Source organism: Macrosteles quadrilineatus, unplaced genomic scaffold, assembly GCF_028750875.1.
Source record: "Macrosteles quadrilineatus isolate MER2022 unplaced genomic scaffold, UCM_ALF_1.0 Scaffold_3__2_contigs__length_128488019, whole genome shotgun sequence".
Lineage (NCBI taxonomy): Eukaryota > Metazoa > Arthropoda > Insecta > Hemiptera > Cicadellidae > Macrosteles > Macrosteles quadrilineatus.
The window spans coordinates 10,126,649-10,415,006 of record NW_026542596.1 but is presented as its reverse complement, the minus strand read 5'-3'; the positions used below and the strand labels follow the sequence as shown (position 1 = coordinate 10,415,006).

Here is a 288,358-nt window from a genome sequence, read left to right as displayed (position 1 = left end):
GGCTATATACTAACTATAAAGTGTATACACCAAAGGCCTAGCCCGAAGTAATGAGCAAAACAGTTCCAAGCTGGGTTCCTAGGATATGATGGGGCTGTTTTAGTGGGTGCGTGCGATATTTTTTATAAGTTAACAGCTTATTAAAATTGCTCGTTTAGCTCTCATTTACAAGAGGAATATTATATCTTTGCTATCAAACACTTGTGGTTATATTTTTTGTCGACATTGACATTGGCACACTCAAACGTTTCCACATTAAATTTCATAATAGAAGTTTACTTACACTGCTTACAGTAAATAATAAGTTTGCATCTTCACAATAGCCTATTTATATAAAAATCTTCATTTTATAATACCTAGTTATTTAAAACTGCAGATTCATGAAGTTGTTTTAATTCCAAATCACATAAGATAAATATTATTTGTTGGAACCTAATTTAGATTACGGTACATAAATAAAATATGTAAAATACTGTACCTATTTGATCAGTGGTAGTATCCAAATGACGTGTAATACAATGGTAATACTTTCCCTGTAATATTTGATCAATGGTCATCACGAATGTGTGCGTATCCTTTGTACTGTGTTTAGATCGTATATTGGCTTGACTTTAAACATATGCTATGATTCTTCGTTTTGTTTACATTTACGTCGTTGTTTTGTAACCAGCATTGCAACCCATAAGGCCAATGTTAAAAATTGAAAACTTTAAGATACTTTTAAATTTTAAAGGCTATCAAAAAATTGAAATAGTTTCGTCTGAACCTTCCGAACATTTGTCAAAATGACCTTGGTATTTATAATAATTATTGTGTTAGTTTATTTTACGAAAATGTGCTCTTTTCAATATAGAGTTTTTAAGATTTTAACACTCTGTTTCAGAGAGATGTAACTGCCTTTGAGTGGAACTCTATTACTGTACTACAAATTTCAAATAGCATACTGTTTGATAATTCGTACAAATAATGTGGTTAAACTCAATTTCTCACAATACTGGACCATCTATTTAATTGCCTGTGTTGTTTCAACATGTTTAAAATCTCATGTTGATTACGTGATAAAACGTGTAAGTATAGGCATTTTTGTACTACGAACATTGGACACAACAGTTTCGTCAGAAGTTCTTCTTTCTGTTTATTACGGCTTAATATTTCCATATCTAGTTAATGCTCTGCCTGTTTGGGGATATGAAAATAATCATACCCCCTTTCTTTTTAAAATGCAAAAAAAGACTATTCGTGTTATATTTTCTCTTTTCAGAAAACGATATTAAGGAATCATTCAGGTCAGCTGCAATTTTGACTCTTCCCTCACTATACATCCTTGAGACCCTTTCATTTGTAAAAAACATCAGACATTATTTACCACCAACATTAACTCCAGTACACATAACTTACGCACATCATACAACTTAAACATTCCCGTCCATTCAACTTAATTTTTCCAACACCATCTTCTGTACAATGGAATTAAACTGTTTAACCAACTTCCTCAACATCTAAAGCTGGAGACTGATTTGCTCAGGTTTAGGAGAAAACTTAAACAAATTTTGGTTGAAAATTCTTGCTACAGAGTCCGCGATTTTTCCACTGTCATTTAGTCGAGTGTAGGACTTTCGGCCTGGGGTGATTATGAGAAACTTACCCTCCGCAACAAACAATAGGGAACGTGGGTAGCTCTGAGTCTGCTGTCCCCAAAAGATTCCCTATAGGTAAATTGAAAAGATTTTGTGGGTAAGAGGGAAGTAGGGAAGGGGTGATATGGGGTGTTTGACACAGCAAGCTGGCCAAAATCTATGAATAGGATTAGATACGGTACTTCCAAGAAGGACCTGAGCCCCAGAGCAAGAGCAGGTATTAGATGGATTTAAATCTAAGTTTGGGCTAGTTTAGTTACAAACACCGTGCTAAAAGTTGTATATTTAAACAGTTTTTAACCAATTTTAACGACGATTTGACGACATATGTGTCACCTCAGTTCAAGTTACAAAAACAGTGGATATGTATAAATTGACCATCATAATATTAGTTATAGATATTATAGTTTTGTATATACATTATAGCTTTTATAGATAGGCTACTGCAGAAGGTAGGGCCACCATCCGCCTATTGTCACTATAGCTTTCATGAATCACAAACGTTGACGAATTAGTCTCACTTAATATGATTTCAAGGCTTGTTTACATAAGAATCCATCCACTCAATAGTACAAAAATATTATCCATACAACAGTATCTATCTATCTATATATTAATAGGCAAGCATGTTTCTTTAAAACCTTTTTTCTCAGCTCGTGTTCATCGTAGGGAAAATCTACGCATACCGTTAGAAAACTATTTTCCTGTAGGTGTGCAGAATCCCTTTATAAATTTAAATAGGCTCAAAGATAAGCACAAAAAATGAGTTTAAAAATTTGAAAAAATTAACATGGATCTTATGCGTTGCCATGCTGGTGACGAAATAACAACGAAATATAAACATAAAATCAAAACAAATGGAAGAAACTCCAATCACATGTTTTATTTACAGTGTGGGGTGAAAATAGAGAAGTGAGTAAGTTTACATTACATATTTATGGTCGAGTTTCGACCACTGGACGACCTCTCGTATTATATTATTACAGTGATACAATCAAATTTTATGTAAACGGTTAAGGCCATTTACCAAATAAAAATATAGGCATATGGCATATCAAAATGAAGCTTAGAGTGTGTAGATTTTGCCGAAAAGTATTGATATGGACGAACTCCCTAAGGGCTCTGCCCCACAGGCTGATTTTCAAAAGGCTACGCCTTGCATGTTTTGGAAGTTATTATTTGATTAATTTAGTGAACAACAGCTGGCCAATGCAATTGACAATATAGTTTGTTTGTTTACATTTTTGTTTACTTATTTTATTATTTACTTTTACGTTCTTAAAAGAGTCGCGGTGAATGGGCAGTGAAGCTATTTATAGCTGTTTGTTACAAGTGAGTAACTAAAGGTGTTCGAACCATGATGACTATGAGATTAACAAACCATCTATGTTGTTCGTTCCAAGAGGTTGTCACCGATCTTTAATAGATCGCAATTTCATTGAAAAGTATTAAAGATGTCGTGAAAGAGAGCTGCGTGTTCAGGTACAACCTCGGCCAACCTTAGGACGTAAGGTATGAAGGTTCCACTGCCTTTAACATCCTTTCACATGAAAATTTCTCGAACTTGGGCCCTTTAAATGAAATATAAAGTCAAAGTTGATTAAATTAATTCAATGGTGGTTTCTGTTCACCCGTGAATTCACGGGTAGAACCTCTTGTTTCAGTTTAAAGTGTGAATTGTAGTTTAACAGCTGAATGTACATTCGTAGTACATTCATTCAGATAATTTAAACAAGAGACGTAGTATAAAAATAATGATAGGCCTACTTTAATTAAATTACAGTCTGGTGTAAGGTAAACAAAAAACTGCTGTGTTTAAAATAATGTTTACCTAAAAAAACTTCTGGTAGTGTCCTATTTACAAGCAAATACAAAGTGAAAGTAAATAACAATTTGTTATGTAAAAACCAGATAAACACTAAGTATAAAATACGAAATTAAAAACTAAACCAATGTAACAAGAGACAAGTATGTTATAAAAATGCGTTTAAAATATAATCCTATATATTAATTAACAGTCTGGGGCCCATTTCATAATAAACTACAAGTTACAAGTTACAACTTGTAAATTGTAATTTCCATTAGATTTGCATTGGGCGATCAGCTGATTTACTAATAATATTAGTTTGTACTTTATTATGTAATGGGCCCCTGGTGTATTGGTACAACAAAATATTAAAATTAAACTTGTAACTGCAGTGTTTAAATGATCAATTACTACAAAAAGGCTTCTAGTGATGTAGATATTTACAATCAATAAAATAAATTTACAGTTTGTTATATACAAAATCAGAAAATTCAGTTGGATGGAATTAAATGCCCCTATGCATTTCATTCAACAATTAATTAATGTAATTTGCAATTTAATAATTGGAACACACAATTCAACATTGTGCATTTCCAACAAAAATTATGTTGGATGGAATTAAATGTACTGTTGTTATTAGGTGAAATAACACAGAACAAGTAAGTATCAAAATTAAACTTTTACGGCCAAAATTTAGCATACGCAGCCAACGAAATAAAGAATTCAAGTTAAAATTACTACAAGTATTTTGCATTTAAAGGTTTCGTAATACAGTAAAGTTAAATAGACACCTTCTAGTGATGAAATGCACTATTTTGTATTGTTTTACTACCTTACACAAACATCTGTTACTTTTATATTTAGTGTTCGCGGCCAACGAAATAAAGAATTCAAGTTCAAATTACTATAGGTCGGCCGCTTAGAAAACGACCTCCTCCAGCATTGGTTTAGCATTAGCACGCAGGTCGTTTTCTAAGCGTACAAGTATTTTACATATAAATGTTTCGTAATACAGTACTGTTAAATAGGTACCCTCTAGTGATGAAATTCACTATTTTTTATTGTTTAACTACTGTACACTAACATCTGTTACATATTTAGCGTTCGCGGCCTAAGAAATAATTAATGAATTCAAGTTCAAATGACTGCAAGTATTTTACATTTAAATTTGTCATAATACAGTACTAAAAACCACTATCATATACAGTATTAAAAGAAGCATAAAAGATTTATTTTATGTAGTCAGAATTTCCGTATTTTTGAATCTAAAATTTTGAAACAAAAATAGGTTTATTTGGGGCGGATATCCACCACCCGTAGACACCATCACTTCCTGAGTCGTTAATGCCAAAGATCACAGCAGTATTCTAATACAATAGTAATGTATTTCATAGAAGGTTGGCTCCAATGCTATTTGCCCTGTTTCCTGTGTCGACGACCCTGTCCACCACCCCACAGGTATTTCCGGGAGATTCCTGGGATTTAGTGGGTAAAGCGCAAGCTCAGGTCAGGTACCTACTCCCGAGAAACCTACCCTTTACACCACATAATAGGGGCAGCCCAGGCCGAGTCAGGGGCAGCGCAGGCCGAAAGTCCGTTTCCCCATTTAGTCAGTGATTTCTGCCCTGTTAGATTTACTACGTAAAATTGTTTTAGTCAGTAGAATTTTTTATGTTTTATCTTTTATACATTTCATTATAAACTTGACTATTCCAATGCAATGTAATTTTGTAATTCTGGAATAAAGAACTTATGACTTATGTTAAGCAACTGGCCTCTTATACCATAAAGTCAAAGGACGAATATAGTTTTCATTATTGCTATAGTAGTTATGGAAATAATACCCGAGGAGTAATGTTGTAACCGTGCTGTTGTCACATAACATCAACAGAACACTTGAGAATGGGCTTCTTACCCTAAACTCCATCTCCAGTAGAATAGGACCCGCTCGCCGCTTGTTGGACTACCACAATATACCATGACAAAACCAACGGTGTTGCGTCAGATCCATACAAGCCAGTGGACGAGAACAAAGCAGCCCTGCTTCCTGTCAGTAGGGACGATTTCCGGTGTGACCCCAGTAGCAGCCTGCTGGCGCCTCATCCCTCGGGAGCAGCCTCTGTTCCCACGAGCGCCGGTCTTTTGTCCATTAGTAGGTCAATGATAGAGGGTACACCAGGAGTATAGACGCTTAAGTGGTCTATTATTTTGGTCGTCTTTGACTACTTTTTATTTGCGCATCTTTGATATTTGGAGATATATCCCTATCTACACCTTGTGATATGGTTGTGTGGTTGTACTGGTTGGAGTTTTTCACTACTGATGGAAAGACAGCCATTCTTCTTTACCTTTTGAATCTCTTTCTATTCTGTTGTTCTCACAGATCAATCAGAAGCTAATTGATGCTGAAACAAGTTAACAGCTTTTTCAGGTGAGTGCATGAAGTGAATTAATCTATGTATCGTGTATTGCGGAGTCGGAGATTAGTTTTCCGACTTGTGAGTGTGTAAATGCGTGACTGTAGGGTTGCGAAAACTCAAGAACCGTTGCACTTTAGTGTTCAAATGTTGCACAAATATTTATGACACCACTGGGAAGATGCTATTAAAATTTTATACGATTCTGCAACGTAGTTAATAAGAAATAAGTCGATTTTTAAATTTTAAAAACAATCTATATATTATAAAGCAAAGAGGGCATTGAACATTTGAAAAAACAGCCTATCAACCGTGTGTACCTATGTATATGTGTACCTATGTGAAAAAAAACAAACAAAATGGTAGGTATCTGGTTAACGAAGCGATTTTGGAAAACATGTTATTCTTGGTTTTCTCTTTATTTTGACCCATAGAACAATTTCCCTGAGTTTGGCGGTTTACTTTCGGGACACTCTGTATATCATCATGGCCGGATCTTTAAAAAGTCATGATGATATGTTCCATGTTATATCAACTCTAAATATTTAAGCTAAAATCAAAAAAATATGACTAGGCAAAACATTATTGTTTTAGTCATATAGTTTTGTGTACAATATACACCGTATCCCAAAAAAAAACTGAACAATTTTAAATTGTTATATCATACGTCCAGGCATACCTAGTCTACCTTGAAGGTGATCATATGATAACTGAGCTCATGAAGTTTTGTTCAATATCAATTGTAACTATCAGCTGATTCATTGTTGTCGCTTGAAACTTGAAATTTAAAAACATTGCCCTGTCATTAAGCAGGCGCCATGAACGCACGAGAGAAAGCGCAATGCGTTGAGTGGTACATTCAAAGTAAGTCAGATATTGCAGTGCAAAGAATATTTATAAGACGCTATGGTCGACGTCCTCCATCACGGAACAGCATTCGAGCCTGGTATGACAAATTTATGTTAACTGGAAGCTTACAACATTTAAAAGGTAATGGTAGGCCAAAAATCCAAAATGAATTGATTAAAAACGTGCAACAATTATTTCTTCACGGCCCTCGAAAGTCTGTTCGCTGTGCAGCATGTGAGTTAAATTTGTCAAAATTATAAGTTTATAAGACAGAAGTTTTCGATGTCTGAGAATTGAGGCAAAGAATAAATGCAGCCTTTACTAACATTACTGACGAAATGCGCCATAGAGTGTGGGCTGAATTGGACAGCCGTATTGACTATCTTTTTGCCAACAATGGGAACCATGTTGAAAATCATTAACACATATGATATCAAACAAAACTTAGGAATATTTGTGTCAGTTAACATGTAATTAGTTTATCGTGTGGTTGTTAATAAACTTTTTATAAGTAAATAAAATTGTTCAGTTTTTTTTGGGACACGGTGTAGTTTGGGGTAAATCTCTAATCTTCTTCTCAAAGACATTCACTGACGAAGACCTAATTTGAATAAGCACTGACCAGGTAATGTACTTCGTATAATCATTATTACGACTTTGAAAATTATTGTAATAAATAATAAAAATATACAATTAATGTATTTGAATAACCATCCTGATTTTTAAGATTCAACCGCAATTCTGAAACGCACTTCTAATATTGAGAGCTTTGGTTTTTGAGGACGTTCCACCCGGGTGATAAAAATATTCACTGGCCTTGCCGTTGTCGGGGTGGCGGCGGCGGCGGCGGCGACGAGGGCAATGTAACCACAAGGCCGTCTGTGAACTACTCTGTCTCTCCGTCTGTCTATGGGGCGATGAACTCGGTCCAGGACTGGAGTGGAGTGAGAACATCAGAACAATCAAATGTGCAAGTCCTAATACAATATATATCAAATTTTTAATGCACAACTATGAGGTACAGACTACTATTTCAAACAACATCTTTAACATTTTCAACTAAAAAAAATCCGACTAAATCTCCAAAATGTTGCAATTGATGGATTTTAAAGTTATGATTGGTTGGCTATTCACCAAGCCAGAACGCCCTTTTGTATGTATGAGTCGACCCTGACCATATGAAGTAGCTGAATACAGGAGTAATATTGCTCGCATAAGATCAGAAACCTGCCAGTTCATTCCTCAGAGAAGTCAGTACGGTAATTCTAAACTAAATCCAACAGTCGCTTAAGCTATACACCGCACCTCATTCCATTCTATATTTCGCTCAAATTGGGTTAAATTACGCTCAGTTGCGTGTTCACTTTAATTGCTAATAGGATAATTGAAAAAAAAACTTGGTAAAAAATGCGGTGTTTGACTAAGACCAAGACAAATCTCATAGAATTCATGCATTTGGCATAAATTACATACATAGGTAGATTTTTAGGTTATGTTTGGTTGGGTGTCTATACATAAGCCTATATTCTAGGCATAAATATGCTTAGACGTATTAAGACGTCTTGAAAACGTTCGCTGAGAATATCAGCAGCTATTTGGCGATTCAAAACTGGGCCTAGATCACAGCATAGATCTGTCTTTGACCATTCGGACTTTTGAGTGGTCCTAGCATAGGATTACTGAAGATCTAAGTCAGTAATAAATTTACACAGATGATAATATATTCTCATCCCATTCTAGGACAATTATGTGTATGTGCTATTAAAAAGTACATAATAGGTCTGAATCTGAGAAAATTATGGTACTGTAATAGGTGCAATGCTCATATTGACCAAAGCCGTTTTTGTGATTGAATAAGAATTACACACAAAATTCCATCTCTTCACAAAATCCTAAACAAAAATTTCCCGGCAAAACTGTTCTAAGCTCCAGCCTCACTCATGTTCGAGCGGCATCCTGGGTGCAATGGCCTGCTACAGGTAAATGACTCAAGATCATTTCCCGGGCATCAAGTTCAACGTCCCGAGATGATCGCTTTCTGTTTCATTTGTAGGTCAAACACGTCGCCGACGTCGGTCAGCGACCTACACGCGGTTCTTCGCTCCGACACACATTCGCTTTCGATATAGGTTAGCTGGAGAAGGACGTTGATCCCTCCAGGACTCCGGCAGCTGTAGAGGTCGATGACCCGGCTTTGACGATTGGTGGGCTTTGATTTTGGGCGGAACGCTCGCTGGTTTCGGTACTTCTGATACAAATTGGCTTTCGATATAGGTTAGATAAAGGTGGCGGTTGATTCATTGTGAACGTACTTAGGTGGCTCTTGAGGTCGATGGGTGTGATTTACCGGTACTTATGTTTGGTGTGTTTTGGCTTAACGGTGGCCTGAACTTATGTGAAGGCGAGACAAATTTGCTTTCGAAATAAGTAATCTGGAGAGGGACGTTGGTCCCTCCAGGACTTCGCTGGCTTATGAAATCCATGGCCAGTCAGTTTGGTGGCGTTTGAGTTTGATCGGAATTCTCACCAGTTTCCGTAGTTCTGGGACAAAGCTCCTTTCGATACACGTGAAGAAATCCGCTCATCCATTCAAGTGCCGACGATCTATTTAGTTGCCTTTGATGGTTCTTGAGAGGCATTTGTTTTTGGTCTTGTCTTGTGTTAGTTGGCCTTGGTTTTGACTGAAACGCGTGCCGGTACTTCTATAATGGTGTCACAAATTTGATGCCGTAATAGGTTAGCTTTATAAGCCTCAGATCCCTCAAAACATTAATCAGATATTGAGGTTTTGCCAGAGCCATACATTTTGAGAGGCTTTATCGTGATTGGAACGCTGACCGGTTTTGGTAACTATAACCTTTGACTATAAATACAACTAGTCATTCCATCCCCATGTTCAATTTTTAGCCAGATTTTTTATCATAATCGTCGTAGTTGATGTGAGCCACCTACAGATTGCGCTGATCTAAATTCTGTCGAATATACAAACATAGGGAATGACTTATGGTGAGCTATAGGCCTAGCAGTACGTCTTCATATTGATAAATAGGATCTTATTTTAGTTTTGGTTATACAATAGTTGTATTACATTTATGATGGCGTCACGCATTGGGTAGCTTCTGATATAGGATTTTTGGATCATTGGAGAACAATATGCTATCGGAACTGATTGTAAAACTGAAAAATCACAAAGTAAAAGTACCAAAAAGGACATCAGTGGAAGGACGCTTAGCTCTGTTGAAGCGGCTTGGGCAATCTGAGTCTCAGAATTGTGTTACGATTTTTTTAAATGCTAGTGACAACTTTAACATGGGGGATGTAATGTCTAATTGTACTAAAGCTAGTATGTTCAGAAGACAAACTTTTGCTTTTTTCAATAACCCACTTCTATGTTCTGTCAACCTGGTTTTCAATGTGTAGGCCTACTAAAAGCTTGATTTCAGAGTTAACACAACTTTTAGTGAGGTGAGGTACTACCTTTAACCACAGAAAACATACTACTATAACCCAGAATGCCAACCGCATGGTAAAAAGCATTAAGTGTTTTGAGAGAGCTTTGCCTGTCAATCCATAGGCAGCGCCACCAGCGTTGCTATGCTGAGTGCATGCTTTAACTTTTCAAGAAACTTGAAAATCCATAAATAATATTCTTTTTTTCCAAGTGCTTTGAATGTTCTACAGTAGTACATTTACAACTTTGTCCAGAAGACTCTGAAGGGTTGACGAACTCCGGAGATTCACTTTCGACCTCCACCGAGCCTGTCCGTTGCCTCCGGAGTCACTGACCCCTTGGAACACCCTCGCTTTCGTTGGAGGCAACTAGAGCGCTGGAGCTGGAACTGGAGGGCGTTGACCTTCCAGCGAGCTGCATCCCGGAGGTAGATGAACCTTACCACCTTCGTTTTCTTCTTAAGACAAATAGAGAATGCGTTTTTGTACTTCTTTACGTTAGTGAAGTTTGTGGCATTTTGTATAGTTTGTGGTATTTTGTCATTGAGGCCCCAGTTAAATAAAATAAAATAAAAGAATAGAATGAGGATTTTCAAAATAAATATCTTTTCAGAACTTCAAAGCTATATTTTTATCGGGGATGCGGAATACTATCCCCCGGAAAACTACCCCCCCCCCAGATGAAACGGGACGTCACAAAATCTGCTAACTAACCAATATGGAAGCCGTGACCGCGACTGGAATATTATCCCCCCTAGACAAAGCATGCTATGTAATTTAAATTTTAATTCGAGTAATTCCGTTGGATAATAGAAAAGGCATGTGGTGAATATCAAACCGATTTTCGAAATGTTACAGCAAGTTTGGTTGGTTAGGTTAGGTTAGATTAGAACTGTTTGACAACTAAATTTGAGTGTCGGTGACTGGAAAACTGCCCCCCCCCGGTCTCTGACGTCAATATGACGTAGGAAACTGCTTGGGGGGGTAGTTTTCCGGGGGGCAGTCTTCCGGCGACCCTTTTTATCCCTTTAAGCCAGAATAAAAAGTATGATATTCATTGTAGTCACTTAATTGAAACTAAGCCAAATTGACTACTATTTACTCGGTGCTTTTGGTTTACCTAGGAGTCCTACCAAGCTGAAACACACAGATGCATTTTTTTTTTGTAATTGTACAATTTACGATTTCAAAAACTACAATATTTTATGTAGTTTTAAAAATATTAACCTCCGAAAGACAGATAATTGATTTGCCCACCCTTCTGTCAATTCAATTATAGACTACTAAGATAAGATGACGTAAGACCTATTAAAATGTCATTCTTGAACTAATTGTAATTGAACCATTAACTATGTTTTAATGAGCATAACTTGCTTAAAACCAATTTAGAATAATTTGGAATTCACTCCATAATTCTTCATTGAAAACTACTTAAAGATGTAACTTTCCAAAGTTCGTGTGACCTAATTATGAAACCTCAAATAAGATTCAGTTAATTACTCCATCACTGAGCAATTTAAATAATTTTCATTAAGACGAAATATTTCATTTTCTACAAAATAGTAACACATATAAGAGGCATAGGTTAGTTGTCTTTGGTAACCATAGAACTCATGATTAATACTATGTGCTCTTTGGTGGTTTGCCTATTAACAGAATTACTCAGCAAAAGAGCTCTTACATTTTCCCATCAGACCCTCAAACATATTTAACCTAAAAAAGAATACACATTCTGTAGCTGACATTGACTTGTCTCTCTGAAGACCCAATTTCAATAAATTAACATTCAAATTGACCTTGTACCGGCGGGGAACGACCGGATACGGATGCACGGTCGGATACCGGATCCGGACACCAGGGTGGACGTATATTTACACCCATCTCCACGCCACGCGCCACTGAGGTCATTGACACTGGGTAGTCTACAGATGTCTACAGTCTAGAGTAGAGTAGACAGCAGTTATGCTGCACAAGCAATCAAACCATCTTTATCTAAAAGGTACTAGATATTGTCTCATGGCGTTCACATATACAGAAGATTCTCGTTGCATGAAAAAAGACCTAGGTATTCTTTTAATTTGTATATAAAAACAGCTACAGGTTAGGGGTTATTAGGTCTTAATTACTGGTAATGTGTTTTCCGAACAACCGGGTGACTATCTTACATCCCATGGCTACAAACTAATTGGTGATTGGATATATTTGAACCAGGGTCTCTCAGGCTTTTCGTTATTTTGGAGAGAAATATGCTGAGAGTAATATTTCTTTACTGAGATTTGAACTAAGAAAGCCTTCAGATTTTGCGAAAATGATGAGGAAATTTTCGGAAAGCTTCCCAAAAATCAGGCAAAGATAAATAATTTATAATTAACTATTTGGGATACAATATATAGGTTCCATCGCACAGAAGAACCCACTATCCGACGGATGTTTTTTATATGTACAGGGTCGTCTCGTCAACAATCCGGGGGCAGTATTTTATTTTTTGAGCCATTGCATATACTGTACAAGCTAGCCAGTGGTGTCCGCATCAATGATAAGATACTGTACTCCAGGCTAATGTTCTACTGTAGCTATGGCTGGCTTGTCAATTGCATCGATGTATAATACTCTACATAGTTATTATACATCGATGGTCAATTGTAGCCCAAGGCTCGATGTAGTAACACTTCGGCCCAGTAACATTTCGGCCAAACTCAAATTTCTTAGAAAAACAGTATCACTTCGTCCCACTCGCTTTTACAGATGATTAAATAAGCTAATGGAGTAACATTTCGGCCCGACGAAAAATTGACAAGGGTTGAGGAACGCAGTTCAGGTAGTAAGAGGTACATGACCTGTATACTTTGCAACCACCCTCTGGTGGAATGTCGCCCAACCGTCACCCCTTGCATCCTCTGACCTCACATGACAAAGAATCGGTGGAATCTTAACTAACCTAACCTAACCTAACCTAACCTAACCTGTAAAATATTTTGTTGGGACGAAGTGTTAACTAGTGGGCAGGTAGAGAGTTGGACCGTAGGCCACATCTGAGGGTTTCGGGCCGAAATGTTACTGGGCCGAAGTGTTACTTGGGCCGAAGTGTTACTTGGGCCGAAGTGTTACTTGGGCCGAAGTGTTACGACACGCAAGGCTCTACACTGGGCTGCCGTGGTCGGTACTGTACATCACCATCTATTTGAATGGATATCCATCAACTAATCCAGCCAAGGGTCATAAAATGGGCCAGGAAAGCAAGTGGCTTCGCAGAATCTCACGAGTTGCACTGTCAAATTCACCTTGAGATTTTTCAACCACGTTCAATTCAATTCTGATCTGTTTTAAGAGGAGAAAAAATATTAATATTTCGAGTTCTGAATCCTAAAGCTAGGCGCCCACCGGGCAACTCAGCGGGTGACGCGGCGCGGCGCGGCACGGCGCGACGCGGAGAAAAACTTCCGTCCGCTTCTCCAGGGTTCGCGCCCACCAAGCAACTCTAGCGGAAGCGCGGGGCAGCGCTGAGAATTATTCTTTTGGAGGGGATGCACAGTGCACTTCGATTCGGACCCGAACACTCCCGAAGGGCTCACGATACTTTCCGAAAACACCCGAATGAGCGGCAGACGAGGGGCAGACGCCGTTTCCGTGCCTCTACCCCGCGCCCACCAGGCAACTCAACGGAGGCGCCGCAACACGAGAGGAAGAAATTCTCCACCGAATTCTCACTGCCGGATTCGAGAAGAAGTTTTTTTTCCGCGCCGCGTTGCGCCACCCGCTGGGTTGCTAGGTGGGCGTCAGTCCATAAGATAACATGGCACGGATACGTGGCAACTTTTTTCCACGGCGTCGCGCCGCGTCACCCGCTGAGTTGCCCGGTGGGCGCCTAGCTTAAAGCCCGCTTAAAGCTAGGCGCCCACCGGGCAACTCAGCGGGTGACGCGGCGCGGCGCGGCGCGGCGCGACGCCGTGGAAAAAAGTTGCCACGTATCCGTGCCATGTTATCTTATGGACTGACGCCCACCTAGCAACCCAGCGGGTGGCGCAACGCGGCGCGGAAAAAAAACTTCTTCTCGAATCCGGCAGTGAGAATTCGGTGGAGAATTTCTTCCTCTCGTGTTGCGGCGCCTCCGTTGAGTTGCCTGGTGGGCGCGGGGTAGAGGCACGGAAACGGCGTCTGCCCCTCGTCTGCCGCTCATTCGGGTGTTTTCGGAAAGTATCGTGAGCCCTTCGGGAGTGTTCGGGTCCGAATCGAAGTGCACTGTGCATCCCCTCCAAAAGAATAATTCTCAGCGCTGCCCCGCGCTTCCGCTAGAGTTGCTTGGTGGGCGCGAACCCTGGAGAAGCGGACGGAAGTTTTTCTCCGCGTCGCGCCGTGCCGCGCCGCGCCGCGTCACCCGCTGAGTTGCCCGGTGGGCGCCTAGCTTAACTCCTTTGAAATTGTATTGGATCTAAACGTTTACTTTCTCCCCCTATCTATACTTAGTATATGGAAAAAGTATTGGTTTCGTCAAAATTTTCGCGTTTGAGTTTTTCGAGTGGATATATATCCGTTTGGGTCCCCCTGAACCAAAAACGTGGTTTTCTTATTTATGTCTGTGTGCAGAGCTACAGACCACACCTATCCTGTCGTCCGATTTTGATGAAATTTGTTACGTAAGTACTAATCCATTATATCTCCAGGCGTTTTTTAAATTTTTCTCGAAAATGGCCAGGACGATTTTGATTAAAATGTAGTATGTTAGTATGTAGTATGTTACAGTATGTAGTATGCCCTTTTAAGTCGGAACAAAATGGTACAGATTCAATTTCCGTGAAAATTACGATTCCAAAATTATTGTATCTTATGTAATTTCCCCATAAAAATCCCATAAAATACGAAACATTGTACATTAGAAAAGAGAACGGTTTTAATTAAAATTAGTATATTATGGTCCTTAAAATTTTGAACAAAATGGTACAGATCCCATTTCCATTAAAAGTACGGTTCAAGAGTTATTTTAACCAACATAGGTTAAATTTTAACCTATGTTATTTCCCATAAAAACCCCATAAAATAACAAAATATCGGATTTTAGAAAAAAAGTCGGTTTTGATTTAAATTTATGTCTTATGGTCCTTATAATGATAAAAAAAATAGTGCAACCCCCATTGCTGTAACAATTACGGTTCAAAAGTTATTGCAGCTTTTGTGATTTATCCCTATAAATATCATAGTTACTCTCACCACCCATGATAAAGGTTGTTTGCACGCTTTTGGAGAAAGTATGTGTCAGTTTGCTGATACCGTTTATTTTATTTTGTATTGGATCTACACTTATTTGCTTATTCCCAACTTATGAAAAAATTGTATGATTTGTACAACAGTTAACAGGACATTCATTGATCACACATCTTGGGGTAGTTGTTGATGTATATCCTGGCAGGGAATTGTAGGGAATGGAGCTTGGTTCAAGAAAGGGGTTTTCAGCCTTCGAAGTCATTGTCTTGTTCATTGTCACGTGTCTTGGTCCTTGCCCCTTTTGGCGTTGTAAGCCTACGTCGTCTTGCAGTTGACGACACTCAAGCTGATAGGGATAGGTCGCGGAAGCCATTGAGTCATTTTCCTAACACTTCTTGTATGTTTCTTTGTTCAAAAACTCTTTACAGCCTTCAAAGAAAATCAAAATTAATTCTGATTGTACCCTTGCATATCTGTCCATTGCCTTAAAGTTGACAAAATACAAGCCGATAAATTACGTTGAGGAAGTTGCTGAAGATTGTGTTTTCTTGCAGGACACTCCAACAGAGTTCAATGGCCTGGTCACTCTTCATTTTGCAGGACTTGGGGTCAACGTTCTGACTCCTGTCACTTTCGCAGGATAACACAGTCCTGGGTAGGGAGTCCCGCTGTACGCTGTAGCGGTGTTCGCGACCGCTATAGGACTATGAGGTTGCCGAATGCGGGAGCGTGACAGCTTGTCAGAACTGCTGACAACAGAATAACTAGAAGTTGCGTTAGGCACTGGAGAAGGATTTGGCTAAAGAAAAGAAGGAAGAAAGAAGGATATGGTATCTTTCAGAAGTTCTTACTGATTTTACCCCGCAATAACCCAGTAAAAACTAACTAAATAGCTTTTAATATAATTCGTTTGAAAACGAGCTCTTGAAAAGCTGACTTTTATTTTAAATTCATACTTCAACTAGTGTACCTGTTGCTCGAATTCGAGCAATTGCGAAACATTACAGGCGGTTTCAAGATTATGGAAATACTCACGATCTACACAACAGTTAGATATAATAAAAATCGTTTGTAAATATCTTATCTTTTTTCAAAAAGCTCATCATGTTTTTTTAGTTTTTTTAGTGTAAAAAAAAATTATTTCTATTTCTTCTACTTGGTTCAGTTCTATGCCTTTTTCTATGTTTCCATTGTTTGCAAATCGGTATTTCAATGATTGCTCAAGAAATGTAGCACAGTGTTAATTCAGTTTTATTTTTAGCCTATATCAAATTGTCCAGGATTTCTCGCTCTTTTCCATTGTAATAATTACATTAACCCAAGTTTTGTCTACAGATGCAATATGCCAAAGAATATCACCTACGTACAATCTCCAAGAAGTGGTAAAAAAGGCAGAAACCAACCCATACAATAGATATAAGTTAACTCCATAAGAAATAATTTTAAAAGTTACTGTGATATTAGGATTTTCCACTGATTTGGTAATAGAACATTATTGCAAAACATGACACGACGCAGAAGAAAATCTATTTTAAAATCAGAAAAATCCATTGCAAATACTGTACTTCATTTTGACAAATTCAATAAATCACAATTTAAATATTAACAGCTGTTGCATTAAAAAGTAGTGTAGAATTTTGCATATGGTCATAATGTAAACAAATCTGAAGAGGCAACTTTAAACGCTTCTGGGGCAGAGCCCCAAGGGGATTTACCTCTTTCCTCTTTTGATGGCTCATCTACAGACCAAGACCTTTCTTTAGAGACCCCGACCAAGTTTCTACGCCCAGCCGTTCTCTCAAATTAGCTGTGACAAAACCCCCGTTTTCCTCCATAAGAATAACATGGGATGGGAATTTAAAGGCCACGGAGGCAGAGCCCCAAGGGAATTCACCATGTTTCTCTTTTGATGGCTCATCTACAGACCAAGACCTTTCTTTAGACACCTCTACCGAGTTTCTACGCCCAGCCGTTCTCTCAAAATAGCTGTGACAAAGAAAAACAGTTTCAAATTAATATATAGATTGTGTTTCTAAAGTGAATTGGGTAGTAATTTAATTATTTTCCAATCCAGAAGAGAAGTATCATTTTAAGATGAAACCTCTTGTACAAAGAGGTTGCATTCTTACCTTTTGGAATATCATCTGCAATCATTCATATGCTTTTCTCAATAAGTGATTATGACGATTTAACAATTTAAATCCATACTTTTTCTAGCCTCTTAGCTGCGGAAATGATGTAACTAGATTAATTACTCGATATTTCCGTCAACTGACTTTGAGTGGTAGACGGAATAGTTAAGTTTAAGTAGGCGTACGTATACAGGTCATATAAATAGTTATAAGTAGGCATTATCCAAATCAGTTATAAACTATACAAGTCACTTGCAGTTGCAGAACGACTAACAGTAGTGTTTTATATAATCTGATAACTGATCTGGCCCAGTAGACTGGGCAATGTCTTGAGTTGAGATTGAGAGGAACCTTTTTGGATCGGGTTTGCGACTAAACGTCCTTATATGCCTTCATTTAAAATTTGTCTCCGAATCCTTGTAGACCGCCCCAGTATAATGGAAGAATGTAAACATATAATACCCCCGCCGCAGCAAACCTGCCGACTAAGCGAATTTCCATTTGTCTGAATTGATTTTCAGTTAAATATATTTTAATAACATTAGGTTTAACGAGTACCTAGGTTTGCTGCTACAAGGAAACTAATAAAGTGTGTTTTTGAGTAAAATATTGATAGCTTAGTACAAAATAAATAAATTTGCCAAGTTTGATCAAAATATATTAATAAACAAGCAAACTACAACATTTGACAATATTCTCCATAAGAATAACATGGGAATTTTAAATTTACAATTTTTTTAATTTTCTCCGTTATTAATAATCGAACAAAAATACTTTTATATACTAAACTATTTGTTTTTTAAGCTCTTTAAAGAGGTCTAAAGAGAAATTGGGAAATTTTGTGTTTTGAGGGTCAAAAGTGAGAAAAACCAATTTTTACCCCATAAAACCCCCCGTAAAGCCCCGTTCCCATGGTCCGATCGTGCTGGTTCGCGAACTCATTCAAGTTTATCCCGCTTTACACCTTTAAACCAAATTTCATCAAAATCGAACAAAAATTACTCAAGTTATCGCGTTCACGGACGTATATATATATAAGTCTATATATATATATATACATATATAAAAATTTGAACGAATAGTGTTTTTGGCCTCTGGGGACATCAAAATGAAAAAGTAAATCGGTCCCGGGTCTAGGTCTTACCGTGCCACCTACGGTAATAGCTACTTCCCTATAGGGAAATTCGCTAAAAATCAAAGCCACTCACTGATTCATCACTAATTCTCTAACTTCCAGACTAGCTAGATGGTTGAAATTTGTATACTGATTCTTTAGGCATTAAGTAGGAAAACTAAGTACTGTAACTACATAACGGTACCCTGATGATTTTTTTTAAGATTTCCATGGTGATGGAGGTTTTAGGTTTAAAAACATCATAACGCTAGTTATCTAAAACTGCAGAAGACTGGGCCAAGAAAATAATTTTCAGACTGGAAGTTTAGTTAAAATTGTAGCCAGTTACAAGTCGGCTTAACTCTGTACTACCATAGACTACATACACTCACCCTGAATTCATGTCCAGCTTAAAAAAATTTACAATATGTTGTTGCTGTTTAATGAAGGTTTTAAGTATGAGAATGAAAATAACTAAGGCAAATAAAGATAACAACATGAGTGTTGCTTAAAATACCGTTTATTTCCTACATGTCTTTATTAAAAAGCACCTCAAACTCAGCACAGTCTGTGGTTGGCTTATTCAACTATGTTCTTTCTTTGTGTGCAAAACTAGCTACAGCAGTCAGCTGGTCCATACAGATTGGATGCCAGTTTCTGTGTACGAACCAAAGTACGGCAATATATATATATATAATATATAATATATAACAGATAATATATAATATAGCAAGTATAGAATGTATGCAGTAGAGTGAATGTAACGTGCATTACACCCCACCCCCCACAACCCACTATAATGACGTCAGTAGTCTCGTCACCGCACTCTATCCGCTCTTCTCCCATCGTTGGGGGTGGAAAACGATCAGGGGAACCGTGAATTGTGGAAATATGTTGGGATTCACTGAACCCACACGTGCACCAGCGGAGAGTGTGAACGTGGGCGGCTCAACTTACAAGTTCTGAAAACTTTTAGTTCCGTGAATGCAATGTTTGCCAAGGATAAGGCAAACTAAAGCTGTTTAACACTTATAAGGTATTGCATCTAAACATTTGTTTAATATGAATGACCTTCTGAATAATTGGTATTTAAATTTTACCATTGATGATTAAAATAATTGATGACCTTCATAATATCGGAATACTATTAAACTAATTCCGTGGAAAATTACCCTTTACTATGTATTGAAAATGATCTTGAATTGTAAACCATATATGTTGTACCTTACTTGTCTTCGCCGATTAAGAATATATTGCGTCAGTTTACATAGCACAATTGCTTGACAAACGAACTTGTAATTGCAAAGGATAAAATTATCACAAATATATCCTAATTGGTTCACACAGATTCTAAACGTAACAAGCTATAAATGTTCTAACTACCGGTAGTTTCAAATTCATAAACAATTTCTAAATATAATGAACTAAAATCAGTTAAAGTTCAAGTTAAACTATTTTGGATTCATTCAATATGGTTTTGGCTTCGTCGTACGTATTTAAAGAGGTTACCTGTAAAATAAACCATGCATAAGGTGTTCCCCTGACCCCTATATCCATTATAAACTAATATAAAATACAACAATTATATTTGTATATTTACTATATGACATAACTACTAATAAATGCTTAAAACCAATCCACGCACACAACGTATTTTCCTCTTCCCTGGAACGTAAAACAAACAAAATTTTTAAAACATTTAATGTTTTGAGTGATGTTATTAACAATTAGGGTATGTTTACCATGTTTGTTCTGTCAATGATGTTACTATGCGTTCGACGATTACGATAGTAGGCTACATTCAAATTCTATAACTTATCCATTACCAACGATTAATAGGTATTAAAAAATATACATTCAAAATAGCTAGAAAACTCTTTAGTCATGTCCTATACAGTAGTTGTATTCGAGGCCAGTGTATTGAAAACTGTCAGATATTAATTTTGATAGTGTTGAAAACTCAAAGGGATGAATACTAGCATTGACTTTATATCTACACAAGTAGGTATAAAGTCAATGATACTAGTAATAACGAGTCCAAATAGACGTTAAGTTAATTTAGTTACATGCGAACCGTAAGAATATTTTCATCCCACGCTTGTTGTTGTCACCATTCTTTTTATAGTTTTCCTTTACTGGTCTTACTCCCACTTCATTCCTTTTATAGACTTTAAGTAAATGGATTACATCAATTCTCTACGAGGTTCGACAACAAGCTTCAGCGTGGGCGCCTTTTAGGCTGTGGTTTCCTAGACGCGTAATAGATGCGCTGCGTGTGCGCATCTAAGACGCAGCACACTTGTCTTATGGAGTTTCGTGTAAGCGGTTTCCAAGGCTGCGTATCTAAAGCGCGCGCATCTAATACGCGCGCACCAATAGCTGCGTATTTGACCGACTGCTTTCAGAGCAGTCAAATCTGAGTTGCGCTGCGTTTTAGACATTTCTTGTGCAATGGATTTGGAAGTAAATGTTGTCCAGATGGCAAAATTCTCCACCAACAACGCAAAATATATTGAATTTGTCTATTGAAATAACATACTATTGAAGTAGGCCTACGTTGTTCATAAAATTAAAATTTTTATAGTATTACATTCCATATCATTCGTTATGTAGTGTTAATTTTCCCATAATGTGTAATTTTAATATTTAATTCCCTTATTAAATGTTCCCTACAATTAATTTGTCCTCACATATTTCTAATTTGTAAATAAACCTAATGTTGACAAATATTCTTCTCAAGTCAGCACAACACCATCTCCCAAATATAAGAGACCCCATAATTATTTTGAGAACCCCTGAACATCTTAGAATTAAGCCTATATTAATTACTAGCATAGTACCCGTCCTTCTTATGGGGTTGGCGTATAAGTATAAAATGCTTATTGCAGTTATACTCGTAAATAATATACTATTTCGTCAATTCGGTAAATTCCGAATAGGTAGGCCAAAATATAGTAACAGGCAACAGGTAAAGCAAAGTTGGAGAGGTTTAATTAAAATTTATTGTTTACATTTTAAATTGACATTTTTGCTTTAATACTACGGTCAAAACTTCCGCTAGGGCAACGTACAGTTCCTAATCATATACTTTTCACTGCTTACGCTTCTTCGAAACTGTCAATACCAAAGTATACATTTCATTATCTAAATCATCGTATAACATCATAGTAGCCACTAGTAATCTCTCCCGTGAACTTATATTACGCACCAACCGTGTGGATTGTACGCAGTCTAGGAAACCACTCACGGCAGCTGCGTTTTGGGGCCTGGATAAAAGCCGCAGCGCATCTAAACCGCTGCGCATCTATTATGCGTCTAGGAAACCACAGCCTTACCTCTCGCCCTTAACAAGGTATAAATAATGCAGCAAAGACAACTTCCATTATCTCAACTGACAGGTAAAATTAACTTTATCTCGTTCAAGTTTGTTAATTATATATGAGAGTAAAACAATGTTTTAATCATTTATCGTTAAATGCTTGCCGTTTGTTGTCTGTCCTACATTATATACATAATTTGTAGACAATCATTGGTTTTTATGTATGACTAGCTGTGTGCCCGTTCTACGCACGGGGATCTTATAGTAGTCAGTTGAAACCTTCTTATATTAAGATTAAGAACAGCAGTTAGTTATATTTGCAGATATGCTGGCAAAACTATTATATATAAACCTTCGCAAATACAGTATCTGACAGTTCAAGCCAAAATAAATGCTTCGCAATTAAATGTCACCCGGATCGTTATGGTCCATATGTCCAATGATTAAACTAAAAAATGTTTTATAGATCCATGAAGCGTAGCCCTAAAGTAGGCCTATAATTGAAAGTTACTTTCCACATCGGTTAACTTAAACGTATTTAAAGTACTACCTCAACCTCACCATTTAACACTTTATTCCGGTTTGACATTTTCAGTATCAAAGGTGCTCTTGTCCATTCCGTGAAACACTGAGAAATAAGGACATTAATGCGTTACCAACAGACATACACACAACAATCCAAAAAAGGCCACGAACTATTGATACATAAACAATATAAAGGCGTAAACAATTCATGACGGTTTGCCCAACAAATGTTTTACTCAAATAGGTTATCATTTTCTTAGCATACCGGGTAAGCTAAGATTTGGAATCCAGACAGAAAAAGCAAAACTTATACAGAGTTAAGACATCACTTAAATTGAATACGGACGGCTCTAATAAATAAGGTGCAACACCAACGATAACTAATTTGTAAACTACAGTGATGTGTTGGTGATGTGTTGGTAAAAATGATTCCAGCAGCTACCAACGGTTCTAAGGAAAAGAACCAGTACCTACGTAAGAACCTACCTAAGAACTATAGTACATCCGACCAATTAAATACATTAATATCTAGTCGCGAAGTTATTGATCTCTTGCTTTTGGATTTTCTCGTAAAAAGTTATAGCGTAAACTTATCTGTGTCAGTTTGAAAAAAAAAACAACCTTACCCAAACAACTTTTTGTTATTTAATAGGTTACGCATTCTCTAAACAATGATTAGTATATCTATTAAAATTAGAAGGAAATGTGACGAAAATCACACAATGTTGGTGTTTTGGTCATTTGTAATTATATTTCTTAAGTAGGTAGGCCATGTATTCTATGGAAAAGTACCGGTATCAAGGATCGTCGTCAAAAAGGTTGTTATGAATAAATATGTAGGCTTACGTACCCAAGATATGAGCAATGGGCCTATTGGCTGTATGGTCCAGCGATTGCATCACACGGTGAGTAGAAACAGAAAGTGACACATTGGAAAAGCGAGTTTAGCACTTCCTCTGTTAAACCTATGTTACAATCCACTGCAGTTGTGATTTTTTACTTTACACTTTACACAACCGCCATTGAAGCGCCGTCAATGAGTGGAAACCTTTTTTGTAAGCTATTGGCGACTATCATTTCAGTGTCCAGCCCTATACAACACTGATTCAAGGTCTTCTTTCTGGTTGTCAAAACTCAAGAAACATTTTATACTCAAAGAATTTCTGGTTCCGATTTGGACGATGTCTAGTTATTTAATTTCATTTACGGTTACACTATTAGACTATATTATTGCACTTGCGATTAATTAAATCCGTTATGTAAGAAAAACGTTTTTAATCTCACTTGGTTGGGATTTGCTTTCAAAACGTGATTCGAAATATTTGCGGTAGGCTATTTGTAAACAACATTTGTAAACATATCATTGACAGCTAGAAAAAATAATCTTGATCCGAACAGCTGTTCGTTATTTCATAGACGATTATGTGATAAAAATTGAACGAAAATTTGACAAAAATCGCACAAAACTGCATTTTTGAACGTCCGTAATTTTATTTACAAAGTAGTGAGGCTATATTTAAATCACTAAAGACACTCTCGCCAATCCAGTGAATACATTAAAATGACTTGGATCTTGATAGGTACTCTGGTTTTCACGGAGAAGATTGCGTAAAATGCCATCTTGAGTGTTACAGACAAAGGGAAAGACAGACAGACAGACAGACAGACAGACAGAAATAGAGATAAGACTCGTTTCTGCTTCTTTAATGTATAAAACGTAAAAATAACCTAAAAGTATATAATTCTGAGCAAAGTACAGACAAAACTCTAATTTTATTTATATAGATAGATAGAAAACTTATTACGTAGTTTTTTTTTTTTAACTTGATACTGTATTAGCAATCAGGTGTTCATTTTATGTAGGTGAAATGATTAAATCATGAATATTTGTACAAAGTAGGTCCTATGTATAGTCGAATAACATACATACTGTAACGTATATTCGTATCAAGTATGTACATTTATTTGTATTCGTATTTCGTTTCTACTTACGTTCATGTAAAGTATGTAAATTCGTATAAAGAGTGTGTATTCTTGAAATCTATGTAAGTTTGAGTGACATTTATTTATAAGTTGCTAAGTTGCTGTCTGGAACTTATTCTACAATATATCAGAGACCAAACACACTGTACCCTTATATCTATGTATATTTATCCATCACAATACTCTATCATACATTCTATCTTTACGATACCGGATCGGTCAATAACCATTAATACATTAATCAATGCACCGGCTGATAATAATTCGTTGTTCTTTGTTTCTCCTCAAGCGTCACTGAAGCGCACGGGCGTGCAGTGCACGCGTGCTACGTGGGTGTGTGTGCGTGTGTGAGAGAGAGATGGCATTGATCCTGGCTACATCCAAGGACGGCCATTCAACCTAAGCTTATTTCTCTTTACGGTGACTTCCAGTGAGCGGCGGGTGGGTTGAGCGGTGGGTGGGTTGAGTGGTGGGTGGGTTGAGCGGCGGGCGGGTTGAGTGGTGGGTGGGTTGAGTGGTGGGTGGGTTGAGCGGCGGGTGGGCTGAGCGGTGGGTGGGTTGAGGGGCGGGTGGGTTGAGCGGCGGGTGGGTTGAGCGGCGGGTGGGTTGAGCGGCGGGTGGGCTGAGCGGTGGGTGGGTTGAGCGGCGGGTGGGTTGAGTGGTGGGTGGGCTGAGCGGTGGGTGGGTTGAGTGGTGGGTGGGTTGAGTGGTGGGTGGGTTGAGTGGTGGGTGAGTTGAGCGGCGGGCGGGTTGAGTGGTGGGTGGGTTGAGCGGTGGGTGGGTTGAGCGGCGGGTGGGTTGAGCGGCGGGTGTGTTGAGCGGCGGGTGGGCTGAGCGGTGAATGGGTTGAGCGGCGGGTGGGTTGAGCGGTGGGTGGGTTGAGCGGTGGGTGGGCTGAGCGGTGGGTGGTTTGAGCGGCTGGTGGGTTGAGCGGTGGGTGGGTTGAGCGGCGGGTGGGTTGAGCGGCGGGTGGGTTGAGTGGCGGGTGGGTTGAGTGGTGGGTGGGCTGAGCGGTGGGTGGTTTGAGCGGCTGGTGGGTTGAGCGGCGGGTGGGTTGAGCGGCGGGTGGGTTGAGTGGCGGGTGGGTTGAGTGGTGGGTGGGTTGAGCGGCGGGTGGGTTGAGTGGCGGGGGGCTGAGCGGCGGGTGGGTTGAGTGGCGGGGGGGCTGAGCGGCGGGTGGGTTGAGCGGCGGGGGGCTAAGCGGTGGGTGGGTTGAGCGGCGGGTGGGTTGAGCGGTGGGTGGGTTGAGCGGCGGGTGGGTTGAGCGGCGGGGGGCTGAGCGGTGGGTGGGTTAAGTGGCGGGTGGGTTGAGTGGCAGGGGGGGGGGCTGAGCGGCGGGGGGGGGGGGGGGGCTGAACGGCGGGTGGGTTGAGCGGCGACTCTCAGATAAACGAGGGTGAAGTGATTAGCCAGGTTTACAACCCTTCCTGTGAGCGGCGGATTCCTTTGTCACCTTACTTTATACTTTTTATTGAAATGGCGACCATACAAAGTAGGTATTTTAAGCCAAGTATGGAATGGAGATGAGTGTAGGATGATCTTGTAGTCTTGTTAGTGACTAAGGCCGACATATTCCTTAGACACAGCTGTGCACACCCTCTTTCTCTACCTTCGTTTGCACACTTTACCACTGGCTTTATTAAATAGATTGTTTGTTTCATCCTATTTTATAAACATCGCACCATATTATGGATTCGGACTCTGTCACGTGACGAACCCAAACCCTTAATGAAATAAGACGAAGAACTAAATAGGTTAGGTTCGTGGATAGGTTAGGTTAGGCACGTATGGCTTTGAGGTTATGAGTAGTAATAGTAATTGTTAGTTTTTTAGTCGGTGGGAATATTTAAGGATTTGTACAGTTTTTGTATATTGTTAAGTTAGCTTAGATAGTGATAGTATGGCGTAATAGAAGGCTCGTAGGAGTGTTGTATATCGTTGGGCTCGTACCTTAATGTTCTACTCGTGTTCGTGTCGCACTATTTACGCGAGTTGCGTACACTACTTTTAGTCCAGGCAACGAAAGGATATAGAGGGAAATGTTTGGAACACAATTTCTGACTTTGTAACTTTGTTTAGTATAGTTAGGAGGTTAACATACCAAAAGTCCCCGCCTCTAGCCCTTGTGCTATGGGGGAGGGGGGGGGGGGGCTTGAAGGTACCATTTTTTGGTTTTTCGCTAATATCTCGGAAACCATGCGTCCAAGTGAAATTATGCTAATATACAAAATGAAAGCCTATTAAATTTCCAGCAAGTTTGTAATTTACTATTTTTCGATATCTTGTATAGTTTTCGTGTTATTTGCTATCAAAAGTTTGTAAATTTGGAAAAATACATTTTTTTCTCATGTTTTTTTTTCTTTTTGACAAGTTGCCTCTCAAACTATGCACCCAAAAAATAAATGCTGGGCATAGGGTTGTAGAAAATTAAATTCTCTTCAATAATATATATGACTTTACTAGTTTACCTCCTTCCGTTCAGATTTAAAAGCAAATTAACCGTCAGTATAAAAAAATTTAAAGTTAATTAAAAATTTTAGAAAATTAAAATCTAGTGTTGAGCAAGGAATTTGAAGTCTTGCAACAGCTGTTGACTACTTAATATTTCAATTTATCACCTTACACAGTCAACTAATTGGTTGGAATATTCACTATCAAGTAGCTAAGGTGAGTGATGGGCGTCTAAAAATAGCACAGATACCCTATAGAAAATATGCACTTGTGGGCTGCCTAACCAGCTTCCTCACACTTGATGATCTAGCTAGACTATTGTAATGGGAAAATATGATGTTATAACCATGTTTATGCATATAAAAGTGTCTATATGACACTGGAAACCAATCACAACAATAAAATTGAAACCAAGACAATTGACATATTTAAGTAGGAGTTAACATAAAACATTACATTAGTGAGTAGCCTTAGCCTACTATTGAATCAATTGATCCTTGCTATCTTAGTTTTTGGAAAGGACTACCATCCTCATAATTGTTTTTATCCTCTTATTCTCTAAGAAAGAAGGTAAGGGACATCTTTTTCTCGCACCATAAACTATCTTAACAAGGATTAGATGATATTTTGAACGCGATTCTACTGGATGTGACAAAAAATCTTTAGCATTTGAGAAAAGCAAGGTTGCTTATGCGAAGTTGTATCTGAATTCCCCAGTGGCCCAAAATGCATCATCGGTCTTTCACGCCCCCTCTCCAACACCACCCAAATACAAAAGGTAGGGAAAATGTACATCTTGATTTGATATGGGCTTCAGCGAGAGAGGTATCGTGCACTTCAACTTCAATCTATACAGGTACAAGTCAATTTTTAAATCGACGGTCTCCATCAAGCCTAATATCTCTTGTCTTCCTCCGACTAATGGTGCTTTCAAACATCGTTTCTTATCATGTACATTCCAAAAGGTTCAGCTGTGGCTGGGAAATAACCTGCCTTCTCTTATGTAAGAGTAGAAAAAAATAATAAAAACTCTGTAGTAGCAGAGCACACCCAGCATGAAACTTCACTGAAGGATATTCTCAAAATTGATTTCTGCCTGTGCACATAAAACTGTACTCGTGCAAAATCAGGGGGCAAAAAAGCAAGCCTAAAATAAGTATGCCAAAAATGTCAAAATGTTGTCGGAAAGATGACTAAGAATATAAAGAAAAACAGTATACCATTTCCAAAATAGGTCCAGTCCGATCAAGAAAAAAGGATAAAAATGATGAGGATGGTAGTCCTTATTAAACTAAGATAACAAGGGATAGAATAGTAGGCTCCGATGTAATGTTTCATATTAATTCATTAAAATATGTAATTAATCTTTGTTTAAATTTAATGGTTGTGATTGGTTTCCAGGGTCATATAGACACTTTTATAATATTTTCCCATTACAATAGTCTAGCTAGATCATCAAGTGTGAGGAAGCTGGTTAGGCAGCCCACAAGTGTATATTTTCTATAGGGTATCTGTGCTATTTTTAGACGCCCATCACTCACCTTAGCTACTTGATAGTGAATATTCCAACCAATTAGTTGACTGTGTAAGGTGATAAATTGAAATATTAAGTAGTCAACAGCTGTTGCAAGACTTCAAATTCCTTGCTCAACACTAGATTTTAATTTTCTAAAATTTTTAATTAACTTTAAATTTTTTTATACTGACGGTTAATTTGCTTTTAAATCTGAACGGAAGGAGGTAAACTAGTAAAGTCATATATATTATTGAAGGGAATTTAATTTTCTACAACCCTATGCCCAGCATTTATTTTTTGGGTGCATAGTTTGAGAGGCAACTTGTCAAAAAGAAAAAAAACATGAGAAAAAAAATGTATTTTTCCAAATTTACAAACTTTTGATAGCAAATAACACGAAAACTATACAAAATATCGAAAAATAGTAAATTACAAACTTGCTGGAAATTTAATAAGCTTTCATTTTGTATATTAGCATAATTTCACTTGGACGCATGGTTTCCGAGATATTAGCGAAAAACCAAAAAATGGTACCTTCAAGCCCCCCCCTCCCCCATAGCACAAGGGCTAGAGGCGGGGACTTTTGGTATGTTAACCTCCTAACTATACTAAACAAAGTTACAAAGTCAGAAATTGTGTTCCAAACATTTCCCTCTATACCCTTTTTTTAGCATTCGTTGCCTGGACTATTTACCTACGACAAAGCTTATGGGAGAAAGTATGTGTCAGAATTTTGATACCGTTTATTTATTGTTATCACGCAAATAATGACATAGCAACCAATAAACCCATAAGGTCCATGTTAAATTTCTAAAAATGTAAATTCACGAAGAGAAAAGCCCTGTAGTCCGATTTGCACCATTTTAGATTTATACCTTCCCATAGTTGGTTGACTGTGCTAAAATTTCATGCAGATTGCTTCAGCCGTTCAGGAGGAGTATTTTGGAAACAAAAGCAGGAGACTAACACGTCATTATGCTAGCATCGAATATAGAATAAACAAACTATTCTATGATACTAGTTAACAATGTCTTTTCAAGCGCCTGGAAAAGGTGTTCTGCAAAACACACTCTTTAATGTATGCACTGCAGCGTCGTTCACGTTTCACCATAGATAAAACATAGTACATATATATTGTAACGAAGTGATCAAGCTACCCATAGAATTGTACCGTTTTCCCCCAGTTTTTTTCCCTCAGCACTTTTCCCTCAGCACTTTTCACTCAGGTAAATTCTCTCAGGACAATGTGCTGGGGAAGGAGCTCAGTACCAGGGCCCGGTACTGAGTACTTTCCCCCACCCTTTCGGGGTAAAATCCGTGTATATCAGGGAGGGAACTTAGGCAGATGTAACCTTAGGGTCCAGGGTTTATAGTCCCTGTTCGCACACACTGTTATCTCTGGTTTCACGTTACAAGTAGTGGACTATAGTAAATTGTATGCCGCATCTTAAAATGCAGTGATTAATTTTGCTTTGCTTTGACAGATATTGTATAAAATTCAAATTGAATTATGATTTTATTGTTTAACAGGTTTTATTTTGTGTATAAAATAGTTCAGAGCTACGCACAATTTAAAAATTTACGTGCGGCAAGCAAACCTTTTTGAAACTGAACCCAGGTTTAAAATGATAATAATTGATGTAGGTAATGCACCTTACTTCTCTGTGGCTACAAAGAATTGTAGGTTTTGATGGGCGAAATAAAAATAATGTAAGAAACAAATCTCAATGTTTATGAAAACCTTCCTATTTTATTAAACTCACCAATGGAAAATAGTGCATGTTTTTTTTAAATTAGATTTTATAAGTACCGGTACTAATAAATTACATTTTCACTACACTACTATGGAATCACCTGTTTTCGTTATATGCTATCACCTGCGAAAATTCATCATTACATTGTTTACTACGCAAAATAATGTTTAGGCCTACTATGCAAAAGTAATGTTTTCTATACTTTTAGATTTTGCCGACATAAACAAACAAACATTTGATGTTCTTCCATCAACTGTTAAAAATTAGCAACAACCTAAACTGTACAATCAATGTAAATTTGAACATCAAATAGTTGTAACCTAAAAAATGTCACCAGTTTTGAAAAGTTCCTAACCTAATGCAATGCTAATTTGTAGTGTAGCGAAAAGTAACGTTCTAAACACGAGTGAAAGTAGGTAATTTCATAGTATCATCGACCATATTTAAAGTGCTCGATAGATCTCACACTTTAAACAAATGGGCTCAGATATGAATAACTTTCTTTTCTACTCTTGTCATGAAATAGAAATACACCGAGTCCCAAAAAAAACTGAACAATTTTATTTACTTATAAAAAGTTTATTAACAATCACACGATAAACTAATTACATTTTAACTGACACAAATATTCCTAGGTTTTGTTTGATATCATATGTGTTAATGATTTTCAACATGGTTGCCATTGTTGGCAAAAAGATAGTTAATACGGCTGTCTAATTCAGCCCACACTCTATGGCGCATTTCGTCAGTAATGTTAGTAAAGGCTGCATTTATTCTTTGCCTCAATTCTCGGACATCGGAAACTTCTGTCTTATAAACTTATAATTTTGACAAATTTAACTCACATGCTGCACAGCGAACAGACTTTCGAGGGTCGTGAAGAAATAATTGTTGCACGTTTTCAATCAATTCATTTCGGATTTTCGGCCTACCTTTGCCTTTTAAATGTTGTAAGCTTCCAGTTAACATAAATTTGTCATACCAGGCTCGAATGCTGTTCCGTGATGGAGGACGTCGACCATAGCGTCTTCTAAATGTTCTTTGCACTGCAATATCTGACTTACTTTGAATGTACCACTCAACGCATTGCGCTTTTCTCTCGTGCGTTCATGGTGCCTGCTTTATGACAGGGCAATGTTTTTTAATTTCAAGTTTCAAGCGACAACAATGAATCAGCTGACAGTTACAATTGATATTGAACAAAACTTCATGAGCTCAGTTATCATATGATCACCTTCAATGTAGACTAGGTATGTCTGGACGTATTATATAACAATCTAAAATTGTTCAGGTCTTTTGGGACAAGGTGTATAATATTGTTACACCCGTATAGAAAATCAGTCCTTTTTGCATATGAAGCCTAAAAAGCGGAAAAAGTAAAGTGGATTCAGACTTAGCTTATTGGGTCTTACCATGCATCATTTATGTATATTATTAATAGCTACTCGACTGGTGAAAAATTCACTAAAGAGGGTACATAAAAATAACTATTAGACACGAATATGCATAGATAACATTGAATGAAAAACCACGAAAATACTTAGTTGAATACATCATAAGAATAATTTTAATACGTATTTTGTTTAGACTTTACTCGTTACCATAATGATAATGTTAGCAACTTACATTAAAACTGCGTAGAAAGTATTTAGAGAAGTAGACTAAGCTTAGAAAAAAACCCACTAGTGACTCAACAATTTACGTAAGAGCCCTTATCTTTGACATCGAAAACATATCTGATGGAAGCTAGGAAGCTACAGTTTAATTTTGACTCTTACAAATGACGTTTGGTTATTAGACAATATTACATTTATGATCTTGCACTATCTTTGTGATTTATAGTGCTGAGTATAGAGGTAGTGACAAAAACGTGAGTAAAATGGGATGAAAAGTGACCAAATATACGTGAGTAGATTGATTTAAAATCGCTCTCAAGAATGGCTTAAAAGTACAATTTTTAATCTGAAAATTGACATTGGCATACATATTGACTGTTATGATTGACCATCATAATCAATGCTATTATTCTATTCAATTAAACCAAACCGTTGAATCTAAATATTATTGAAAAGGGTCATTATGAGAGAACCCATTTTGAAAATTTAAAATTCTCGTAAAAACAGTTTTTTTCGTATTTAAGAAACGCTTTTGGTATCAAAAGAAAGCTTATAATGTCCTCTTCGGAGGCAAAACAAATTTTTGTCTTAACTCACGGTAGTTTTCTTTTACATAATTGTTTTATTGAAGCATGTCGTAGAAATCGCATTTCAGAAAAGGGACCTCTTGTCAACCCTATGTTATTTCTCCAAGAGATAAAAAAGGTACCTCTTGTCGGGACCACAAAATTGTTTAATTTTTTTTTTCTGCGTACGCTGAACTTTGTTGTAGGTCTCTAATTTTCCTCTAAAATGCAGGAAAATTAATTTTTTGGACCAAAGTCTGTTTTGTAGAGTGAATATTACTAGGAGTACAATGCAGTTGTCTGCTTGCAATATTGAGCGGAGCAAGCACATTAATCAATAATTTTGAAAAATGTAACGACTAATTTATTGTTTACGTCATAATTAGTTTTAATTTAATATATTAAGTTTTTATGATTTTTAGTTACTAAACAATTGACTAAACAGTACAAAAAAGCATTTATTTACATAATACAAGTTAAGAAAACATTCACACAGTTAAAAATACATGAACTCAAATCAAATCAAATCAATTTATAGGAATTTTGCAGAGTAATAAGTAATAATGAAATAATAAGAATAATAATAGTGTTCATTGCTGTATAAGTGAACGCAGACGTGCCAGTTCTCTACGTTTAGTTTCCCAACCCGCATTATTGTTGATACACTTGAGAAGGCGGTCTTGAGAAAAGCCTGGTTCAATTATAAGTCCTTCTATGGACCGAACCCGTGACATTGCAACATACGTAAGACCCAGGGCAAACTCTGTGGTACCAATGTCAACTACTGCTTTGTCAACTGTCATTCCCTGAGCCTTATGGACAGTAATACCATAGGCAACTTGCAAGGGAAACTGTCTTCTTGTACAGGACACGTTGTTTTTTCGGTATCCAACAGTGAGTGGTAATATCGGAAGAGAGCCATTAAAAGTTGGACCTTCGTATCCATCAAAATGGACCAAAATACAAATTGGAAAGTCGTCCATCGATCTATTCGGTCCATAGACAATATCAACAACATTCCCCAGACTGCCGTTGCACAAGCCTTGGGAGGTCCAGATGTTTTGGCGTAGTATTACGCGACAACCTTGAGATAGCTGCAGAGTTGCTTGTAGTCCTTGGGCTTCATCCTCTGATGCACCACATGCTGTTAAGTTGTTATGTTTTGCTTTTATTAAAGCAACAGGCTTGTTTGAAGACCGTAACATGAGTTGATTGTATTGATGTACGGCGTCGTTCCTTGCTTTTATTCGAATTGCGCTTGTGAAACTTTTTACTGTAGCAACGTTGTTTGATGAAAATCGTGTTTTAAGCAATTCATAGTCAGATAGAGTTAATTGGCCTAGAGCCATACGCTTTAAAGTTTCTCTGAAACAGTTCTGATCATCTCCAATTTGACGCATCACCTGCTTCAACTCAAATACTGTTTTGAACTGCTCAAAAAGAAATCTTCCTTCAATTGAAGAAACTTTTCTTGGGTCTGCTGGAGCTAGTAATGTGCGATCCAGAACTGGTGGCAACTGGTTGAAATCACCAAAAAAGTAGACAATACAACCACCAAAAGGTAATTCTTGACGATTAGTGAATGCTTGACGCAGACGTTTGTCTATCATGGAGAGCATTCGAGTGCCAACCATTGACATCTCATCGCAAATAATTACTTTGACAGTACGGAAATCTTCCTGTAATTGGCGCTCCGCCTTACCTGTAAGATCGGAAACAGTACCACCTCGTGTTTGGACTATATGTAGTGCGTTGTGTATTGTTTGTCCGTTTATATTATTGGCAGCCACACCTGTTGGCGCCATCAAAATAACACTTGAGCTACCATACAGGGATTCAATCATATGTACCATTTTATTTATAATAAATGACTTTCCGGTTCCAGCCCCCCCTTGCACGAGTGTAAGCTTTTCACTTGATTCATTCGCTAGTTGCTGTGCTAGGTGGTCCAGTATTTTCTGTTGACCCTCATTAGGCGATAACACATTATTAGAATGATCGTTTGTAATATTTACTTGTATTTCTTTCTGTTTCTGTATGAAATCTAAGTTCTCTTCTAGTCCAGGATATTTGTCATAAGTGCCAAACCCATTGTACTCTCGATCCATATCACGGTAACCTAGTATCACATCCTGAGGTGCTTGGTTGGGAAGTGTTCTTGCCAACTCCTGCCAGTCATGGTGGTCTTCTTCTGGTAGTACTACGTGGTCAGTATCGATGTCTTCAATTTCTGGTAGTTCCCACAATGAAAGGTTCCGTGAAGTAAAGGATTCTTTCCATGTTGTGTGTGTCTTTAAAGCTTCGCAGTTTCGCCATGCAATGTGCATCAGTAATTTTTGCTTGTAGTAAATTTCATCATTTTCTTCATTTATTCCAGGTTTTACTACCGGACGAAGCTGAAGGACACGTGATTTTCTGTGGTTGATAAGCCTACCACGAACAATCTTGTGCTTTGTGGCAAACTCGCATAACGTCATTGGCTCAAGTGTTGCTGATCTCATAGCATAGTGATCCATGATAGAAGTTTGTATAAACTCATCTGTATCTGTACTTGTATTTGCCACAGCAACATAGTCATCAGTAGAAATGTATAGCTTTACAAACTGCCTACTGGAATGGTACAGAGGATCGCCCGTGAGGAGATGCATGACTTCGCATGCTGAAATATCTCGTTGACCTATCACTTTAGTTAACATTTTGGTGAATGCCTTTTTTGCGTGATCATTGGGTGTACAGCTAGTCATGATTTCTTTGAAAAGTGTTTGAAAATCTTGTGACTGGGGTTCTCCTTTTGTCGCATATTTCGATATATAGTTTACAATAGCGTGTTCAGATGCTATGATCTTGCAATCAGTGTTTGCTCGCCACAGTTGGGACACAAAGGGGTTGTGGTCATTCAAGAGTTCATCATTACGCTTTGATTTATATTGCCAAACTCCTTGTTCGTCTCTTGACAATGTAGAGTCCAACAATTTTGGTTTTGGAAATTTAAAGCGACATTCTTGTGGATGTGAGGGATCTTTTAGACAGTAAACACTGTGTTGAGTGTGTCGCTGCACTCTGTTCAATAGTTGTGCAAAATGTATTGGATCTCCCAGAACTATATCAGTTGCCCAAACACTTGAAGGATGCTTTTCAGCTCTTGGTGCGTCTATTCCAGGGTTGTAAGCTGACACGATAGTGTCATAATATGCCTTATGAACTGCTAAATCATCAATTGATGCAGTATCGAATGTACGGACATCAGGCGCATTTTCAAGCCAAAGAACAGCATGAACGTGAGGACTACCGCGGTGTTGGTATTCAAAACGCCACCAAAAATCTGTTATCTTTAACTTTTCCTTCAATATGTCCATAAAAATGCAAACACGCTTTGAAAAGTACTCGTCTGCAATAAGTGGGTTTTCACTAAGTTTTTCTTGCATAACTTGGCTTGCTTGCTTCTCGGTAAGTAAATTTAATTCTTCAACAGATATACCAAAATGCCTCGCCAGACAACTCCACCAAAGGTCTGCTGCACTTAACGTAAGAAACAATGTTGGTACGCCCAGCTGATTAACCATTGACTGAAGCTCTAAACGTCGTTGGTACCAAAATGATGAAGTGCCACGGATTTTGGAACCCCATGTCAGCAAACGTTTTATTATTGACGGGTTTCTAGCTACTTCCACTTCTAACTGTGCTATATTACCACAAAAGTCATTTTTTTTTGCGAATATAGCACTCTGTCGACAGGCATCGTGTCTTTGCATCGTATTCAAGCAGAAAAATCGGAATCGAGGATCTTGAGAAAATCGTTTGTCTTCATATCTCATAAGAAACTCACACCACTCTCGAAATGAAACCTTGATGTTCCTAGTTAGGTCAAGGAAATCTGCAGCACCGTTTGGGAACAAATGGGGGAATGCTTGTGGAATATAACCGGAGTGTGTAAATTCATTGATGGGAATAGGTGAAGCTCTTGGCCATTTTATTTGGTTTATTATAGCGGATTCTTGACTTTGTCTCGGAATTAGTGGAACTGCTGTTTCTTCAATATGATCTTTGTCAAATGATTCATTAGATAAACCACCTTCGTCAATATATCTTAATTCATCAGCGACACTGTCATCCAATGGCAAAGACTCAATAACGTCCATATCTATATGAACATCAGCATAATATTGATTATGTGTTTGTAGCCAATGAAGTGCTTGTAGGACCTTTTGCTTCCTCACACGGAAATCGGAATAACCTGTTACTCCTGCGCGGCGTACAATCACAATCCCAAGGCGTGAAGGGGCGATTGGCAGCGATGTAGCGATATCAGTTATATCTTGTTCAACATTTATTACATGTCCTTTGTAATGATATTGACCTAATGATCTGCACGCTTTAAACTGGTATACCCGCATGACAGGGTGGATTCGAGCTATTAACATTTGTTCAATCATTGAAAGATTTTGGAGTTCTGCAGGAACGATTGATGGTTGCATGTTGTTTGTCGAAGAGAATTTTTCGGGATTTTTGATGCATGATGTACAAATGTAGTTATCATTGCTAACTATGTCCAAGCGTTTACAGATTGAGCATGGTTGATACGAAAGTTCATCCAAATTCTGCTTAAACCTCTGAGCATACTCTTCATCAGTTGTAGTCGCCCGCCAAACATGACGGGATGCGTTAACAGTGCGTCGCCCAAGATTGGCCCCACCTCTCCGTAAACGTGGCATTTGCCTGAGAAAACATACACATTTTGATAGTTAACTTGAAAACAACCCTCATAATTAAGCTAAATGAATCAAAATAGTAAATAAAATCAAAATATTAATTTCAAACAGTGTTTAGTAACAGTCAATCAGATATAATAATTGACAATTGGATACAGAAGTAGACATCCTACATTCCACCTATATGGACCAGCTTTTGCAAAAATATATTATTTTTTTTTAACGTAGTCGTGTGAGCCAGTCACAGAATGCGCTAGTATCTAAAATCCTATTTTCTAAATATTTTTTTATGAAATAGTTTATGAGTCATAACAGTTGTTGCTATAGCTCATATTGAGTCAATCCACCAGTTTGACAATCAAACAGGACTAATTTGCCAAAAACATTGTGTATTAGACAGAAATTATGTAGTAATTTAGATCAGCGCATAATTCAAGACAAACTTGATTAAAACAGGCAAAAACTTCTAACATGGCGATGTTTAATGGTCTACTTGTACCAATAGTTAAGGGTATAATAATTATAAGCTGTATAATAAGAATCAACATACAGAATAAAAGAAAAATTTAGCAATCCTTCATTAAAAAGTACACTTGGAGACAATAGCTTGTGTCTTGGCTCGATAAAACCATTTGCATAGACTCGAAGCTGTTTAATAGTAATCAATCGCTCTTTCTTTGATTATGTAAACTGTTAAAGTAATGTATAGCTGGCTTATAAACTTGACAAAATTATATGCTATTCTTGTAACCAAAATGTCGCACAGCTTAGTGGCCAATGTTAATATTACTATTTATTACATTTAAAAGTAAAACTTTCACGATTTCATAGTTAGGAAAAAAATTTAAATTGACTTGAGGATTGGACTTTTGAATGAGAGAAAACAGTAAGATAGGTGACACATTTTAAGTAGCCATAAACATACTTTATTAGTGGTATAAACCAGAATTCAGTTTCAGCAATATACCAATAGGCTTTGCCAAAAATATAGATATTAAGTTAATACCTATATGCTGTTATTTGTATGCTGTATCATTGTACACTAACTTGCATTAAGTTACATATATATATAATTTCTATTAAGTGGTATAAACCAGAATTCAGTTTCAGCAATATACCAATAGGCTTTGCCAAAAATATAGATATTAAGTTAATACCTATGCTGTTATTTATGCTGTATCATTGTACACTAAATTGCATTAAGTTACATATATATATAATTTCTATACTGCAAATGAATCATGGTAGGCCTATGTGAGACCTGTATTATAAAAGGTAATAACGATTATTATTATATTATTATTACCTCTTGTATGTAGAATTTCCTTTCCTCTATTTTTCTTCAATGTCTTCTTGGTATTAAAACAAAATCAAACTCACCAATTCAATTACTGTACCTCAATTTAACTGTTAACATTGTTGTGAGGGGTTGGGGTTAGCCACGGGGATCGTGGAAATAGTTTTAACACATGTTTAAAAGCATTGTTGGTTGCCGCGCCAGTTACTGGGATTGCGGAACAGAAATGTCCTGTCGACACCGTTGATTAAACAGCGTTGGTGGTGTAGTGGTTAAAATACCCGACTGACGATCGTGAGATCCCGGGTTCGAAACTCGTCGGCGGTGATAACTTTTTGCTTCCGATTTTGTTAGAATATAATTTTCCCTTAACTTCACTAATTAGTTTTTTTTTATCTGAACCATTTATAATTTAATTTGGGGATTAGAATGCATTTTTTATAAATACAATAACTTTATGTTTGTAATCATTTCCTAACAGCAAATAATTGATATAGGCTAATCGATTATTTAAATTATCAATTCGTTTAAGTATAGGCCTATAACTTAGGTCTAGTTTTATTTTAGCAGTTAAAAGTAAGAAATATATCGTCGACCACTTTCAAAATTTCCCTTTTGTGCAATAAAATGTAGGCCTATCAATACGACTATGAAGTAGACTAAAAATAATAAGTGAAAACTTTAGGAATTGGTTTACGTTACATTACATTTGTAATAAAACATCAAAATAAGCAGTTTGCTTAACCCTAAACCTTATTTTTCCTAGTATCTGGTACCTATATATTTTTCAACTTAAATTTAGACTACTATATGGCAATGTTTAAAAACTATTTTGTTAATTAGTATCGCAGGGTAAAGCGGAGGTGGTAGAAAATAGGTCTACCGGTTGGCCTATTTTGGTTAAACGACGATGTTAAATATCTTGTCATGAATTTGACAGAGGAGCAAAGTAGGCCTAATTCAATTGGTGATTAATTTTTGTCGAAGTGCACACGGCAATATTAGTTAATCCTTTGGGATTTTATTGTCTAAGTTACACCATTTAGTTTTAAATCTTACCGGTAAACCAAGTGGTTGTGATTTCATTTCGCAAAATGATTTTGTATTTTTAGCTACATTACATTTTTTATAAATTTACTTTCAAATCAAGGGCGGTGTGATATTTGTTATTACATAATTATATGTTGTAGTGTTTTTAATAACCTCGTTTTATATTCTCCTTCTCCACACAACATAGGCTTAGGCCTAATTAGTTGACTATTCATTGTTGTTAAAAAGAACAGAACGATTATAAAATTAAATAAAAACGGCATGAATATAATCACTCAATATAGAACTGATTGTTAATAAATTTCGTATTACATGCAATAGACTAATATGCACTTTAGTATTTATCCGACTTTTTCCTTTGTACTGTATTTACAATGTGTTAGATTTGTTTACTAACATATGTCGAGGCTCTTGTTTACTTTTTAGTGTTGACTCGCAAATAATGTCATGGCAACCAATTAACCCATAAGGCCCATGTTAAATTTCGAAAAGTTTGCATTCATGTAGGGAAAATTCCTATGGTCCGATTTGTACCATTTCAGATTTATACCTTTCCATGGTTGGTTACTATGACTGTGTTAAATTTCGTGAAGATCGCTTCAGCCGTTCAGGAGAAGTATTTGTAATAAAAAAGCAGGAGTGTAGTATAAGAGCTTCGCTCGCTCCGCTCAATAAATATTATTGAAAAGGGTCATTTTGAGAGAACCCATTTTGAAAATTTAAAATTCTCGTAAAAACAGTTTTTTTCGTATTTAAGAAACGCTTTTGGTATCAAAAGAAAGCTTATAATGTCCTCTTCGGAGGCAAAACAAATTTTTGTCTTAACTCACGGTAGTTTTCTTTTACATAATTGTTTTATTGAAGCATGTCGTAGAAATCGCATTTCAGAAAAGGGACCTCTTGTCAACCCTATGTTATTTCTCCAAGAGATAAAAAAGGTACCTCTTGTCGGGACCACAAAATTGTTTAATTTTTTTTTTCTGCGTACACTGAACTTTGTTGTAGGTCTCTAATTTTCCTCTAAAATGCAGGAAAATTAATTTTTTGGACCAAAGTCTGTTTTGTAGAGTGAATATTATAAATGCGACCTCTTGTCGTTATGGCGAAATAACATTGAGCGACAAGAGGTACCTTTTCTCAGAGGCAGAGGCTAACATAATGATTTTTGTATACCTTTTATGTCTTCAATTCGATATTTTAACCGATACGGTCCTGTTCTATGATAAATGAGGTAATCGATAAAAACCCGAATTTCGATATTTTCGACCTTAATTATCGCCGTACTGAAAATTTTGCATCGCCGACAAGAGGTCCCTTTTTGCTTTCCACATCACCTATAGTCTAGTCTGTGGTTGAGTCGAGTCCACGTTGCAACCTGCGTTTCAAAATGTAAAATGTATGGCTGGCCTATTGTTTTTTCTATAATTTCACCATGCATGGTAGGTTATGTTTCTATGTGTTCGTGTATGCTGACGAAGACATTTATCGGATGTTATACACGACTGTCTCCGATTTTATAGGGTTTTTATTCATAATAGGTCTTATGACTCGAAACTAAGTTATCATTTGTTGACTCTTTACCTTTATTTTTAATACCTTTATTTATACCCTGCATCAAATTGCTGACCAGTGATGACTAGATCGATGGATTTCGTCTAAAATTTTAATACTCCAGAGTACATATTAAAATCGGTTATATCATGGCTGTAGTTCATTAGGTCTATTCATCACTTTCATCTGTGAAACATTCTTTGACGGAGTACAGAGGTCATGCTTTCCAATAGTTCCTCAATTTTCTATTTAACATTCTTAGTATAATGCCTCTTGTGCTAGATGTTATGGGCTAGTCATCATAGAAGCCGTTTCAATTAATTAATAAATTACCACGGAACCTACGGTAATAGCATTCCCCATACATGGGAAATTCGCTAAAATGGTGTAAATGGAAAATAATAAACAAATAAACTGCAGACTTCTTCTGTAAGTACAGTACTTACTAAGCGAGGAACGACCACACCTCATAATCAATGACTAATATATATATATATATATAATATATAAATTATAGGCTCAATGTTATAACCCGTCTAACACTAGCATTAGTTTTAGCTTACTTGTGACTTAACTTGGTTATATGGTAATAAACTGTGTTATACAATATATGATTCTAATCTTGTGAAAAACTGGAAATGAGAAGACAGATCGACGGGGGACAGCTCACTTACTCTACAGATCATAGACTATACGAGCTTTTTAAATAATATTGAAGGTTCACTTGCACTACAGGCTCGTATACTATACGAGCCTATCGAAAATGAAAAGTAAATGAAGAGGGTTCACTTACTTTACAAATCATTGTGCCTATGAGCCTCGTGTATTATATTTAAAAATACAGTAGGAAGGTTCGCTTACTCTACAGATCATAGTGACTATGAGCCAAGCTTACGAATTATTTGATAATTCAGGAATCGGCTCGTATAGTATACGAGCCAAAATAATGAATAATATAAATTATAGGAATAGGCTCGTATACTATACGAGCCTGCAGAAAAATATTAGATGGCTCACTTACACTACAGATCATTGACACAATGATCCGTAGAGTAAGTGAACCCTCTTCAAAATATTAGATGGCTCACTTACTCTACGGCTCATTTAGCTACTCGTTGCGCGGTTTGCGTTCGTGAAACTCTAGGCGCTATGCCCGGCTTCGACTGCTGCGACTGCCTACATAAGTGTATTGCATCACCTCAATTATTTATTAAAACGAAATAAATATGTATGCACAAGTAAATTTGTTACATTTTTGGACTGAATACTTTAAAAATGGAGGGAGCATGACTTTTATGTTTAATTAAATTAAAAGTTATAGAATAAAACTTATTTTGACTATGTGATTTGATCAATGATCATGTTATATAATACACACTTGTATGATCCAGATACAGAGCTACAGACAAAACCTGTGGTCCGATTTAGATTAAATTTTGTATCTGGATTCATCCACGAGTCACTAATTTTTTAAGCACGGGTTGAGAAATAATGGCAAAAATTTATAAAAACAGTTCACCAGTTTAGAATATTTCTCAGTTACTGTGAGTTGCAAAAAAAGTGTATACAGAAGCATTTGTGTTCACAGAAAATATAGAGGACTAGATGTATACAGAAGCATTTGTGTACACAGAAAATATAGAGGACTAGATGTATACAGAAGATATATTAAAATACAATACGCACACAACTATCAACGTTTACATATGTAAAATTAATGAATTTGTTGTATTGAGTATTTTTAACATTATGACGAAGCCTTAACAAAACATATTTTTTTTAAGGAGTTCTAGGGTGTTAAACTATATTGTATTTATCTTTTGTGGAAGATTCTGTCCACGATTTATGATTGCTAACAATTTAATACAAAGATTTAAGTCTCTGTACGTGAAGACTAAAAACACGAAACAAACTTTAAAGTGATAGAAAAGATTTAATTGCTCAGGAGCTGGCGTTTGATACCTTTTGGGAATAAATAGCCTCTACTTCAAAGGTAAGGTATACGGTGAGGTAGCCTCTGGATCACTAAATTTAAGCTAAATGGTTTAAGTTACCTGGCTTCGTCAAGTGATCCTTCTTCAGTATTACACTACTATAGTTTCGGACTTGAAAATAAGTCCATCTTCAGGTTAACAAAAACGTCAATAGGTCATCTAACCAATTTGACGTTTTCTGAAGATGGACTGATTTTCAAGTCCGAAACTATAGTAGTGTAGGCCTAATACTGAAGAAGGATCACTTGACTAAGCAAGGTAACTTAAACCATTTAGCTTAAAGGTATACAAGTTGGTTTCACACCAACATTTCATGCACATATAAAATTTATATAATTAATACGCGAACACGAAGTTTGTCGGTTGAATCCTCCACCATTTCTTAACCGATTTTATCCACTGACGTCTCATTGGAAAGGGCGTGTTGCGTAGATTTGCAAACTGGCCTACAATTTTTGAAAAAGTCCCTTGGCCTCTGCCACAGTGGCTTTTTAAGTTCACATGTTATCCTTACGAAGAACATAATATTGTTTACATCAGCTGTTTAATTTAATTGTGTTCTTTGTTTTTCAATTCAACGAAACACATTGGTTACATTAACTGATTTTGTGGAAATTAAATATCTATCTATATATTAATTACGAAAGCCGATTCTTTGCGTCAAAATTGTGGGCGACTGGGTAGTCGTAGAACGACGGGAGAGGGTTCAAATTAAAGGTCTCGATCCCGTGACGGCGGGAAAAATAGTGAAATTTCCCAAATTTTAACACAAAATTAGATATAACCTTTGACTTAGTCAATAATATAATAGTACAGGTAAAATAGGGTTTTATAAACAACAAAATTTGTACATTCATGAAATTTCACCTGTGAGTTACTAATAATATGAGAAATGAAGATCCGATGAGTCCCCAAAATTTTGGGCGTCCTAAGGCCCTTTTTGGGGCCCTTTTTGTTCCGAAGGGCCCTTGTTCCTGAATAATTTTGTTTTTACGTTTAAGGACGAGTGAGGTGTGGTTTTCGATGGTTTTAGTCATTTTAAATCGATTGGGACTAGTTTTAAGTGTATTAAACCACTCCATACAGAGTTTTTTCGAAATATTATTACTTTTTACTATATTTAAACATTTATTCATAAAGTAATCAAATTAGTTACCTCCATGCTCTACATAAAAGAGGATTATTGAAAATAAATGTAATTCTTTACTACGTAAGGGGAAAGGATCACAAGGAGTATGAGAAAATATTAAATAACCCCGTCACAGCAAACCTGCAGACCTAGCAAATTTCCGTTTTACTTACTTGATTTTCAATTAAATCTAAAATAGCATTGCGTTTAACGATTACCTAGGTTTGCTGCTACAAGGAGACTAATAAAGTGTGTTTATAGTAAAATATTAATAGCCTAGTATAAAACAAATAATTTTGACAAGTTTGATCAAAGTATATCTATTACAAACAAACAAAATCAGAAAAATTGGGAGACTTTGTGTTTTGAGGGTAAAGTAAATAAGAAAACCCAATTTTTACTCCATAAACCTCGTTCCCATTGTTCAGGACAAAAATGCTTGTACCGACAATGCTGCTCTAATGTCTTAGTGCTGTCCTGGTCGTCATAACCACGAAAGATAACCGTACTTGTATTGATTGAAAATAAGTTTGAGGAACTTATGATACAAGTTGCAAACGTCAGTATGTATGAAAGGTGTTTTTGCACCAAATTGTTCGTGCTTTAAGCGTTATTGGTGTTGCCTGTTCTGCAATATGCAAGGTTTTAGGTTTGTAAAGGGGAATCCTGCTTGAACACCAACTTGGACAAAATCAGTAAATATGGACAAGTTGCTAAGAATAATAAAATTGTTAATGAGTCGTTTGAGAATAATTATTGAGATGATAAAATTGTAAAGAGAGATACTTCGGAAATTGTAGAAAAATAGGTTTAGTTTAAGTACTTCATTTTAATACAGTATGTAATGTAAGGTTTTATACAAATACAATTGTTTTAATTTTTAATAAATGTAAAAAAATAACTTAAATAGCTACCTAAGAAAAATACATATCAATTTGAAATTGGTCTTAATAGATTTGCATAAAAACACGTTGAAAGATTATTCACACCACCTTAAAAGTTGATTTGTTTGCTTGGTAACCTATGTTATCATGTTATAGTGTGAAACTTCATCCATCCCCTTTTAGCGAACATCCCAAATAGGAGATAAGCTATTACTGATGGTAAAACATAGACCCGAAACCGATTTACGTTTTCATTTCGATGCCCCCAGAAGCCTAACCCCCACCATCCACTCAAAATATTATATATTCACATATATAATATAATGTATCCATGTTATATACGTGTCCGTAAACATGATAACTCGAGTAATTTTGGTTTAATTTTAACGAAACCGGCATAATCGGTCTATGGAACAGGGTTTTATGTGGTAAAAATTTGTAATCGTTGACCCTCAAAAGACAAAGTTTCCCAATTTTTCTCTAGAGCATTTTAAAGAGCTTAAAGAAAACAAATAATTTAGTATATTAACGTGTTTTGTAAGTGTATTAGTTACGAATAAAGTTCAAAAATTGTAAATTTAAAATTCCATGTTATTCTTAAGGAGAATAGTGTAAAATGATTTTGTTTGTTTGTTTATAGATATGTCTTAATAAAACTTGTCAAATTTATTTGTTTTATACTAGGCTGTTAATATTTTACTATACTGTAAACACACTTTATTAGCCTCCTTGTAGCAGCAAACCGAAGTATTCATTAAACTCGATGATATTTTAGATTTAATTGAAAATCGGGCAAATGAAAATTCGCTTAGTCTGTAAGTTTGCTGTGACGGGGGTATTTAATATTTTCTCTTACTCCTTGAGATCCTTCCCTCTTTTATAGTAAAGAATTACAGTTATTTTCAATAATCCCCTTTTATATAGAGCATGGAGGTAACTAATTTTATCACTTTTTGAATAAATGTTTAAATATCGTAAAAAGTAATAATATTTCGAAACACCCTGTATGGAGTGGTTTAACACACTTAAAACTAGTCCCAATCGATTTAAAATAACTAAAACCATCGAAAACCACACCTCACTCGACCTTAAACGTAAAAATAAAATTATTCAGGAACAAGGGCCCTTCGGAACAAAAAGGGCCCCAAAAAGGGCCTTAGGACGCCCAAAATTTTGGGGACTCATCGGATCTTCATTTCTCATATTATTAGTAACTCACAGGTGAAATTTCATGAATGTACCAATTTTGTTGTTTATATGGAGTGTTTTTGTATTATTTTACCTGTACTATAACGTAAAATGTTCTCCCTAAGAATAGCATTAGAAGCCATTTGTCTGTTGATTTTTGTTTACCTCAATACAGCTGATCGTGATTTATCATTAAGCCAGTAAGCAATATTACATTTGGATTTAACTCATTTGCCAGTAAATTCTGCAATGTACAGTACTGTATACTATATAAAACCAGGGATGACGTTTCCTACGATTGAGACTTTTTTCGTTATGTCTTAGAATGTTGAAATTAATTTTACTGTGCAATTTGCAAATTTGTGTATTTGTATGTAAATTAGCCAAGTGCATGAAATTTAGTAGAATCGTGGGAGATGGTTAAAATCAAAGTAGTAAATGGAAGTAGAATGGCTGAAACATTTAAGCTTTGATTTTTTTTAACATATGTTCACGAAGTTTACAAAATTATTTTACTTTGATTACATTTCTTCACATTTGTAGGTTATTGTTGTGCTGAAGGAATGTTTAACATGAAATAGCCCCATTGACTAAATAATCAACGATGCAAGATTAGTTAGAAAACTTCTGTTTTGTTTTTGTTTCAAAACATATGTTGAAAATTTATTCAAAACTTTTGTTTTAAATTTCATAACATTTAATTTGACACGTAATTGTAGTGTTTAATCTATACTTTGTATCGAGTGGAATAACCAGTTACTCTAGAGAATAACCTGGGAATAAAATTTGAAATAGGTTTGTACAGGCAATACATATATTCCTTTCATTAATTACTATAACAAATTCCAATGGTCGGAAAAATAAAATTGTTTGGAGTAGATTTTAACCAGGTATCTACTGTCTGTTGCTCCAAGGAAAAAAGTTTAAAATAATATAGCCCAACATGCATTGTATATATATACAATCTATATAGATAGTAAAGAGAGAATCTATAACAGTAAACCCTAGAGGTAGTTTCAGATTCTTTATGTTTCACTAATCAAAAATATGTACCTATAACAATGCTGATGAATTTGTTTTCTTGATTGGTTTCATTAACATGATAATGGAACCCTAACCAGTGGCAAAAGAGTTAGTAATCAGTCGATGATTAGTTTTTTTAACTGTAGGCTAAATAAATAATATAAACGGTAAAATGTTTCCAAACAAAATTTACATCCATTGAATGAAAAATAATCTACTATTAACATGACTATAGCTGACATGGCTTAGCTGTCGGCTGTCTGTACATTGCGTCATAACAGCAGACAGCGCTATGTTATTAACTTAAAAATTATAACGGATTAGCAAATAAATAATTTACTATGGTCTTAACAAACTATGAACCCACTGAACGTTTAAATTGGCCTATTTTAAAGAGTGTATAAAATCAATCACAGCTTAATGAGGAATACCACCACATAAGCTGACACAGAGAGTGTAGTTTATATTTTATGTTGATCAGAAACGAAACTAGGGCAGCCTTTACACTAATTCAGTTGTGCCTTTACAAAAGGAGTAGAGCTATAATATTAGAAATAATAACTGGGCCAGGGTACTAATATGAGTACATGTAGTATTGTAGCACTGTATCGATTCTGACACATGGATAATTTTATTCTGAGTTTGTTTAAATATTACAATAGTTTGTTTTACATTTGAGCTTTTTAGGGAATTATGTCCCTACAAGCCACTAGTTGATCAATATAAAGCCCAAAGTACACATGAAATTTTGTGAAAACTACAAGTCACACCCCCATAAACCATATACTTAAAATGTTCGTCATGACGAGAAAACTAGCGCAAAACTATCCATTATTTCATAAACTGCCCTTAAAGGTCGTAATTGCTTTCCAAGGAAACATAGGAAAGTCATAGAACGCCACCAAGTAGCAGAAATCGAGATTTTTTAAAAATATTATCGTTATCATCCTATATAAAAGAAGAACACCAACACACTCAATATGAAGATTCCCACAAACAATGAACAAGGATGTTATCGGAAGTGCTACTATTTTGTAGGAAACACGGACTTAACTTTATGATGATTTGCAAAGGAAACCCCTCTAAGGCCGAATTAAACTGGTACGGCAAGGACATTATATATGTTTTCATAAAAGTCAAGTGATTTTAAAATAATATGACTACATCCAAGAAACCTTAATAAAACTTGCATTGAAGGATTCGCATTATTCACATTCAAGGGAAACAAAAACCCATCTGAACAACATTAGGCCTTACAATTCTGCATATTTTCAGGTAAATATAACTTACGTTATAACAGTAACTTGCCAAATTAATGCCAATTGAGGCAAATAAAATTGTGACAGAGAGGTTATGCAGAAAATCAGGCAGTTCTTAAGTACCTATTGTAAACAAAATTGTAGCTCTATAAAAAAATTACTGAAATTTGTAAACGTACTGGTGACAATGGGTAGTACCAAGCTGACTACGTTATCATTGACGAAGATCAACATGGACTACCTAATGTGGCTATAAGTGGGAAATATTTGTAGAATACACTAAAAACCAGATCAGCTTTTGAAAAATGGTAAAATATTTACAAGAAATGTTTAGGCTGTTATATGGAAATGTTAGGTACGTTCCATTTATGAGTTTAGTCTTTTAAAGTCATCGGAAATTATTACTTTTATTCGTTTTTAAATAAGTTAATAATTGTTTTTAAATAACTACTTTACTTCTTTGCAATTGCTCGATTTAGAGCAACATGTACAGTAGTCGTTAATTATACTAGCACATTTTTGACGTGAGATAATAGCACGTTTGAAACACAATGCTAATGACATCAATACACACAGTAGGAATTTATTCGATAAGAAAACTCCTTAAACGATATATTTTTAGCCTTTAAATACTACCCTGTGTACGCCACTATCTGCCCTGTATTTTGCTCATTTTCTTTACGCTGCCTCTACCCTAATCACTAATTCAACTGAACAAAGTAAAAATATGTGTGTTAGTACTCCACAACTCCAAAATGTTAGTAGTTAGGGGCGATACCTTGGGTGTAACATAGGCTCTTATGGAGAGTAGTCAGGGCAGCGATTGGGCCAAAATTTGACCTTGAGATGATCTAGGTGTACTCTCAGCTGATTAGCTGACCACGTGCAGTAGGTGTTTTGTGGATAAAAAGTGTTGGCCTGACCGGGTTTCGAACCCCGGTCTTTTTGTTGGTAGTTGGAGTCGTTACCATATGAGCCACAACAGTAGTTATGGGTATGGTGGTAAATGACACCTTATACCTTTGTACCTATATACAGGGTGTGTATTGGAGATTTGATTTTAACATGGAGGTTCGTTCGAATCTAACCTATGTTAGAGGTTCACGGGTTCGAATCTAACCAACCACTAATGGTAACTGAGGTCTATGGGTTCAATCCTATCCTAGTAGGTCTGGAAAAAAACACTTTATATAATGTATAATGTTTAGACCTTACTGTTGATCATAATGGTAAATGTTGGAGGTTATTTTATATAGTGTATAGTGCTTAAACTTTACCGTTGAGCATGTTATGTTGATTTTATAATTTGTACATGTGTATCTCTGTAACTTACATATACAGGGTGTGTAAATATTGGTTGGAGGTTCACGGGTTCGAATCTAACCAATCACTAATGGTATTATAGTGAGAGGTTCATGGGTTTGAATCTAACCTAATATAAAATATATCATTTCCGGTTATTTAATCATAAACTATCATTTGAAGGTCTATGGGATCAATCCTAACCTATCACTTTTGGTAAGGTTTATGGGTTTAATCCTAACCCTATGCTAGAGGTTCATAGGTTTAATCCTTTGTAAAAAACATTTTATTTTATTTGATATTATATATATATATATATGTTGTAGTGTATAATAAATGTGAAACAAATGATAATTCATGTATCCAGTGTTAAAAATAGCTGAAAGAGGGCTTAAGTGGAACTTTACCATAGAGTATAAAAAATGGCCTTTGTAAAGGCCACCAAATGTTGGATGTAAAATTTATATTTTATAGATGATATGTACTCTTGGGATGATGGGAGGTTTGATTTTTTTCTAATGGTTGGTTGTGTATGAAGCTATGTATGAGTTAGAGGTTCATGGGTTCGATCCTTACCAATCACCAAACTTGCCATTTCCGGTTGGGGTGTTTTTTTGTTGGTATGGTGTTGTATTATAGTTTACAGTTTGTATATGAACTTATGGTCCCACAGGTTCATGGGTTTGATCCTTACTAATCACCAAACTTATCATTTCTGGTTGGGGTGTTTTCTTTTGTTGGTATGGTGTTGTATTATAGTTAACTGCTTATATATGAACCTATCACCCTAGAGGTTCATGGGTTCATTTCTTACCAATCACCAAACGTTTTATTTTTTGTTTGGGTGTTTTTTGTATGGTGTTGTGTTGTAGCGGGAGTAGTGTGAGTTCTTGATTTTAGAGGTTTGCGGGTATAATTCTTACCAATCACTGACTGTTGTGTTAGAGTAATATTTTCAGTTTTAGAATTTTGTTGTTCTGTAGTTAAATGTGTGACTATAAAACCCTGAGGTTATAGGTTTGAATCCCAACAGCTGCTAATGGTTTTATATTTGTAACTCTGAGTTTTTAGTATGTGGGTTTGAATGTGACCCCAGATGTTTGCGGGTTTGAAACCATTGAGCATTAAATTTGCTGGTTGGGGTTAGCACTGTAGGTTTATGGGTTTAATTTTACATGATTGAGCTCAATTCTAACACATTTGAGTTAAATTTTAACCCAATTGAGTTCAATTTTAACACATTTGAGTTTAATTCTAACCCAATTGAGTGTAATTCTAACATGTTTGAGTTTATTTCTTACATGTTTGAGTTCAATTATAACCCATTTCAGTTTAATTCTAACACAATTGAGTTTAATTTTAACATGTTTGAGTTCAATTCTAACACGTTTGAGTTTAATTCTAACATGATTAAGTTTAATTCTAACACATTTGAGTTAAATTCTGTTCAACCCAACTGTTTTATACCCGGTATTTTCTGTGTAGTATGTTCCGCTAAATTGTGATATAACCTTAACTTTGGACCTTAGTTATGTATATAGTCCAAAACAAGTTTTTTGGAGTTAACTTAGTGTTGATGAAGTTTCATTTAGTGCTTATTTTAATTGATGTGTTGAATAACAAGAAATAAATTGGGTAGTTTATCAAGTTTATAGTAATGAATGTAACTGATTTCAATGACTTACCTGTATCTTTGATGCTTGAAACCGGTATAGTATTACACATCTACCGCATTGTATTAAGCTTGTACTATACTGTACCTATTACATATGTACTACACTTGTACTGCACTGTATTACACTTGTACTGTACTGTATTATACTTGTACTGCATTGTATTATACTTGAACTGTTCTAATATGTCAGAACTTTTAGAGTTGTATATTTGACAGCTAATATTGATATGGGTTGACTTTATCACCACCGATTGTGGTTTCCGGTGTGAATTTCTGTTGACAACTACTTTTTATGGACCAACAAACACATCTATACAACACTTCAAGTGTTTATTGTATACCTTGTTGCTATCTACATTAAAACCTGTTCTAACCACTGTGTATTAACAGTTTTTTGTTTAGTTAACCACATTATATCAAGGTTTTGTTAATTGTTTAAATTTACTGTCTATGTCTTTTTGTTGTAACTGTGAACATGCCACTGTAACTACCTGATGACTGTTATCTGTGTATTTCTATTTACTATGTTTCTTCATCTTGTCATATCCTAACAATGGAGAGCTTAGAATGTATGTTGACTTAAGTTTCTGATTCTAATGTACTGATAATAGATCTATGTTTAGATTTTTCAGCATACAACCTCTAATGTATCCTTTTTATACTGATGTGTATTATTTCTGGTTAATAGTGTATACATATAGTCATTTCTGTATGGTGCTAATGATTATTTTCTATGGATACAGTCTACAGTCCTGATTACCTATTGTTAATGTCTATGCTTAATTGTCTAGATGAATGCTATAGTCAAAGGATAGAGTATAGATGAGAATTAGTTAATATGGTTGTTTAAATTTATAGTAAAAAGGTTATATATCTACCAGGGATTATAGAGGAACAATTGAATTGCATTGTTTATTTTAATGAATTTATCTTTTATTGTAATTAGTTTTATAACAATGAAAACTAATAACTTTATTGACAACATTGAACACCTATGATAAGGATAAATAAATATCAGAGGAGAAAATCCAAAACAGTTGTTGCATACTTAATAACTAAACATGTATTTAAATATACTTTACTTGAAGGAGCAGAGGAGAAGGAGGATGAAAAAGAGGAGGAGCAGGAGGAGAAAGAAGACGATGAGAGGAAGAAGGAAGGTGGAGGAGAGAAGGAGGAGGAGTATGCTACCTAAACATATAATCAAACTATAGCTGTAACCTTTTTAATTTAATTTCAACTGTATGTAACTGTCTAAGCATAAAAGAGTTTAGATGACCCAAATTTCCACACCACGGTAAGCTTTTAGGCTTGGCCGTACGGGTTTTGGCGCGTTTTTGATTTAAGTGAGTTTCCCCTGGAGGCCTATTCTCACTATTATGGTAGTAGTTATTCTATAACAGATTTACTACCACCCATATTTTATGTTAACCTGTTTATCTTTAAAATGATATTTATTAGGTGTCCTGTTTTATTTTAGTACATTTCATTCTTATTGTGTTTATTTTAAAATTCATGAAGCTGATTATATGGTGTATTGTTTATTTTAGTTTATGATTTATTAGGAATGAAGGAATATCGTTATCAGATTAAGGTCCTGAAGGAAAGGGGTTAGGGTTGGTTGATATGGAGGGTAACACAGCATGGTTTTATGGTTTTTTAGGCCAACCCCCAGTCTTTGGACCAAAAGCCTGATGGAAAACATACTCATGGAGGGTAACACAACATGGTTTTATGGTTTTTTAGGCCAACCCCCAGCATGTTGAGTACACACACACACATTCACACAAGTACAAGGAGTAGCACAGGTTCTTTCCAATCTGAACGCCTCAATGTACAAACACATTCACACAAGTACAAGGAGTAGCACAGGTTCTTTTCAATCTGAACGCCTCAATGTACACATTCACACACACACACACACACACACACACACACACACACACAAACATACACACACACACACACACACAATCATAGGGGAATGGACTCATAATCTGGTTATGTATTATTATATATTTTTTGTCCTAATTTACTTTACTTTAATATATATTTCAACATTTTAATTGGTAGCTATTGTCTGGAGAAAAAGTTAGAGGAATGTTTTATCTTTATAGATGGATTATACCCATCTTTAGGTTAAACGAATTAGGGTTTTATGTATCAACGATACCTGCTTGGTATGGAAATGGTTGTCACTTCAATTTTTAAAACATCAGTCATTGATTCTATTTTGGCAAATATACTAGCAATGATCTAAATTTGATACACGCCTGAGCTAAAATGTCAACGTCTGACATGCAATATTCTAATAATTCTTTTTTTAAATTAAATTCATACTTTTTAGCAACCTGTTCACTGTACCATTTGTCAAAGTCATTATGGGATTTCTCAAACATAGATTCGGGACAGTAGTACTTTTTATCAGGCATAGGGCCTACGTAATTTTGATTTGCTATTGTATTGAACAAGTGTGGAAAATAACCTTTCTTCTTTTCAGGTGGTAAGTCAAAAGCTTTCGGTAAGGCAGATAAGGACATGGGAAAGTAGCTAAGGGAGTCAATAAATCTAACGTTAGCAACCTCCATTAAAATAATTTTAGTTCCTCTAGGAATGATGTTTGGTGTGAATTTAGTTTCTTCGAGGATATACCTAAGTATAAATTGAAAGTCAAACCCTTGTCCGTTGTGTGCAATTACACAGACATTTTTGAATTGTTTGCGGGTCTCCATTACATAGTTCATGAACTGCTTAACAGGATTGCTATCAAATATTTTATAACGTTCTGAACAAGATTCACACTCACTCCCATTAATGCATTTGAAACAGAACTGTTGGGAAACACATAAATTCACTTTATGTAACTTAGTCTCAGAATCTGAGGGTAGGGACTCATCTTGACGGGTTTCCAGATCAAAGAAAATAAATAGGTAGTTACGATCTTTTGGTTTTTTCTTGTCTATCTGAATGTAACATTTATGATTAGGATCTTTAAATGTACCACAAGGGTGACAATATGCCTCTCCACACACATGAGCTGATTTACGTTTAGTTGGGAATATCATTTTTTCACACCCTCGGCAGAACTTAATTGTTTTACAAATTTGTCTTTGGTGAGCAATAAAACACCGTTCATTTTTGAAAAATCGGTTACAATAGCGGCAAGATATACCACCATTTTCCTCTACCTTGTATTTTTATACAAGGAGGGGAGAATGTGTGACAAGACAAACAGATGTTTGAACATCTGTGGTGACCTTTGTGCTCATAAGGTATGTGACATGCGTCACAAAAGTAACCACAGGCAAAAGCAGCTGTTAAGTTTGTAATGACATTATAGTGGTTATTGTGGTACAATAAGTTGATTTTAAATTTTGCATCACTATTCCCACCAGAGAAATATACATCCCGACCCTTGCTATCATAATTATACACAGTTATTTTATATTTCTTTAAGTGTGCCTGGAACTTTTCAAGTTCAGAGATACCTGCTCCCTCCTCAGGTATTTCAACTCTTGCTTTAGCTATAAGTTTCTTTGCCCTAAGTGTCTGACGCAAGCACTCGTCTTTACGAATTCCAACAATCTGAGGATCCATTTTTGCATAAGCTTTACCTACTACTATTGCTCTAGCTAGACATAAGTTGTCAGTGTTATTTATAACTACTATCCCCTTTCTTGCTTTACATTCTTCATTAAATGAATTGTACATCCCCGAACGCACTCTACCTCTGCCTACAGGAACATTAACTCTAGAAACACTTACTGTAAACGTATCACTACTAGTAATTGACTCTGAGTTACTTTGAATGATACCCCCAAAAATATCCCACAATGAATCAGCTGTAACCTCGGAGGCTAGTTGTGGAACAACATACCCAGGTTCTTTAGATTTCAAATTAATAGAGGTAAGAGTAAACCCTAAATAGTCAGTTGGTGAACAGTCGTGTTTAGATTGTTCTACTAATTGCTTAAGACCCTTGCGTATCCACTCTAATTCAGATACACCTTCCGGAGGTTCAGTAAATTTAAAGGTAGTTTTCCATCCATAAAGCCTAAACTTTGGCACATTTTTTTTACTATTATGATATGTATTTCTTTTTAGCTATCATTAAACTGTTAATGTTGATGTTTTTAACTTAATGGTAAAAAAATAAGGCATTAAATCTATCCCCCATAAGAGCCCTTGTTAGACCCAACGTATCGCCCCTAACTACACCATCATTGTTTGATTTTATTATTTTAGTTTGTTATCAGCTGGTGTTGTCACCATAGTTCCATGTTTTACCACTAGAGTCGCTAGTTTGAGTTGCGTTGTAGTTTGATGTTTTGCCACTGGAGGCAGCACCGTCGCTTACAGTATATATAGCGTGGATAGACCAGCTACTTTAGACTATCACCTGCCTTTGCTGGGGTTAGACGTGTTTTGAGCTCTTAACTTATCCTTAGACATTTATGTTATGGAGTCCTGTGACGGAGTTTGCCAAAAAGGTTCTCATAAATCTACCGGCCCCATTACTTTTATCGATGAAAACAGAACGTTTGTGCCAAAGTTTAGGCTTTATGGATGGAAAACTACCTTTAAATTTACTGAACCTCCGGAAGGTGTATCTGAATTAGAGTGGATACGCAAGGGTCTTAAGCAATTAGTAGAACAATCTAAACACGACTGTTCACCAACTGACTATTTAGGGTTTACTCTTACCTCTATTAATTTGAAATCTAAAGAACCTGGGTATGTTGTTCCACAACTAGCCTCCGAGGTTACAGCTGATTCATTGTGGGATATTTTTGGGGGTATCATTCAAAGTAACTCAGAGTCAATTACTAGTAGTGATACGTTTACAGTAAGTGTTTCTAGAGTTAATGTTCCTGTAGGCAGAGGTAGAGTGCGTTCGGGGATGTACAATTCATTTAATGAAGAATGTAAAGCAAGAAAGGGGATAGTAGTTATAAATAACACTGACAACTTATGTCTAGCTAGAGCAATAGTAGTAGGTAAAGCTTATGCAAAAATGGATCCTCAGATTGTTGGAATTCGTAAAGACGAGTGCTTGCGTCAGACACTTAGGGCAAAGAAACTTATAGCTAAAGCAAGAGTTGAAATACCTGAGGAGGGAGCAGGTATCTCTGAACTTGAAAAGTTCCAGGCACACTTAAAGAAATATAAAATAACTGTGTATAATTATGATAGCAAGGGTCGGGATGTATATTTCTCTGGTGGAAATAGTGATGCAAAATTTAAAATCAACTTATTGTACCACAATAACCACTATAATGTCATTACAAACTTAACAGCTGCTTTTGCCTGTGGTTACTTTTGTGACGCATGTCACATACCTTATGAGCACAAAGGTCACCACAGATGTTCAAACATCTGTTTGTCTTGTCACACATTCTCCCCTCCTTGTATAAAAATACAAGGTAGAGGAAAATGGTGGTATATCTTGCCGCTATTGTAACCGATTTTTCAAAAATGAACGGTGTTTTATTGCTCACCAAAGACAAATTTGTAAAACAATTAAGTTCTGCCGAGGGTGTGAAAAAATGATATTCCCAACTAAACGTAAATCAGCTCATGTGTGTGGAGAGGCATATTGTCACCCTTGTGGTACATTTAAAGATCCTAATCATAAATGTTACATTCAGATAGACAAGAAAAAACCAAAAGATCGTGACTACCTATTTATTTTCTTTGATCTGGAAACCCGTCAAGATGAGTCCCTACCCTCAGATTCTGAGACTAAGTTACATAAAGTGAATTTATGTGTTTCCCAACAGTTCTGTTTCAAATGCATTAATGGGAGTGAGTGTGAATCTTGTTCAGAACGTTATAAAATATTTGATAGCAATCCTGTTAAGCAGTTCATGAACTATGTAATGGAGACCCGCAAACAATTCAAAAATGTCTGTGTAATTGCACACAACGGACAAGGGTTTGACTTTCAATTTATACTTAGGTATATCCTCGAAGAAACTAAATTCACACCAAACATCATTCCTAGAGGAACTAAAATTATTTTAATGGAGGTTGCTAACGTTAGATTTATTGACTCCCTTAGCTACTTTCCCATGTCCTTATCTGCCTTACCGAAAGCTTTTGACTTACCACCTGAAAAGAAGAAAGGTTATTTTCCACACTTGTTCAATACAATAGCAAATCAAAATTACGTAGGCCCTATGCCTGATAAAAAGTACTACTGTCCCGAATCTATGTTTGAGAAATCCCATAATGGCTTTGACAAATGGTACAGTGAACAGGTTGCTAAAAAGTATGAATTTAATTTTAAAAAAGAATTATTAGAATATTGCATGTCAGACGTTGACATTTTAGCTCAGGCGTGTATCAAATTTAGATCATTGCTACTTGAACAATGTAATGTAGATCCATTTCTTGAGTCCGTAACAATTGCTAGCGCCTGCAATCTAGCTTTCCGTCGTAACTTCCTGAAACCAAACACAATTGGACTTATCCCTAAAAATGGTTACCGATCTTCTACCCAGTCAGCAGTTGCTCTACAGTGGCTTACCTGGGAGGAGGAAAGACGTGGGGTGACAATCAATCATGCTGGACGTAGTAAAGAGGTTGTTATAAAAGGAATGAAAGTAGACGGTTTCGATGGTGAAAACATATACGAGTTCCACGGATGTTACTGGCACGGGTGCCCTAAATGCTTCCCTTATAATCGTGATACCCCACTAAAAGAGGATCCCTCTGATAGCCTACATCTTCGCTATGAGCGCACTAAAGCTAAAAATGCAAAGTTTACAGAACACGCACTAGTAGAGATGTGGGAATGCAAATTTCGTAAGGTGAAAAAGGATCAAAAACTCAACCATCTGGACAAATTACCAATTTTAAGTACACTTCCATTAAATCCTAGAGATGCATTCTTTGGAGGTAGAACAGGAAACGCTAAAACCTACTACAAATGTGGTCAAGGAGAAACCATTCAATACATCGATGTATGCTCGCTATATCCTTTTGTAAATAAATACTGTAAATATCCTATAGGTCATCCAACTATATATGTTGGTAATAAGGAATGTAGAAAGAGAGGTATGGATGTAGATGGACTGTTAAAATGCAAGATCTTACCTCCTTTCAACTGGTATCATCCAGTTTTACCAACACGTGTTCATAATAAATTGATGTTTGTTCTGTGCAGAACATGTGGGGAAATGATGTACCAGGGGGATTGTTTTCATGAAAGTGAAGATAGAGCGTTGGTTGGAACGTGGACAATGGATGAAATTAGGAAGGCTGTAGAGAAAGGGTACATTGTATTAGATATGTTTGAGCTGTGGGAGTATGAGGTAGCCACATATGAGAAAGGAGGGCTATTCACTGAGTTTATTAATAAATTTCTAAAACTAAAACAAGAGGCATCTGGATACCCTGGGTGGTGTAAAACAGAGGAGGATAAGAAACAGTATATTGCAAAATTTCTTGAGCGTGAAGGTATAGAAATGACAAAGGAGCATATTGTTAAAAATGGGGGCTTAAGATCAGTAGCAAAATTGATGCTAAACAGTTTTTGGGGTAAATTTGGGCAAAGGGAAAATATGATGAAAACATCAATCATCCGAGATTCTAAAGAGTTCTTTCGACTGTTAACCAATCCTGAGGGTAAGTTAAAATACTTTCAGGCTATTAACCAGGATGTTGTACTAGTAAATTGGCAAAATATTGAAGAGGCTAGCGAGTCTTTAAGAACTGTAAATGTAGTTATGGCAGCCTTCACTACTGCTCACGCTAGACTAAAGTTGTATGAACACCTTGATGCCTTAGGAGATCAAGTACTATATTGGGATACAGATAGTATTATATATTACTACCGCGAAGGGTTGTATAGGGTGCCTACAGGAGATTACCTCGGCGAAATGACCGATGAATTGGTAGAGTATGGACCCGGCTCATACATTACTGAGCTTGTCTCTGGGGGGCCTAAAACATACGCATACCTTGTCTGGTCGACAAATCAACAGAAATTTATCCCGGTTTGTAAAATCAAGGGGCTTACTCTCAATATTAAAACATCAAAAATTTTGAATTTCAAGAAACTAAAAGAAATGGTTTTAGGTGAAGCTTCTAAAATCATTGAAATTGATGAGCACAGAATTAGACGAACAAAATATAGAGATATTGTAACAACAGAGGAGGTTAAACAGTTTAAAGTAACTGGTCCAAAGAGAAAGTACGAAGGAGATCATGACACTCTACCCTATGGATACAAAAGACAGAAGCATTAACCCTTATATAGGTGGATGTCATGGTATGTTTTTAATCACTTTACCGTTAACAGTCAACGAGAACAGACATATCGCTGGTGCTCTCCTCACTTGCAATGGCTGTATTTCTCAGATTTCTGTCTAAAAAAGATATAATTGAAAACAAGAGGTTTGGTATTAAAACTTCAGAGTTTCAGTTTTTTCTTACTGATTCAATAGATGTGCTGGACTGGCCTACAGCTTTTTCAGAGTACATTATAGAAACAATTACAGAAGACATACTTCCCTCATGTTCTTCTATTGGGTTGTTATTAACATATAAAGACACATCTGGTAATATACCATTTATTCCTATCACAACACTTACACCTACATCATTCTCTAATTACTTTGACAGTATATTTGCCAAAATAGAATCAATGACTGATGTTTTAAAAATTGAAGTGACAACCATTTCCATACCAAGCAGGTATCGTTGATACATAAAACCCTAATTCGTTTAACCTAAAGATGGGTATAATCCATCTATAAAGATAAAACATTCCTCTAACTTTTTCTCCAGACAATAGCTACCAATTAAAATGTTGAAATATATATTAAAGTAAAGTAAATTAGGACAAAAAATATATAATAATACATAACCAGATTATGAGTCCATTCCCCTATGTTTGTGTGTGTGTGTGTGTGTGTGTGTGTGTGTGTGTGTGTGTGTGTGTGTGTGTGTGAATGTGTACATTGAGGCGTTCAGATTGAAAAGAACCTGTGCTACTCCTTGTACTTGTGTGAATGTGTTTGTACATTGAGGCGTTCAGATTGGAAAGAACCTGTGCTACTCCTTGTACTTGTGTGAATGTGTGTGTGTGTACTCAACATGCTGGGGGTTGGCCTAAAAAACCATAAAACCATGTTGTGTTACCCTCCATGAGTATGTTTGCCATCAGGCTTTTGGTCCAAAGACTGGGGGTTGGCCTAAAAAACCATAAAACCATGCTGTGTTACCCTCCATATCAACCAACCCTAACCCCTTTCCTTCAGGACCTTAATCTGATAACGATATTCCTTCATTCCTAATAAATCATAAACTAAAATAAACAATACACCATATAATCAGCTTCATGAATTTTAAAATAAACACAATAAGAATGAAATGTACTAAAATAAAACAGGACACCTAATAAATATCATTTTAAAGATAAACAGGTTAACATAAAATATGGGTGGTAGTAAATCTGTTATAGAATAACTACTACCATAATAGTGAGAATAGGCCTCCAGGGGAAACTCACTTAAATCAAAAACGCGCCAAAACCCGTACGGCCAAGCCTAAAAGCTTACCGTGGTGTGGAAATTTGGGTCATCTAAACTCTTTTATGCTTAGACAGTTACATACAGTTGAAATTAAATTAAAAAGGTTACAGCTATAGTTTGATTATATGTTTAGGTAGCATACTCCTCCTCCTTCTCTCCTCCACCTTCCTTCTTCCTCTCATCGTCTTCTTTCTCCTCCTGCTCCTCCTCTTTTTCATCCTCCTTCTCCTCTGCTCCTTCAAGTAAAGTATATTTAAATACATGTTTAGTTATTAAGTATGCAACAACTGTTTTGGATTTTCTCCTCTGATATTTATTTATCCTTATCATAGGTGTTCAATGTTGTCAATAAAGTTATTAGTTTTCATTGTTATAAAACTAATTACAATAAAAGATAAATTCATTAAAATAAACAATGCAATTCAATTGTTCCTCTATAATCCCTGGTAGATATATAACCTTTTTACTATAAATTTAAACAACCATATTAACTAATTCTCATCTATACTCTATCCTTTGACTATAGCATTCATCTAGACAATTAAGCATAGACATTAACAATAGGTAATCAGGACTGTAGACTGTATCCATAGAAAATAATCATTAGCACCATACAGAAATGACTATATGTATACACTATTAACCAGAAATAATACACATCAGTATAAAAAGGATACATTAGAGGTTGTATGCTGAAAAATCTAAACATAGATCTATTATCAGTACATTAGAATCAGAAACTTAAGTCAACATACATTCTAAGCTCTCCATTGTTAGGATATGACAAGATGAAGAAACATAGTAAATAGAAATACACAGATAACAGTCATCAGGTAGTTACAGTGGCATGTTCACAGTTACAACAAAAAGACATAGACAGTAAATTTAAACAATTAACAAAACCTTGATATAATGTGGTTAACTAAACAAAAAACTGTTAATACACAGTGGTTAGAACAGGTTTTAATGTAGATAGCAACAAGGTATACAATAAACACTTGAAGTGTTGTATAGATGTGTTTGTTGGTCCATAAAAAGTAGTTGTCAACAGAAATTCACACCGGAAACCACAATCGGTGGTGATAAAGTCAACCCATATCAATATTAGCTGTCAAATATACAACTCTAAAAGTTCTGACATATTAGAACAGTTCAAGTATAATACAATGCAGTACAAGTATAATACAGTACAGTACAAGTGTAATACAGTGCAGTACAAGTGTAGTACATATGTAATAGGTACAGTATAGTACAAGCTTAATACAATGCGGTAGATGTGTAATACTATACCGGTTTCAAGCATCAAAGATACAGGTAAGTCATTGAAATCAGTTACATTCATTACTATAAACTTGATAAACTACCCAATTTATTTCTTGTTATTCAACACATCAATTAAAATAAGCACTAAATGAAACTTCATCAACACTAAGTTAACTCCAAAAAACTTGTTTTGGACTATATACATAACTAAGGTCCAAAGTTAAGGTTATATCACAATTTAGCGGAACATACTACACAGAAAATACCGGGTATAAAACAGTTGGGTTGAACAGAATTTAACTCAAATGTGTTAGAATTAAACTTAATCATGTTAGAATTAAACTCAAACGTGTTAGAATTGAACTCAAACATGTTAAAATTAAACTCAATTGTGTTAGAATTAAACTGAAATGGGTTATAATTGAACTCAAACATGTAAGAAATAAACTCAAACATGTTAGAATTACACTCAATTGGGTTAGAATTAAACTCAAATGTGTTAAAATTGAACTCAATTGGGTTAAAATTTAACTCAAATGTGTTAGAATTGAGCTCAATCATGTAAAATTAAACCCATAAACCTACAGTGCTAACCCCAACCAGCAAATTTAATGCTCAATGGTTTCAAACCCGCAAACATCTGGGGTCACATTCAAACCCACATACTAAAAACTCAGAGTTACAAATATAAAACCATTAGCAGCTGTTGGGATTCAAACCTATAACCTCAGGGTTTTATAGTCACACATTTAACTACAGAACAACAAAATTCTAAAACTGAAAATATTACTCTAACACAACAGTCAGTGATTGGTAAGAATTATACCCGCAAACCTCTAAAATCAAGAACTCACACTACTCCCGCTACAACACAACACCATACAAAAAACACCCAAACAAAAAATAAAACGTTTGGTGATTGGTAAGAAATGAACCCATGAACCTCTAGGGTGATAGGTTCATATATAAGCAGTTAACTATAATACAACACCATACCAACAAAAGAAAACACCCCAACCAGAAATGATAAGTTTGGTGATTAGTAAGGATCAAACCCATGAACCTGTGGGACCATAAGTTCATATACAAACTGTAAACTATAATACAACACCATACCAACAAAAAAACACCCCAACCGGAAATGGCAAGTTTGGTGATTGGTAAGGATCGAACCCATGAACCTCTAACTCATACATAGCTTCATACACAACCAACCATTAGAAAAAAATCAAACCTCCCATCATCCCAAGAGTACATATCATCTATAAAATATAAATTTTACATCCAACATTTGGTGGCCTTTACAAAGGCCATTTTTTATACTCTATGGTAAAGTTCCACTTAAGCCCTCTTTCAGCTATTTTTAACACTGGATACATGAATTATCATTTGTTTCACATTTATTATACACTACAACATATATATATATATAATATCAAATAAAATAAAATGTTTTTTACAAAGGATTGAACCTATGAACCTCTAGCATAGGGTTAGGATTAAACCCATAAACCTTACCAAAAGTGATAGGTTAGGATTGATCCCATAGACCTTCAAATGATAGTTTATGATTAAATAACCGGAAATGATATATTTTATATTAGGTTAGATTCAAACCCATGAACCTCTCACTATAATACCATTAGTGATTGGTTAGATTCGAACCCGTGAACCTCCAACCAATATTTACACACCCTGTATATGTAAGTTACAGAGATACACATGTACAAATTATAAAATCAACATAACATGCTCAACGGTAAAGTTTAAGCACTATACACTATATAAAATAACCTCCAACATTTACCATTATGATCAACAGTAAGGTCTAAACATTATACATTATATAAAGTGTTTTTTTCCAGACCTACTAGGATAGGATTGAACCCATAGACCTCAGTTACCATTAGTGGTTGGTTAGATTCGAACCCGTGAACCTCTAACATAGGTTAGATTCGAACGAACCTCCATGTTAAAATCAAATCTCCAATACACACCCTGTATATAGGTACAAAGGTATAAGGTGTCATTTACCACCATACCCATAACTACTGTTGTGGCTCATATGGTAACGACTCCAACTACCAACAAAAAGACCGGGGTTCGAAACCCGGTCAGGCCAACACTTTTTATCCACAAAACACCTACTGCACGTGGTCAGCTAATCAGCTGAGAGTACACCTAGATCATCTCAAGGTCAAATTTTGGCCCAATCGCTGCCCTGACTACTCTCCATAAGAGCCTATGTTACACCCAAGGTATCGCCCCTAACTACTTCTATGGTATTGCGTTTTAAACCATAATAAAAGCTAAAATACAATTTAAGAGTGTTACTGAGAGAAAGTCACGCGACCCTGTAAGTTTTCTACCTTTTTTCTATCCCACCAACACATCTTGTTCTAGCACACATCGCTAGTTCTAGCCCGTAACAGTTGAACACAATATTTCAGGCATCGTACTAAGAAATAATGTACAGACAAAACTCTAATTTTATTCATATAGAAGATGTCTCGTGTTCACATAATCTCTCAGTGAACTGATAATTTGTCACTTAGTAATGCTATCATACTTCATTTAAATATTGATATCAGTAAACCAAACTGTGAACATCGGTTTTTATATGTAATTGTTTTGGCAGAGCTTTGCTACTGCTAAAAAAAGAAGTTTCCCTACCGGTACTTCTATTTATTTCAAACTAATTAGTAAAACAAATAATAAATAAACATGCCTTTATTTATCAAGCCGTTCTCTCAAATTAGTTGAGACAAAGTTTGACATTAAACATTTCGAATCCTCCATGTTAAACTTGGTGTGTAATAATATCAAATGTTAATAAAAATATCTTATGGTACTCCTTATATAATACGTGAAGGTGATTTCTACGAAACACTACTCCTCCGTTAATAATGGATGGATTTTTAAAAACGATGTGTCAAAATGAATCGACATCATTCAGTTAGTCTATATAACTAGGTGAAACCCGTCGAAATCGACGGTTACTTTCAAGGGTTACGTTAATTCATATAACTGCGATAAATTGGGTAAAATATACATATTTTGAGCATTTAGCATTGTTTAAAGAGTAATAAGTATAAAAACAATAACAATATTAATTGCGTTAGTCGCCAAATCTGGTTGATTATTCAATGAATAAAATGTTCCACATACCGTACGTCATCGGAGTTATTATTAGTATGTTATCTGGTATCTCTTCCTTTGGAAGAACCTTTAAATAGTATTAAAATCGTATTGGTAGATGTTTTGTAGTTAAACACTTCCGTGATTTCATCAGTGTAATATGATTTTATTTGAAAAGAAAATATTTTTTTGAAGACATATTCTAATTTCAAAGGGAGGTATATCCGTTACAGTGCAAGTTTGATTTTTCCTTCGTCACGTCGCGTCAGTTCATATCGTACTTCTGTGCCAATGAATGAACCCTCTAGCATAGTTTTGAGAAATTGACTGTGGGGTTACTGTTAAACTGGAATTCCTTGACATGGGGGATGTCAGTTAGTTGTCTCAGCCTTATCAATAACGTAAGTTGTCAATATAATCTCTCTACGGAATGTTAGGTGTAGTGAAATACTTGAAGTGAAGTTGGATTTTATTCTTGAACTGTTAGTGGCCTCCTAGTTCATACGGCCTTGCGGCTTCCATTGGTAACAAATAATGCAAATGACATAGCAAAGGGACATTTCCAAAAAGCAAAAATACTGTAAATTGGCTGTTATGTATATATTGACGTTTACATATTGTTAATCAACGTATCTTCTATAAACGATTAGGTGATCTAGTTTAAAAGGAATATGACCATTCTGTCATGACAGTAGCTGCTTAAATAGTATTTTCTCTTTGTACCATATTTTACAGCCAAAATGTCGTGTTATTTTCAATAATGTTACCAACCCAGTGCGCCAAAGTCCGTAATATAGGCAGGTGCAAATAATTTGTCAAGATGGGTACCATTTTAGGCAAGGTTTCAATGTTTGGATTTTATTAGACACGATAAGAGCAGATATTTCTACATAAACATTTGATATGTGTAGAATAATATGATAAAATGTAGGCAAAAGTGGTGAATAAGAAAGACACCAATCCGTACAATAGATATAAGATAGTTCAATAAGAAATAATTTAAGAATTGCTGTGATAAAAGGATTTTCCACTGATTTCGTAATGGAACGTTATATTGCAAAACATGACATGATAAACACGAAAATCAATTTTAAAATCAGAAAATAACATTGCAAATACTTATTTGGTAGAATTCAGTACTGTAGCTCCCAATAAATTTGTGTTGTTTGAAATACAATTTAAAAATGAACAGCTGTTTTATTAAAAAGTATTATTCACATGGCCAAAATGTAAACAACTCTGTGGATGGATCTTTAAAGGCTTCTGGGGCAGAGTCCTAAGGGATTTTGCATAGTTTTTCTTTTGATAACTCATCTACAGACCAAGACCTTTCTTTGGACACCACTACCAAGTTTCTACGCCCAGCCGTTCTCTCAAATTAGTGGGTTCAAAGTTTCCAATTAAATATTTAGATTCCCCCATGTTAATCTTATGGGAGAAACTCCAACTTTGATGGCCTGTGGGGCAAAGCCCGAGGGTTTTTATTAAAGGAATTGGTGAAAGGGGGCGTCTACACAAAAAATACTTTATTTTGACACGTCGTTTGTAAAAATCCGTCCATTATTAACGGAGGAGTAGTGTTTTGTAGAAATCGCCCTCACGTATTATATACAGGGGGTTCATTTGAAAACTTTCCATATCTGTTGTGTGCAAAGGTAAGGCTTTTAACACTTGTTTGTTCTCATTTCCCCCTAATTTGGACATGCCAAATCCAATAAAATTATTTTCAATTTCGAAAATTGCCCCAAAAGGGCCCAATTCGGGGGGTAGGGGTGCTTTTTGAGAAATTTTCAAATGTAAACATGGGTTGTGTGATACATCAATTTAAAGGTCTAATCACCCCGACTATTTTGGTGCAATAAAAATGTAATTATCTTTAACCGTATTTACAGGGTGGGTCAAAACGTTTTTAAAAAGGACTTTGAAGTTAAGTGCCGTATTACCCAAACTACTGAACGGAACAGCGCCAAATTTCTTTCCAAGCTTATTCTTGATCTACTCTTTAAGATAACTTGTAATAAGGGCATTTTCCATGTTATCTTCTAATTTTTAAAAAATCTCAAATTTTAAGAATAAAAGAAAGGTGAAAACTCAAAATTCTTAAATAGTCCTTGTTAATAGTCCTTTTTAAAAACGTTTTGACCCACCCTGTAAATACGGTTAAAGATAATTACATTTTTATTGCACCAAAATAGTCGGGGTGATTAGACCTTTAAATTGATGTATCACACAACCCATGTTTACATTTGAAAATTTCTCAAAAAGCACCCCTACCCCCCGAATTGGGCCCTTTTGGGGCAATTTTCGAAATTGAAAATAATTTTATTGGATTTGGCATGTCCAAATTAGGGGGAAATGAGAACAAACAAGTGTTAAAAGCCTTACCTTTGCACACAACAGATATGGAAAGTTTTCAAATGAACACCCTGTATAAGGATTTTAAGTACTCGGACTCCTTTTACCATCGGCACAGAAAACATACTACTATCTGATTGGACCGTTAATACCCTCTAACATTGAACCAAAGTATGCCCAACTTTATGTATACGACGTAAACACAGCTGTTACTTACAGAATGGGCCACGATCCGTGAAATGCGAACAACTGCAGATGCTTGATCTAAGTGAATCTCTTATATTAATACGTGAGGGCTGTTTTTTTGTGAACAAAACTCCTCCGTTATTTCTGGATCGATTTTAACATTTGAGGGGTCAAATAATTCGTCTCAATTCGTAGTTTTGCATAAAGGTTTTAAAATTTAAAAACTCTTACCCTTAAGGGCACGAGACGCTCTCAAAGGTCGCATTTTCCCCATAAGAATTACATTGAAATGAAATTTCAAAACAAAAACAGCTGTATATAAAAAGAAACTCACCAGCTTTTTGGGAGTAAATATTGATGTTTGTAATATTTAGGAGGTTATAGACAAATCTAAACAGTCAATCAGTTTTTTTGGAAGAACAGACAATTTCTTGAGTTTAAAGGAGAATTATTGAAAACAGGAGGATGAGACAATTAATAGGAAATCTTATACGTATGAGAAGAGTAGAGGAGAGGCCTTGTGGGCCTGGTGTCACAGTAAGGAATCCAGGTACACAATCACTTGGGGAGATGAATCATTTTTGCCAGTTATGCACAGTGGTAAAGTAAACCTACCTAAAGTCAGATCAAATAAATACATGCAAGAAATTTTTACTGGTAATAGTTTTAAGTTGGGAAACATTAATTTGTAGAAAACACTAAAAAATAAGACATGTCCAAAAAATTCTAAAATATTTTTACAAGAAGCGCTTATTATTTCAAAGCGCTATTAAATGGAGTGAGTATTTCAATTAGTTACATAAGTATTTAGTCGGGTCTTTTAAACTCATCAAAAATTATAACCGTTATTACTGTAGTTTTAAAATAACTTCTGTATATTACCGGTACTTGAAAATTGCTCGATTTCGAGCAACAGGTACACTAGTATATATTAATAGGCAAGCAGAAATCTATATATAAAGCCAAAAGTACCCATGAACTTTTGAGAAAACTACAAGTCACACCCCCATCCAGGTGACATTTAATTGCGAAGCATTTGTTTTAGCTTGAAACTGTCATATACTGTACTTGCGAAGGTTTATAGATAATAGTTTTGCCAGCATATCTGAAAATATGCAAACCAACTGTTGTTCTTAATATAAGAAGGTTTCAACTGACTACTATAAGATCCCCGTGCGTAGAACGGGCACACAGCTAGTTTTAATATATTCACTGGATTGGCGAGAGTGTCTTTAGCCATTAAAATATGGCCTCACAACTTAGTAAATAAAATTACGGATGTTCAAAAATGCAGTTTTGTGCGATTTTTGTCCAATTTTTATCACATAATCATCTATGAAATAACGAACAGCTGTTCGGATCAAGATTATTAGCGAATTTCCCATATAGGGAATAAGCTATTACCGTAGTACTCATGGTAAGACCTGGACGCGGGACCGATTTTTTTTTTCGTTTTGAGGTCCCTAGAGGCCAAAAACACCATCGGTTCAAATTCATATATATATATATATTTATATATTTATATATATATATATATATGTGTCCGTCAGCACGATAACTCGAGCAAAAATGATCCGATTTTGATGAAATTTGGTACAAACGTGTAAATGTACGTTTATTCGAACAAGTTCGCGATCCAGCATGATCGGACCATGGGAACGGGGGTTTACGGGGGGTTTTATGGGGTAAAAATAGGTTTTTCCCATTTTTTACCCAAAAAACATAAAATTTAGCAATTTCTTTCCAAACCATTTTGTAGAGCTTAAAAAAACAAATAATTTAGTATGTTGAAGCGTTATTATGCGCCTAATGGTTACGGAGAAAATTCCAAAAAATTGTAAATTTAAAATTCCCATGTTATTCTTATGGAGAATAAGTAAGCTGTTGTAGTTTGCTTGTTTGTGAACATATTTTGATCAAATTTGGAAAATGTTTTTATTTCTTACTAACTATTCACATTTTACAAAAAAAACAGTTTTACCCTCCCTGATGCAGCAAACCTAAGTATTACTTGTTAAACTAATTCTATTTAAATCAAGAATAAATGTTATATTTTTAAGTAGACATTTCAGTGTAAATCCAATCAGTCAAATTGAAATTCGCTTAGTCTGCAGGTTTGCTGCGGCGGGGGTATTTTTTCTAGCTGTCACTGATATGTTTACAAATGTTGTTTACAAATACCGCAACCATTTCCGATCACATTTTGAAGGCTAATCCCAACCAAGTGAGATTAAAAACGTATTTCTTACATAACGGATTTAATTAATCGCAAGTGGAATAATATAGTGTAAACGTAAATGAAATTAAATAACTAGGCATCATCCAGGTCAAGAACCAGAGATTCTTTGTGTATAAAATTGTTCTTGAGTTTTGATAACCAGAAAGAAGACCTTGAATCAGTGTTGTATAGGACTGGGAATTAAATTTATTAATGATCGTCGCCAATAGCTTACAAACATGGTTTCCACTCATTGACGGCGCTTTAATGGCGTTTGTGTAAAGTGTAAAGTAAAAAATCACAACTGCTGTGGGTGATTAAATCATAGGTTTACGGTTTATGGATGATGCTAAACTCGCTTTTCCAATGTGTCACTTTCTGTTCCTACTCACCGTATGATGCAATCACTGGACCATACAGCCAATAGGCCCATAGCCCATCTCTTGGGTACTTACGCCTACCCAATTATTCATAACAACCTTTTCGACGACGATCCTTGATACCGGTACTTTTCCCTAGAATACACTACTAAAGAATACACCCTACTAAAGAAATAAAATTACAAACGTCCAAAAACCCAGCATTGTGTGATTTTTGTCACATTTCCTTCTAATGTTAATAGATATACCAATCATTGTTTAGAGAATACGTAATCTATTAAATAACAAAAAGTAGTTTGTATAAGGTTATTTTTTTTTAACTGACACCAATAAGTTTACATTAAAAGTTGTTTAAGAATAAAGCAATTAATGGGAAATAACTTTGATTGCCGATAACCTTTTACAAGAAAATCCAAAACCAAGAAATCAATAACCTTGGGACTTGATTAACGCATTTAATTGGTCGACTGTACTATAGTTGTTAACTGTAAAAGTTAGTTTTTGGTACTGGTTTTTTTCCTTAGAACCGTTGGTAGCAGCAAGAATCATTTTTACGTACCAACACATCACTGTAATAGTAATGTAATTTACAAATTAGTTATCGTTGGTGTTGCACCTTATTTATACAGTCGTATTCAGTTTATTTGATATCTTAACTGTATAAGTTTTGCTTTTTCTGTCTGGATTCCAAAATGTTAGTTTATGCTAAGGAAATGATAACTCATTTAAGTAAAACATTTGTTCAGCAAACCATCGTGAATTGTTTACGTTTTACGTTGTTTATGTATCAATAGTTTGTGGCCTATTTTGGTAATTTTTATTATAAATTACCAATCTAAATCGTCTATAGTACTTCATTTCATATAGTAAGCCGTCGTTTCGGCAGCGTTTAGGGTCATCTTCGGTCCAAGCAAATATAAATTGTTATGATAAAATTTGATGACATTGACAAAGATTTCAAATATGAATTTTATATGTACTTTGTTATGCTAAAAACGTAACAAATTCCCTAATTAAGTGCTGTATTTTTGTGTGTATGTCTGTTGGTAACGCATTAATGTCCTTATTGCTTAGTGTTACGAAAAGGACAAGAGCACCTTTGATGATGAAAATGTCAACCCGAATAAAGTGTTAAATGGTGAGGTTGAGGTAGTACTTTAAATACTTTTAACCATTGTGGAAAGTAACTTTCAACTGTAGGCCTACCTTAGGGCTATGACTCATAGATCTATGTCTCATAGTAGGCCTATAAAGCTTTTTTAGTTTAATCATTGGATTTAAAATAAGGAATAACACGATCCAGGTGACATTTAATTGCGAAGCATTTGTTTTAGCTTGAAACTGTCAGATACTGTACTTGCGAAGGTTTATAGATAATAGTTTTGCCAGCATATCTGAAAATATGCAAACCAACTGTTGTTCTTAATATAAGAAGGTTTCAACTGACTACTATAAGATCCCCGTGCGTAGAACGGGCACACAGCTAGTTTTAATATATTCACTGGATTGGCGAGAGTGTCTTTAGCCATTAAAATATGGCCTCACAACTTAGTAAATAAAATTACGGATGTTCAAAAATACAGTTTTGTGCGATTTTTGTCCAATTTTTATCACATAATGATCTATGAAATAACGAACAGCTGTTCGGATCAAGATTATTTTTTCTAGCTGTCACTGATATGTTTACAAATGTTGTTTACAAATACCGCAACCATTTCCGATCACGTTTTGTAGGCAAATCCCATCCAAGTGTGATTAAAAACGTTGTCTTACATAACGGATTTAATTAATCGCAAGTGGAATAATATAGTGTAACCGTAAATGAAATTAAATAACTAGGCATCATCCAGGTCAGGAACCAGAGATTCTTTGTGTATAAAATTGTTCTTGAGTTTTGATAACCAGAAAGAAGACCTTGATCGTCGCCAATAGCATACAAACAAGAATTCCACTCATTGACGACACTTCAATGGTGGTTGTGTAAAGTTTGAAGTGTAAAGTAAAAAAAATTCACAACTGCAGTGGGTGATTGTAACAGAGGTTTACGGTTTATGGATGATGCTGAACTCGCTTTTCCAATGTATCACTTTCTGTTCCTACTCACCGTATGATGCAATCACTGGACCATACAGCCAATAGGCCCATAATATATAGCCCATCTCTTGGGTACTTACACCTACCCAATTATTCACAACAACTTATCCGACGACGATCCTTGATACCGGTACTTTTCCCTAGAATACACACGGCCTCCCTGCTTAAGAAATAAAATTACTAACAACCAAAAACCCAGCATCGTGTGATTTTTGTCACATTTCATTCTAATGTTAAAAGATATACCAATCATTGTTTAGAGAATACGTAATCTATTGAATAACAAAAAGTTGTTTATATAAGGTTTTTTTTTTCAAACTGACACCCATAAGTTTACATTAAAAGTTGTTTACGAATAAAGCAATTAATGGGAAATAACTTTGATTGCCGAAAACTTTTTACGAGAAAATCCAAAACCAAGAAATCAATAACCTTTGGGACTTGATTAACGCATTTAACTTGTTGGACGCAATTCTTAACTGTAAACGTTGGTTTTTGGTACTGGTTCTTTTCCTTATAACCGTTGGTAGCTCCAAGAACTATTTTTACGTATCAAACACGTAATTTACAAATTAGTTATCGTTGGAGTTGCTGAGTTGCACCTTATTTATACAGTCGTATTACAGCCGTATTCAATTTAATTGATGTCTTAACTGTATAAGTTTTGCTTTTTCTGTCTGGATTCCAAAATGTTAGTTTATGCTAAGAAAATGATAACTCATTTAATCTAAATTGTCTATAGTACTTCATTTCATATAGTAAGCCGTCATTACGACAGCATTTCGGGTCATCTTCGGTCCAAGCAAATATAAATTGTTATGATAAAATTTGATGACATTGACAAAGATTTCAAATTCTAATTTTATATGTACTTTGTTATGCTTAAAACGTAGCAAATTCCCTAATTAAGTTCTGTATTTTTGTGTATGTCTGTTGGTAACGCATTAATGTCCTTATTTCTCAGTGTCACGAAAAGGACAAGAGCACCTTGAAAATAAAAATGTCAACCCGAATAAAGTGTTAAATGGCGAGGTTGAGGTAGTAATTTAAATACTTTTAACCATTGTGGGAAGTAACTTTCAACTATAGGCCTACCTTAGGGCTATGCCTCATAGATCTAGGCCTATAAAGCTTTTTTTAGTTTAATCATTGGATTTAACATATGGACCAACACAATCCGGGTGACACTTAATTGCGAAGCATTTGTTTTGGCTTGAAACTGTCAGATACTGTATTTGCGAAGGGTTATATATAATAGTTTTGTCAGTATATCTGAAAATATGCAAACCAACTGCTGTTCTTAATATAAGAAGGTTTCAACTGACTACTTTAAGATCCCCGTGCTTAGAACGGGCACACAGCTAGTGTTTCATAAAATCATGGGTTAAAAGAAAGTGTAATGTATTCACTTTTGCAATTTAAAACTTCCATAATTCAACTTTCTCAATTACTGGCATTTTTAAATCTCACCATCTTCAGAACCCTATGTTATTTATCATTGCAAGTTGTTTGTACCAGTTCTACACAAAATACAATAAATAATTAAATAATACAATTACAACTTACATTTATTATAACACTAACATACTGTCACTACAACATTACCAAAAGTAAATGACTCTGAATGTGTCCACATCTTTGTCGAAAGGGCTGAAACTTGTTATAACCTTTGTGAAGGCTCTATTTACATCTATACGCTCAAACAAAAGTACACCAGTTTTAAAAGAGGAGTGTCCATTCAACCTCCAAACTTGGGTTGAAGAATTTTCAAGAAAATGATTTATAACTAGGGTTGAATTTATTTGTACAAGTCCCTTCTGAACAACACTAAAATCATTGACTTCAAAGCCTTTAGTTATCTTATCTTTCAAAATAGCTCTAGATGGACAGAAAACAGAGCACAAAACAGTTTGATCATCTTTTGGCATTTTAAACAAAAAATGTGAATCATTTATGATCTCAATCGTCCCTTTAGAGGGTAAATTATGTAATAAATTTCCAGATCTGTAGTTGTAAACTCTGACACCAGAAAACTCTTTTGGATTATTCACATCACAGTCTGAAAGAGCCAAAAAATTGTCAGTTATTGCACAGAAGTCGAAGGAATCTAGTTCAATTAAAAACGCGGAAATAACTGAAAAAGTTTGCTCGAAGGGTAAGAAACATAGTTGATGTACATTATAAACTCGACATGTCACTGACACTATTCCAGCTTCCTGATCTTCATCAGAAAACGTTGTATTGGGAAGGAGTACTAGGATATCTTCACATTTTGATCCGGGTTTACATCCTACAATACCCAACCCTCCTTCTGGCAAGCTTGTAGAACAACATTCCTTTCTTAGTTCCACTCCATTTTCCAAATCCCATATGTAGAAAGAGTCATTTTCTTTACAAAACCAAAAATTTCCAATACACTTTCCTCCAGGAGTAATTATTAGATCAAATTGGTTCATAGAAATGAAATTATTCAATACTTTTTTATTGCTGGACACAAGTTTAAATGAATAATCAAAGTTTAATTCTACCTGCCATTTATAATTGATAGTGCCTTGGGCTAGATCTACCCTAAAAATTTTAATAAAGTCGTCTCCTTCAGAATGAAAACCCTTTAAAATAATGATTCCATTATTTAAGGCCCTGGATGTATAATAATAACATCTTTCACCTAGCAGTAGTAAATCCTTTCGAGTAGGAAGGTGGGTGTTCAAGTCCAACAGTTCTATTGAGTCTCTATAAAACGCCATTATCAAGTCATTAGTGACAAACAGCTCTTCGGAGGTTTTATTTTTCCCCAGTTTGTGTTCCACAGTTTTACAGTTGCCAGTTCGCCAGTTCTTCCACAGATGTTGTTCCCGCAGGTAAGCTGTTCGCCACTGACTGAGCGGAGCTAAAGAGCAGTGTTGTTCAGGGAGAGAGAACTGCGGCTCTACGACACACGGTGTAGTCCTCAGATGCTCATCTAACTCGGAATCACACAGTCCTTTCCAAACCTACAAATAATTTTAGGTAAATATATGTGTAAACAAGGTATAAGCAATGCTAGTTAGCCCAAGTCAGGAACTTGAACTGGTTTCCAAGGAAAGAAAATGTCATTTGAATCCAGTAAAATTTATAACAATCCAATAGAGGTAACATAGTATAACAGATTTACTCCCTTAGTAGATTTCTCATCCTTATGGAAGCCAATTCTATTGCTAGTTATGTAAGGTGCATTGTAGAGGTAAAGTTTTAATTACAATTTGTTTCTTGTTAATTATTCAGTTATTTAAAACCTCGTTTAACCAAATAATAAGATCCAAGCATTAACAATAACTCGTACACTTGTTACCTATATAACCAAACAGTAAAGCTCAAATCAAGAAATTACCAGTAACTCTAAATTAATAGAAACAAAATGTCGTTGACACTAGCGCCTAGTGTCACCTTATATGAACTAGACACGAAAAACAAGCTTCAAAATTTACAATGGGATGAGAAGTCTACTTGTGTTGGCTAGTCTATGGTTTTACTCTGACATAAAGAATATTTTGGGGTATCATTCCTACAAATCACTGAGAAAAGCCATTCCTCATAATTATGTGGATGCTATCAGTAGTCTTTCGTTATCTAGTGATTTAATTCAGAGAATGAAACCGTTACCGTTCTGCCACTTTATACTAATTTGTAATTATGCTATTTTTTTAGTCAGGTACCCCCTAGAGTTGTTAAATTTTCTGCCTACTTTAGAGAATTTTATTAATAATACAGTACATAGTTTAAATTTTTCTTTGACAACTGACAAGTTGTTTTGCATGCGATCACATTCATTCGTTATTTGCTGACATAGCCTAACAGTTTGATAGCATAATGAAAACAATTTATACAATTTTTTTTTTTTTTTTTGCTCTGTGGATGAATCTCTGATCTTCATGTTCTACATCTGTGCATTTGTTATTTAGTTTTACCTGAGCTTCATTTACGTTATGTGAGTTGAATTTCTTTTGCTTCAATATTAGTCCAGCGTCGTTTTTATAATTATCTATTTGAAAACTTTTGGAAAATATTATTTAATTACTTATTACTTGCTCTACAGACGACCAACTACCTGAAAGGAATGAACTGGCGTCTGTCTTCTGCTTTACGCCCTTTTTCTGCACAATGATCATCATCATTGCTAGTTCAATTTCCATGCCATGCAACCTGTAGCACTACATGTAACTGCATGTAAAGGCTATTAGATTTTTATGCATGCAGCTTTAAAGTGCCATTGTTTTCTAATATGTTATACATGAAACCTCTAGTACATTGTTAATATTGTTTGATTTTCTACCTCTCTCACCAGGGCGAAGGATTTGAATAGTATACTTAAACCTCTTTATAATTTCACACTTTTCAAGTCAAGAATGGATTTCTCAGCGGATCAGTCAACCTGCTCAATTTGCTTCAAGAAAGTATTGGACTCGGAGAAGGGACTCCAATGTGAGCATCTCTGTGAGCGGTGGTTTCACGCTCACTGTGTTGGGGTATCCGGCCCCGAATATCAAAAACTTGCAAAGGATAACAATTGCAAATGGGTCTGTGAAAGGGTTGATTGCGTGACCACCAAACAGAATCCAGGCCAGATCTTAATCTCACAAATGTCTGAGGTTTTGAGTAAGTTGAATGATCTATCCAGGGTTCCTGTCGATATAGGTGATATCAAGGCTGATTTGATTGTCATCAATGAAAAGCTAACGAATCTCGAGCACCGACTATCCGAAGTTGAGAAACGAATAGAAACCCTAGAGAACAACTTTAGTACTCTCTCATCCGCTGATCCTTCTTCTACTTCCATTGAGGCGGTCGTCGAGGAAATCAGTGAAAGAAATGCTCGTGCTGACAATGTAATAATTCGCGGCATTCGTGAATCCTCTAGCAAGAACACGTTAGAGAGGATCAAACATGACAGACAACTTGTCAAAGATATTATCAATGCTCTGGATCTCTCAAAGGATTCTTACTCATTTAAAACGTACCGCATAGGTAAACATGCAAGCGGCAAGTTTCGTCCCCTTAAAATCATATTTAAAATTATCGAAGACGCTCGTGAATTTAGTTCCAGATTTGACAAAAGCAAACTGGACGAGTCTTTCTCCGAACTCGACATTTCCCGAGACAGAACTCCAAAGGAAATAGAACATCTGAAGAACCTCATAAGTGAACTGGAACGTAGGAAGAACGCTGGGGAGTCTGACTTAACTATTAAATATCGCAATGGCGTACCCAAGATTGTTAATAATTCCAAACCAAAAAACTAATCAAGCTACGTAATGGCCTTCATATATACTACCAGAACGCAAATGGATTACGTACAAAAATTCAATCACTCAGAAAGGCCATTGCAGCATGCGTTTATGATGTTATAGTAATTACTGAAACTAACCACACCGTACTTCAAGCCGTTGATCAGCTCCTTCCCTTGGAGGATGCCCATCCTGCAATTTCTATCGATGTTTCGCTCACCTCTGCACCCACGGAAGGATCCCTCACTACAATACCAGACTTTAGCAGATGTAACTTAGACAACCTTTATGAAAATCTTCGCCATACTTTGGATACAGTCTATTTTGATGTGCCTGATGTATACGTTGTTGTTTTTCAATGACATTATTGAAAAAATTCAAGGTGTGGTTCTTACAAACACTCCGATCAAGAAAGTAAAGGCTTCCAAATTTCCCATCTGGTTCTCACCTAGGCTGAAAAGGTTAGTCATCGAGAAAAAGCGGCTCCATAAAGTTTATAAATCAACTTTACTACCGGAGAGCGGAGAGTTATGATGAATTCCGTCGAGCTCGCACCTTGTGCAGTACCACGGCTTCACATTGCTATCAGACATACCTCAACCGTGTGAATGCTACTATACCTAACAACTTGAAATCCTTTTGGAGCTTTGTCAATGAGCGTAAACAAGCCTTGCATACTAACGAAACTTTTCAACTTGGTGACCAGAAGAAATCCCTGCCAGTATAGACGTGTGCAACCTTTTTGCTGACTTCTTTGCCTCGGTTTTTACGGATCAAAGCATCGACTTGGAACAGCTAGTCACCAATAATAGCAATGTAAGTCATGGCATATCAGCCTGTAAGTTGAGGTGTGAAGATGTGGAGCGCAAGATGACCACCTTGGATCCTTATAAGGGAGCAGGACCTGACGGAATCCCTCCAAATGTTCTAAAATATTGTCACTCTATTCTCGCTCCTCAGTTCACGGTTCTCTTTAACAAACTTTTAGAAAAAGGAGTTTTCCCCGATGTTCTTAAGACTAGCTATGTCATACCTGTTTATAAATCTGACAGCAAGTCCAATGTCCAGAACTACAGGCCAATTGTGATTCAACCAACTTTGAGTAAAGTGTTTGAGAGTCTTGTCCTTGATCAGCTCGCATTTCCCTTCAAAAGTGTATTCACAAAGGAACAGCATGGCTTTCTCGCCGGAAGATCCACGGTCACCAATCTTGTGGTATACGAAAACTTTATCATGAAGTTTTTTGCCCAAAAATATCAGGTTGACAGCATTTATATTGACTTCAAAAAAGCCTTCGACAGTGTTAATCACGAGCTCCTATTGCATAAACTCAACAATTGTGGTATACATGGCAATCTTCTCAACTGGTTTAATTCCTACATCTCCGGTCGTACTCTCATTGTGAAATTCAGAGGATCACTCTCTAGACCCTTTTTAGCAAGTTCAGGTGTACCGCAAGGATCCCATCTGGGACCTTTTTTATTCAATATCTTTATCAATGACCTTGTTGAAGTAATAGATGTTGAATGCCTACTATTTGCTGATGACATTAAGGTCTATTCTGTGATACGGTACGAGATGAACACGATTGTGAAAACCTTCAACACAGTTTACAGAATATTGAGATGTGGTGCAAACATAATGCAATGACTATGAATGAAAGAAAATGTGCTACTATTACTTTCTCAAGGGGAATAAAACCAATCCTCTGGAATTACATGCTACACGACACTATACTAGAGAGAAAAGTAACAATAAAGGATCTTGGAGTGATTTTGACATCCAACCTCAGTCCAGATCGGCACATAGACTCAGTTTGCACTAGATCATCAAAGCTTTTGGGTTTCATCATCCGTGCCGTGCGTCCAGAGATGGTATCAACACCGAAGCTCTTTGGATTTTGTACACCTCACTTGTACGACCTGTGTTGGAATAAGCTAGCGTAGCGTGGTCCCCATATCTAACTGGACACAAAGATAGACTCGAAAAAATCCAAAGAAGGTTCATTAGAGTAATTGGTGTTAAATTGGGATTCAACTATTCTACCGTCCCTATCGATGATGTAGCAAACTACCTGAAGCTGACACCTCTGGAAGAAAGAAGAAAGATGATCGATGCCCTCTTCCTCAAAAGACTTCTTACAAATATGATCGACTGTCCTGAGTTACTTGATCTTATCACGTTTCGAATCCCCAAGGCCACTCGGACCCAGGAGTTGTTCCACCGACATCAGTGTTCAACCAGCTACGGATTTCACAGTCCTGTTCCAAGACTTCATCGTCAGGGGAATACTCTAACTCAGCATCACGATTATGACTTCTTTAATGACAGTGATTCTGCACTGAAGAGGATCTTCTCCAATTGAAGATAGCTTCCTTTTCCCCTTGTTGTTTCTGCGCTGTGTTGTGTGTGAGGGGGGTGAAAGCAGAGTATTGGAGTTAGTGTCGTGCCCCTTAACAACTTGTTTTCCTCCATTACCACATGTTCTCCTAGTTTCATTATATAAGCCATAATTTTATTCTAGTCCAATCATTGTCAAACGATCACCTTTTTGCCTTCTTGTTATTGTTAAGTTTTCTTTCATAATTTATATTTGCAATGTTAAATTTTCAACTCATATTTTATCACTTTCATCTCGGTTCATGTTCCTCCCACTTAAGTCACAATCAATCATTGTCACACTCTCATTGTTCATACTTGTTATTGTTAAGTTTGTATATTTTATTGCACTGTCAAATATTCAAAGTTTTTATGTTTTCCTTTTCGATCCTGTATTTAGGGAAGCAGGCTGTTAATGTTAGTTCAATTTCAAGACCATTGCATGTTTTTTTTCTTGTTTGCCGATGTTGTATGTTCATAGTTTATATTTGTTTTTTATTTTTCATTACTCAGTTGCGAATCATTAGTGTTAGCATGTATGCTTAAAGCATGACCAAATAGCAAGATGTAAAACTTACAGCATGTAATAGTATTTATTGATCCACAAATTGTTATGCATGTAATTGATTGTACAAATGGCGATTTTGCCGTAAATAAATAAATAAATAAATAAATACAGGGTGAGTTTTAAATGAGTTCCCCTCCTACTTTTTTCTACATTTCTTAAGAAATCAACTCCGGACCACGTCATTATAGAGTAGTAAGTACTTCATTTTGAATGGGTATAAATTTTTGGCCACCATCTTGGATCCGTCATATTGAATACAAAGATGTAAGTACAAAAGATGTACAAAGATGTTTTCAAACCAGGATTGAACAGTCGGTCGTCAGTTTTCAAGCCGTGCACGCCCTCTAAATGTTTTCGTGTGTCTGTCCTGTGCTTATATGTGTATTATTTATTCAACCCCTGACGCAATGCAAATGAAGACAATTCGTGTTAAATGTGACAAGACTATAGTTTAGTCAGGGGTCAACTTAGTGTACCACTACGCACCAGACGATGGAGTCATCTTCGAAACGGCCGTAGTGGAATATCACGCCTGATTGCGTTGACCGTAAGAACCATAGATATTATTATTATAATTTTTAATTGTTAATGTTATTATTATCATACGCAAAACACAGTTCTGCTGTGATGGTCAGATGCGAGGCAAAACGGTGTGGTTGTCTGAGCGCCGATTGACAAAAACAGGCATTCTCATTGAAGCACATTAATCATGCACTGTAAGCTTAATTACCAAGCAGAAAATATTATGTTGAGATAAAAGATAACTTAAATATGACGTTTTTTGTGTAAAAATAAGGCAAAGTTACTCGGAGAACACTTAATTTTGCCATATTTTTACACAAAAAACGTTATATTTCAGTTATCTTTCGTCTGATCTTTTTGATCTTGGATCTTGGTATGGTTTGATTTGATAGGAAATTAAAAATGCAAAAAAAAAGTATCCTTGACATTTTTTCATAGAATTAGCCGTTTTTGAGTTATTTAAGTTAGAAAAATGCAAACGGCCGCCATTTTGAAATTTACAATCGGAACAACTTCTATTATAGGTATTGTGTATGTTAACATGTTTACCAAATTGCATAATCATCGAATAAAAACTTTACAGATAAAAATATTTTTGTATAAAAAACAAAATGGCGGATATCTGGGTTAATATGCATTTTCGGACATACCTTCCCATAAACTTTTTTCTTCCTTTTAGCGAACACGATAACTCGAGCAAAAATGATCCGATTTTGATGAAATTTGGTATAAACGTGTAAACCTACATTTATTAAAACGAGTTTGCGAACCAGCATGATCGGACTATGGGAACGGGGGTTTATGGGGGCTTTTATGGGGTAAAAATAGGTTTTTCCCATTTTTGACCCTAAAACCACAAAATTTCAGTTTCTTTCCAAACCATTTTGTAGAGCTTAAAAAAACAAAGAATTTAGTATATTGAAACGCTATTGTGCGCCTAATGGTTACGGAGAAAATTCAAAAAAATTGTAAATTTAAAATTCCTATGTTATTCTTATGGAGAATAAACCAACTGTTGTAGTTTGCTTATTAATGAACATATTTTGATAGAATTTGGAAAATACATTAATTTTTTACTAAACTAATAACATTATACAACAAAAAACACTTTTTTATTACTCTCCCTGTTGCAGCAAACCTAAGTACTCTTTAAACTTATTCTATTTAAATAGGAAATAAATGTGATATATTTAAGGAGGCATTTTAGTGTAAATCCAATCAGGCAAATGGAAATTCGCTTAGTCTGCAGGTTTGCTGCGGCGGGGGTATTAATTCATTTCCCAAAGTCCTGAAACGTTTTTTATGGACACCCTGTATATATATATGAATTTGAACGGATGGTGTTTTTGGCCTCTAGGGACCTCAAAATGAAAAATTAAATCGGTCCCGGGTCCAGGTCTTATCATGAGTACTACGGTAATAGCTTATTCTCTATATGGGAAATTCGCTAAAAGTAAATAGCAAATCACATCCGTGGTTTCAGAAGCTTTAAAATGAGAAGTTTTTCAACTTTTTACCTCAATAAACAATGCCGTAATATTCCTCAACCATTAACATTGTCGTTATGGGCAAAAAATCCAAGACAACCGGTGGTCCTGCCGACTTTTTCTAAAATTGTTAACAATTAACTAATTACTTAGTTGAACTAAGCCTCTTCTTAAAGGTCAAGATTAGTGTATTATTGTTTTTCCCCATGCCAATTTAAATTTTAAGTTACTGCATATAGATTTGTTCAACAGAGTACTTAAAGTCAGAGTAGGCTACCTATGTCTCTTCTTGGACATAAACTATGACATTTAAAAATACCAATAACTACCAATTTCTAGAATAATCATGTTAACTTCTTGTTAAATTCTTTTACTAAACTTTTGGTCAGTAAACCATCAGAATAACAGTTATTTATTGGAGTACAATTACCGGTAGTGTTTAACTTGTTTTTGGTTTATACATTTAGCTTAAAACCTCCTAATAAACTGAGGATAATTACCTGATTGGTACCGAATACTTCTCGCCAGTGAAGAGATACTGCACAACAGGAAGATATATCTCGAGGCGTGAGGTACTTGGCTACTTCTATAGCAATTTCTAGCAGAATATTCTCCATCTGTAAACATAGTAAGTAAGTTATTAAGTACCGTATATAACATTAAGTAAAGTATGACTTATAAAACAAGATACAGTAGGCCTAAACCAAAACTATGGGACAGGTAAAAAAATTGTTTTAAGAAGTACCAAACTAACAAGCACGACTTGAAGTTGTTAGTGTGGAAATTTTAGTTCTTGGGTGTATCATATTCTTTTTGGGAAAACAAGAAGCCACCACAATTTTGACGGGTTGACTCCTGCAACCACCCGGATGACACTTTCGGACATTGTTCGATAGGCAGATTGATGCTACCACATGCTGTATACCTCCTTATTGAGATCCTCTGCCTACACCTCCAGGAGTACAGACTGGATCGAAGACATCAACAACCTTCTGCGAGTGGACCTCAGACCCCCGACAACAGGCTAAGAGAAGAACCACTCTAGCGGCCTTGTCTGCCGTATGGAAGATCTGGTCCCGCCAGCTAAACGATTTGGACTTCCGACGTCCCCCATCTTCAATGGAATGGTGTCGATCCGCTTTTTTGGTCAGGCAGTTCCTCATACCAAACTCGTCATCTGGTTGACCAGCACTAAATTTTTCTTGTTTCCATGTGTTATGTGTATCGTTACCTATTTGTTATTAGTTTTTGACAAACTCCACTACAAGAATATCCGATGTAATCTACTGGACATTCTTCTGGCCGGATGATGTTCTCCATTTAAAGCATGAAACAGCGGTTGTCTTAACAAACCACAAAGGATCGTTTTGACAGCAAAAGGGTAATTTACACCACTAGGTATATAGTTAATTCAGGTGATCCAGAGGCCATTCCATCATGAAGTTTGCTCAGGCTTTTCAGACCTCGAAAGGACGTCGTAGGCAACATTCCAGACGTTCGGGCTGAGTATGAAATCTAAAACGGCAAACGGCACCAGAAGTGTCACTCATTGTGGCCTTCTGTGAGTGTCATGGATAAGGATGCGGAACTCGAGGTTTTTATGTGCGCATAAGGCATGCCGGAACATGGAGACAGATGGTCTCCAGAACGTCCAGCATAACACAATACTTTGTGGAGTTAAATGTTCACACATTGAGTGGCAGAAAACCCTTCAGCTTTCATCTCGGCTGGCTTCACCTCCTCAATAGCGTCGACAATTGACTCCTTCCTCTAGCCGTACTGACGAGGGGGCAGCGACCACGGCTGAATTCAGCCGGGAGCGGATCGACTTTTCAAGGACTTTCGCAGCCGTATCTTACATACACTAAGGTCTTTAAGAGAATGGCAGGTCTGGGTCTCCCTTCCGCTTCCCCATGAGCACAGGCCTAGCTGTTTTCCAGCACGAGGGGAACACTCCTCGGCCAGGCTAGCCATTGTACGTACATGCTCAATAAGGTCGAGGGATTAGTATAGGCCTAAAACATATGCATTTTTGACACCTATATAATTATTTGTTATTTATTGTGTTTCACCCACTATTTCAAATGTGCAAAAACAGTCTGGAGGATAAATTAATGAGTCAGTTAATTATAACATAACTTAAACTTTAACTTAGGCTACTTAATCTAACCTAGATCTTAAAAGGACTTACAGTCACAAACACATATGAAGTCCAACCTGTCTTCCTTACATGTCTTTTCTGTCATCTAATAGATTTTGAAAATTAAGAGCTGAGGTTGGGTTAGGGTAGGTTAGGTTAGTTTAAATTGAGTGTGATTATACGCGATCCATCCAGCGCCGCACGGAGTTCACCAGAGATTGTCTCTTCAAGTTCATTAGATTAGTTTAGCTGAGCTTAATCTGTTTGTTTATGTTTAAAGTTCAATCATGCATTACCGTACTGGACGGATTGGGCTGAAATTTGGCATGATAATAGCTCACATTCGCGATTAACCTATAGACATATTCTTATCTCAAAAATCCTTTTCGGCTCCGCCCCAGTGGCTCTGTAGTTCCCCTTGTTAACTTATGAGTAGGCCCTATCTAATCTATGGCCTATAACTTATAGGCCTATAGGCTAACTTATAAGTTATAATTAATTCGCTAGGCCTACTTGAAACTTTGTGAACAATAAGGCTTTTTTGTTTAAAGATTTAACCCAACAATATTATTTACCAAAATGTCAGTCTAGCCAAGGCCCCACTAGAAAAAACAGGCCATGCTGCAGCGCGGATAGCGCAACACTACGTCACAGTGGTGGATAGTTGTACTAAACTCTTACCATTAAAATCTTACAAACAGCCAGCTTGTTTATTTACCTAAAACATATGGGAATGGTGATGGCAATGAATTTATCAATGAAATCTATCCACTAGTGTGACGTCATGGATCCTGCAGCATGGCCTGCTTTTTCTAGTGGGGCCTTGGTCTAGCTAGGTGAGTAGATTTGCAAACTAATATTACACTTTTGAAAAAGTCCCTTGGGCTCTGTTCAGTGGCTTTAAAAGTTACAAGCGTCTAGGCATCCAGTGCAATTCGAGAATCGTGGATCGGAATCCCCTCTCTGACCACCAAACCATGTCATTAAATTTTTAAAATTCTTTTTAAAATTCAATTTTAAAATGTTTTAATAAAGTTAGGCTATCAAATTTATTAAGTTCCGATCAAATTTTGAATACACTATAAATAGTGGTTTTTAACCTAGGTAAGTTATCAAATACTAAGGCTGCACTTTAGTTTACGTCCTACACTCATTCGAATGAATATAGGCTAGGCCTAACTTATCGATCAATATCGATTAGGTAGCCTAATTATGTCAACCTCCAGTCAACGCTCTAACATTTTTTTTTAATCTGTTCGTTTTTTAGTGCTGATTCCAAAAATGATATTCATTTTTTGCGGAAATGTCCCGTTTTCCCAGAAAATGGGAAAAACGGGAAAAATCTTTTTTTGCCCAAAACCCATGTTGTGGGTACTCAAATTGTGCGGAAATTCCTCCTGAATAATAATATGTAAGTTTTATTACGATCGGGCCACTATTAAGTAAAATATCCCCGGAAAAGCGGCCGCTGGCTACTTATGTACTAACGCATGGCTCTTATGGGTGACTCTAAGCCATTGTAGAATGCGGGCTTTATTTTGGGTTAGGATTGGTTAGGTTAGGTTAGGTTAAGTAAGTTTAACTAAGTTTGGTGTTTGGTTAGGATAAGTTTGGTTAGGTTAGGTTAAGTTTGGTTAGGTGAGGTTAGGTTAGATTAGGTTAGTTTATCAATAACATGAGTATTGTAAGTAAACAAACCTTAAATTGTGGAATGCGGGCTTAGATTAGATTAGGTTAGTTTATCAATAACATGAATATTGTAAGTAGGTAAACGAACCTAACCTAACCAAACTCAACCAAAAACCTAACCTTACCAAACCTAACCTTAAATAAAACCCACATTCCACAATTTTAGGTTCATTTACTTACAAAACTCAAGTTTTTGATCAACTAACCTAACCTAACCTAACCAAACTTAACCTAACCTAAACTAACTTAACCTAACCTAACCCAAATTACAGTATTTGTTTTCACTCAACATACTTTATAACTAGATTTAAGAAGGTCTTGTTTGTATTGCACTAATTTGTACGAAATATCAAAATGGAGCTGTCCGTTGGAATGTAAAATAAAAATAAAATAACCAAACTTAACCTTACCTAACCTTACTTAACCTAACCTAACTTAACTAAACTTAACCTAACCTAACCAAACACCAAACTTACTTAAACTAACTTAACCTAACTTAACCTAACCGTAACTAACCTAACCTAACCTGACCTGACCTGACCTGACCTGACCTGACCTAACCTAACCTAACCAATCCCAACCCAAAATAAAGCCCGCATTCTACAATGGCTTAGAGTCACCCGCAATGCTAGCGCCATGCGGCAGTACATGAGTGGCCAGCGGCCGCTTTTCCAGAGATATTTTACTTAATAGTGGTTCGATCGTAATAAAACTTACATATTATATTGTTTAGGAGGAATTTCCGCACAATTTGAGTACCCACAACATGGGTTTTGGGCAAACAAGGATTTTCCCCGTTTTTCCCATTTTCCGGGAAAAATGGACGTTTCCGCAATAAACGAATATCATTTTTGGAATCAGCACTAAAAAAAGAACAGATTAAAAAAAATAATAATTTTTAGAACGTTGACATAATTACCATCAAGTAGGCTATTTTATTTGATTTACCCATGTTTGGTTAGTTAGGTTAAAACCTAACCTAACTAGGCAACCTAACTAGGCCTAACCCAATGAAAAAACTGATAACTTATATCGAATAATCTACATATTCATTCGAATGAGTGTAGGACGTAAACTAAAGTGCAGCCAATACTTTTGTTACTATTGATAGGCTATTGTTACCACTATTGTTATTGTTCACTATTTGTACAACTTTTACTACTTTGTTTCCTGTAATTTCAAGTTGTGAATGTTTTTCATTGTAAAGTGGCTATACCGTTGGGAAATAAAATAAATAAATACTAACTTAATATTATTAGTTTTAGGCCTAGGTAAAAATAAAGTTTCGAGATATTATATTGTGCTTTTAAAATCTTGTCATTGATAATAAAAATTTAAAAAATAAATAAGGATCTATGATAGTTTATAAATGTTTTTGGATGATCTTAAAATACATTGATGTTTTTTACTAATTTTTGCAGTATAATACAATTCAAGTGAATCTTACAAATTAAATCATAGGGCCTATAGTTAAAGTATTTTCGTACGTGCACCGGTGCCTCTTTATATTTCGTACTAGATCACGTAATAGTTTTTAACCATTTACCAGCAACAAAGGAATACAATTTTTACTAAATTAAAGTGTTAAATTATGTTTCTAAAACCAATGTGGACGTCTTATAAATCGTTAGATCACTGATTAATGCTTGATGTTGCTATCTCTTGTATATCTATAATTGTTATAATTTATAATTGTTTAAATTATATCCGTAACCACTAGGCTTACAACACCGCTTAAAATGTACAAAAGTATTTATTTTTTTAGCTAACAAAATAGTTTGGAAGGGAATTGTGAAATTTATGTTTTAGGGTCAAAAATAAGATAGAACTGTTATACCCTATTAAAGCCCCTTAAAACCTTATTAAGGCCTTATTTTCATAGTCTGATCATTCTAATTTGCGAGCCTGTTTGAATTAACGTTGGTTTAAAGATTTGTATCAAATTTCATTAAAATCACATCAATTTTGCTTAAGTTATCGCCCTAATGGGCACATAGACCTATATAAACATAAAATATATACACGGCATATGTATATAGATACATATGTAGGCTACTTATATATATGAATTTGAACGGAGGTCGTTTTTGCCTCTGAGGACCTCAAAACGAAAAATTAAGTCGGCTCCGGGCTTAGGTCCTACCATGCAACCGTTTTATTCTCTATATGGAAAATTCGCTAAAAGGATGAGAAAGAGAAACCATTAAGTTATCATTGTTTATGGATGGCGTTTTTTATATTATACATTTTTTGTAGTATTTTTTTATGTGCATAGCTAATGAAATTGAAGACAACGAACGACATTTGAAAAATACACGAGGTTTTGTTTTCCTGTTATACCAGACGAATTTAATCTCATATGTGCTACAGGACACATGTAAACATGCCGACACTTATTTTTTCGATGAAAATATTTATATTTTAAAAGCATATTTTCCATGCCAGTCCAAAACTAAATAATATAGATATGAAAATCGAGCAGCAAAGGGGGTGTGAGCGAGCGACTTGTCGCCTAGTATGGCCGGTGCCGTAAGGTAACATGGGGAGCGTATTTGTCGCCGCGACCGAAAAACGCTCCCGGTCGCGTTTATTTTTCTGTCGCCGGTGGTCGCTGGTCGCGAGTCGCTTAGTGTGGCCGCCTCCATTTAATTTAACGCTACGCACTTTCATTCATTGACGCCGCGACTTTGTCGCCGCGACAAAGTCGCCAAGTGTGGCCCTAGCCTAAGTTATCATTCTAGCATTTAAGCTGTTCAAGAAGCAATGTTGACATATAAGATTTGAGAGAAAATACATAGTAGGTAAATAATAGATTCTTCTTACCTTGCTTGGCCTAAATTACCAAGTCTCCAGCTCCAGCTCCAAGCCTAGCCTAATCATAACAATACCCTAATCCTAAAACTATATTTCTTGCCCACATCAAGATCACACAAGAAACAGGAGTATTTTTCCTTCCACCATGCAAGATTCTAGTTTTAGACTAGTTCTGTCCTCGTACTAATCTAATCTTACTTATCTCATTCTGTTTTACTAAATGAGAATGAAAGAAATGCAAATATGATTGAAATGAAACCAACCAAACTACCAAACCATAAACGAATAAAAGATTTTTACTTTTACTTCTTATTCCTCCCTCCGGTTCTCCTGTTCGAGTCTTGGAACACTGGAGTCGGGGACAGCTCACTTACTCTACAGATCATAGACTATACGAGCTTTGTAAATAATATTGAAGGTTCAAAATGAAATGAAATGAAATGAAATGAAATGAAATGAAATGAAATGAAATGAAATGAAATGAAATGAAATGAAATACGTTTATTTATCCCAATATATACAGAAAGATACAGATAAATAAAAACAGAGAGCAAGATAACTATAGTAGTGCAACTATAATTGTTAATGAATCTGCCATACTTATGGGATAGGCCTACATGGGCAGGTGCCTGTGCGTAGGCCTGGTTGTCATCAGTCTGCGAAATTTGGAGGGCAAAACTGAATATGAGAGATTTTTTTTCTTAATTATTTAAAATAAAACTGAAATGCGGTTGAGAATGTCGGCGACGACAACCAAAGCCAGTTCAATAAAAAAAATACATTTGGAGGGGGGGGGGGTCAAAGGGTCAAGGGTTTTTAGTCAGAGTCAAGTATGGTTTGGTCTAATCAAAGTCTCGGCCTCTTCTTTGGTAATGGAGTGCAGTAAAACAAGAATATGACTCTTGAATTTCTGTAATGAGGGTAAACTAAAAACGTGTTGAATATCATATTTTTGAATTAAATTTCGACAGAGGATCTGAGAAACATAAAAGCAGTTGGTAGTTAGAACTGATTTATGTAGCTGAGGAACAGATATTCTAACATTGCGGGAGTATCTTGTAAAGTGCTGATGTGTGACTGCTGTAAGAATCGTGTTTGAGTTTTTGAATGTGTGATTGAGAAGGAACTGGATGAAAAGATGTCTGACCGGTAGTATTCCCGTCTCACGGAATAGAGCATCAGTGGAGTACCTTTTATTTTTTCTAAAAGCAGCTTTTAAAATTGATCTTTGAATTACATTCAAGGGTTCCAAGGTGGTGTGATAGCATGCTCCCCAGCAAATAATTCCAAAAGAAATCAAAGATTGCACATAAGCGAAATAAGCTCGCTTTATGTCATCCTCGTCTAAAATTTCACTCAATTGGTTAAAAGCATAGATATATTTACGAATCTTTTTCTTCAAGAAATCTACATGCTCTGTCCATTTCATTCGGTAGTCAAAATAAACACCCAAATATTTATAATAATCTACCCTTTCAATGTGCTCACAATTACAAGATAAGCTGTTATGGTTGCCGCAACAATGAATCTTCAAATTGTCTAGATTATAATCAGTGCTGATACTGAGTGATATTGGAAGGAATTTAGTCTTGGATACATTAAGTGAGAGCACATTTTGATCTAACCATTTCTTTAGAATTGAGATATCACCAAGAGCTTTGGACCTAACATCCTCCCATGAACAACCCTTTATCAAAACTAAAGTGTCGTCAGCAAATAAAAACAGTTCACCATTTAGGTTGAGTTTAGAAATGTTGTTTATATAAATTAGAAAAAGTATAGGCCCCAGAGTACTTCCCTGAATAACCCCATACTCAATTGAATTTGCATCACTATTCACACCACAGATGGAAACCACTTGATGTCTGTCAGATAAATAGTTTTTGAACCATGTGAGAGCAGTGCCTCTGACACCGATCTGTTCCAATTTTGTTAGCAATAAATTTCTGTCAATTGAGTCGAATGCTTTTTTTAGATCTAAAAACATTAACATAGATCGATTGTTATTAATCATTGAATTATTTATAGATTTACAAACTTCAAATAGTGCATCAGAGATGTTTTTATCTTTTCTGAACCCAAATTGTGTAATTGTGAATAAATGTGAAGGTCTAATTCACCTAAATTGTGAATTAGATAGTATATTGTTACTTTGAAGGTACTCCACTAGCTGTTCCTTAACAATACGCTCCAAAACCTTAGAAAATACGCTTAACAATGAGATTGGCCTGAAGTTGTTTTTCTCTTTTGGGTCACCTGATTTGAATAAAGGAATAACTTTTGCTGTCTTAAATTGAGCCGGGAATATACCAGTCAGTAGAGATAAATTGATTATGTGTAGCAGAGGAATGTAAATTAAGAGTGCGTTTTGTTTGAGTAAATCAGCCGAGACCTCGTCCAGACCGGGAGCTGAGCCACCACGCAGCCATCTTGCACTACAGGCTCGTATACTATACGAGCCTATCGAAAATAAAAAATAAATGAAGAGGGTTCACTTACTCTACAAATCATTGTGCCTATGAGCCTCGTGTATTATATTTAAAAATACAGTAGGAAGGTTCGCTTACTCTACAGATCATAGTGACTATGAGCCAAGCGTACGAATTATTTGATAATTCAGGAATCGGCTCGTATAGTATACGAGCCAAAATCATGAATCAATATAAATTATAGGAATGCTCGTATACTATACGAGCCTGCAGAAAAATATTAGATGGCTCACTTACACTACAGATCAATGGCACAATGAGCTGTAGAGTAAGTGAACCCTCTTCAAAATATTAGATGGTTCACTTACTCTACGGCTCATTTAGCTACTCGTTGCGCGGTTTGCGTTCGTGAAACTCTAGGCGCTATGCCCGGCTTTGACTGCTGCTACTGCCTACATAAGTGTATTGCATCACCTCAATTATTTATTAACACGAAATAAATAAGTATGCGCAAGTAAATTTATTACATTTTTGGACTGAATACTTCAAAAATGGAGGGAGCGTGACTTTAATGTTTAATTTAATTAAACGTTATAGAATAAAACATATTTTGAGTAATATCAGGTAATATAATACACACTTGTATGATCCAGATACAGATCTACAGACAAAACCTGTGGTCCGATTTAGATTAAATTTGGTATCTGGCTTTATCCACGAGTCACTAATTTTTCAAACACGGGTTGAGAAATAATGGCAAAAATTTATAAAAACAGTTCACCGGTTTAACATATTTCTCAGTTATTGTGAGTTGCAAAATAAATTGTATACAAAAGCATTTGTGTACACAGAAAATTTAGAGGACTAGATGTATACAGAAGATATATAAAAAATACAATACGTATACAACTATCAACGTTTACTTATGTAAAATTAATGAATTTGTTGTATTGAGTGTTTTTTACATTATGACGAAGCCTTAACTAAAAATATTTTTTTGATGTTACTCTAAGGAGTTCTAGGGTGTTAAACTATATTGTAATTATCTTTTGTGGAAGATTCTGTCCACGATTAATGATTGCTAACAATTTAATACAAATATTTAAGTCTCTGTACGTGAAGACTAAATACCCCCGCCGCAGCAAACCAGCAACTAAGCGAATTTCCATTTGCCTGATTAGATTTACACTAAAATGTCTACTTAAAAATATAACATTTATTTCCTATTTAAATAGAATTAGTTTAACAAGTACTTAGGATTGCTGCATCAGGGAGGGTTAAACATGGTTAAACTGTTTTTTTATGTTAATAGTTGGTAAGAAATGAAAACATATTCCAAATTTTATCAAAATACTAGCTGTTTGCCCGTTCTACGTACGGGAATCTTGTAGTAGGTTGAAACCTTATATTCAGAACAGGAGTTGGTTTGCATATTTAGTGTGCATTTTTCCAGATATGCTGGTTAAACTATTACTGTATAGGAATACATAATAAACCTTCGCAAACACAATATCTGACAGTTTCAAAGCCAAAACGAATGCTTCGCAATTAAGTGTCAACCGATCGTGTTAGTCCATATTTTATATCTAATGATAAAAGGAACTGCTTTATAGATCTATGAGGCATAGCCCTTACGGAGGCCTGTAATTGAAAGTTACTTTTCACACTGGTTAAAAGTAGTAAAAATACTACCTCAACCTCACTACTGCACACTTTATTCGGGTTGAAATTTGCATTAACGAAGGTGCTCTTTTTCACGAAACACTGAGAAATAAGGACATTAGCGTTACCAACAGGCTTACACACACAAATACAGAAATTAATTAGGGGATTTACTACGCTTTAACCAAAGCAAATTAAAATTATTTGAAAGTTTTGATAGTGTCATCAAATTTAATAGTAACCGTTTTTAGGCCTAATCAAACTGTAAAATTGGTGTAAATCCGTTGGCAAATATATAAATAATTAAATAAATACACAGCCCACAAAAAATTTATACGTTAACAACGCCAAGCTTTAAAAATTCATGATGGTTTGCTAAATAAATCGTTCACTAATGTATTATCATTTTCATAGCATAAAGTAACATTTTGGAGTCCAGACAGAAAACGCAATAAAATTATATAGAGTAAGACATCAATTAAATTTAATAAGAAATAAGGTACAGCACTAACGATAACTATAGTTGTAAATAGTGATGTGTTTGTACGTAAATATTATTCTTGCTGCTACCACCAGTTCTAAGGAAAAGTAGCAGTACCAAAAACCAACGTTTACATTTAAGAAAAGAACTATAGTACTTACGATTACGACCAATTCAAACTGTCCTTCTAATCAAACTGTATTAATTCGTGGTAATTCGTTGGAAAATATATAAATAAATAAATACACAGGCCACAAAACATGTAACGTTAACAACGTAAAGCTTTAAAAACTCACTATTATATTATTATATATGGTTTGCTAAAAAAAAACATTCACTTGATGTGGTGCAGTACCGAAGCTATTAATCTACCTTGGTTTTAATTTTTTTAAGTTTTCGAAAATTATAGTTATTTCCCATTTATTTGTAAGCAACTTTTAATGTTAACATATAAATGACAGTTTGAAGAAACCACCTTTTTCCAAACAAAGGCTTATTTTTTAAAAGATTACGTAATCTCTAAACTATAATCGGTACACATATCTAGCAAACATTCGGAGGAAATGTGACAAAAAACGCACAAATCTGGGGTTTTGGACGTTTGTAGTTTTACTTCCTAACTCAGAGTAATAAAACAAAACTGAGTTCCTAAGTAGAAAAAGTACCGATGTCGTTGTCGAAATGTAAGTAAGTAGAAACCGAAAGTGACACATTGGAAAAAGCGAGTTGCGATTTTAGCTACATCTGTAAGTTAAACATATGTTACGATCACAGTGAAATTAGAAAGATCTTCCAAGATCACAGAAACATCCACGATCACCCACTGCAGTTGATTTTTTACTTTGCACTTTACACAACTGTCTTTGTTACGCCGTCATTGAATGGAAACCTTTGTTTAAACTATTGGTGACGATGATTAAAAAAATGTAAGTTTCCCAGCACTGATTCACAACACTGATTCTCAGTATTTTCCCCGGTTATAAAAACTTAAGAACAATCGTTGCACTTGCGATTAATTAAACCGGTTAAGTAAGGCACAACGGTTTTAATCTAACTTGGTTTGGATGTGCTAACAAAACTTTATCGGAAATGGTTGCGGTATTTGTAAACAGTATTTAATGTAAACATATCAGTGACAGCTAGAAATGAGAACTAATCCAAACAGCTGATAGTTATTTCATAAAATGTAATAGTAAACATTGGGGGAAAATTTGACAAAAATCGAACAAAATGGGGTTTTTGATTGTTTGTTATATTTTTTCAAAAGTAGTTAGGCCATATTTTAATAGCCAAAGACACTCTCACCAATCCAGTGAATACAGAAAAATAATTGGAATCTTGATCTGTACTCTAGTTTTCAAGGAGTAGGCCGCGTAAAATGACATTTTGGCGTTACAGACGAAGTCACAGAATGGACAAACAGACAGATAGACATACAGACAGAAATTGAGATAAGACTCGTTTCGGCTTTCTTAGGCTATGAAACGTAAAAATGACCAAAAACTGCATGATTCTAAGCAATGTACAGACAAAACTGTAATTTTATTTATATAGATGTTCATAAACAAGCAAACTACAACAGTTTACTTGTTCTCCATAAGAATAACATGGGAATTTTAAATTTACATTTTTTTCTTTCTCCGTAACCATTAGGCGCTTAATAACGCTTCAATATACTAAATTATTTTTTTTTTAAGCTCTACAAAATGGTTTGAAAAGAAATTGCTTAATTTTATGTTTTTTTGTCAAAAATGGGAAAACCTTATTTTTACCCCATTAAACACCCCGTAAACCCCTGTTCCCATAGTCCGATTATGCGGGTTCGCGAACTCGTTCAAGTGTATCCCGCCTTACACCTTCATACCAAATTTTATCAAAATCTGACAAAAATTACTCAAGTTATCGGATGGACACACACACACACACACATATATATATATATATATATATATATATATATATATATATATATATATATATATGGCCCCAGCCTACGCTAATATTTTCATGGGTCTATTAGAGCAAAATTTTCTTTCAAACAATCCTTTAACTCATCTTCTTTGGTTAAGATATATAGATGATATCTTTATTGTTTGGCAACACGGAATAAATTCACTAAAAGAATTTCTACAAGATTTAAACCAATTTTCTTGCTTGAAATTCACTTGGAATTATTCAGACAAAATTATTTCTTTCTTAGATAATTGACAATCAAAAACCTAAAACAAAAATTCATTTAAAAGAAACTAACAAAATGCAGTACTTACATTATCAAAGTTGTCACTCTATGTATATGAAAAAATCAATTCCAAAAAGCTTATCAATTCGAGCTAAAACACTCTGCTGTGAGAAATCTGATTTTGAAAAATATATCACTAAATTGAATTCTGCTTTCATTGAAAGAGGCTATCCTCAAAAACTAATATCCAATCAGATCAAAAACCCCAAAAAACTCAACCAAGATAATAGTTTTTCAAGTGATCCTAAATTTATAACTCAATACTAACTATCCTGGGCTACAAAAGATAAACAGTGTAATGAAAGTAGCATTCAATATTTTGAAATCTTCTCCCAGTACTCAAAAATTATTTTCCAGACCACCACGTGTTGTTTTTAAAAGGCCATAAAATTTAAAAAATATGTTGGTAAGAGCCAAAATTCAAAATTCTCGGCCTTCAAACAATTTTACAGTTCCGAGGATACATATAGAACTATTCCCGCTTCGATATTGTCCTAGGGCTCTGCCCAGTGGGCTTTCAAAGATTTGATGTGAGAGATTTAAAACAGTTTGTTGTTTGCCTTTGTTTGCTTTGTTGATGCTATTTTTAATAAATAATTTGAATCACTCCATAGGTATAGGGTATCTGCTAAATGTTTTCTGTGGCTAAGGGCAGCAAGCATAATTGTTTTGAATAAATACTGGTTTACTAAAGTAGCTTTGGTCTTGTGGTTAATTGTGGTGAGAAATGGCTTCCCTGATTGGAATTTTGGAAATTTCCTCCGTGAAATGTGAAAATTAAAATAAATGTGTGTTGAGGTAAGCTTAGTTCTTGGTCAAAACCGCTAAATTAGCAAACATGCCTACCCATTTATTATTTCTAAGTTTATGCTTTGTTTATATTTTGTAAAGGTTTGTCAAAATTAGTGTTAAGTATATCATTGACAGAACTTAGCATACCTACCCAAGGAATTGTTTCCAAGCTACTTTTGTAAAAGGTTGAACAAAATTTAGTGTAAAGAAAAGGTATTCCTTATGACCAAACTTAACCAACCCTAGATTTTTCTCTGATCAACATAAAAACTACAATCAATGTTAAGTTTATGTGGTCGTATTCCTCTTAAAGGCGCGATTAACATTACATATTCTATAAAAATAGGCCTAATCATCGGCTGATTCCTAACTTTGCTGACTGAACTGATTAAGGTTCCACTACCCAGTTATCGAAACTAATCACGAAATTTCTTTTCATCAGCATTGACATGCATATTTTTGGTTTGTTTAAGAAACATAAAGAAACGGAAACTACCTCTAGGATTTACTGTTATATACGGATGCTCCATTTACTATTATATACCATACATGCTAGTAACCTATTTTGCTCAAAGCGTAAGACAGCGCCTATTTAAAATCTCTTTCAGGGCCGGATTTAGCATTTCGGCGCCCCTAGGCCCAAATAATTTTCCGCCCCCTAGTCTGGTCAAAGTTATCATGTTCATAGGCCTAAGTGAATTGCTTGAATACCACTCCTTTTCGGAATTTTATCATTGCAAGTTTTTTGAAGAATTTACCCATTTAGCCTTAACAAAATGCCGTGTTAAACACTTTTAGCAATCGTATGCTTTTAGTAAATGCTCATGTTTGTGGGACTGAAACAAAACAACTCAATCCACTGAGCATTCTTGCAAAAAACATGGCCATTGATTCCAATTTCAGGCCCAAAAACATGAACTCCATACAGTACGTGATACCATAGATTAAACATACTCCTTTAGTAGATTCGTCATCATGATGGATTAGCTGAAAACAATTCTTGTTATATAAACTTAGTTTATCCTAAATAAAACGATATAATCATAAACAATAGGTCGTCTCCTGGTTATATTACAAGAAATAAAAACACATCATAGAACTAACCTAAAAATAATAGAAACAAAAGTACCGTACGTCAAAACTAACATCCAGTGTCACCAACGTGAACTACACACGAAAAAGAATTTGAATTAACAAAGTGATAGGAGGTCGACTTGAGTTATATTTAATCTATGGTGGTACTGCATCTAGGTTATAGATTTCCAAAGCAATACAGAGCCAAACCTATTCCGGCCAACCATACAGATCCTTGGGTCTGAGGAGAAAATTACAGCATTAATGGTGCTCTGGGGGGTATTGAATTAGTCGAAAACCTGTTGCAAACTGAAATTAATATTTTTTTCGTTAATTTTAAAGAAAAATTAATATTTTTTTTTTAATATTCAACACGTATTATATATTTTAACTTGATCCTGCAGATTGTTGTAAACTAATCAAAAGATTAGTCAACAACTTTTGTTTTGTGAGTTATTTGTTTTGAGTGTTTGGTGGTAACAGTGTCTAGCACGCATGCGCCCCTAATTACTCCGATCAATCAGTAGCACCGAGCCAACATAGTGGCAATACGATGCGTACAGCACGGCTCGGGCGCTCGTCAACATCCCTACAGCCTCCCGTACTAATGTTGTAATGAAATTGATGCGTAATTCAGAAAAAAGTTTAAATCTTCTAACAATTATTTCTTTTCATCAACTTCAGAATCAGAATGCTTTATTAGCGAGCAGAGTTTTTTTTTTTTTTAATCAACTATGACTATTTATTTTTATTTTTAGATATACAAAAAATTCTCTCGGCCTTGCGCCCTCTGGGAGCTTGCGCCCATAGGCCCGGGCCTACCGGGCCTATTGGGAAATCCGGCCCTGATCTCTTTTAAACAATATTGTTTTCCGCCCATTGGAACATTTCATAGTACTTACTTAATGAACAAATATATTTCCGTACGAATCTATTTAATCTTTATTTCCAGGTTGTTTTGTAAGGCCGGTTTTATGCACCGCGACAGTCGCGTGTCGCGTGTCGCGGCGCGACTCAAGTTCTATTGAGTTAAATGGGAGCATTTATGTACCGCGACAGCGACAAACTGCCGCGGAGCGACTCTAAATACCCGCGACAGGTTTTAGAATCGCAGCTTCAAAAAATGTGTCGCGCGCGGTTCAAGTTCTATTGGATCAAATGGGCACGTTTATGCACCGCGACAGTCGCGGCGCGACAGTAGTATTTTTCATACTCCACGTGGTATATTCTCCATATATTTATATTGATTAATGTTAATAATTAGTATATAAATGAGTTCTTTACTCTTTATTTGTAATATAAATTACATCATTATATTATGTAATGACATTTTTTAGACGCTTGACCCAATTCCAACTGTAAATTGTATGTGTTGTTTAAATAGCTGGGGTTTTGTCATTAACGTGTACAACACTACAGGGTCTATTTAAACAACTTAATAATCACTTCTACATCACAAACACAACACACAACATTGGATTGAAAACAGACTGATTTCTTTAATTCCCCCACCACCGGATGTGAGTTTACGCGACAAAAAAGTGTCGCTGTCGCGTGACATTATTGTCAGCCGCAAAACGTGGCGCGACTCGCGACTCGCGACTGTCGCGGTGCATAAAACCAGCCTAAGATTCGAGGTTATTTAAACAGCTAGTGTAGGTTATTCCACTTCAAAAAAAAACTATTGATTAAACACTACAATAAATCTCAAATTAAAACTGATAGTTAACTTACAAAGAAAGTATGTAGAACTAGCTGTTTGCCCGTTCTACGTACGGGAATTTTGTAGTAAGTTGAAACCAGAACAGGAGTTGGTTTGCATATTTAGTGTGCATTTTCCCAGATATTCTGGCAAAACTATAACTGTATAGGAATACATATAAACCTCCGCAAATAAAATATCTGACAGTTTCAAAGCCAAAACGAATGCTTCGCAATTAAATGTCACCCGATCGTGTTAGTCCATATGAAATGAAATAATATTTTATTTCCCAACTGCATAATACAATTCATGGTATTTACATTAGTTATACAATCCTTAACTTAAAAAAATTACAAAAGTATATTATATATAAATGGCACAATGAGGAAAAAAGAATAACTTATTAAATTATGAAGAAAAGGTCTACATAGCCAGGGGCCTGTGCGTAGACATGTCTAAATGATAAAAGGAATTGCTTTATAGATCTATGAGGCATAGCCCTAAGGTAGGCCTGTAATAGACCTGTAATTGTTTGCGTATTACTAAATGCATAAAGGTTGACGTATAAGGCTGGTTTTATGCACCGCGACAGTCGCGTGTCGCGTGTCGCGGCGCGACTCAAGTTCTATTGAGTTAAATGGGAGCATTTATGCACCGCGACAGCGACAAACTGCCGCGGAGCGACTCTAAATACCCGCGACAGGTTTTAGAATCGCAGCTTCAAAAAATGTGTCGCGCGCGGTTCAAGTTCTATTGGATCCAATGGGCACGTTTATGCACCGCGACAGTCGCGGCGCGACAGTAGCATTTTTTATTCTCCACGTGGTATATTCTCTATATATTTATATTGATTAATGTTAATAATTAATATATAAATGAGTTCTTTACCCTTTATTTGTACTATAAATTACATCATTTTATTATGAAATGACATTTTTAAGAGGGTTGACCCAATTCCAACTGTAAATTGTATGTGTTGTTTAAATAACTGGGGTTTTGTCATTAACGTGTACAACACTACAGGGTCTATATTTAAACAACTTAATAATCACTTCTACATCACAAACACAACACACAACATCGGATTGAAAACAGACTGATTTCTTTAATTCCCCCACCACCGGATGTGAGTTTACGCGACAAAAAAGTGTCGCTGTCGCGTGACATTTTGGTCAGCCACAAGACGTGGCGCGACTTGCGACTCGCGACTGTCGCGGTGCATAAAACCAGCCTAAGAGCTTCGCTCAGTAATATAAATAGTGAGTAGACACAGCAAAAAACCGCCAACCGGGCGCTCGAATGCTTGTACAATAGGAAACAATGCTATTGTTTGCGCTTCCGTTGGTAACGCAAATATTTAGAGCTCCTTATACTAGGAGCAGCACACTACTACTAGGCTAAAATATGCCCACGCTAAACTCCATATGGTTGCCTATCTCATTACATAACTTCATCTATGATTAGATTATACAGTACTATGCGAAACCCGACAAAATCGACTGTTACTTTCAAGGCTCAGGCTGAAGCTAATTCATCTAATTGCGATAAATTGAGTTAAATTAATTATACATATTTTGACCATTTAGCATTGTTTAAAGAGTGTAAAACAATAGTTATATTAATTGCGTTAGTTACCAAATATGGTTGATCATTCAATCAATAAAATATTTCCCGTGCCGTACGTCATCGGAGTTATTAGACTATTAGTTTGTTAACTGGTATCTCTTATTTTGGATGAACCTTTAAAAAGTATTGAAATCGTATTGGTGGAACTATTGTAGTTAAACACTTTACCTGCTCTTGTAAAAAAAAGTTTAAACGAGTTTGATAAAAATTTAGTATGTTATAGCATAGATAAAAGCAGTCTTTTATCTATGGTTATAGTCCTTTAAATTCTGAACAGAATTGTACAAATCGCATTTCCGTATATTTACTCTCAACACTTGCACATGATAGAGGTTGTTGTCAAACTTATGGGAGAACGTATATGTCAGAATGCTGATACCGTTTATTTTAGTAGTGATTTCTATATGTCCGATATTTTACCAATGTAAAGCAGATTAATCTATGATTTTATTTGAGAAAAAATATCTGTTTGAGAAGGCACGTTCTAACTTCAAAGGGATGTATATCCGTTACAGTGTAAGTTTGATTTTTCCTTCGTCTTGTCCCGTCAGTTCATATCGTACTTCTGTGCCAATGAATAACCCTATATCATAGTTTTGAGAAATTGGTTGTGGTGTTACTGTTAAAGCTAAAATTCATCAATAAATTGGTTTACCTTGACATGGGGGATGTAAGTTAGTTGTCTCAGGCTTATACATACATAAAGTTGTCAATTAATCTCTCCACGTAATGTTAGGGGCTTACTCGCGTTCGTTTATATGGTCACTAGCTGTACCCGCGGGCTTCGCCCCGTTTAACTTCATAAGCATTCGTATGGCTCATTCACGTCCTGGTTGAAGTTCGTTCGCTACGCTCACTCACCTTTAGGTTGGAGCTCGTTCGCTGCGCTCACTTGCCTTCAGGTTATTATTAGGCACGATAACTTCTTCACAGATGAATAATCAGTTGGAGAAATATAAGCCGAATTATATATGTCACAATGCCAGTTCGAGCATTTTATGATTTTGAGTATTTTCTTCATTCACAATCTCAGGCAAGGCGAAATTAATAGTTGAAGACGTCAGGGCAGGGTTTAACAGCTTTTCAAAATGTCTTACCCATTCATTTGTCAGTTTATCTCCTATAGTCTGCCTTTTATTACATTTAAATGGATTGATTGCTTTCCACATTGTCTTACTATCTGAGGTTTGTTCTAAGTCGTTTATTATTTTCTGGGAATACAACATTTTTTTCTTACTGCATAGCTTTTTGTAGCTCTTATTCAATTATAGATATCTATTCTTAATTTCCTTGGAACTAGTTGTCCTAAATAAATTTAATACCCTGAATAACCGTTTTCGTGACGTAAGACATTCATAATCAAACCAAGGTTGTTTTATTATTAATTTTGGTGCTACCATCGCTATTTATTATAGCCGGCTTTTGAAGTGGCCAACTTCAATAAATGATAATTAGTGAGGCAATAGAGTATATCAATTGTTACAGAATTTGTTATATAATCATGTAAGCTATCAATAAAAATTTGCAAAGACGAAGCAGGGCTGCGATATATGGCAGTTAAGTTACAATTCACGCCTGCCCACGTAAAAGTCAAGGAAAGACTCGTAGCGACACCGCCAATTAATAGCTGGTTACAGGAAGTTGATCATGAGTAATCTATGTATATTACTATTCCATATTATATACCTAAATTCGCATTAAATAATTTGTGATTCGGATTAACAATTTCTTTACAAATAACAAAGGGAGATTCGTCGTAATCTATGTTCATTATTGGACAGAACTATCGCTCTGCCAGCCAGTGGCGCAGCGTGCCGTCAACGGTATTCGTCAAGTTCAATGGGGAATGTATAGAAAATGATTACGGGATGGAAATGCAATTTGCAAATGATTGCTGTACTGCAGATTAAAAGATATCCGATTTAAATATCAAGGCAATAAGGATTGATAGTATTAATGAAGTAAAAAAAGTTAGTTTACACTAGATTGGTCGAAAACTTAGATATGTGAGACATGTCAAATACCTGAAACTTCAAAGGGAGTTTTCCTTCATCACAACGCGTCAACAAATAACCCTCCAGCATAGTTTTGAAAAATTGGTTGTGGGGTTACTGTTAAAGCTGGAATTGCGTGACATGGGGGATGGCAGTTAGATGTCTCAGCCTTATCATTTTCATAAAGTTGTCAATATAATCTCTCTACGGAATGTTAGGTGTAGTGGAATGTACTTGAAGTGGAGTTGGCTTTTATTCTTGAACTTTTAGGGGCCTCCTTGTTTAAATGGTCGGGCAGCTTCATTGGCAACAAATAATGCAAATAACATTTAACATTTCCAAAAATAAAAATAAGTACTGTAAATTGGCTGTTACGTTAATATCGACGTTTACATGCATTGTTAATCAACGTATCTTATATTAGATGTTGTGATCTAAATTAAAAGGAATATGACCTTTACGTCACGACAGTAGCTGCTTAAATAGTACTTACTCTTTATGCTATTGTTTACAGCCAAAATGTCGTGTTATTTTCAATTTTGTTACCAACCCAGTGGGCCACGGTCCGTAATATAGGCCACTGCAAATAATTCAAGATAGGTATACCATTTTAGGCAAGGTTTCTGTGTTGAATGAATACATCAAAGTAACCTCTCTGAAAAGTCTGCAGTAAATTGAAGTTTTCCAGCTTAATGACTTTCTAAATCATACACATATTTCTACATAAATATTGTAAAATGTTTTATCCAGTTGCTCTAAACTATTATTCATTTAACAAAATATGGACACGGCTCATATGGGCAACGTGTCCTTTTGCACTTGTATTATTGTGTATTGTATTACACAATCGAAGATTTTTCCAACGTTTGAAAACATGTACGACAATAATTTCATGAACCTATGATGATCTGTCTAGAATAATATCATTGATAGTCAAAGATAATATGATAAAATATAGACAAAAGTGGTGAAAAAGGCAGACAGAAACCCGTACAATAGATATAAGATAGTTCAATAAGAAATAATTGAAAGAGTTACTGTGATAAAAGGATTTTTAACTGATTTCGTAATGAAACGTTATATTGAAAAACATGACATGATACAGAAGAAAATTTATTTTACCTAACCCGCCATGTTAAACTTCCCTATCCAAAGCGTGATGTATACAACTTCCTTACTTCTCGAGTGATGTAAAGTATCAAAAACTCACTCAGTGATGTAATGAAACCCATTTAAATAACATTGAGTGATTAACTTAAAAAATATACCTCTATGGAGCCAACGACGTTCAACGCTAGAAATCAGCTGTGCTCTTGAATTTTATTGTTATGTTTTGAAGAATTTTCCTAACCTAGCTTTTGTTTGTAAATGAACGTTACTGATAGAAGATGAGTGAAATGGATAATGATTAATATTGTTCGTAACCTCCTGTATATTGTCGGGTCAGGTAAAATCTTGTACGTTAGCGTGTTTATACATCACTTAGGTAAATTATGCAACTCAATCCGCTCGTTGCACAACCTTCACCTGCGTGATGTAAAAACGCTCTTACTACACTTGTAAAGTAAATAGCTATTACAAACAGAAAATAACATTGCAAATACTTCTTTTGGACAGTTCAGTAACTCCTAATAAATGTGTGTTGTTTAAAATACAGTTTAAAAATTAACAGCTGTTTCATTAAAAAGTATTATCCACATGACCAAAATGTAAACAAATCTGTGGAGGGATCTTTAAAGGCTTCTGGGAGAGAGCCCTAAGGGAATTAACTTAGTTTTTCTTCTGATAACTCATCTACAGACCAAGACCTTTATTTGGACACCTCTACCAAGTTTCTACGCCCAGCCGTTCTCTCGAATTAGTGGACACAAAGTTTCCAATTAAATATTTAGACTAGTAGAACCCCGTCGAAATCGACGGTTAATCTTGAGGTTTTATGCAAATTCAGCTAACTGGGATAGATAGAGTGAGGTCATTAAAATCTTGGTTAAATGAAGGGAGGATAAACATAATAATAAGTATGACGATTGTGTTCCCTAAAAAACGTGATTGATGAATTCGTTTAACACAATATTTCCTACCTTTTTATCGGCTTTAGGTTGCCCAAAAGGTTTTTTAGGAGTCTTATAATTGTTTTTTCATGAGTTTGTTTCGTGTTAAAGCCACTTTCACTATATGGGAGAATGAGTTCTAATAATTAGTCTATCATGTTACGGAAAGAGTCAATATTTATTACTAACAACTAATTCAATCTGCTTTTGGAAAATCATTCAGATTGTATCCGGATTTATAATTAAATCTTCATCTTTGGTCATTAAAATACAGAATTTTATCAGCATATTAAATCAGTTTTTTTGTATTTGATAAAAATATCTGATTCTCTAGAAAGCAGTAAGATTCTTACTTCAATCCAAGCAATTTTAATTCCTTCTCTTGCCACATCGACCCATGTATTTAGTCATCCTGTTCTTACTTGATAATTCATTAACTTATGGGATAGTTTCGCCTTGGCCAGATCGATAACATAAAGCTGTGCATGTATTTCGTGGATAGAATGAACCATAGAAATTTGATCAAACCAAATCCATAACCTAGTCCAGCCTTGGTAACAAATTATGCAAATGCGATTAGATGTGATGACACTGTTGTGTTTCCGAATGCTTTGTATGTAGTGAGGTTTGTTACATGTGTACAGCAAAGTAAAAACCCTGTACACATTTTTTTTAATACCTGAAATGACATTAGTTCACCTACTTCACCAAAACCATAGATGAAACATACTCAGTAGTTAGTCTATTCCAAAACTTGAACACAGCTCTCATCCTCAACGTACTCATCTATGACACAATTTTTAACCCGATTGTCGAAAACTTTTATACTAATAAATGAATTTCTGGTGTTCTTTCTTGAATTCAAAAATAAATGGTAATTGAAAGTAGGCAAAAAAGGCAAGTGCCAACCTTACAATATATATAAGCTAACCCGATAAGGAATAATTATGTTCCTTTAAAATTGATATGTCACACGTATTTCATAATTTAAAATTTTCTAAGAGCAATAAAGCATTATATTTTTTAACACAACATTTAAAACATATCATAAATTCATCCTTTTGTTGAAACTATAAAAAACTTGTCATGCAGTGAAGAATCAATTTAAAATCATAACTAATAATGTAAACATTTAATTTTGACAGTTTCAGTAGACTTTTGAATACAATTTTAATATTAACAGCTGGTTCATTAAAAGTAGTATAAAATTATCCATGTGGTCGTAATGTAAACAAAATTGCTGAGTGAACTTTAAAGGCCTCTGGGGCAGAGTCCCAAGGAAATTTACCTCGTTTCTCTTTTGAGGGCTCACCTACAGACCAATACCTTTCCTTAGACACCCCTACCAAGTTTCTACACCCAGCCTTTCTCTCAAATTAGCTGTGACAAACCCCCCGTTTTCCTCCATAAGAATAACATGGGATGGGACTTTAAAGGCCACTGGGGCAGAGCCCCTAGGGAATTTACCACGTTTCTCTTTTGATGGCTCATCTACAGACCAAGACCTTTCTTTAGACACCCCTACCGAGTTTCTACGCCCAGCCGTTCTCTCAAAATAGCTATGACAAAGAAAAACAGTTTCAAATTAATATATAGATTCCTCCATGTTAATCTTATGTTAAACTTTGATGAATAATCCTGCCCAAACTAATAAAGATTTCAAAAATTTAAAAAAAAAACTTTGCAAAACTACAGATCAGGCCAATTTTTTTACACTTTAATCATTAAAATCGAAATTCAATCTATGCCTGGCTTGTTCTCAGCCAGGTCTTTGCCCATGAGAACGTGACTTGAACTTGAGATCTTGCGATCATCTTTACTTTTCATTCCTATGAGGGGTCAGCGAGCGTTTAGTATTGTTCATGAGTTTGTAAAGAAAATGATTTAATAATTTAAATTTTTAATTTCCATATGTTTATAAGGGCATTTAACAACTGCGCAATTAATAAGTACTGTAAACCATATTACTGTAAAAGGCCGGTCTTTATAAATTATATAGTTCTAAAAGAAATTTCTATTTGACCTCTTTGTCACAAAAACATACTTCTTTGTATAGTGATTGTTATGTAAATGCAGTTGTCATCGTAATCTACAATTATTGATCTGTCTAAGTGTTATTTTTTCAATAAATGTAAATATCTTGTTTGGTAAACAAAGGATGTAATTGAATCTGTAAGTTAAGACAAGTATACGAAAACTACAGTTTTCCATTAGCTCAAGCCTAAATTATATTGTATGTAATGTAGCTTGTTATATTTCTTTATTTTGTCACGTAAAAACATTTAAATTATGTATGATGTATAAATATAAAAAAATTTAACAACAAATCCATTTAAAAGTAAAGTTTAGACATTGTTACGGTCGACATTGGTACATTATCATTGGCGAAAATGCACATGCACATTAACATTAATGCGGCTATGTGTTTAAGTTGAGACACGTTTGTAGAAAACACTAAAAAGGCAATCTTCTAAACAATTTTAAAATATTTACAACTTTAATTATATAGAAATGTTCATAACACAGTAAGTAATTCCATTAGTTGCATAAGCTTTTACGTGAGTCTTTTTAATTAATTGAAAATTAAGTCTGTAATAACTCTTAAAATAGCTCCTGTAATACCGGTACTTGATAATTGCTTGATTTCTAGCAACGAGTACACAAGTTAAAAATTCAACAATGCATTAACATAACAAGCTCTCTTTCACGCTGCAAGACTAGTAAACGGCAAAAGTAAGGCAGAACGGCAGAACTGCGGTATTGGTTTACCATACACGCCTGCAATGATGTGCTGCAAACCGTGCGACGAATAGCTAAATGAACCGTAGAGTAAGTGAGCCTTCTAATATTTGTAGAGGGTTCACTTACTCTACAGATCATTGTGCCAATGAACTGTAGAGTAAGTGAGCCGTCTTCTATTTGTGTAATAGTTATCATGAAATAGGCTCGTATAGTATACGAGCCTACTCCTGTAATTTATTTAAATTCAGTATTTTGGCTCGTATACTATACGAGCTTATTCCTGAATTATTCAAGAATTCATACGCTTGGCTCATAGGCACAATGATCTGTAGAGTAAGTGAACCCTCTTCATTTATTTGATATTTTTGATCGGCTCGTATAGTATACGAGCCTGTAGTGCAAGTGAACCTTCAATATTATTTACGAAGCTCGTATAGACTATGATTTGTAGAGTAAGTGAGCCATGTGTTTTAAGAATTACATATTTGGAGGCTCATTGTGTCAATGATTCGTAGAGTAAGTGAACCCTAACCGATCGACGGATCAAGTGCCTCCAAAACTTTCAGATTAGTAACATTTAGATTTTTTAAAATTATGATAAACCAACTGGTATTACTAACTAAATGCTTACCTAACGTAATATTCATTTTAATGAGGAAAGAATGAAAGAGTGTAATTGCATGTATTTTTATTTTATATAGTACTAATATAAATTATGCTTCTAGACATTTTATATCACTATCACAGAGACAGTTTCTGTCTCCTCCTCTCTCCTCCTCCTGTCGTTTCAAGACACTGAGCTAAAATTATAACTGGAGGTAGCACTGCCATGGCAGAAGTCTGTCAAAAGCGAGTCGCTGATTTTGTTAGGTTGGTATAGCAGTAAGTTTTCTTACCATAGCAATAACATGGCTTCTTATAACTAGGTTGGTATAGCAGTGAGTATTTTTGTCATACTTGAATACTTTTAATACTTTAATAATTTTCTTTGAAATGGCGAACATACAAAGTAGGTATTTTAAGCCAAGTATAATAATAGTTATATCAATAATATGGCTTCTTATGGACACCCACCTCACGCAAACATGGCGGCTGGCGACACGCATCTTTGACATTCAGTGCTACCTCCAGTTAGAATTATAGCTCAGTGTTTCAAGAAGTCTGAACTAAAGTGATTGTGATTGTTGTCGTTGTCAGTAATGTCAGTCCCTAGTGTTTTGTTTGTTGTTACCAGCTGGTGATGATGCTTAATACTCAGCTGAGTTGAGTTTATTATTCCGTTGATCTTGATCGCTCCCTTTTAGCTTTCAGCTCAGCAGTCAGTTTTCGATTTAGCCTAGTTTTCATTGTTTACTAAGTTAGGCCTAGTTGTGTGTTGTGTACTTGTCAGTGTCAGTCAGTCAAAAGTTAAGTTTTTTTCAAGATTGTGCTATGGTTCAGGATTGTGTGATGTGAACTTGCCAACTTGGTTAAGTAATTAGTCGTTGCAGTCTTCTGTTAAAATCTTTTGGTTGTTCTCTGCTCTTTCTCATAAACCAAAAATACCTAGTGAATTAAATGAAATAACTAGTGAACTAACCACAAGGTAAAAATAATTCTCCCATATTGTCTGTGGAAAGCACTCAAGATTGTTCCTAACTTAGATTTGTTAATAATGAAATATGTAAGTAGCCTAAGTTACCAGCACAAGATACAAAACTTAATTAGGCCTAGGATAAGTTAATTTAGCCTATAAGGGAACTTAGTAGTCCTAATTGATGCTAAAAATCTAAGAGGCTAAGCCTAATGAGTTTATATAACGTAAAGGCGTGCTTACACAACCTAAACAACCAAAATAAATTTTTATTTTGTTCCATTTTGCATATGTTTAACTTATAACATTTCTCTTCTTTTATAAAAGTAGCAATAGCCTATGTTACCTACCAATGACTGATCAGAGGAAAAACCACCGAAAAAGAATCCACCGATTCCGTCAAAGCTCTCTCGTATAAATTCAAAATGTCCAACACTAAACTGACATCGGGGTTAAAAGGACCTAGGCCTACCATTAGAGGTTCAGTAAGTTAGTCTACCATAAAAAGGTAGCCTTCATTAGGCTGGTATTTGATTCAAGATTATACTGAACTTAAAAGCCTTTCAGTGGTTTCTATCATCAAATGAAATAAAATCATTTTATTGGGCCAAAGTAAGTTAACAATAATACAATCGGTTTGGTAACATACTTAACAAACTAGCATATATGGTAGTCCTCTTAGACCACAAACATGGACAAGTCCAATCATTACCTTAAGTTGCAATAAAACTATAGGCTAAAAAAATTAGTATCAAAGTGCAACAATAAAAACTTTAAATAGTAAGACCCACGGTAAACATTTACAACCCACACCTACCCAAAATAACTTACACTTCTTAACAGTTTAAAAACATCTTTTAGAACGTTTTAGGTGAATCAGGCATCCAAAAAAATAACCAGCAGGTCTTCTCCAGCATCATGATACAGCCTACCTGAATATCAAACATACCCGCTTGTTAATGTTAGGGGAAGTAACATATTCTTGGAGATAAGCAGGATTTCATTGTTGAAGTTGAATTCAAACTGCCATCTTAGTGCCAGAGCGTTCCTACATCCAGTACATTCCAGCTACATTAAGTTAAAAATGTTAAATTGAGTACCTATGATATTTTTAGTCTGCCTACTTTGTCTGCAATGGAATGTTAAAATGAGTGCTGTCATTACACTGTCCCACCCTTTGTGAGGTGAGCGCTTTGATCAGATTTTTGTATGTACGTACAAAAATATACACACCAACTGAAATTTATTAGCCCATAAAAATGGTTTATTTTACCTAATTGCGTCAAACGATCCGTGTGCAGTTAGTGCAACTACAGCTGTTTCATACCACTAGGGTACATCTTCAGGTTGTTGGTAGAACGTTAAATAAAACAGCATTCATTCATAGATGAACTTGTCGAAATAAATATGTCTATATACACGAGATACACAAAAAACATTTAAATACACAAATTTACGAACTTGGCCAAGTGACGAACACACGAGACAGGCGCCGGTGGATGTTGCGTCATGACTCTGGTGAGTACCCTCCAAATGAGTACCGTACATGAGTACATAATCATGTTTCCTCTGATCATTGTTGGGGACATATTTATTTTGACAAGTTCATCTATGAATGAATGCTGTTTTATCTAACGTTCTACCAACAACCTGAAGATGTACCCTAGTGGTATGAAACAGCTGTAGTTGCACTAACTGCACATGGATCGTTTGACGCAAAAAGGTAAAATAAACCATTTTTATATTGCAATTTTCGATCCAGAGGCTTATCCACCATGAAATTGAAATTTATTTCCAAGTTTGGGATTGTTATGGCAAAGCTAGGTAACGAGTGAAGGCCAAGTGAGCAGTTGTGCATTAACTTTAAAAATGGCTTAAAACTTGGTTTTCACTTTTTGTCATAGTCTTCCAGGAATGTCAGTTCTGCAACAAGTCTTTCTTGTGATCATCTGTTTTAAGATCTTCGAATTAATTTGACACCACCATTTGGAGACAATGTTCCATTGAGCTACATATTGTTAAACAGTAATTTTGGCGGATTTCATAATTTACTTAAATATTTTTACTATGATTAGGCCCTTAAAATTTAGTTACTTTTAAACCTAACAACTTGTAGGATCAAAGAGGTTATCTAGGTTGTTTGTTGGTCTGGTCGGTTCAGAAGTTATCCGTGATTTTAATATAATTACCACTTAAAACTTTTGCTTATTCATAATCTAGTTGTGTTCATGTTGACCTTTGATCGTAATTTTTAATTAAAAAAAATCTTGTCTTAAAATAATGACCTTTTCTAACTGTTTCACATGTTTATTTGATCTTTATCACTTAGAAACTCAATTTCTCTTTAGGCCTAAGCTAGGCCTATAGAACTCAATTTTAACTGTGGTTAAACTACAAAATATGTAGTAGGTTTAAAACTGTTCTAGTCCGTAGCTGCACTTGATCATTGGGCTTGACAAGACGTGGTTTAGGTAAACAGCTGGTCTTAGCCAGTGGCTAAAGCAAACTACCTAGGTCATCTTACTCCATTCTTTACTCATCCTGTGTTATATTTAGCTTTTAAATACGCACTTACCAAGTGTAAGTCCCTGTCTAAAAATAATATTGAATTGTCCGATGATTTATTGGATTTGTTGGCAGTTTCAAAACTTTTTGTCCAACTGTGGGCTATGTGTCACTGTCTATTGTAGGCTATATCTGTCAACTTTGACTATTGATACAACTACACATTCAATCCCCACATTAAAGTTTTTTCCAGGTTTTTTATCAAAATGGTCATAGTTGATGAGAGCCAGCGAAATTATGTAATTTACTGATTTCTGTCAATTAAACAAACTTTTTCTAAATAACTTCTTTACAGCATTGTACGTGTTATTAATTTTACGGAAAGTAAATAAAAGATACTTCTCATAACACTTAAAACATATTATTTACGCTTATACTGTTACTCACAAGACGGTAAATATACAAAAAAGATGGTAAGTTGGTAACCCAATAAGCGAATACCCAATAAATTCGCTTATTGGGTCTGATGATGATTGGAGTGTCCAATCGAAATCGATCACCACTTACCATCTTTTTTGTATATTTACCGTCTTGTGAGTAACAGTAAGCGTAAATATATGTTTGAAGTGTTATAAGACGTATCTTTTATTTACTTTCCGTAAACTTTTTCTCTAAGTCAAACTGATCGAACAACTCATGAGCTATAGCAACTGTTATAACCCATTCTCTATGTCAGCAACAAAAAGGTACCAGCGCTTTCTGTGACACACACACAACTTTGTTCTTTCTTAATAAAAATTGGCGACAGATGGTCCATATACAGTGTGATTGAAAAGTCCTGGAACGGTGTAATAGCCTATATTTTTTACCTTTATATATAATGTTAATGAGATTTGGTATACATCAATAATGACCATAAATGTGTACTCTTTTAAGCTACTATCATTTTTTTATCCCTTAAAGGGGGATGTTGTCCGTTTGACTTGGGGCTGTCTCGGTTGTCCGGTTTGCGGTCATGTGTTTTACCAACTAAGACCTTTAATTTGATGCCAAACTCGACCTATGCTGCTATTTAAGAATTTTGTCTGACTCCTTGTGGGCCACCTCCCTCATGGGATAAAAAAATATATATATAATTAATAGCTTAAAAAAATAGACATTTATAGTTATTATTGATACCAAGTCTCATTACCTACTTTATCTATAACAGTAAAAATATATTACACCATTTCGGTACTTTTTAATCACACTGTAAGTATATCTACATAGTATCCAATAGTAATGTTGTCAATAAAAAACTGTTAATATATTGGCGCTAGATTTTTAGCGTTCATGGTAACTTATGGATGTAAAATAATTACATGAAATCAGAATAATAATTCCTGTGGTTCAAAGGGTCAACTCCCTTTTGTTTTCACAATCAGGCCTTTCAAATCACACTGTTGCTGTATTAAACCTCTCTGCTCTATGTTGTAATATGTTTTATTTGCATTTTAGAGATTTGAGTGATCAAGATTCTTTATGGCTACCCCGGGTGGATCGCCATCCAAATGGGACGATGTGGATCTCAACAACCTCTCTGACGATGGGTGAGTCCACAATTTGTTATACGGTTTAATGTACGGTTATTAGTTCTTAAGTTGTATTTGGGATAAAATATGTCTGTTGCGTCCCCATCTCAATTTATAACATAATGCTTAAAAGCTAATACTGCTCAAAATGGATTTTTCTAAGAATAATTTTTGAAAATTGATTGTTAGATATAATAGCCAATGAGTTGGTTTAGATAATAAAAAAACTAAAATCCACAGAGTATAACTTATGTAGGCTAGGAATCTTAAATCCAATTTAACCATGAGATTACTTTGTCAGTTGTTGATACAAATAAAATATTTTGGTTTTTTCATCACAAGTGCAATGTTTTTTATTTGTATTTTATAGTACCCATTGGTACCATTAATCCTTGAAACTCAGAAGGGGGCCCCGGCCCAGTCAAGTGTAACATTATTCCAAACAACACAAAAACAGTTTACTTTTATTAGGCACGTATTACGTGACGCTTGAAAATAAGTTGGCAGCACTTAAAGATACCACTACTAAGTTACTATCAGCTGATGCATATTTCTCATTTTGTTAAATGCTTGGATTTAACCTAACCTAAAAATGTGTTGTATAGGGTTTGAAAGACTAATTATTTCTATGCTTTATAGTAACTGTAGGAAAAATGTAACGTGTAACACGAGTGCAAATTGCCTTTGCTGAACTCAAGAAACTTCACACACGTTTGTAACAAATTTAATCAAAATCAGATGACTTTTGCTCGAGTTATCGGGCTAATGGACATATAAATAAATAAATAAATAAATTTACATATATCAATATTTATAAAAGAGGAAGTTTGTATATACATATATATATATATATTTTTTTAACTTTATGAGCTCGGACACCGTTGGACCGATTGCCATGAAACTTAGTACTGAGGGTGTAAAATTGTAAAGGTAAAGGTAAATGGAAAAGGTTTGTGTGAAGTTAGGTGCAGATCCGTCAAATGGGCTCCGCCCCAGTGGCTCTGCAGTTTCCCATGTTAACCTTATAAGTACAGTAGAACCCCTCATAACCGGCCACCACGGGACCAAGCCCCTGGCTGGATAACGATTTGGCCGGATAAACCAACCTACAATGAAAATGATAATTCATACCAGTTATAACAATAGGTAATCAATATATGCAGTGAAAAGTATCATTCCAGTCTGTTCTGGGATTATAAAAAAAAAAATAAACATGTTTGTAAAAAGAAAAAAAAATATTTGTAGGTTAAAATCGTTAAGTAATGAAGAACGTACAAATATTATGATTCCAGGCAACAAAAACTATTAATGAAGTTGAAAATGACTATAAATTGGACTTGAAAATCATTAAGAATTAAATAGTACATGCATTTCAACCACAGAATTTGATTTAAACTCAACATTTTTATCCATTTTGTAAAATACAAAAAATAATAATATACTGTACTGTACTAACCCTACTTTGGAAATAATCAACCAACTGATCAAAGGTTAGGCCTACTAGCTCAACTTAGTATAGTGACACAGCAAAAAAATTATAAACAAACAGATAAATAGTGAGAACAATTTATTTGATGACTTGAGCAGTCACAAAGACAAGTGCGTGCATCTAAACGTCTGTAAGCTGTGAGAAAACATTTTGATATTGGCTTCCTGGAAGGGGCCGGATAAACAGAGGACCGGTAAAACCAAGGCCGGATATGAGGGGTTCTACTGTACTCATATTTAAATGGAATAAAAGAATCTTAACAGAGCTGTTTCAACTAAATAATTTGATCCTTTGATGTTCAATAGCATTAAAAGGTTATGAGGTTTAACAACAGGATGCAGCACTATTAAGGGGTGAAGTGGGGTAAGTGTACGCGCAGAGGTGCCCATCCCCCCTAAACCCAGAGGCGCAATCCCCCCCCCCCCCAAGCCAAAGGAGTAGTCCCCCCAATTTATGTTGTCGTCTATTTAAACCTACCCTCCCCCCACCAATTTATCTGACAATTTTCCCTTTACCTCATAAAACGAGTATTTAGTAAACTTGAGGTAGGTACAAAAAACAAACTTGCTGATTGAGAATCAAAATTAAATGTTTAATAGGAAACGTCATTTAACGATACTTATCTAACTAATGGTTGAATTAGAAATTTATCAATTTACAAAATTCCGAATTTGTATTGTCAGCCAACATGTGCTCAGTGGCATTAATGTTTAGAGGGCTTAAGAATTCAAAAAGCTTTAAGTGTATTAATAATACTTTGGCAAAAAGTATCTTAATTGTTTCAAAATTACAGGCAGAGTCACGAAATAAGTCAGACTTGTTGCTCGCCACTTCCAGGCTGCCTTCTACAAAAATCGCCAGGCAAAATACCATGCCACCAGAACAAAAGGTTTTTGTGACGAAGTAATCTTATAATTCATTTTTATAGCCCCAGGATTGCCTTTTATGACTATTAATGGTAGAAACGCATCTTGTCAGACAATCCGTTTTTACACAAAACACGAAACGATAACAGATAGGCCTATCAATTCACACGTGTATATTGCCGCGGGCAGGACTGGAAGTAAACTGAATCAGGTTATGACGGAAAGACGTGGTCTCTGGTTTGTCGTCTGCGTTATCAAAAGCTGATATTGGACTAATTATTGTAGTGACGGAGGAAAGTATGTTGAAAATATAATGGGATTCACAATTGAGTTTTCCATTTAAAACTATTGACAATAATAACCAATTTATATGCTGGATATAAATGATGGTCTCGAAATTCCACAGTACTGCACGAAAGGAAATTTATTAAATACTTTGAGGAGTTTGAAATATATGAATACATAAAATTGAGGACAGCACAAAATTTTATGAGTGAAAACACTCAATTAATTATGAAACCCATTATATTTTCAATACTCTTCTCAGTCACTACAATAGTCCAATATCAGCTGTTGAAAACGCAGACGACAATCCAGAGACCACGTCCGTCCGTCATAACCTGAACCCGATTCAGTTTACTTCGAGTCCTGCCGACGGCAATGTACACGCGTGAATTGATAGGCTTATCTGTATTCTGTAATCGTTTCGTGTTTTGTGTTAAATGTTTGTAACGTATTCTGACGACTCCTCCAGAAGGGGATCTTTTGTAAATCCTGACTATGGTGGAGTTAAAGAACCAACAAAACATATGTAGCATGTAAAGTTCGACACTGGCATGTTAAGGATTGTCTGATAAGGTGCTTTACCATTCTTAGAAGCAATCTTAATTACGAACGGCAAAATGTTGTTGGTGTTGATAGTGAGCTACTTTTAGTGAGAAACACTTTTTCGGACTGCTTGTACAAAATTATACAGCCATTATGACAGCTAGCAAAAAAACTAAATATCCCCCCCAAAATCCCTTAAAAAAGTCCCCCCCCCAAAAAAATTCCTGTTTTGCGCCACAGTACCCCCCCTCTGGGCACCCCTGTGTACGCGCCAAAACGACTAGTTGCACTTTAACTTACAATAACTTCAATTGTATTTCAGATATCTTAATGAAACTTGGTGAGCAGAAAGCTTGGAATGTTTTGTGTATGTGGTATTTTTTTTAAATTGTAAATTATTAAACTTTTTTTTATATAAATTTTTTTATAAACTGATGTCCTGTGCGTACACTTGCCCCTGAAATCGGGGTAAGTGTACGCACCCCCCTTATACTTTTATTAACTCACATTAGGTGGAATCTGGGGCAAGTGGAGCATAGCTTAGAATCTGCTGATTAAAATGGTTTTTTATTTGTTAAATTAGCTCCAACTGTTCAGGAGTTATGAACTTTGTTGTGGAACTCCGCATACAATTTTCGTGAAAGGGCTAATTGGTACATTTACAATTATTATTATTAGTGTGTTAATAAATTATTTTACATGAATTAAATGCTGTAAAAAACTTATTTAATATCTCACAAATAATGGTAGGCTAGTTAGAATCTAAAAACACAATTTTAAATATGCGTATACAATTTTTTCCTGGAGGTGAATTCTGCACTGTAAATGACTTTTTTTAAATTCCGCCAAATAATTCTTAAGCAGTTCATATTAGGCCACATGACTATTTCACTAACACTATATTTAAGGAACTGTTCACTTGCTTCGAAAATACTTATTATTTACATATTTACAGCTAGTTTTTTTTAATTTTTTTTATTGAACGTTGACAGAAAAGAGAGAAGCGTCAAATATTAACTCCCCCCTTCTGCCTGGTATAGGTTCTGGTACCATTTTGAGCACATCCTGTTCAGGAATGACTGAACAGTCTTCTTTTTTAGGCCAGTAAAACATGTTGTCACATTTTTTTCTTATAAACCTAACGACAGGCCCGATGTCATCTAATGCATTTTTTGTCATTGCATTTAGGGCTATGTACACTTACCCCGGGGCTGGAAGTACACTTACCCCAACCACTGTTTAGCCCGGGGAAAGTGTACGCCCCCCCTATTTTTTTTAACAATACATTTTAGAAGCACATAAACCACATTTTTGGATTCCTCTTACAAAACTGTATCAGTGTACCAATTTTCAAATTTCTATTTCTATTTTTTGATTTTATATGATTTTTCAAAATTTGAAGGCGGTACTTTCGTAGTAAGTAGAAATGCAAAGGTGTTTTAAAACTTAATTTTCATGTATAAATAATTATAAATGCTGATTTCTGACTTCAGAATCTGAAAGATCACATTTCAAATCATATAAAAAGATGAATTAAAAATTTTTTTCCCCATTTATGGCCTATTTATAGTCAACGCGTCCACTTGCCCCGTGCATACACTTACCCCACTTCACCCAATATTGTTTAAATTGATGACAACAGATAATTTGAACCAAGCAGCAACAAAAAGCTGTGATACAGAATGGGAATTAGAGTTATGTTTTTAATTTAATAAATAATTTTTGATTGTGGGAATAAGTTGTTTTATTTTTTAAGTGCATACTTCATTAACTTATTTACTTTCTTTTTTCCTATTTGTTAACAAAAATGTTTTGTGTTCGTAAGGTAAAAAAATAATGTTTGGGAAACGGTACAAATAGTATTGCATGGCAACGCTGGTGGCGCTGCCTACGGATTGACAGGCAAAGCTCTCTCAAACCGCTTAATGCTTTTTACCATGCGGTTCTGGGTTATAGTAGTACGTTTTCTGTGATCTACATACAGAAAATCCATGGAACATAATTATTCTCTTTAGCGTTCTTTTCCCGTTACGAAGAACGGGTATGACTGCTAGTATATATATATAGGAATTTCAAGGGATGGTGTTTTTTGGCCTCTGGGAACATCAAAATGAAAAAGTAAATCAGTCCGGGGTCCAGGTCTTACTAAGAGACCTACAGTAATTAATGGCTTATTCCTTTTGAATTTTGGTTGTCTTGTGATACCATTTATTATTTGAAATACTCTTGTTATATAATGACTAAATCACCATTACCGTTTTTCAGTAGGTACGGTAATTTCAAATTATTAATATTTTCCATTCAGTAGAGCAATACTCCGTTACAAAACTCATGTAACGCCAGACACTTTTCAAAGTTGTTTTCATCAACTTTTTTCCAAAATATCGGCAAGTCCTTTTTTACAGTAAAAACCTATGACTGATTTGGTTGTATTCTTTCGATACTTTCTAAAATTTTGCTTTTATTCAACTAAAAACAAATATGAATGGATCAGAATTCTACATTTTCATTCGATGCATTGACATTTGATTTAGATTTGAATAAGCAAAATGAATTTTCAGTAAAAAAACTGTCATTGTTAAAACCACACTCTAAGATAGAAAACTACATAACAGATATGACAGCACTTTATCAAACTTCCTTCCAGCAATATTCCTAGAACCCCATTCTCTAGTCCATGATAATGAGTTACCGATTAGACATTACAGCTTAATAGTGACAGTTAACTTGATAAAAAAGCTTCCATTCAATATTTTTTCAATCCAATTCTCTGGAAAAAATTGATTCTGTTACACTTTGTCATGGAATTTTCACTTAAACTAACGTTTGCTGAAGAACGCCATTAACACAAAACCCATAAATAGACATGAACACAAAATTACTTGAAAACTTCCCTGCCACAGCAAACCTGCAGACTAAGCAAATTTCCATTTCTCTGATTGGATTTTTACTCAAATATTTCCATTAATAAGTCATATTAATATCATCAGCTTGAACAAGTACTTAGGTTTGCTGCTATGAGGAATGGAAAACATGTTTTTTATCAAATGCTAATATTATTGGACGAAATAAAAAAATTGCCAAATTGGTTCAACATGAAGTTGCCTGTATATATTTATAAACAAGCAAACTGCAGCAAACAGTTTACTTTTTCTCCATTCATAACAATAACATGGGAATTGAAATGTACAGTACAGTATTGTGGAATTCTCTCTATAACCTTTAACTGTACAACAATGCTTCAATTTACAAAATTGTTTGTTTTTTTGATCTCTGGACAATGGCTGTAATAAAATTAGGGCATTATTACAACAAAAAATTAAGAGTAACAATTTTTAAGAAACTTCAAAACCCCATACACCCACCCTCTTATTACCTGATCTTGCTGGTTCCCAATCTCATTCAAGTTTATCGAGCCCCGCCCTACAGCTTCATGCCAAATTTTATCAAAATCAAACTAAAATTGCTTGAGTTATCATGTTCAAAGGTACATGTTATAATATCTGATTTGAACTGTGGCAGCAGGGCTACGGTGCGGGGGGGCCTGCGAGTCTTGGATGGGATTTTTCGGGAAATTTTACTGGGACAACGACTAAGGCACACCACGGTGCGATGGGCTCTGCCTATCATAACAAAATATTTATATGAAAATTACCATACGTTTTATGAAAACATTTTTTTTAACCATGTAGAGCTCTCTGACAAGTAGTTTACAACAGCTGAACTGATACTATTTGACCGATCGATAGAAATTCTCTACTAACTTAAGTAAACGAATTCATGAGAAGAAAGAAATGTCAGTCATGTTGCATGAACTGCCCTTGTGGATTGTGTGAAAACGCTATAATAAGGACGTATTTAGAACGGATATAACCCCCGGCGTCCTCTATGCTGATTCAACTAAATGAACTTGACCATTTTTTTACGATCAAACCAGTGAATAAACCTAAGAGGCTAGGACACTAACTAATAAATAGTTCAATTACTTCATTGATACTACTATTAGGAGACTGCACACTGTCGGGAGGAAAATATGTGCACTCAAGTTTGAACTAAAATATATCTCTTAGATGGATGATTCGATTTTGTTGGAACTAAAAGTTAAATATAAGTTAGGTTACATACATTTTACGTGGGGACAATAAAAAACTTCTGTTTACCAGACAAATTTATATAGGCCTAATTGAAAAATCATAAAAAATTCAGGTTTTTAAGAAACTCTTCACGAACACTGAAGTTTAAAATTTAATTATAAACAAACCACTAAACCAATCTTTTTGAAATTCTTATGGCTTATTGGTAGTTTTATTGTTATAATTTTCTAAATTTTATTCATAATAGTTTTTATGCTGCTGTTAATTGTTTAAACATATACGCTAAAATCGTTAATAGGACGTTACAAACATTGTTCAAAATACCACCGTGTTTGTTGTGACACAAAATATAACAGTGATATGTCAGATTTATAATGCGGACAAAGATGTTTTTAAACAGATTGATATTTGTAAACAAAATTTTCTCCCGTGACTGGCAGCGGGCCTCATAAGTACGATATTTCCCAGCCGAGCGGGAGTGCGCGGGACACTACGACGTTGCCAATGTATATCTCTTACCACGTTGACATTTTTCTGTTTAAAAAAAGCAAAAGCTTTTATGTCCACATTGAGTTTATGACCACGCTTATGAGATTATACCCGGTGCCTGCGGGTTCTTTTCGCCGCCACTGGATTTGAATCATAAATATATCAAAATATGAATTTGTGTTTTTTGCCCCTGGTATCATCAAAATGAAAAAGCAAACTGGTCCTGGATCTAGGTACTTCTGTGCCGCCTTCGGTAATAGCTTAATCCCTATAGACAAAATTTGCTAAAATGACAAAAAAAATTTACATAGGTGAAGCGATTGGGTGAAAGTTTGCAGTTTTAGATAAAGAATTGGAGTTAACGTTTTTTGGTAGAGTGTGGAAGTAAATTTTAGGATTTTTTTCCTAAAAAAATAAAAAAATTTTATTAAAAAAAAATTTTTTTTTGTAAGAGGTTGGCGGCCTCTTTTAACTTTGCATTTGCCTGTCCACATAGACTAACTGCCCGTGCGTGGAACGTATCCAGCAAAGCAAGGGATGAGCCGGTACAGTACAAAGGTGAACTGTACTAATAAATTTTATCGGCAGTGACCAGAATCCGAACCCATGACATCGTTGCCTTGGGCCCAAAGACCGTGACGCTACTGACTGAGCCACCGACTCACCCAAATAATAATTAGAATAATTATATAAATAAACTAGCAGAGTACCCGTCCTTCGTACGGGGTTGGCATATAAGTATCAAATGCTTATAGCAGTTATGAGTGAGGACATGGTTTAAGAAATTTCGGTTCTTTTTGAAGTTCGTTCGCTACGCTCACTCACCTTTAGGTTGGAGCTCGTTCGCTGCGCTCACTTTCCTTCAGGTTAGCTCGTTCGCTACGCTCACTTGCCTTCAGGTTAGCTCGTTCGCTACGCTCACTCGCCTCCAGGTTGAAGTTCGTTCGCTACGCTCACTCACCTTTTGCTGTTGTCATAAATGTAAAAGAAATAATAGTGCTAGTGCTGAACCCTGTTGGTAATCCTTGTAACTTTTAATGCTATTGAACATCATAGAACAGAACCAACTTGTTTAATTGAAACAGCTGTTAAGATTCATTAATTCCATTTCTCATAAGGTTAACATGGGAAACTCCAGAGCCACTGGGGCGGAGCCCCGAAGGATTTTTTGGGATAAAAATATGCCTATATGTTAATCGGGAATGTGAGCTATCATCATGCCAAATTTCAGCCCGATCCGACCAGTAGTTTTTGAGATTAGCTCATACAAACACACACACAGACACCACCTCTTCTTTATAATAGTATAGATAGATAGATAGATAGATTAACAATAATAAAGGGCTAAATAACTTATTATTTCCATAATTAATACATTAAAGTACAAATTTAAATAAACGTACAGTATATTGGTGAAGTGTTGTGAAAGTGACTACCTTGTGTTTGTTTACAACAAGAACTCATTTGAATGTAAATTAGCTTCTTGGTGGTCTTATCATTGACTCCAACACAGTGTGAAATGTTGTCGAGTAATTGTTTCTGTTGTTCATTCACAACTAAATTGAAAGTGGATCTTCTCTCAAGATTTTAGATTTATGGAATGACTGGGACGGTGGCGTCGTCATGTAATCTAGCTACTAGGACGTCACGAATTGTGGATATTTATAGGCATGCACTGTGGATGTGATACTCCTTGGTGTGGATTAACATCCGCACTAGTGAGTACTATGACTATCTGTAGTAGACCAATTCGTTAATACCAAGGCAAAAAATGTGGTTCAGATTCCACTATAAACTGTAGGTCCCTTAGTTGCCATTAGCTGTATGGGTTATTAATTAACAGCTGTGTCTAAGGAATATGTCGGCCTTAGTGACGAACAAGACTACAAGATTGTACCACTCATCACATTCATCTCCACTCCATTCATACTTGGCTTAAAATACCTTTTTTGTATGGTCGCCATTTCAATAAAAAGTATTAAAGTAGGCTATTAAAAGTGAAATTACTTGTTACAGTTTTCTATATATTTATAAATTTGTATAAGGGTAAATTGTCGTTATTTATTTCTGTAAAAAGTCGTGTAAAATTTTCTTTCAGTTAAACATATTATATAACATGTTTTAAGCAGTATATGTTTTCATCGGAACATGGTACATTTTGCAGTTATTGTATTGGCAATACAAATTTACAAAATCAAATATTTTTACCACCAATGAACGCAGAGTATTAATATTGTCAAATATTGCTATGAGTGTTGCTGAAAATAAAAAAATAATGTAAAATAAGGACATAATAATTGTGGAGAGAAGAAACTATTGAGATAAGCATGTGGGAAGTTATACAACTGTGTTATCATATCAGTCTGTCCTGTTTGCAATACATGAGCCCTAGACTAAAAACTGTCTACAAACAATGTTGTGTAATAGAGTGAAAAACTTCCACAGATATGTACATATTTATTTTAAAAATTACTTTTATAAACAATTTGTCCAATCCCCTTCTTAAGCTTTGTGTCCAGACTGACCAAAATCTATCACTGACATTGTCGTTAAAATTGTCCGGCAGAGTGGAAACACTTTAAAATGTTCCTAAAAATGTCCATGTCAAAGTTTTTTTGGCAACCAATTCCTGGATGAACTCTGTTGGCAACTCTCGTGTTTCGGACTGAAAACAACAAAATGTCACCAACAGACATAGACATAGACTTAACAGTTCTCCGGGACACTGGTACAAATCCATTCTTTGGAATGACTACGCATCTTCACTTTCATGTATCGCCAAAAACCTCTGTACCTGGGCTGTTTACACTTTTTTACTTTATTAGCCTACTTAAGCTTCCTAGGTTCCTAAATGTTGTTTTGTGAAAACAGCTCAATTAATACAAACTAAGTTGGCCACATTGTGTTGCCTTTTCGAGTGGAATTGACGTGTTTACGGTTTTGCAACTTTGTCAGCGTCAATGTCACCAACTTCAGTAGAGTTGAAACCAAGTCAGCAAACGATACTGCCATCAGCCAAAACATCGTCGGACTAGTACAAGGTCGGCAAGTATTGCTAATGTGCAAGCTATTTAATAAAGAAAGATAAGACTAAATTTTAAAGATAAAAAAATCATTTGTAATACATTAACCTGACTAACAAAAGTGTGCTCTTTTATACAGAGTTTGAAGATGATTGTGTGATGCCCCAGTCATTACATATTTTAGCAATTTTAGGAAAACGTATTGCGAATCCTTATGGGTATTTTAATAATTACGTTAACAATGAACTAACTGACATTATTGCAGGCTTATATTTAAAAACTATTTTATGTTATAGTTTTAATACTACACACATTTACTACCTATGTTATTATGAATGCGTGAAATATTTTTGGAAACAAGGAATTGTAATATGTGATCCACGTTAAAGTGACGCCCAGGTCCAGGAGCCAAGGGTCTCTGTCCGACCGCCTCTTAAGGATACCTTTCATGAATTTGTTATTCATGAATTTACTAAATAAATTCAAATCTTTGATTTAAAAAGTAAACTAAGTTAAACATCTGTTGAACCAAATTCTTTTGATGTTAAAGTTTGTAATACATTTTTACCATAGGAGTTTAAAAAAGGTAAATTTAATGTCAGTAAAAAAAAATCATTTATATTTAGGAAAGTTTCCAAAACCGGAAGTCATTTAGTAACATCAGCTAAATTCTTCTTATCCGGCCACCTTCCAACTGGATATAATTTTAAATGGACGTACCTGTTGTCAAAATAGGAAACAACAGTTACCTTATAAATACCCCCGCCGCAGCAAACCTGCAAACTTAGCGAATTTCCATTCACCTGATTGGATTTACACTAAAATGTCTCCTTAAAAATATAAAATGTATTCCCTATTTAAACAGAATTAGCTTAACCAGTACTTAGGTTTGCTGCAACAGGGAGGGTAAAAAAGTTTTTTTTAATGTAAAATGTTAAAAGGTACTGTAGTTTAGTAAGAAATTAATGTATTTTCCAAATTTGATCAAAATATGTTCATAAACAAGCAAACTACAACAGTTGACTTATTCTCCATAAGAATAACATGGGAATTTTAAAATTAAAATTTTTTTGAATTTTCTCCGTAACAATTAGGCGCACAATAACGCTTCAATATACTAAATTATTTGTTTTTTTAAGCTCTACAAAATGGTTTGGAAAGAAATTGTGATTTTTTTTGTTTTTAGGGTCAAAAATGCGAAAAACCTATTTTTACCCCATAAAACCCCCCATAAAACCCCCCATAAACCCCCGTTCCCATAAATGAGAACGGCAGTTTTTAACTATCGGCATGAACCGATCATGCTGGTTCGCGAACTCATTCAAGTTTATCCCGCCTTACACATTTACACCAAATTTTTTCAAAATCGGACAAAAATTACTCAAGTTATCGTGCGGATGGACACATATATATATATATATATATCTATATATAGATATATATATATACATATATAAAAATTTGAACGAATGGTGTTTTTTGCCTCTGGGGACATCAAAATGAAAAAGTAAATCAGTCCCGGGCCTAGGTCTTACCATGAGACCTACGGTAATAGCTACTTCCCTAAAGGGAAATTCGCTAAAATTCTTCATCACAAACCCAGAACATGTTTGGTTCTAATGTTTAAATTAAGGTGGTACACAAAAGGCTTAAGTGTCAGTGACCCTTGTGGTATCACTTGAATATTGATGATGGCCAAAATGTTTGACATAAGAACAAAACTCTTTATAAAGATCACTTTTATTTTATATAACAGTAATAATTTAATTCTTTTTTTTTAATTAAATTAATTATGGTTTAGTTGTTATCTTGATGACTCTCCTGTTTTTTTTTACTGTACTTAACTTTTTTTATTTATGTTATGAGTAAATAAAAAAATGAATGTATGTGAAGTATAAAGAAACAAAATTAGTAACACAAATTTTACTTCTCACCTTGTCTGCATATTGACATTGAGATAACAGGAATAATTTGTTTGATAAGAGATTAAAATAGTTTGTTGCATAAGAGATTGTTTCTAAACAAATAACCTTTAAACAAATGTTTGTATCAAACCTTGACACCTTTGGCAATTTCAGTTTAGTTACTAAAATAAGTTTATAGGGGTTAAGGGATTGTAATGAAGAATAAGGTAGAACCAATACTGAAAAAAATCAAACGTAACTTATTAAAAATACCCTCGCCACAGTAAACCTGCAGACTAAGCAAATTTCCATTTACCTGTCTGAATTTCTACTAAAATATTCCCTAAAAATTGTCAGATTTATTTCCTATTTAATTAACATTAATTTTAGTGAGTACCTAGGTTTGCTGCTACAGGGAAGATATTGTGTTTTTTATTGCAATGTCGATAGCTTAGTATTAAATAAACAAAATTTCCAAATTTGGTTCAAATATATCTATAAACAAGCAAACTACAACAGTTTATTTATTCGCCATAAGAATAACGTGGGAATTTTTAATTTTACAATTTTTTAATTATTTCCGTAACCGTTGGGCATACAACAACGCTTCAATATACAAAATTATTTATTTTTTTAAGCTCTACAAAATGGTTTTTAGAGAAATTACGAAATTTTGTGTTTAAAGGGTCAAAAATGGGAAAAATCAATTTGTACCCCAATAAACCCCCGTTCCCATAGTCCGATTATGCTGGTTATATATTATATGTATGAATTTGAACAGCTGGTGTTTTTGGCCTCTGGGTACCTCAAAACGAAAAAGTAAATCGGTCCCGGGTCTAGGTCTTACCATGAGACCTGCGGTAATAGCTTATTCTCCCTAAATGGGGAATTTGCTAAAAATGTTTTTTTTGTTAAAATTCACTAATTTTGTAAAGTAAACGATAACATTTTACTATAAGAATAAACTGTGTATGTCAATAGACTGAACTTCAACCAAAAATATCTTTTCGGCTGAATTGCTTACATGAATTTATTATTTGTAATACCAGTATGGATTGAGTTTTTAAATTGAATTATTTGTGATTCAAACGTCTCCGTGATAAGTACAGTATATGTGACATGGGCAAGGTACTGTAGTGACTGCTGTTATAAGACATATCCTACTTGTCTCAAACTAAAAAATTTGCTTTACAATCTGATTCAAATATTGTAATTATTGTTTGATTTACACCATATTAATAGTCTTTCTGAGTGTGCTTTTAAGTTGTAACTTCCCAAGGCCTTGACAAAGTGATGTACACTATAGTTCGGCCGCATAGAAAACGACCTGCGTGCTAATGCTAAACCAATGCTAGAGGAGGTCGCTTTCTAAGCGGCCGAAGTATAGTTGGTGTGATTAGGTTCATGCTCAAACTTAATCCTACACACCATGTTTGAGTTAGAAGTAGCCTAAGTAGGCGGGGTAATTGAGTTGCATTAGAAATTGTTTATTAAAAAAAATTATTATTGTTACACTGTAATTGGTTGAACGCAGCGAAATTGTGAACACAAAACTAAATTGGAAATAAACTAAATTTTTATGGGTCACATGGAAATCGTGAGTATCCCCTAAGGTCGCAGTGAAATCGTGGACATCTTCTGCGATCGTGAATGTCTCTTAAGTACTTGGAAAAATAGTGAACATCTTTCGCGATCACGTAGGCATCCTTTACGTCTTCGCGGTCACAACGAAATCATGAACGTTTTCTACGATCTTCGTCTCCCGCAGTCGTGACTTAATAGTAAATATCTGTCGGGATCGCAGAGACATCATTATCATCTCCTTCGATAACGCGGATGTTAACATCTTTCGCATATGCAGAGTGATCACTTTTGTCTTCCGCAACCGCGGTGAAGTCACAAATGTCTCTTGTGGTCGCGGAGAATATCAATTAAAAACCTGTTGAGAGTTAAAGAAAAAGGACCTGCAAACTTAACTTGTATCCAGATTTATTTTGTTTCGTCGTGACTTTGCTTGAAAAATAACCCTCTACAATCTTGCTTGTTGTTTAAGGTTATGATGGTTGTTTTTCACACTATTCAATTTGTTTGTCTTTTATGAAGTACATGTCGAAATTCTGGTCTTTTGTACTACCTAATTATCAATCTTTTTTTTCATGGCATCAATATTTAATTATTCAAAGACATATTGGTCCGGGACTGGCCCTTCTTGGGATCATACTAGCAATCTTCAGATTTGATGGCGAGCACTACTTAACCATTTGGCTACCTAGATAATCAAGTGTTTTATATGTGTTGAATATTTTCAGGGGAGGAGACAATGAGGGGGAGGGGACATACAGGTACCCAGGAGAGTATCGCAAGACAGCTCCTCAGTATCTACCTGGGCGAGGAGTGGTCCGATACAGCTCAGCGCTCAGACATCTCATACCAGTGAGAGCAAGGAAAAAGTGAGTGATCTAGGAGAGTACCTGCTAAAAATAGTGAACTGTGCAACTAGTGACCAAAGTGTCACTTGGGTCAATTTTATTGAAAAAAGTTCACTTTGATCAGATTGCTCATCATAATTTGTCTTCATTTTTGTTATGTGACAACTACAAATTTATTACCTTAAGTGCTCAACAAAATGTTCCACAACATTAAGGTTATATTTTGTGGCTAAGTTGCAATATTGAGGTGACATAAAAAATGTCATTGACAACTTCAAACTCTGCAAGGAAAAAAGTACTCTTTGTTTGGGCTACATGCTATTAATCATCTTCATAAATTAATAATAACTTCATTTTTCAACTAGGCAGGAATTAATTTAATCTACACACATATTATTTCCTGTGGATTATAATTAAGTTAAAATGAACATAGCTTACGTTTTTTGTTCAGTTGTCTTCCGGGATGAGGAAAATTTGTGAGTATAGTAGTGGGCAAAGTAAAATGTTGAGATATCAGCTGTTTGCAAACTAATTCAAGTAAACAAAATAATCCATAATTATATTAGTTCAAATGTTAAAAACGTCATTACACTCAAGTCAACAAAGAAATTACTGAGTTAAATTCAGTAATGCACATTAAATCAATGCCCCAATCTTTTTAAAGAATGAAGAACTCAAAACTAGAATGATGTGATACTTGTGTCACAACATGATTCAAAGTCCATTATTGCATAGACAGGACAGACTCAATGATCGCAGCATCGACCATCGGGTCACAGAGTGTGTTTTACTATCAAGTGTCGGATTACTGTACATTGTACAATACTGCAACTTACTACAGTAGAGTCCCACAAACTCGGCACTCGATAACCCGGCAGTCTGGATAACTCGGCCATCACCTGGCTCAGAAATTTAGTAATATTTTGAATCCGAGTTAAACATGGACTCAAGCCAGCTCATTCACAACTTGTACCAAGGATATTTTGTTAAGGATATTTTTGTTATCTGATGACTTAATACTGACTTGTAATATAAAAAAAGGAGGTTAAAGAGCTTAAAAAATATATTGTCCTTATTTTTAAGCCTAGTTCCTGATAACCTGGCATTTCACAAACTCAGCATCCTTCCAGTCCACATTACGCCGAGTTTGCGGGATTCTACTGTATTAGGATATTCACAACAAATGATCATACTATGTGATTAGTTACTGAATTTCAAACGTTGAGTACTGTTTTTAGCGCATTTCCTTATCAAGAAGAAGCTACTGTATTACCTTAGATGGCACAGCAACTAGTTATACTGGTTATACCGTTCTGGTCTAGACCTGGAACAGATTAAATACTTTTTCATTTTGATGTCCCAAGAGGTCAAAAACACTATTCGTTAAAATTTTAAATATTTGAATATTTTAAATATTTGATACCAAATTCCACAAAACCGTTAAATTTTACAAAAGAATTGCAAAACATATAAATGTTAGCAAATTTTACCCAGATTTCAATGACATCTTACAACCTTAGTTTGGACAGATAATAACTGAAGAATTAACTTTTTTTCTTGCTATACCAACAGTATTCTCTATTTGAACAATGTTTAAATTGATAAAACAACTTTTTTACATTGTATAAATGGAGAAAACTGCAGGTAGAGCAAGTAAAAATTTGATTTTTCAGTCTTTATTTGTCCAAACTAAGGTTATACAGGTGGCGACAGCTTTCGGCTCGATTGGCTCTTCTATTGTTTTTCTGTGTTCGCTGGGGTGATGGATACACTTTACCTTTAAAACATAAAAACCATGATGTAGTCCTTAAAATCAAAAAGTTATATTGAGGCGTTATTGTAGGATTAAAGATTATAAAGAATTCAAAAAATGTACAAAAATTCCCACATTCTTCTTATGGCAAAAAAATAAACTGTTGTAATTTGCTAGTTTATGGATATGTTTTGATCAAATTTGGTAAATTGATTTACTAGAGTAATCATTTATGATAAATAAATATGCTATTTCTATAATTTCTTCTTTATTTACAATGCATAATTAAAAGAAAAAAACAATGGATAGCATGCACTCTTTGATGTATATTCTTATGTAGGCCTACTATTTATTCCTTATTCTGTTCTTACATGATAAGTTTTTTTGAGAAATGTTTCTAATTTAGGCCAACATCTAACCAAGTCAATAGTCTCTAACCTCTATCTTATCAATGCAGCAATTAGCTTTAGCTGTTGACATCTGACATTTGAAATTGCAGCTTATCTAGGGCAACCTATACATCGTTGCCTATTTCTTTTTTAGATTCTTTCAGTGTTTGTTGGCAAAAACTATTCTTTGACAAATTAGGTTAAACTTCAAAGTGTTATTCGTTTTAGCTTGTACTTAGGCTAGTAATGAAATCTGTAGCCTAGAGGTACCTCTCATTAAAAAAACTCAATCCATTTACAAATTTAATATTCCATTTCATCGGTTTGTATTTTCTGGAGTTTGGATTTATGAGAGACTGACGTTTGCTGGTATAAGATATTTTACTATCCATAATTTTCCGACAGTAGTGCATAAGCCAACTAGATCATTAGATATTAAAGTGTTGTCTTACATTTTCAACTCTCTCCATTTTCAATTGGTTGTTATTAATTACAATTTTTAACAACTTGAAACTTGATTGTCAGAAAACGAGAAACTCTGGGCGTTGATGAAGCAGGACTTTTCTCCTTCATATCCTTCAGTTGGCTGTCCAAGTACATGATGAGTGCCTACAAGAGAGGAATCACAGCAGACGACATTCCTGATGTACCTCCGTCGGACTCATGCGACTACAACGCTCAGAGGTCAGTGTAAACAAATAGATACCTTACCTTACCTTACCTTACGTCCTTGGCCACTCACACCTAATATGATTTTGTCCTTGTCAACAAGTTGTCTCCACTGCTGAGTCCAGGAAGGCACCCATTCACTGTTGATCCCTCTGTACTTGTTCTCTCCATCGCAATCCAACAAATAGATACAAATGTTTTTAATTGTGAACATGGAGTCATGGAAAACGAAAACTAAGAAAATATTTCTCTCTGAGACAGGATATTTTTTTATTCCAAGTAATATGGTAATTTTGATTATCGATCGTGTTGCGCCCATAGGGTCGGGCCTTTCAAGCATATTGGGAAATCCGGCTTTGCACAAAGTAAAGAGAATCAACAATTCCTTGATACTATTGGTATCGAATATTTTGAAGAGTTGAGAATTTAAACTGCCCATCCTTAATTTTTACCATCATAACTAAAATTTGTTGTATTTCATTTTGTAACAAAACTATAGTAGTAATGGTGATGGGCTGGACTTCCCAAACTAGAGTTGCGCCAATTACTATAAATGTTTATTTCCCGCACAGGTTCTGTAACCTCAGGGCTTTATTGTTCGCTAATAATAATTAAGTTAGATTTGTTTTGTGAGTAGTATATGTATCTTTGTTTATATTGGAATAAAATACAATGACTTATGTAATACGGTAATACTTATGTACAACCTTAGTGTAAAAAGATATATTTCATTGTACCTATTGTATTTTTAAAATAACAATAAAGAATTTTTCAATTTATTTAATTCAAAAAAGCATAATGATTCTTGAGCTTAACTCATTTTAAACTTAAACTTAGGAATGATTTTTATAATCCGATTTGAAGTACAAAACTTCCAAGTAATGAAATTCAGATTTGTCAAAATTGGTTTAAAAACTCGTAAAAATAGATGTTGAACCAAAGTTTGTCAACATTGAACCATTTCAACATTTCGCTTTTAGACATTACGTTATGATCTGTTTATCAATACTGAGTGAGTTTAAGTCTAGTTTGTTGGAAGTTTGAGTTTGTTGATCTGAATGCCAGCTTTTTAACATGTGTTGAATAACTGCGGACAATTCCCACAGACACACAACACTTACACTCGTGTGTTGTTTATTGCTTTGGGGTTTTAATACTTTATTTATTATTAATTTGTTCATAACTGCTATAAGAATTAAATGTAATTGATTCAAATTTTTCTGTAAAATATATGTTATGAATACCTATTGCAATGGAAATTTCTTTATTTTTGTGTTAGTATTTTCAAAAGAATAGAAAAAATATCAATAATAAAATGAAATGATGACAACAAATGTTTTGCAGTGTTCAAATCAATTCAAAACTTTGAAATTGCCAACTTTGAACACAACTGACAATTTAAATTCAGCAACACCGCAAAGGGGAGGATGAACAAGTAGGAAACCCATATAGGAAATAGTTTCACAGGCAGTTCCCTTTGCAGACCACACCTCAACTTCCTGTGAATACTCACCTACCATGACGCGATGGTACACTTTCTGTGGCTTACTGGGTCAATATGCTAGACAGTGTAAACATATCACTTCAGAATCTGACTGTTCACCTATAGGTGGCTGTGGTTCACAGGTTCATATCCTGCCAATCACCCATTGCTTTTATACGTGAAAATGTCGTCACCCACTAGTTATGAGCCATTGGTCTACCTATTTAGAAAACAAATGGAGGAATTACTGGAATATACAAGAATTTGGTGAACACCTCTTACTAAAAGCAATGTGATAGGGCATATAACAGTTATTATTACTGCTAAAGGAGTCAGCTGGTCTAGTGATGAAGTGCTGGACTTTGGTCCACAAGATAATGGGTTCAAATCCTACCAATAACCATTGGATTCTTCCTGATGCTGCAACCTCTAGGCTTAGATTGAAGTAATATGAAAAAGACCCCTGGCTATAAAAAAATACTGCTGAATCTTGAGATGGTTTGAGTTGTATAGGAAACTATCAGAGTATTTTTTGTACAAGGGGTTTGAATCATAAACGTTTTCTAAGGGTTTAAACAATTTTCACTGAATGAAATAATGTTTATGTTGTATCTTACATTTGTGTCTGTGCTTGTTGGTATTTAATACTAGCACAATACCCGTCCTTCGTACAGGGTCGGCGTTTAAGTATAAAATGCTTATTGCAGGTATACTCATGCTCTGCGTTTGCAATGGGGGAGGACACGGTTTGAGTCAAGAGTCAAGGGATTTTTTTTGTCTAAGAACACAACTATTACAGTGCATACAACCTCGTCAAGTACAATTATTAAAATAATAAAATTAAATATCACAGATTTTAAAATATGAATTACAATAACACAGCTACCTACAAAAACAATTAACAGTATCACAGATTCAAACAACTTTCATAATACTCCTTAATACAGTTGGAAGGATTGTTGACTAGCAAAAGGTGAATGGCTTTTTCAAAACTAGTAAAAGGCAAACATCTCCCAGAGTTAGAAAACAGTTATATTCTTCATCATTTACACCGATACAGTCACTGTGAAACCATAAACAACATTTAACACCACAAGAGAGTGCTCTACTATTTTTGGTAACATTTTTATTACAAGTACCACATTTAGTCAACTTTGTACTTCCCACCATCTTGATCTTTTTTTTCAGAAAATTTGGTTCTTAAAATTTGCGGTGTGCTTTAGTATAACACATCTACCATAGCCATACCACCACCACCTACCACTGCACCTAAACAATAGAAAAGAAAAAAATATCTTTAATACTTTTCAATTAAATGGCGACCATAAAACATGTGTACATCTCAAATTATTTATCAAATTAAAAACATAAACATAACTGTAAACAATCCTACTTTGACAGTTCTCATTGTGTATCACAGCTTTTTGTTGGTGCTTAGTTTAAATTAGCTGCTGTCATAAATGAAAAAAAAAACTAATAGTGCTGCACCCTGTTGGTAAATCTTGTATCGTTTTAATGCTATAAAGTATCATAGAACCAACTTGTTTAGTTATAACAGCTGGTAAAATGATTTAATTATTTTTATATATGAATACTCATAAGAATAACATGGAAATTTGAATCCCCGTGGGGCATGGCGGCATGGCTCTATAGGGTTTTCACAACTTTAATATGCCTATGTGTTTCTCAAGACTATCAAGTACCTCTCTGCAAGACAGAGTGTAGTGATATAAATTTTTTATACAGATTATTTTATGAAGTTGTAAAAGACTACCCATAAAGTGGTGTTTTGGGTAAATACTATTGTGTTGGTCCGCAGGTTGGCAACAGAAGTATTTGTATTTGTATTTACTGTAGTCTTTATTTATTTAACTTCATCACATTGCACCAATTTTCTTGACAGGTGATTTGTCAAAAAGTCTAATACTACATGATAATTCTAAATAATAAAATATCTTACAAAAGAAATAAAGCAATCAATACAAACTTATGGGAGAAGTAATATTTTCCAATATATACATCTTCCAGATATTCTTCTAGTGAGTAAAATGCCCTCTCCAATAGAAAACCTTTTAAAGATAATTTAAATTTAGAGAATGAGGCAATGTTTTTAATCTGTAGGGTAATTTGTTGTAAATTTGTTTTTGTCTCAGGCTGGAGGTGATGTGGCAGGATGAGATGTCAGTCAAGGGTCCCAAGGCTGCCTCCCTCAAGTGGGTCATCTGGAGGTTTATCCGCACCAGAGTCTTCCTGTCCATGTTCATCATCTCACTCAACATCACCACCAGCTTCATCAGTGTGGTAAATAACTCTTGATTGGTAGATGTAAGATTCCGGTCAGCGAGGTCTCGGGAGTCACAATAGTTACTGAAAAGTAACTGATTTTTCCAGGCAGAAACAAATAAGTTAGGTACTGATTTTGCTAGACAGTAACAGAAGTGACAAAAAGTCACTGATTTTACTAGACGGACACAGAAGTCACTGAAAAACACCAATTTTACCAGGCAGACCCAGAAGTCACTGATTTTGTTAGACAGTAAAGGAAATAATTAAAAATACACTGATTTTTTTTAGACAGATACAGAAGTGCCTTATTTTGCTAGACAGACAGCAAAGTCACTGAAAACTCTCTGATTTTGCTAGTGTAACGGTTAGTTTTTATGTGTTACTTCTTTTAAATGATGTTTATTATTATATAGTATATTGTGGGGGGGTGAGCTCGCTTGGCAATGAGCACAAAGAAAGGTACTCGAGATTCGATTATACAAAATTCTATATTATATTGTCAACACAAGTTTTATTTATAATAACAGAGATAAAGGGAAAAATAGAATATATATATTATATCTATATTCCACAACTGCAGTAATGGAAGTCATTGGTTTTGCTAGACTGTCACAGAATTCACAGAAAACGCACTGTTTCCTAGGGGTTCACATAACTCACAATAATCAAATACATTATAAGACACAGAATTGTATCAAATTTTCAGGGAAAGTTTTTAAGCATTTAATTTTATCATTTAGGCGTCAACAATTGGAAGCACCAAAAAAACTAAGCAATATACGATTAACTCTTGGCATTCCAAAACGTTTTCTAGAGAAATCAGTATTTCGATGACTGTAAGTAAACTTCCCCTTCCCTTAAATAGTACCAAGCACTTCTGATAATAAAATTACTGTTTCCAGGCTTTTGTAATGCGGTGGCTCTTGGAGTTTGCCGAGAACCCTGATGCTCCTATGTTGGAGGGGTTCAAATGGGCTTTCCTCTTAGGAGTTACTGAACTCTTCAGAATAGTGTTCTACGCAGGAGCCTGGGCTGTTTCATCCAGGTAAGTAGATTAGGTAGAGTTTTATGTTATTTGCTTACATAACTAGGTCTGAAAGAGTCAAAGGTTTATATTGGATGTAGTAACCAAAATTTACATGGAATTTATATAAAATCCCACATATAAATAGGTTCATAAATAGGGACTATTGGAACTTTTTACATGACAAACTTGTTTAGTTTAAACGCATACTATTTTAAAATCAAAATAATTTTTTTATAATAAATTTAAAAAAAAATCACTTTTTATCTGCTAGTTTGTGGAAAATCCCAAATATGGTCTATTGTAACAGAAACATCACAATTGTCTCCTGTGGTAGGGACAAAATTCTTAATATTGCCTTGATTTAGTTGTATCTGTCACAGAAAAATTATCATCGTGTTCCAGCACCTCAGCAAACCTCTAAATATCACCCGCGGTCACGGTCATCATTACATCATCTTCCACGATCACGGGAAAATTCTGAACATCTCAATGTCCTCGTGTAGACATCATCATGGTCTCCCCCAACTGCAGCAAATTCATGATGGAAATTTCATTGTCGTTATCAATATCGAGACAAAAACATAAATCTATCGATACAGCAATCTTTGCAGATGAGTCGGGTATCACTATCGGAATTGACTTTTGTTAATGTCCAAGATTTTGTATTGCAAATCGGTATCAAAAATGGGCACATCCCTAGTTTTGTAAAAAAAAAATCATCCAACAGCCAGTAACAGTAGTTTTCCAAGAAGAGTTACACTCATGTTTATCAGTGTGGCCGAGTGATTCTATATTTAAACAAACTGTATGGCTATGAATAGACTTACTTAATCCATACAGTTGTATTTGTAGATGAATCTCTACGAGTATAATAAACAAAAATGGATATAAAATATCATTTGCCTGCTGTATGAGGAGGTCTTGAATTGATCGTGTTGTGTATTACAGAACAGCTATTAGACTGAGGGCGGCCTGTCTAACAATGTTGTACCGGAAAATCATCAGAGTTCACACACTGGGCGACAAGACCATTGGAGAGGTATTATGATGTAACTACTGTATTGAATTTATTTTGCTCAGTTACTTTGGCAAAAAAAGGTGAAAAACAACTAAATGCGATGTAATTAGAACTTGTCAAACCATTTTACATAATGTTCAAATTGTTGGGGATATGTTTTAATCGTTCGATGATGTGTTACAAGGATAGAGTTTATTTTTGTACGAAAATTAACATAAAGTTAACTAACTTTAACAGTTGTTGTTAGTTGTTATAAATGTAATAACATCTTAATCAGTTTGGTATATTTAAAATACTGCAATTTGATCAGTATATGAAAGCTTTAATATTTTCCTGATCAAATTATTGACTGATTAATGATTCTAAAAGGTTTTATAGTGAAACTTGGATAATTCACAGAACCATAAAAATCCAATCATAACAAATTTGAATTAGATAAATTCCGTAATAAAGGCTTTGTAAAATAAAAAAAAAATCATCCCTTCCATTGCACCTTTGTAATCAAAACAAATGTAATCAAATTTAAGGGTTTAATATATAACTACCGCTTTGTCAGCAAGAATCAAAGATGTGTAGGTTAATTAACCTTTGTTAATGACACCTGGTTTCATTTTATAACTGAAAACAATGTATAATCTTCCTACATGAAATATTGTCAGTCTTTTGATGAATTTACCCTGTTAAACTCCAGTTGGCTTTTATAAATGATCAAAAAGTTTTAATAATTCAAACCTAAATTATAATCAATCACCCATATTTCAACACTATGGTATTCTGGTAACCAAAAAATTTCTATCAAAAGTTTGAATTGAGCACCTTTTACTGTATCACAAAAGTAGTTGTATTAGGGAAAATTGTATTGTTTGAATATCTCATACTAGCTGTACCCGCGGGCTTTGCCCCGTTTAACTTCATATGTGAGTTTGTTCGCATGGCTCAATCACGTCCTGGTTGATGTTCGTTTGCTACGCTCACTCACCTTTAGGTTGGAGCACGTTCGGTGCGCTCACACGTCCTGGTTGAAGTTCGTTCGCTACGCTCACTCACATTTAAGTTGGAGCTCGTTCGCTGCGCTCACTTGCCTTCAGGTTAGCTCGTTCGCTACGCTAACTCGCCTCCGGGTTGAAGTTCGTTCGCTTTGCTCACTCACCTTTTGGTTTAAAATTAGCTGTTGTCAAAAATTAAAAAAAAATAATAGTGCTGCACTCTGTTGGTAATCCTTGTAACTTTAATGCTATTGAACATCATAGAACAGAATCAACTTGTTTAGTTGAAACAGCTGTTAAGATTAATTTATTCCATTTAAATATGAGTACTCATTAGGTTAACATGGGAAACTCCAGAGCCACTGGGGCGGAGCCCGAGAGTCCGATCAGAATAAAAACCACGTAGTTTTCCTATTTAATGCCTAAAGAATCGGTGTACCAAATTTCAGCCTCCTAGGTAAGTGGGAAGTGGGAGAATTAGTGATGAGTGAGTGAGTCAGTCAGTCAGTCAGTCAGTGAGGGCTTTGCCTTATATATATATTTATGAATGTAAACTTGGTTGCAGCTGGTGAACATGTTTGCCAGTGACAGCCAGAGGATATACCAGATGGTAATCTTTGGTCCCATGGTGATCAGTGGTCCTGTGTCCATGGGCTTTGGTGTTCTGTACATCCTGTGGCTGCTCAGCCCCTGGGCGCTTGCTGGCATGTTGGTCTTCTTACTCTTCTACCCCATCCAGGTTAGTTGCTGTGTTCACAAGATCATACAGTGCAGTATTCACAGTGTGTGTGTGTAAGGTACTGAGTTCACACCTGATTCACACTACATTTTTGTGCATACAAACCTGAACCTAAGATAGGTTAGTTAATTAATTATTTACGAACCGTGAAAACTTCCCAGCAGGCCGACTTGAGCGATCCGCTGGTGAGAGTTGATGACTTCTTTATCGCTATAACTACAGAATACAGAATAGCGTACATATATTCCTTGTGAGAAAAACGTCAAGTTACAAATGTTACAATATTACCTTGAGTTTGGCTTGATCGAAAATTTCTGGATGGTACATCTTTAATTTATAATGTTTTATGATGATATTTTTTTGTAATATCAATATTTTTACCTTTAATATGATATTTATTAAATGTGTTTGGATGGGTTTGAAACTTAAATTGGCTAGTTACAATTTTTCATTGCTGCATTATTTTTTTCTTTTGGCTACTTGAAAAACCACCCATAACTCCAAAGTTATATACTTCATGGAAGTACATAAAGACAGGGGTTGGTGTAGTAATCTATTCAGAAAATTTTGTAAAATTAAAAAACGGTATCGGTATCGAGGATTAATTTCTCAGTTATCAGTTTGGAGAATCGATAAAATTTTGGCATAAACACAAATTGTATAATAGTATCAGGAAGTATTTCATTATCACAAATTTTGTTCCTTAAACTGAGTAAGCTTTTTTTCAGACAACTAAAATAGCGAACTGTGTTGGCGCGTAAACACTATGAAAAGTACAACCTAAACTACCTGGAATTACTCATGAATTTTTACTGGTTGGCCTGGTGGACACAATGTGGGAACCACTTCCATTCCAAGAAAACCCTTAACTAAATGTACGAGTAATCCCGTCCTGATGATCGGGAATATGTACAGAAGGAAATGTTCAGTCAAAGAGAATGCTGAAGGCACCTACAGGTGCGATAGCGGCAGAAGCCCTTGGGCTGAGTAGGAAGACCCTGCGGAAGGTGGTTGGCTTTATTAGCGGCCATTGGGTATTCCGTGGACATTTACACAGGATGGGAATTCAAGTTGAAAGCCTCTTATGTAGGAAATGTGGAGAGGAGGAGGAGACAGCATTCCACGTGATATTTATGTGCCCAGCCCTACAAGGTCTGCGCATGAGATCCCTTGGCCTATCGACTGGAGATCAAAGGGAAGAACGGGTCACCATAGTCAAAAGGATCTCACGGTTCTCAAAGGACCTGGGATTTGACAAAGAATGAGGACCTGTGAATGAGGGTGCACAAAAAGCTGTTCTAGCTGCGATGCAATCCCATGGTTACTTAAAGCCTGGCCCTCTATTAAAAAAAAAAAAAAAAAAAAAAAATGATCGGGAATAGATGTTTTCTGAAATTTTAGGACGCTCCCATCCTTAGTATTTATCTACACTCGTTTGTTTGGTAGCAATATAATTAATTCATTTTGTATTTTACAAATTATCATGTTAGTAGTAATGTGTTTCAGCATCCATTACTCAGCAACATGATCATTGTTGTGTTTCAGTACGGACTGTCCAGATTAGTCGGCCATTTCCAAGCTAAAGTTGTGGCAATGTCTGACAAGAGGATCGGCCTCACATCTGAGATTCTCTGCTGTATCAAGCTGATCAAAATGTACGCTTGGGAGAAGAGTTTTGCCAAATCACTCTTTGGTTAGTACCAACTACCTATAATCTCTTAAGTGGTTGGTTATCACTGCATGACAGTCAAATTACAAAGGCGTGGAGGTTAAATATTGATTAAACAGGACTCATATTTACCATGTAGGATTTTACGTCTAAATAGAAATATAAAATCCTCTCTCAGCCCCCTGTGTATAGTGTGTTTCCTCACTATAGATGTATGATACCAAAAGTAAAAGTATAATATACTTCTAATCCATCAGATAAAAATATATTGATGTCAGATTGTTAATGAAAAATTTTCCATAACAGATTTCTTACGTAATTAGACTTTCACTTTCAGGCTCAATAACACTTGTAAAATTATTCTTAGACTCTGTTTGCAAACTTTGATAATTGTTTTTATATCCTTTAGGGTCTTCAACATAAATGTTAAGTTCTCTCTTGGTGTAGTTGAGTTAAGTTGTTTAAACAATTATTGCAAGCCATTTCCTTTACTGTAAAGTGTTGAGATCGTGAATCTGACACAGTCTTCATGTAGGAAAGAATCCAAACATACAAGATGTTTTTACAAAGTGAGTAACACTGTAGCTGAAAACAACAAATGCTTAGTAGAATAATCAAAATTTAATTTAAAACAATAAAAAAATATTTGAAAGTATAAATGATCAAATCACTACACAAACAGTGGACTTGAGTTATAACTAATAACAACAAATGGTTGCAATAATTAAAATTTTTTACAATCTAAAACTATTATCTAAATACCAATAATGCATCTTAAGTGAATTTCTAATGTATTTTTTTCCAACAGACCTACGACAGCGAGAGTTGAAGTTCCTTCAATATGCGATGTATTTCCAAAGCTTGACCATCTCGGTGGCCTCCACTGTGCCGATAGTCACTGCCATAGTTATGTTCCTCTCTCACATCGGGATGGGCTACAATATCACCCCTTCACAGGTGGGGATAACATTTAGACTGCTCTTAGTTATCATTCAGTAGAGGCACAGTGTTGACAGTCCAGTTACCACTGGTGGAAAGGTTAACTAATTGCACCAGGCCAGAGGGTTACAAACTATGTCCGATTGTTGCTGACGTAATTATCTTTATGTTAGTTAATTCACAAGTGATAGCAATGTTCGGTAAACCCTGATCCGAACATTTACTCCTGTATATCCTGTCTACTGGAAATCAAATACAGAGAAGTCCTGTATCAGTTATGTGACTTTTGGGTGGAACTCAGACAATGAGTCAACAAGTGAAAGGGTTTTCACACCCTTAATAAGCATTAACTGGTAAGTCGGCACTACATGACCAAGATTAACTGATGATTCCGCGTTAGAGAAATAGATTTTGTTTTGTTACTAACAGTACCAATGTACTATACTCTGTTGTGTGTTAAAGTTTTTATTTCATTTTAATTAATTTTCAATGCCCACTTTGCTACAGTTTTATTTGTATTTGGTTTGTAACTGGCATGATATGCTTAATTTACAGTCTGTTGCGTGAGTAAAAAACTAGCTTGTACATTTTTACAAAAGTGCGTTAATAATCATTTTACTATCAATTTTGAGGAAATTTAATGATAGGATACCCTTCCACTAAAAACCCTCTCAGTATGTCAAAATTGCCAAAAAATACCTGAAAAAAAGAAAAAACTTTTTGTAGAAAGTGTATCAACAACAGGATTTACCCATTGATAAAACATTGATCCAACCAATAACTTTTACATATTTCACAGGCCTTTTCGATGGTCTGTTTCTGCAAACGCCAACTTTCCACGACGATGGTTTTCACATCGGAGAGCTGGAAGCATCTTTTTGCAGGCTCCATAGGAATCAAGAGGTTCCAGGTTGTTGTGTGTTAAGCACTTCCCTTGCTTGCTTTGTCTGTGGGATCGTTGGCTTTCATTGTTCTCGCCCAAACATCCTCTTAAAGCAAACTAATACTTCATATTATCTTTACTCTTACTTCAGGCGTGAAATTCAGAAACGTAACTTAAAAAAATAAGGAAATCATTTTTTGAATGAGTTTTAAGGCTGGAATTTAAATTGACGTTTCACAAAATTACAACTGTTATAAGGTTTAATTAGAAGACTGTTTTTAAAGAACCTCATGTAGTGCTTTTCCTTAGCATTTATTTTTGGATACTGATGCAGTCATCTCATCTATATGAACCAGCTGTTGCCAATTTTAAAAGCAAAATAGACATAGTTGAATTTAGCCGCTGAGAGATTGTGCTGATATAAAGTACAGTACAGTTTTCTGTTGAATAAGTGAACTTTTTAACCAAGTCAAACTGATAGAACAACTTATTGCAAGCTATAGAAACTGTTATAACCCATCAACTATCTCAGCAACAAAAATAAGGTAGAAAATAGAATTTAAGAATCTAGCACATTCTGTGACTGGCTATATATTTTTTAAAAGATAAAATTGGGGACAGCTGGTCCAAATAGATGGGATATGTACTTCAGTATCCAATAGTCAATGATGTTACACAATTAACCCAGGATATCATTCTTTCACAAAAACTCTTGCAATTCCACAATCCAGTTTAGGTGATGTGTTTACTTTCAGTAAAAAACCATAAGAGACAGCCAGTCTACGATCGTCATCATCCTCTACTTGTGTAAATTTAGTGGTTTTCTTTCAGTGTTACGGTTGCAGGCATTTTCAGTAATCAGCATCTGCTTGAAACAACTGCGTAACGTTCTCACCAATACGCGAGAGGGGTGGAAGAAACTCATCGAGGGAGGAATAACCGTGGAGCGTTTCCAGGTTGCGTATAAAGCCCTTGCCTGCGCCTTTGAGTGTTTTGTCTGCTAAGCATTGGGCTATCATTTCCAGGATTGGTTCTGTTCCTTTCATTGTTTGGTATATTTTGCCTTACATCTCCTATTGATATGCTCACAATTTAGATAGTTCTTTGTTAAAGGATCCTCAAAGGATCCATCAAAAGAATCCATCGAAGGTGTTATATGTTCAGCTGACCAAAATCTAGAAAATAGTTCAAACCTGTGAGAGAAAGTTTTAATAGGTAACTTTAGTTAGGGAGTAGAAATTAGGAAACTTTTGTAGAAACATTTTGGATCAATAAACAAATATCAGGTCATGCTTGTTGTAACCGAGGATTGCCGATAAATTTTTATTTTTTTTGGTATGTAGGGAAATGTATAAGCACAAACCGAGATGGGAACAGTGTGTGGCTCATACCAACTAAAACCCTTACGGGTCCCAGGGAACCAGCTCCAACCTTCATCATATGAGTTCATTTCTGGACTAAGTGTCTTATGTTCTAATGTAACACAGAATATTTACCTCCTGCCCATGCATATTTTGAGAAGCTTATAGATAAAAATTGTGGGCTGCATACAAATGGTAAATTGCAACAGCTAATGTATTCCATTGAACCTCAGCAAGGTCACATCAAAACTGTTCTTAGATAATGTTAGTATATTCTACATAATTTAGTTAATATATTTAACTTATTAACAATTTACTGTCTATTCATCTTTTCTGGTTAGTTTGTGGTCCTTCATTAGAAAGTATAATACCTCAAAAGAAAGTACAGTATTCAAAGAAAATAAGACTGTAAGCTGTTAGTAGGTTGTACTTTTTGCTAGAACTTTGTCATCCTCTACTATTCTTGACCTAAAGCATTTTTAACTTTCTTCTTCTTATACACAGTATTTCAATTATTCAATTACATAACATTTTTATAATTTTTAATACTTTGATCCATCAGTAAAAATTGAAAACATTATAAAACTAAGCCCGTAAATATTCTTTTGCATTTGATCTGAAGACAAATCAATGTTATGATTGATTGTATGGTATACTAATGTTTATGCATGAGTTTCTTACTCGAACATTGTCTACAGTACTCAGCTTTAATACATAGTTGATGTTTGTGGCCTTTGTTTGGTTTGCGTTTAGGCCTACTTTTCTAATGTGCCACCTTACCTCACATAGATGCAACAACAAGATAAAATCATTGAGTTCGCACATAACCTCGCACATTAAGCTTTACATTTGTTATGTTATAAGTACTAAACAATAGTATAAAGATGTTGTGGATTTATAAAAATAAATCTATAATTACAGCTAATGATTCAAAGATTAAAAAATAAAAATAAAACTTGAGTTAAATAAAGTTATAGAAATTATAATCATAAAGAACCTTTCAAATCCCTTTAGTGCAGGACCTTTTTATAGTCTGGACAAGAAAAAGGCCAGATAACCAGAGGAGCAAAATTCAAAGCACCCCCAAACTCAGACGGTATTTACTCAGGGGAGGTATAGAAGAGGCTACGATGACACCTGTGGGCTTCTTATTAGCTGAGGGAACACCATTACCGTAACAATGCGGATTGAAATCATCGGCTCCGGTGGTGTAGTGGTTAGCGTGACGGGCAGATATACTGAAAGTCCCGGGTTCGAAACCTGCTGATTTCATTAACTTTTTGTCTAAGATTTTTTCATTATCAACAAGTTTGGTTGGTTTGGTTCGGTTATGACAGTTTAATTTTATTATTAATTCGTTATAAAATTTTAATTGAGCAATTTCTAGTTTTATTTAATGAACAGAATTATTTTTTCTATTAGTAAACTTTTTGATATTATTTCATTATCAGCAAGTTTGGTTAGTTCGGTTAGGTTATGATAGTTTAATTTTATAATAAAAAAATTATAAAATTAAATTTGAGGCATTTACAATTTTATTTTATGAACAGAACTATTTTGCGATTAGTAAACCTTCATTGCCAAAATGCTCTCTACTACAGCGCTGTTCACGGAGGAATTTTGAACTAATGCCTCTATCATACCTCCCCTAAGTCAGACCCTTAGAGCTTAAACAGATAGACTATAAAATCATTTCATGCGTAACATAACAATACTTTCACTCCCAAGTATTTGAGCTCAACTAAAAACGGCTAAACACTGTATGTGTTATGTGTTGTAACCTAAAACTGTTAGGATAGGGCGCTGGGTTTAACAGTATTGCTATTGTGATAGTGTAAAAAAATAGGTCCAAAACGTCAAGGTGTTTCTCGAGTCTGGAGACAGCACCAGTATTTGTAAATTTAAATCCCTTCTCGCCTGGTGTGTTACTCTTGAAGTAGAACTTGTTGGGAGAACACCACTCAAAGTGAGCGGTGGACATCTTGGGTGGGATTAACTTGATGGAATAAGTGAATTCTTTATGAGTTGTATCTCCGATCAGACATTTTATGCCTTGTATTTTATGTTATTTTTAGTGTTAACAATTGTATCAACTATACAACTGATTTTAAACCCTGCTAATACCCAATGGTTATTGGTCGCAAAGTTGTGCCATCATCTGGCAGTTCGGAGACAACATACACTGTTTGACCAATATCTAGAAAACAAGGCAAGGTCTCTAAGGCAAAGTGGGTTGTGTTTGACGGATATTTTTTCTGTCCACAACAAGCTATAATCATTTGTTTATTTACTATAGGACTAAGTCAAGAAGATGCAAGATTAAAAGAAACCGTCAATAGAGAAAATGTTTTAAGCTTGGGCTTCCATGAGCCGGGGCCTCCTAAGGGCCGGGCTTGTTGACCACATTTTTTTCAGATTTTGCAATAAAACTGTAAAAAATTTGGCAAAACAAATTTAGGTATAACTTGTGTTAAATCATTTTGTACCTAAACTATCAAAGTTTTGGGGGAGCCCCCTTTTTACAGGGAGGCAATCCTGTACCACCCAGATCCCCTGGTCCCCTATATGAAAAATTTAGGTGGACGCCCATGGTTAAGATCAATCGTGAAAAAACAAATTTTGTGGTAAATTGAAAATATGTAAATCTCTTAACTGAGACGTTCTCCATCATCGGAGAAACTTATTATGGCGTAAATGATCATACAGTATTGTAGTAGATTTATACTAACTTTCAACATCCACAAAGTGTGCTAATAACTGCTTTACTAATTATAAGAATTACAGTACAAAAGATTCTACTCAACTTTTTTGAAATTTCATGCTTCATATTTACTGTGGTGTCTTGATGGTGATTGGTCACCAAATCATAATTTACTCATTATAAACCTAATTTTTAGTCAAACATATCTTAATACTACCAGATCATTATCTGCTCTTTCTAACCCCAAACTTTTTCACACCTATTCTGATATCACCAAATCAAAACATACTTCTTCCTAAACCAATTTAAAGTTTACATATCCTAATCCTACCAAATTATAAGCTTCCTTTCCTAGCCTGATATCAAGTTAAATACATATGTATCTTATCTATCATAGATTATAATCTACTCCATCCTCAATCTTACAAAGTTAAACCTAGCCTGATCCCACCAAATCATGATCTACCCTTTGCTAACACAATTTGAAGCCAAACCTATCCTAAGCCTACCTCTGTTACTTGATCTTCTCCCGCTAACATATTTAACATGGCTTCTTGTCATGTCTGGACTTGTTTGGTCACGTTGTGTCATGTCTGCAGGCATTCACGTCCCTCGCTATGTTAACCTCTGTGTTAGTCCCGATGTGGCTCTGTTGGTCGGAAGCCTGCCGCAGTTTATACAGAGGAATACCCACCCTTCGACGGATAAAGGTTACATTACATTAACATGGTTCAGGCACTGCTGTACAATGTATACTGGCTATGGTGGTGGCGGTGAAAGTTCCGGAGATGCACAGGATTGGTTTTTAGTGGTTAGGTTGTTTTCCTGGGTATTTGATTGTGGAAATGTGTAATCTTATATATATTTTTTCGGGATTTGCTAACACATTCTGTAGAAACACAATATTCTTCTTTAGTTTGGGTGGGAAAAGCACATAAGTAAAGGAAGAAGGAACAGATACAAGTAAAGTAACCAACCTAAAAAAGAGAATCCTTTTTGCGAAAGAAAATGTAAAGGTTCAATGTGGTATTCAAGTTTTGTGTATTATAAACTGTCTAGAACTCTTTTCATGAGTGAGTTAGTTGTTAGATGTATATATTTTCATTCTTCCTTAGCTTGTATCGTTCTTCAATATCACTGATTGCTTACAAAGATGTGTGGAGTATAGGGAATGGGCCTGGCTGTGTGGTGGCCACCTTGCTGTATGAAACGCGTTGCCATTGGTTTCTTGTATTAAATCTGCAGTTGCTTTTATTTCTTTCTCAACATGAGTCACTTGGGGAGGCCGCTCCCCCTGGGTATTCTATCAGTAATGTGGCCCACATTCTATAGCCTACTCTAAACACCTCGATTGCTTACAAGGTTTGGTATATATTACAACTATCATAATATAAACTTTATCTAAGGTTTTGAAGAGTTTATGTCTTTGAATAAGTAGTCTGGCAGGATAGCATTTCCTTTGATTTTCTTTTGAAGAACACTAATTTAGGCATTAAAGCTATCTATGAACTAGCAAAATAAGACTTTTTGTTTTATATTTTAATTATTTACAAAACCTAACAAATTAGCTATTGTAAAACACAAATGAAAGCACAAGCCTTGCTGTCAAAATAAAAGTGAAAAAAGAAAATGAAATAGTTAATTTCAGTTATTTGTTTTTTTATTAGAGACTAGGTAATATTCATAGGTTTCGAACATCCGTCTCCTCAGAACAATAGTTCAGGAAATGTAATACTACAATAAATACAAAACCTAGTTTTTGTTTTGTGGTTACCAGAATAGTTTTTTTTTGTCCTAGGACGCTAGGCACGAGCCCGGGATCGTCTTTCACATTACTTCAGGGTAGACCTAGGCGTTGCGGCATTATCACTTAAATAAAAGTTACCAGAATAGTAGAATGTAGTAATGTAGTAGAATGTACAAAAACAAGTGACGTTCTCCCTTCTGCAGGTTGAAAAAGGGGAAAAGGGACAAAGATTCTTGGGAAAATATAGTGAGTAGTATGGTCAAACTGGACGGATGGTGCTTCAATGTACCTTAAAATGTAGGTAAGAAGAAGAAACTTAAGAGAAACAAAGTATTTTATTCGCAACGGCTATATAAATCAAACAAAACTAAAACGTAAAATTGATGTTTGTGGGAAATTAAATTTGTTTACAAACCCTTAGTTAAAAATTAAAATCAGTCTTCTAATAGAAAAACCTCAAATTATGCAACATGGAACACTATGCTTAGTGAATAAAAATACATAATACAGAACTGATATAGTTTTTAGGTGAAATTCCATATTTCTTCCTTCACATCATTGTTAACTAATATTTTGCTCATTTCATTATTGTGTTGTCTTAAAGTTTAAAATGGTTTTATTGTTTGATAGTGTGCCGTGTCTTTTATTTGTATGGTTTGAACAACGATAAACAGATCCACTGGGTCATTTATAAAAAAAAAAATTATGTTACTGTAGTAATATTATTTTCAAAGACACATTTTCACTAAAAATATTAGTAGACATTGTAATACCATACTTTTTGAATTTTTCAAATTTATGTCGTGATAAAAGACAAATAAAACCAGTGAATGAAAATAATTATTTACTTGAAGATACTGTTCAATGAATTATAAATACAATATTAATCAAACTACAATAATGATTTATTGAATATTAATTTGAATTAGGATCATTAGGGCCAACATTTTTAGCCTACTGAATGTAAAAAAAATTATAATAATACACTACTTACCATGTAAAAAATATTAAACCAATACTTTTTTCTTATAATCTTAAATACAATGTAATAAATATAGCCTAATATAATTTGAATATATTCTTAAACTTGCTTGCATGAAGTGTGTCTTGGTATCTGGTTCATTGCTTATTTTGCTTTTGTCACTCTACTATACTAACCTTTTTGCATATTTTGTATGTTCTTGGTTTGTATTTAACAATACTTGACCCTCGACAATCCGGACTCCATAAACAAATTTTGCTTAATCCAGTCAGTCATTTTACATCAGTTTATAAATATTCATGCAGCTAAGTTTGGTAATTGTCACTCAAATCTACTGGACAAATTTGTAACATAACCATCAACTAATCAAAACATTTATTCTTTTTTTTTTTTGAAAATGTATAGTTGGTAGGAATGTCAATTAGTTCGGAAATTACATGTCTTTCCTCTCATAAAATGATTTAATTTACTCCGGATTTTCATTAATTCTGGTAACTTAAAACCTCAATTAGTCCTGATTAATGAGGGTCTACTGTATTATAATATTTTTGCCATTACTGTAATTTAATAAATTTAGTAGTGTTTGTATAAATCAGTTGCTCAGTTGTATATGACAGTTTTGGCTTCTTTTACATTAATTTTACAAACTTATCTTGCATGTGTTAAATTGAAGTTGTTACTTGTGTGTGTGAAAATAATTAGACTATTGAGTGTGGACATTTAAATTAAATTAATTTAAGTGTAATGTTTTAGGGGTAAGAAAAAAAATAGTTTTAATTGTGAGGATTTTTGCATACTTATCGTACTTTAACTCTGAGATTTAAAACGAACCATCAATGGTAAACTGTTGCTCCTATGACATTCTTAAAGGGGTTTTTTACGTTTTTGATTTGTATTTCTTCTTTTAAAGCTCAAATATTGACCATAAAATAGTTGAATCATACTACTTACTAAATATTATTGTATTATGTGTTAAATTGTTTCAAATTGTAGTAAAAACACTGAGGAAGTAGAACTGTTAAATAGTAAACACCCAATAAAAAAAAATCATTGTTAAACATTTATAAAAATATAAAACAGCAAGAGAATTTTTCTGTTTTATTTAATTCATATTTTTTGTTCATTTATTATATTTAATGCAATTTTATTTTTAAATTTCCCTCTAGATAAAAAAATGCTAAATTGAAGGCTAAGTTTAAATAGAAATAATGTTATAAAATCTTTGTGAATTTGAAAGGTACAAAACGTTTAAATGAGTGAACCTGGCCTTTGAAACTTTGTTGATTACATTAAGGTTAAATATTCTACATATTAGTTCAATTGTAACATTTTTATATTGACTTAAACACAGTACAGTGAACAGAAAATCTTTTATTTTTAGTTTATTTTGGAAAAAATATACATATATATTTTGTTATTGTTCAACCAATTTGTAAAGACCAATGAAGCAAACCCTTCGGACTGGATTTTGTTATTGTTCTCTAAATATACCTAAAGATAAATTACAAAACAGTCTATAGATTTAAAATTATCTTTTTACAGGGATTAGGTGTATAAATATTTTATGAAGAATTGAACAGCCAACTATAAAAATAATTCAATCTTTTAAAATAATGTTATTAAGTTTTTAGACAGATTTAAAAAGTACAAAGACCTATTTCTAATAATTGAAAAAAATATCTCACGTTTGCAAAGGCTGCTATCCAACAAGCCAACTGGTTGAAAAAAAAAAAACTGCTAAACAAATCCACAGACGGAAATAATAAATGTTTTTCCAACAGAGCGTATTGTTGCTGAATGAGATCTCGCCTTACGTAGCCAAACCAATGGACAAGTCTCAGGCTGTCTGTATTTCCAATGGAACCTTCAGCTGGGACACTCCTCCTCCTGATAGGAAAACTGCCAAGAGTAGCAAGAAGGGCGGATCCTTCACTCTGCGGGGGTGAGTGCGACAACATTCATACCAGACTATGTTATGAGCTGTTGAAAGGACGAGTTTCATGTCGTCTTTGAAAATTAAGTAGTTTCAGAGCTGATTGTAGCATTGGCACAATGAAACAACAATACTGTTTGATTTGTGAAACCCATTATACATTTTTATTTAAAACCTTACTTGCTAAACACTGGCTCTATTCATTAATAAGTATACATACAACATTATAATTTTTAGTGTAATACAGATAGGCTTTTCTGTAAATTGAGGTTACCATGAGCTCTAGTGGTGATCAAGCAAACAATTTCACTCACACTTGGCAAAAAAGTTGATTTTCATTTCTCTTCCATTGTTATTGTTAGCAACTACTATGAGAAGACTAAATCTTGCAGTGAGGTAAGGACTAACCAACAAAATGGAGGGGAAGTAATTTTCACAGTTTTCCAAACTAAACTGTACAGGAGTTTTTGGATACGTACCTTAATTTATGGACAACTCAAGTATATGTGCAATAAATTTTACAGGGAATCTATGTATAATTTTTAGATTATAATTTTATAACCAAACAAAGACAAAAATGAATTCAGGAATTTTTGTCCTAAGAAGATTATCTAAATTCTGCGATTTAGCCACTTTAAAAGTAATACATTTTAGCTCGACTCACTCACATTTGGCATATAACATTTGTGTATAAGGATCAACAACACACAAAAACTTAAAAAATATATTGAAACTCCAAAAGAAACGTATAAGAATCATGCTAGGCTTGAAGAACAAGGCTCATGTAAAAGATGGGTTTAGTGAACTAGGAATTTTATCATTATTTAATTTTTACGCAGAGGATATGCGTCCGGGGATGTAGATTAGGCGTCCGGTAGTTACCTAATCTACGCCTAATCTACGTCCGGTTACCACCGGACGTGTATCCTCTGTAAAATTGATATGTATATGAATGTGTTATGTATGTGAAGCAAAACATGACTTATACCAGTTTTCTTGGCCATAATCATACTTATAACACTAGGCACAAAAATGATTTGAAATTAGGAACACATAAACTATAATTTAAAAAAGACCACATATAAGGGCGCCAAATCCTTTAATAGATTGCCAGAAAGATTGAAAAGTGAAACTAACATTAAGAAATTAAAAAAAAAATTTAAAGGCATTCATGATTGAGATCACTTGTTATTAAATTAATGAGTTTTTAAATAAAATAAATGGCGTTGTTGGTAAGATTTAGGTGTACTGTATTATACTTGTAAATATGCTAATTTTAATGTACTTATTTTTATTTCTTAGAAATAAGATCTAAAACCATTCATTGTACATAAATTGTACATATTATGAATAAAGAAATATTTGATTTGATTCATTACAAATCTTTTTACAGCTCATTGCGAGCCAAGAAAACTCAACACATTCCAGCAAATCCAGAGGAGACAACAGTTCTTAACTCTCTTCCTAAAATTGAGCCTGTGCTAAAAGACATCAACTTCTATGTGCCTAAAGTAAGCAAAGTGTTAAAATCATTACTTTTATCATTATTATAGATTCAACAGCCACAAATAAAAGTTTTGTTGGGCCTCAGTGCAGAATGAGTGTTGAGTGGAGAGTGATTATCTGTGTAGTTTTGTTACTGAAAAAGATGCAAGTCCAGGAAACGCTTACTAAGTGCTTTTTGAGCCAGGGTTATTTATTTGTTAAAAGCTTGATGATTAAAAGGACCGAGATCAGTTTTGAACCATCTAAAAGCTATTGAGTTTTCTCAGGATTGAATTACCAGCCATATTGTTTCTTGTTGATACTTCAGAATTCTGAGTAAAGAAAGGTTAAATCGCAGGGGAAAGAAAATAAAATAAAATTGTAACTTGAAGTTTTTCTCGCTATGAACATATGTTTGGTGATATTCAATAAATCTCAATATGGCCACCGTTTAAGGGTCTGCCGGCGTTACCTATGCAAAGTTAATTCCATCCCTAAAATGCAGCAAAAGTGTGCAATGTGCTAAATTTTGATTTAACGCCAGCAAAGCCATTAACGGTGCTATCTGTACATGGTAAATGTTCCCATGTAGTTAAAACTTTGTAATTAAAAATGTTTGTTAAAATGTGTCAGTTTTTTTTTACCATCGTAAAGGTGTTCTTCTTGGGTACTGTAAATTCCTACCAATGATAAAATTATGAAGCCAAATATTTGCTGCAGATTTATCAACCTTGAAAATTAAAATCCCTACCTTATACTTGCGTGCTCACCCGACCACAAGTTTGCACGACCAGCTTCGACAGGTTCAATTTAGCTCGCATCGGTTTAATACCAGATTAAATCTTAATAGTTTATTCAACAAAACCTCGTCGCCCTCGATTATGAACACAAACCTAACGATATATCTAACTGTATAAATCTTGATCACATATTACGCAAGCATATGCTAACTTGGACTTAAACAGGTTCACAGCACATCACACAGCATTCATATGATAAAGGCCCTGCCATGAATTCTATTAATAAAATAAAATAATCAAATGAGGTTTAATCGCGAAAGAAACACTCTTAATAACAGTAAACACTATTAAGAATAAAACGGTGAATTACCTTTATAATTCAGTTACCTTCACTAAAAACCGACTAAAAGTAAAATAGTTTTTGCAATTACAGTAGACTCCCTCTTATCCGGACTCCTCGGGACCGAGGCCAGTCCGAATAACGGGTTTTCCGGTTAAACCGACATCCCAAAAAAATTTTTATGTAACCCAAATATTTGACTTAAATTTAGGAGAGCATTGTATTTAGACACCTGATCACTGGTCTCAAATCTTTCCACGAAATTTTTCCACTGAAAGTCGTTTCAGTACCAACCACTTCCTGCCGATCTAGTCCAGTTAAACCGATGTGCTGATAAAAATTGTCTGGTTAAAGAGATGTCATTCCTGCCGAGTGTTGTCTGGTTAAAAGGTGTCTGGATAAGAGGGAGTTTACTGTAGCAAAATTACTGAACCTAGAGACACACAGTCAACCACAGGGTCAGAATGGTCATCTCATCCCTCACCCAAGAGGAATCCAATTTCCTTTCCCCCCCTAATCCCCTAGGGATGGGAAAACAGCTGATTTGATCCCAGCTGATTGATGACATCATGGTTCACAAACCCTGGCGCCGTCACGATTCCCAACATCAGGGCAGCAGGCTAGTGGTCGAGGCTATGTTGATGCTTACTTGCACCAACTGTGAAACGGATTCTTAAAAATCACGTAGTTACAATCATCCATTCATACATTCAATTTGTTTTAATCCGGAAAACATATGTTTAAATACTTTGAACTGAATTCAAATTTTTACTAACTTAGCTTTATTGGAGGACAGTATCCAATAACTAATCAATCAGAACAGATAGACACGTCTAGCCATACCTGGATCTCAACTCGTACTGAAGTATCGTCTCGCTCTAGTAGGGGAGGGGGCTTATCTCTGAACCCAAATTCCAAAGTTCACTAATGTCCTTTCTACCCTAACATTGTCCAAATAATAACTTAAATAATCTCTTCTTATTTACAACACATTTCTTCTTTACTTAGCTGTTTCTTAAGCCACGATCGTTATGAAGAGATAATGGCCTAGGACAGCTGGTTAATTATTGTGTTGAAACTCTATTTCTCTCATGTGTGGATTTGTATTCCAAAACTCATGTTTCTAGGGTAGCCTGATCGGCGTGTGTGGACAAGTTGGGGCAGGAAAGTCCTCACTATTGTCCGCAGCCCTAGGCCAGCTAAAGATGGACTGCGGCAAAGTGTCGAGGGAAGGAACATGTGCCTATGTGAGTCAACAGGCCTGGATACTCAATGCTACTCTCAGAGAGAATGTTCTGTTTGGAGAGGCATTCAACGCTAAAAGGTGATAAACTGTGATTGGAGAAAACCGCATTTGGCTTGGGATTATGTTAAGGAAAGGACAGAGACATAACTAACTCATAATAGAGAAATTGTATTCACTTGTTAGGACGCAAAATGTTTAAAACACATTAAACATTAAACTTGATAATTCGTCACTCTAAGGTGGTTTCAGCTTTAAAGGACACAGTAAATATTCAATGGTAGAAGTTTAACAATCCTTACTGGGAGGAGCAAAATATCAAGTCTTATGTGTTGTGAACTGTTTTGTTATCAGTTTTGATTTTTGATTTGGTTTACAGAAGCATATGGCTCAAGGATTAATTGGCTCTTGGAAAAGGAGAATATTGAAGGGAAAAGAAAAAATAGAACTAACTTGCCTAAGAAATTAGTTCCAGGTAGTTGGTTGAGTACAAACAGTTTTACAACACATTAAAATTAAAGGGTTATTTCAGAAGAAAGAATAAGACAACTTTTACTAATATAGTTTTCTCCTACATGTTTCTGAAGAAGCCTCCTAGGAGGGATGAAATATTAAGTTTAATTTGTTGTGCTAAGGTTGGCTGGTATACACTTGATTTTGTAATTTGAGAAAAAAAACACCTTGATTAAGGAATAAATTAAGCAAGAAAGAGCGTATACATGATCAACTTTTCTTAAAAAATTTAGGCTATCGATAAATTTAATATATTGTGGTTTATTACATAAAACATAAAACATTGGTTAACATATGAAACTTTTGTTAAGTAATCAAACTGCTGTTGGGAATATCTTTGATTTATGCCATTGCAACAAAGCTGTTTGTGAACAAAAATATAGATGGAAAATTAGTGAAATGCTGACAAATCTATTATAGAGGTTTAGAAATATTTTACACATAAAGCATATTGATATTTTGAAGTTTGGTTTGTCTTGTAGTGGTTGTCAGTTGATGTATGTTTCACAGATACTTCTACACTCTGAACTGTTGTGCACTGAATGAAGACATCAACATGCTACCAGGAGGAGATGAGACTGAGATTGGGGAGAGGGGAATAAACTTGTCTGGAGGTCAGAAACAGAGGGTGGCTCTGGCTAGAGCTCTCTATGCTAACAGGTGAGAGTTACCAGTGTCTTCCTCTCTCCATCAACATAGTTAAATAAACTTGTCTGGAGGTCAGAAACAGAGAGTGGCTCTGGCTAGAGCTCTCTATGCTAACAGGTGAGAGTCACCAGTGTCTTCCTCTCTCCATCAACATAGTTAAATAAACTTGTCTGGAGGTCAGAAACAGAGAGTGGCTCTGGCTAGAGCTCTCTATGCTAACAGGTGAGAGTTACCAGTGTCTTCCTCTCTCCATCAACATAGTTAAATAAACTTGTCTGGAGGTCAGAAACAGAGAGTGGCTCTGGCTAGAGCTCTCTATGCTAACAGGTGAGAGTTACCAGTGTCTTCCTCTCTCCATCAACATAGTTAAATAAACTTGTCTGGAGGTCAGAAACAGAGAGTGGCTCTGGCTAGAGCTCTCTATGCTAACAGGTGAGAGTTACCAGTGTCTTCCTCTCTCCATCAACATAGTTAAATAAACTTGTCTGGAGGTCAGAAACAGAGAGTGGCTCTGGCTAGAGCTCTCTATGCTAACAGGTGAGAGTTACCAGTGTCTTCCTCTCTCCATCAACATAGTTAAATAAACTTGTCTGGAGGTCAGAAACAGAGGGTGGCTCTGGCTAGAGCTCTCTATGCTAACAGGTGAGAGTTACCAGTGTCTTCCTCTCTCCATCAACATAGTTAAATAAACTTGTCTGGAGGTCAGAAACAGAGAGTGGCTCTGGCTAGAGCTCTCTATGCTAACAGGTGAGAGTTACCAGTGTCTTCCTCTCTCCATCAACATAGTTAAATAAACTTGTCTGGAGGTCAGAAACAGAGAGTGGCTCTGGCTAGAGCTCTCTATGCTAACAGGTGAGTGTTACCAGTGTCTTCCTCTCTCCATCAACATAGTTAAATAAACTTGTCTGGAGGTCAGAAACAGAGAGTGGCTCTGGCTAGAGCTCTCTATGCTAACAGGTGAGAGTTACCAGTGTCTTCCTCTCTCCATCAACATAGTTAAATAAACTTGTCTGGAGGTCAGAAACAGAGAGTGGCTCTGGCTAGAGCTCTCTATGCTAACAGGTGAGAGTTACCAGTGTCTTCCTCTCTCCATCAACATGGTTAAATAAACTTGTCCGGAGGTCAGAAACAGAGAGTGGCTCTGGCTAGAGCTCTCTATGCTAACAGGTGAGTGTTACCAGTGTCTTCCTCTCTCCATCAACATGGTTAAATAAACTTGTCTGGAGGTCAGAAACAGAGAGTGGCTCTGGCTAGAGCTCTCTATGCTAACAGGTGAGAGTTACCAGTGTCTTCCTCTCTCCATCAACATAGTTAAATAAACTTGTCTGGAGGTCAGAAACAGAGAGTGGCTCTGGCTAGAGCTCTCTATGCTAACAGGTGAGAGTTACCAGTGTCTTCCTCTCTCCATCAACATAGTTAAATAAACTTGTCCGGAGGTCAGAAACAGAGAGTGGCTCTGGCTAGAGCTCTCTATGCTAACAGGTGAGAGTTACCAGTGTCTTCCTCTCTCCATCAACATAGTTAAATAAACTTGTCTGGAGGTCAGAAACAGAGGGTGGCTCTGGCTAGAGCTCTCTATGCTAACAGGTGAGTGTTACCAGTGTCTTCCTCTCTCCATCAACATAGTTAAATAAACTTGTCTGGAGGTCAGAAACAGAGAGTGGCTCTGGCTAGAGCTCTCTATGCTAACAGGTGAGTGTTACCAGTGTCTTCCTCTCTCCATCAACATAGTTAAATAAACTTGTCCGGAGGTCAGAAACAGAGAGTGGCTCTGGCTAGAGCTCTCTATGCTAACAGGTGAGTGTTACCAGTGTCTTCCTCTCTCCATCAACATAGTTAAATAAACTTGTCTGGAGGTCAGAAACAGAGAGTGGCTCTGGCTAGAGCTCTCTATGCTAACAGGTGAGTGTTACCAGTGTCTTCCTCTCTCCATCAACATGGTTAAATAAACTGTCAAAAATGTATCTGTTTGTTATTTATCGATACTTTGATAATTGATGTGTTGATGTGTGACGAGATTTTCTTTTCATTTTGGCTTGCTTTGAAAATTAGCGTATTCGGCAGAAACCAATAATTGAAATCAGCATACTATGTCGGTGGTTCAATTCATACATATTCTTAAACTAGACTCAGATAGACTTGGGAATGGGATGTATCATATCAATAGTCAAAGATGTATGTCATACTGTGTGTGCCACTGGTTTAGGGGTTGAGTGTTAGAACAGTGGTCCTAAAGGCTCTGGCTCAAATCATAATTATCACCAATCAATTCATCGGTATCTATAATAAAAACTTGCCACTTGTACCAAAAGTGTTTAGTCAGCACTTGCTCCAATTATTCCTGTATTTTCGATTAAAAACTAAGCAATTAGAAAATAAAATATTTTAATAATGAGCGCTATGTCTGAAAATACCACTTCAGTTAGTTGTTATGAACTGCACCATACTGGATGTAGCAGTAATTTTCTTTTACCTCCCACAGAGACATATATTTCTTGGATGATCCGTTGAGTGCAGTGGATGCCCATGTTGGAGCTCACATCTTCAACAAGTACATTTTGGAAGCCCTACAACAAAAGTCTGTCATATTTGTGACCCATCAGATACAGGTACCCATTGTCTTACTGGACTGACTTTTAGGTAAAAAAGAAAAAGCTCTTGGCTTAGGAATACTTGATATTTTGCCCATCCAGGGAGGCTTCTTCAGAACAACAAGTATAGGTAAACAACTTAGAAAAGAGCCTTCACACGGTGTGGCTCGCGCAGGTGTGGAGGGGGAGAGCGGTTTCAGCGGTGTGGCGGGGGATCGAGTCCCCCTCCCCTACTACCCCGACCACCGCCACTGATCCCGCTCTATTCACCTTCCGACTTCCGACGACACGTCGGTCGCCAACGCGTCACCCATACGTGCCCATACTCCACACCAGGCCATCGCTGCTTTGAGTAACTTAAGTTTTAATTATTAATAAAAAATAAAAAACACATGCATAGTCATAAGTATAGCGTAAATTCGTTTTTAAATTTTAATATAAGGTTTCAGGTGTAACTTTGAACCCATGATAATGGCATTAATTTATTTACAAACTACGTGCCTTTTATGCCCTCAATAGTTTAACAACAAAATTGTGACTTTTTTTGTAATAATTATTTATAAAAAAATCTATAACATGTTTTAAGGTAAAATATACATGTATACGAGTTAATAGTACATTCAAATATGTTTTAAACTATTAAATAAGTACATAAGGAAATTCTACTACCTTATTCCATTATTCCATTGGACGTGTAGACGGCTAGACGGCATGTGTATGTTCTTCAAACGGCAGTATTTACAAACAGATAATGCACTGGTTGTTTCGCTCACTCTCAATATATTGTATATATAAATATTAGCCTATATTACTATTCTTGCACGTAAACCTTTAAACGGAAATAGTTCTCACACCTAACAAATTTTTTTTTTAAATAAACACTCATCCCACACTAATACATCATATTTTCAACATCGTTCAGTTAGTAACTGTCGAAATCGAGCACTCGTATGTCCTCAAAATCGCTATTTCCATCTTCACTTGGCAAACTGTGAATGGTTTCATTATCCGAGCTTTCACTGCTTTTGCTATCATCGTCATTTAATGATATTATAATTCTATCCACATTTTCGTCCATTAGTGCATCCCTCTCCCAATATAATTCTTCAATTTTTTCCACATGTTCGCAACATTTCTTCCATTTTCAGGCGTATATTCAGAAAAAAGTCTCATACACATTTCTTTCTTTGCAGCCATACTCTCGGTCAAACACTCTCCTACTCTTCCCTTGATATCGCCCCAAACGAGTTCGATAGGGTTCAAATCGCAGTGGTAAGGTGGCAGGCGTAAAACATCATGCCCTGCGTCATAAAACAGCTTATCTATTGTGTACGTTTTTGGAACGGGAGCAGATTTTACAAGAACTAGTAATTCTGATTTTGTCATTGTTGGTGAACAAGTAATGTTATTTTTCAAGAGCCAGTCGATTATTTGCTGTTTGACTGAGGAGGCGGTTGGTTTTTTGCCATCCTGCTTATTATGGTAACTTGCGTTATCGAGAACTATTACACATTGGCGGGGAATGTTAGGCAAAAGTGCTTCTGAAACCCACTTTGAGAAGTTCGTGAAATTCATCTCGTCGTGATAGTCCTCTGATTGTTTTTTCTTTTTATCAGACTGCCACATACGTAGTGCATTAGGCACAAATCCCTGTTTAGAACCTGCGTGAATTATAACGAGTCTAGGGCCTTTTCCTATGGACTTTGTTGAGCCTAACTCAGACTCAGACTGCCAACAATTTGAAACAGTGTGATTCTTATTTACATAAGTTTCGTCTAGGTACACTATGGTCTTATTCTGGTTTCTTAAACGTCTGATTTCTCTTAAATAATCTGCCCTCCATTTCACTATTTCCGGCTTTTCCATAAGGATCTTTCTGTTTGTTTTACATTTTTCCCCTCGAAATCCCATTTGATGAAGCGTTCGTCTAAGGTATTCGCGGCTACACTTCAAAACGTTTTCCTCTTCAAGCACAGATTTCAGTTTTGACAAAGTGGGTGGTGTTTTTCTTACAACGTAAAACTCGTGGATTTTCCTTCTAATCACATCTCGCGTGAATCCGTCGATAAAAATCTTTGACTTTCTTTTTTTAGATTTGCCCGACGGCGTCGAAAAACTTAGGGACCCCTTACTGACCAAGGACTGTTTCCCTTCAGCTGCAATGCGTTTAACTAATGCAATTGACACGCCGGTGGCAATACTTGCTGATTCAGCAACATTATATTTAAGTTTAAACTGCTCTTTTTGCTCCTTCAAATGTTTGTAAACGTTATAAACAACTTCGCGTGCTTGACCTCGCAATGGTCTACCAGAAGAACACGACGATTTAGAGGTTGAGGCCATGATCAAGGTCACTGCCCCCGAGTAGAGCCTGTGTCGGGGCTCGCGCGGGCACAGAGACGATACGACTAGACTGGCGGCAGCGCACAACTGATCCCCACCACTGCCTCGCCCACTTCCCCGCCAGCGCCGCCACCGTCACCCCTCTGCGCGCGCGAGTGACTCGTGAAATGGTTTCTGCGCAGGATCTTTTGTAAGTTGTAGGCCTATAGTAAGTCTACTTTGGCAAACATCTTTGTACTTCCGAAGAAGCTCTGTTCATACATCTCAACATTTTTCTGAATAAAGTTTTGAATTTAAATAAATCTAAAAATGTCTGTTTTTGTACTTCTACTTAAAATCATAGATAATCATAAGATAACATTTTTTAAGCTTTTTTTACTAGGTTGTTTAAAGGTGACAAACACAACTCTATCATAGAGAGGTAGGAGCTTTAAAAGCAAACTAGATGAAGCAAAAGACTTAATCCTATTTATGCCTGCAACAGGTACATAAAGGGAAAGAGTTTTTATTTGATACCATAAGTATAGACTATTTAGAGCTTTACCATAATTGAGAGATATTTAACTACCAAAATCTATCAGATGAGGTCACAATTCTTAAATTTTCAAAAGTTCATCAACTGTGATTGTTTTGTTTACAGTTTTTGAACCGTTGTGACGAAGTATGTGTGATGAAAGATGGTAGGATAGTTGAGAGAGGGACTCATGAGGAGCTGTTGAAGCAGGTAGGAGAGTACGCTTCAATGGTACAAACCTGGCAACAGTCACAGAACAATGCTGCCAACACAGCTGCCATTGACAGGTGAGGCAACATTGTAACAAGAAATTGCGAATTTAGTAGGGATGGGCCAATTACGATTCTTGAGACCTCGATACCTTCGATACCAGAAGTATTGTTATACCGAGTATCACTATACACTGATACTTCGGTTCATTTACTCTATACCGATTCTGAAAAAGGATGTTATGATGCAAAACTCGAATGACTTTGAAGGTTGTAAAGAGTGGCACATCATTGTTTGTTTGGAACACTCTGAAGTCACCTAATATAAATAATTCCAAGTTCATTAGCTCACATTCGTGAATGATTTATAATCCAAAATAGCGTACCTTTGCATTTCACAATGAATGACGTGTTTAACCAACAACTAGCCAACCACACTTCATAGTATTTATAGTATAATCAAGAGGTTGATCCTGAACACTCAAAGTGTCGCCCACCCCATATTGGGTGGGTTTTCTGATGTGTATGAGTATCGCTCGCCCAAAATCGGGCGAGTAGGCACTAAGTTTTGTTTGTTATTTTTATATATGTGTGATCAATGCCCAAGCTTACTTATACAGTTAGTTCAGCTAATTCAGGGCTTCATGGTGACTATTGGAGACAGCCGTTTAGCAATGTATTTTTATCGTTAAATGTTGTTTCTCTTTGACTGAATTTCAGCTGTCGTAAGTTTGTGAATGGGGAATTATTTTGTTGTTGTTTTTGATTGCTGTGTTTAGTGAATTTTTCAAAAATGGGTTATGATCATTTATTTTTAACTGATACATACTAGTTTCAACCATACAAATATGATTTAATTACTATTAAAGTGCCATAGTATGATAATTTATACATTGGTTTATCAAAAGGAACACTATCCAATGCTTTACTGAGATCGCACAAAACTACCAAAACTGACTCCTTATTGGCGTATTGAGTGGTTTTGACACCGTTCTATCTTATTTGTGTGAACCAAAGTATAAAAGTATATATTTTAATGTGTCTGATGTAGAAATATGGTTTCAGTAATGTGGAAGTGTTAGGTGTTAATGGCGAATGTGGTGAGGAGAAAATTGTAACAAACGGCAAATTGGAGAAAGAAGTACCAGCTCAAAATGGAAATACCACCACCCCAGGTATAAAATGTCCTTTGACAATTTAAAATATACCTTTTCCTCCTACCTAACAATGTACATGTTCTTTCACTGATTTGAGAAAGCAAAGTGGCCAATTCGCTCATCAGTGAGACAATGTTAACATTGTCTCACTCTAATTACTTTTTCTCAATCCAGATTTGCAACGTGAGGGCACGTTTCTTTACCAATTTATTTGTTTTATGGTAACTGTAGGAAAAATATAATGTGCAACTCGAGTGCAAAGTGCAATCGCCTCACTCGAGAAACGTAAAGTAAAGATTTCTCTCAAGTGAGGCAATTGCTCACTTTGCTCATTAGTTGCACATAACTATAGCATATCCAGGCAATTTCCAAATATTGTTAATGACTCCTGGACGTTGACCCTTGTGTCAGAAAAAGTAACATAGGTGATGTAAAAGAATAACCTAAAATGTTGGCTTAACTAAATATCTTTCATTTCATAGTTCTTATTCAGTTATTTTGTACAAGGTTTGTACGTGTGAAAAAGAGAGAATTGATGGGCAAATAGAGTTGATGGCGATAAAGGAAAGGAAGAGGAACTGTGGAGGGATAGGGGAATATGGAGAGGGTTAAATGGAATAGAAGAAGAAATGCCTGTTTTTATAATCCTCTGGTAGTAAGTTGGTGGCTCAGGAGGCAGCGATGGTTGATGTTGATGGTGTACGTTACAGTACTACCATTCAGAATGTGTCAGTATTGTTAATTCTTGTACAATACTGCCTCACCCCTTGAATTGATTGATATTCAGGTTTGAGGCTAATGTAAACAGGAGTAGTCATTCAATATTCTTGAAGAAAACTTCTAGTGTGTAAGTAAACATTTATTCTTAACAGGAGGAGCAGGTGTTCTCACTCAGGCAGAACACATTGAGAGAGGAACACTCCACCCTGAGACGTTCTCTAGCTACATGAAAGCAGCGGGGGGTGTTTTTGTGGTGATGTTGGTAGTGGGCATTATTGTGTTGAATGTTGGTGTCACTGCCTTCAGCTCTTGGTGGCTGGCGTTGTGGATAAAGGCTGGATCTGGGGTAAGTAGATACAGGTTAGGCTGTTATTCAACCTAGTCAATACTTGCACTTGTACCCAGTGGTTTTACACTTATACTACAGCCTTTATGACCGTGAATATTTTGTCCTAACCAAATTATGAAATGATGCCAGTCGAAACAAATTTTAACGGTAATTTTAAGGCACATAAAATAACATTTATGATTTTCAAATATTTTTTATTTGACATAAATTAGTCGTTCATATTGCCATGTGATCAAAAATCAGGCTGTGTTGTCAGGCCTGTTTACTATCTTTTCAATTTATTTTTTCATTCCAACTTTTTGCTTTTGAGTAAACTTTTGACAGAATAGTTTGTTGGTGACATATATTTTAAGTGCTTATTTTTTTCCACAGAACAGTTCAATTACCAGAACTGAATCGTTTATTGTCGACAATGAGACATTAACCAGAAATGTGACTGTAATCAACCCCAATCTGGCAGACAACCCAGACTTTGAAATGTACAGAACCGTCTACGCTCTCACCATTGTAGCTATCATAGCTACGAACCTGATACGGGGACTGGTCTATGCCAAGGTATGTAGACTTTGACTATTCATAAAATATTAGATTTCTCATTTACACGTTAAAGCTGCACAGCCAGTATTAGTATATAATTCCGGCGTCTCCAACCTTTTCTCCTCAATGGCCTCATTGTAATTTTTTTAAATCAAGTGTAAAGCGTAAAAAGATAAATGATTTTTAGTGAGAATATTGCTTTTGCCATATATACTTACGAGTGTTTCTGACATTGTAAGTGACAATCATGGTCGAGACTGCAATATATGCTCACTAGTCACTAGTATGGCCGAGATCCAGGGAGACAACCAAGTATACAAGTATGGTTGATGCAATCACGGCAGAAGATCATCAGTGTTAGTTTTTTTTCCACTACCCTATGTAATGGCTTTCTGCGGGCCTTAGGTTGGTAACTCCTGATCTAAATGAATGTTGTTGAATTACGATTTTTCAGGGTGTGCTGCTTGCAATTACTCAAATCAACTTTGTCCTACAATATTAGTCATTACAACGAAAGTTTACATTTTTAAAATACTATGTTTATACATGGTGTTTTGATGAGATATCATAATCCACAAGACATAATGATTGTAACATATTGAGTTATTTCAATCACTTTATATTTAGCTAACTTGTCCAGTTAAAATTCTATTGTTCCAATTTTCCATTATATTATATTTATTTATCATATTTATTAGTAAAAACTTTGGTGTGTTATTTTTAGGTGTCATTAAAGGCTTCAAGAACGTTGCATTCCCTGTTATTCGACAAGGTAATCAAAGCTCCAATGCAGTTTTTTGAAACCACTCCAATGGGCCGGATGCAGAATCTATTTTCTAAAGACTTGGACGAAGGTACAATTTAATATTGAGTGATTTAAATAATGCTTACAACAAATTATCGTCCTTGGAATTGGAAATGGCGTGTTGTGTAGACTTCGGAGGAAGATTGTCATGATATGCTGAAGTTGAAGATGTGATAATTTATACAAATTAGGAATTGTGAAATGTTGGGATGAAATAAAAAAAAACAATACTATGATTTATTTGGTGGAGCTACACATTATTTATAGGGGTATTTACTATTTGAATGTTTGAATATACAATGTCAGTTTACAGTTATGATGGTCAATACTCATTAATAGTGATCCGGGCTCGAATACTTAAGTATTAGTTCAACTATTTGAACTTTTGATTATTCGCACATCCTTATGTATCATAGGCCTACAGTAAAATAAATGTTTAACAAGTCACTGTAATTCCACTGAATTGTATAACTCAAAAAAGTCATGAGTTATTAACAAATCTTGCACAATTTACCAGATGGCAAATCTTGTTATCTTGTTAGTTTAAGCGAGCCTATTTTCTGGAACATCAAAGATTAAGATTATCCTACAATGTTAGTGTGATTATACCTACGTATAATCGTGAGCAGTGTTCTAATATATCTTGTCAGATGTAAGGTAGACTATTTGTCATGAGGAATCCAGAGGCTATAAAAGGATTGTTGTAATTAGTAAAAAGTTGAAATATTAATTGTATTTTCTACTGTACTCTAGGGTAGAGATAATATCAATTAGAGTGGCAAGCAGGATACGCAATGTTCACAAGAACGCTTTGCTCGTCTCCGTTGCTTTTGGTATTTTCTATTTGTACAGTAGTGCACAGTAGACAATCAATTGCTAAACCCGGGTTTTCCTTGACGCGGAAGAAGAGCGCGGAGAGCAGAAAAGCGATTAATATGGCATTCCGCTCTGCTTCTAGGAAAACAGTAACATTAAATTACCTAAGACAAGAGAAGTCCGCTCTCCACGTTGCTCTCTCCGCACTCCGCTTCCGCGTGTAGGAAAACCCGGTATAATGGAATATACTGTAATGTCACTAGTGTCTAATAGTGTGACTCAGTGTTGTTGAGATCCTTTTCTTCCTTTCCCCTACACACAGAGTTTATATCAGTTGAGCTCTATGTTGTTCCTGAACTTTCAGTTGACTCCCACTTGCCCTTCACGTTGGAGTGTATGCTGGAAGATGCTTGTACGCTCATGTTTGCCATTCTCTTCATCTGCATAGTCTTCCCGTGGTTCATCGTCCCACTGCTGATTCTCTCGCTCTTTTTCATATCTGTCAGCAGGATATTCAGGTAATCTTATTGTAGTAGATTAAATTATTTTTATCCTCCGAGTCTTGTTTATAGAGTGGACTCTCTAATCCAGCCCTTTATATCGTAATTAGGTTGTGCTGGATTAGTAAATGTGGCGGACTAGTGAACAGTAAAGAGGAAATGGAAAAAAAATGTAAACATTTAGTAGAGTATGATAAGTGATGTACTTTCTCGTGAAGTATTTCTTGCATTTTTCTAAGGGGTTCAGAACTTGAATTTCACTTTTGTCAGTAAAAGTTAAATGTGATGTGTTTACATTTTCACATTGTAGCATAACATTTCTACAAACATAACTTCACTGTCCTGAGAAGCAAGTGGCACTAAGCAAAACCGCAACACAACTGGAAAAGACAAATGCACGCATACAGTTGTACATAAAGATGGGTATAAATAGGCTCTAAAGTCAATATCTCAGACTGCCAGACTATTGGAAGGACCAGGTTTTAGAGATTTTACTGTTCCACTAACATTCTATGGTGATTCTATTTTGTTATTGGACAATCACTGGTTTTTTTGGTTTAGATGGTTAAGGTTTATTTTAAAGTCAAATGCCATGTTACTGAGAAGGGGAGAGAAATATTCAACCAGCAAGTGCATACTTATGTGATACCTGCCATTAGTGATGTGTCAAAACCGAATCTCAAATCTCAAAACCATCAAAACTTAGGAAAAGTTTTGGTTTCGAGATTCGATCACCAAGTTTTGAGATTCAAAAGTTTTGAAATTGAAGATTATGACAGTTTTATTTTTGAAACTGCTGACATGTTTTTGTGCTATTGTAATTGTTTTTAACACTGTTTCCAAACAAGCTGGTAGCAACAGAGCAAACATCACCATTAACAGTAATGAAACAAGTAATTTTCATTCTGAACTTCAAAAGGGATTTTAAATACTATAACTGGTACAATTCAGTTTCACATCAATATTTACTAAATACAAAGAAATATTGACAACTAAATGTCCTAATTAATCTAATATTCATGTTTATGTTGGTGTTACAATTTTAATTTATTTTTTTTGTTGGTTGTTTATGAACAATTATGTTGTATTGGGTTTTAAGATTATCAGTCACATTCACATATTTATGTTATGTCACGGTCAGGAGTCTATCTCTTTCAGTTTTGATTGCATACTTAACATTTTATGATTATGTGTATTTTTTGTAACCTTGACCTTTGTAACCAGCTAAGTAAAAAAATTGTGCGTTTAGGTTTTGAGACTCGAGATTCGGGATTTGATTTTTTAAAGTTTCGGTTTCGGTTTTAAGATTCAAAATTTCTGGTTTTGACCATCACTACCAGCCATAAATACAAATAAACTCTAGTCTCTGCAGTATTTTGTCAAATTGAAGAACCCATATGTGTTTTCATAAAAAGATTTATTACATAGGTAATTGTTGACTATGCAACATATTTATCAATAACCTGTTTAATTTGCTTGAACTACTTTGCAGAGTTGCAGTAAGAGATCTCAAGAGATTGGAGAACACATCAAGATCTCCCATCTTTAGTTCTGTGTCTGCCACTGTCCAGGGACTGTCCACTATACACGCCTTTGGCAAAGAGAACGAGTTTATCAGCAAGTCAGTTTACAGCCACAGTTATTACTTAATTCTAGTCATACAGTGTTAAGATTTAAAGCTTTAAAATACTGGAGATTTTTCACAAGCAGAGCTAGATAGCAAAATATCTGATGGATTTTCTTTGTTTCTTGCATAAAGTTAATCATAAAAACTAATATTTTTTAATTTTAACCCTGTTTCTTTTATCATCCATAACTTTCCTGCATTTTACTTCTCATTTTTGCATATCAATCTTTTTTGGACCAATCTTATCTTTTATTTCAACTTTTAATTTTGATATACTTAGTTTCTTGATCATAAGAAAATTAACTCATCTAGTTGGTATTTTGTTTGCTGCTAGTCGTTGTGGAAAAGTCTTGTTGGTAAGCCTCGTTTTGTTCATTATACCTAGATGAGCATTATAACATTTTGAACAAAATTTTCCAAAGTATCTATAATTATTTATGACTTTGTGTAAGGCTCTGAAGACGGCTTTTTGATTCAAATTTATACCCTTTAAAGATTATTTAGTGTTTTGGTTTTGAACTTAAAATCGTAATATCTACAATGTTAAAAAATATTTTCAAATTTAACATGTTGGTCATTGACTTAAATTTATAATGCAATTATGAAAATTGAGGTACAATGTTGTGTAATTGCTACACACCATAATGTAAATAAAAATTATTTGTAACACTATTGTTTGCAAAAAAAACAATAGCAATTAAAAAGTTAATACAATTTGACAAAAACATGTGGATTCAGACATAATAGATTTTACAATTTCAATGTGATAAATAAGTTTACATACCTTATAATCCGACAAGCAGCTCAAATATTTCCCTCTCAAGTTTTACAATAACAAAGTTCGACATAAAAAAAACCATGGGTTACCAAAGGTATTAGAATATCTAGCTTAAGGAAACGACAGTTGAGTCAACTAGCTAAAACATCTAGGCCTAATGATGTTGATTTTGTTAACTATGTTAAAAAGTATAAGGTCATTTTCAAGCAAATATGTAATAGATAAAAAAAATTGTGTAATGCTAAATTCATTAGAGAATCTGAAAACAAGAGTAAGGCTGCTTGGTCCGTAATCAAATCTGAACTGGGTCTGGTTAAGGCAGATTATGATTTCCCCGACATTAAGGTAAACAATCAAACACTCAGCAATGCTGACGATATTGCAGAATTTTTCAATACTAAATTTGTTAATATCTCAAAAGAAATCGGGTTATCTCAATCTGAATGTGAGGCATTAAGGCTAACACAAAATTCGATTACAGATTCTCAAATTCAAAAGTTTGATTTTCAAACAATAAATAAGACAGTTGTAATTAAAGTTATTAAGTCTTTCAGTAATAAAAGATCAGCAGGCTGGGATGAAATTCCCCTTGACATTATAAAAACTGTTTCCAATTCTATAGCTGAACCTCTTTCAATTATCATAAATCAATCTTTTCAAACCAATATTTTCCCAAATCATTTAAAATTTGCAGAGCTTAATCCTCTTTTTAAAAAGGGAGAAAAACATAACCCAGACAACTACAGGCCAATTTTACTCCTGCCTACATTCTCCAAGGTGTTTGAAAAGATTGCTTGTAACCAAATCACAAATTTTATGGAAGCTTTTGATATGTTTTCTGAAAAACAGCTCGGTTTTAGAAAAGGCCTTGGCACAATGAATGCTTTAGCTGAGTTCATCGATGAGGTGACATGGGCCTTGGATGGGTCGCAGTGCACAATGGGTGTGTTCTGTGACTTGTCCAAGGCATTTGATTGTGTTAACCACAACCTTCTTCTAAAAAAATTAGCCTTTTATAAATTTTATACTAAATCGATATCTTGGCTTGGATCCTACTTAAATGCTCGCTTCCAAAGGACAAAAATAACTAAAAATAATCAAGAAATAAAATCTAATTGGGAGGAAATTAAAGTTGGGGTGCCTCAAGGGTCCATTCTGGGGCCACTTCTGTTTCTTATATACATAAATGATTTACCTAAAAATGTTTCCAATAGTCTTATTCTGTATGCAGATGACACTACTGCAGTTGTCAAATCAACAAATTATGAGGAATTAGTTGTCAAAGTTACTGAGTGTCTTGATGAGCTAGGGAACTGGTTTGATAAAAATGGATCGAAAATGAATCAAGATAAAACTCAATTGGTTAGATTTTTTACACCCCAGAATAGACAAAATGTAAATGCTTTCACACAGCTTTCAACTGATGAAAATGTTCAATTTTTAGGCCTGTACATTGACAAGCATTTGGCGTGGGATAGGTGTGTTGAATATGTTTTGGGCAAACTCAACTCTGCTTGTTTCCAAATTTTATGTTTAAGGGATACAATAGACTTAAAAACTTCAGATGATGTATTACGCTTATTTTTACTCCATACTTCAATACGGTATTGAATTTTGGGGCTACTCAACATATATAAATAGAATTTTCAAAGTCCAAAAAAGGTTTTTGCGAATCATAACTTTTTCACCATGGAAAGCTTCATGTTAACCAATTTATAAACAGTTAAATATAATGTCAGTTCCAAATTTGATTATTTATAAAACCTTGCTAACTGTACAATCCAACTACCCTCAATTTTGCAGCGGAAACTTTGATGTATAATACGAGATTCAAAAATAATTTTCAGTATCCTAGACACAATCTCAAACTGGTTGAAAAAACGCCTTCCTACATGGGGAAAAAACATTTTAATAAATTAGACCCAAAATTAAAAATATTAATAAATACTAATTCTTTTAAAAGCAGCCTTGCCAACTTTTTACTAGGTAAAACTTATTACAGCATTAATGAATTGTTAATGGACAGCTCAATTCTGTAATTATTTTAATCTTTAACTTTCCACTTAATCTCCTTTTATTGTAATTCTAAGACATTGTGGATGATTTATAATTATTAGATTAATTTTTAATTCTAGCTATTCATATTTATATTTACTTTTTAATGTTATTATTACATAATTTGACAATGTCACCTGTTTTTTAGCTATGCTACAATCAAAAAATGTTATGTGACAATAAAGAAATATTTATTTATTTATTTATTTTATATGACACAGTTGTTTACAAGTTTTTGGCTTGTATCCGCTATTGTCAAAACATTGCAGTTGGGTGAAGAAATCCTTGCCATTGTTTATTAAAAAAACTTACAAACACACATACAGGGACGGGACAAAGATGTTTACGAAAACTGATATCATTTATGAATATGCCTATCCTATATATTGATAGGCAACCACGTTTCTTGAAAACCTTTTTTCTGAGCTTGTGTCCATCACAGGGAAATCTACGCATACTGTTAGAAATATATTTTCCAGTAGATGTGCAGAAACCTTTATAAATTAAAATAGGCTAAAAAATATGAGTTTGGTGAACGGTGGCTCAGTTGGTAGCGTCGCGGACTTCGGGCCCAAGGCAGTAGTGTCGTGGGTTCAGATCCTGTTCACTGCCACAAACTTTTATCAGTACAGTTCACCTTTGTACTGTACCGGCTCACCCCTTGCTTTGCTGGATACGTTCCACGCACAGATCTGTAGTCTATGTGGACGGGGAAATGCAAGGTTAAAAGAGGCTGCCAACCTCTTAAAAAAAAAAAATAGCCACAAAAAATTAACTAAACATTTTTTAAAATTTTAATGGACCTTATAGGCTTGACATGCTGGTGACGAAATAAAAATAAACAAACAGAAAGTCAAAACAGATGGAAGAAGTTCCAATCACATGTTTTATTTACAGGGTGAGGTGAAAATAGAGAAGTGTGTACATGACATATCTTTGGTCGAGTTTTCAACCATTGGACAACCTCTAGTTACAATAAACGAACTGGCAGGACTTGCATCGTAGTGAAGGTCAGGATGCAGACTAAACTAGTTTTGTTGTACATTGTCGGTCTTATCAGCTGATGTAGACTGTCCAATGGGCGTCGACCTATGCCTTTGGTTTAAGATGTTGTAAAAAATATTGTGAGTTTTAAATTTAAGTTTTTGTGTAAAATCATGGCTCTGATTATTTTTGTTGTCATTAACCAGTGCCTTATAAATCTCAAATTCTTCGAGAGTGTTAAGTCTACTTCCCTTTTTGCAAACATGTAGGATTTCAAGGCCTTTACCAATATCGTTCACGTCATGGTTGTTATGACCCCGCTGTACCGCGTAAAATGCTGTACCGAACCGATGACGGTAATTAAGCTAGAACCGTACCATACCGACTTTTTTAGTGCACCGCAGACGCCTATCTACATCAGCTGATAAGACTGACAATTTACAATGGAACTAGTTCAGTCTGCAACCTGATCTACACAGTGGTGCACGTCCTGCCTGTGTATTTATTGTAATAGGCCTATTCATAGTTTTTTTTTTCTTTTCGGAAATGCCTTAGTCAGTCCCTGTATGTGTGTTTGTAAGTTTATTAGTAAACAATGACAAGGATTTCTTCATCCAACTGCAATTTTTTGACAGTGGCGGATACAAGCTGAAACATGTAAACCGCTGTGTCATATTTGAGCTGTTTGTAGGATTATAAGATATGTAAACCTATTTATCACATTGAATATAACAACAAGCTCAGGAGCTAGAATGCAAATTAATTATAATTTTACTATTTTCAAGGTTTACGAACACATTTGATCGCAACTCAACTTGTCTGTTCATGGCAACATCAGCTGTGCGATGGCTAGCCCTGAGGATAGACGCAATGAATGGTGAGTTAACAGTTGACCTATTATATTTGTACACATAAAATAGTTACAAATATTAAAATAACAATCTTTTTTCATCCATTAAAAGAATAAGCAACAATAGAAAAGCGACATAGTTTTCTACGTTATGTATTTTAAAAAAGGTAATCATATAGTCCAGTTTAACACTTATGATTTACGCAATGCTACTCTTAACAATGGTAACTCCGGTACCATTGTTAATGTTGTAATAGTCGGTTTTTGTGGTCATATTACCTCAGATAACTATCCTTTATCAATTATCGATACAAAAGCTGCCCGTAAATGAATGTCTCCATCGAATTCCTGTGGTGGCCAAGTGAGCAAAAATAAATCTAACTAAAAAACTTTAAACTATAAATCTGACTAAAGAGCTTTGTGCTCATAACACTGTGGCTTCATCTGCATTCTAGCTAGTTCTCGTCCATTTGCAACAATTAGTTTCGTCATTGTAGCTGATAATGATTTGAGGGAAAATTAACTCTTCCACCAAGTGCCAAGTTTGGGCTTCTATAAGAAGGGGGTCAACTCCTATTGTTATGTGTTGCCAGTTGAAATAAGTGTGACAGAAACGGGTTGAAATAAAATAAATGTGAATGAGAGGTTTTCACAACCAGGTCGGCAGCAAGTGTGACAGTGATTAAAGCTGAGGAAATTTTGCTTGATGATCAGCGTTTGACTACCAAGGTTTATCTAGTAGCCTCATAGAAGCATCCTGTATCAGGCAATCCATGATTATGTCACACTGCAATCGGCTCGCAAAATTCTACACCACTTTGTTCATTGCTTCAAAAAGAATGATGAACAACCACTGCTGGCCTACAACAATGTTCCTGATGTTGCAGTTGTGATGATACTGATCACAGCCATACTGTCAGTGCTGCTACACAACCAAGTACCTCCAGCCATGACAGGTCTAGCCATCGCATACGCTGCCTCCATCAGTGGCATCTTCCAATATGTCATCCGCATGGTTGCTGAAGCTGAGACAAGACTTATATCTGTAGAGAGAATTACTTCCTACCTTCAGGTAAAGAGTTCTTTTATAGCATTGAATAGAGCGAAACTGAAGGTGAACTGTTTTTAGTTCTCTCACAAATGTCCGGGATCTATAAGGTCAAATTTCTAACTGTCTGAACAAGGAAGATCTACTTACCTTGTTTCTGAAATACCACTCTAGGTTAAATATTTTTCTATCAATACACTTTAAACTTTATTTTAGTAGATGGTAAAATTTAGTAACACAATTAATTACAACCTCTAATCTATAATATCAGAAAGTAGAGGTAGTTTCTGTAAATCAGTTTTGTTCTGGGGTGGACATTCTACACAAAGATAGTTCATAAACTCAGCCAACACATAAATCTATTTTCATGTCCTTAAAATCCCGCCGAGCTATGGCTTGTGGCCAACCAAAGTTTTGTGATAGAGCTATTGGAAGTAAATATTGATTGACAACAAAACTAAGACGTACAATTAACTTTTATTTGTTCTGTTTATTTAACAAAAATGTTAATCCCACGTCTTAAAAATTAAACTAAAGATATTTTATCAAGAAAAGTGGTATGGTTGAGTTTTGTTTGTGTGATCAATGACAGGTGTTAAAGTGTTGTCTACAATAGATTAAAAGAAGTACATTATCCTCCTTGAAAGTTCACTGAAACTTGTGGTTATTTACGATTGACAGAATCTCAAAACAGAAGGAGGCACTGGACCTAAAGGGAAACCTTGGCAAGGATGGCCACAAAGGGGAACCATTCATTTCAACAAGATCAACCTGCAGTATCGTAGCTCCTTACCTACAGTACTCAAAGATGTGTCTTTCAAAGTCAAGGATACTGAAAAACTGGGTATGTTGTATATACTTTGGTTATTAAAATTAGTTTGATGTTGAATTTAGCATAAATTGCTGGGAAGACGAATATAAACCAAATGTGGACCAGCTATAGCTAATGTTAAAAAAAAATAGATTATAGTTGAATGAGCCTCTTACAGACTGAGATAGTGTTAAGATTACATTTTCTCCCTTATTTAGTTGTTGATACTATGACACATGATGTGGCACACAAGATGCTATAGTTTACGATAAATTATATTTGAAAGGAAAACCAATATCTCTAGTAAGAAATTTACTGAATAGGAATAGAGTTTTCTCTTCAACCTACTCCCTAAAGAAGTCCTACTTCAAGACAAAATATCATTGCTATGTTTTGTGTTCTATTATTGTGTATCTATTAGTCCCTGGATTTTCTGAGGTAACCTAGCTGAACTCTATTCCTTTTCAAAAAATTCCATACTTTACAATAAGTTGTTCTTTCAGTTTGTGTTAGTTAATAGTTTAGTTACATATAGTGATGTGGGCCGGGTAAATACCCAGTGGGTAGGTAAATATAAATTGGGTATTTACCCGGGTATTTACCCCAGGCCCGGGTAAATACCCAAAAACTGGGTATTTATAATTTGTATTAAAGTTAGAAAAGATTGAGATGTTTTTTTGCAATTATTACCCTGTAAGGATAGTAAAATGATAATAAAATGTGTTAAACAACATTTCATATGGTCACTACTAGCATTTTACTTATGGGTATTATCGCCATAAATACCCAGGTCTCAGCATAAAGCATAATCGGCATAAATACCCTGGTCGCATGGTTGCACTGGTCCTGACTACTTATGATTTTTTTATTTCTATGATAGAGAGATGAATTTATTTTATTGAAAGGAAAGAAAAATAATTTTTAAAGTAATAATTATTATTTAGAAAGACAGGAAAATTTAACCTAGTAGTGGCCTATGTGTTAACAACTTTTAAGAAGAAAATAATTAAAAATCAATCAGTAGTATGGCAGGATTTAATCATATTTTTGTTCCAGATCTTTTGTTAGTATCAATGGTATCAAAATAAAAAAACTAATTTCATAAACTTGTGATACAAAACATTTGAATCTGTAGCACAATAAATCTTTCAAAATTATATTAAGTTAGGCCAAAAAACAGGAGATACATTTTTTTAGTAGGTTTATCCAAATATATTATTGTTTCCAACCAAGCGGTAACACAGAAAAGTTTAATTATAATTACTTTTAGTATTCTGCCTATGTCAATCAGGCCTTAGGAATTTGGAGTATTCTAAAATGTTATAGGCCTACGCAATAATGTATTGTTAATAAAACTATTCATGGCAAGATCAACTGTTTTTATTGCATCATAAATACCCAACAATTCCTGGATATTTATAAATTAAAATAATTTTGTTTAAATGTTATTTAATTGGTTATAAATTTATAAAAAGATAACAATTGAAATAGTCACAGCCTTTTTTAATATACTATCTTTAAGCAAGTTTAAAAAAATTTAACTGATGTTACTCGATTTAAGACACAAAACTAAATGCTTATTTAGAAACTTTAAATGTAATATTTTAAAAAAAGTGATGAATCATTAAATAAAAGGTACTAGCAAAGACTTTAAAAGTTACTGTAAAAGGTGTTATAGACTATCCTAATTTATCATGTAATAATAACAATAACATATTTAGGGGTAAATATAAATGAATTCATAAATACCCAAAATACCCGGGTATTTATGGATTTTGGGTATTTACCCGGGTAAATACCCAGGGTATTTACCCCGAGTTTTAAATACCCGGGTATTTTACATCACTAGTTACATATCAACGAAAAACAGTAATTGCCACTAGACATTAGACATCTGGTGACTAAATACAACATTTTCATTTTGATCCTAAAAAACTAACTAAAGCCTTAATATGGGATGGGAAATCTTGAATAATTAATCAAAGCTGTTAGCAAAAACCTATGAGTTGTACATTGTTTTGCAGGCATCGTGGGCCGGACGGGGTCAGGTAAAAGCTCACTGACCACAGCGCTGTTCCGTCTGGTAGAGTTTTCTGGAGGATCTGTGGAGATTGATCAGCTCAACATCTCGTCTCTGGATTTGGAACAACTCCGGACTCAGCTGACAATCATCCCTCAGGATCCTGTACTTTTCTCTGGATCAGTAAGGTGAGCGTAACTCGTATTACAACTGGATATAAGAATTACGATAAGTAGTGCAATGAGTGAAAAAAGGTTATGATTAAATTTTTGCTATATGAAGATTTCTCTCACAGCCAAGCCTCAAAATTATGAATTTGCTGCTAAGTTTTAATTTTACTAACTGTTTAACAGGAGCAATTTAGACCCTTGGAACTCGTGTGACGACGCAAGACTGTGGGACGTGTTGGAGAAGACACAGATGAAAGAAAAGGTGCAAGCTATGACCAACAAATTGGATGGTAAAGTCGGCTATGGAGGTGACAACCTCAGTGTGGGGGAGAGACAACTACTGTGTCTGGCTAGAGCTTTGCTGAGGAAGACTAAGGTAGCACTTTCTTACAATGATTAGAATGACTAGGTTTGTATCTGCCATCCTACAGCTTGCTTTTAATGATGCCTCTTAGAGGGGGTATGCCATCAAATTAGGGTGACTTGCCCAGTGAATGATGGCTGCCTATGAATGAACGTTTCACTCTATATCATCTATACTAGGAGTTAAATTAAGACAGGAGTGAAAAAAAAACTAGTTTAGAAAAATGATATTACTCTATTCTTCATATTTAACTATCAGTCATTAATTATTGTTAATTATTTCTGTTTATTTTTATGATTTAACTTGGACATGTTTTCAATTTTCGTTTTTAGCTTCTGCCACTATAAGAACTCCGCAGGTAAGGCATATTTCATTATTTTGTGGAAAAAAAGCTGTTGAAATGGTGATTTATTTGGCTAATACTTAATATTAAGAGTATATATTAATCTAAAACTATCTGTTTTCATACGTAGGCCAAAAAAATTAGTTTTTATTCGAGCAGTCACATACTGGAACAGATTCCTTAGCTAAACCAGTGAATGACGACCCGGTCATTTTTACTGGGTTTGGACTCTAATTTACACATAATTTGCCTCCAGGATTGATTTAATGACTTAAAATGAGGTTACTAACCTGTCGTCAATCAGTCCTATATTGTCGTTGATGACAATAGTTTCGGGGTTAAAACCCCATTTTCAAATCTTCTCTTCAGTCGTCATATGTCAAACATATCCTCTTGCACAAGCCGTTGTCAAAATTCAAAATTACTTCATACATACGCATAACACATACGAAAACGTTTATAATACAAAACCATGTACATTCGCGTGAGGCCAGCCAAGGACAAAACCCGACTGGCAGTCGTGTAATAAAATATAACCAGCTGTTCCCTTAATTAATAGTGCAGATTCAAAAGTATTCTTGTGATCAAATGGTAACAATTATTTTCTCCATAAGGATAACATGGGAACTTTAAAAGCCATTGGGGCAGAGGCCTGATGAAATTTCTTGAAAACGCTTCTTATTGCACACCTAGAGGTTGAGTGGAACCTACATGCCAATTCCTGACTTTTTATGGCTTTTAGTTTTTGAGATATAGTAATCAGTGAGTGATTATTTGACTTTTATAAGTATAGAAGATTAACAAAGTGCTGATTCCTCTCTAAAATGCTATAGAAAAGCGTAAAGTATTATTCCAATAAAAGCTTAAACAAATTAAATGTGAGATGTCAAACTGCTAAATTTGACTACCACTGGTGTAAACTGTAAACCATGCATCTGAGGCAACTGTGCGTAATTTAACCCAAATATGAATTAAGGCTGAAGGGAGTGTGTTTCACGTATTGAGAGCCAGGACCATATTAACACATTATTCTGCCATAGATCCTGATTCTGGATGAAGCAACAGCTGCAGTAGACCCAGACACTGAGGCTGCCATACACAGAGTGATACAGGATGAGTTCAGGGACTGTACTGTGCTGACCATTGCACACAGGATATCTACTGTGCTGGGCTGTGATAGAGTGTTGGTAATGGAGCAGGGCGAGGTTAGTCTTATACAATTACATAGAAAAGCAGCTATTTTTGCACTGATCATGTCACTCAATTTGCAGCAATTGTTTTTACTTTCCTACACTCAAGTCTTTCAATTTAAAATCACAAAGCAGAAAGCATGAATAGCCAGGAGAGGTAGTCTTCAGGTTTGCCAATTCAGTCTTGTATCCAAATGTAGTGCAAGTCTTACTAATTTTCAAACTGTTTTTGAAGGTTTGTATTCAATAATTATCTGCAATAGAAATTAAGGAAATCATCATAAACTTTATTATTATTATTTTGGTTTTGAAAACTTATCATACTATCTTATTCTAAGCCCTAGTCGTAGTCTAATGCACAATCTAATCAACAATCAGTCACTAACTTTCACTGTAAAGACAGTGGAATCAGACTGGACTTTGTGAATAAAAAGATGTGAAATTGCTGTTGCAACTTGAAACTAATTCCAGTGTTTTACTTACATTAGTCAACGAGGTAGTGTTGCACAAAGTCCAATGATATAAGTCAGTGTCACAACGTCCACAATATAATTTTTGAGCTGTCTCACGACGTCTAATGTAAGCTTTTCAACTGCTACACAACGTCCAAATCTCATCATGTCCAAAATTACAGTAACTGCAAGAAACATAGAGTCTTTCTACAAGCTTTGAACGTCATGGGATTGGTTGTCGTGCAACAGCTCACTTTATACTCTTAAAACCTTAGCAGTAGCACCACATGCAAAAAACTGTTGCCAGTTGCACAATGTCCATTAGCTCAGCGCTGTTGCACACCGTCTAAAGCTCCTGCATATGGAGCCAGGTTAGATTAGGTTAAGTTATGTTAAGTTAAGACAGGTTAGGCTAAGTTAGTATGTACTACGATAAAACAGTAGGCCCTACTCACAGTGTGCAGGCTCTGGATGTCGTGGGACAGCGCTGAGCTATTGGATGCCGTGGAACTGGCAGCGGCTTTGGACGTAGTGCAACTGCTACTTTTTTAAGAGTGTAAAGTGCGCTGTTTCATGACGACCAATCTCATGACGTCCAGAGCTTGTAGAAAGACTATGTTTATTGCAGATACTGTACTTTTGGATATGATGAGATTCGGACATTGCGCAGCAGTCGCACAGTTTATATTGGACATCGTTAGACAGCTCAAGAATTATATTTTGGACGTCCAGGCCCTTGGACGTTGTGCAATGCATCTGTCAATGACACATTAGATTATTGAATGTGACTATCAAGTGATGCATTATTGAGTGTCAACTGTATATTTAAAATTATTATACTTTCCAATATGCTACCTATTTGTAACATTTTTTTATAGGAACATGAAAAAAGTAATTTTTGTTTCTCTTCTATCAATGAACAACAAATATTGTTTACAATTCCTTATTAATGGTTCATTTATTTGTAACAGGTAGCAGAGCTGGACAAGCCGTCCAAGTTGTTGGATTCACCTCAGTCCAAGTTGTCACAGCTGATGGCTGCCACCAAAGAGACAAACAGCTGATTGTGACAAAATACAATCAGCTGTTTAGTAACTCATGAGACTGCACCTAATTCAGCCTTTTACTATCAGACTGAGCGTTTTTTGTAGGACAAATTTTACTATAAACTTTTTAGTTATTGTTCATCCTTCTTTTTAGGTTCACCCCAAATGATTGTCATCATTAGATTTAATTTTATTGACTTGTAGATAACTTTTATGATTACCCATAAGAGTTGACAATTTTAAAATTTTTAATGCAAAATTTTAACAATTTTCAGAAAAAATATGGCCTAAAATATGGTCTAATCCTAGTTAGTGCTGATTCCTTGATGTTGTGAGATTGAAATATCCCACCTGGTAATGTTCGTGTAGGGCAATCATTCACTGTATGACTCATTCAGCTCATGACTAGTCTTGAGAACTGTTTCCACTAGAATTTATTTTTTCTTCTTTGAGTAATCTTTGGGAAGGCCCTTTCTATTTGTACAAAGTTCACACGTTTGTATTTTTTATTGACAACACTTATTTGTATTAATCAACAAAATTTTATTTACTTAGCCATGCACTCATAAGAAAACATTTTTTTAATAATGTTTTAGTACTCCTTTGTTATTTTTCTTATTTAGTAAAATTTAGATGAAAAATTGTAGCTATGTTGTTAATGCTAATATTTCATATCATTTAGTTACTTATATAACTTGAAAATAAAAACTATGTATTAATATTATATAAGTCTTAATTGTATTATAGATATTTGTACAGTATTATTTCCTATTTGACAGTATATTTTATGTTAGAGAGTTCAATGTTATGCTTTTATATACATTTTGATTTCATAAACACTAAAAATAAAATTGAAATAAATTACATTTTACAGATAGGCTATATATTTTTTTATTACCAAGCGAAATAACCCAGATTCTGCTTAACCAAACATAACAATTTAATAATGGTATTTTTTTATCCAAAAAAACTAAATGTGTAAATATTTGTATTTTTACTTGCAACAGTTATAAGTAAATTCAACCTGCGTGTTGTTACATAGAAAGTGACACACTAATAAAAAAAACAAACAACTCATGCCTGTTTTATGAAATCTGGTAGTTAATTTGTTTGTTATATTTTGTATAGTTTTATTAATTTACTATCTCTTGTCTTCCACAGACTTATTAGTTGTAGAACTAAGCCTTATAACAATTAGTGCTTTGCTTACCATTTATGTTTAGGACTGAATGTGTACAGTATCATACAAAGATTTATATTAAAATAATTAGATTTACAATATTTTACTTAAAAACTATTTAAAATAAATAATACATTTTCATATGTGTGTTTTTGTTTCTATTTGATTAATCGTAAATTTACTAGTTGGTTATAACGAACATTATCATCATATCCACTAAAGGTTAATAAATTTATTTATTTCTTATACAAAAAAACACAGTATACAATCGTGGTAATTGTTGTGAAATTCAAACCGGTCACTTTTTTGAATAGTTTGACCAGTTACAGAGTAAAGGCACACTGAACACGGGAAGCGGGAGCGACACAATTTAATTCTTGGAAGTTTCCATGCAGGACTCTAATACAATAGCCATATATGACAGGGAACACACCAATACGAATCGCTCACGTGGGATTGCGTCATGTGATCGTTTTGCAGCGTAAACAGAAAAAGAACCGTACAGATGACAGTCACTAATCTCACAACAGGTGTTTTAAAATCCATTTTTTGCCCTTGAGCTGTGATAATAATTAAAATAGGTATTTAACCTTTGTCAGCCCAAACTATTGTAACTTGAGTTATGGCCTTTTCGGCATTATAATACCATCGTCAGACGTGGAAAATTCAGCTGAAGTAGCGTCGTCATAGTCGAAACCCACAACACAAACAACATTTTACAATTAATGAAAATAAAACAAATAACAGGCCTGCCGCACACACGGTACTGGTTGACATTGCTGCGATCTGAACTGGATGCCGACTAGAGGTTAATCCTGCATAGTTCTTTGCGTAGTGGCGTTATTACTACAGCTGACACATCAGTTCACAACAAACACTTAGGGTATAAGTCTACAAATTCGGTAAAATTAATTGCTGCCCGAGGGTCCTGCAGGCAGCAGCGCATTAATTCCATCCCCAATGGGTTAAAAGAGCAGACATTTGTCACATACAACTAATCTCTATACAACAATCTCTCTCTCTCTCTCTCTCTCGACCTAGAGCTCGGTGACAGACCCTTGCTCACTGATAACTTGGTCACTTCCCTCATCTTTTGGATTATCAAGACCAGAGCGGAGCTAATATCATTAAATTATCAACCTTGGATGCAGAATAAATAGTAGTTTACGCAACGATTGCGTTAAGTGAGTCTTTACGACACGAGTAGAAAATTTAAGGCACGAGCCTTGGCGAGTGCCTTAAAAACTTCTACGAGTGTCGTAAAGACTATTAACGCGAGTTGCGTACACTGACTACTTTACCTACGACCGTTTTTTAATTACTATCAATCTGGATTTAATTACTAACAATCACTAATGATAACTTTTTAGAGAGGTTATGTTTTCGTGTATTGTCATTGCCACTGAAAGTGATGCAACGACTTGTTGTATAATCAGCTGATTTCCTGTAATTACGTGTTTGTTAAACTTCGTTAAATATTACATTGCTAGCAGCATTCTTACCATAAATAATATTGTATCAGGTACAATTTGGCAAATATTTCATTTATTTTTGGACTTCCACCAACTTAATTAAGAATACGCGAGTATCAACATGAACAAGTCGGATCAACAATTAAATTGGTCAACTGATCAGCTGATTAGTTGACGTTCGAAGCATTACAATTTTAATTCTTTTCTCTCAATACTTGAACCTCATTGGTCCGTTACCTGTGTGGATATGAGAAAACTATGCGGATATGAAATGAAACTATGCGGATATGAAAGTAAACAGCTGTAAAGTGAAACTTTTCAATTCTAAGAACTGGTCTGAAATGGCTACTTTAAAAAACGGTCGTAGGTAAAATTATATTTGCTCTCTTTGCAACAATAGGCAAATTGAGTCAGTGTTTCATTACGTCAGCATGCCCAATTCTAAAATATAAGATATTTTAGGCCAAGAGCACATATTTTGAGAGAAGCTGAATACTTTGATTATTTAAATGGAAGGGATTGGCGGGCTTTAGGTAGTTTTTTTAAAAGATGCTTGGAGTGTAAGATGGAATCTAATACAAGAGTTTAACTTTTATACAACTGAAATAAGCAAGTTAAGCAAGTTATCTCAAAAAAAAATTATTTTATTATTTTATTTTCAGTCTTTTGTCAAGGAGGTAGGCCTACTTTCTATTATTTGTTAACAAACATAAATTAAATAATAATTATAATTTAACAAACATAAATGTGTCAACCAAACAGGTCAACTTTGGAGGTTTGTATCATGGTTTGTTAAGTAACAAGACAAACCTTTAGGGTTATAGCTGGATAAACCACCTGATTTAGACACTTACAACAAAGAATACCAAACAAGTAATCTCTTATTACTAAAAGGATGAGATAGGTTAAAAAACAAGAGAATGTAATTTTCAGGTGAGTTGTATTATAAAGATTCATACAACAACTGGTTTCGCACATTTCATTACTCTAGTGACAAGTATCTGCTTTGAAGGTTGAAAGGAATGTATAAACAAGGGTGTACTAGAGACTAAGGCAGCCTAATCTGTATCACTTGCTGGCTAAAAGAGAACAAACCAGAAATTATCTATTAACATTCTAGTCTGGCTATCACAACAAAACTAAAACAAAGTTTGATTGTGTTTGTTATTTTATTATAAAATTGTATTAAGACTCTTACCAAAACTCCCTTATAGTTAGATTATTAACATGTTTTAGATTGCAGATTTCATAGCTGAGTTCAAGAAATGAAATAAAAGATCAAATCTTTATCTTTAAGTAGTTTAGTTAAACGCAAGCTTTAACTATTGAAACACTCACTACTGCGCAGTAGACACTTCATTCCCAAGTTAAAGTTTTAAAATAAAACATAAAATTAGCTCAATTGAGCCACCAACAGAGTAAGCAGGTGTAATTTAAAGAGTTTCTGTAACACAGACTTGAAAGGGCAACTTATAAATAGGATGTCTATTTATATTAAGTACAGGGTGATTACTGGGAAACGCATGTTTTTGACTTTCGTAGTACATAAGGAATATCGTTCGGTTACGGCCGGAAGTTGTTTAGCTGTGGAGGGGGAAGTGTGCAGTTTCAATTTTTGCCAAGATGTGGGACCTTGAACATCGTACGTTTGTCATGCGTCGATATTACGCAAATGGAGAATTTTAACATTGCACGGCATGGTGCTATCCCTGATCGTAACACGATATTGCGTTGGATACATAATGTTAACTCAATTGGATCTCTGCTTAAGAAGAAACCTCCTAGACTGGCAAGGACAGTTAGTACCCCTGAGACAGTTGAAAGAGTGCGCCTTGCAACAGTTCAGAGTCCTAGCCGCGACGGCAGAGCAGTGACAGTGAATCCACAACGGTACCTAGAAATGTTGGAAGAATATTTCTTGCCGGAACTGTGCCATCAACGTGTTGAGATACGTAATGACGTATGGTTCCAACAAGATGGGGCAACAGTCCATAGGGCTCGCATTAGAATGGAATTCCTTCGCCGAACATTCCCTAAAAGAGTTATCTCACGTTTTGGTGGTGTCACTTGGCCGAGCGCTCACCAGGTCTTAAAATTCCAGATTTCTTTCTATGGGGATTTTCGAAATGTAGAGTTTACATAAACAAACCAAAAACAATACAGGAACTTAAAGAAGCTATTTGCCAGGAAATCAACACCATTCCTAGAGATATGATAACAAAATCCGTAGCAAATTTTTAGGAACACCTTCAACACTGAATCCAAGCAGAATGCGACCTGTAAAATTAACAATGTTCTCTAACCACCACCTTAGAGATGTAATTTTTAAATGCTAAATTGCAAGTAATTTTATTCTGAAATTGCATATTGTGTACACTGTTTTTCCACTTATAAATACATTTTTAGCTCTGAATAACCTGAGTACTCGTTATTTAAAAAACATGCGTTTCTCGGTAATCACCCTATATATGAAGTCAATGATAGAAAAAAGATTTCACAATACTGCTCCTATGTATGTCAGTAGAGGCAATTTACAAATTCTTATCCAAAAACTTGAAGTTTTGGTAAAAGTGTCAATAATCTAATTCATTATATACTAAGACTTAAAATATCATCTGCTAATGGCACAAACAATGCGAACTTTGCCCTGAAATTGCTATTATGTGAAAACATTGTACACAGCCTTATTAATACCATTTGTTAATTTCCTGTTTTGTTTTACTATGGTCAAAAATACTTTTGAAACTAATATTGCTACTTACACTACACCGACTTGGACTGGATTGCCTTCGATTTAGTCAATTCCTACATACTAAATCACACAAAGCGCTAAATTTTAGACTAATCTCAAGGGAGAGCCATCTTTTACCGACAATGCACATACAAGACAAAGTTGTAAATATCGTAAACTGTTCAATCCTAAAGTGGCTCGTCATCTTACATTGAGTGCGATTTCCCTAAAAAGTGCGGTAAACAAAGGGCAAAGTTCTGACAAAAATCGGCCGAAAATCAAGTGAGCAACTACAGACCGGCCGAGGTGGCTGTGACATTGACAGGAAGGCAGAATACCAACACGATAACACCACGTTCCCATCTAAACTCATTTAACAAAATATCCCACTGAAAGTAGCAAAAGATTAAAAATTTAATTTTAACAAAAGCTATGAGAAAAATTTAAGGAGTTACAGTCTTTATTTATTAACTTTAAAAATTCAGTATTACAATAAAACAAACAAAAAAAATAATCACTTCCTTGAGGTTTGAACCTGCACAATTAGTCAGAGCAATGTGCAATAAAAAAATACATAGGTGCAGAATATTGTCTGTTTTAAATGCAATAATTTCAGTTTTCATGTTTAGATTATTGAGAGATTAGATACAGAGACTCCCTTAACTTGATTATTGACAAGTCAATTTCATGTTGAACCTTTGAAAAAATATTGTATTTGAGTAAAAGAATCTAAAATATTTTATCCTGATAAAATGAAGATGGGATAAATAACCAGGTCTACTAAATTGGTCGTTGAACGACAAAGTACGTAAATATTCTTTGGAAATAAACACAAAGCATAGAAAGAGGAACGAAAATCTTGTAGAATGGATTACTAGAAAAACTCTGAAAGTTAAGAGAGCCTTCTGTGAACTGTGAAGTGAAGTAATAAGTCTTAATAGGTACAAGATTAATCTTGAGTAAGTAAACTGTTTTAAAAACTAGTCATATTCAAACGTCTTATTATAAGGTCAAAATGATTAATTAATATTGATCTTCATAAACTATATATTAAAAATAAACATAATTTATATAAACAATTCTCAATTTATAATGTCAGTAAACAATCATATAAACGTTAGAAAAAACTGTACAATATTAATCGAGTTAAAAATATAGTTGCACCATATTTCGGCATATTCGTAATAATCATAACTGGGGTAAAAAACAATAATATATAATATCCCCTAACTACTAAATATAAGTAACTTGTCGTCGCCAACTCAAAAGGAATTATCTTCCTTCCGAATACAGACAGAAGAAGACACGAGGGCAGAGACAGGACATGCGATTGTTTCCCACTTATAAAGAGATTGGAAGAAACTACATTCACACTCGCACTTGCACACGCATCAACAATTTGATAACAATAATATACAAACGTCGTCAAACACAACAGGTAAACAAACAAACAAACGATGATTGAAGAACGAGCGCAGAGTGTAGGCGAAGCGACTCTACGCTGACGTTTGCTGATCGTTGACACAAGCGAATACTGTTGGTAGGTGGCCTAACTGCGGCAGGGTGCCTAGGTCGTGGGCCCAGGGTGGTAGTAGCGGATCCCGTTGATCTGGAAACAAGTGAAAATTATGATATCACATGATTAGTAACATGGTTATACTACATTATCTACTAGTTGTGTATGTTTATACTTTTACTCATGTCATACTCTGTGATGAAGGCAGGGATCTCTAGCTGGTTAGGACTCATCGCCAGGGCCGTCCGAAGGGGGGGGCAACCGGGGCAAGCTGCCCCGGGCGCCGCGGCTGGAGGGGCGCCGCGGCTAAGCGGGCGCCGCGCAGCGGCTACTGGTATCAACGCACAGGTCCCGAAATTTCGGGAAAAAAATATTCCCGATTTTCGGGACGGGATTTAGTTTGATTCTGGAATTCTTCGGGACGGGATTTGATCCGATCATCGGCAATTTTGACGCTTCGCGAGTGAAAATGACGCTGCTATCGCGAGAGATGTTCACAGTAATTCCACGAACGCAGGAGCCGAAGTCATTTCGACGATCGCACCGTGACCGCAAGTCATTTGGACGACCGCGCCGTGACCGTGAGTCATACCGACGATTTCACCGTGACCGCAAGTCATACCGACGATTTCACCGTGACCGCGAGTCATATATACCAACGATTCCGCCATGACCGCGAGTCATACTGACGATTCCACTGTAACCGCGAGTCATACCGACGATCGCGCCATGACCGCGAGTCATACTGACGATTCCACTGTGACCGCGAGTCATACCGATGATAACGCCGTGACCGCGAGTCAAACCGACGATCACGCTGTGACCGCGAGTCATACTGACGATTGCACTGTGACCGCGAGTCATACCGACGATCGCGCCATGACCGCGAGTCATACTGACGATTCCACTGTGACCGCGAGTCATACCGACGATAACGCCGTGACTGCGAGTCATACCGACGATCACGCTGTGACTGCGAGTCATACTGACGATAACGCTGTGACCTCGAGTCATACCGATGATAACGCCGTGACCGCGAGTCATACCGATGATAACACCGTGACCGCGAGTCATACCGACGATCACGCTGTGATCGCGAGACATTTTGACCGCGAGTTACAAGTTTCTATGCCTGTAAATTTTTACCCTTTTTCGCTTTTGATAGATCAGTGCCATAAATGGTAAAATTGATTTTGTTTGTCTTTTTTGGTAACTGCAATACTCAAGACTTTCTTTTTATGCACAGGAAAAATCCCGTCCCGAATTAAAAATTCAATCCCGTCTATCCCTAATTAACATAGTATTAATATATGTGAATGCGACTATTCCTGGGGTGGGGGGGGGGGGGGGGGCGCCACGACCACATTTGCCCCGGGCGCCGCTAACCCTAGGGACGGCCCTGCTCATCGCACTGTACAAGTACTCCACTCCTGGTAGACAGTGAGCCTTCTGTTTGATAGCAGGTCCATACTGCTAGTTCTGACTACACTACAGTATCTACTAGTTGTGTATGTTTCTACTTACACTCATGTCATACTCTGTGATGAAGGCAGGGATCTCTAGCTGGTTAGGACTCATCACACTGTACAAGTACTCCACTCCTGGTAGACAATGAGCCTTCTGTTTGATAGCAGGTCCATACTGCTAGTTCTGACTACACTACAGTATCTACTAGTTGTGTATGTTTCTACTTACACTCATGTCATACTCTGTGATGAAGGCAGGGATCTCTAGCTGGTTAGGACTCATCGCACTGTACAAGTACTCCACTCCTGGTAGACAATGAGCCTTCTGTTTGATAGCAGGTCCATACTGCTAGTTCTGACTACACTACAGTATCTACTAGTTGTGTATGTTTCTACTTACACTCATGTCATACTCTGTGATGAAGGCAGGGATCTCTAGCTGGTTAGGACTCATCACACTGTACAAGTACTCCACTCCTGGTAGACAGTGAACCTTCTGTTTGATAGCAGGTCCACACTGCTAGTCCTGACTACACTACAGTATCTACTAGTTGTGTATGTTTCTACTTACACTCATGTCATACTCTGTGATGAAGGCAGGGATCTCTAGCTGGTTAGGACTCATCACACTGTACAAGTACTCCACTCCTGGTAGACAGTGAACCTTCTGTTTGATAGCAGGTCCACACTGCTAGTCCTGACTACACTACAGTATCTACTAGTTGTGTATGTTTCTACTTACACTCATGTCATACTCTGTGATGAAGGCAGGGATCTCTAGCTGGTTAGGACTCATCACACTGTACAAGTCCACTCCTGGTAGACAGTGAGCCTTCTGTTTGTTAGCAGGTCCATACTGCTAGTCCTGACTACACTACAGTATCTACTAGTTGTGTATGTTTCTACTTACACTCATGTCATACTCTGTGATGAAGGCAGGGATCTCTAGCTGGTTAGGGCTCATCGCACTGTACAAGTACTCCACTCCTGGTAGACAGTGAGCCTTCTGTTTGATAGCAGGTCCACACTGCTAGTCCTGACTACACTACAGTATCTACTAGTTGTGTATGTTTCTACTTACACTCATGTCATACTCTGTGATGAAGGCAGGGATCTCTAGCTGGTTAGGACTCATCGCACTGTACAAGTACTCCACTCCTGGTAGACAGTGAGCCTTCTGTTTGTTAGCAGGTCCATGCTGCTAGTCCTGACTACACTACAGTATCTACTAGTTGTGTATGTTTCTACTTACACTCATGTCATACTCTGTGATGAAGGCAGGGATCTCTAGCTGGTTAGGACTCATCGCACTGTACAAGTACTCCACTCCTGGTAGACAGTGAGCCTTCTGTTTGTTAGCAGATCCATACTGCTAGTCCTGACTACACTACAGTATCTACTAGTTGTGTATGTTTCTACTTACACTCATGTCATACTCTGTGATGAAGGCAGGGATCTCTAGCTGGTTAGGACTCATCGCACTGTACAAGTACTCCACTCCTGGTAGACAGTGAGCCTTCTGTTTGTTAGCAGGTCCATGCTGCTAGTCCTGACTACACTACAGTATCCACTAGTTGTGTATGTTTCTACTTACACTCATGTCATACTCTGTGATGAAGGCAGGGATCTCTAGCTGGTTAGGACTCATCGCACTGTACAAGTACTCCACTCCTGGTAGACAGTGAACCTTCTGTTTGATAGCAGGGGCCATGAATGTGGTGAACCACCATGTCATCATCTGAAAAAAAAAACGTTATCAGTACAATTTACATTTATAAAATTTCACATATACTCTTTCTTAGCTTTTATAGTCCCAGACATGAATTACCATTTCAAAATTTATTAGAACAAGATAGAAGATTGTCAACATTTTTTGTAAGACATAAAATATAAATTTCTATACACATAGGCCATACACACTGCCAATTACAGTAGAACCTCGCTAATCCGACCTCAGTGTATTTTATCGGTGTATTTTACGACTGTTGTTATAATTTATAAGTAGGCTTCTTTTATGTGTTATCTAATGTTTTTATCAACATTCTTCTGTCCTGAAACAGCGTAGCAGTAGCCTATGACTAGCAGTAGCTTATTAGACTTTCTATTGTTCTGTTCTTTATTTTGCTATAAAATGTTTGGAATTTTTTTTGTTTTTAGTAAAAGTTTGAGAAACCTGTGATTTTAAACGTGACAGTTTTTATAACTAAACCAAGGTCAATAACGTAACATAATTATCATGATTGCGCAATAGCCTACTATAATTGTATTTTAAAAATGTAATATGCAAATGACCATATTAAATTCCATTTATAGTATTACTGTAGGCGTTGTTTATGAGTTAGTAATGACTGTTTTATGTCATGTTGGATTAACCGCGGTCTGTTCAAAATACAGTTTTACTATGTCTTTATGTCAATGAACACATTCCTCTGATAATCCGACCTTTTTGCTGTTCCGACCATTCTCCCGGTCCCGTAGGGTACGGATTAGCGAGGTTCTACTGTACATCAATAATTTGTATTTTATAACCATTGGCCCTGTTCTACGCCACCAAGGACAGCTAAAAAATTTGGCCGAGAACACACAAACAAATTAATTTTTCTAGGTACTCTATTTGAGTCCAAATTGCACCAATTGAGTTTATCATGAAACACAATGTTTAATTGTGATGACAAGAAACACAACGCTATTTTCAATTGAATATACAACTAATTGTCTACTGTAATTATAAATTATTCCAATTTTTACCTTAGTCCAAATAAATGTTGGGTGAATAATATAAAATGCCTTCAAATTCTTTTTGTACCTGCAAACAAAAAAAATAACTGAATTATAGACATGATAAAACTCACGATTTCCGTAATAATGCTTCCACAATAAACATTCAATATATATTTATAAATTTACTTAAATGTGAATAACAGTGGCAGTAAGTCTGTTACATCTCACATCGTTGGCATGGTAGGGTTAATTTTCAGCCTTGGTGCAAATGACCATCTCCACAGCAGTACATTAGATGAAACTATAAGGAAGTAGGTTCAATGAATTATTAAAAGTATAGACAACAAAACCTGTCAATATTGTATGAGATGTAGCCTAATGTAAATCCTAGTAAGCTGCAACTTTAGACACCATTTTGCAACATGTGCAACTGTTACAATGACTATAGATGGCAGTAAGTAGTACTAACTTGTAAGGCAGGATGCTGTAGACCTCCCTCAGCCAGGCAAAGGAGGGGTAGTTGGAGTTGCCAGTGAGGGTGTGGAAATAAGCGATGACATAATCTCCCTTGACCAGGGGGTCCAGCAGGTATATCAGATACAGCAAGGCCTGCCAACATAACATGCACTCTTTAGTAATATTAATCTAGGCGAATGTAATTAAATGTATGTCTGTATGCCTGTTCTTAAGTACAGTAATGCATTTACTGAACCATTCATCTGATCACCATAAAACTAAAGGAAACTGTCCTAAACATGCCTGAGAGGGATGTTTGTCTTTTTGTCGTCAGGGCCGCGTTAAGGGTCAGTGGCGCCCTGGGCAAACCCAAAAGCAGCGCCCCCCCTTATATATATATATAAAACTATAAAGGTTTTGACCACAGCAGTGTAGGGAGGGGAAGAGGGAAGGGGGGTTGACTCATCAGTTCGCCGAAATTCACAGTAGGTGGTTTGGGGGTTGGGGTGAGTGCAATGAACTTGACAGTAGTTGCTATGCGAATGCCTCTTGCCCTGCGCCAATAGCTTAATGCACTACGCAGTTATTTGATTACTGTTCAGTACAGTACAGTGTGCAGTTCATTGCATTACACACGTATTGAAAGGGATTCTACTAAGGGAGTATGTTTTTTCCATGGTTCTACTATAGGCCTATGCATCTATATATTTAAACATTAGCGTGTTTTTTTACCAGTTTTGTTTTGGGAGGGAGTTTTAAATTCCGTATCAGTGGAAATACTGGTACATTTCACTTTCTTTAAAACTGCTTCTTGAGTTTGTTTTCTTTGAACCAACTGCTTGCAACTCTCGGCTCCACTAGGTTTTTTTGCATTTTCCACTGTTTATAGGCCTACTTGTATCAACACTTCTATATTTATTTATTACTGGTTCACTAACTGCAGTGTGAGTGTCAACACTGACTAGTGACTGTCACAGTTTAGGTTGTGTTGTGACTGATTTGACTACTGAGGAGTACTGTACTGGACTGGCGCCACACGGTAGTTGGTGGTTGTGACTTGTGGGGATGGGGGTGGGACTGGGAGGGAGAGGAGGGGCACGTCAACCGGATGCCTGTAGACTACTGCTAGCCTACGTGATATTCCCGTAATTTGCTGACGTCACCCAAATCGCAAACAAAAAATCAGCTGATGTATTGCCATATAAGTATATATTTGTTTTGATTTGATTGTTATTGTTTTTATAATTTTTCTCAATGAGCGCGTTCTGGGAACATGTACCGGTGCACCGGTGCAAAAAATGTGACGTTCTGGGAGACCGGTGAGTTAACCTAGCAGACAGCTATTTCCTCTTTTTCCTCCACCGGTGCAAGATTTATGCACCGGAGAAATTGTACGGTGCATAATACACCGGCGGCCTCTGATTGGTCAGTTTCTTTGACAACAGCTTGCAGCCACGGCAAGATGGCGGGTCCACCGAATAATGTTCATTAGTTTTATAGGTTATGTTGCGTAATGAGTGAAAATTTGTTCAATGAGGGGGTTATATTACGTAATAAATAATAATTTTCAATTTTATTCCGTGAGGGCAAGTTTGTTTGTTTGATTTAAATATTATAAAGCAAATAGTAGGTGAATGTGTAAATTATAATCCGATGTGTACCGTAAACCGGTGAATAACCGTTCCGGGGTACCAAGACTCTTGCCCCGGGCGGTACCGGTGAATAAGTCACCGGTTAATCTGCACCGGTGCACCGGTACATGTTCCCAGAACGCGCTCAATGGTAAAATGGTGTTTGCAATCTGAGTGACGCCAGCATATGACGGGAATAGCACACCTATGTATTTTCCTTCCACCATGCAGGGCTCCCTGCCTCTGATTCTGATAGTATAGTGAGTGGGCCCAGTTCACACTGCTGCCTGCCTTTCCCTGACTACACGAGGTAGGCCTATAGCCTGAAGGTCGAGTATTTTCAATTTTGTTGTATTTATTTACTTTTGCAATAAGGGAAAATCACTTAACTACAAGTTGAAATCACCCATTCTATTTTTGAAATCCCGGCTGATAAAACCCTATTCTTACTAGTGCGGGCGGTGGTTCAGGGCGCCCCTCGGGCACCCCCCAACCACCGGCGCCCCTGGGCATATGCCCAGTCTGCCCGTTTATAAAAGTGGGCCTGTTTGTCGTTTCAATTCCAACTTAAGATCACATAATATTCTATTCTGGAGGGATTTCTTTCAAAATTTAAAGGTTATCATTAAAAATGTATTAAATCATTAAAAGAAAAAACCCGCTGAAATATTTTCCATATATTTCTCAACAATACATAATAGTAGAGTATTTGGACCATGGTGTTTGTGTGAGGAACTGTATCTAAACCATTTGAAGTTGTCATCACACAATTCTAGGGAGATTCTAACAGCAATGAATGGCTGCACTCTTGTAGTTGGAGTTGAAATGAAACACAAAGGAAATTACAAGAAAAACAATTTTGGAGGGGAATCAATCTGAGGGGTGTGAGTAGCTGAGGGCGTGGCGGAAACATTGCCTGACTGAAACACATCTATCTATCTATCTGGATCAATGATATGTCCACTGACCAGCTGAATAGCTTAACAAATACACTAAACTGACTGACTGATCTCTTACGAAATAGTTGAGAGATATTGTTACATTTTAGGTCTTAATGGTCAAATATGGGGAAGACCAATTTTTACTGCATGTTAAAACAAACATAGATTTAGATGTTTGTACCAGACACCAAATTTCATATACTGTAATAGGACCTTACACTTTTGTTTCCTTGTTTTTGCTTTACCTATCTAATCTACTAACCTACACAAAATATATCATTGCAAATAAATATTATTTAAACAACTATCTTTATTATATACTTTGCCTGACATCCTCAAGTATTATACATATATGACTTTGAACGGATGGTGTTTTTCAACTCTATGGACTTCAAATTAAAAGTCTATCGGTCCCGGGTATAGGTCTTACCATGAGACCTACGGTAATAGCTTATTTCTTACATGGGAAATTTATACAACTCACACATACAAATCTTAAACAAATAAATCATTGATTAATTTACCTGTGTTTGTTTTTGATCAAAAACTAAAAAAATTAGACTGACTTGAACCAATTATATGCACGGCTTTCATAAATTGTGAAGAAATAAAATACATTTAACAACCTAATGTGTTGGTAATACAAGAATTGCTAAACAATCTCAAGTATTCCTTACCTTGTCAAGATTTATTTCCTTAAAGCGGAACCACTTCCCTACAAAGACAATGACCGGTCTTCCTAATCTGTCATGGCCGCTCTGGTACAAACATCCGATACCTGACACCTCAGATAGGTCTTCTGTCTTAGCCCTCCTTAGCAGTCGCTCATATCTGTAACAACAACTTTCTTTAGTGAACTTAGCAATAGCAAAACAGACCTACTCAAAACTACATATTTTTAACTTTTTAAATTTTAAAGCAATCATCACAAATAGCTGCCAAAGTGAAGCACAACTTTGAGGTAACTGAGGGGTATGTCAGTATGAGGTGTTGCAAACTGTGTGGCATACCTTTCCGTACAGTCTTCCTAAGAATACAGACAGGAGGCGCAATTCAAATAGAATCTCTATATTACCTTTAAACATATTAATATAATTAACATTGTCAATAGTTCTTATATCAATTATAAAATGTATTACAATATGAATCTAACATAAGATAACATGGCTTGATTTACAGTGCTTGTTTAGACATAATATACCTGTATTTGAATGTTTTAAAGCATCAGGAATCATTGAATTCTATTCCTGAGCTCACCCCCCCCCCCCCTTAGTCAACAGAGAACATCTTCAAAAAGTCTATAAACTAAATAATATAAGGGTTTTCTTTTTAACATCACTGTTTAGCTTGTCCTACTCAACTGATTTTTACGATTATTGAGGTATCATTTTAAAGCTTATAATCTTGGAGGGACAAATGGTAACTAAATAGGTTATTTCCTTTATTTCCCCCCCCTCCTCTTATGTTTGATATGTTACTAGATTTTTTAAACTATTATGAAAATGGATTTTAATTAGGATACTTTCAATAAATTGTAACCTGATTGAGGTAGGTAAATCACTCTTTATGGTACAGATCTTGTTTGTGGTAAAAATCAGTACATAGTTTAATTTCTGTGTATATCAAATCAAATCAAATCAAATCAATCTTTATTCATAATGTGTACATGAGTCATACAACGGAATAGTGTCATTTCCTTATAGCTAACAGGGCTTATAATATATAGTCAATGGTGTTTAATTCACCTAACTGTATTAAAGAAAAATTTTCTTTGAAAGGTAAAAGCATGTTGCATTATTGGTTTTGAGTCAAAAACAAGCTTTGAGCCCTATTTAAATGTCCAATTTCCACATAAGTCCCCACATAATTTATAACGAGTAGCTGGATAGCTGTGTGGTTAGAGTGCTCCCCTGATAATCAGAGGTTTACTGGTTTGAACCTGAGAAGTCAGTAGCTTTTTAATATTTATAAACGGAACCCATTTGTTGTCCTATATCATTATGCTTTAATCATGGATAAAGAACCAGCTTTTTTAAGGCTGTAATAAAGAATTATTTCATTGATTGGTTTCTCGTTCTGATTTTTATAGAAATAAAATAGCTTTAAATGTTACACAGCTAAAATTGAAACAATTAAGTAGGATAAGTGTGCAAAATTAAGCCAAATGCTTATTTTACTGTGCACTGATGGGATCGGTTTTAAAATATGTGGAGTTCCATTATTAAATTTAAAAAAAATTTCTAAATTTTTTTTGCGCCAACTTATGGAGAATTTTCTTACTTCAAGTTTACACTCCTTTGTTAAACAGGTGTACAACCGCTACAATGTTTATTCATATTCTAGCGGCATTTCCTCAAAAGGATTAGGTAACAATGACTATTACAGCAATGTAATCAATGCAGTTTTTCACTGCATCCTTGACCACAAAGAAGATACCTTATCAGGACAGGACTATGAGTAAACTGCGTAAATACTTTAATTGAGCCTCAGGCCTTGACAGTGGTCGGAAGTAGCTTTGTGTAAATTATCAGCTGGGACACGTGAGTCAGATTAAATAAGCGCCAAATATTGCTGAACCTTCATGACACAGTTTACACACTGTTGGCCGTTACAAATAAAGCGGTAGTTTGCATGTTAGATTACTACAAGACAAGAAGCTGAATAGGAAAGAGACCACCTACAAAATAACTTTGAATATTTAAATACTTTAAAGTCGGTTGTGTCTAGCAAATAATGTACCAACAGCAAAACACTTGACGCATGAAATTGCTTGGCACATGCGGTAAAGCGACTTTCTACCTTCCTAATTGGCTATTTTTTACCATTACTACACTAATGTAACAAGTAAAAAAGAAGTAGCAAGGACAATTTTTTTCAGATCATGTCAGGAAGAAACTATGAAACTTAAACTGTTTGTTCAAAAGGATAATAACTTAGCTTGTGTTTGCTACGGGTTAAATGATCCTCATCCAAAAGCACAGCAGTACCATCATGCCAATAGCTAATTTAGTCACATTCTAGACCTTTGTCAGCAAATCATAAACATACCTAGTCTTGATTCTTTTTCTGGGACTAGCTTAGTTTGATCATCATCAAGTATAAGTATTAGGACTCTACCTTTAAATAGCTAGTTTGGCAAGTAAACACTCTGAATTCCCGCAATCACTTCATGGTGAATACTGTTATTATAAAATTATTTGTTCAGTTTAAAAATCACAAAACAATAAGTCGAGAGTTGAAAAAGGGACTTGTTGGCAGAAAAGACTGGGTATATAACTCACCAACAGCCCACCTATGGTAAAAAGCTAGCCTGTTAGTGTGTGTGACGTTCATCTAGTCTTTGGCACAGGACCTTTTGGCCACACTAAGTGAAATGTCAGCTTCTGAGCACTGTTGGTCAAGTTTGCACATTCCTAAACAGTTAGTCAGGTTTCTAGTTAGTACAATTATCATTAGTCAGCAACCATCTTGAACAGCACGAACATCCAAGATCTTCCACCACTTCTATATCTGCTCCTTAACTTTGCATAGTGGTAAGTCTTAGGTTAAACACCAAGGTGTGATTTTGAAAAGTACCATACTAAACCATAGCGTGATGTTACATTTACGTAGGCTGTGAACACATGTTTAAATTAGCTTTCATCAAATTCGAAACAAAAAATATAACAAAATTAAATTTGTTGTTAAATTATGTTTTTCCTTTATGTGTTACTAAAACGTTTGACCAATTGCCTGGACACTTAAGTAATTTTTCTACAAAACAATAAAAACGTTCCTGTCTTAATCCATATATTAAAAAAATTGTTTTGGGTTTTACACGACAGGCTTTCCAAATAACCCTGTTCAGCTCAAGAAAATTATTTTATCAAGTGGTTTCTGTATGCAGAATTATAAGATTATAATTTTTTCTATTCTTTAAAATATAAAAAAATAGTTGATAGCTTAGTTTTTTTTCTAGCTCGGTGTTTTTTATATACAACTTTGAATGTTGATTGTTTTTTTAAAGAAGAAAATGTAAACATAAAAATTTTAAATTTAATTTGTTAATATTCAATGATTGTCATTATTTTTTTTTATAACTGCCTTACAACTTTTAAGAATAAATCAAATTACAAGCATTATTTTGAAAAACTTAAAATACTCTTTACTCTTTGGCATTACCATTGATTATAATGTTCTGTGTCAGTTAGTAGCTTTAAAGCACGTTTTGACTTTGGATGGATTCCTGTTGCAAGGCACTTGTAATATAACTGATAATATCAAAAATATAGTTGAACTAGCAGAGTACCCGCCCTTCGTACGGGGTTGGAATATAAGTATAAAATGCTTATTGCAGTTATACTCAAGCTTTGCGTTTGCAATAAGGGAGGACACAGTTAGATAACATTTGTTTTTTTAAATTTACAGTAACGTATTCTATAGTATTACACATCTACCATAGCCATAATGTTCTACCACTTCACCTAAACAATAGAGGAAAATAAATTATCAACAATTCGCAAAATATCACAAATTGTTCATGAAATGAACAACATAAACAAAACTGTAAACAATCCTACTTTGACAGTCCTCATTGCGAATCACAGTTTTTAGCTGTTTTCATAAATGCAAAAAAAAATATAATGCTGTACCCTGTTGGTAAATCTTATAATTTTTAATGCTTTTCCATATCATAGAACCAACTTTTTTAGTTGAAACAGCTGACTAAATTCTTTAATTCCCTTTAAATATGAATACTCATAAGGTTAACATGGGGAATTACAGAGCCACTGGGGCGGAGCCCGAAAGGATTTTTGAGATAAGAATATGCCTATATGTTAATCGGGAATGTAAACTATCATCATGCCAAATTTCAGCTCAATCCGTCCAGTGGTTTATGCGTGATTGAACTTCAAACACACAAACAAACAAACATACAAACTTTCACATTTATCATATTAGTAAGATAAGATTAAGCTGATGACTAACAAAATGAAAATAGAATGAGACAAACAAACAGACAACAGACAATCAAGACCCAATCACGGCTGACACTGTGTAAGGCAAACGTCACACGGCCACAACCCTTCATTGATCAGCTTTAATTTGGTCTATGTCTAGACCATTTGTGTCACAGTTGATAAAAACTGTGTAGCAATCCTTCACTCTTGCTATTGAGGTCGTTAAACTTCTTTCAACCGAATCCAATTCAAAATATGTTTTATTTAATCTGGTCAATATATAAAATATTAATGTATGTCTTAGGCACATTTCCTAACTGTCTAGATGGATTGTAAATAGTATGTATGTAATAAGTCTCTTTTAGCGAATTTCCCATATAGGGAATAAGCTATTACCGTAGTACTCATGGTAAGACCTGGACGCGGGACCGATTTTTTTTTTCGTTTTGAGGTCCCTAGAGGAAAAAAACACCATCCGTTCAAATTCATATATATATATATATATATATTTATATATGTGTCCGTTAGCACGATAACTCGAGCAAAAATAATCCGATTTTGATGAAATTTGGTATAAACGTGTAAACCTACGTTTATTCGAACGAGTTCGCGATCCAGCATGATCGGACCATGGGAACGGGGGTTTACGGGGGGTTTTATGGGGTAAAAATAGGTTTTTCCCATTTTTGACCCAAAAAACATAAAATTAAGCAATTTCTTTCCAAACCATTTTGTAGAGCTTAAAAAAACCAATAATTTAGTATATTGAAGCGTTATTATGCGCCTAATGGTTACGGAGAAAATTCCAAAAAATTGTAAATTTAAAATTCCCACGTTATTCTTATGGAGAATAAGTAAACTGTTGTAGTTTGCTTGTTTATGAACATATTTTGATCAAATTTGGAAAATGTTTTTATTTCTTACTAACTATTTACATTTTACAAAAAAAAACAGTTTTACCCTCCCTGATGCAGCAAACCTAAGTACTTGTTAAACTAATTCTATTGAAATCGGGAATAAATGTTATATTTGTAAGTAGACATTTCAGTGTAAATCAAATCAGTCAAATGGAAATTCGCTTAGTCTGCAGGTTTGCTGCGGCGGGGGTATTTCTATAATGATACCACTCATTATACAAAATGTATAACATTGTATTTTCATTTAGAGGTTTTGTTAAAGTTTTTTTTGTTTTTTTGTAGCAGCTTGTTTTATAGGAATTAAATTAAATTTGTACACTCAAACGTGGGTTAAGGAATTTTGACAAATATTTTTTTAAACTCAGGAGTTATTATTTGTTTGGTAAAGATATTCTAATAACTGTTGAACACAAAAGTGTTTTGAGAAAAAAAAGAAAAAAAAACTATTTCAAACTGTACTCAACACATTGATTCAACCATTTAAACATTAAAGTCATTAAGTTATCGTTTCTCCCAAAACAAAACTAAAACATAAATATTCTATAAAAATTCTTACACATCCTCAAACTTCAACCCAAAAACACTAAGTTTTATCATCAGCACAATGATGTAAAAGGGGTGTGGCAACTGATGATTCATAATGTGCAAAGTGAGACAATGTATTAGAGTGGGTAAGGCAGAGACAGAGACAACATGTGTGTGTGTGTTACGAGGCCAAGGTAGGCCAGTATCGTGACCTATCAGGAGGCAACATAGTAATCATCACATCACCAGGCCAAACCAACAGTCAAAACATCAAACACATAAACAAATCTACATGTGGATTGGACACATACATGTGGATTGGTGATATACTTTCACTACTGATCTAAATTTGGAAGCTTAAACACACTGTGATGTTGACCCTAAAAGGGAATAAATTGTTTTTAAATTCTCAAACTAAGAAACATATTTTTTTTTAATTTTTCTAATTTGAAGTGTAATAACTTACTCATGTTGTTGGATAATATTGTTCTCTAGATAACATTTTCTTTGTATACATTTGAAATAATTAATAGTTTCTCCATTGGGAATATATTTTCCGGTGCTATTCATACAGATGGATTAAACATTTATTCTAACTCGATATGATATTTTACATTAAAACAGTTGTTCACAAGACAGGAAATACAGAGGTTTATCAAAGAGTTACATTGGCTACCAATTTCAACTGGTTACACCAGAACAGTCACCATCAAGCTCACTTGTTGGTGTTATCAAACGGACGTATGATATTAGAGGTCTTACAGCTCATAGACCTACTTTATATACTAAACGTATAGTGCAACTATTTACAAGGCTGAAAATATACATAACATACTAAATTAGCTTATTAATATCCCCAGTCACCTGAGTACTTGGCAAATAATCAAATAAGAAAAAAAACTATGATAAAATACTCTCGCCGCAGCAAACCTCAGACTAAGCAAATTTCCATTTTCCTGGCTGGATTTCTACTAAAATATTCCAGATTTACTTCCTATTTAAATAACATTAATTTTAATGAGTACTTAGGGTTGCTGCTACAAGGAAAGTATTGAGGGGTTTTTAAATTGAAATGTTGATAGCTTAGTATGAAGTAAAAAAAATTGCCAAATTTGATTAAAATATATGGATAAACAAGCAAACTACAACAATTTATTTATTCTCCATAAGAATAACATGGAATTTTAAATTTACTATTCTTTTTTTAAATATCTCCGTAACCGTTAGGCATACAACAACGCTTCAACAGAAAAAATTATTTCTTTTTTGAATCCCTACAAAATGGATTGGAAAGAAATTGAGAATTTTGTGTTTTTAGGGTTGAAAATGGGAAAAACCAATTTTTACCTCATAAAACCCCCGTTCCCATAGTACGATCATGCTGGTTCGCGAACTCGTTTGAATAAACGTAGGTTTACACGTTTGTACCAAATTAAATCAAAATTGGATCGATTTCCTCGTGTTATCGGGCTAACAGACACACACACACACATATATACGAGTATATGAATTTAAACGGAGGGTGTTTTTGGCCTCTGGGGACCTCAAAACAAAAAAGCAGATCGGTCCCGGGTCTAGGTTTTACCATGAGACCTACGGTAATAGATTATTCCCTATATGGGAAATTCGCTAAAACAATCACACTACAAGACAAGAGTAAGAAGTCAAATATGTAATTAACGTACTGTTAAGATTCATACAATTTCACAACTTGTACTTATCAAACATAAAATATCATAACTATAAGCAAGCGTTTCCTTCCGCTGTTTCAAAAATAGACTTTCTTGTCAATATGGAGCTCCTCACATTCTGGCAGAGTGCCATACTCGCCATAAGTGTTACACATCGCAAAATCTGTACGTTCGGCTAAATTCAACTGGTAAACAAATGATGCGTCGTAGGATACTGTATTTGTTTCACAGTGTTTACGCTCTTCATTGACACATCCGGTTGATTCTAGTTTCTATTTTTAGCTTTCCTATTGATCTTCATTCAAATCAGGTTCTAAATTTATCTTGGTGTAGGCGGGTTTGAAATACTCTGGAATAATATTATTGGAGTGCATCATTTTTGCTGAACTGCACAATCTATAGTATAAGAACTCGATGTCTGTCTTTGGATTAAATTAGCTAAAACTTTGCACAACCATAATATTGTATACCCATAGCATAATAAACACAAGTACCTAAGGATTACTGTAGGTTTGTTTACATTTTAATATAAAACCCAGGGCTTTGGCTCCCAGACTTTCTAAGTTCTGAGGTTGAGCTTTGAATGGATTAAAAAGTGATTGGATTCCTTAGAAATAACAAGTGGACTATAATTAATTATACAATTTTAGTTTTGCACCTTTCTAAAACAAATATATTTCTAGGATCTGATTTTAAATAAGTGTATTAATTCATCCTCTGGAATTATATAACTGAAAACAAAGACTGAAAACCATTCAGGACTAACATGTAGCACGATTAAAACAACTACGGTATAATGTTTTGGAAATTAATTACATCATTAAATATACAAGAAATATATGGGGCACATCTGGTTTAATGGTTAAAAAGCAGGACTTCTATCCCTTGAGGCCCAGGATCAAATCCTGCCAGTCACCAATAGCTTTAACACACGAAGTAATGCATCTACCTAGTAGTTATAGTTAGGCTCGTGCCTAGCGTCCTAGGAAAAAAAAAAAATAAAAAAGTAGGTTAGTCTGGCAAAGTTGTTAGATAACAAAGCAAATCTAGCAACTGAGTAAGGATTTCCATTTAAGGTGTTATTGTTTAGGTTGACCTACTTGAACAAAGGACACTCTCTCCAAGTCCAAATAAGTTCAATTTTGTTCTAGACTAACTGTTAACACCAGCAGTGCTAAAATTTAAGTTGGGTGGTATAATTGGAATATCAGATTTGAGTTTTGAATGGTAATTATTCTTAAAAAAGGGATATATAAAAATATAAACTAACTAGTGGCATGCAGGGACGTAGAATAAAAATGATACCTCCGCCACAGCAAACCTGCAGACTAAGCAAATTTCCATTTGCCTAATTGGATTTACACTAAAACGTCTTCTTAAAAATATCACATTTATTCCCTATTGAAATAGCATTATTTTAACAAGTACTCTAGGTTTGCTGCTACAGGGAGGGTAAAAAAAATTGTTTTTGTGAAATGTTAATAGTTCAGTATGAAATAAATGCGTTTCCAAATGTGATCAAAATATGCTCATAAACAAGCAAACAGCAACAGTTTAGTTACTCTCCATAAGAATAACAGGGGAATTTTAAATTTAAATTTTGTTGGAATTTTTCCCGTTACCATTAGACCCATTATACTAAATTATTAGTTTTTTAGGTTTTAGGCCTACAAAATGTTTTGGAAAGATATTGCTAAATTTGATGTTCTTAGCGTCAAAAATTAGAAAATCCAATTTTTAACCCATAAAACCTCCCATAAACCCCCGTTCCCATGGTCCGACCATGCTGGTTTGCGAACTCGTTCAAATAAATGTAGGTTTACACCAAAGTTCATCAAAATCGGATCAATAACGCTTCGATATACTAAATTATTTGTTTTTTAAGCTCTACAAAATGGTTTTGAAAGATTAAGAATTATTGAAAGATTGCTAAATTTGATGTTCTTAGCGTCAAAAATGAGAAAATCCTATTTTTAACCCATAAAACCCCCCATAAACCCCTGTTCCCATAGTCCGATCATGCTGGTTCGCGAACTCGTTCAAATAAATGTAGGTTTACATGTTTATACCAAAGTTCATGAAAATCGGATCAAGGTCTTAACCATGAGTACTAAGGTAATAGCTTTTTCCCTATATGGGACATTCGCTAATAATGCTGTATATTTGTAATCACCTATTTAATGTAAACAAAGCATTAAGCAGACTTTTTTAAATCCCAATGTATTTTTAAAGGGAAGATATTTTTGTTATTTCTTATTTTCTGGTAGATTTGGACATAATCTGGACACCCCCTGGGACCAAGACCTTTAATTTGAGTCCTCTCCCATCATCCTGTGAGCTGTCAAACTCTCACAATTTTGATTAAAAAAAAAATCGCTTACAGAATAATAAATTAATAATATTATAGATTGTAATATTTTAGAGCCATAAAATATTTTTAAAACATTTTCTGAAATAACAACCCTAGATAGGATATTGTAGCTTGTTATGAATGATTCATTTTTTGTTCATAATATCCTAGAGATGATCGGGTAAAAATGGTTGAATAAAACTGGATGCAATGTTTATGATTTACTATATAACTCAATAGGAGTTACCAAACATGTGAGTTACAATTTTGCTCAGACCACTTTTTTGCTGTTTATTACAGCTCAATGATAGCAGTCTATGTATAGTGTTATCCAATGAAAAAAAAAAAAAAAATGCTTAAACCAAAACTTTTTATCACGCTTGAGCAGACAACATTAAAATTTCTTGCTAATGTCACAAAACATTCATCTGCCCAGATATTGATGTACTAATCCAACTTGTCAACCAACTATATAACAGTGCTTACTTTAAAATATCGTAAAACAAATAAATGAAATTTTATCAAAGTTACTGGGTTCCCAGATAGTGAGTAGCAATTCACTTTCCAAAACTCACCCAAAACGCACTTCCTGAAGCGAGTTGTAGTATTGTGGTAAAAAAAAGTGTAAAAACGTTTTTAAGCACGTTTAAGGTGAGTTGTGGAAACCGAAAAATAACCTATATCGTAAAGTAGTGAATATTTCATAAACTCTGAACAAGTGTAATGTTAATATTTTACTATACTTGTACAAAAATTAAGTATTGGACATTAGTATGAAAGGAGAGAGCTTAAAAATGTGTAGTTTCGTAATGAATTTTTAAATGTGTTTTTGTAAAGAGTATAAAAATATACAGCAATATTATATTTAACTTGTATTCAAACCAAAAATATATACAAGTTTACTTCCGGAAAAAGTAAATAAATCCATACATTGTTTCAGAGATTATTTTAACAAATAAAGTTAGGAGTTCCCACAAGCCAAAAAAATGAGATAAAAAACATTTCAAATACAAATTAATTGTAAACATTCACTAACTTTGTCTTAAAGAAGGTACCTATATATAGTAACTCATTTTTAAAAATCTAAAATTAAACTAAATTTGTTATAAATAATTGTAATTTAAAGGAAAACGTACTGTTCTTCTTTGGAATCAAGTTGCACTACATTGTTGAAGTTTTTTATCAGTTCGGGGGTTACGGTTGTTTCATGTATAGCCATCCTCACTCACTGCACTCACTGACTGACTGTCACTAACTGACTTCAACTGAGTCTTGAGTCAGCTGTGGTGGGTTGTGGTGGGAGGAAGGGGGGGCAGATTACCCAAACCAAAACATTGCGCCACACAACAGAAACAAACCAGAGGTGTTACTCATACAAAAAATTAGATTGATGTTTGTATAATAAAATTAAATTATAACTATATTTGATTTTTTCTATCATTTGTAGAAAATATAAACGAGTCTATTTTTTTAAATATATGTACGCTGCTGTTTAGGAAAAATATGTTTCTTTGTGACTTTTAAAATTGATTACGCAAAGTATTTTTTATTTATTTATTATATTTTTGTATAATATTTCTTTAAGTACAGTATACGGAAAAACTCTAACTTTTACCAATAACCCAATAATTTCTAATCGATAATTGTTTTTATCGTGAAATATTTTAAATTCTTAGTAATAACTTTTTAGTATTACTATATTTAGTATAATAAGCTAACTAGATAAGAATAAAAACCAACTTAATAATCCATTGAAATAAGTCATTGATCTGTTGCATGAGTAGAGAGAGATATGTTATCATCCTTGGCAATTAGAAAGGTAACAATTAAAACAAGAATGTACTACAGTACCTACCATGTCACATAACATGTATTTACTTATATAACATATTTTTGAAAGTCAAAAAAGAAACTTCAAGACAAAGACATAATTTTAAAACAGCTTGCAAGACAAAAAAGTTGAATTGTTTAAAAAATTAAATGTTTAGTGGTAAGCAAAAAATCTTCATTGACAAAGATAGGTAAAAAAAGGATTATTTCATATTTTATTTATAAAAGAATTATGGGACCGTAAAAGAATTAATTCATTGTTAAAGCAAAATAAACCACGCTCGATATTGTCTAAGTTGACTCCAAATAGTAAAACTATATTATATTTTAACTTTTAACCAGGAGTAGGTTTTGTATTGGACTTGGATTAATTGTTAAGTTTAACTTAGGGGTGTTGCGATTCATCAAATCTTTATTGAACTAGAATCAGTTATTTGTGAACTATAATAACTATTAACAAGAATTCCTGTAAAAGTAAAATAAAAATAAAGTTCACCACAACTGTATATTTAAGATTGGCGTATTTTGTGGGGCCACTCTCCACATATTAATGACATCCTTTTACTCCAGAAAAAGGCGGTTCGAAGCATTGCTGGAGAATGCTCAGATACACATTGTAAACCTCTTTTCATTAATTTCAGGATACCAACCATAGTAAATCTTTATATATTCCAAATTCTAATATATACAAAGTCAAACTTAGATCAATTCTCTTTCCGAAAAGACGTACACAATCACTATACAAGAGGTAGGGATAAAATAGATATATTGCAGCACAGATTGGCAAAAACCAAACATTCACATAAATTAAATTGTATAATGTTTTTTAATAAGCTGCCTGAAGAAGCAAAATTAGTTTCTTACAGTATTTTTAAAAATAAACTGTATGACTGGATTGTAAAAAATCCCTTTTACAAAATTGATGATTTTTTAAGTTGTGAAATAAATATTAGATTTTGAAGAGTAAGTTGAAATAAAGCTTTTATTTTCATGTAAGTGACTATTTAAATTTAGATATTTTGTACTGTAAACACCTTGTAACTATGTATAACAATGACGTGTCCTATTTCTTTTATAAAGATCAATGGAAATAAATATTTCTTATTCTTATTCTTATACAGACATGCAAGGGCAGGTAATGCTTCCTCCGTAAATTCATAGAAATATTATAAAACTTAACGATTAATAATAATAATATTTACAATAATCTCACAAAGGAGTGTAGTCAGGTGAGTCTTATATGAAAACTCAAAACACAATTTTGAGGTAAAAATAAAAATACTAACAATTTCAACTACGAATACATATACTCTAAAGGCCAGAGGAGAGATGAAATGCTTCAGATTAACACAGTAATTGATTTGGCAAGGCCTTGTGCAATCACCTAATGCACATCAAGGTTAAAGGAACTGCGAATTGAAACTTTGAAACATGGCAAATGGAACAAGGGTCAATGATCAATGCTATTTACATCTGAGACAAAGAAAAAAGAGATCAAAACAAACTCTTTCTTTATGCAAGTCAAGGAAATATTAAAATTGAAGGTATTATAAAACCTCACTGTTGGGGAGTCACTATTCTCCAAACAAAGCTATGGTTTTCAGTCTGTGTTTTAGTACTAGAATCAATTTTCCTGACAAAACATTGAGTAAGTTTATATAGTGACATTTGAATGAAATAGAATTTTTGAAAGTTTTTCTTTTCAACAAAACACTTTAAAAAAACCTAGCTCTAAGTAACTATCACATACACTTAATTTACAGTGATTTAATCTAACCCGTTTTTAGTTATGTTCGTTATCATTGTAATACTGTAACCATGAAACCATGGAAGAGATACAGCAGACACGTCATGCAACGTTGCTATCGGCGTTGGATTTCACTCTGAGCAACCGACCATGGTAATCTCCTGAGAAAAATGGTTGAGAAATCCCTACTTGCATCAAACACTTGATCAACAGTAAACATTCTAATCAAAAGATCAGCCAACTTGATCTTCATTAATCAAGATCGGGATGGATGTCACTTTTTATCTACTTGGCATAAATGATTTGATCCAAGGATCATTTACCAGTGGTAGATTGTTTGGTTTAAGAGTTTGCTTGAATAGTTTTTGTTGATATTGTTTTTAGCGATTTTCCATATAGGGAAAATAAGCAAATTTTCCATCCAGAGAATATTAGCGAATTTCTCATATAGGGAATAAGATATTGCCATACGTCTCATGGTAAAACCAAGACCCAGGACCAATTAACTTTTTCATTTTGAGGTCTCCAGAGTCCAAAAACACCTTCCGTTCAAATTCATATGTATATGTGTGTCCATTAGCATGATAATTTGAGCAAAAATTATCCAATTTCGATGAAATTTGGTACTAAGATGTATCCTACATAAAGAAATAGATTTTTTCCATTTTGACCCTAAAAACACAAAACTTCATAATTTCTTCCCGAACAAATTTGTCGAGCTTAAAAAAAGAAATAATTTTGTACAGTATATTGAAGCGTTGTTCTATGCCCAACGGCATTTTATATTTATACGCCAACCCCGTACGAAGAACGGGTACTCTGCTAGTTAGGCTATGTAAGAATGTATTTAATTCTTAATAACAGTTACTATATGGAATAATAATGTAAAAGGTCATGTTAGCCCGTAGTGAAGCCACAACTTCAGCTTCACAAACTCAAAAGTATGTCGGGCAAAGCCGACGGGCAACAGCTAGTCTTTAATAACAAGGGACTTTTCTTTAAGGAGTGTGTAAAGGAACAGAAACCTATACAAAGGAAAAAAAGGGAATTAATAACACTTTTTAAATCTTATTTCTACCACTAGCAGCCCTAATCCCTCAAAATTATATGGATATGTCAAGGATCTAACTTGTCAGCCCCACAATGAACTCTCGGATAATTGCAAGGCAAGCAATATACCCTTGTTGAGCTTTATATGTATCATCTGTTTTAATAATTTAATTTGATACATTCTGGCGGGTTAAACATATTCAATAAATATTCTTTCTTTCTTCCATATAATAACTTTTATATAATAATTTATCTTTTATTTTGTTGACTGCCTTTAGCCCTTGAAGTGCTTTAACTGATGCGCATTTTGCCACAAGGTGTGGTATCTTCAGAGATCACTATGTTATAACGACATCCTAAAAAATCATAGAATTGTTGAAGTCTTCTTTTATGTTAAAACTATTCATGGAATAGAAACTAAATCTAACCGATATGACAACCCTGCAGGAACCAGGCAATTCCAGGAAACCCACACCCCAGACTGTCCCCACCACTGACCCTGTCAGGCTAACTGTTCAAGTTGTGCTAGAAGTAAGCCTCCTGCCCTCGCCCCTACCACGCTGTTCGTGTAACATCAGTGATGTAATAAACAGTGCAATGACTCACAAACCTTTGTATATATTAGGATGTAGTTATAACATGGTGATCTCTGAGGATGCCACACCTTGTGACAAAATGCGCATCGCCAAAATAATGCACTTTAAGGGCTAAAGGCAGTTAACAAAATAAAAGGTAACTTAATAAAAAAGTTCTTAAAATTGGGTAACATTATTAACTTATATGAAATAGAGCTGATAAGTTTTTGTGATATAACCATGAAATGAACAAGTTTTGCTTTATATCCTATTCTTTTAAAACTGACACAACTCCAAGGTTACAAGAGTGATAAAATCAGTTTCCTGTAATTTATGCAACAGTAATGCATTATGCACACATGGAAAATAACAACTGATACTTAAGTTCTAAACTGATTACAGAAAGATATTTTTAGCGATGTTTCCAAATAGGAAATAAGCTAGCCTATTACTGTAAATCTCATGGTAAAACTTGGGGCCAGGACTGATTTATTTTTTTGTTTTGATGACCCCATAAGCCAAAAACACAATCCGTTCAAATACATATAAATATGTGTCCGCTAGCATGATTAACTTGAGTAAAAATGATATATAACTTGAATAAAATTTGGTACACAGTATAAACCTATGTTTATTTATACGAGTTTGCTAACCAGTAAGATCAAATTATGGGAACATGGTTTTACAAAGTAAAAATTGAGTTTGCTCATTTTTGGCCCTTAAAACATAAAATGTGCACTATTTTTAAACTAAGCACCACTAAACTTAGTACATTGAAGAGTTGTCGTAAGCTATGATCAAAATAAAAAAAAACAAACTACAAATTTAAAATTCCTGTTTTATTGTCATGGGTAACAAGTAAAATGTTGTAGTTTTCTTGTTTATGGGTATATATATTTTTTATGAAACTTGGAAAATTTCTAAAAAACTCACATTATTACTTTTTCTGTAGTAGTGAACCTAAATACTCGTTAAAATAACATTATTTATATAGGGAATAAATCTGATGTTTAAGGAAATATTTAAGTGAAAATCCAATCAGACTAATGGCAATCCGCTTAGTCTGCAGTTTGCTGCTCCAAGGGTGATAATTATTTACTTATATAGGTAAGTTTTTGCACATTTAATACATTTATTTATTGTGCAACCAAAAATTTTCAGATATTCTATGAGCCTCTTCAAGGTCTGGCTCGAATGGCTACCTACATTATAATTTTATGCTTAAACATTTTCAAGAAAATTCAATAAGCTTTGTACGGTAGAACCTAAGAGATGACAATATTTTAAAAAACAATCACACCTTAAAAAAAAAAAAAACACTCCCTCTTCCCCTAAACCAGTGTCCCCTCATAATGTAAAATACAGTTTTTCATAATGACAAAACCTTCTGAATAGTCTTTGGACTTTAAAAATTATAACCCTGAAAATGATGAGACCGTATACAACTCCCGTAACCATTTATCAAATGTACATTGTGAAAAACCCCAAGGAGTGATTGCAACTACAGTAAGTAATAAAAGTTCAGAAGTACAGGTTTTGGGAGATCTATGATAAAGACGAGACAAAAACATAAATTTGTATCCAAACATCTCATTTTGTTGAATTTTATTTACAAAGTGATCACATAATAATTGGTGGTTGCTAAATAACTTGTTTGGTAAACCAATTATTGTAACTATTTCACCCCAAAAGGCTTCCAGAAAATTAGAACCAAACAAACTAGCTGGAAAATATGAACTTTAAAACATGTTCAAAGATAACCGTGGAGAGCATCACCTAAAATATATCAGGTAAACCAAATATTTGACTATAACAACAGAGGTGATAAGAGCCAGTCAAATGATTTGTAGCACTTGTTGCGCCAGATTGTAGAAAACAAAACGTGCTGATAATACACTCATGCGCTAACATGACGTCAGAATTGGAAACAGCAGAACAAAGATCACAGTTTTAGTTTTCTAACAAATTAGTTATTCAAATCATAAAAAAAAATTACATTAAGTAATATGCCACCACACCAAGGTACATATTTTAAAGTCGAGATAAGTCAAGGATGAGTATGAGCGAAATGACAAAGGTTTTTGGTTCTTAAGCCAGACAATTTAATAAGCCCAATGATCAAGGACTCATGGGTCTTGTTAAAATAACTATTGACTTTTCTCAGCATCGGACTGGCAACCTTTTTATTGCCAAGCATGCACTATAACTCTGCTCCACTGCACTAAATTAAATACATTGGAAAACTAGAGTTGATCTTGTTCATCATCAGAAAAAAGGAGTTGTTTGGTATATATTTGTGTATTGAGACTCCTTGGAGGCTGCTAGAGCAGTCGCTGAAAAGTTATTTACCATCTAAATTTTTTTTGAAATAACAAAGTGATTATAATTTAAATATGCCGCTGTGAAATTTGATTTTTTCTTTTAAGTTTTGCAATTGTTTGATAGGTTGAAACAGCTAGGCTCCAAGGACTCTTAAGAGCAAAATGTACGTCATTGCTGCTAGAGAACTGTATTGGCAATACAAAGCTTTAGCTTAGTGTGGCAATACGTTTAGAGAGCGGCAATGACTGTTTGTGATCGTAATACACACAAGATTTTCCTACTACCATAATAAGCTTACCATAACACATAGATTTATATTTTAGTTTTATATAATATGTCATTTAGGTAATTTTTTGCTTTTCTTAGGTTATGTTATTTCCTTACTGGTTGTTAGTGTTTTATAGAAACACCGACTGTGAAATAAACTGATTTAACTGATATCTCCCCCAAACACATCAACTAAACCAAAGAACACAGGGAAACCCCCGATCGCCGCCAAGCTGCTGAAGCCGGGAGAGACCATTGAAGACTTCTTTTGGAAAAATATAGACCTATATAAAAAGAATATTCTGTCACACACCAAGCGACTAAACATGACCAAGATGGACTGCCTCTCTTCTCAAGGAGAACAGAAACATGAGCAGCTGCAGGAACCCAATTCAAGTCAACAATCCAATCACTCTACAGTGTCCCATACTATAACCCCTTTTTTAGAAACAAACAGCCTGAAAAAAGGAAAAGAAAAATCTGCAAATCTCCAAATAATTCTTGTGTAGCAATAATGCACCAAAATATTAGAGGACTTGCTACAAAGACGAACAGACTACACCATATTCTCAATGACACAAAACCAAGCATTCTAGTCTTGACTGAACACGGACTGAAAAAAACAGAGCTAGAAGCTACAAAAATTCCCGGCTACTCTTTAATTACCCACTTTAGTAGAGAAGAACATAAACTTGGAGGTGTTGCAATATATTCCAAGGAATCCCTTGCTGATACAGTATCAGCTATTAACATATCAAACACATGCCAGGAGTTAATTTTCGAAGCAGCAATGATTCGCATGCAGACAACAAAGAAAAAGGATATCTACATTCTGGGAATCTATAGACCACCAATCGAAAATGCAAGAATTGCCCTTGACCTCCTATCAGACACGCTAGAACTACAAGAAGTACACAAGAAAAACCTCATACTCATCGGTGACATAAATATCGACAGGCTCACCCAAGATTCCAAAAACACCATGCTGGAAGAAGAGTTAACCACACAAAACATCTGGAGATTTCCTCTAGAGGCCACCAGAACAACCCATGACACAGCCACTTCAATAGACTGTATATGCTCAAACATACCATATGCGTATATTACTGGACAAGTTGTGCATACTGGTCTATCTGACCACACTGCGCAGCTGTGCCTGCTGAAAACACACCAAGAAGACACTTCCCAAAGATTTGTAATGAAAAGAAGCCTAAACAACACAAACCTTAACAATCTAAAGGCTCACCTCCATCTACAAAATTGGGAACATGTTTACTCTTCACCGAATCTTGAAACCTCCTACAACAAATTTCATAATATTCTTCAAACAGCACTGGATTATACATGCCCATTAAAGAAAACCAAAATTAGTACAAATAAAAAACATATGAAGTACTACGATCCTGAAGCAAAATACCTTAAAGAGAACTTTTTGAAAGCTCTGCAAAAATTTGAGTTAACAAACAGAAATGAAGACAAATTAGAAATGATTAATAGAAAAAGGATATACGACATGAAACTAAGAAACCTAAAAATGTCCTCAACAGCTAGCTTCATAGAACAAGCTGACAACAAACCAAAAGCACTATGGCAAGTTATAAACAAGGAAAAAAAAGGAAAATGTGAAGAGAAAACCCTTACAGAATTAGAAATAAATGGCAAACTCACAAACGACACAAAAGAAATGGCCGAACACTTCAACACATTCTTCTCAAATATAGCAGAAAATACCCTTGACCAAAACAGAGCAATCGTTATAGACCCTGAAACAGTGCTGAATGGAGAGGAACCAGTCTGCCCAATACACCTTACCCTAACTTCAACATCCTATAAAGAAGTTAAAACGATGATAAACTCCCTAAAAGCCAAAACATCAAGTGGAATGGACGAGTTTTCATCTAAGATGATAAAGCACTGCTCTCAAGAACTCATCTCTCCTCTGGTTTATCTTATAAATAAATCATTTAAAGAAGGCAAATTCCCATCCGCCATAAAAGTCAGTAAAATATACCCCAAACATAAAAAAGGACCAACTGAAAATGCTCAAAACTACAGGCCCATCTCTCTCATCTCCAGTTTCTCTAAAATCATAGAAAAAATTGCTCTGGCTAGATTAATGGCACATCTTAATGATAACAAACTCTTAACTGACAGCCAACATGGCTTTCGGAAGAATAAATCTACATCCTCAGCTATAACAGCACTAATTGAGTACGTCCTAGACCAGATAGAAAACGAACAATACATTTCCGCCATCTTCCTTGATTACAGTAAAGCTTTTGACTGCCTGGGCCACGACCTGATATGCAAGAAACTCGAAAGACTCGGTATAAGAAACTCTGCGCTAGAATGGTTCAAAAGCTACCTAACGGGACGTTCACAAGTTGTGGAACTGAAAAACTCATCAAATGAAGTCACAGAAAGTTTCAAATCTTCAAAAAGCAAGCAGACGAGAGGAGTTCCACAAGGCTCTGTATTAGGCCCGATTCTATTCATCTTATTGACTAATGACTTCCCCAAACAAATTGAGAGTGAAAATGCTGTTGCAATCATGTATGCAGATGACACAACCATTTTGATCAAGGACAACACAGCCCAAAACCTTTACCTTAATTCAAAATCGATCCTAAATAAAGCTATCCTCTACTCAAAGAACAATGACTTAGCAATAAACCCCACAAAAACTACAACTCTGAATTTCAGCAAGAAAAAAGACATAGTCCCTCAATTAGAGGATGTAACAATAGAAAACCACACAAAATTTCTCGGTGTTATCCTTGATAACAAACTAACATGGAAAGAGCACATCAACCACTTAAGCAAAAAAATCAGTACTGGAATATATGTCGTCAGAAGAATAAACTACATAGGCGGACTCTCCGTGGCCAAAACAGCTTACTTCGCACTGGTAGAGTCGCATCTTAGATATGGCTTGACAGTGTGGGGAGGAACTTCAACAAAAAATATGAATCGAATTCTCGTCCTTCAAAAGAAAGCCATAAGAGCCCTCGCCAACCTTGTCCCACCACAGACTTGCAGACTAGCATTCGCAAACCTAGGAATCCTCACAGTGGTGTCTCTCTACATACTTGAATCTATAAAGTATGTGAATGAAATAAACCCCCCAAGAAACCAAGACCTGCACCACTACAACACCCGTCATGGCTCCAAATTTGCACTACCAGTTCACCGAACAACTCTTTGGGAGAAAAAACCTTCCTACACCGGCTGCAAGCTGAGGAACCATCTACCTGACTACCTGAGAGACCTGACTGGCAACAAGCTACACCAGGAGTTGAAGAAGTGGCTAATCGCAAGACCCTTCTACTCAATAAAGGAATTTTATGAAAATTAACATGTACAATTCACTATTGTATTGACACTATTGTAATTCTTGACGAATTAACAATAAAGAATATTGTATTGTATTGTATTGTATTGTATTGTATTATAGATCAACTTTAGATCGTAGATGGCATTGACACCTTAGTTTGTAATGTCATTAAAGCCTTTGAGTCAAGGGCCTTTGCTTGGGCCACTCTGTGTGACCTGAGCAAGGCCTGTGACTGTGTGGATAACCAGGATCTTTTAATGAAACACTATGGCTTCATGGATACCGTTCAGTTACTAAATCTTATCTCAGTAATCTAAGACAGATTGTCTCTGTTAACGGTGAGAAGTCAAACGAGGTAATAGTTGATTGTGGAGTGCCTCAGAGGTTTGTACTTGGACCACTCATGTTTTTAGCGAATTTCCCTGTAGGGAAAAGTAGCTATTACCGTAGGTCTCATGGTAAGACCTAGGCCCGGGACCAATTTACTTTTTCATTTTGATGTCCCCAGAAGCCAAAAACACCATTCGTTAAAATTTTTATTTATGTACATATATATATGTGTCCGTCCGGACGATAACTTGAGTAATTTTTGTCCGATTTTCCTATACTATTATATATTCCTATCCTATACTATTGACGAATGGTCAAAAAACACTTTTTACCTTCCCCGTAGCAGCAAACATAAGCACTCGTTAAATCTAATGTTATTTAAATAATTTGGAATGAATATGTCTTATTCATAGACATATTTTAGTAATAATGTAATCAGACAAGTTGAAATTCCCTTAGTCTGCAGGTTTACTGCGGCGGGGGTATTTTTTCTATTTATAATTTTGAAATATCTACCAAAATGTTGGGTAGGCCCGAGCCTACCTAGCCTGCCCCTGGAGCCAAAGAATAAAGTTTTAACTATTGTTATGTATAATCTGGGAGTTTGTACTCATACAACAACCAAAATTATAAAAATTCTGACAAGGTATCATAATGATCTAATACCTGAGCAATAGTCTACTTGTTTACAATTAACTATCTTGTAGAGCTTGAAAAAAATACAATTGAAACGTTGTTGTATGTTTAACAGTTACAGTGATAGTTAAAAAGTTTAAATGAAACATTTTGATATTATTATTATGGAGAATAAATAAACTTTCTTTTGTAGTTTGCTTGTTTTTCAATCAAATTTGGCAATTTTGTTAATTTCACACTAAGCTATCAACATTTCAATAAAAAAAAACAACCAATTACCTCCCTTTTAGCAGCAAACCTAAAAACTCATTAAAGTATTAAAATTAAGGTTATTTAAATAAGAAATAAATCTGAAAATTTTAAAGGAATATTTTAGTAGAAATCCAGCCAGGTAAATGGATATTCCCTTATACTGCATGTTTGCTGAAGCGGGGGTATTTTACTTAGGTTTTAATTTTTTTATTATATAATTTTAATGTAATGGTTGTGAGGTTTATTTAATTATCATATTTTCCACATGTACAGTGGTAATATTTGTTCATCTAAAATAAAGTATAATTGACTTGACATTACAAACACCTGCAGATGTTTAATACTACACACATGCATGCCTGAATACCAGGTTGCCTTACAAAACTTGAAGGAGTTATGAGCAACATTAAGTTAATTCAAAATTTCAAAATTTCAATAAAAAACACACCCAATTACCTCCTTTCTAGCAGCAAACCTAAAAACTCATTAAAATATTAAAATTAAGGTTATTTAAATAAGAAATAAAACTGAAAATTTTAAAGGAATATTTTAGTAGAAATCTAGCCAGGTAAATGGATATTCCCTTATACTGCATGTTTGCTGAAGCGGGGGTATTTTATTTAGGTTTTAATTTTTTTATCATATACTGTAATTTTAATGTATTGACTGTGAGGTTTATTTAATTATCATATTTTCCACATGTACAGTGGTAATATTTGTTCTTCTAAAATAAAGTTTAATTTTTTTTAACAATTTACAATCTGTTCAAGTTGAACAATAAGCAAATGATATAAATAGTAATACAAAAATAACTTGAACATGAGCTAGTGATTGACCACTGTCAACACTAGCTAACAAAGAGAATTTTGATAACACTTAGCCAAATCTGAATGGTAGGTCCAATATCGTATGTCGCTCCAGTCTGTAAATGGTGTTGTGATTGTCCAATAAATTAAGTGCAAGATGATTTGAATGACTTTCCAATTTTATAATGTATTTTTCACTAGATTTTGTCATTTCTTCTGACTTGACATTACAAACGCCTGCAGATGTTTAATACTACACACATGCATGCCTGAATACCAGGTTGCCTTACAAAACTTGAAGGAGTTATGAGCAGCACTAAGTTAATTCATTATTCGTAGATGGTAGCATTGACTATATATATCTATAAGGTATATATAGTCAATGATGGTAGATAGTTTTTGTCTTAAAATTGGAAAAAAAACTCTCTATTTCCAAAATATGAAGCAAAAAATATCATCCTGATGAACAGTTTAGTAGGAAGATACTTTGTTGACAACTGTAGGAAAATCTAACAAGTCTCGTGTGCATATGTAGGATCAGAAGGCTGACATCCAAAAAGTAAGGAAAACACAGCAATGACAGTTAAAGGATGTTACCGATTTGAACACAATGGTGTGAGATTTTCATGATTTTGCTAAGATCGCAAAAGATGATGATGGTGTCTTTGCAAACATTCAGGACTCACAGGAGACGTTGATGGTTTCATCTAAACTACAGGAGATGTACACCATTTCACCGCAACCAAGGGATATGTTATGATTTAGCCGCCATTGCAGGAGATCGATAACTAATTTGAATGCTGTTTGTAACCGTTAAAACCCTTGCAGCCATTGTTGAGTTATGACTGGTAAAAACATGGGTTGCACATTGATTTATAAGGTTCTAGGAAAATTCAGAGATGGAACACCGTTCCGACCAGTTCCCACCTCACTACACCAAATGTACAAACTTGATACGAGACCGTCTAAAATTTAAATATTGAGTTAACCTTTTCTTGTTGACTTGCCAATGTACAATGAAGTGTAAGAGCTATGATTAATTTAGTGACTAATCTTGGTCTAAAATATTCTGATCGAGATATAAATTAACAATATTAAATTGTTTAAGGTGTACAAATTTCTATTTTTTCATATTTTTCTGGAGGAGGGCCCCCGAACCCGCTTTCTGGGGGAAATATTCTATAGCCCCGCAAAATCAAGAGCCTAGAGCCTGCACCACAAGTGGACCATATAAGGGCCTATATTTTTAAAATTTTACCCTAGGTATGGTGTAGATTCTATGTGAATTACACATCTGATCAGACATTAAACTTCTTGTGTTTGCAATGTTTAATCATTTATCTTCATTTTTGCATTTGTCTGAATCCTTACACAATACCTAGAAATATTTTCTTCTCTTCATGTATTGTCCCAATCACTTCCTTTGGTGTATATCTCTATCTTGGTCAGTCTGTACATTGACTTATATCATTGTAATCCAGACTTTGTAAGCTCTATAAGAAATGTTACCTACTCTTTAGCACCCCATTTACACGAGACCAGTAGAGCTGGTAGGTTACGTAGCAGGTTACCTGCCTCTAATGTATTTCCAGTTACCTGAGACAGGTATCCTGCCCACCAACTGACTCTGAGTGTATGCGGCTTTCGAGACAGCGCTTTTGACACTCAGCAACCATCTTTTCAGGTCAACCAACTTTGTGATCAGATTTAGTATTTGGTGGCGGTGGAAGACTAGCTGACAAAGGTTCAGCTACTTTGTCATGCGATTGAAATTAAGTAATACTCCTTCTGACAATCTCTTAATACCCCCGCCGCAGCAAACCTGCAGACTAAGCGAATTTCCATTAACCTTATTGGATTTACACTAAAATGCCTCCATAAAAATAGAACATTTATTTCCTATTTAAATAGAACGAGGTGTTAGCCCGTCCTACGTACGGGAATTCAGTAGTCAGTTAAAACCGTGTACAATTCAGATCAGCTAGTATACACATATAAAGACAAAGTTTCTTGCAGTTTGAATGTGAAAAATCATCTTGTAAACATATGTTGTGTGACAAAATATGTTTTATTCCATCATAGGCCTATACGATAGGTATGCATTTCAAATCCGATAATTTTACAATAAAACAGCAATTCTGCAATTTTTACGATGTGAAAAGCGTTGAAGTGAGATTGGCAGACGATTCGCACAGACGCACACTGATTATAAGTAGCCTACAGTAGAGAGAGTAATAGTCAATTCCAATTGAGAAGTGTATAGTTGTGTAGACCTAGTCAACGATACCACCTTCCATAGCATACCTGCCTCTTCCATAATTATTATCCCCACAACACAACTACTATACACAATTTCCAGTAGGTCTGAATAGAAACGACCTAAAATAAAACGATACTATCCAATAAAATTCACAGTACACATAATTTAACTTTGGTGTCCTAACATCAAAACTAATCGTCACACCTATCCTTTATATAAATTTCACTGCATTAATTGCTAAATAAATAAGTGTAAACAAAGAAAAGTAAAAACAATAACAGTTTGTTTTGAAACAGCTGTTTGGTTCAAATAACATTCATTTGGTCACATGTAGCAGGAATATAAAAAGTAAACACGCTAGTAAAGCTAATGACGTAATTGTCAATGTTTATTATCCATACCATTATCAGTTCTATCCTTGATAATTACCCACCCTCATTGAATAAATGTACATCATAATTTCCCATATTAGTTAATTTAAACTACAATATATTCATAGTTGATTAATAATTCATAGTTAGATATATTATTTATTATTTATATAGATATATATTAGCGCTGATATAGGCACCCCCAAGCGTAACCACAACTGAACACGATTTCATAAAAGGCTGGTTTGTCTAATTACAGTATCCTAGGTCAATGTTGACGTCGTGTTCAATCTATGTCATCCATCTGTTTATCTTTGTACGTATAAAACCCGGCAGAGGTTGTGGTGGTAATTTAAAATCGTGATTTCTGGGAACCGGAGTTTTGCCAACGGGTGTCAGGTAGATGGGGGGATGTCTTCGACCACCTCTTGGTGCGGAGATTTGCCAACGGTGGTGGTGAGAGAAAGAGTGTGACGGAGGGAGGGAGAGCGATTGTCAGGGTTGTCTACGCTTGGCAGTTATGCGCTTGTCGCAGTGGGTTAGGTTAGGTTAGGTTAAAAATTCAACACATTTCCTTTCACGGTCAGAGGTGCATAACTCCATTACTTTAAACACAGTCAGCATCCTGCCTGGTTTGGCCATCCTCACGGTCACGTGTAATCTCTCTCTCTCCCCCTCCCCCTCTCGCGCAGCCCACAACCGTTGGCAAAACTCCGCAGTATGTGGAATTCATGGATGGGGACCCTTTCTACCTGATACCCGTTGGCAAAACTCCTACACTCGTGATTCCTGATTATTCTTGATCTTTTTTTATGACATCAATATTTCCGGGCCTAATCCAAACAAAGTTAAAGCAGACAAACATGAATTGTAAACAAAAAGCTACAATGAAGAATTTAAAACATGTAAACATTGTTATTTTTCTATTCTTTCCTTGATAAGTGGAGCAGTAAAATAATTTGCATTTCTCCTTTTTTATTAAGACTCGTGTACAGAGCCTCGATTTGTACTGTGGTTTAATTAATTTTGGTCTATAGTATTTTAAACTGTGTTCTACTAATCTTACTTATTACAATGACAAAATAAGAGTAAATAAAATAACCTCATAGTTCCATCTATATATATACAATCCAATGTATGTTTGTTTGTATGTTTGTCCTTTATGGACTCCGAAACCGCTCGACAGATTGTAATGAAACTTTCAGGCATTATTAAGCATTATTCAATGATGGTTTGTGTAAAGTTTGGTGCAGATCCGTCAAAAGGGCTCCGCCTAGTGTTTGGTATCGATATCCGATATATCGGAAATATCGATATTTTGGTTCCGATATATCGATATTTTTATATCGATATTAGACTTCCGATATTATCGGGATATCGATATTTTACTTTGATATTATCGTTAGAATTGATTTTAGCAATTTTTCAAAGAATAATGCAAGAATGAATACAGTTTAATCTTTTCTGAACTTGTTTAGCAGTTATTAAATATTATTAATAACAAATTTATTTGTACACACAAACTATTTCATGTACCTATCTAGTTAAAAATATATTTTTAATCTGGTTGCCTCTGCCTGCATTTGAATAGTGAGTTGGCACGGTTGGCAGAAGTGGAGTGCCAAAATGACGTGACGGCAGTGAAAACCAATCAAAACCATTAAATTCTCATTTGTTGTATTTTTTTTGTACACAAGCCTAAAAAAATATAAATTGTAAACAATTTAACGTCATATGTGTGCAGCTAACTGTTCATGGTGGTACTTTCCTGTTAAAGGGAACATTCATTATTATCGATTATTTCTTTTTGAATATCGATATTTTATTTTTCTATCCGATATATTGATTATAACAAATTAAAACATATCAGCTGACAACTTCGATAAGGATAGGCTAAATAAATATTGTTCAGTATTAACAAAGGTACTTTCCTGCTAAAGGGACATTTTTATATCAATGATTTCTTTTGATGACATATCGATATTTTTTTTTACCAAACCGTCTGTATATATTCCTTTGTTTTAATATCTTCAAACGCATTTAAAAACAAATTAAGAACTAACCTTGTTTAGGCAAAAATAATAGCCTATATCTGGATTAGGAAAATAAACTATTCAACCTAACAAAACCAAAACCAACCAAACTTACTGTAGGCTAAGTTACCATTTCAAAATTCCGTTTGATTACAGAAAATGCATATGGGGAATAATTTAGGCTAGCAAACAAAATTTTGAAATAATACAGCAAGCTTTATTGGTTGGTTAGAATAGGTAGTTTAGAATAGTTTCATTTCAATTTTTTTTTTTTTTTTATTGTTTGTTAAGGTAATTTCCTGTTAAAGGGATGCATTGCGATAGCATTCCAATTCCATTAATTTTTAACGATATTTTTCCGATATATCGATATTTTTGGTCTGATATTATCGGAATATCGATATTGAGGCTCCGATATTATCGTCGATATAAATATCGATATTTTCTTTCGATATCCCAACACTAGTCCGCCCCAGTGGCTCTGGAGTTTCCCATGTTAACCTTATGAGTACTCATATTTTAATGGAATTAAAGAAAATTAACAGCTGGTTTAACTAAGCAATTTGATTCTGTGATGTTCAATAGCATTAAAAGTTAATAAGTTTACCAACAGGGTGCAGCACAATTATATTTTTTAAATTTATGACAACAGCTAATTTGCAACCAAAAGGTGAGTGAGCGTAGCGAACGAACTTCAACCTGAAGGCAAGTGAGCACAGCGAACGAACTTCAACCAGGATCTTGAAAATGAACAAGCATTTGACATAAAAGCATAGGACAGGACGACGTCTGTCGGGCCAGCTAGTAGTTTATATTTAACCAGCTGTTAGTTAAAACAAATTATATTTCTCTAAAACAAATCGAAGATTACAAAGATTGCTTTAAAAAATAATTTGAACATCGTAGTATTTTACTATGTATATTTAATTAATCTGTCATCCTCTTACAGAAGAATGGAATGTAATAATGATTAGCATTACACATAGTATAAATAAGTCAACCCTAAGTATGTCTTTACATATTTATCCAAATGCTGAATTTGTGACACAAAAGCTGAATGTTTACAGCTGTTATGTTAAGCAAATTATTTTATGCCAAAAGCTAGTTTAGAATCTTAGCGTCGGCTGCTAGACTTTTTAAAAATTAAAACTTAATTTATAAAAAACTGGGACCCTAAACTAAAATTATGGCTTCGACATTCCCTAGTTCTTAAAATTATCTTTCTTTCAACACAAAAATCATGAAAATCCGTCGAGTGGTTGATTCAGAATCGTGAAATAAAAAAACACTGTTTCGTTTTAATATTATAGATTAGTTTAACGAGTACTTAGGTTTGCTGCAATAGGGAGGGTAAAAAAGATTTTTTTAATAAAATGAAAATAGTTTAGTAAGAAATAAAAGTATAATCCAAAATCTATCAAAATATGTTCATAAACAAGCAAACTACAACAGTTGACTTATTCTCCATAAGAATAACATGGGAATTTTAAAATTACAAGTTTTTTGAATTTTCTCCGTAACAATTAGGCGCATAGTAACGCTTCAATATACTAAATTATTTGTTTTTTAAGCTCTACAAAATGTTTGAAAGGAAATTGTGAAATTTTGTTTTTTTAGGGTCAAAAATGGGAAAAACCTATTTTTACCCTATAAAACCCCCCATAAACCCCCGTTCCCATAGTCCGATCATGCTGGTTCGCAACTCATTCAAGTTTATCCCGCCTTACACCTTCAAACCAAATTTTATCAAAATCGGAAAAAAATTACTCAAGTTATCGTGCGGATGGACACATATAGGGCCTATATATATATAAAAATTTGAACAAATGGTGTTTTTGGCCTCTGGGGACATCAAAATGAAAAAGTAAATCGGTCCCGGGCTTAGGTCTTACTATGAGACCTACGGTAATAGCTACTTCCCTATAGGGAAATTCGCTAATAAAAACAGACATGGCTTTCTAGAATGTTACCCACCATCAAACAGAAGATTGGATATATCAGTTTCTCCAAAATCATTCAGCAAGCAACAATTCTTCAGGCTACATATAAATCCTCACCTGGCTTGACCATATGGAAAAAATGGCTGGCATTGAGCATGTTTCTAGACTTTACCATTAATGCTACTTTGAACAGGAATTCGGGTTAAATTTCATCCGTGGAATGGTGATGTTAGGCATGAACAATTACTTTGCTAAGCCTGATTGGTAATAATATTCAACAAGTAATCGCCAGTTCAATCCCGACCAAAGTAAGTAGCATTTTGATGGTTCTGGACCCAGTTGTACATTGTTGTTGAGTATTGGGGCATTGGACTATTTGTAATTGATTCTAACTAAACAATTAGCTGATCTTGGTAACAAGGATATCACATGATTCATTCAACACCCCTCCTAAGTCTTAGTACTTTCCAATAAGTTCACTAGTCATCCTAGACACGTCATTAGTTTAGTATCAGCTGTCCCGTATGCCGGTACCACTGTCTATCGTTGTCTGTGTATCTGTGCAATACCTGTCATGGCTGTTTCTCCCCACGAGTTCAGAATTATAAATGACTAAATACTTGCTCTTCACTTCATCTTGTCATGTGTGGTAAGCCTACCCCATTTTAATCAGGTTTTAAGTAGAGTTGTTTGTACTTCTAATGTTTAGTGATATGTTTTTATAGGGATGGTCAAGTCTCGAAATTTCGGGAAATTTTCAGGAAATTTTAAATCTCGTTACACGAGACAAGATTTCTTTTTGGCTGAGATTTTTATCGAGACAAGAATAAAAAAAAATAAAAAATAAAAAACGCCTGCAGATAGTCAATGCAATACCCGCAATACAGGAGCGTGTTGTAGTTGCGTTTCCTTTGCGAAGGCGTTCTTATTTAATTAATTCTTTAAATGTAAATATTACTTTAATAACATTTGAGAAGTTTTGTTAAGTGTAAGCAGTGTGAGGAATGTTTTATTACTATAAAAAGTCAAAACAAGTAATTATTTAAAAAAAATTAACATTGCTTTTATTTTATGATTTATTTTATTTTAGGATAAGTTGAACTCTATCCTATCTGATATAACTATGTTTCCTAATCGTAGGCATTTTTAATAAGTTAGGCGTGATTAATAAAAAAATGTTATGCTGATGTTTTTTAATAAAAGATTGTAAATATTCTTGCCTATTATCATTATTTTTGTATTTAAACAGTCATCTAACAATGTTACAAAATCAGGTAAAAATGTTGAACGTGCATTTCCCGTTGTGTATGAGAAGGGAAATCCCGTCTCGATCTCGTCTCGAAATTTTATGAGAAATAAAAAATCTCGTCTCGTCTCGTCTCGAACTAAAAATCCAATCTCGTCCATCCTTTTCCTAGTTTTTAATATAAATAACAACACCCACTTGGAGGATAAGAAAATGTTTTGGCGTGTCACCTGATAGTAAAATCTAGTGGCTAAGGAAGTGTTAAGACAAGGTAACTTACTAATATTAGTAAAATTATTTCAGTTTGAAAGTTTTTTGTCTAATATCAAGACTCAGCAGACACAGGATGATTGATTGCAACGTATAGGACTCACCTCTCCTTGTTGTGTATCTCCCTGACCAGGAAGGGGTCGACGGAGGGAATGGGCCGCTCTCCCAGCAGTCTCTGTTGGTCCAGGTCACCCTGCATCTGACTGAACACTGAGTCTGTCTCCAGCTGGCTCGTCAAGTCTATTACTGACGACTCCTCTTCTGTGAAAAACCATGACATTATAACTACAATCATTAACATTAATGACTAGGCAGTACACTCTCTCTTACCCAACCATCATGGAATAGTCAAATAGCAAATAAACGGTATCAGCATTCTGACACCTACTTTCTCCCATGAGTTTGTCAACATTTGTCAACAACCTTTATCATGTGTAAGCGGTGAGAGTAAATATACGGAAATGGGATTTGTACTATTTTGTTCAAGAACTATAACACACTAAATTTGTATCAAAATCTTTAGGGTCATTTTTTGGAAAATCCGATTTTTCCGTTATATTATGGGGTTTTATGGGAAAATCCCTATAAAAAAATCAAAATTTCTAAAAAATGAAAAACAAATATCAAAATTGTAAGGACCATAACATACTATGTTAAACCAAGACCGGATTTTTTTTCGATAATCCTATTTTTCGTTATTTTATGGGTTTTTTATGGTAAAATAACATAATTTATAATAACTTTTGAACCGTAATTTTTACAGAAATGGGATTTGTACCATTTTGTTCAGAATTTAAAGGGCTACAACATACTAAATTTATATCAAAATCGTTCGGGCCATTTTTGAGAATATCCGATTTTTCCGTTTTTTATGGGTTTTTATGGGAAAATCTCCATTAAAAATCAAAATTTCAAAAAAATGAAAATACGCCTGGAGATACCATGGATTAGAACCTACATACCAAATTTCATCGAAATCGGACCACAGGTGTAGTCCCTAGCTCTGTACACATCCAGACACACACACACAGACATCACTTCGAAAACCACTTTTTTGGGTCCAGGGGGGGCCAAAATGAATATATCCACTCAAAACTCAAACTCAAAAATTTTGACGAAAATAATACTTTCTCCATATACGGTATAGGGGGAGAAAGTAAAAGGTCAGTTAAAAAGGTGACAATATAAACATGTAGAGTACTAAAGTCAATGATTTTTCTGCTTTACCGTTTTACAGACACAACTGTACCTCCATGGACATGATTACACTACAGTATACATTACTGCAATAAGGATGGGAATGCAAGTCTAGATTTATAGAAAAACTCTGTTATAACCAGTTTTAAAACTCGATGTGGATAAACCAAGCAATATTTTTGCACTCTCAGAGACCCTAAGGGCAGTTAATAGAGAGTGAGTTCAGAAAGCCTACTGTGAATCATATAACACACAAAAGATTATTATTATTTTACAAATTACTCAAGTCATCTTATTTTGAACCATATCTCTCAGTAAACCAACATAACTAGTGTACATGTTGCTCGAATTTGAGCAATTGCTAAGTATTAAAGGCGTTATTTTAAAACAAATAACAGTCATAATTTCTGATGACTTATAGTCTCCATTATGTCGAACAATTTTTTGGTTATGTTTTGATTTTGTGCAAATAAAAACTGGTTTAAAAAAATGAAACGTCAATCTTTTCAACTAATCTAATAAATCCTTATAGCACATGTATCCAATTTTGGTATGACCATCTGTTTCAAATATTAGTGTCAATTTCAAAGTATTCATCCGTTCAAATGTAAACAAACATTTTCTCCCTAAGAATAACATGGGAACTTTGAAGGCCACTGGGGCAGAGCCTTGATGGAATTCCAAAGTTTTTTTGTTTAATTGCAAAACTACATACTAAGACCTTTTTAATGACACCTTGGACATGGTGATCGGTAGCACTACCGCCATAGATGAAGTAATATAGTTAAATTTATTACTAATATATTTTAAGAGTATTATATGGGTACAGACAATATATGTAGCAGACGTCTCAACTGCTTCTGTAAAATCTACATCACTAATAATGGTTAGACTTGCTGTTTGGAGGGAAAAACAAACAATTACTTTCCATTGTACAAATTTAAATCTACTAGTACTGTATTTCTATTGAAACAGAGAACATTACGATATAATTAATTTGCATAACTCGAAGTAGTTATGAGTCCGACATCATTCTGTATTGAGCAAGACAACAAACAGTGACATCAACCTCATTACAGTATGTTACCAAAACATAAGGGTAAAACAATCGGTACTTGGTGTATGAAATACTACAAAAGTAGGTCAATACATGAGTTCTTTATTAGTTTATCAAAATAAACAGATAACGCTTGCTTTTTAAGATAAAAATACAAAATTAAAGCAAACAACAAGTTAAAAAAGATAAACAAAACACATTATTTATTACATCATATTGGTATAAACTCTTTACCAAACTTTATTGGGGAAAAATAATAGCTCACACTCAAAATCCTAAGCTCTATGATTCAACTTTGATCTGTCCTAACAATCTTTTAACATTAAGACAAAAACATCACTATCACAAAACAGAACAATAAGCTGATCTTTTAAAACAATATAACTAAATAGTTTTTAGTAGATGGATTTCTCCAATAAAGAAAATTTTGTTATATAAAGAGACGTTTCCTTTTTTCCAAACCTTCAGATTAAGATAAGTCAATACAACCATGTCACACACTAACCAAAACCATCAGTGATTTGAACCCGACTACTGAAATAGAAGTTCTACTCTAAAAACTGGAACATTCAAGCTTCATGTAAAACCAGTAACACCACGATAACTATCTAGTAATCAAGTTCACAGAACAACATAGGGAAGACCGTTTGGCCAAAGTTATTGTGTTCGGTTCTGACATTCTCAGGCTAGATACAAGTGATTACTTTCCACTTTAGTTATTGTAGTAAGACACAATGAGTACCTAACATACAGTCCCCAAGGTCAAGGGCAAATGGGTTACAATAGGGGCTCTATTGCAACATACAAAATCATGGTTGGTAAATAATTATTGGTACATATAACTGTGTATGTGGGCATAGGCCTGAAAAGTTTTGGGCGTAAAAAAATCCATTCCCAATAGAAATATTCAAAAAAATCAATATTATGGATAAGTATTTTTTTTAGGTTCCGGTAGCCTCTCACAAATTAAATGGTATACATCCTTTAAAGGGAGCATGAAAGTGTTTATTCTTTCCTCTCTTTCTTTTGTTCTTACTATTACCAAACCTAATATTGCATTCTTATCAGCTTCGTAATGGATGAAGATACACATTAATGGAGTTGATAACTAACTATGACAAATCCTGATAAGGTCACAAGTGGTGGTTCAAACACATGGTTTATAAAGGTTGACACTCGTATAGACCTATGTGAGGTTTAATTTTTTTAAAATTACAAACCTCTACAGTTTAATGAAAGACAGCATTGCTTTGCTTACAATTTTCAATATAAATCTAAGAGAATTGCTTTTGAATGTTACACAGCTTTGTACGGTATAAGGTGTAGCTCATAAAATATTCATAAAACAAATAAATTAGGCCTTCTAGTGTCAATTTCAAAGTATTCATCCGTTCAAATGTAAACAAACATTTTCTCCCTAAGAATAACATGGGAACTTTGAAGGCCACTGGGGCAGAGCCCTGATGGAATTCCAGAGTTTTTTTATTTGACGGCAAAACTACATGCTAAGACCTTTCTAACGACACCTTGGACACGGTGATTGGTAGCACCACCGCTCCAAAACAATTATGACAAAAGATGCCTAGCGTATTAAAAATATAGATGAGTTTATTTGTGTATCAAATAAAAATGATTCAATGTATTGAAGTCTTTGCACATCTAATTCTTGGAATGTAAATGTTTTCAAAACTAGTTTGAATACTTTGAAAATCATACAAAGAGATGGAGAAGAGAAGACAAACAAGCATCGAATGTGGGCAAACATTACTGCAGATGTTTTCAAGGTTTTGCTGACTAAAACTTGCATGACTCAATACAAAATGTCTGAAAGGCTTTGAAGTATCTTTAATAAGGCAAAATTGATTTACATTTCCAAAATAAAAGTGATATCCAGGGCTGAGCAAAAATTAAATAACAACTGAGGTTTAAAATAAATTTTTACAAAAAAGATTCGTAGGGAGCAAAAGTACTGTAAAAACTAAAAAACAAAAGTAACTTCATTATTTTTTTCATTACCACAAACAATTTTTGATAAAAATCCTTTTCACTAAACTTTTTTTTAAGAAAACTAACGATATATTATTAGTTAGGCAATTTGAACGAAAAGTGTTTTTGGCCCGTAGGGACATCAAAATGAAAAAGTATATCGATCCCGGCTCCAGGACTAACCGTGCCACCTACGGTAATAGCTACTTCCCTATAGGGAAATTCGCTTAAACCTATTCCAGTTATGCAAGGGCCAATTTCTAAACACCCAAAAACATGAAAAAATAATCAATCCCATAACGATTTTAGTATGAATATGTACAAAAATCGAAAGATATCCAATTCATACAAATATATGCCAATCAAACTATATGACAAATATCCAAACAAAAAAAATCATGGTTATAAATATTAACAGTTAACAATACCCCTTCAAACCATAAAACGTAGGACTCATAACGTACACACACGCCTAAACTAGACATACACTGGCACTGGAGTGAATCCAATGAAAAAAAAAACTTTAAATAATAAAATCCATTCCATCCAATTTATCCGGCTCAAAAGACCATTTTCTACGGATATGTGAAAAATACTCAATCGATCTCACAACTGCTTTTGTAACCATTGAACAACACTCAAAAGGCAACGGAAATATTAAGATACAAAAATAAATACACTAACAATTATCAAACAAGCACCATAACTGATACACACCGTGGGACATGGGACCAACACTCATAGACAACAACACTAGACTGAGACTGACTGATCCCTGGAGTGGACCTATCACAAGTGGGAGGTTCAAGGTTATGACTCACTTCCTGGTGGTCCACTCCCTCCAGTCAGCGGAGATCAGTTAGAGGTAAACAAACAGGTAAGTGCCAGCCGTCTGTTAGCTGTAGCAGTTTACATAAACTATATGTGCAAATTTTACATAGAATATTAGTTTTTTTATAGATGAAAAGACAAACTTGTTTAAGTGGATGTGGAGGAAACAGTTGAATTTCAACTTTTTATAATAGCATAGAATAATAAACATATTGGTATAAAATATTTTGTAGTAAAAGTAATTAATGCAAAAGAGGTCAAAATTATAAATAAATAAATATGCCTATATTTTAGAGCTTCTTTAAGTAAATAAACGGTATCAGCAACCTGACACATACTTTCTCCCATAAGGTTGTAAACAACCTCTATCATGGGTAAGCTGTGGGTGGGAGTAACTATGATATTCTATAGGGATAAATCACAAAAGTTGCAATAACTTTTGAGCTGTAAGTGTTACAGCAATGGGGGGTTGCACTATTTCTGTTTAGAATTTTAAGGACAATAACACATTAATTTTAATAAAACCCGGCATTTTTCCTAAATCTCATATTTTGTTGTTTTATGGGGTTTTTATGGGAAATAACATAATTTATTTTGAACGGTACCTCTTACGGAAATGGGATCTGTATCATTTTCTTAAAAATTTTAAAGACCATAACATACTAATTTTAATCAAAACCGGCCTTTTTTCTAAAATTAAATTTTTTGTTTTTATGGGAAAATGACATTTAAAAATAACTTTGAAACCTTAATTTTTACTGAAATGAAATTTTTACCATTGTTCAAAATTTAAAGGACTGTAACATACTAAATATTTATCAAAATCGTTCAGGCCGTTTTTGAGAAAATCTGATTTTTCCGTTATTTTATGGGTTTTTATGGTAAAATCAACATTAAAAATAAAAATTTTGAAAAAATGAAAAACCGCCAAGAGATATAATGGATTATACTACATACGTACAAAATTTCATCAAAATCGGGCGACAGGTGTGGTCTGTAGCTCTGTAGGCATCCACACACACGCACACACACACAGACATCTTTTTGAAAACCACTTTTTTGGGTTCAGGGGGACCCAAAACGGATATATCTACTCAAAAATCAAACTCGAAAATTTTGACAAAACCAATACTTTCTCCATATACTATGTATAGGGGGAAAAAGTGACCCGAAACGGATATATCCACTCAAAACTCAAACTCAAAAATTTTGACGAAAAAAATACTTTCTCCATATACTATACCTAGGGGAAAAAGTAAAAATCATCTTTGAGGTCATTATAGCCTAAGAACTGAAGCAACATTTAACTTCATATAAAATGAGTTGGCATTCAAGTGTTGTGAAGTTTAATTGCAGGCTATAGATTTATTTAAACTGCAATTAGGGCAAATGACTCAGCAAAAACAGCTTTGTTACGAGGCCCACATAATTCTTGACCTGCTAATATAGAGTTGAATGAACCCGATAGATCAGCCCACATTTTTCACTGTATGATACTAGAGCAACAATAAAAATGTGTGCAGGAAAACATAAAGAAGAGTAAAAGACAAAACTTTTCATTACTGAGTATTGATACAAGCACAATAGACCATGCATGGTCTATAGTCTGTATGGACTACTACTACAACCCAATAGTTAATGACAAAACTAAATCAGAATAATTGAGAAAAGTGTAAGAAACTAAAAACTTATCAATATTCTACAAGTCTTTTTTGAGGATATTTACAAAAGGAGGATTGTTTAGATATTTTATCAAACAAGTTTCATGATTACATTCATACCTACACATTTACTTCCAATGTGCCTACTTAAAATAAACAAATAAATATGAATCCATATTGTCTATTACAGACAATATTGTTTACTTCAATGAATTCAGTGAGTTGTTCTGAAACAACTTTTTCGATTAATTTTGAGACTGACAGAAGAAGCGAGCTTGGATCATAGTTCCCTGGATCGGTTCAGTCCGCTTTTTTAAAGAAGAGTTTTACTTTAGCTGCTTTGCAGTTTTCGAGGGGAAACCCACTAATGTCCTCCACTTGGACCTTTTCATATTACCTGTTTTTATTTTATTTTTAACTAATGGACAGCTAATGTCAAAGTGATACTTTAATGTTTCCCTAAAGCTATTATAAATCTCATTAATATCATTTGCCAAGTACACAGAGTTCCAGTCTTCATATATTTTTTATTTTATTCTAAAAATTAATTCTCTGAGATTTTCTGTGGTTATGCTTCTCTTTTCTATCGTGTTTTGAATTGAATTGTGTTTATTAAAATTATCTGAATTGACATTTATTTAAATGGAAATGGCACGGTGATCAGAAATATGTGGTTTAACTGTTGGAGCATGTAGTGGTCTAAAATTTGCGAGGAAATTGTCTATGCATGTGCTCAAGGTCTCTGTAATCCTGGTAGGCTCTGTTATATTTGTTCTCAGGTTAAAACTTTCTATTTCATTAATGAATCTATGATATTTATTGCCTTTCTTTAATAAATCTATGTTGAAGTCTGATCCAACAATTATATGCCTGTCTAATGTTTGCCTGACAAATAACTGTTTGTCAACTCTAAATTACTACTTAATCTTCAATAAAATTTTCTTGAGCATGCTTTATAAAATTAAAATTTTTGTAGCACAAGTAGACACACTTCATTTACACAAAGAAACAACGTTACTAACAGCAAACAAAACAAACAAGTTATGGAAAATAAATCTTTATGTTTTGATTGAACACAAATTAGTTTTTTTCTGCCTATTAATTTGTTGGCTCCTAAATTACCATGTAACATACAACACAATTTCCTTGAACACACTACAAATAAAAAAAGGCTAAAGAATATTCAACTGCACTTACAATATTTCAGCATCAACAATACTCCAGGGCTACAGGGAAAAATCAACACTATTTAGAGATGCTCGTCAACTAAGGCAAGAGCACTAAGAAGGCCAGGGAGTTATAAAACACTGTTTAGTCAGCTCTGCGATGAAGCTCTCACTATACAAGATAGTGCGAGTGAATAACTCGGTTTATGTCATGTCAATCTTATCTTACCTCCGTTTAAACAATACAATGCTTGATAATGGGAACATGCCAAAGTTCTGACAGCCCAACATACTGCCAGATGTATACATCAAATATCACCGTTTGATTGTTTATTTTGTTAGACATTAAAACTTAACAATCATTTAAGGGTTTGGGTAAGACATGTTTGTAAGTCCTAAAATAGATTACTTGATCACTAAAGCCTTAAAAGACTCATTTCGACAAAGGTTCTATTTTAACGACTAAGCTTGGAAGTCAGTTATTTTGAGAGGTTATCTTTACTGGATAGATCTGGATGAATAGTATTTTCGTTTTCTAAATTGGTTTGTTGAATAATGTTGCAATATATCACTTGGTCAAAAAAACAACTCAACCCATCCTCATTTTCCAACCTTCGCCGAAAAGAGGAAAAAGTCAATTTACACCTTAGTAATGAAAAATAATATTACAGACTTTTTGCTACCCTAACTCAACTCTCTCTCCAGCCACTTAAATCGTAGCATGACTAATGTAAATTATGAATATTAGATAATACTTACAAAGAATAGGATAGTCACAAAAACCAACATTCAAATATTACCAAACTTAAAAGACAAGATTCAATGTTAAAAATATATTAGATCAATTCAATGGGCATAAAATTAAAACCGATAATTTAACACCACAAGTGCGAAGTGCACACTCGAAAGGCATATGAATCAACAGTGAGTAACACCGGTGTAACTTCAATTATCTGGCCATGAAGTTAACTAACAGCTGGGAATGTAACTGATAACCAGACAAATTAGCAAGTCTCAAATAACAACATTGGCACACAGATATTGGCAAGTCCTTAACACATTGTGCTATATTATAATATATGAAGAAGATAACCACTCAACCACTATATGCTCTAAGTAATAAGATTTACTTTTCAAATAAAACTATTTTATAAGTTTATTGACTAGTCCAAAAAAAGTTTACTGATTTAGTTATTTTAAATTAACTAGTATAAGTTAGTCAAATAAAAAAAACATTATCTAAATATTTGTTCTGAAAAAACGTGAAAAAACTTCACATAACAACTAACAATACACCAAAACCCAACCTAGGTTGGAATACACTACAAAAAGTAGCAGTCAATTATATGCTGCTAAGAACGAGATCAAATTCCAGATCCCGAAACTTTGTGTATTGTTTTTAGCGAATTTCCCATATAGGGAATAAGCTATTACCATATACTCAAGGTAAGACCTGGACCCGGGATCGATTAACTTTTTCGTTTTGAGGTCCCTAGAGGCCAAAAACACCATCCGTTCAAATTCATAACAAAACAAATAATTTAGTATATTGAAGCATTATTATGCACCTAGTGGTTACGGAGTCAATTCCAAAAATATTTTAATTTAAAATTTCCCATGTTATTATTCTTATGGAGAATAAGTCAACTGTTGTAGTTTGCTTGTTTATGAACATATTTCGATCAAATTTGGGAAATGGATTATTTCTTACTAAGCTATTAACATTTTACAAAAAAAAAAAACAAAAAAAAAACACTTTTACCCTCCCTGTTGCAGCAAACTTAAGTACTTAAGTTAAACTAATTCTATTTAAATAAGGAAAAAAATGTGATATTTTTAAGGAGACGTTTTGTGTAAATCCAATCAGGCATATAGAAATTCACTTAGTCTGCAGGTTTGCTGCTGGGGGTATTTATTCTTACCATTATGATAGAAAATGTCCGCAATTAACCTTTAAACAAGCAAGCAGCCTACATACTGTCTTATAGGAGCAATGACCCAATAAATGATTCATCGAATGAATCATATAGTCACTACTCCCTATTCTTGCTGATAACTTTATGTTAACCTTTAAAACAAAGTGTAACACATTTTTGCACATTTGTGTACACAGGTTTTTCTCATTTTTGACCCTTAAAACATAAAATTTCCCAATATCTCTCTAGCCGTTCTTAAAGAGTAAAAACAAACAAATAATTCAGTATATCAAAGTGTTTTGTACAATTTTTGGTTACGGAGAAAACTCAAAAAATTATAATTTTAAAATTCCCATGTTATTTTTATGGAGAACTAGCTGTTGTACCCGTGCTTTGCAACGGGAAGAGGACACAAAATAGAAACATTTTAATCATTATCTCTTGCATATAATAGTTACAGATCCGCCAACGCTTTTAGAAACAAAAATTCAACTTTTATAGCCTTAATAGAAACGTTCAAGTTATGATTTTTAAATCTGGTAAGTAGTGGATACCACCATTTTGGTTTTGATTAATTTTAAATCTTGTGGAGGCTGATATGAGAAAAACTGACCAAATCTTCGAGTAAAACTTGAACATGATTTTCCAGATTTACCTTCAATTTCAAACAAATAATTTAGCATTAAAGACAGCAGACAAAACTAATATGATTATCAAAGCATCAAGGACTAAAAAATGTAATAGCAAATACGGAATATGTTTCATTGCATCTCTGATTCTACTATACAAAAATATCAACAAACAACTTAATATACAAACCAGTTCTTTTAATCAGTTCCATCGTCCATTGCCTTTACATTTTCACACTTACCATTAGGAAAACATAGTAACAGATATTTCATTGATTTTAGAAACAAAAGAACACTGTGTACTGCTTAGTTTTATGATATTTTCCTTGGTTTAATTTAATCAGTGGTGTGGCAAAACACAAACAATAAATTTATCAAATAAAGTAAAATTTGAACTGAAAGCTATGTTAAGATAAAATAAGAGTATTTTGTATTATAGATTTTAGAAAACAAAAATCAAAGACAATTTAGTTATTGATGGTATTCCTTAGTTTAATTTAAGCATAGGTTTAGCAAAACACAATAACTTAATTTACCTAAATATACATATAAAAAACAATGTGATGTGCAAATTATAGTTAATCTAACACATGTGAAGCAGTTTGAATTTATTTAAAGTAGCCTCCAAATTCATACAAAACATCTATACATTGTAATTTTCATACTGTTTCCATGAAAACATATCAATAATATTATTTTCACTTAAGATTATTAACTTAAGACGCTTTAAAAAATCCAAAGCAGAGCCGGAGTTGATACAGCAACGGTTATAAAATCTTTTTTTTTCTATATTCATTGACATAGTTTTAGAATAAATAATCCATGATAAAATGTTAGATCAAAATAAACCTACCTCATATTTATGGAAAATATTATTTCTTTGTATCAACTGTCTGAAATTGTGAAATATGCAGTTTAGCAGTTCTTCTTGTTTATATTTAAATGTCAAAGCAAATGTAAACAAACATTGTTAGTGTTCTCATCACAGCCATGGAGACCAATCAATATTTACTTTTAAAATGTTCACCTAAGAACTTTTAAAACCAAAGGGGCAAAGCCTACGGTCAGTATCGAAATGTGAATAGTCCTATAATGGTCCTTGGTATGGTAACTATATTTTTGTAAAATTTAAGCCCAGTTAGTTCAGTAGTTTTTGCACCTATTAGTAATACACATACAGAAGGACACCATTAGATTTTTATATAATAGTATAGATATTGTAAAATTTTTGTAGTTTGCTTGTTTATGGATATATTTTGAACAAACTTGGCAAATTTATTGATTTTATCCTAAGATGTAATTATTTTACTTAAAACACACTGTATTAGTTTCCTTGTAGCAGCAAACCGAGGTACTCGTTAAACCTTATGTTATTTAAATAGATTAATTGAAAATCATTTCAGGCAAATGGAAATTCGCTAAGACGGCAGGTTTGCTGTGGCGGGGGTATTTTTTTATCTGCTCCTTATTTTTCATAGTTGAGAGGGATCTTGATCACCAAAGATTAAAGATTACTTAGTTAATCTTGAGCTTAGCTTTATTTCGCCTTCACAGTTTCCAAATACTGTTCATTGGTTGGCCAGCAGAATTCGGTTGAAGATTAAAACTATCAAAAGAACACTATAACTATACTATTGCTATTTTATCACGAGGGTGTTATTGTTATAATATTTACTAGCTGTGTGCCGAGCGGTGAGTCAAGTTTCGAGAAGATTCCTAATCTGCTGGGTACCATAGCCAAACGGACGTACTATAGTAGACTACTAAAAACAAGCATCTGCAGTTAGTTTACTAAAAGGTTTAATAATAATGATGTTATCACCCAGAATCAAAAGGATTGCAAGCGCTCTTCATGGCGCTGTTCAATGCAATGGTATAGGAACAGCAATATCGTACTGAGAAATCCCAGCGGAGGTAGAGCGCACCATTAAGAATAATGATTATATAATTCAAATGAATAGCACTTCATTTTTATAAGTTTTTAGGGATTGCTCGTTTTAACCGACAGCTCTGGTCCCGTTAGGGTTGGTTAATACACTTTAAGGGTTGGTCTAGTGTACCATAGTTTGGTCTACATAATTCGTCACAAGAAATTAACTAAAAAATTATGTTCACCAACCATCATTCTAATTAAAATTATCCTTGCCGCAGCACAACTGCAGACTAAGGAAATTTCCATTTGTTTAAAAAGTACTTAGGTTTGCAGCAACCGGGAAGTAAAACTTTTTTGTATAATTTTGTTGTATGGTTTAAAATAAATAGATCTATACATTTGAAATAAAAACTTCACCAATATTTTAAGAATTTTTAATTTTATGAGGCCTTCTACCAGCTATGGGCATCATCAGACACATCACAAAACTGAAGGTTATGTTTATGTATAAAAAGTACAACGATAAATTTTAAAGAATGTAACATATGGGTAGTTAAAAATAAAAATCCTTCTGTTAAGTACATTTAGCTAAAATTCAAAAAGAAATTATATATGTATGAAAAATGAAAAAAACAAAGTAGAGTTAACACTTACAACTTTGTAAATTTAGAATTTAGTAACGTTACATTTTGAATTGGACCATTATCATTATTTACTAAATTGTCAATTTTATTTATAAATAATGATTCCCATGCATTTAGTTCATTGGATTTTGTTATATTTTGTTAGTAATTTAGTATTTTTGATTGATATTAAGTGGTCCGTTTCTAAATAATGTTTTGCTATTGCAGATTTTTCAGGTCTGTTGTGTGTTATGTAAAAAGTGTGTTCTTTAAATCTAGTTTTTACATTTCTTTTTGTTTGTCCAACATACTTCATCTCACAACTGTCACACTGAATTTGATAAATGCCAGATTTTGTTGTATTTTCTAATTTACTTTTTGGATTTCCAAGAATGTTTTTAATTTTGTTTTTCGTCTTAAATGAAACCATTAATTCAAACATTTTTCTGAAATGTTTTCTTGATAAATAAATAGATATATAGATCAATAAATATAAATAGATCCGTCAAATTTATTAGCAAAAAAACTATAAACAAGTAGACTACAACAGTTTACTCTTTCTCCATAAGAAAAACATGGGAATTTTAAAAGTATACTTTTAAAATTTTCTCCATTAGGCTACCTCTAACTGTACAAAAACGCTTCAATTTACTTAATTATTTTTTTTCCTAAGTTCTGCTTGATGGCTGCAATATTAACATTGGTCAAATGCATGTTTTGAGGACAAAAATTTTGAAAACCAATTTTTGAACTACTTTAAAAGCCCTTAACATCTTGTTCCTAGCTATGTACCAGATCTTGCTGGTTCTCAAACTGAATCAAGTTTATCTAGCACTACACTACACTACATTAGTTTACTCATTCGTGCCAATTTCATATTGGATCAAAAATACATACATTTATACAGGGGAAATTGGCAAAACTACTAAAAAAACCAATCAAAATCAACCACAATACGAAAGTGCCTATTTTGATATTCACCATAGTTATAAGAGTAGTACTCGTCGTAATGTAGTTTCCGCCCCTTCTTCCATGAGAGCAGGTCCGTGCTATGCATGTCTACAGACGTACTTCACTACAGTGTCCTAGAGTTAGACACAGAAGCCCCACAGTTGCACATTGATTCCACTTAGCAGGCCCGTGCCCCCCTCCCCCCCTGCCATTTACACCACACAATCCACTTCATGTCTCACGGTTTTGACTTTTATCTGGGCGTGATGACCTAATTGTTGATGGTGTTGACTCAATGCCCGTACGTTGGTGTTTAAAATATCTATTATAAGATTAACTGGATAATAAGACACAACCATTTAGTTTGAACTTCAAATTCAAGTAGTACTGTAATTAATTAGTGATAATGCACAAACAACTAAGGTTGACATGCTTCAACCCAGAGTCCACCCCCTTCCACTATTTACGGAGCTAGATAATTTATCTGGAGGTAGCACTAGTTTAGGGTTTGACTACTTCAAACATGCAGTTGGTTTTGTTACGTTGGTAGTGTCCAAGACCGGAGAACGTTATAGCCGATTTCTTTCAGTTTTGGCAACAGCTCGGTACTGAAAAATCCAATTGAAGCCATTTTTGTCAAATTTAACCAACTGTTTTTTAGTAAAGTTAACACAGACATAACAAATATGATTTATTGGATGTTAATGTGGTTGGTCTTGTTTTAATTTTTTTTACTTATCATATTCCATCACAGGAAACCACAAAATTTCTGCCAGTGGAATGAAGTCCCCTCGATATGTGCTACTAGAAAAGGCCCCACTAGAAAAAACAGGCCATGCTGCAGGATCCATGACGTCACACTAGTGGATAGATTTCATTGATAAATTCAAATTCATTGCCATCGCCATTCCCATCTGTTTTAGGTAAATAAACAAGCTGGCTGTTTGTAAGATGTTAATGGTAAGAGTTTAGTACAACTATCCACCACTGTGACGTAGTGTTGCGCTGCCCGTGCTGCAGCATGGCCTGTTTTTCTAGTGGGGCCTTGTACTAGCCCAGTCAATGAAGATAAATATATGGCCGATGTCGAAACAAATTAGCGACAAGCAAAACTATATACCAATCGTTAGTACCCAAATAGATATACATCTTCCGAAAAGTTCCTAAATATCCCCCAGTGCTTTCCCCACCAATTCCCCTTGGTCAGCAATTGCATGGTTTTACTAAAACGCGTCTAGATTAAGTACTAGTTGTCTAATTCGGTAAAATAATAAGCTTGTCTTTAGAACTAAATTTCCTACAAAAAATATCATATACATGTTTACCGTAAATCTAATAGTTTTCCCGTAATTTTAGTATAATTGATGAAATTGTGAAAATATTGACACTGTTATTCTGGATTTTTTTCTGTATTTTTTTATTCGTGAGAAATTCAAAAAAAATATTTTATCAATGGGTTGTAGAGCGTTTTCTTACGAACACATACATATATAAGTCCAGGATTCTGATGTAAATGTGGGCAGTAGTGTAGCCTAAATAGACAATAGTGGGAGCGCTCGGCGGGCGACCCTGCAGAGCCGCACCCCTTGACCGTTGAGTATTTATATATAAATAAATGTGGACAAATGTGATTGCATGTTTGGGTTGATAATTTATATTATTTGTGATGCTATATTATCCTCATTTACGATTCTTGCAATGAAATGCGATCCCTTACTGTTCATTAAATGAACTAAGGAACCATAATTTTATTTTTAAGAAAAGTGTATTGTGCAAAACGAAATAACAAGTTTGCCAGTTTTGGTTTTGAGCACACTAAAACCCAACACAGAAGGGTGCTTGCTGTATTCAGCTATCAGCGACAATAGTATTATTTGTATTTAGTTCGCGTCTAGTTAAAGTTTGTCGGCCTCCTCCTATTGGCCGTCCTGGTCGACGTCTTATAGTCTCCATTATGTCAAACGATTTTTTGGTTATGTTGTAATTTTGTGCAAATAAAACTGGTTTAAAACAGTGAAACATAAATCTTTTCAACTAATCTAATAAATCCTTATAGCACATGTCTCTAATTTTAGTATAACCAGCTGTTTAAAATATTAGTGTTAATTTCAAAGTACAGTAGAGTCCCGCGAACTAGGCACTAGATAACCCGGCAGTCTGGATAACTCGGCCATCACCTAGCTCAGAAAATTAGTGATTTTTTGAGTCCGAGTTAAACATGGACACAAGCCAGCTCATTTGCAACTCGTACTAAGGATTTGTTGTACTATATCTGATGACTTAATACTGACTTGTAATATAAATCTAATTGAAAAAGGCGGTTAAAAAGCTTAAAAACTGTATTGCTCTTATTTTTAACTCTAGTTCCCGATAACCCGGCATTTCACAAACTCGGCACCCTTCCAGTCCACATTACGCCGAGTTTGCGGGACTCTACTGTATTCATCTGTTTAAATATAAACAAACATTTTCTCCCTAAGAATAACATGGGAACTTTGAAGGCCACTGAGGCAGAGTCCTGATGGAATTCAGAAGTTGTTTTGTTTGATGGCAAAACTACATGCTAAGACCTTTCTAACGACACCCTGGACATGGTGATCGGTAGCACCAATTGTCCAAAACAATTATGACAAAAATATGCCTAGCGTATTAAATATATAGAAAATAATAATATTACTCTGTCTAAATATTCAACTTTTAACATATGTTTTAGATGCAAAACCCTTGACAAAGATTAAATTTTACTCTAAATAAAAATGAAATAAAACAACAGTTTTAAAATATACACATTTGTGGTTACTGTTGGTTTTTCAACTAACAATTTTTTTATTTTTTCATCCAAAGGTCGGGGGAGACTACTCTTATACATCAATTGGGTCTGATTGTGTGACCGATTGTCCATAAGTAGGACTGGCCAAAGTCCATTGGCATTGTAACGTCATTTAAATATACTCCTTGCTCTGCCAAAACAACCCTTTAAAGTTAGAACCCTTTAAAGTTATAACAGTAATTAAGGCTGTAAAAGGGAACATTAGTAAAATTCTATGCCACTTAATAAATTCCTCTTTTGTGTCTGGAATTTTTCCAAGGAAATTAAAACAAGCTAAAATAATACCTTTACATAAGAAAAATAACTTGACAAATGTATCTAACTATCGACCAATATCCGTGCTCCCTGCTATCTCTAAGATATATGAAAAAGCAGTATACATTCAATTTTCCAAATTTTTAGAACAATTTAATCTTTTAGATGATAACCAGCATGGATTTCGGAATGGAAGATCGGTTGTGAGTGCTGCTGTATCTTTTATTGAAACTGTAATTGAGTCGTTTGACAAGGGAAAATGTACAACTGGTATTTTTATGGACCTATCTATAGCATTCGACAGTGTTAGGCATTCTACTCTACTTGAAAAACTTCAAAGACTAGGAGTAGCAAAACGAACTCTTAATTGGTTTACGTCATATCTCACTGAAAGATCTCAATACGTAGAAATAACTCACTTGACAAATTACAATAGAATTATTAAATCATGCTCAACTTATAAGCCAATAGTTTTCGGAGTGCCACAAGGCTCAATATTAGGACCCCTGCTGTTTTTGTGCTATCTATGTGGAATGAAAGATTCTTTAATATATAATAAAAATTCAACACTATGTCTGTATGCTGATGACTCAAATTTGGTGATATCATCCAACTCAATAGAGCAAACAGAAATGTTCGCTTATGTAGAATTGGAAAGTATTGGAAATTTTCTTAATAACCACAACTTGATGATGAATTTACAAAAAACGAAATTTATAAATTTTAAGACAAAACAAAATAGACAGAAGGAGCCAATAACAATCAGCTATAACTTACAAAATATTGATGAAGAAATTAGTATAAATTTTTTGGGTATAACACTAGATCAGCACTTGAATTGGGATAAACATGTCCACAAAATTTTAAGTAAAATTAATTCCGGAATTCATGCTTTATCAAGTATGTCTTTTTACTGTGATTTAAAAACTTTAAAAAATATATATTTTGCACATGTGCATTCACATATCACGTTTGGCATAGCACTCTACGGCTCAACAAAAATATGTAATCTAGATAGCATTTTAAAGGAGCAAAAAAGAGCGGTTAGAATCATGCTTAAGCTGCAGCGTGATGAGTCAGCTAAAGAGCATTTTAAGGACCTAAAAATCTTTACTGTTTAAGGGCAGTATATATATGAATCAATAATAATTGCAAAAAAACAAGAAGTATATTCGGAACCAAAAGAAAAATCCCATTCTTATAATTTAAGAAATAAGAATGAAAATGTACAACCACATAGGACTAAATTTTTTGAAAAGAGACCATCCTATGCAGGTAATAGATTTTTTTAATTTATTCCAAAAAATATTAAAAAAGAAACAGATCCAAACAAATTTAAAAAAAATATTGAAAGAGTTTTTAATAAATTTGGCAATTTATTCATTTGACGAGTTTTTTCACCTCCCTCAGTCGCTATGATAAATTATCTTACTAGATTTGTAAAATGTATTTGTTGTTTTTATAACCATTCCTCATGATTTGCTGTTTTTTATCCTTTTGAACTATTTTGACACTATTTTTATTGTAATTATTTTGACACTATTTATTGTACAATGTACATAAAAATGAATAAAGATATTTGAATTGAATTGAACCCTTAGGAGAGAGGGATTATTGAAAAACTAATATCTTTTGGGAAATTTTTCATCAGGACCTTTCATTCAAGTATTCGGTAGATAGGTAAGCCGCTTACTTTGAGTTCTGAGGATATCAAAAGTGTTGTAAGATGTGTTTTTTATTCATGTAACCAAGCAAGGGGGAGCGAGCTGGTCTAGTAGTTAAGAGTGTGGGATTTCAATCGCTGAGATGTCGGGTTCAAATCCCACCACATCACTAATGGATTTTATCTAAGTGATATTGCCGCAACCCCTTGGTCTAGCCGTGCCTAACGTCTTAGGACTAAAAAAACCAAGCAAGGTAGTCATAGTGTGAGTGTATTTGATTGGCAACACAACACAACGAGTGACTAATCCTGAGCCAGAAGCCTTGTGAGCTCTTGAAGGCACGAGTCTTCACCACATGTGCAATCTGTGCAGTCAACTACTCAACTGATTTATTGCATGCAAACTGTGTTGGCTTCATCTTTAAGTGATTTTATTTCAAACTATGGAAATCGGTTTAAGAAGACTACATTCAACTCTAAACTGTTCTTTTATGTAGTTAAAAACACAGCAAATGTTGTAAATGAAACTTAATTGTTAGAAATATTTTTATAATTTTTTTGGCATAAATAATTTTTATACAATTGCATTTTGATGATTTTGATGATAACATCGTTTTCCAACCTCAAATTTAGAACAAAAGAATAATGATCCGCTGATTTTTTATTTGCTCACAGAAAGCTCTAATGTACATCTTTCACATGCTTTTTATTTTACAATGTCATTCAGTGCTTTCTATTTCAGTGCCAATTGTCCAAACGCTAATTTTGTAATGCTCTGACAACTTAGGATTTTGTGAAAAGTTTTAGAACACCTCTAGCCTTTTTTGCAAGAGGGTTGGGGGTTTTAAAACTATATCATGATAGTTTGGTTGCAAAAAACTGGACGTGGATGGAAATGAAAATCACCCAAATAACAGGATATCTTCAATGACAAGTCTCCCGGAATTCAATACTTGGATAGAAACATCATTGCTTCCCAATTTATAGAAACTAGCTGTTACCCACGTGCTCCACCCCATTTTACTACATTAGTATTAATAAAACTATTGATTGGTTAAGTTAAGATGAAATAAAGAAAGCAGAATACAAACAAATAACAGCTGAGGTATTTTTAACATTAGGTAAATGGAAAGTTCCCTTTGGAAAGAAATTACGACCTTATAGGGCAACTTATGAAATAATGGATAATTTTGCGCAAGGTTTCTCGTCATGACGAACATTTTAAGTATATGGTTTATGGGGGTGTGACTTGTAGTTTTCTCAAAAGTTCATGGGTACTTTTGGCTTTATATATAGATTAAAAATGTAATAAACCATGTGGATAAATAACCAAGTAAACCTTGTTTTGCTTGATATTTTTCCAGAGGCCTAATGGACAACCAAATGCTAAACTTAAACAAAATAAAACCCAAGATATTTCAAGCTATCCTTGTAGTACAGCTGAGGACTTCTACAGTCAGGACATCATATTAGAAAACTCACCATGATGGTGATGGTGGGTAGGGTTGTCTATGATGCGTATCTGTCTGTCGGGGAAAAGTGGTTCCCCGTCGGGTCCCCCCACCCCTGGCAGCTGTAGTACTGCGGCACGCTCCTCCCCCGGCGACCGGGGGAAATACAGCGGCATCAGGACCTCGTAAATGCCACCTGTAACAAACACATCACTGTGGAGAACTTGTACAGGTGTGTATATGATGGTAAAGTTGCAGTGGGTGTTGCTTCCGCCTTGGGTAGGTAAGGAGTTTTGTCAGACTGCATCACAAGTTATTCACCTGTCGAAGCTGGGGGTGAGGTTAACTTTCCAGAGGTCGCATCACAGAATCAAGAATCAAGAGCTTTATTGTTGTTGACCTTTTACAAGGAATAGACATATTAAATATAAATAAGAACTAAAACTATAAAAAATAGTGGGTTATAAATTAAAAATCAATATTAACATTGGAAACTAAATAGGCTACTCTGTTATACAATAGTCTGGATATTGATGAGCCACTCAAACATTTTAGTCTTAAACCCATTAAAAAGAATAAATGTTCTTGCCAGAACTAATTTATTAAAATTCGTATGCTATTTATTTTATGGCAGTTATCTCTTTTGACCAATCTATGTGCAGGGATTACAGTAGACTCCCTCTCACCCGGACACCTTTTAACTGGACATCGGTTAAACGGAACAGTCGACGGAAATGACATCTCTTTAACCGGACAATTATTATCGGTACATTGGTTTAACCGGACTAGATCGGCAGGAAGTGGGCGTACTGTAACGACTGTTCTTGTGGGAAAGATTTGAGACCAGTGATCACATGTCTAAATACAATGCTCTCCTAAATTTAAGTCGAATATCACCGTAAACGGTCCATTTTAATGAGTTTTTGGGGACGTCGGCTTAACCGGAAAAACCGTTATCCGGGCTGGCCTCGGACCCGAGGAGTCCGGATAAGAGGAAGTCTACTGTACTAGATTGGATTTGCCTCTTGTACTGTAAGATTTTATACACTCACTACAAGTGAATTGACGAAGATTAGCTTTAGTGTAGAGGAGTATGTGAAAAATATACAAATTTACCACGGCCATAATATTAAGGTTTATAAAAAAGTCGTTGAAAGCTATCCACAGGGCCAGCCCCACAGATTGTTTAACTTTTTAACTTTTGTTTAACTTTTTTTGTATTAACTTTTTTTGCAATAAAAGAATGTCATGGATGTGGGGAGAGTGTCCCTATAGTATGATCAATCTTGTAAGAAATATGCGATTGAAAAAAACCTAAATAAGTAATCCGAAGGTATTCATTACAAAAAAAATTTCTGAGTTTCCAAATTAGACAATTTACTCTGGAAATCTTTTTAGATGTGATTTCTATGTGTGTGTGTCAATTTGGTATCCTTATAATTTTACTGATTTTAATTCATTGTCAAGTGGGGATATACTCGAAAGAATTTTCTGTGTTTTTTCTTGATTACACATAAATTTATTTGAAGAAAACCAATTTAGTGCTGATGTTATTGATTCATTAGTAATTAAATCAAGGTCATGGATATCTCTATGTGTTGCAATCAAAGTTGTGTCATCGGCATATACAACAGTGTCTATGTCAATATTCCTCGGCAGGTCGTTTATCGAGATTAAAAACAAGAAGGTTCCCAAAACTGAGCTTGTGGAACAACTACTTCAACCAATCTTAAGTCAGACTGACTGCCTCCAAGAGATACATACTGTTTTCTATTGTTTAAATAGGATTTTAACATTTTTAAATTTTCACCTGTAATACCATAAAATTCAAGTTTTTTTGAATAAAATATCAAAAGGTACAGAGTCAAAAGCTTTTGTAAGATCAAATAAAATGAAACAGTTTCTTTATTTTCAAATGCATTTAGAGATTTATTAAACATTAATAACTTAGTATAAAATAAATAAATTTACCAAGTTTGATAAAAATATATCCATAAACAAGCCAACTACAACATTTTACAATATTCTCCATAAGAATAACATGGGAATTTTAAAATAACAATGCTTATTTTCTCTGTAACCAATAATTGTACAAAAACTCTTTGATGTAATAAATTATTTGTTTTTTAAGCTCTTTAAAAAAGGTCTTTTTGGCCTCTGTGGACATCTAAATGAAAAAGTAAATCGGTCCCGGGCCTAGGTCTTACCAAACCACCTACGGTAATAGCTACTTCCCTGGAAATTCACTTAAATCAAACAACATAAGGTGCATGAACATAATTTATTTTTGAGCAACATTTTACATCATCACAATAAACTTAGCCAATTTCAGCTAAAGAGTTTATTCAAAACTGTATCTGGCTCTCAGTGTAATTGGATTTGGACAAACCATGTACTGTAGCGCAGCAGTCACAAAGCATTAAGCAAATGCAACTGTAACATTGTGATTGAGGTGCATTTCAAAGTTTCTCAAAACAAACAAACAGCTTATATTATAATCTTAAAACCGTGATACATTTAATTTTGTTATTTTGTGTTATCTAGACACAATTGGCATTTTTAAGGGAACAGTCCATACTCTGGTCTTGTTACTATCTATCATTAACCTGTTGTTGGGTAGCATCCTTAATTGACAGCTCAGTTACAAATGGCATCTTGGTCCAGAATCGATCTCGCTTGAGATTGAGCTAGGTCGATCGTGATCAAGGTCAATTCTAGACCTAGATACCATTTTTTGTTAGGATATCAATTAATGATACTATCAAACAAAATACCAGAATCATAATCATTCTGATTTACAGAAGCTAAATAAAGGTTTGGACTGCTCGTAAAGAACACAAAACAACGTCAATTGCGTAGTGACAAACTTACCGTCACAGCTGTCCACTGCCAGGACAATGGTGTCTAGGCCTTTGACCCCCGTTTTTTGTTGCTTCTCTAAAAACCTTCTGATAGTCCCTGAAAAGCATCATCACATATATACTTAGTTTAAGTTACTTTACTTACTTACTACATATTTACTTACTAAGTTTACTTTGTTAAAGTTGTATGTATTTAAGAATAACAAATTAATCAGGCCAAGTCAAAAACCTTCTTTTTAATTTGAAGATATTATGTTGAATAAAACATTACTTTTTTGAAAATAAAAAGACTGACACGAAAAAAATATAAAAGAAACATCTTAAATATAAAAATATAAAGAAAAAAAAAAAAAAAAAAAAAAACTAAGTTTATAATAATTTCACTTCATTTTAATGTTGTGATGAATATATAATACATGATACCTTGATCATTTTCTAAGGTCAAGAAAACATCATCGTCTTCCGCGATGATGGTTAAATCCCGAGTACCTTCCACGGTAACAGAAATGTCATCATCATCACCACCCTTGATAGCAGAAACATTACTATCGTCAGCCACGGTCACGGTACAATCTTCACTATCTCCCATGGTCGTGCTTTCATCATCATTATTGTCTCGGGCAGTCACAAAAACATTGTCATGGTCACTCACAGTCACGGCAAAATCTTGAATATCTCTTGTGTGGTCATCATTATGGTCTTCCGTAGCCATGGAAACGTCATTATCGACAATCCTAAATAATATCTCCTGCAATTGCGTGGTCATTATCATTATCTTCCAGTCATGTAAACGTTATCATTGTCATCTGCGATCGGGGCAATCAAGATTTAACCATCTATTCTTTTCAGGTACTGTATCATCAGGACATGGTTCTTCACCACGGACAGAGGTGCCCATCCCCCCAAACCCAGAGGCCCAATCTCCCCCCAAGCCAAAGGAGCAGTCCCCCCTAATTTATGCTGCCGTCTACTTAAACCTACCCCCCCCCCCCCCCGGCAATTTATCTAGCAATTTCCCCTTTACCTCATAAAACGAGCAATTCAAGTATTTAGTAAACTTGAGGTCAAGAAACGGCATTTAACAATACATCATTATATCTAACTAATGGACGAATTAGAAGTTTTTCAATTTACAATTCAGAAACTGTATTGTCAGCCAAAATGTGCTCAGTATTGCAATAGACGTCTTCAAAACGTTCAACAATATATTCGGTGAATTGCTCTACTCCAACACAATACTGTAACTGTACAATATAATTAGGTGGCGTTAAATCTTACAGGGCTTAAGAATTCAAACAGCTTTAAGAGCATTAATAATACTCTGGCAAAAAGTATCTTGTTTCGAAATTATAGGCAGAGAGTCACAAAATAGGGCAGACTTGTTGCTCGCCACTCCTAGGCTGCCTTCTACAAAAATCGCCGGGCAAAATACACAAAACACCTTAATTAGGATTATTATGTACAAGGATAGGGATCAGCTAGCTTACCTGGTAGATAGAGTCCAGATTAGCCTTGATTACACATAAAAACACATGACACAACACAGAAAAACTTAATATTTCGTCCCAGTTAGGGACTTCATCAGAAGGGAGAAGAAAGAAAACTGGAAAAACTTGAAAAAACTGAAAAAACTGAAAAAAACTGGAAAACTTTTTATGTGTAATCAAGGCTAATCTGGACTCTATCTACCAGGTAAGCTAGCTGATCCCTATCCTTGTACATAATCAGCCAATTGGCCTTTCCTTAACTCACAACACCTTAATTGCCACCAGCACAAAAGGTTTTTGTGACAAAGTAATCTTAATTCATTTTGATAGCCCCAGGATTGCCTTTTATGACTAATAATGGTAGAAACGCATCTTGTCAGACAATCCTTAATAATATATGTACGGTAGTGTCAAATTTTACTTGCTACATATGTTTTTGCGGTTATTTAACTCTACCATCGTCAGGCTTACAAAAGGATCCACTTCTGGAGGTATCGTCAGAATATGTTACAAACTATGGTGGGAGGGCTAAAAACATTTAACACAAAACACAAAACTATAACTGATAGGCCTATCAATTCACGCGAGTACATTGCCGTGGGCAGGACTGGAAGTAAGATCAGGTTCAGGTTATGACGGACCGACGTGGTCTCTGGATTGTCATCTGCGTTTTCAACAGCTGATATTGGACTAATTGTAGTGACAGAGGAGAGTGTTGAAAATATAATGGGATCATGGAGATAAATATAGCTCAGTGAATAGGTTTCATAATTGAGTTTTCCATTCAAAATTATTGCCAATAATAACCAATTTATACGCTGGATATAAATGATGGTCTCGAAATTCTACAGTACTGCGCAAAAGGAAATTTATTAAATACTTTTATTAAATAAGAGTTTGAAATATATAAATACATAAAACTAGGGACAGCACACAATTTTTGAGTGAAAACACTCAACAAGTTATGAATCCCATTATATTTTCAACACTCTTCTCCGTCACTACAATAGTCCAATATCAGCCGTTGAAAACGCAGACGACAATCCAGAGACCAGGTCGGTCCATCATAACCTGAACCTGATTCAGTTTACTTCCAGTCCTGCCCGTGGCAATGTACCTACGCGTGAATTGATAGGCCTATCTGTAATTGTTTCGTATTTTGTGTTAAATGTTTGTAACGTATTCTGACGACACCTCCAGAAGTGGATCTTTTTGTAAGACTGACGATGGTGGAGTTAAAGAACCACCAAAACATGTGTAGCAAGTAAAATTCGACACTAGTACATATTAAGGATTGTCTGAAAAGGTGGTTTTTACCATTCTTAGAAGTAATTTTAATTACCAATGGCAAAATGTTGTTGGTGTTGATAGTGAGCTACTTAGAAAGACTTTAAACTGCTTATACAAGATTACATTCATTATGTCAGCTAGCAAAAAAATATCCCCCCCAAAATCCCCCTAAAAAGTCCTCCCCCCAAAATTCCTGTGGCGCAAACGCGCCACAGTACCCCCCCCTCTGGGCACCCCTGACCACAGACGTATTTTCATAGATCTGAATTTATTAATATTGCTTGTGCCTGAATTCTTCAAGTTTCATAGTTTAGGGGTTCAATTCGGTAATTTAGAGTACTAGACATTTTGTGAAAATGTTATGAGATTTTACAAGAGCAAAATTTTATTCTTCAACCTACACTATAATACCTATTTTACTTGGCAATATATTACATTCATGAGTCTAGAGCCCTCTGGGCCCAAAACCTAAATGGGAGAGCATTTTAAATGTGGAATTTTCTAAAAAACTCATGAATATCAAATTAATTCAGACAGAATAGGAAAATGCATGCATTGCATGTTTAAAGTAACATTTTTACTCTCTATAGAGTAAAAATCATTTTTAGTCCCTAGGGAGTAAAAATCTGCTGTTGTAAAAAGTTGTAAATTTCGATTGTGGCAATTGTATCAATCGAAATTATTTATCAATTGATTTATTAGTCAAGGTGTTAGCCTATTGTTGTCGACCGTTCGACATATCGATGGTATAATAAACTGTAACACAATTGTAATAGACGAATCGATTGAATCACTTACTAAACAGCTGCTTATTTGCATTAGCAGAATTTAAAAAAAGCTGGAAGTCGTTTTAGAGGTTATCTTTACATAAAAACTATTTCGTTTTCTAGCTTAGTTTGTTAATTAATGATGCAATATGACGAAAAGTATAGTTCACCACACGGGCAAAAATTGTCTTTTTAACCCGGTCAAGCCCTCAATTTCCGACCTCGGCATTTAATGTACAACATTGCAAACCAATTTTATATGACCAAGTTACACCTTGGTACTGGTGCTGAAATTTAGATTTTATCTGTTTGGCAATTCTAATTTAAGGTTAAACTTCTTGTAACGTAATTCCCCTCACAGTAAAAAAATATGTAAATTTAGTCTTACATTCAACATTTCAGGGGCTAGAAACATGGATCTTAATTGATAATACTGCCACCATCTAGGTCCAGCCTTAGGCAATGTGTAAAACAATTCTGGGCTAGAACCTAGCGTCCTAGGATATCTACTGGTATTATAGCCAACTGTAAAAACACAGTTGGGGTTTGCTCAGAACTATAGATGAAAAACAACATTGTGAACATCTACTTGCAGTATCTTTAGTTTCTACTTACTCAGTGCTATATGAGCACCCTCATCCGGTGGATAGTTACGGTGGACAGAGTTAACAACACAAAGCCCCAGTGTCTTCAGCTTCAGTTCAACAGCTTTCAACAGCACATTCCTAGTAAAACACAAAATATTATCAAAAGGTCGACGTCAGATAGTAACAAGACCAGGGTTTGGCCCTTAAGCGTCATAAATGCAACTGGTGTAGATGAACAATAACATTTTTACATTCAACAAGGATGATGTTCAAGATTGGAAGAAGTGGAGACGGTTAGTTTAGGAGGCCAAATTCTTGGATTCAAATGGCCATGAGAGTAAGGGAGGGAAACAATTCCATTCCTTCTACCTGCCCCTTCCGATTAAACAACAGCTGAGGTTCAACAAGACGTCAACGGCTGCATAACATTGTCTAAGTTTCATTGTAAACAACTACCCACCAACGAGCTAATAAACTACTCAAAAGATAGTTTCGTCTGTGTTAGCTAGCTGTAGTTAAAATAGAAGAGCTCAATGTCCCATGTAAAAAATACCATTGATAAGTTTACTATGCGATTCAAAATCACCCCTTTAAACTTGTAGTAAAAAAAACAAAACACACTTAACTTGTACCTGAATTTATGGTGTGTTTGTTTAGTCTTGAAGTAGGCCTACAGGTACCGGTATTTAGAACACTTGTATAGGAAACATCTATACAATGTGTTTTTTTTTAACATTATCTTGCAATATCTTTTACCCTAATATTCACATAATTGCAAAGTACTAAAGAGAAATAATCGACAAGAACTAGTATAAGGAAGTTTTGCAGGGAGGAAGGGGTTAAAGTTTCCCAAGCTAAGAGAGTAGGGGCCTCCTTAGGGGGGGGGGGATGAGTAGGCCCTTGAAGTACCTTCAGTAGCTAGAATCCTAAATGTGGCACGCCCATTAGGGAAATAACTTTTTAATGATCTAGGTTTTCTTTACTTCATCCTTGCATGTACTTTTTATGTTGCGATTTCCTACGAGTCAGTCAAATATGTGTCAGACACTTTTAATAGCACCTACTCAAGATTACTACAGATTAACTGGCACATAATCTAACTTTTATTGAAGTTTTCATTTGTTTGTGATAATAACTATCAACTTACTTAAGTTTTCATAAGGTAGAAGAAAGATAAGAGTAATATTTTTTTCAAATAGTCTATAAACATATCTTATCCACTATGACTTTAATTTTGATTAATTTTAAATCTTGTGTAGGATAATAAAAGAAAGATTACCAAATTTTCGAATAACATTTTCACACACAGATTTACCGCCATCTCTCTTATTTACATATATCTTTTCTTTATTTTTGACATTTCAAAATTCAATCTTGAAGTTTCAACACTACGAATTATAAAATTTAAATGAACACATTTTTGTAGGTCAATCTTCTTTAAATTAACAAATACATAGGCTATTGTAAAATGCAGTAGGTAAGTACCTTAAATATTAAATATATATATATATAAAAAAACAATATACAAATTCTCAGAAAAATCAAGAAGTTTAAGAAGAGAAAATTAGAATTACAGGACAGTGTAGTGTGTTAGCGTTAGCTCAAATTAAATGATATTTTTTCTATATTATTCTCCTGGTTACATATTTGTATTTAATACCAGCTAAATCCATGTACTGTCAAGGTCATACAATGTAACATAACAAGGCCTGATAAAATAAACTAACCCCACTGGTTTTTCCGGCACAATACCTCCCCTATTGCTACTACGATCACCCATCACACAAAGTATCTTGCCAGTTGTCATACTATCTCTGTACCCGATCTCGTAGGCCAAAGAAGTTTTAAAAAACATTTTTTAAATGGCAAAGTTTTTGTCAAATACATAAACGTTTTTAACCAAGCCAAAATGAAAGGACAACTTATTGTAAACTATATAAAGAATATTTAAAAAATAGCTTTAACAAAAACTATGTTTTAGACTATAGCACATTCTGTGACTCATTCAACTCTTAAAAAAAAAGAAAGAGACATAGTTGGTCGATGTGGGATATCTACTTCAGTATCCAGAAACCAATGGTAGTACGCAACAACATTTTAAGTTGATTCACTTATTAGGTAAGGTTAGGCACAGAAATCTCTTTCTACCTCACCCTCAACAATTGCCCTCCAAACTCCATAAAATTACCAATATAAAATATTTAAATAAACACTGGCCTTTGAATATCTTTTCCTTTTTTCCTACCTGTAACACGTATGTAGGGTGCTCTCTGCCGCAGTCTGATATCTTATGTTGTACAGAGGGCCGACAGTGTGTATCACGTACCGGGCTGGCAGTTGGTGTCCCTGAGTCACTTTCACTTCACCTGTACGACAGTCTGCCAACATAACAGAGATCTCACAAACAGTAAGTCACATTGACTAACAAAATATACTGAAGTAATTTTTTTGTCCTAGGACGCTAGGCAAGAGCCCGGAACTGCTTTTCCCATTACTTCATGCTTACAGCATTATCACTTAAATCAAATCTATTGGTGATTTGGCGGGATTTGAACCCAGGACCTCAGGGACTGAAATCCTACGCTCTACCACAAGACCTGCTTGCTCCCAACAAATACTAAAATAGACACTAATCTATATACAAGGTGTCCCGGAACTCTCTACCAATATTTTAGGGCATTGCTCCTGGGTAAGAAACCTGCCTAAATATCATATATTTAAATTGTCCGGAAGTCCTTAGTTACTCACACAGCCACCATTTTGTTTTTTCAGTTATAAATTTTTTTCTAAAGAATGGTAAAGCATACGAAATGGAAACTTTGCACAAACATTTATGACAACTAGACAAAGCTACAAAAAAATTATGACGATTTTTCAAATTCATAAAACAAAATGGCGGCAATTTAAAATTTTGTTTCTTAATTAACTCAAAAACTGTTGATTTTACAAAAATTGTAAATGGCCGCCATTTTGTTTTATGAATTTTAAAAATTTTCATAATTTTTTGGTAGCTTTGTCTAGTTGTCATAAATCTTTGTGCAAAGTTTCCATTTCGTATGTTTAACCATTCTTTAGAAAAAAATTAATAACTAAAAAAAAAACAAAATGGCGGCTGTGTGAGTAACTAAGGACTTCCGGAAAATTTAAATATGATATTTAGGCATGTTTCTTACCCAGGAGCAATGCCCTAAAATATTGGTAAAGAGTTCCGGGACTTTTTACTAAAAAGAACATAGTTTAATGCAAGCTACTCATAGAGCTCAAGTCTACAATTCTATTATCTCCCTTAGTTTTGTTAGTGTAAAAGTTACTGTCTTAGTAGTTAATAATTTAAATAAACAATTGCTTTGCAATGAGAAATTTATAAAAATATCTTCAATTAATTAATAAATTCAATCTTTCATGATATTTCACAATAATTTAGGTTATTTTTTCCCATTAAATATTCTTAAGAAAGATCTTGATTGTATGAAATTTTGGCAGTTTTTAAGAAAATAAAAGAAATAGTAAAGTTGACTTTTAAGATAAATAAATAATAGATATCTCAGTGTTGATTTTACAGTTGAATATTTATTTTCAAATAATCATTGAAGGTGCAAAAAGGATGTATTTTTCCAGAAAGAACTGATAGAATAGCTTTACAATAGAATCGAGCTGGTTACAAACTATTTCAAATAGACAATTACTTTATAGCTACCTTTTAAATCAATTTTATTACAACCATGGACTTTCGATGAGAGTACCACTATTTGGTAATATTGTAACAGTTCTTCTATAGAAACGTCAAAGAACTAATTTTTTCTAACTTTTGCTGTATACGTTGCAAAGCCTGGGCAAAGTTACAACTGTAATATAAAATGACAAATACAAAAATGCAAAAAATGTTGCCTCTCGAGAGATGTAATTCTGTAATGATGAGCAATGACATTGGCTAGGACTTATAACGAGGACAGTATCTAGATAGTTACAACCAAGGGTCACTTTCCGGGTTATCTACGGAACTGAACAGTTAATCATGTTATGGATATCACTTCAAAACTATGTAACCACCAAACAGTTCTCTGAGTGAAAAAAGGTTTGGAATTATATAAAATGGGCATTAAAAACCATTAACCTTAAAATACAGATTTGTGTAATAGCTTTAAAATTTTGCTGTTTATGGCTTTTGTATGTTTTGGAAACCTTTAAATACTGTATTTCAAAGAAGATGGCAACGATAGCTAAGTTCAAGAGAAGGAATCCACAAAATAAAACTGGTCATGAGGGATAAATTAGTTTGGCAAAGTTACTGAATGAAATAAAAGAGAACAAAATTATAACAGGGTCAAGCAAAAATTAAAATACTTTCCAACTGTCAAAGAACTATTTACATTTTAAAGACCTGGACCTACCAGGAGGACTTCAAACTAACTTAATCTTGTCTGATTTAATTTTTTCATTGTGTAATTGTAAGTTTTCCTGAGTAGTTTTTTAAATAGTGAAATATAACTCTATTGTTATGACACTTTTTCAAATGTTGCAAATAAACATACATTCTAGATACAATGTAAAATCCAGATAAATAATGACTTTTATTATTTTCCTTGATTTATAAGGTGATTTTTACGACAAACTTAAAATTTATTCAACTATTAGGGTTTGCAAGAGAAAATTTAATTTTTATTTTAGTTTGACTTGTAAGAAATAATAACAAAGAAACACGAAACCTGACAGAGCTTGATAACCAATGGCCAATGAACCTTGCATGAAAGCTTGATATCTGATATGAATATTAAATAGGTTAGAGTAACCATGTACATATCAAAGCACGGTTATTGGCTTCTTAGACCAATCTGAAATGATGAATTAGTAATTAGTATAGGCTAGTATAAACGTCAACATTGTTCATGAGCATTTCAACCGAAAATTTGTTTCAAAATCAATACAAATGTTTTATTAGAAATGAAAGGATGTAAAACATTTTTTGTAGTTCCTTCATGAATTACCAAACCATTCGCTGTGAAACTTGGGAGATATGGTTTTGAATACAGTACCTGGGAAGGTCTTTGTTAACACCACAAATTGTATAATCTTAGTCCCTAGATGAAAAACCATGTTTGTTGCATGCTCAAAATAAGTTAAATAAACGGCATTACCAATCTGACACATACTTTCTCCCATTAGCTTGTCAACAACCCTTATCATGGATGAGCGCAGTAGTAACTATGATATTTTATAGGGAAAAACGCTTTCCCTATAAAATAACTTTTAACTGGTACTTTCCCCACAAGTTTCAAAAGCTTTTCAACCGTAATTTTTAAAGCAATGGGTTGTTGCACTATTTTGTTTAGAATTATAAGGACCAAACATACTAATTTTAATCAAAACTGGGTTTTTTTTCAAAAATTTTACTTTCCGTTATTTCAACCCTATGGGAAAATAGAAGTTAGGTCTACAATAACTTTTGAACTGTAGGCCTAATTTTTACAGCAATGGGGAGTTACACCATTTTGTTTAGAATTAAAATTACCACAACACACTAATTTTAATCAAACCCTGCTTAGTTTTAAAATCCTATTTTTTGTTATTTTATGGGGTGTTATAGGAAAAAACACAAGTTTCAATAACTTTTGAACCGTAACAATTACAGCAGTGGGAGTTGTACCATTAAAAGTACTATAACATACTAAATTTCTATAAAAACCGCTCAAGCCATTATTGAGAAAACATTTTTTGTTACTTTTTTTTAAACCACACTTAAAAATTAAAATTTAAAAAAATTAAAAACAAACTGCATGGTGAGATTATGGATTAGTACTGAACCTTCAAATTTCATCAAAATCTGACAACATTTGTGGTCTGGAACTCTGTACACATCCACACATACCGACAGACATACACACACCTAGACATCAGTTCGAAACCCAATTTTTGGGGTTCGGGGGGACTCAAAACGGATAATATTCACTCAAACTCAAAAATTTTGACGAAAACAATTCTTTTTCCATACGTCTATATACTATGTATAGGGGAAGAAAGTAAAACAATACATATAATTGGAATAGTAGTTACAGATACCAAAATAGATAAAGTCTCAAAATAGGTAAATAATTAATTGGTTAATTTACCACAGCTGTGACCAGGTTTGGTTGGTAATCCTTGCGAGTAAAGCCTCCCTTAGCCTTAAATCAATGTGTACTACTACACTCTAATAGTAAAGTATATTCGACAACTTTACACACATTTCCAAAATGTCTGAGAAATTGTCTGAACACATTAAGGGCAAATTAACAGAACAAGCAAAAATGATACGAAGATTTTATACAAGAATTGAAAAATGGAGTTAAGTACATTGTACTCTTGATTTTTCCTTTACTTATCGTCATTATTGTAGATTTCCCCAAAACTATAACAAATTTTACACAATGTGGTATTCATAGGATACATCGATAATTATTTAGGGATGAAATTGATTTGGTAGATTTGAGGAAAGCCTGATACCGAACTGTCTCCGGTGATTGTTTAGTAAAGTTTAAACTAGCAAAACAAGTTAGATAAATGAAACATGCTCAAGAAAAAAACATTACTTTACACCACAGTGTAAATATCTCTTACATTTCCAAGGTATTTTACCTCCAATTTCATTGGTTATTTCGTCAACTAATCCAGGTCCTGCTGCTTCAAAGAGTTGATGACTTCGGTGAGTACTATCTGTGAATGACTCGTTCGTCGAATGAACAATTGCATCAACTCGTAACTTGGTTAAGTCGCCACTCCTGTAAATGAAGTTTTAAATAGACAAGCTGCACAGACTAGTACTTATAAGAGAAAAAAAAAAAAAAAAAAAAATGGTGATACAATTTAAAAAATATATATATAAAAGAGTTAAGTAGTTACAGATAAATAATATTCACAATACCTATAAAAAATGGAATGATAAAATTATAGGCCTACCTACTGAAAAAAAATTTTTAAATAAAGTGGTGAAAATAAATAAAAACTCTTTCCAGTCAAATGATAAAATTCCCTTCAATGTAGGCCTACAGTATGAATCATCAATCAAAATTACATAGGTAATTGTAAAATCATAGGGAAATAATATTGTGTCAGCAGTTGAAATAATATATATCCTTGCAATCCCATTCTCTGTGCAGTGAAATATCTAATTTAACAGTGTTTCACAACCCTAAAGACTTAAACTACCCAAGCGTTTGCCACCACCAGACTTGACCCTCGACTCACCAAAGAATCAGTCTAACGTTGAGAGATTGATCAAAAGGGAAGGGGCTTTTATCGTCAACACCCCCTTGATCGTAAAGGAACGTATGTTGGTGTGGTTTGGTCTGACTCCACCGTGTAAGATCAGATGGATCGACAACATCATTCCCGACGCTATCGAGAGTATCCATGACTGTGTAAATGTCACGGCATCTGGCACATTGTCAACTGAAAGTTCATCCATATTGATGAGTCCTCTGTGTTGTACTTTGTCATTTTGTGTTTAAAAATTAAAAACATAAAACTAAAGCAAAAGTAGGTAAGTAAGACATAAAATTGGGACCAAAATCTCAAAAATTGCAAAACAAGTTTTACAAACTCTAAATTTATTCAAAAGGAAACATTATTTAGATAAATAACTCTTTAACTCTACTAATTAATTATTTGTTCTGTAAAACAATAATTCTTTCCATGTTGAAAAACAAGGAAATAGAAATAACATACACATAATACATTAGGCCTATTGTAAAAATGCATAGAAACTAAGTTTTTCAATTGAGATTGAGAAAAGAGGGATTAATGGTAAAACATGGTCGGATAGTGTTAGGAATGAAGATATCAGGAGTGCCTTAGTTTATGACAGCTAAAGAGAGGGAGAGTAGAACGGAAGAACCATTAAAAAACAAGAATTAAATATATACTTTGTATGTGGTTAAACCAAACTAAGATGGTATAGAAAGTGAGAAAAATCTGAATCCGAGAATAGAAAATGTCTTGGAAAATGGAGTTGATAGTGATAAAGAGAAGAAGATGGGAAAGACGATTTAAAAGAAGGTGGATAGATGGGGAGAAGGAGAGGATAGAATGAGCCTTAATGATATTGAGAACTGGCGTCAATCATCGGTCTTTGGTTGAGAACAGAGGAAGTCTGTAATGGGAAGAGAAGAGGATGTACATACACCATGAAAGGAAATAACACTTTCACTGCAATTTGGTAAAATTACTTTAAGAACTTTTTTTTATAAATAAATTGAAATATTCTAAAAAGACTCATGGGTCACAGCCAGATAGGACAAATAACCTAGTTTTGTAAAACAAATCCACTTATAAGTGATATTTTTTTACCTTTATTTTGATTTAAAAAAGTATAATCTTGCAATCTCTCAATGATAAAATGAAAGAAATGTGCTGACTTTCCTATAAGGTCTAACTTGTGTTACCAATCTCAAGCCATCATCAGCCCCAGCAGACTCAACATCAGCCCACAGCTGTTAGTTAATGTTTCTGTTTGTAAACAACCCGGAACTAGATTGTACTTCTGCCTCTAGAATATAGTCGTCCATCGCACAACTTAGAAAAATGAGGAATTTTTTCAATACAGATTTTTATTAACAAAACGTACACGTAAAAAATTTCTATGATGCACTCTACAGTGATCCTCCAGTTAATATTAAGCTAAAGCTTAGAGTGTGCACTACTGGATGAGGCAGTCTTCACAAAATGATTGGCTTAGGCCTAATTGAATAAATAAATTACAGTGTTTTAATATGTTTACTAACCAACTCACCAACATTTGAGGACAATTGGCTTTCTTTTAATTAGAAAATCTTTTGAATGATGACTATAGGCCTACTGTGTTCAGTAAAATTGTAATCTATTATATCTTATATATTTAAAAAGCATCAGCATACATTTATAATCCCACTCAGCTTATACGTAAACGAAATTTGCTTCCCATGTATTTCTTATGGGAGTTAAATTTTGTTTTTCTTTTCCGAGTTCGTTTGGCTCTTCTACCCAAACCGATTTTCATGATTGAGGTCTCAAATTGAAGGCGTGCACGCTCAGATTTGCCATCAAGCATCGACATATATTTATCTATAATCCCACTCTGCACATACGTATACGAAATTTGCTCCCCATGTATTCCTTTTGGAAGTTAAATTTGGTTTCTCTTTTCCTAATTTGTTTGGCTCTTCTACCTGACCGATATTCATGATTTAGGTCTCAAATTGAAGGTATGCACGCTCAGATTTGCCATCAAGCATCGGCATATATTTATCTATAACCCCACTCTGTGCATACGTAAACAAAATTCGCACCATACATTTCTTATGGGAGTTAAATTTGGTTTTTGTTTTCCAAGTTCGTTTGGCTCTTCTACTCGACATTCATGATCATTGGCGGGATCTGGGGGGGGCAAGGGGGGGCAATTGCCCCCCCAATATTCTACTGGTATACATTTTTATTCCTCTGCTTAATGAAGTTAGTGTATCCAATAATTAATTTTAGTCCAGCTCTCCTGGAAATATTTAGAAGTTGACATCATCATGGCATCAAAAGAATATTTCACAATCAATGTTGTACGTGCAATAAATCGTTTAAGTCAGGGTAGGGTGTTCGAAAGCGGAGGGAAATTTGTGGTGGGTGGAGGGTCAGTTGGCAAACCTGTGCGGTGTGCGGCCGTGCGGGCGTTCTGTTTTGATGAGTAATGTGACTATGCGTCATGCGAGGGAAGAATGTGTGGTTTTCACTCACTTATTTTCGTACGTTTGTGAATGACCTTTAGTTAGTTTAGTTAGTTTTAGTTAGATTGGTGATGGTATTATTTTGTACGATAACATGGTAAGTAGCTTACTGTACTGTATTACCTTCTTATTTTGTTATATTATAGCTTCTGGCTTGAATTACTTTGGAAATACTAGTGAGGGACACGGCCTAAACACAGCTATTTAGTGGTCAGAGGATTTCTTAACTAGCTTGACAACAAGGCCCACACATTCCTGAGCCATGAGTTGCAAAAAGCACCTGACGAAACACACATACATATCCCAGTCCTTTGAAGTGAACGTGTGCCGCCTGATGCTGCCCCGCCCGGCGCGCCCCTGTGACGTTGCATCGGGCGCTGCCGCCAGACACTGCCATTGTAACACGTGCTTTTACACTCGCAGTTTTCTTCCGTTTATAACGTTTTCACATAGAAATAGTGTATGTTTGTAGTCCTGGTCATTGGCAACCTTATTTTTAAGGCAGATGTTGTATTTTTTATTAATAATTTCTTTTCTCTCTAAACCAACTACCCATCTGATTTTGGGTAGTATTCATCGTCTGGGGGGTATTCCATACCCCCCCGACCCCCCGGTGGGTTTGCCCCCCCAATGGATCCTGCCAAATCCCGCCCATGTTCATGATTGAGGTATTAAATTGAAGTCATGCACGCAAATATTTCACATAAAGCATCGACTTAACCTACCTACTGTATTACTCGACTAAAAAACATAATTTGATTAATTTTTGAATTCTTACATCAATTTAAGATGTATTTCACCAGTTAATTATATAATCCTATATATTTTGGTCTAGGAGCTTTCAGTGAAATATCGGCTTTTATTTAAGCGATTAAGACACTGTAGGACTCAATCAAAAATCATAAATTTGATTATTTCTCGGATATTATATTATTTTAACGCGCGGAGCAGCATGGGTCCTCTAGTACCTATTTAATACGCAAGCAGGTTTATTGTGACAATTACTCCTCGGAAACTACTGAACCGATTGCCATGTTTTTGGTGTCATTGGAAAGAGCATAAAAAGTTTGTTTTGATACTTTAAATTGGCCGATTTGCTTGGGATGAACATAAAAATATATTTTTTGTGAAAACTTTAAATAGGCTATATTTTTTCTGATGAAATGAAATGAAATAATATATTTATTTTCCATTAATTAAATAGGCTAGCTATATATAAGTAGGCCTACCTACATTGTATTTTTTTAATTAAAAATAATAGGCTACAGCAAACATTACTATATTGATAAAAAAACAAAAATTATATAGCCTACTGTAGAAATAAAGCGAACATAAGTGTAAAAAAATACCTTCTATTCAACAAAGGAAAAAGTCTATAGGCAGGCCCTGTGCGTAGACTCGAGTTGCGAAAAAGTAAATTTATATGGGAAGTAAAAAAAATGTAGGCCTATAGGAAAATAAAAAAATAATTCTTAGGCTATAATTTTTAAATTGTTAAAAATTTGTCTTGCTTGAAACTGAATTTTCTGTGTTCTGGAATGAAATTAAATTGACGATAAAAAAACTCTTTGAAACTGCTACAACGATATATACAGTAATTTCTTATATACAGGGTGCACCCTCTTGGTCAGGTAGTTTGCCTAAATTGAGACAGCTTACGGGTTGGGCCGTGCGGCGTGCGTCGGACCGTGTGAAAGCTCCAGTAAGAACCAATAGCCCTTCACCGAGTTGTCCAGCATGGACACTGCGTAGTGCGGTTTGTCCGGCAGTAACTCGCGTACCGTGCGCGCCGGACATTATGTGAAAGAGGCGTTAGACATACAGCTATTAATTAATAGCCCATACAGCATACAGCCAATGGCAACTAAGGGACCTAGCCTACAGTTTACATAGTGGAATCCGAACCACATTTTTTCTTTGCAATTAACGAATTGGTCTAATTATCAGGATAGTACTGCGGATAGTTGTAGTACTCACTAGTGCGGTCATAGTTGTTTTGGGACATTAAGTAGTAGGCATAATAATGATTTGTTTGAAAATCTCTTAAACGTAAGAATATAACTTAGCCTAGATGTAGCCTAAGTTAAGACGATTGAGTGACCAGAATTTTAAAAATATTGAAAGAACGCATTCATAAACTAAAGATTTTGGCCTATCTGAAATGAAAATGAAAAGCTAAGAGACAATTTCATCTCTTGAGGACCCCCTAGAAGTTACCTGTGAAGGGTTAATACCTAGTTCCAACAACTACTCATTTCAATGTCATCTGTAATCAAGGGCCTCTGTACGGTAATAGCCTATAAAGGTTTCTGACAAAGCTACAACCTGTGACAGACGTAAGTTAGGCGTACTTGTGGTTGTATTCACTTAGGCTAATTTACAGGTAAAATAACATTTATTAGAAACAATTTGATTTTCACAAGCTTTTTAAGTGTTACAATAGGTTTAGGTGAAATTTAATTGAACAAACTAACCTTAGCCTACGCTCGGCGTCTAGAGGATCTCTTTCACCAACCACAGTTTTCAAACAGGCCTTAACTTAGTCATGGCTTAGGACACCGAAGAATCGTCTAGGCTTGGGAAACGTATAGGATTAGGACATTGAGTGAGAACAATAACTATGATAGCATCCAATATCTCTTGCCATAATCACATCTAACAATAGCTGAAAACCCGGCTAGAGTTTTAGGGATGGCCCAGCCTAGAAACCAAATTACACCCTAGAAACTAAAAATTTTGTAATCTTGATTGGTATTCAACAAAGATAGGAGTTATAACCTTATTAAAAAAGGGGGGGTTTTACAGCAGTAATATCGGCCAGTAAAATAACTTCATATTTAACAACTTACCGAAAATAAGCGGGTTGAGTTAAATGAGCAGATTATATAACACTAACTACCTATGATGGTTCTGAAAAAACTTTGTCAATGGGCAGAACACCTAAAATCAATTGAACGTGTCTAATTTTGTATACACCTTACTAAAACACATAGAACTAATACAAGAACAACCAATTAAACAATATCAATTTTAGCTGGTGTTCGATGACATGAACTAGGACTTGCACTGTTAACTGGACAACTTGGTATACTGCTGTAGCTGTGCTGACAGAGACAGGAGACAGACGACAGACGAAACGAATAAGGGGAAATTGCTGGGCATAGAGTAGTGCTAAATCAGCTGTTCAATAACTCCAAACATGTGCGTCCCGTTCAAGTGTGCTTTTGGAAACAGTATTAACCCAAACCGAATTTGTTCACCATACTGTAAGAAAATTGGTTCTTATCAAATTACCTTCTTTCTGAGTGGTGAGCACTTTTTCGTCTAAAAACGCCGTGTGATTTCGCAACTATCGTTAATCGTTCGTTACTCTACTCCTACTCTATCACTCTATCGAATCATATCGATGCGTTTTTAGTTGTCGTTTGTCACAGATCCTGCTTACGGACGAAATGAGAGCATTTTATTATTAAATTAAACTGTCGAAACCCAACCTAACTAACTGAACTTGCTGTGCTGATAATATACAAAATACAAGATACAAATCGAATTAAGGTTTACTAATCCTATACTCTAATACGAGCAATGTTTGCTTGTATGTATGTATGTTTGCACAAAGGTCTCGAAAACGGTTCCGACGATTTTCTTCAAATGTTGTAAGTAGTTTATTTCTGGCCTAAAGCGAGTTTACTGCAGTTAGAACTGCCAACAAAAATCTAATTAGGCCTACGTAGAAAAATTAAACTGAAAGTCACATATTTCGTACATTAGTCTTATGGGTTGCTAAGTAACCATTTTTATGTTGGTTCAATAATTGAACCATATTATTCAATTATTGAATAACAAGAAAAAAATAAACAAAAGACTAGTAAGTTGTAACATGTGTTCATAAAAAGCGATCTACCCACAGTATACTAGCAAATTACAAACAGTACAAAAGGAAAATCATCAGTTGTTACTATTGAGCAAAGATTGATTATACTGAAGATTACTCGATACATTGTAGCATAGATAAAACATACTCCCTTAGTAGATTTCTCATCCTTATGGAACAGCTGAAGACAATTTTATTGTTAGTTCTGTACGGTTTATGTAGAGGTCGTGTTTTGTTTACAATTTGTTTCCCGTTATTACAGCCATTTAAAACCTCGTTTAACCAAATAATACGATCTAATCATAAACAATAACTTGCCCCCTAGTTATATAACCAAACAGTAAAGCACAAATCAAGAAATTAACCCTAAAATAATGGAAACAAAGTTTCATTGACACTAGCGCCTTTGTGTCACGTACATGAACTAGACACGAAAAACGTGCTTCAAAATTTACAATGGGATGAGAAGTCTACTTGTGTTGGTTGGTCTATGATTGTAGTTAAGGTTAGCATTGCGGAGTGTGAAAAGCGTCTCCGGCAGTTGTATTATGTATCTAATATACTAAAATACTATGGGAAGGGAGGGAAACAAGTCCGCGACGTAGGAAGTGGTAAAGGAAGTAGTAAAAGGCTAGCAGTGTGGAGTGTGGGATCCGTTTGTGGCAATTGAAAAAATGTGTCTGCAATACTTAAATGCTAAGAGAAGGGAAGGAAACAGCTCCACGACGTAGGGAATGGTGACGGAAGTGGAAGTAGTAAAGGCCGGCAGTGCAGAGTGTGGGAACCGTTTGTAGCTGTTAGATTATAGTATCTACAATACTTAAATGCTATGGGAAGGGAAGGAACCATAGGTCCGCGACGTAGGAAGTGGTGAAGGAAGTAGTAAAGGCAAGCAGTCCGGAGTGTGGGAACTGTTTATGACGACTAGATAAAGGTATCTGCAATCCTAAAATGCAATGGGAAGAGAGGGAAACATGCTGCCCGGAGTGTGGGATCTCTTTATGACGATTAGATTAAGGTATTTGCAATCCTAAAATGCTATGGGAAGGGAGGGAAACAGGTCCGTGACGTAGGAAGTGGTAAAAGAAGTAGTAAATGTGAGCAGTCCGGAGTGTGCGAACTGTCTATGACGATTAGATTAAGGTATCTGCAATCTTAAAATGCCGTGGGAAGGAAGGGAAACATGTCCGCAGACTTCATCGCTTTTGAGGAAGAATATATATAATGTTGTTCGTTTATAATTTAGTACTTTGTTAATTGTTATGTTTGGAAATCGATAAACATCTCCACGTATAAGCTTCATGGATACATTACTGCAAAGTTAGGTAAATAAATCAATACAATCTTATGAATGATAACGAAAATAAGTGTAAGAGTTGTATATGTTAATATTGGTCCCTGTTCCTGTGATTGTCAAAACTATTAGTCTATAACCACACTTGATAGTTATTGGATAATTTATACAACTGATAAAATAATCAATAAAGTAGACTAGCAGCCAGATTCACTTCGTGACTTCAAAATCCGCGATATATTTGAATTCATTTCAAATTTTCTATTGCTCTGAGTTAATTTGAAAACTATCTATTTTTTACGCTTCAATCATAAACTTATCACTGACTCGTAATTTCGTCAAGCAAACACTGAACATAACTTTGTAATTAGTTTTTCCAATACAATATGAAATCATGCATAGAATGGTAAAACGAACTTTGATAAAAAAAAACCTTTTTAGTTAAGTTCTTTTAAAACAATTTACTTGAATTTACTAAAACATCACCAACTGTAACGATAACCCCATTTACGCATGGATGTAAACAAAATTGTTTCATATAGGCCATCTGTTTTGTACTGTTTAAATGGTAAACAAAATGTAAACTTGAAAACGTTCATATGATCGACAACGGAATTCAGCACAAACTCTGACAATTTCAAAGCTTCATTTTCGTCCTATGACGAAGGAATTTCATGGGATATCATCCAAACCCGCAAAAGGCACATCTAGAGAGGATAAGGGCTTTAAATTGATACCAAATGTGCCTATACAAATAAATATTTAGGGGTCGACTTGCTGAATACAAAGATCCAACAAATTCTTTTAATAATATAGACTAGAGGTCGTCCAGTGGTCGAAAACTCGATCAAAAATATTTAACGTACAGACGTCTATATTTTCACCCCACGCTGTAAATAAAACATGTGATTTGAATTTCTTCCATTTGTTTTGATTTTCTTTTTATATTTCGTTGTTATTAAGTCATGGTAACCCACAAGGTCCATGTAAATTTTTTCCAAATTTAAAATTATTCTTTTGTGCTTCTTTTTGAGCCTATTTTAATTTAGAAAGGAATTCTGCACACCTATACAGGAAAATATCTATCCAACAGTATGCGTAGATTTTCCCTACGACGCACACGAGCTGGGAAAAAAGGTTTTTAAGAAACATGAAACATGCTTGCCTATTAACATATAGATGTTCAGTCTATTTTAATTTATAAAGTGATTCTGCACACCAACAGGAAAATATATTTTAATAATAGAAGTAGATTTTCCCTACGATGCAAACAAACGAGCTGAGAAAAAGGGGTTTTAAAGAAACATGCTTGCCTATTAATGTATACCTCAACCACGATTGATGTTCTTTCCATGACACTGATCAACATAGTTGAATTTGTCCACGAAGGATCGCGCCACTGTTGTAATATATCGCAATTTAATCGTTACTAGGGAACCCGAGCGGCTCAATGAGTCGCATAGTATGAAACATAACGCCGAGGAAAACTTTGTACTTAGAGTAACTAACTGTACTGTAGTAACATTCTATCTTAAAATACTAAAAACGTTTGCAAAACTTATGACAGCTAGCCTGACCATACTACTGGACCGAATTACACGCTGTTGGTACCAAATGAAAGATATTGTGTAGAATCCATTTATAAATTAAAATATGCTCAAAAATAACCACAAAAAGTGAATTTATTTATTTTTTTTAAATTTTAACATGAAACTTATGAGATGCCATGTTGGTGACGAAATAACAACAAAACAAGACAATCAAATTTTATTTTTACAGCGTGGGGTGAAAATGGAGAAGTTGCACAATACATACTCTTGGTCAAGTTTTCGACCACGGGGACGGGGTGAGCTCTCGTGTATATTTTATGAAATAACGAACAGCTGTTTGTATTAATTCACACTTCTAGCTGTCACTGATATGTTTACATTTAATGTTGTTTACAAATACCGCAATCATTTCCGATCACGTTTTGTAAGCAAATCTAAACCAAGTGAGATTAAAAACGATGTGCCTTACATATATAACCAAGATTTTAAACGAAACAAATCCTTACAAATCAAAATTATTATATTGGTACCGATATGTCGATGATATTCTTTGCCTATTTGAAAGCACTAAAATTGAAGCAGAAGAACTATATAAACACTTCTTCAAATTAAGAAGAAATTTTAAACACAAAGTTCAATTGAAGAAAACAATAGAAAAGAATATATTTGCATACCCCATACCCCATGATACAACCATAAACAAAGCAACAAGAAAAACCTTCCAAAATTTAAATTTGAAAATAAGTTACAGAATAAAAAAATGCCCTTCAGATGATAAAAAACTAAATTTATAATGACTCATGTAACAACCAAGTTAAAGATATGATCAAATCAGGCATTTGTCAAATAAAATGTTCAGACTGTAATACATCCTACATTGGCCAAACAAGTCGTAGCTTCAAGAAAAGGTTCCAGGAACACATACAAGCGTTAAAATCAGGTTTTGTAGAGCACCTAATCGAAACGCGACATGAATGCAAAAATATAAATGCAAATTTCGAAATTCTAAAATATGAACAAAAAATTAAAGTCAAAGAAGATTTCCATATACAGGGTGAGTTTCTACTGACCGTGTTAACTTCGCCAGTAGGTTCTACTCACTAAAAGGAACAAAAAAGTTCATATAAACCCATGTCCGATTTTCAACCGTTTGGCTGTAATAGGGGATTTTGTGTTTTTCTTATTTTATTAGACTTTGCTCCACAATTTATGTAATAAAAACTTAACCAATTACTTTAGAGAGTTATAGTTAAAATCATTGGAAAGAATATTAAATTTGCTATAAATCAAAGGTTTCATTCAACAATTATACCATTACATAGTCCACGTTATATCCAATATAAAGTAAAAATGTCATTAAATTAATTCATTACGAAAATGTTCATGAGCCCACTTTGATACATAAACCTGCATTTATGCAATGTTGAAATGCATAAAAAACTTCGTCATTTAATAATCTTTCAAATGATATGCTATTCAATACGATTATTGACATAAACCAGTGAGAAATTACTAATAAACTACAATAAAACACGGTTTACAGATTTTATTTTTGCACAGTTTTACTGTTGATAATAATTACTGTATACTCCATGTTGTATTTTATTGAACAATCTGAAGATTTGTACATTATTTTAACTTTTAAATATTTATTAAAATTAATTATCTTAATTAATAAAATGTAGGTTTTTTCACATTTTCAAAGATGTAGTGTGTTTGATTCTTAAATGCTGTATAATTAGTTTTACCTTGTGCTTGATTAAGTCAGCTTTTATTGATTTGTCATCTATAGCTAGATAACTCAGCTGCTTAAACATAGCTTGTTGAGTAATTTGCTGTTTTAACTTTATATTTCCAAGTCAATGAAGAGTTTTTCAACATTTATTAAACTATGGAGCCTTTTACCAATCAAGAGTATGCCAACATGATGAATACAGTAATTATTATTAACAGTAAAAACTGTGTCAAAACAAAATCTGTAGACAGTGTTTTATTGTAGTTTATTAGTAATTTCTCACTGGTTTATATCAATAATAGTATTGAATAGCATATCATTTGAAAGATTATTAAATGGCCAAGTTTTTTATGCATTTCAACATTGCATAGATGAAGGTTTATGTATCAAAGTGGGCTCATGAAATTTATCGTAATTAATTAATTTAATGACATTTTTACTTTATTTTGGATATAACGTGGACTATGTAATGGTATAATTCTTGAATGAAACCTTTGATTTATAGCAAATTTAATATTCTTTCCAATGGTTTTAGTTATAACTCTCTAAAGTAATTGGTTAAGTTTTTATTACATAAATTGTGGAGCAAAGTCTAATAAAATAAGAAAAACACAAAATCCCCTATTACAGCCAAACGGTTGAAAATCGGACATGGGTTTGTATGAACTTTTTTGTTCCTTTTAGTGAGTAGAACCTACTGGCGAAGTTAACACGGTCAGTAGAAACTCACCCTGTATACACAAATTACAAAAGATTTCCTCAAAGTTTACTGAATACCATGAACATCTACAAAACACATCCGGTATTTGAAAAAATCTTAGAGTTGCAATAAAACAGAAATATTATATAATATACGCCAAATTAAACAAAGAATAAATAAAGGTCCTCTAAATTCTAAGTTAGCTTAACATATGACTATATTTATTCCTTTCATTATTTGTTTTTGTATTTGTATAAAATGTCAACATGACTATGACCTAAGTGTTAAGACTAGTCGTTTAATAATCAAAATGAATTAAAACGGTAATAATGTTGTAATAATTGTTGTGTACTAGTGTCCCTGTTGCTCTAATTCGAGCAATTGCTAAGTATTAAAGGTGTTATTTTGAAACGAATAACAGTCATAATTTCTGATGAATTAAAAAGATTCAACTCAAAGATTATGGAAATACTCACGATGTACATAACAGATTATATCATTTTATCAAGGCTCTCTCGATTTTTTCCATTGTAATATTTACGCCAACCCAAATTATAATGGTAAATATTTCAATTATTATTTCAATAATTCAATTTTATCTATGATTCAACCAAGTTAGTAAATGTTCGTAGCAAACTTATTGACTGTTTACAATTAACATGTTTTCTTCTTCTCACTTTTAATTTCTGTCAACAGCTGGAGTTTCATAACAATTTTTGTTTCCCATGTTAATCTTATGGAGAAATACGAAACTTTAAAGGGCCCCAGGGCCTGACTCTCTAATTATTTCGATAAAAAGAAAGTTTCCTGCACAACTTCACGTCACGCTCTTTCCAATGACACCAAAAACATGTCAATCGGTTCAGTAGTTTCGGAGGAGTAATTGTCACAAAAAACCCGCTTGCGTATTAAATAAGTACTAGTTGCCCTGCCCGTGCTTCGCTACGGGGTGAAAATACAGAAAAGAATAATTCGGTTTTACTTTAAGATACTATAATATACTATGAGAAACAGTTACAACACACTTACCAGGAAACATATAGGCAAAGGTTAAATTCTGCTTAGTGATTATTTAAATTAAGATCTCTTAATGTACTGTATTACAGTACTATCATTTTATATAGTGTATATCATTTAAAATATATGCAAAACTATAATTCATTGATCACATGGCACCGAGAAACAACTTTCCTTGTAAACAAATTAAATTAAATAGCAGAACAGCATTTCTGACAACAGCTGAGTTTCATAACAATATTTGTTTCCCATGTTAATCTTTTGGAGAAATACAAAACTTTAAAGGGCGGCCCCCAGGGCCTCACTCAATTATTTCCTAAAAAAGAAAGTTTCCTGCACAACGTCACGTTACGCTCTTTCCAATGACACCAAAAACATGTCAATCGGTTCAGTAGTTTCGGAGGAGTAATTGTCACAAAAATCTTGCTTGCGTATTAAATAAGTAATATCTAACAAAAAACCACTAAGTGGTAACACTTCCCCCGCCAAGTCAGCAACCCAAAAAAGACAATAAATAACCACTTTTCCGCCAAGTAAAACAATGTAATGTATGTAAGTTTGGCAACTTGGCGGCAGACTTTTGCTTTTTTTTTCATTAAAGTTACGTTGGTGGATAATTTCACAAATCAACTTCTCTAATTAATTAGTCCAACTAAGTATAATAATTTCGAGGTAATCAGTAAATATAAAACCATCACTATTATGATTTTATGAAATGTGACACAAATAAGGTCAAATTTTGTAAAATAAGCTCTCATCTAGCAATGTACTATTGGGAGAGATACTTGCTCAATGAAACTAATTTTATGGTATTTTTTAAAGTGATCAAGCAAAAGTCTGCCGCCAAGTGGCCAAACTTACATACATTACATTGTTTTACTTGGCGGAAAAGTGGTTATTTATTGTCTTTTTTGGGTTGCTGACTTGGCGGGGGAAGTGTTACCACTTAGTGGTTTTTTGTTAGATTGTATTTATTTTTGTTGAAAATTAACAGTTAAAATAAAAATCCTCTATTCTCTTATATATAGACCAGGGCACAACTACACATAAAATGCATTGGTGTTACATAAGTGTTCCGATAATTAAACCCGTATATCTAAAGACTAGTGTAAATTGAGCCCTTATTAGAGAAGTAAAAATGTAATCAAACAGATTAGGTTTGTTAGAAATAGCATAAGGCAAAACAAATATTGAAAAACTCATTTTTATCCTAAATTTACATATCACTTTTTACATTCACTTTTTTGCTTGTTTAACATACGTAGACGGATTTTCCCGATTGTTTTATTTGTTTTAGTGTATCAAAACATAAAACTAACCTTATTTAGTTAAATAAATTTTGGCAATATTATGAAGAAACAATGTTAAAACTAACCTTAGTACTAGTACTAAGTTTCAAGTTCCTAGGTTTCATATGTTTTGATAAGTAGTATTAAACTTTTAAAAATGACGAGCTGCTGTACCAGTGTACCATCGGTACACTGCATTTTTCAATGGAAAGTATCGGGGAATATCACTGCTCTAAGTAATTTTATATAGTAAGCAGCTCAAATCATTCGGTATACCTGAAAAAAATACTTTATAAAAGTTTTAAAATAATTTTTCAGCTGATCCTATGAATTTCTCTAACATTTTAAATTAATTGAGATTTAATCGCAGCTGATCCTTCTTTTGTTTTGATTTTAATCCCATGTTATTTAAATGGGCCAAAATCGGACTTTGAGGGCTTGCCAAGGGTTTATGGGTCAACGCACCGACTTGTGACCCTCAAAAGGCACATCTACACGCTAAGGGCTTTCAAACAACATAAAAAACATTAAAATTGAGCCAGTGGTTTGGGCTGTAGGTCCGTCAACATTTAAGGAGAAGAAGGAGAACACGGAAAATTTGTGAATTTTCAAACTAGTTTTTCTTGGCTCAAACACAACCTTTTTTTAAATTCTTTTTTTTATTTTGCCAAGAATGATTGCCCCTATCCAGTGGATGAACAATTTTTTTAATAGCTTTTGTTTCTTCAGAACTATAGACGAGTAAAAAAGCCACTTTGTCACGTCATGTATATATACACTGCAGCAGCTGTGTACCGCTGGGGGACTTGGCGGGGCGGAACGCTGCCGCGTTCCTTAATAGATACTAGTGTACCTGTTGCTCGAATTCGAGCAATTGTGAAGCATTTACAGGCGACTCAAAGATTATGGAAATACTCACGATCTACACAACAGTTAGATATAATCAAAATCATTTGTAAATATCTTATCCTTTTTCAAAAAGCTGATCTTGTTTTTTAGTGTTTTTAGTGTAATAAAAACATTATTTCTATTTATTTTACGTGGTTGTGTTCTATGACTTTTTCTATGTTTCCATTGTTTGCAAATCGGTTATTTAAATGATTGCCCAAGAAATGTAGCACAGTGTTAATTCAGTTTTATTTTTAGCCTATATCAAATTGTCCAAGATTTCTCGCTCTTTTCCATTGTAATAATTACACCAACCCAAGTTTCGTCTACAGATGCAATTTGCCAAAGAATATCACCTACGTACAATCTCCAAGAAGTGGTAAAAAAGGCAGAAACCAACCCATACAATAAGTTAACAAAGTTAACAATAAGTTAATAAGCTAACTCCATAAGAAATAATTTTAAAAGTTACTGTGATATTAGGATTTTCCACTGATTTGGTAATAGAACATTATATTGCAAAACATGACACGGAAGAAAATCGATTTTAAAATCAGAAAAATCCATTGCAAATACTGTACTTCATTTTGAAAAATTCAATAAATCACAATTTAAATATTAACAGCTGTTGTATTAAAAAGTAGTGTAGAATTATGCATATGGTCGTAATGTAAACAAATCTGAAGAGGCAACTTTAAAGGCTTCTGGGGCAGAGCCCCAAGGGAATTTACCTCTTTCCTCTTTTGATGGCTCATCTACAGACCAAGACCTTTCTTTAGAGACCCCTACCAAGTTTCTACTCCCAGCCGTTCTCTCAAATTAGCTGTGACAAAAACCCCATTTTCCTCCATAAGAATAACATGGGATGGGAATTTTAAGGCCACGGGGGCAGAGCCCCAAGGGAATTCACCATGTTTCTCTTTTGATGGCTCATCTACAGACCAAGACCTTTCTTTAGACACCCCTACCGAGTTTCTACGCCCAGCCGTTCCTCAAAATAGCTGTGACAAAGAAAAACAGTTTCAAATTAATATATAGATATATATATAGATATTTATATAAATTTGAACGGATGGTGTTATTGGCCTCTAGGGACCTCAAAACGAAAAAGTAAATCGGTCCCGGGTCCAGGTCTTATGAGTACTACAGTAATAGCTTATTCCCTATATGGGAAATTAGCGAAAAATATATACAATAAATGCACACATCTACAACTGCAGATGTTATGTGCAGATATATTTAGGGGAGTCAGCAAAAAACAATAAAGGCAGCGGTGACAAAAAACAAGTCTATTGCAATGCATAATATGGATACTGCTTGATATATACATTAATGTTTTAAGTAAATAAGCAGTAAACAACTGATTTTCGGCCCTAGGGATGTAAAAACCTGCTTGGTCCCCAAAAGACGATGGCAGCTGGCATGGAGAGCAATACGTAACTTTCAGCCTCCAATCAACGTTTGTAAAACGGCTAAAACATAATCATCATTGTGTGGTGAAAAACTGTACCACTTCAAAAATTTCAAAATTGATAATTGATAATTGCATTCGCTACAATACTATGAAATAATCTGTTTTCGTTACATGTTTATCACCTGCGAAATTGCATCATTACATTGTTTATTACGGTTAAAGAATGTTTACACTGCGAAAGTAATTTTTTTTTTACAGCATTTATTTCTGGTTCAATGTAGACATTATACACAGAAGTGTTAACAAAATTAAAAAGAAATTAACTATAATAACATCGTGGGTTCGCCCTAACCTGGTACACCCTGTAACATAATTAATTTAGAGAATAATTTAATCGTCTTTAGGCTTCATTCATCGAAAAAAAAATGTTAAATGTTAATGCGAAAGTAATGTTAACTATCTTTTTTGGATTTGCCAACGTAAACAAACAAAGATTTGTTATTGTTTTGACACCTGTTTAAATGTTCAACAACCAAAACTGTACAACAGAATTAAATATTAACTATAAATTGAAGAGATAACCTAAAAATGCTATGAGTTTTGTCACGTTCCTATTAATGAAGAAATATTCATTAGTCTTCGTAGTGAAAGTGTAGCGAAAAGTAACGTTCAAAACACGAGTGAAAGTGGGTCCATACATATTTTCGACAATTTAAAGTGCTTGATAAATCTCGCACTTCAAACATGGTCTCAAATATGTAATGACTCACTTTCTACTCTTGTTATGAAGTACTATTACATTGGTATATAACCTACAGAATATTACAAACATCAATATTTTCTCCCAATAACTGATCAGGTTACTTTTACAAACAGCTGCTTTTTGTTTTTAAATTTGTTCTGTGTAATTCTTATTAAAAAATCTACCTTTTAAGAGCGCCTCATGCCTTTTAGGGTAAGAGTTTTAAAATTTCTAAAGCCTTATTGCAAAACTAAAAATTGAGACGAATCTTTTGACACCTCAAACGTTAAAATTGGTCCACAAATAAGGAAGGAGTAGTGTTCACAAAAAACGGCTTCACGTATTATAGATTTACTAAAGCACCTGTTGCTCGAATTTGAGCAATTGCAAAATATTACAGGCGTTATTTCAAAACGAATGAATAACAGTCCTAATTTCCGATGACTTAAAGGAGTCAACTCAAAGATAATGGATTAATCACTCCACTCCAGTTATCGAAGCTAAAAACGAACTCACTCTGAAAACGAATGCTCTTGTGTGTATCATGTGTTTACTATGAACAGCTGTAATTAACACAAATTATTCGTCCGTTTAAGTAATCAAAATCTGTTATCCATAAGAAATACATTGGGATTTTGATGGCCTGTGGGGCAAAGCCCGAGGACACCTCAAACGTTACAGGAATTGGTGAGAGGAGGCGTCTACACAAAAAATACATAATTTTGACATATCATTTGTAAAAATCCGTCCATTATTAATGGAGGAGTAGTGTTTCGTAGAAAACGCCTTCACGTATTATATATAAGGACTAGTTCACTTGTTGCTCGAATTTGAGCAATTGCAAAGTATTACATGCGTTATTTCAAAACGAATAATCATAATTTCCGATGACTTAATAGAGTCAACTTAAAGATAATGTGTAATCAATCACTCCACTACAGTTATCGAAACTGAAAACTAACTCACTCTGAAAACGAACGCTCTTGTGTGTATCATGTGTTTACTATGAACAGCTGTAATTAATAAAAATTATTCGTCTAAATAAACAAAATCTTTTCTTCGTAAGAAATACATTGGGATTTTGATGGCCTGTGGGGCAAAGCCCAAGGACTTTTATAATTTAGTTTCTTGAATAACTCAAAAACCGTTGATTTTACAACGATATTAAAATGATGACATTTTGTAAGGTAATTTAATTGAAAATCGATAGAAGCCTTAATTTTTAAGGTTGGACGAATATCAACTGAGATATAACTGCTTTAGTGATACGTGGCCAATTTGTAAATAAATCGCCTTAAAAAGTTATTCTTATAACATCTTTGTAAAATCAACGGAATTTTAGTTATTCAAGAAACAAAATTATAATTGGCCACCATTTTGTTTTATGAATTTGGAAAATTGTCATAATTATTATGTAGCTTTGTCTAGATACCATTAATGTGTGTTCAAAGTTTCAATTTCGTATGTTTAACAACTGTTCAGAAAAAAAATAATAAGTGAAAAAAACCAAATGGCGGCTATGTAAGTAGGTAAGGATTTACAGACAGTTTAAATGTAGTATTTAGATATGTTTCTTATCCAGGAACAATGTCCTAAAATATCGGTAGAGAGTTCCGGGACACTCTGTAGTTTTATCTGTGCTACAACCGTACAACCATACAAAACCTGTGAAAATGCATTAATAGGTATTGCTCTTAAACAGAAATATAATATTTTCCAGCTAATGTAGAATTTTTAACAATAATGTAGAATAGAAATCATAAAATAATTCCCAAAGTATTAGAGAAATTAACCGTGCCTACCCTACTTCTTTTATTGAAAGACATACGAAGGCGGTAATAATACCACCTTTCATCCACACTGACCGAGTGTATTTGATATATTAAAGTGTGTGTTGTTAAACGGTTTAGTTGTTCAAATATGGAAAGGCAAATTTCACAGATAATATGTACACAATATTTCTTTTAAACTGATAACCAGTGATTACTTAAGAAATAATCAGAAGAAAGAGCCAGTTTAACCATATTATCAACGTGTTAAGCAATCGATATGCTACTAATTTTATTCAGATGCTTCGTTGTATACAATTATATGTATACAGTTATACAAAAATGCTCGTTAATCAAAGCTATTTAGATAAAACAAAAGTGTATTCACGATAAGGATATCACCAAAGCTTATTTATTAAATAATCAGATACTCCACAAGTTCTCTTTCGAAAACTGAACATGTTAAATTTGGTGTGTTCTTGAGGGAATTGTTGAGTTTTTTGTCTTGACGTACGCATCAACATTCCGCCATCTTGATTTTAACGATTCCTCCATGAAAATGGGGATAAAAGGCTTGGCTAAACTAATAAAAGAATTTACCCCTCAAGCGGTCCAGAGGGAACCTGACTGGAGTGGGTACACAGACAAGGTCGTGGCTGTAGACGCATCCTTCAGTCTCTTGCAGAAGCTCATTTCGTGGGACCAACATTCCAAAACAATCAAGGAAGAAACCACTCATTTGGTAGCCATCTTCTACGCCTGCTCACATCTTCTGCGGCATGGCGTCAAACCTGTGTTCGTGTTCGACGGAGTAGCATCAAACAGATACGTGAACCTGTCGGAGGAAGTTGCAAGAATATTTACGAATGATCAGCTGGGTCCTTCAAAAGAAAAGAAGAAGCATATCGGACTTCTTGCTGAAGCGATTCAGGCTATAAGGGAAACAAAGATAGTCGACACAGGGTACAAAAACCCTGTGAAAGAGGCCAAGGAGCTGTTGAGGTTGATGGGAATTCCTTACTTGGAAGCACCAGAAGAGGCTGAATCTCAATGTGCAGCTTTGGTGAAAAGTGGGAAATGCTTTGCCACAGTAACTGAAAATATGGATGCACTTACTTTTGGGTCGCAAAAGATTATTCGTAAGTTGTCTTTCAAAGCTAAAAGTAAAGTTCCAATTCAGGAGTTTGATCTGACAGAAATTCTGAAAGGGTTACAAATTAGTTATAAGGAGTTTGTAGACCTGTGTATTCTTCTCGGATGTGATCATTGTGATAAAATGAAACTCGACCGAAATACAACTTTGGAATTGTTACAGAAGTATAGGTGTGTTGAAGAGGTCTTGAGAAACATAGATGGAACCGTGAAATTTCCTTTTCACTGGACGACTCTGTACCCAACGTATGATGATGCTAGGTGTAAGTTTTTTAAACCAACTGTTTTTGTTTGTGAAACAATAGGTTTTCAGTGGAGACCACCTAATAGGCAAGGTGTTTTGGATTATTTGTGTGGCTCAACGTGTAAGGGTGATAAAATGAGAATGAGGTTAAATAAACATTTGGATCTCATAATATGATAGTTAGGCCAGTCAATAACAGCATTCAACATCGCAAACGCGCATGTATCTACGATTTTTTTATATGTTGTTAGGTCCCCTAAGAGTAGTTTATACCCAAGTTTGCAACCCTGAAAACCCTGTGCTACTCCCATGATACTTGAAAAACTATAAAATTATGTTTTTTTTTTGTTTTATTGAAAAAAAACTAACTGAAGGAAGCGTTTATCAGGTATATGTGTCCTATACTTTTTTAAAGTTGACTAAATTTGCAATAATTTGAACCCAGTTTGAGCCCATTAAGTCCATTTCTTGCGGATATAAAGTTAGCAAAAAATAGGACAATTTTTTCAAACATTGAAATATTATCGGTAGGCGCATTTGCCAAGATGTGTACAGGCTGAAGTAATGATCATAGAGAAAAGTCTTCAGGAAGGATTTTGCAGAGAATTTAATAAGCTTTAATTCAATTCCAAAGTTGTGTGTCTAGGCCTTAAAGTTTCACAAACAAATTTAAAATATAAAAATATCATATTTTGCGTAAATGTTGTATTTTGGGTTGTATTTCTTAAAAAGATTTGGACTCTACCTTCAAGACATGCTTGGCCGAAAAAAACACATAAAGTCAGACGAGTATCGCACGTTCACAGGGGGGTCCTTTACAAAACGTCGCTCTGATAAGTTCTGGTCTGGTTTATGGACAGATTCGACAATGGAACACGTACTATTGAGGTCCATGAAAAGCAGCATTTTGCGTATGAGCTAGCACCGTATCCACTGTCCTTATTCATTGAAGAAGGAATACGCAAGGGCACAAAATCGTCCTTCTATTCAGCATTTACACCGCTCACTGAAAACATCATCCCAGGAAACGAAGCGTTCATAGTGATTGATGGTGGTTACTTCTTGCACAAGGTTATCTGGCATTGAAATGATTCAGTCAGATCCATTGTGGTGGGATATGTCAGCTATGTTTTACTTTAAACCACTTCGGTAAAAACGTTGCTGTGGTATTTGATGGATACCCTCAAGATGCAGCTATGAAGAGCACTAAATCAGCTGAACACCTGTGACGCTCTACTTCTCTCTCATGCCAAACATTTTGTTTTATGAACCAACACCCATCAAAGTGTCCCAAGCAAAAATGCTCTCAAATGAATCTAACAAACACCGACTGATCACCATGTTGTGTACTGAATTTGAGATGCATGGTATTTAAATACATCAATCTCAAGAGGACGCCGATGCTGATATAGTGAGGACTGCCCTCTCCAAGAGTTCATCGTTCGATCAGGTTTTTATCATTGGGGAGGTGCTCCTCAACGGATTAAGCTCTGGAGTCTGGACAGACGAACGTGTACTTCCAGAAAGGCGGGAGAGGTGGATCAGAGTGTGCCCAGTATCCAGCAAATTCTTTCACATGTGGAGAAATGCATGTTCCACGGGAGATGGTTTTGTTCCTGCATGCTATTAGTAGGTGTGACACCACATCTGCCCTTTTCTGGCAAAGCAAGATGAAGTGGTGTAACGCTTCAGGAAGAAATAGGAAATGCAGAGAAGATTTTAACTGTACAAGGGAACGCTGAACAGTCTGAGATATACAGCATTTGTAAAATCGACAGCAACGGCCCACCTCCCACCCTCCCCACCACAGAGGCTGCAAGATATCATTCTCGGAGGACCTACCATCAGGTGCAAAAATGGTTATGGGTTGATAAAAAACCGTGTGACTGGGGATGGGCCACCACCATTGAGCAAGGTCTAATGCCCGTCACAATGTGCGTAGATCCCTCTCCTCAAATCCTGCTTTGAAATGGTGGCTTGCAAATGCAAAAAGGCTGCGTAGGGTCGTGCATTTGCAGAAAGGCAGGGCTCAAGTGTTCTATTCTATGCCTCTTTTGCCAAGGACAAAATTGCAACAACATCACTCCTATCGTCCTAGATGAGGATGTGGACCACCCAACTCAACCTTCAGAAAACGTTATCCCTCCTCCCCCTCACCGGGCTGATCTAGGCTGAATGAGACCTGGCCCTTCCAAAAGGGCGATATTCTAAACTCTTTTTGTGCTTGAAGGTTATGTATACATTGCAAATTTTTCAGTATATTTCTTAGTGTTTTTAGAAGCCATGTGTTACATCTATAAAATGTCAATTTCACATTCTTGCACTCTTTAAAGAAATAAATAATAACAGTAGTCAGTACCTAAATTGATGACATCATTAACGCAAAGTCTATTTTAATATTTTTTTAGGAAACTATAAGGCCTAAACACACCACTTTGGAATTAAATGAAAGCTTATTAAATTCTCTACAAAACCCTTTCTAAAGACTTTTCTCTATGATCATTACTTCAGCCTGTACGCATCTTGGCAAATGAGCCTACCGATAATATTTCAATGTTTGAAAAAATTGTCCTATTTTTTACTAATTGTATATCCGCAAGAAATGGACTTAATGGGCTCAAACTGGGTTCCAATTGTTGCAAATTTAGTTAACTTTAAAATAGTATAGGACACATATACCTGATAAACAGTTAGTTAACCTGAGTCAGTTAGTTTTTTCAATAAAACAAAAAATGAGCCAGAAATTTACAGTTTTTCGAGTATCATTGGAGTAGCACAGGGTTTTCAGGGTTGCAAACTTGGGTATAAACTACTCTTAGGGGACCTAACAACATATACAAAAATCGTAGATACATGCGCGTTTGCGATGTTTGCCTTTTTTCGTGTGTATATTGACTGGCCTAAGTGACAGATAATAAGTATTATTTTAGGCATTAAGTGTTACGATAGGTAGTGAAAACATACATGTTAAACATTGAGCTTTCCTTCGAACATACAATAGTGATTTAATGAACCCTCTATGAAAACAAGCAGTTGTCAGTGTAGATCGAAGTTACTGTAACAAAATTGTTAGTAGACAACATTCTAGAAAATATGTTCCTAAATGTCACTAGAATGATCTGAATGATTTTTTCAAACCGTAGAGACCATTAGAAAAGGAACCCTTGGGCCTTGGGCCCCCTGGTTTCTCCTTATCAAACCTGTAAACCAACCCCAGCCACCCCAGAACTCTATTACCTCTGAACCTAGTCAGGCTTTTACTTCTAAGAAAACTTACAGTTTGTGTTAAATGAGTTTGATATTTGACATTGTTCCTTAAATGTTTAAATTTGTACTTAAATATAAAGTAGTTGAATGTAGTATAAGTCAATTCGGAGTCTCCTAATAATATATGGATTTTCATACAAATCTTTCCGTTATGTTCCTTAATTAGTTTGGTTAATGTTTTTTGATACCAGTATTTTTATGTTCACCCTAATATGTAAAAAATACATTCATTTCTCCAAGACGTTTCCCAGCTTAAACCTGGGTGAAATAATTTTAGAAATATCCCTAGAATACTCTCCCTTTTTACAAATCCAAGGGTGTTCCAAGTTTTTTTAACAACCTACTGGCAGCAAAATCCTGCGTTGCCTGGATAAAAATAAAACTAAAAATAATGGCAATAAAATATGCTTTTTGATTGAGTAATTCAGTATCTTTAACTTACTGATTCAAACTACAGCGGAGCGAGTACCGTACTATTTTTGCCGTGGGGGTCATAAACTGTCAAATCGCCAGGTAGGCCCGAGTGCCAGTCTACTCCCTAGAGCGTAAGAGGGATATATGGGAGGGGTATTAGTGGAAGGGGGTGTAGTGGGCAGGATGTAACGGAGACCGGGTATAGTTTCTTAACTGGATACGCTAATATCTATTCGATTAATAAACCTTCATTAGATTTTTCATAATAATCAAGTTTGGGTTGGCTAGGTTAGGTTATAACAGTTTAATTTCGTCCCCAAAACAACTTTTGCTCATCCTGCCCCCCCCCACCCCCCACCGGTCGACTTTTTCACCCCCATACTCGCCGCACCGTGCAACCGGTGGCCGTAGAACGATTGGCACACATTTTTAGCCGATTTGGAATAGCACGACTGGCACAATCATTAGAGGCGATTGAAGGGTCAATCTGTAAGGTTCGGAAAGGCACGATTGGCACAACAGATCGGTAAGGAAATAGCAGCCAGGTAGCCAGAATGCGGGAAAATGCATATCGTTTTGTCCCCACAAATTTCCTGCTGTGGTGCTTATTAAAGTAAGGAAGGTGTAAGTTTGCACGACAAATCTGCAGCTACGGTCACTGCGCTAGCTGGATCCAAATAAAACGACACTGACGTAACCTAACCTTACCTAACTTAACATAACCTAACCTAACCTACCTTAACCTAACCTAACCTAACTTAACCTAACCTAACCTAACCTAACCTAACTCCTAACCTAACCTAACTTAACCTTTGAAAATACGCGATATTACCGACAAATGACTGTAGTAGCAGAGTTGACGGGGAATTTTAAACTTCCCGTTTTCCCTCGTTCGATGGCGTCTACCTGGTCGAGCGGTTGTGCCAATCGTGCCTTTTACAAGCAGGCGAGTTGACCCTACTTATTCCGCTCAAATGATTGTGCCAATACTGCCATGGGCAGAAGATCCAGAAATGTGTGCCAATCGTCCCGTTCCCGAACCGGCCACTGATGACTGATACCTGGCTGACACTCGCACCGCCAAGCCTCGGGCTGTAAAATGACCCTCGTAAAAGATTTTAGGTAACTACTGGCACTCGAGTCTGGACTCGAAGCAAACGATCATTATCTCAAATTAAAGCCTTTATTTCCAGGAGTATTTTAAGTAGAGTATAACTCAAAATATACGTTGGATAAATGAATGACGAACCTTGATGGCAAATATTTGTCTGCATACCTTTAAATTAAAACTTTTAAAGAAATACAAAAAAAATTAACTGAACGTGATAAAACAGTGATAAAAAGCTAACTAAAAATACAACACAGCATCTATTCTGCTAAAGCTTGAAAAATTATACAACTGTGTGTGTTTATTAAAAAGTGGACTAGTATTCATAGGTAAGAAAAAAATAATAGCAGATTGAAAAAATGTATCTTTTTTTAGTGAAAGCAACATAAGCTAACTCAATAATTAAACATCTTGCCATTAATTAATACTAGAAGTCGTCCAGTGGTCGAAACTCGACCATAAAAATGTACAAATGGATTTTGTAGCTAGAAGTGGTTGAGTATGGTGGAATATCTTTGCGGATGAACCTTTTTGGCTGTAGGCTGTAGTGAGTGCGATCCATCGGTGTATATAACGTAACATCGATGGTGTTAGGTTATATACATCGATGGTGCGATCTTGTGTTCAATGTTCAGATGTCAATTTGTGAGGTCAAATCAATACAAACAAACTGGCATGTTGTCAATTAGGGACAATGTTGTATTACTTAAGAAATTAATAAATTTCATTGATAAAATAAATTAATTTAGTATATGTCAATGTCTGATTTATTATAATAAAACATTCAGTATTTAAGCTACTGCATTTTATACACCAAACTCGAATCTTGCTTCCTTGGCCTATCGTACAACTTTTTCCGAATCGTAAATCATCATTATGTCCCAAAAGTTTATCATGTGTATCCCAGTCACAGCAACTACATTATTCTATAATATAATGATCAACATTAATTTTGCAAGACGATTCAATATTTTAATATCTGCTCATGTAATTTAATTATTTTCAAAGCAGCCATCACTAAATTTGAATGCAATAGTTAAAAGGTCCATCTTCAAAGATATTCCACCACAGCTTAACCACTTCTAGCTAAAAAATCCAATTGCACTGTACATACTTCTCTATTTTTCACCCCACTGTAAATAAAACATGTGATTGGAATTTGTTTTGATTATCTGTTTATATTTTGTTGTTATTTCGTCACCATCATGGCAACCCATAAAGCCCATGTTAATTTTTTGTTAATTTCAATTTCATTTGTTGTGCTTATCTTTGAGCCTATTTTAATTTATAATGGGATTCTGCACACCTACAGGAAAATATCTTTCTAACAGTATGCGTAAATTTTCCCTACGACGCACACGAGCTGAGAAAAAGGGTTTTAAAGAAACATGCTTGCCTATTAATATATAGATAGACATAGATTAACATATAAAAAACAAAGAGTTTTCAAAAGATTGAGGGCTGATTATATTAAATAAGCACTGAACAAACTGTAAATAAACAAAAACTATTTAAATAATTTGTAAATGTTTACAAAAATTAATTATGTTAGAAGTATAACAATAATTTATTAGTAATTATTTTAATAATTTACGTTTTAATAATATTTTTGGCCACTCTAAATATATTTTTGTAAAATAGCTTAGAAGATGAAAACTGGCGGCTTTATGGTCACGCACAAAGCAAAGAATGCAATAAGGACGGCCAGCCAGTGTGTCAACTTTAGTCCATGCCAAAGTGCCGTCATGGAGATTAAAATACAAAAATAAACAAATTAAGTTACCATAGAAATTATATAAAATAATATTAACAGACAAAATGCGCCTTTTTAGTAGAATCCAACACAAAAAAAATTCTTTCAATTTTATTTTTTTTGTAAATTTAAAACTTTCTGAATATTTTTATACCTAGATTATCAAGGTTCTAAATGAAATTATTTAATAAGGAGGTTTTAGCCTGATTTATATGCTGTTTATTTTCAATCACTAAAGAAAGAGCAATCTTCTTTAATCTCCGAGAATGCCTTTTATTAATTAAAGAATCACGTTACTATGTTCTAAGGTTGCAACATTTTAAAAATTACTGAAAGACGAATATTGGCTTCGTTTGGAATACTATAATTTTTATTAAAATAGCAATATGAATTAATTAATAAACTGATATTTTTCGGGCAAGTTTCACATCAAGACCACTCATTCAAGTATGCGGTAGGTGTACGGCTTACAGTTTTATCAAAAGTTCCAATACATCCCAGCTTTATATATAGATATAACAGTAAACAAATGTAAAACTTGTATTACCTTTTTTTAGAAAGCCAACCTATATTATTGTCAACCAGGGCACAAATTGCATCAATGTAAATAAGAAATCAACAACGTATAATACATAAAGGTTGTTATTATTACTCGTTCCATAGTTCATTGTATTTCATTTACGTTAATTTACACCATTAACCATTGAGTAAAGAAACATAGTTATAGA

General features: G+C 34.8%; 6 protein-coding genes and 1 long non-coding RNA gene across 18 annotated transcripts; 2 read left to right on the top strand and 5 right to left on the bottom strand.

The window, feature by feature from the left end:
• Positions 1–24,837: 24,837 nt before the first annotated feature.
• On the bottom strand, positions 24,838–31,175 carry LOC128988562 (uncharacterized). Its single transcript, XM_054409955.1, has 2 exons — positions 31,136–31,175; positions 24,838–25,859 (listed from the first exon to the last, which is right to left on the bottom strand). The coding sequence occupies exons 1-2, from the start codon at positions 31,173–31,175 to the stop codon at positions 24,838–24,840; spliced, it is 1,062 nt and encodes a 353-aa protein (XP_054265930.1).
• A 1,750-nt stretch (positions 31,176–32,925) lies between these two features.
• Positions 32,926–36,474, bottom strand: LOC128988561 (uncharacterized). The gene has a single exon (XM_054409953.1). It carries the CDS (start codon positions 36,472–36,474, stop codon positions 32,926–32,928), a length of 3,549 nt encoding a protein of 1,182 aa, XP_054265928.1.
• A 37,448-nt stretch (positions 36,475–73,922) lies between these two features.
• Positions 73,923–89,718, bottom strand: LOC128991044 (uncharacterized). Its single transcript, XM_054413762.1, has 3 exons — positions 89,442–89,718; positions 83,290–83,406; positions 73,923–75,562 (listed from the first exon to the last, which is right to left on the bottom strand). The coding sequence occupies exons 2-3, from the start codon at positions 83,404–83,406 to the stop codon at positions 74,171–74,173; spliced, it is 1,509 nt and encodes a 502-aa protein (XP_054269737.1). The 5' UTR covers positions 89,442–89,718; the 3' UTR covers positions 73,923–74,170.
• Positions 89,719–109,425: 19,707 nt separating this feature from the next.
• LOC128988979 (ATP-binding cassette sub-family C member 5-like) lies at positions 109,426–181,569 on the top strand. 11 transcript variants are annotated; one of them, XM_054410806.1, is made up of 32 exons: positions 109,426–109,887; positions 113,800–113,891; positions 128,876–129,016; positions 131,663–131,821; positions 135,443–135,590; positions 136,478–136,620; positions 137,551–137,641; positions 139,172–139,345; positions 140,891–141,038; positions 141,823–141,971; positions 142,753–142,863; positions 147,498–147,608; positions 151,409–151,569; positions 152,954–153,071; positions 155,253–155,449; positions 156,392–156,495; positions 157,966–158,011; positions 159,012–159,138; positions 162,104–162,264; positions 163,252–163,361; positions 164,216–164,409; positions 164,785–164,967; positions 165,674–165,803; positions 166,935–167,088; positions 168,563–168,691; positions 173,300–173,391; positions 174,252–174,436; positions 175,094–175,256; positions 177,248–177,431; positions 177,597–177,789; positions 179,161–179,325; positions 180,734–181,569. In XM_054410806.1, exons 2-32 carry the CDS (start codon positions 113,824–113,826, stop codon positions 180,824–180,826), a joined length of 4,332 nt encoding a protein of 1,443 aa, XP_054266781.1. In that variant the 5' UTR covers positions 109,426–109,887; positions 113,800–113,823; the 3' UTR covers positions 180,827–181,569. The 11 variants fall into 11 exon arrangements, with proteins under 11 accessions (XP_054266781.1, XP_054266783.1, XP_054266780.1 ...); XM_054410808.1 differs by lacking the exon at positions 157,966–158,011 and adding an exon at positions 156,601–156,646; XM_054410805.1 differs by lacking the exons at positions 142,753–142,863; positions 157,966–158,011 and adding an exon at positions 143,682–143,792 and having other exon boundaries at positions 156,392–156,541.
• Positions 181,570–184,383: 2,814 nt separating this feature from the next.
• Positions 184,384–189,342, bottom strand: LOC128988614 (uncharacterized). The gene is made up of 2 exons (XR_008490409.1): positions 189,232–189,342; positions 184,384–187,800 (listed from the first exon to the last, which is right to left on the bottom strand). It is a non-coding gene; the product is annotated as an uncharacterized LOC128988614 (long non-coding RNA).
• A 1,386-nt stretch (positions 189,343–190,728) lies between these two features.
• On the bottom strand, positions 190,729–266,518 carry LOC128988612 (protein GDAP2 homolog). Of its 2 annotated transcripts, XM_054410065.1 has the most exons (13): positions 266,270–266,518; positions 265,895–265,995; positions 260,917–261,120; positions 260,308–260,450; positions 255,941–256,073; positions 253,724–253,833; positions 249,575–249,661; positions 246,735–246,899; positions 226,719–226,875; positions 195,600–195,753; positions 192,364–192,503; positions 191,922–191,979; positions 190,729–190,911 (listed from the first exon to the last, which is right to left on the bottom strand). In XM_054410065.1, the coding sequence occupies exons 3-13, from the start codon at positions 261,081–261,083 to the stop codon at positions 190,744–190,746; spliced, it is 1,482 nt and encodes a 493-aa protein (XP_054266040.1). In that variant the 5' UTR covers positions 261,084–261,120; positions 265,895–265,995; positions 266,270–266,518; the 3' UTR covers positions 190,729–190,743. The 2 variants fall into 2 exon arrangements, with proteins under 2 accessions (XP_054266040.1, XP_054266039.1); XM_054410064.1 differs by lacking the exon at positions 265,895–265,995.
• Positions 266,519–280,251: 13,733 nt separating this feature from the next.
• Positions 280,252–283,009, top strand: LOC128988559 (flap endonuclease 1-like). Its single transcript, XM_054409950.1, has 2 exons — positions 280,252–281,107; positions 282,867–283,009. The coding sequence occupies exons 1-2, from the start codon at positions 280,252–280,254 to the stop codon at positions 283,007–283,009; spliced, it is 999 nt and encodes a 332-aa protein (XP_054265925.1).
• The last annotated feature ends 5,349 nt before the right edge of the window (positions 283,010–288,358 follow it).

Bases quoted from the DNA above. Each gene is read 5' to 3' on its own strand.
- LOC128988612 (XM_054410065.1), bottom strand. From the start codon at position 261,083: ATGGATACTCTCGATAGCGTCGGGAATGATGTTGTCGATCCATCTGAT. The intron at 253,834-255,940 runs GTAGGAAAAAAG...GTGTTTTACTAG, and splicing joins ACCCTACATACGTGTTACAG to GAATGTGCTGTTGAAAGCTG. The intron at 195,754-226,718 runs GTGAGTCCTATA...TTGTTGTTACAG, and splicing joins GAGATACACAACAAGGAGAG to ATATGAGCGACTGCTAAGGA.
- LOC128991044 (XM_054413762.1), bottom strand. From the start codon at position 83,406: ATGGAGAATATTCTGCTAGAAATTGCTATAGAAGTAGCCAAGTACCTC. The intron at 75,563-83,289 runs GTAATTATCCTC...AATTATTTGTAG, and splicing joins AAGTATTCGGTACCAATCAG to GTTTGGAAAGGACTGTGTGA.
- LOC128988562 (XM_054409955.1), bottom strand. From the start codon at position 31,175: ATGGTCGACGTCCTCCATCACGGAACAGCATTCGAGCCTG. The intron at 25,860-31,135 runs GTATGACAAATT...CGCCGCTCACAG, and splicing joins CGGAACAGCATTCGAGCCTG to GAAGGGTTGTAAACCTGGCT.
- LOC128988979 (XM_054410805.1), top strand. From the start codon at position 113,824: ATGGCTACCCCGGGTGGATCGCCATCCAAATGGGACGATGTGGATCTC. The intron at 141,039-141,822 runs GTTAGTACCAAC...TTTTTCCAACAG, and splicing joins TTTTGCCAAATCACTCTTTG to ACCTACGACAGCGAGAGTTG. The intron at 164,968-165,673 runs GTATGTAGACTT...TGTTATTTTTAG, and splicing joins GGGGACTGGTCTATGCCAAG to GTGTCATTAAAGGCTTCAAG.
- LOC128988559 (XM_054409950.1), top strand. From the start codon at position 280,252: ATGGGGATAAAAGGCTTGGCTAAACTAATAAAAGAATTTACCCCTCAA. The intron at 281,108-282,866 runs GTAAGTTTTTTA...TAAAATCGACAG, and splicing joins AACGTATGATGATGCTAGGT to CAACGGCCCACCTCCCACCC.
- LOC128988561 (XM_054409953.1), bottom strand. From the start codon at position 36,474: ATGGACGTTATTGAGTCTTTGCCATTGGATGACAGTGTCGCTGATGAA.